This window comes from Eutrigla gurnardus (genome assembly GCF_963514095.1).
Source record: "Eutrigla gurnardus genome assembly, chromosome: 1".
NCBI lineage: Eukaryota > Metazoa > Chordata > Actinopteri > Perciformes > Triglidae > Eutrigla > Eutrigla gurnardus.
In genome coordinates, this window is record NC_139915.1 from 32085691 (window position 1) to 32360222 (window position 274532).

The following is a 274532-nucleotide window of genomic DNA, read 5'->3' on the forward strand; positions in this document are numbered from 1 at the left end:
GCTTGGTGGATGGTTGTAGCCTCTGGGCTGCGTGCCCTCGCCAATTTAAATCTGTTTGCCTAATTGATAAATGTTATCGCTAAATAAGTTGTGACAGAAAATTAATAACGCTGGTCGGAGCGGCTGTGTGAAGGTCGCGGAGCCGGCGTACGCTAGATGGTTTAATTGGTTTTTTAACGCTGCGCTCAAGTTGTTTTCTGACCAAAAAAAAGAAGAAGCTGAAAACCGCCCTGATGGCTAATTCTGCCACTTTAATCAGGATCCAGTCCACCGAATCACCCAAAAGGCTTTCCTGCAGCCGTTAGATTTACTATTTACCAGAGTTTCTAGTCATGTTCAAGGATTTCTGTCAAACTTATTGATTTCCCGCATTAGCCAGATTGCTTTTTTGGGGGGGAAACCCAAAGAGAGTGGCTAAGAGCTTGTGTTAAGTTGTTTTTCACATGTAGGAGGGATTCACGGCGGTCGTGTGGGAACCTGCAGACAGATATAAGCAACCAGAAAAACCCAAGGTCTAGCAGCTAATGAGCCAGATATTGTATTTTAATCAGAAGTTGAGGAGAAAGCCGGAGCTGAAAGGAGACTTACATTTGTCAAGTGGACAGAAACACGACTCCGGATCAATGCTGCTGTTGCTCTGCGTCGGCCCGGTTTCTAAACTGCCACCTGTTTGCTAATGATTCTGGTGTTTCTGCCGCCTGGTGGCCAAAAATCAATTCATGCAGCTTTAAAAATGGTACTTATCTCATATTAAGAGGCCTTCAAGGCTCCTCACCCTCCGGTCACCCAGTGACCTAGTTAGTTAGTTAGTTCGTTTCTTTCTTTCTTTCTTTCTTTCTTTCTTTCTTTCTTTCTTTCTTTCTTTCTTTCTTTCTTTCTGTCTGTCTGTCTGTCTATCTACCTAGCTCAACCTACCTACCTACCTCCCTCAACCTACCTGTCTGTCTGTCTACCTCAACCTACCTACCCGTCTGTCTGTCTACCTCCCTCAACCTACCTGTCTGTCTGTCTACCTCAACCTACCTACCTGTCTGTCTGTCTGTCTACCTTCCTCAACCTACCTGTCTGTCTGTCTACCTCAACCTACCTACCTACCTATCTATCTATCTATCTATCTATCTATCTATCTATCTATCTATCTATCTATCTATCTATCTATAGTCTGTATAGTTTTACAACCTTTTATCAAGTCACTTTTATTAATTTTTGTATTGATGGCCCTTAAAGCCCTCAAAAAGTACTATTTAAGTACTACTTATGCCTACAGTACACTGATAATTACTATCTTCGCATAATCTGACACATTTATCTCTTTATTTATTTATGAAGCAAAACTCTACAGCAAGCATGGTGCTCTCGGCAGAGTCATGCATACACGGCTGTGTATCTTTATTAGATCTACTGAAGCTCCGTCTCATCCTGCTCCACCTTATTCATCCTTCCAGGAGCTCCATGAAACATTCATACTTTGGGAGGGTTGAACTGCCCACTCCTATTTGAAAAGAAATCACTAATGTTCACATCTATCGGTATATTCAAGCTACATCTTTAGATCTGCTCTTTGAAAAGAGGAGGGGAAACTTTCATCACTTTATTTGTATGCCGACACAAGCTTCTCCTCCATCAGACTCCGTACGTCGATACATTAAACGCCTTCAGCGATGCTAAATACCCCCTTTTTTTTGTGCCATTAGCAGAAAACAATATCCCTGTTTCTGTTATTCTCTCCACCTGGGTTCCTAATTTCACACTTGCTTGAACGTAGAATAACGCAATGGTGACCATCGATTTCTTTCATTCTTCACTCTAACATCCAAAATATAATACATTCATTTTAATCAAGCTTAACATCAGCAGAATCGACAAGCAGGGAGGGTCAGCAGGCCACGCAAATACATTAAATACACACACATGCCTACACACACACACACACACCATGCCACTGGGTTAAATAAACACTTAGCTGCTCCATCTGACCACAGGTCAATAGTGGCGGTGCAGGCTTGCCTTGTCACTGGCTCAGCTGCACTCTTTAATTATACTCCCATTGATTGGTCGGGCTGTCGATAAGGCATTTAAGCAGCTTAATCCTCGTTGTATTAACACGAGCAATATGCACATAGTTTATGTATTAATTCGCAGCCTGAGGTGGAGCGCTTGTATTCTCTGCCTCTTGCATTTCAACACGGCCGCCTGCAGGGCTTTCACCAAAATGTCAATGGGAAGAGGAGAAATTGATCGATTCGACCGCTGGTTGGTGGGAGGAGGCGGGGGAGGAGGAGGAGGCTGGGGAGGAGGAGGAGGAAGGAGGAGGAGGCGGGGGAGGAGGAGGCGGGGGAGGAGGAGGAGGAGGAGGGGGGGAGGTGGCTGCTAAAGTTACTTTCTGTTTTGCTGAACTGATGCCAACTGCTATCTCTTTTCTGCTGTTCTTCTCCAACAAATCCATCAGGAAGAGTGCGACGTGTCCTACAAGTTAAATTGGGGTTGATTGAAAAAGCAATTTCCAATTGTTAAGTCAGTCCACTCATGCATAGATGCCCCCCCTCCCTCCTGCATCTATACAGTAGATGAGAGCTGTTGCTCCGTCACCTCTGTGGAGACTTCCAAGGCTCCAGTCCATGAATGGTAAGCACCTTCGGGTGGAGCCGCCGCGGACCGCGAGCACAAGGCCACAACTCACGGTGACCGAGAGAGAGAGCTCTACAGCTGACTGGCAGCAGGTTAATAGAGTGAACCCCCCCCCCCCCCACCCCACAGACTTTCACCATCTAAGATAAAGACGTTGATACTGATCTGGGAGCAGATGTTGAAGGAAATGCACGGGGGATTCCTGTATAACAGTCAAAGTCTCTAGTGTGTCTGTTTGTCTCAACCACGACAGTCTTCACCTGTAACATGAAACATATTTAACTCAGAAAAACATGTGCAAAGAGCAAAACACAACCCACAGATGTTAAAATGTTAGTCGTTTGTCGGGCTGAAACGCTAATGCCTTCTTACAACCTACATACAACTGGCTATGTCCAAAGAGACTCAGCCACGCCCCCTCAGGTGTTCACCTTGGGATTTCAGGAAAAACTACGTACAGTAGTCAACGGCGAGAGGTTAAACATAAGTGTAATTCATTAAAGTCTCAGGGTGCGATATTTAATTCTCGGCTCGTTGAACTTCATCCCTCGCGTCAAGCAATGTGCATCACAACACGGCGGTTAGCCTGGCTGGCTAACTAGCTAGCTAACTTAGCTATGTGCAAACACAAGTTTAACATTATTTTACCTGATTTTTACCTTGATTTTTTAAGCTAGAAGCCAAAGAATGACGGTATGAAACAGACCTGGACTCTCCAAGGTAGATACATTAAGAACCGAATGAGCAAAGAAGTGAAACTGAGACTGAATGATGTATTTATGTCTTCAGCTGGATGTGATTGGGTTTGGCTTTGAGCGACATGCCTTGATAACTTTGTAAGCTTCGTAAGTTCCTTACAAATATCCCTCGTTGTGAAAAGTCAGCAGCTCTGAGCTATCGAACACCATTGGGAAATCAGAGTTTTATGTAATTCAGATCCTACTATTTCAGGAACACATTTGTGTATATTGTATAATTCAGGTGCTCTGTGTGTGTACGTTCATTGATTGTGGTGCTGCAAAAACATTAGGTTTCACGTTGTGCAGTTTTCACTTTTTTCCTTCCTCCTCGACAACGCAACTTCAAACGTGTTGCAGCACCGGCTCCCGTTAGCAGCACAGCGGTCCTTCTTTAAAGCATCAAAAGAATGTACTTATCTTTACCGCAACGCAGCCTTTCATACGTTTCCCCGAGGGAAATGGAAAACAGCAGTATTGATAAAAGTGGAAACATGAAAGCCTTTTTTTTTCAGGACCGTATCCCGACGCCGGGGTAGACTTTCATTTCCGAGGCTCACCGAAACATTGCTTTCGTTTAAGCTGCGGGTGGATAGTCTCATGACTCTGCTGTATATCCGTCCCTCCATGTTTTTTACCTGCCGCCAACCTGCGAGCTCAGCCGCCATCCTCGTCATCACACTTTGAAGCCAAAGACTCAAATAAAGTAAACAACTAAAATATTTATTAACCGAATCATTTTTTGTTTTTTTTGTTTACAGCAAACTCTTATCACGACACAAGTCTTCAAGTCAAATGACACTTAACCCTTTGAGTACAGTTAGGTTGGCCACTCTGATCTGGAGAAGAAACGATGATGGAGGATTCCTTCTATCAAAAACATGAACAAGCACATCGGGATCTAGAAGGTCGCAAAACTGCTTCTTTTTAAAAAGTCAGACATTAGAGGAGGGACACAATGGCTTGCTTTTTTTTTTTTTTTTTTTTTTCTTTAGTAGGAACTGAATCAAGAACAACATTTTCATTTTCAACATTAGTTTTTTTTTTTTTTTTACATGTGTACATTGTTCTATTTTGTCTCGTGAAGAGATCGGTTCAGTTCATACAGACGTGTTGGAAAAAAGAAAAATGTGTGAAGTCCGTCCGTCCTCGACGCCGGGGAAAGTACGCTCATCCTGAACTCCAAACTTCTGCAGGGTCAGCTTTTTCGTGAGGGATCGGAGATCTGTACATACAACGCAGGCTACTTAATGTCCTAAAACGGTGGCAAGACAAAACTATGACCGATACTAAAAGGGTTAAGGCAAGAATAGAAAAATAAAGAAATAGTAAAAACAATAGAAATGTTGCTTCTCTGTCACACTCGACTCGCAACGATCAGATCCTAAGAAGCCGTGAGAATTATTCACATATTACTCTCTTTACAGAACCCGTCACTTTACACAGTATTTACAGCAGAACGGAAAACATATCCCACGGAAAAAAGAAAAGGAGTCCACTGAAATTAAAACCTTATTCATGACACACAATGATGATTAAAAAACTGTATAATTTTTATCGTCGGCATGTAAAAACGTTTTACACACAGACTTGCAAATAGTGTTTTACAGTAGAGTCGTTACATCTCATATCAAATCAACAGAGCAATCTTCAAACCTTTGTTTTCCCGTGATTTCTTTTTGTACAAATGTCCGCTTCCGATTGCTGTGTTTAAACTGCGAATGGGTACAGATACCATTAAGATACATCGTTTTTTTTCTTTGTGTGTGTGTGTGTACTTTGTGAACGGTTGACAAATTTCAGTTTTACAAGAGGCATCGTGATAATGGAGGTGGCACACAAAGACGACACAAGGACACCGTGACTCAGAGGTCAGAGGTCAACCTCCGGGGGGGGAGGGGGTCAAACAACCAGCATCACCTTTCTCACAAGTCTGTGTGAAACGACCACTCTGTGCATGAAAGAGTGGGACATTATCTTGGAAACACGACCAGAAACTAAAATGAGTTCATTCATTGGACGGCCAGCAGGTTAAAGGTCAGCCCCCCCGACCAAAACTAGTTTGTTTTTAGCTGAAGACATCTTAGATACGGCGTACTAATGAGATTATTCCGTTTAGATGATTCTCTGCTGGAATCAGATCGACTCCTACGGGACATGAACGGCGGTCACCTGGGTGAAAGTCTTTGTTTGATAAGTGTGGATTCTATTCCTTCTGGGGGGGTTCGTCTCTGATCTTGTGTCTGCTATAAGTGCGTCAAAGTTAAAGTTGTGTCGTCAGCTTTCCGCCCTTGATGGGGAAGTACTAGTTTCGTTTAGGGCTCAGAAAAAATGAACTTTGATGAAACCCAATGAAGGTTTCATTTCCACTGTCAAGGATTATCTCAATCTTTTTTCTTTTTTTTTTACAATCTGAGGCAGCAAAAGGATTGTCCTGAAAGAGGAGAGTGTGTCCTTATATCTGCTGTATGCTGACGGTGTGCAGAGAAGAAAGGAGGAAGTAGAAAAGGCCTTGACCGCCGGTTTCAGCTTTGAAACACAATTATTCTTCCACAGAGAATATTTCACTTTCCTGAAATGATCTCATAAGTGTGTTTTTTTTTCTTAAATGAAGAGCTGTGCACCTGGCATGTCAGCTTCCTGCTGCTGTCGGGTAATCATTTCACGGCCGCAACAGGGAGTTTGTATTTCACAGTCTGTGCTCACTTCACAAAGTTTTGGAGGAAGTGTTAGAACGCCCCCCCGACACACAGAGACGAGACAGTGATGGACTCACACGGCGATAACGACACTTGAGGGGAACGTCGGCGCTCTCGAGACCAGCTTGGGGATAATGGAGGGATGTGTGGAGGAGAGGACGGGGAACGGCGTCGGTGGAGGTGTGACCTGTAGCAGGAACAACTCACCAGTTAAGCCTGGCTTTAATTAGCCCCGCCCTCTCCCTCTCTCTGAGGAGGGACCTCCACCACCTCTTGCTGGTTCTTGTTCTGGCTCTCACATACTTCTGATATGACTTGTTGGAACTATCTGGCAGTCGGAGAGGAGACGTTAAAGCTGAAGGGGGAAAGTGTTGGAGACGGACTGTCCGAATTCAGACGCCTGGCCTTCAGAGTCATTTAAAGGACCTGAAGTCTTGCTGGAAATCAACTCCATCCAGAAGAGTCGGGCCGTCACAGATCAGACGAGCTCTTCTTCTCTCAGAGACGAGGACTAATGGTACATTCAGGCCCTGCTTGTCAAACCTCTCAGCTTCAGTTACACTGAAGAATCGGGAGCAACTTCATTATAAAAGCAACGCATCTCAGCCCGTGACCTTGATAAAAGCCACAGGCTGAAAGGCAAAGTCAATACTTTCACAAAAGATGTTGCGTTTAAATGAAAAAGTTTAAAGTTCTAGAGAAAGCTAGTCATCGTACAACATGACTGGCACACAATTGGATATAGAGGGCTGCAGTGAAATCGTTTAATTCATTGAATGGACACGGTGGGATCCAGCGTGTGAAGCTGGAGAAGCTGTTGGGTGTAGATGGAGGGATGCTGGTTGTGTGTTTTCTCATAAAACATTCATATATGTGTGAAAAGCTACGCACCCTTGATTTGTGTCCGTGCTCAGCCACAGAACCACAAACACGCAAATGTTACTAAAAGTAAAGATTAAAGTTAATCAAGAATTAGCATTTCTGTTATTTACCAATGTTATTATTTCTACATCACAGAACATCGTGGGTGCATTACTTTTGTTGACCACCATAATAAATGCTTCGTGATGACTTCCTAGGTGGCCGACCTCAACATCTGTCCAGCTGTGAATCCGTTCCCTTAACGCCGCCGCTCGCCTCCTGTTTGAACAGCTTTCCTCAGGACATGTCGGTGAAATGGAAACGACACAAAGACACATACACGACACAGTGACTGTGGTGAGAGGGTCTCCGGCCTCGGCCCCCCCCCCCCCCCCCCGCCTGAGCCTCACTCACTAACTCACTAACTCGCTCACTCCCACTGTTTGTGGAGTGACGGCATGAACACGCAGCCTGTAACCCGTCCAGTGCATGTTTCAACCGTTTTCCTGTGCACACACACTGGCATGCACATGTGTGTGCGTGAGTCTGTTTTTATGAATCCAAGGAGGAGGTGAGGGGGGGGAGGTGGGGGGGTCGGATGGAGGAAGGGGGGGCGTGGAAGTCCCGCAGTGAGAGGAGGAGCGCTCTAGTTGTTCTGAAGGCAGTCGAGATCCACCGAGCAGCAAACGTTCCCATTCTGAGCGCCGCAGCATGAAGAGAGGGAAAGACACACACAGAGGATTAAACATGACATGAAGTCTAGCATTTAATTTAAGGGCAGTTATTACAAGATCCCCTTTGTTACTAAGAAACAGTCAAACAGTCGATGCAGCACATGTGACCTGCAGGTAAACATAGTTTACTCATTCCGTTCATGTAAGCGTTATATAAAACATATAGACACTCTATAAAATATGTAAGATATGTAACAGATCCTTTGATGTTGCTGGCTCATTTAAATTCAGATTGTTTGGGGGAGACAAAAACAAGCAGAGCGGCGTGACTGCAAATTATTTTTAGTCAATGCGTGGAGATGATCTGAGTGATGGTGACAGTCATCTGCATATTCTGCTCTTTTAAGATTAAATGGAGCTTTTACATCATCTGTTCCAATCACATTCTGTGATTTCTTTGTAATCATCCTGCGAGACGGACGAGCACCAGCCGAATCAAGCTTCTGTTACTGCATGAGAGCTCTACATCCCAGAACTATTTGTACAAAGATTCCTGAGAACATTGATTTGAGCAGTCGATCCACACCCGTGTGAAACCAAACGTGGGCGCTGCAGCGTCCTCGTGGTCGTCGTTGCCTACCTTACACTTGCAGGTGGTGCAGGGGGAGTTGGGCATACGCCACGTGTCTCCACTGAGGCGGGCGGCGCCCACCGGGTCCTGACACGTCTGCCGGATGTCGTACGACAGGTTGTCGGCGAGGCAGGGGTCCGTGACGCAGCGCGGGCAACACTCGCCCTCTGCCACCGCCGTGTACTCGCACATCAACACGGGGCAGACCAGAGGCCAGCAGTCCACTTCCCCCTCCTGAGTGAAAGAAAGGTGGCATTAGTGTGTGTGTTGGTTATTTTGCGTGAGACGGATCTGCCAGATCTGGCATCTTCCGCTGTAGCTCACACGCCGATTTGTTGCCACGTCTCTAATTAGAGAGGTGATAATTATCGCAGCCTTCTGCACACACAGCTGAGCAGCAGATCGGAGCCAGGATTTAAACCCAGCCCCGCTCTGCTTTTCATTTCTCCTAACAAAAGAGGTTTAATATGGTCAGCTTTTCCATTTCTGTTGTCCGTGTGTGTGTGTGTGTGTGTGTGTGTGTGTACCATGCAGCGGCACTGCTGGCAGCCGTACATCCAGGACGCTCCGCTGCGGTAGAGCGAGCGTCCGCTCTGGTCCAGACACTGGCTGCTGGGCCTGTTGTCGCAGCCGGGGCAGCAGAACAGGTCCTCGTCCGGGTCTCCACAGTCGCAGGGTCTCCTCCTGCAGTACGTCTGGCCGTCCTGGACCACAGAAGGGCAAACGGACACGATGTCATGACAGTGGACCACCGACATTAGAACATTTGAACACTTGAATGCAACCCCGCCTCGCGTCCTGTAAAGGTCCAGCATGTCTTTGTGGTTGAATAAGTGGGTCACGTCGCGTTCAATAGCTTCTGAAAGTCTGGTTGCAGCGACGGGCTTAAGGATCCCCTGACACCCTCAATGTCATTTCACAACCTTTTCATCTCTGAATAGGTTGCAATCCAGAGAGACCACTGAGAATGCCTCACTTTATTTATTTATTGATTGCTATGAAGGTAGTGCAGTTTTTATTTAACTAGGGTTGAGTATTGGCAAGAACCCCACGATACGATACGTATCACGATACTTTGGTCACGATACGATACGTATCACGATATTGCGATATAAATAAAGATGAATACACAAGTACCTGTATATGTACATCAGATGATATTGATCAGAGGACAAATTGAGTCAAAACTATTTCATTCAAAACAGCCTCTCCATTTTATTAATTCCCATGAAATTCACTGGAATAAATATTGAAAATAAAATGAAAAAGGATAAACAACACGTCTAAACATGAATCTTTTTATTTATTTTTTTTAAAATCAATCTTTGGAGTTGAAAAATCGATATTGTATTGGGTGGCAAAGTATTGGGATATATTGCTGTATCAATATTTTTACCCACCCCTATATACAGCAATTTTTCAAGAAACCAAGACGTGATCTGAAACTGATCTCAGAAGCCTTTTAGAGAGAGACAATTCAGGCAGATAATTCAAGGGCAGGATCCCTAAGAAGGATATTTGTAGCCCCGCTGTCAAATCCCAATTTAGAAGGAAGGGCGAATGCGTTGAGATGTTTGGTGTCTGCGACACAAAGTCAAATCCAGCAGACCTGGAAGCCTCCCAAAGCCTCCCGTGTCCCTGGATCTCCCCGAGAAAACTTTATGGTCCATTTTACTCAGCACTGTCTGGCATCGGTACGACGTCGTAATGGGCGATGTAAAAATGTTGCATTAAAATGGCTGTTAGGAAATGTATGGGAACCATAAAATCATTCTGCATCCCATTAAAAAGGGCAGTGGAGAGCCAATGTTTTACGGATGCATATTGTCCTGCTGCAGTAGTCCCGGGGTGCCCATACCCAGGGCCTCGGTCTTTACAGTTACGGCCCTTGACTTGCTGAGGAAGTCTTTGCCAACGAAGCCGGCAGACAAACTGTTCAGCTTTAGTGCCAGAAATCAGGCATGAATGCTAATGCTGCACTATCGTGCTAACTATAACAACGTAATTATGTTATTTTTTATTATTTTTTATGTCAACTTTGATGACAACAGCTTTATGGTGAATTTGATGACCGCAGATGGCATTCTCTTTAATCAATAGGTACGACTTGCTTCCATGGCAGTCCTCGGATCAGTATTCCTCTCCAGGGTGATTCTTATTTTACTGAAGGTAATTTCATTTAAGAGCATTTTTACTCCGTGTTAAATCACTTATGTGGAACAAAAAAAAAAATCAAATTCTCTCATTCACTCGGTTTCTCCTTTCATTTTGCTTCAAATTAAACTTTTGGAAGGGAATTGGGGTGTAGAAGATCTCTGCTCTTAAGTTTTTCCACCTTTGATGTCGGATGCTGGGGAGCTTCTGCAAACGCTCCGCCAGCTCTGCCCGCTGTCATCATCGTTTCTATCTGTTCCACCTGCCGGTGTCCAATCATATCTTGCCAAACCGCTCTCTGGCTGCCTTCATTTCACATGTGTAAACGCGTGTATTTATTGGCAATATGGATGAATTATTGGCATAATCATTCAGAAGAATCAGCTAACACAACCGTTTATTCTCACTCCACTATGTTAAAGGTGGCAGCTTAATTAGTGCTTCAAAGTACGACGCCCTAGCATCAGTCTGGGACACGAATAGCATGTATTTTCAAAATAAACTTCTTCAAAGGAAGCATCTTGCCTTTTCAAAATAAAATTATTCACAGAAAGTTTTAATTTAGGCACCTTTCAACAACAGGGCAGTTTAAAGTGCTTTACATAAAATATGAAAAGCATTGGAGGAAACAAACGATTAAAACAAGCCAATAATGAAATAAATGTAAAAATAAAAAAAATATAAAATAAAATAAATATTTAATAAATAAATAAATAAAAACAAGAATATCAAGGAATAGAAAATACAGCGCAGAATAATAAGGCAATACAACCACTTGGTTAGGGTTTAGGAAAAGAGTGCGGTTGATTTTGACCAACAACTCACAAGCGAGTCATGTGACTCATGATGGACGTGCCGCCCGATCCATCTGGACTAGCTCACCTTTTTTACGGCGACAGCTGCTCCGAGCATATAATAATAATAATCATTATATAAGCTGTAATATTTGACCCACTGTAAGTGAGAACAGGGTTGCCTACACTATTCAGTAAATATAAAGTATGCGTTCTGCATACAGTGCACAATAATATGCTAATACAACACGGCAGATGTAGACTGACAAAAAGGAATATGAATTTAAATTTAGTTTACCCTTGGCTCTTACCAGAGTGGCTCATGTGAAACGTCCTCGTGGTAAATTTAGAATTTTATGAGCCGACGAGGCATCATTGGAACTACCGCCCACAGCTGTCATTTTATTCCAAATAACTCTCCGTGTCTGTTTCCATATTAATCTCACTCACTCGGCCTCACCTTCCCAAAGACAAATCTGATCAATATCTCGCTCTCCTGCAGCCACACTGGCTCGCTCCGACTCCCCGGCACAGACTTGAGATGTAAAGCCGCCGCAGATATTTGTCCGAATGCAATTCAGGCGCCAATGACAAACAGACGGGAGCGTCTCTTTTTCTTGAGATGTGATGCTTAATTCATCGTCCTGAGGTGAAGACGGTCACAGAAGTCTGTGTTTGCTTCGTTACGATCCATTCTAATGTGAGCGAAATCGACAGTCGAGAACAAGTCTGAAAGGAAAAGGGCCTCGAAACACGGATCACTAAGAAAACAAAGGCAACGAATACAACCATTAGAAATGTGTTGTTGTACTAAAAATCCATTTGTGACCTTGAGGTTCATCTTTGTCCTGCTGTGCTTCCCGTAGTCGTGCAGTGATGGATTATTAGCGGTGAGTGTCGGGTTAAGCTGCCTGCTTGTTTACTACACCATCACATTTAGTCACTTTGTCGAGTCCAGTCATCACAACCGATGGAGAAAAAATAATAATATATGTAATCTAAACTAGATGGAATAATTAGCATGAGCCTCGAGGCGGAGAAAACGGTTTTAATTTGCGGAAATGAAAGCAGAAGAAAGAAAAATAGAAGGAAAATATTCCATATTTCCTCGCAGCCGACCCCGTCTTCGCTCCGTTCCTCTTCCCGTTGCTAATTTATCCCACTCCTCCCGTCTGTTTCCATTTCTAAGTCTTTGTCTGGGCTTGTTTTCTGCTCCTGTCGTCTCTGAGTGCTGAATGTCACTGCTCACACTGTGCATGCATAGCGGTGTTGTCACAGCGACTATAATAAAGGCAGAAAATCATCTGAGCAGAGAAAATCAGGGATTGTCAAGGAATTTGTTAAATGTCTGGCGTATCGTGTAATGATGGAGCTCTCCCTTGGTTTTTTTTTGGTTTGTTGCTGAAGTGAAAAGAGAAACGACAGGATGCAGAGATCCTGGAGGAGAAGCAGTGATGAAAACCCTGAGTTTAGATCCTGCACCCTGTTGTGAACACCAGGATTACTAAATGAGTGTGTATGCTTTTAAAAGCAGGAGCCCCGCTGGAATGGACATAGACTCCTTCCCCATTTCCAGCATGCCCTTGAATGGTCTGTTTGTTTTCTCTCAAGGTTTTCCCATTCGGTCACAAAGTGCTGTGAAAATATTATGATGGTTACCACTTTTTTTATATATATATCTGTAACTTATTCAATCTCTCTTTCAAACTCTCCAACCAGAGTTGAGGATTGTTGGAGCAGCAGAAAGACTGGTTTTGTGTGTGAAATGACGGCCGAAGCCGGATGTCGGCGGGTCTTTTGTCATCTTCAGTTAGAGTTTAGATTCTCTGCCCAAGCCTGAGCCCGACCCTAGCCGGTCGGGCTGGATCGGGCCGGATCGGTCCGGGCATTTGATCAATCGTTGTGCTCGTTTGTTCGTTTTTTTCAATCATTGCTCTATTGGCCTAATCTGAGGAGAAGGCTAGGCCATAAACATTAAATATTATTGGCTTTATGTTTAGCAGAGTAGGACTAAGTAACAAATGTGTGCAAAGTTACACAAAGTAAAAAAATAAATAATAAAAAGACGCTACACATACTTTCCATGGATATGCACATACAACAATCTATGCATGCATTAAAAATAATTGTCAGGTTCGGGCTCTTAATCACAGTTCATGCGTCGGGCCGGGCCAGCCTCGGGCAGAGCGTGCACGGGCTCGGGTCGGGCTTCCTTGGCCCGATCTAAGCTCCATCCTCAGTGTAGTAAACGTGTACGTGTGTGTGTGTTGCGATGCCGTACCTTGCAGGAGCAGACGGCACAGCGGTCAAAGCCGGGTTTCCAGTCCTCGCCGTTGCGTCTGACTCCCTCTTCCTGCGGACAGTCGCGGCCGCAGCCCGGCCCGGACGTGCACACGCAGTCGTAGCCTCCCGGCAGGTTCACACACACACTGTCGTTCCAGCAGGTGTGTGTCTGCAGGCTGCACTCGTCCACGTCTGGAAGACAAAAGGGGGAAGCCAAGGTGAATGAACGCACGTCATTTGTGTGTGCTTTTTTTTGGGGAAAAGTGTGTTTTGTCAGTGCTGTCAGCGTCTCGGGAAACGACACACAAATCAAATGAGCTTTTCTAACATAACGGCACCGGGTATGTTTTCATTAATGCTTTTAGTTTGTGCTTCTAATTCTAATTTATTTCCCTCTGTTACACCAGAAACAGCTCCATCTATTTTGGAAATGCAAAACATGTTCCCCACTTGGAAATCTTATTAGGTTGTGACATTGTACAACGTGATTCAGGGCCGGGTGTTGGAGCTCAATGGACCAATATGTCTGTCCCGTAGATAGGTTGTTATGAGCCACACGGCCGAGGCCGCTGGGATTTGATTTTCAGTGCATCGTGTTGTTGATGCAGCAGAAATACTAGACGATGCGTGTGTGTGTTAGACGGAGCCGGACGCTCAGAGTCCTGATGGCTGGAGATAAAACGCTGCATTGAAGGGTTTAGTCTTGGTGGACGGTGACCTGTAGCTCCTTCATCAGGTGCTGAGCAGGATGTGAGGGGGTCTTTGCTCACTGTACAGTTCTGTAAGTCTGTATGAGGCCGAGCACCCTGGAACAGATGATCCAATCAATGAAAGCTGAGTGGAACGGAACAGGAAACTGTTGCTTGAGCCTGTATTTTTTTTACTAGAACTACTATTTCAAATGTTACCGAGTTACAGCAGGGGGTCCGCAAGATGATTTCATCACAAAATGTTTTTCTTCCAAAATGTAAAATATGTCCAAAAATACACATTAACAATAATACAACATCTAATATGCAAATATAACTGTTAAATGTTGTGTTCATGTGAAATTGGGAAATTGACAAAATAGAAGTACAATATGTTCTATAATTACATGAATTATTATTTGAATGGCTTAGCATTTACATACATCATTACAAAGTACCTTATACATGGCACTGTAGGCTGCACTACACATTATTATTATTATTGGCCTGGTTTATGATATGTAATCGGGGGTCGTCGGCCTGAAAAACGACTAAGACTAAAGACTAAAAGATCATTTTATCGTCTAAAACTGTCTTCCTTTGAGCTAAAAGTTAAATGTGAGACCTTGTAGTAGAAAATGTATAAGGGATCCAAAAAAAAAGAACGTTGCATTACCATTAATCACTGACTTTGATACACAGACACTAATTATGCCAAGTAGAGTTGGTTCAGTCCGTATTTCCTGCAGTGGAGAAAAGCTCACGTATCCGTTTCACTAACAGTGTGCTAGATGTGCTGCACATCCACTTTTAATTACATCTCCCATGTCCTCACATTACTACGGAGCCTATCAGGTGTAACATGTGGAATAGTTTGTGCATAAATGAATGTTTCAGCCCCGGAGTCACGCCGTCAAAACCAACTGAATGCATTCGGTTAGTGGAGTGGGAGAAACTGAAATTAAAGGTTACCGGCAGGCTTGCAGTTTCACTTCGGTTTCTTTCATTTACTGAATTAGTTCCCGTAAATAAACACGTTGCCTTACTATTCTGTATATTTCATACAGACACGTATTATATCCATAATCCATAGCTTCTTACCTTACAATGGTGAGAGATATGCATTTAAGCCTCATGATGGAGGAGCTGCTCCTGATTCATTTTGGGGATCTCATTGTAGGCATTTTCCCCCCAGAGGGACGGAGCTTATTCATCACGACGTTGCTGTCATCTCTTACAGATTGCTTTTCCGTGTGTCATAATTCATTCAAACACATTATGATCTGAGGGAAAGCAGTAGGGTCATATTTTTCACCCCCTTTCCTGTACAAATGCTATAGCATGCATACAAACTGGCATCAGCCACGTCAATCATATCCTATATATATATATATATAATATTCTCTTTCAGCCGAATCATCAAACAGATGAATCCTCTGTGCTTCGTTCCCTTCAAACTAAAAGACATGACAGACGTCGTCTACTTTTTCTTTATCAGCGTGGCTCAGGAAGCGTTGAGCCAGAAGTCTGTCCCTACCTTTTTTTTTTTTTATCAAGCCATGACATTTAACTCTTATTTAGCCTCACTAAACATGAGAGACAAAGACCAAAGTGCCTTCAACGGTTGGCTCGGCTCTCCCCTGCCAGGACCTGCTTCCTGCAGACATTGATCACACCCACACGCCTCTGACAGCAGGCCATGGTGCTGCATGAACAAAGGCAAAGTGGAAAAGCCATTTTCTTTTTCTTAAAAACGGGTGGAATTGCATGTTTGTTACCATGCTTTCACACTGTGAGAGATGTGGTCAACCCCCCCCCAGGTTTATCTTCCACACGTTGGAGTGAGACGGTAAAAAACTGCTGGGAAAGATGGATTTGCACACCTCCCCCGTTTCCACGGCGATACAGTGTGTTTAGGTGTATATTGCACAGCGTTACCATCGGGGCAGTCGTCAGAAGAGTTCATCCTCGGCACGGAAGCAATTTGAGGATCCGGCTCAGCTTTTTCATGACTAATCTGCACTTTGAGCTAAATGCTAACGTAGTCGGTTGAAACACTCAAAGTTGAGGTGAAACGGCTTTTCAAGATTATCTAGCTTCTGTGCCGTGACGTATTTGGGGGTGAGATAGGATAGACATGCAGGCAGGCAGGAAACCATTCTCTGGTTCTTAGTCGGTAAAAGCTGCAGATTGGATTTTGATATAAAAATATGAAGAAATTGGAGGAAATAAATGGCTTGTTTAAGGTGCACAATGTGACCGGGAAGGTGATCTAAAAGGGTTTAAAAGGCACTTTAAAGTCCAAACAATGGAAACTGAACTCCTGGTTTTTGTTCCAGATGTTAAAAATAAGTCATTCGAAATGGCCTTTACATTTGTGATTTAACATATGACTAATCATAGGTTTGATTCTACCACCTTTCTTTGAGTTATTCAGTTCTTTTTTTCAGTTTTATGAATGTCTAGCAACGGTGATTTGGTAAAAAAAACTCCTTGGTTAAGTTTAGGTGGAAAAGCATTAAATACAAAAGTTACATAACAAATGTTGACTTCTGGGTTTTTGCAAAGGCCATGAACAGCGGTCTCCTGGGTGAAAGTCCACTGTTTTTAAGTTTAAGTTATTCTTTCTGACTATTACAGACATGGAGGAAATCTTTCTTTCTGTGTGGGTCTCTCCTCAAAGCAAACCTATATATACCTATATATCAAACATGTCTCACTTCATGCACCTTTAAAATAATAATACAAAATTACAACCATTGTTAAATCAGCATTTCTGTTTTTCCATCCTAGCTGCCTTTACTGAAGCAAATTTCCCAGAAGACCAACGAGATATAAACATCATGGCTCAACAAAAGAGGTGAATCCAAGTGTAATAACAGCAAAGCAGAGAGTTTTTAGATGTTTTTACACGACAAAGATTACAGCTGAGAAGTTGTAAAAAGACATAAAAGTTAAAACAATGTGGTGTTATGAAAAGAATATCCAAAAGCAGCAAAAATGGACTTGCACCTCCAGACGCCTACATAACACTATTTAGGTGCTCACGCTGAGAAACACCACACATCTTGTATTATTTGTTCGTCCTCTCCAACGGGGGTGCTGAGTGGTATCCGGCAGGCAGACCTTCTCCGGGTGGACGTGACACTCAGCCATAAAAACACAAACACCGTGCCGCCGCTGAACACACACTCTAATTGGTATCAAGTTTGCGACAGAGAGGGGAAACAGCTCGGCTGAGGATTTATCGTGCCTGCCACGGACTATTTGCATACACTAAATGAAATCCCCATCAGCCAGGCAGACGTACTGTACCTCCGCTGGTGGAGGATTAATGCTCTTCATGCTACATTCACCACATTCAGCCACAAGCTGCTGCCTGCAGATGAAGCGTGCTCTTAACACGAGGCGGTGAAAGACAATCTTACCGGGAAACACAAAAGCCTTCGGAGAAAAGCAGCTGAGCACAGCAAGCCATAAAAAAGAAATAAATACATAAAAACGTACACTCCTACACCTGCATGTGCTGTTACACATGGAAGCTCTAATCCTGCAGCGCATGGACGTAACACACACACACACACACACACACACACACACACACACACACACACACACACACACACACAGGCAGGCATAGAGGAATAAATCCATCTGACGGATGTTGGTAATTAGAAGGCATCGGAAAAGCTGCGATTTTGAGTATTTAAATCATCTTTCTTTGGTGTCTCCAGGCAGCCCATATGGAAAGGTCATGTACACCCCGGCGAGAGAGAAAATGATGCATGTCGCGTGGGGGAGACGGTGGGAGTTTATGGTGTATTATCCTCATCTTTATGCACAATCTGTTTATTAAAGCCACCTGTCTCTCCGTTATGAATGTGCTTTGAGACGCAGCCTGCAGCTCTCAGTCAAAGATGGAAGAACCAAGGAGACCCGGACGCACACCAGCGGGATGTGTGCTGATGAATTATGATTATTGTACGGAACTAAATGTGTATGTTTTCATCTACTTCACACCTTCAAACCCGATGTCACACTGGGTTTTATTACCTACACAAGTCCAGCTGGAATGACTGATTCACATTATAGACTATAAGGAGAAACAAGACCGGAACATTTAAAGTTAAAATGAAGTTGAATTGAAAGTGGTGTAAAGGTTTTTACAGCGATGGTTTCACACTGTATGAAATATGAAAATAGGTCATGAAACCACGGATGGATTACAAATCATTAATATGTGTGCACTCGTGGAGTTTACATTGCCGTTCTCCTGCTCGTGAAAATGATTAATATAGGATAGTTAGCGGTAAGGGATGTACATGGGGTCGGATCCCCGATAACGTTGTCTCTTAGCATTTTACGAAGACTCGCTTAACTCTAGAACACGAACGGTACAGTTAGTAACTCCATCACTAACGTTATATAATATACCTGATGAAATAAATACTTCTAATACATGTATTACAAAATATACAACAATACATGGCAAATTGAAAGACTCTTCTTGTATTTCCCCCTATCTTCCCCCACTTTAATTTCCCAGCTTGGGATCAATAAAGTTTATCTATCTATTTAAAAAACTCTCATAAAAGGAAAAAAGGTATCAAAATCTTAAGTAAGTAAGGTGTTTACCTTTTTCGTCGTGCTACTCCAACCATCCCTGAGAAAATGACTTAAGATAGAGCCTTTTACATGGAGTTAATCTGGGCAAAAATGTTCCTTCCACGTGTGGAAGTGAAACTCTTAGTATTTCATACTATAGCATGCCGAAAAAAGTAATGAAAACATATGTAAAAAAAAAAGTAATGAAGATATGTTGGAAAAAAGTCAACTCTCCGATTTCCTTTTGTGGCAAAAGAAAATAAAAGATTAGTTTGATTATTTCCATCAAACCCTTCCCATAGAGTTTTGAATCTTTGGCTTTTACAAACAAATGTGAAAGAGAAACCTTTTTTGATTTGCATCTGAAACTTGAACTCAAATCTCTGCGTCCATCCATCGTCTACCGCTTATCCTGTATTTAGGGTCACGGGGGGGCTGGAGCCAATCCCAGCTGTCATTGGGCGAAGGCAGGGTACACCCTGGACAGGACGCCAGTCTATCACAGGGCCATCTCTGCGTCCATTTTAATCTAATACTCCTAAATCAGAAACAACAATTCTAACCTGCTTCTATCCACAGACAAAGAGACTGTCTGCTGTCTGCTTACCGTCGGCCCACTAATTCTCACTGTTTCACTCTCGGCCAACACGCAGCCGTTGATGTAGTTCTGCTGCTGCTGCTTTGATCTGGCTCTCTTATTACAAAACGCTTCTTTCTGTTTGGTTGACTCATGAGAGGCTGGTGGAGGGATATTGTGGAGGGGAGGGAAAAAAAGTCCTGTTAAATTCTCATTCCTGCTTATTTCCCTGCTGGCTTGCAGCTTAACACTGCAAAGTGAGGGGGAGGAAGGTGACATCGACACACACACACACACATGACGACACACACATGTGTGTATGCTGTCATTTCTATATATAAAAGTCATTAATGGCATCTCTGGCAACATGTAAATAAGTGCTTTCCCTAATCACATTGTATAAATCATATCTCCGAGTCATGCGTACGAATATGTATGAGCACAAACAAGTCAAGTTAATGTCCAATTACACTTGTGACAGATGTGTTGATTTATTTATGTGATTCATATCGTCTTTTAAATCATTCCTGATGGCATGAGAGCATAGCTCATTCATAGAGAAGTGGTGTGATTTATTTAATTTTTTTTTATTAAATAAGACTATAATTAGAAGTAAATACCAAACCAAATATCTAAAGACATACGTTAAAGCATTTAAACATCACTTGTCACTGAAGACTGAAGCATCGGATCTTCACTCATATTAATACATGAAACAAACATTTCATTACATTTTTTAAATTTTTTTTAATTTCCCTGTTATGCCCTCTTCAGCAGTGGTTTAACTGGCACCTCACTGGAAAATAAGCACCAACAAGTGTTTATCTTGATGAACCAATTCAACATTTGCATTTGCAAGTAAATTAGCATTTTCTTTTGCCGATTTTCAAAGGAAAAACGATCGTTTTAGTCTGAAACACCTACGCTGTTAGCCTTGAAAGTTAGGGATCTTCAGTGGAGGATGGAAGGAAGAGTCTGCTTGGATTCACTGTTACATTTCATACAAATGGTTAAACCAATTAAACATCTAAACTTCCTACAGAAAAAGCTCCCGCAGCATAATCCTCCTCTGTGCCGTTGATTTGTATGTTTAATATGTTCCAAGAATGAGACGCTTGCCCGATAATTTGTGAAATACAATACTTTCGGACGGACTTTAGGAGCTTTAATCTGACACGGAAGTAGCGGAGAAATTTAGTGTCAGGAATATATCGAACATAATGACCATACAGCAGAAATTATTTTCATTTATGACTCTGGAGAACATTGGAATCCAAGCCGACTACATAGACCATCCTCACAGGAGTAAGATGCAAGGCTTCCAGAGTCCCACGGGGGATTGTTTCCCCTAAGAGTCAGACTTTAATATTACCATGACGGGAAATATCCACCTTAACTGCTGTACTAAATAGACTACCTTCCATGCTCCCTCTTGAACCCGCCTCGTTCCCTGAAAGCTTTGTGAAAACCACTCGAGAACTTTGACACATTTTAGTGTTAACATTAGTTTTTATTTCCAGATCCTCTTGATGTAATAATCGGAGTCAGCGTTCTTTTCTATCGATGGATTTGTCGAAGCACTGAGCACCATATGGATGTAACTGACTGGTTCGTTTATCAAAAATGTTCTTTTGTTTTTGTTTTTTAACTCTTAACTTTTAACTTGCGTGTGGATTTCGTTTCGTTTTGACCTTCAATGTAGTTTCATGGAGAAGATTTTACTCTTGAACATCATCTTTAAGATAATTTTATTAGGGCCACTGTCGAAAAAAAAGAGCAAAAAAGGAGCAAATATTTGCGACTTTATTACGATGCTAACAACCGGCATTTATGCTAGCTAAAATCTCATGAATGTCGCATTTATTTTTCTAATTAATACATCACGTGTGACAACGCCTCGTTAAGATCCTAAAGGCTGATGGGCCAAATTGTCATCTTCATGAATGTTTATTGATCGGGTGGTTGGGCTAAGATGCTAGCGGTAGCTTTCACTTGTTGACATAGCAACGGCAAATCATCCGGTCAAGCAACGTTTTAACCTTTTCTATGACCGCGATAATAAAGTAGCAAATGTGCGAGTTGTCCTAACACGCCGTCGTAGAATCTCCACCAAGTTATGAATGAAAAAGGTTTATTAATAGCAATCACGATTTTGCAGTTGAGGTTGTGACATCGCTCATGGGTGAATTCAAGTCATGTGATGTGGAACAAATGTATGTAAACCGTATAAGGGGACGGGAAATCACGAGGTGTGTTTCCTGTGTTCAAGCATCATCAACACGCTGCTCTGAAGTGTTTCTCCATTTAGGTCTTTAACTCTGCATCTCTGGCTCTGTGAGCGTGGGCAGATGACACGACATAGCAGCTAATGTGTGTTGCTCGTGAATATTTCATTGAGGATCGTGTGTGTGTGTGTGTGTGTGTGAAGGTGAGAAGACCTCTGATTGGCCGCCCTGCAACCCTGCTTCATGGCATGTTTGAGCACACAGCAGCCGTACGTTACATCACAGCCTGAGCTCCAGGGATAATACTACAAAGCATCACCATCATGTCGGACAGTTGAACATTTCAAGCAGCAATAAGGATGTTTTTTTTTCCAATTTAAATGCATGCTCACCAATGCAGGAGCTCCCGTCGAGCAGGTAGGAGCCATTGTCATGGAAACCACTTCTGCATTCACAGTGGTACCAGCCGGGCAGGTTGACACAGCGGGAGTGGTTGTGGCACTCAATCAGGCCCTCTGCACACTCGTCAATATCTGAGGACACACACACACACACACACACACACACACACACACAGCAGCATCAGCGTCTAAATTGTTTTCCTAGCAACAAACTCAAAACTCATTTTCATCTTTTTATCCCCCTTGTGATCAGCGCTCGTTACAATCAGAGCTGGACCTCGGTCAGCTGCCCACATTAGACAGCCGACCTCTCTGCAGCCTGTCTCCCACAGCGGGGATGAAAGTCTTTTTGGAAATCACACACACACACACACCGTTTCCTACTCGGGTGTTGTTTCTGGCGGCGCTGCGGCGTGCATACACATGCCCGGCCCCGAGGCGTTATTCCCCTTCACTCTCTTCTCGGGGGAGTGAATTTCTCTCATCCATTATGTATGGTGTGAGCTCCTGTTCCTCATCTGCAGCTCTCTCTCTCGCTTCTGGCTGTAAGTCCACGACCCGTGCACACACACACCCCGACGGTTAGAAGCGTGACCTTCAGTCACAGATTCAATCACCTTAAACGAGAAAACCGGAGCAAACGGGGGGGAAAAGTAGCGAGGGACGGCTCGTTAAGTGTCACGTCTGCGTAGCGTCTCGGGTGGTCGCTGAAGGCAAAACACGTTCTCCAGCAAAGCAACAAGTGAGGATGCAGCGGTGTTATGTAATGGTTTTGAAGATGGTTTGTATCGGCGAGGGTTGTTGTACCAACACAATACAAGTGGAGCGACATCCTGCCTACAAACAAAGTCCAGACTTCCAATGTCTTACAGAAGCTGATTTACTGCTTTATAATCACACTCATATATGACACGCTACATGACGGAGATTTCTTCTTTAATGAGATCAATATCAGTGTCAGCTTTAGTCCCTCTGGCTTTCACTTGGATGTGTTGAGATTTGTTCATTTCTAATCATTCACAACATGAAAACAGGACACATTTTGAAGCCTATTTTAAGTGGTTTCTAATCACTTACAGTCTTTGTGCTAAGCTATGCTAAACAGGACAAATCTCTTCACTGAATACATCCACACACGTCGGCTTGTGGAGCTTAGACAAGTAGTGTATTTCAGTACTTTAAGGAGCTTATAATATTTGCTATTTTGTCATAAAAGAAATCGAGATTTAACCTTTAATGCCAATTGATGGGACGTAACGGGATATTCTTGAAATAAATGTTGAAGAAGTTGGTCGTAATCTTGTTTTCCTTGTACGGTATTTATGATAATACATTTTTTTTAAAGAATGTTCTAATGAAATTTTGTGTTTTTAAAGGAGCAATATGCAACATGCAGAGCATTAATGATTTGCTCTGTAAACATACAGTGGAATGATGTCTACCTGAGCAGATAATGAAGTCACCTTCCCTCTGTGTGCGTTGTTATCTGAGCTTCTCCTTAAAATAGCCATAGCTTTTAGCCAACAGCATTGTATCGGACACGTAGCGCTGTTAGTCTGTCGGCACATTTGCCCCCGTTTCTTTGGCAGCTCCGTTAGCTCCGTTAGCTCCGTTAGCTCCATTAGCTCTGTTAGCTCCGTTAGCACTGTTAGCACTGTTAGCAACGGGCTGCTGGCTCAGGCATTGCCATGTTGAATTTTGTATACATTGCATTTCTGTCGCTGACAATAGCAGTTTACAGATAGCTATGTTTTCTGTGTGTGTGTGTGTTATCTGACACACACACATCTCTGTACAGGTAATAGAGAGCGGTGTGTGTTGTTTGTTGTTTGTAATAAGAGGTGACAGCTGCCGGGGGGAGTCAGAGATCCGGTCAGAGCTTCAGAAGAAAGACTCCCTCTCTGAAACATACAAAGATTCAAGGTGACTGGCTCTGAGAGCAGCTAACCCTGAACAGCAGAGATCCTGCTGCCGCTCCCACAGTCCGCTCTTGTATCGCAGCTGTTCGTCAGAGAGAGTGTTTTTCTGCCCAACATATCCTAATTTCTATGAAAGGAAATTGATTGCAGACATATCAGAACAATTAGACAAAATTATAATATGGCACTTCAATGAAAACTACTCATTGGTCCTTGGGAAAACAAAAGAAAAGTAACAAAACAAAACAAGACAAAACTCCTCAAGGAGGAAAAAATATGTATTGAATTTACGGCTGTTTGATTTTGACAGTCTGCTTCAAATAAATCTTCTTAAAATAAGAATCACAATGAACAGAAAATAACAGACAGTTATTTTGTCTCATTCATACTAAATTTGTTTAACGCATGCAAACTTTTTACTTCACATTCTGTCCATTCTGTGCAAAACACTGCTTTGCATAAACAAATAAAGATGTTTATGTTCCTCGTGTAAGGAAGAAAAGAAATAAAACCCATCTGCAGTGCAGAAAAAGGCGCCAATGCTGCAAGCCCTCCTCCTCCTGATAATAATAATAATAATAATAATAATAATTCTGCACATTTCCCCAGCGTATCGGCCCATAATTTATGAAAAGTACGTCATGAATTGAGATGCTTTTCACCGCTACTACAAAATGCTACCACTTTAATTGGGAGGTGTAGAAGTTGCTGCGATACTCCTTTCATCTACTCGGAGGAATGCTAAATTTGTTGTCTGAAAGAAAATGATTTTCAACGTTTATTTCTCTGCCTTTCTCTGCTTTTCCTGCATTTCACACAGAACGGCAACATGTGTTCCACGGCTCGGACTCCACGGTGCTGGATTTCAAACAACGCAATTACCCTGCCGACTTTCAGCTTCAAGAGGTGTGAGGTGTTTAAATGTGTGCTGTGTGAACAATCAACACACACACAGAACTGTGGTCACGTATAGATTACTGTCATGACGAGGTTCGAAGAGAAAAGCTTGTGTTGTGTTGAAATGTATTTATTTACTGTGAAGCACTTTGGAAACCGTTGTGTTTGTTTAAATTGTGCTATATAAATAAAGTGGATTGGATTGGATTGGATATACAAAAAAAATATCATTTTTATTTGATTTTAAATTGTCAATTAATGCTCCTACTCTGCTGTCACATGTGAATTTCCCCATGGAGCAATAAAGTCTCCAATAATATATTGTTTTTTTTGTTTACATTATGATAATTTTATATCTTATTTAATTGCATACATGTTGCAAAACCCCAGAGTGACATATTTGACACCTTCAGGATGATGTGGAGTAATTAAAATAAGGCGACATCCGGAGCGGACGGATCCCCCAAGAAAGAGGAGGTGCAACAATTTATTCACACACAGTCAATAATTCCTGCTGCTTATGAAGCTATTTGGTAGAGGTGTGTGTTAGTGCAGGACATCAACCCTCCATTCTCTTCACCTGTAGCAGTCAGCTGGACAGGTGACCACACACACACACACACACACACACACACACACACACACACACACACACACACACACACACACACACTCCATCAATCTATGATTCAGCCAGACAGCATCTCACATTCCCCTCTTGTTTCTTCCATTACAATGCAAACGAGAGCACTTCGTACGTCCTGCAGGGCTTCAGGTCTCCGTCTGTGGATTTTCAGTTTTAAGCTCACGGAGGAAACGGGACTGAATTCACACAAAGTTAAACTAATCTCCCAGCTCTTTGGAGGATCCTCTGGCCTGTCGAGATTTACATAATTACCCGTGTATCGGCCCTACTAACCGACTGAATCAACGTCATGGAAGAAGTGACATTTACAGTAACGTGTCCTCAGACAGAAAACACAACTAGTGTTTGTGTTTGTTGCTTCCGGATAGTCTGTGACCAGTAAATGTGCATGAAATCAACGGAGCAGTTCAAGTGACCACAGTGAAGCTCGGGTGAATGCATGCAAGTATAAACTCACACCTCTAAAAACAATCAGCGTCTTAGTGATATGATATACTATCTAAGAGCCGGAGGGAGATGATGCCAGTAAGCATATATTTGATGATTTGCTGGTCAAACACATTATCTAAATCTATATTACATATAACTGCTGTTTCAACTGCATTTCAGCGACTATATTTCAGGTTGAAGCAGATCCAAAACACATGTTCAAATAAAATCAGAGCATTGCTGTTGACTAAACAATTATGTGTAATCTCTGCATATTGGTATTTTCAACTCATTCAATGAAAAATGAAGGAAATGAGCAACAAATACTGTATGACAACTGGAGGAAACACCGTCACTAATAAGGAATGTGTACTGCTGAAGTATTACATGTGTGTAAGCCTGATATCTGTCCAACCCAAAACCATTAAAGATGAGGAGTCGTAGTGTTGCAGCGGGTGAGATAGTCCTGCGGCTAGTTTCATCAGAATAAAGGCTAAATTGCCTATTTTTCTCTGCACTATCTATTACTATCTGTTCACTGCGGCTCAGCAAGCAGATAAAAGGTCAAAGACATATAAAGAAACATATTTTATAAAAAAAAAGACTAGAAAACTTAATTTGTCTCACTGAGAGTAAGCCTCATATTAGCCTTTTAGATTTTGCACTGCATTTTGAGAGTGTAGACGTCTTCACATCTGGAATATAGAGGTGGAATAACTACAGCAGCATGTTTGGAAGAGCCGGGGCTCCAACACACACATTATTTGAGGTAGAAGTAGTGGTATGAGCTCCTCAGTGTGTGTGAACTGGCAGTTCAGCGTTAGGTCGGCTGCTCAGTTTTTTATCGTTTGCCGTAAAGCATTTCATCGAGTAAAACCCCAAAGATGGATCGGCGGCGAGCAGCGGGTCAATGTGGGAGAGGATGAAACGATCAGCGGAGAGATCGACTCTAGTTCCCATCGGCTTTATATTTAGATGCTCTTAACCTCCCACTGAGCTCGGTGCACGCCACGCTGGCGCCGCCATGTGTTTTTATTCCACGGGAAAGGAAGAGAGAGAGCTGGAAGTGGAGACGGGAGCTGGATATGACAGACAGGTTGAGAGACAGACGCAGAGAACATGTCGACTTAAAACAAGAACCTTCTGCACGGCTCGTACATGTTGCCTGCAGCGAGTCTTCAAGGGGAACTCCTCCAACGGCACTGAAAGGAAATCCAAATATGGACTTACATGACATTGTTTTCTTTCTATCTATCTATCTATCTATCTATCTATCTATCTATCTATCTATCTATCTATCTATCTATCTATCTATCTATCCATCCATCTACCTACCTACCTACCTACCTACCTACCTACCTACCTACCTACCTATCTACCTACCTACCTATCTATACCTACCTACCTACCTACCTACCTACCTATCTACCTACCTACCTACCTACCTATACCTACCTACCTACCTACCTACCTACCTACCTACCTATCTACCTACCTACCTATCTACCTACCTACCTACCTACCTACCTACCTACCTACCTACCTATCTACCTACCTACCTATCTATACCTACCTACCTACCTACCTACCTACCTACCTACCTACCTACCTACCTATCTACCTACCTACCTACCTACCTACCTATCTATCTATCTACCTACCTACCTATCTATACCTACCTACCTACCTACCTACCTACCTACCTATCTACCTACCTACCTACCTACCTACCTACCTACCTATCTAGATATCTACCTACCGACCGACCTACCTACCTACCTACCTACCTACCTACCTATCTAGATATCTACCTACCGACCGACCTACCTACCTACCTACCTACCTACCTACCTACCTACCTACCTATCTAGATATCTACCTACCTACCTACCTACCTACCTACCTATCTATATATCTACCTACCTACCTACCTACCTACCTACCTACCTACCTACCTACCTACCTACCTACCTACCTATCTAGATATCTACCTACCTACCTACCTACCTACCTATCTATATATCTACCTACCTACCTACCTACCTACCTACCTACCTACCTACCTACCTACCTATCTAGATATCTACCTACCTACCTACCTATCTATATATCTACCTACCTACCTACCTACCTACCTACCTACCTACCTACCTACCTATCTAGATATCTACCTACCTACCTACCTACCTACCTACCTATCTATATATCTACCTACCTACCTACCTACCTACCTACCTACCTACCTACCTACCTACCTACCTACCTACCTATCTAGATATCTACCTACCTACCTACCTACCTACCTACCTACCTATCTATATATCTACCTACCTACCTACCTACCTACCTACCTACCTACCTACCTACCTATCTAGATATCTACCTACCTACCTACCTATCTATATATCTACCTACCTACCTACCTACCTACCTACCTACCTACACAGCAAATGTGCCAGTGTTATTTTTTTAGTGTTGGTGTAAATTAACAGGGGTTACTATTAATTTTACTCAAAATTGATCAAAATTAACTCCCCCTAGAGTCAGTTCCTGATAGTGTCAGAGTTGATTTCCGTCGTTATGAGAATCACTCTGAATTTACACTCTGGCTCGTTAAATTGGCCACACCCACCGTTTGAATCGCTTGCCGTGTACCTATCTACCTATCTACCTACCTACCTATCTACCTACCTACCTACCTACCTACCTACCTATATATCTATCTATCTATCTATCTATCTACCTACCTACCTATCTACCTACCTACCTATCAACCTACCTACCTACCTACCTACCTACCTACCTACCTACCTACCTACCTATATATCTATCTATCTATCTACCTACCTACCTATCTACCTACCTACCTATCAACCTACCTACCTACCTACCTACCTACCTACCTACCTACCTACCTACCTATCTATCTATCTATCTATCTACCTACCTATCTACCTACCTACCTATCTATCTATCTATCTATCTATCTATCTATATATTGGTATCTATTGGTATTTGCTATTTAAGATAGGAAGTTAATAGTTAAATTATTAGATCTAACTGGAGGCTCAGTCGAGAGCACAGTTCGTTAGTATGCTTCGGCCTGTAGTTTACCCATCATGCATTTGGCCATTCCTTCCTCTCACGCATGTCCATGTCGTTATCAGCCGTTCTCATCAGCTGGTCACATCCATCCAATAGCACCGCGACACCTCGCCGCCGTCTCTTTTTAAATAAGATTCTCTCGCTGCCTTTATTAAGTTCATACTGCAGTTACGCTTCACCTTCTCATCATCACTTCACAGATTCATTCGACTCATCAGCCTTAACAGAACCATCAGATCCCTGACTCCACGATGGGGGGGGATTCATCTCGTCGCCGCTCAGTCGAGGGTGCCAAAGATTTCCTGTCAAGACTTCATTATGGCATATCATCGGCTACAACAAACAATTATCTTTTTGTCATTGGCTTGTCTCCCGTGATTGACAGAGACACACATACAGGGAGCAGCTTTCAGCACTTTTAACTTCCCTTCTGACACACACAGAAGCATCCACCAATCAGAGCGTTGTGGCATTAAAGCTGCATTTAATGATACGTGTTCATCTGAATCAGGCTTTTCTTAAAAACATGTTGGATGTAAAGCTTCTGTGCATGTCGAGAGAAATGTTTCGCCCACGGAAAGACTCAGACACTGAGAGGGACAGTCAGAGAGATTGCATCTGTAGGAGCCACAGGGAGGAGCCTCATTATCGGGATGACAACTCTTTATTCTGCTTCCTATGTGGGTGTGTGTGTGTGTGTGTGTGTGTGTGTGTGCTCCTCACTTCAACACTTTATCTTCTTCTTTGCATAATCTTGTCCTCCCTCGCCCCCTCCCAAGTGGTTCAAAGAGAAGCAAGCGAGTCATTTTGCAGATGCGATTTTCAAACCGATCCTGCATTCTGTTCGTCATCAAAATGATATCCGGCACAGGTTTAGGTTGCAACGGCGAAATGTTATTTCTGTACATAAACTGAGATATTAGCTTGCCATATTAATTGATAAATATATATTTGCTGCTGTTGGACGTGTTGCAGGCTGATTATCTCTCAGTTGAAATGCTGAGACACGAGTTTATCTGAATTAATTTTTAGTATTGGGGGTTGATTTCATTATCCTTTTATAAAATCAATGTCTTAAGTATGGCAGAAAAAAGGGAATTTTTATAGGAAATACGATGCAGTCAGTGACTGGTAGACAAAGTGATGAAGACAGGAAGTGAATACCCCGGGGACGAACGGCAAACAAACCTGCCCTGCACCACATGCTAACAGAACCTATTAGACTGACAGGAGAACCCACACTCATTTATGTCTGGGAATAATGCCCACATGTAAACTTGGTATTTAAAGGGAAACCATGGCAACCTGTGAGCGAGGCGCTCTATGAAAGAGGGTTGATCACCTCTGCAAAAATGAGACCGCAGAGACGGAAGGCTTAATAACAGAAGAGAGGCGAGGTGAGGAAGAGGAGGGACGAGAGGAGAGCAGGGGAAGATGAGATGAATGAGCAGAGTAAGACGAGAAGAAGGGAAGGAAAAGATGTGTGGGGAAGGAGAGGGGAAAGGGATGAGGAGGAGTGTAAGGAAGGAGGAGTAAAAAGAAGGAAGGAGAGGAAGACACAAAGGAAGGGAGGAGAATAGAGGAGACAAGAGGAGGTAGAGAGGACAAGAGAGGAAAGAGGAAGAGGGGGGAGGGAATTAGAGTAGAAGAAAGGAGGGGAAGAAAAGGAAAAGGACAGAAAAACACGGAGAAAGAGAGGAAGACAGGAGGGGAGGAGGGGAAAGGTGGAGGAGAGGAGAGAGGGAGGGGTAGAAGCCTGAAATGGAGCAGGGGAGGAAGGAGGGAGGAGGAGAAGAATTAGCTGTCCTGTTCTACAGCCCTCTCGGGTTCAATTTAAACACACAGCTTTGGAGATGAAGCGTGAAAGTGTGTGTGTGTGTGTGTGTGTGTGAGAGAGAGAGAATGAGAGAGAGACAATGGGAGACTGCTGAGCCCTCAGAACGACCTAATGACCATTCCCTGTCACTATAGATACAGTATATATATATATGATGCTCCAGCCGAGCTTTAAGTGAACAACAAGCTGAGCGGGTGAGGGTTTGGGTCGGGTCGTCGGGTCCTACCTGTCTCACAGCGGCGTCCTGTAAACCCCGAGGGACAGACACACGTGTTGGGAGACACACATGTCCCGCCGCTCCGGCAGCCCTCCTCACAGAAAGCTGGGAAGAGAAGAAGGAAAGAGTTCATTCGGTGTTCACGTCCTGGATTTCACAGCTTTGAGTTCATATCTTATAGATGGTGTTTTCATGTGTGTGTATTCCATGAGCAAGCTGATGCAATCTCATCACCAGATCTGGAATGGTACTACCAACATCTTTACCAACATCATACACTGTAAGACCTCCTTAACTTCATTCTGCGTTCCTGAAATGTGACGTGAACTTTTCTTTCAAGTAATCAACCACAAAAACCCCCCCAAAAATCACTTTAAAGGTGATACATTATAAATGAAGAGCATTAATATAGCAGAAAACATGTAAAGATATCATGGTGTAATACATGAGCAGAGAATGAAGTCCCTCTCCCTCTGTGTGTGTTGTTATCCGAGCTTCTCTGTGCTGTGTTAATGATCCAACAAACAACAAATAAAGACATTTAAACGGATACAAACTAATAATAACAATAATAGGAAGGAAAACATACATACACACACACACATATACATACAAATAGATAAATAAAGAACACATGTAAAGCTTTTCCCTCCACCTTGAACATGACTTCACTCACAGCGTCATCAGGCAGACGGCCTGCTGATGAAAACCTTCCAGCTGACTCCAGCACAGTTTCATCCTGTGTGTTACAATGTGGATTCCATTGTCCCCTTTTGAAATGAACATTAAATGAGAAACCGTATCACCGCCAGCTGCCACCTGACTTTGCCTGCTCCTGAAGTGGTGTTATTATAGTGGCCAGATGCCACCAAATCCAACACACTGTCCCTTTTAATGAACCGGCGTCGACGCCTGAAGGCCTGAAAACCAATAGTCTCTGTTGTTGAAGTCAATCGACCGCCCACATCTCCTTTTCACCTCCTCCACACAGTAAACAAGCCTGGACCTGTGACTTACTATGAAGAACCATCGGGAGGAGATCAGGGTGGGACTTAAAACTCAGACCTTCACCCAGGCAACCACTGTTCATGTCCCGTGTGAAACCAGCAGTCAATGTTAAAGTCTCAGAAACACCACGAAACGCCTAAAAGTCCATAAATAAACTCAAACACGTCCTCATATGGATACGATTTAATCTAAATTCAAGATGTTTAACTTTAACATACACTTTGACTACAATAACCATTATTATTATTCACCGCCTGTAGAGCTACCTGCCTCATTCCTGAGTCTATGTTGACTTGAGAATCCATGTTTCGTGTGCATGCGTGTGTGAAGAAGCAGGCCGGGCCGAGCTAATAACGGTGGTTTGTTGTGTGTGCATGAGCATGGCGGAGACACACAAAGGAGAAGGTTGAGCTGGCGGATGAATGTACTCAACAACACAACAAAAAGGGAGAGCCAGCGCTTTAAGCGAGGGGGATTAAACCGAAAAAGAGGGCAGACTTAATTGAGCAAGTTCATTAAAGAGAAATGACTTGAGTATTTCCAAGCTTAATTAATGACACGATTTAAAAGATGAGCCTTAATGGGCTGAAAGAATATATTTATAGTCACATGCATATAGGGGGAGTGTAATATATCTGATGTATGTGCGGCAGCTTGTCTCCCTTTAGTATATGAAACCAAAGAAGTGCAATTTATCCGTGTGAATTATCGCCCGGGTGTTTAGAGATTTGATATACAAATGAATGCATAAATAAAAACGATGAGTCCCGTGCCAAAAGCTATTAGAGCTATTAATTTGACTGGTTCCACTATTTAAGAAGTTCTATCAGGCCCTCATTAGGAGCCTGATTGGCTCTGTACTAATAAACCTCACGCTTAAAAATTAATTACACTTATATTGACTCAATCTATCTCCGGCTCTAATTATCATTTCACCACCATCAGCGTTATGCCGCCTGCCTGTTGAACTCATGACTTCACGAAGATGAGGGGGCTTCATCTGTGGCTGTGGGTGGTTCACGTTTGGATTTTTCCATCAAATTAAAGTGTGTAGGATATTATTTATTTTTTTTGGGGCTGAAATGCACGGCAAGTCACGCGTTAACGCGAGTGAATCCCACTTGAAAAAATCAAATACAAAATAATGTGCTCGGCTGCGTCACGAAGCTCTCGGAGTAAATTGTGAGGTGTGTTTTTTTTATAAGTCTGCAGGTTTGGGGTCCAGGCCACGGTGTGCATCTGATACCTGATTACGATCGTGCTTATATTCTTTCATGCAGTTTATGAGGAGGGGTGGCAAACGGCGATAAGCAGATTTGCCCCTGAAATCGCTTGGCTGGGCGATGGCGTGAGCTATGTGGGCGCCAGCATGAACAAATTCACAGTTACACTTCTCCAGCTGATCCATTTTCAACTTTTCACTCATTTTCCTCACATTTGAGGCGGAAATTCATGTGAAACAGCATGTGATATGGACGTGTTAAGTCAATGATTAGAAAATGTGCCAATAGCTATTGTCTATTGTTTTTCCGAACTACTTGAGAGGAAACGATGCCGACGTGTGAGAAAAAACCTGGGAAACAGTGATGTGGCGCCCGGTAATTAGTTATAGCCACCCTGCTGTTCCTCGACTTCTCCAGGAGGAGAGAGGATGGAGACCTTTAGTGTGAAACCCCCAAACAGATTGTTAACGATTACATATAAAGTGTTTTACATTCATTTCTGCTTGTGTGAGGAGAGCTCAATATTAAACTATATATATCAGCTATCAGGGCTTTCTTCTGAGAGGAGAATAGCTTGAGTGAGAGAATGTGATGCCTTTCCATTCCCAAATAAGATGGAGAAGAGGATAAAAATGTGCTGCTAAAGTCGAGAGCATCCCAGGCTGCTGAAGACGAGGAGGTTATTCACATACGGGAGAAAAAGGGCGAGTGGTGTCGGTACAATGTATTCTGTTCCATCTCCAGCATCTCACCACTGACACATACAAAGCATCTTCCCATCACCTCCTTCCTCCATCAGGTCCTTGTATCAAACCCCCTGATCACAATGTCTCCCCCCGTTTCTCCTCGCTCCTCCCCCCTCCCTCCCACATCACATTACCAGGAGCCCGGCGCCGCGGCGACAGATAGCCTGACAGGAGGAGACCGCCCTCACTCATTGTAGTCCCCGTGACCTCCAGCTAAACTATCTCGCTGCTTAACTGAGCCTGTTGCTGACTCGTGACTTCCACAAGACATGCTTATATCCACAGATTTGCTATTTGAGTTTCCCATTACGGGGCCGAGATTGCTTTCCAGTGGGTGGTGAGAATGGAATCATTCCAGTCGGTGCCGTGGCTAACGGCCACGTTCACGGTCGTTGGGTGTTCGAGGAGCCGTCTCAGAATTAAGAGCAGGAATATCACAGAGACATTTTAAAAATCAGGTAGGTACGGAAACAGGAGAAATAGAAGATGTGTAATGTCTATGGAAGAAAAGAAGCATTAATAACATTAACACATCCAATCATACTCTTCATAATGAACCAATAACAGGTCAAGAGTTTAAAAATGCATTGTATTCCTGAATCACATACATGTCATGTGATTTGGGAACTAAAGGAGTATCAACTTGGGAAACGGGTTAAAAATAGTTTTTGCTTGTGCAGCAAATTTTGTATTCAGATGGTTACAACGGTCTCTGAGGCAACATCACTCATAGTGATGAACCGGCATCAGCTCACAGCGTCTCAGGGTTATTTAAACAACCTGCTTCACACCACCTAAAGTGCACGGTGCATTCAGGATGTGTCCAACTCCACCTAACCAGGTTGCAAAGCAAGGAGCAACGGGCAACGGCACTGTATTTTCATTAATCATGGGTGTGATCTGAGTGTAACATCAACAAATCACAGTGTCATCTCACGTTCCCTTTCCTATTGAAATGGAGGGTTCTGTGGATTTCTGCTGCAGGAAATGGATTTGCTTATGAAAGGGTGAAAGCAGGTGAGCAGACCATATATGGATACAGCCCTGATCCTCTGTCCCATCAACAACTCCATCCGAATGCATATGAGGATCAATAACTGACGGAGGAGGAACCTGCCTGTATATGTGTCCATAAAATAGCAGGAAAACAGGGTACCATTGACTTGATAATGGACACAGCAATGTTCCATCTACTTCTAAGACCAACACATGGGAGCACAGCTGGTGCTGCCGGGTGTCAGATGGAGCCCTTAGGTTCTTTTAGCTCATTTTATTTTTATTGTTTTGATGCCGCGTAGTGTGTCAAACTAACAGGAATTCACGACAGCGAGTATTTCAAAAAATAAAAACAAATCCGGAGCGTTTGTCTCACTCGTCCAGATGTACGTCTGTTTCTATCAATCAATCTGCTCGGAGTCTGTGTGGGACTCCAACGGCAACCTCTACTTTTAGTTTAGTCTCGCATGCCTAATTAAGCATAATGGCTACAGGAAGGCAATAATATCTCACACAAATCTGTCAAAATATGAAGCAGTGTATATCTACAGTGATCCATCAAGGCCCCTAGTTGTGAATACATAAACACACCGGAGGAAGCGTCGGGTATGTTTGTGATCTTCCTGGTGAAGACAGTTTGTCTGGTTGTGGAGACAATGACGGCCGTATCAAAGGTCACACACTGTTTGGATTGGACGGCTGCACATCTCAGTAGCATTCAACACCGCTGTCACATGTCAGTGTGACTTTCAGGTCACCGTCCCCGGCTACAGCAGCAGAAACACGCCGTACACCGAGCGTCCGACCCGCCGACAGACAAAGTTACACACTCGTTCTCAGGATGTTACCCAATCGTAGCTGAGAGGAGAGAACATGAACGACGTCCATCAGGTCATCAGATGCACATTTACCAATGAATGCTAATGCTAATCTCTGTGTTTGCCAGACACGTTGCTAAAACAAAAGATAACAACCATAGCAAGTTTAATTAAACATGATTTTGATTACCGATTCATCTGCCGCCTATCTTCTCGAAATTTGTGATAAAATGTCCTGGTTTCTGGAAGTTGAAAGTGAAATAACTTGTTTGGTCAGAACAAAACTAGAATAGTTTCATTTTAATTTGATATACAGCAACAGAAAAAAGTCTGGACATTTCCATAACCAGAGGCTGAGAGCATTTTTCTGTCATTTTTGCAAGAAATATTTCTTTAACGATGCAACGATTATCAAAATAGTGAGACTGTGAAACCAGCCCCTGTTTTAGCGATCGACTAATTAATTAGTCAACTAGTGCTATACCACAGTAATGTTATAATTGATATGTCATGGTAGTGTATCTGCCCCCTAGTGGCCAAAAACAAATGAATCCAGCGTTTTTAAATAAAAAGATCCTGAAATGCTGGAGAGAACGTAGAACGCTGCTGATAACACACCGCCAATAGTTATGATAGAGCATCAGAGCGTATAATGGACTCCTCTTCATCGCTCTCTCTCTCACCAACCTGATGTCGGGAGGAAGGACGCCTCCCTCCCTCTCTCTGCAGAGCCTCCCTGCTAATGAATGCACAGCAGCAAGCTTGAATGCAGGAGCCCAGCCCGGCAGAAAAAAGAAGCTGAGCAGGAAGAGTCAGCTAAGAAAGAATTAACGCCAACCCCATTTACTCATAAAAATGCCTCACTTTGTTACGCATCAGAGTCGAGGCACTTCACCCTTGGCTGTACTCTCTGTTGGGCATTTACCGAACATCGGCGATAATGGCCGCACTTACAAGACAATAAGGACTCGGGGCCAGGCGGTCGGCGCGGATTAAAGTCGCGTTAAGGAAGATTTCCACCGCCGTAATGTAACTGCGGAGGGTTGAAAAGGGTGGTTGATCAATAACTGCTGACACGGCAATTAATTCCACACGGTGCTTTCGGGGGATTTCTCGCTCTGGAACGAACCGCCTCCTCACATTTGAAATCGCTCACGGATGGTGATGACCGGCGTTGAGGTCCAGGTGGACTTCCAGGTATAAGTATGACAAATACTTACATGGATTTACTTAAAATGTAAAAGTAGCGCTCACAAAAGTGAAAAATAATATTTTAATCCCACTGAAATGATGCTCAGTAATAATACTGCGGTCTAATTCTGCATAATTACCTTTTAGTTTTTATGGATTCAGTTCAGGTGCCTCGACACCCGTCAGCCCCTCGCAGATGTGACCGTTAATTAAAAGGAGGCCCGCCGCTGAACTACAGTGACCATAATTCATTGCACCTATAGTCGCAGTGTGTCTTCAGAGAGAGACAGTTTGAAATGTTGCCTGGCGAACCAGATGGCAGCAGAAGACCGAGCTAAAACTAAGATGCCATTAGTTTATGTTAGACAGGAAAACATGAGCGAACTGACAAGCGGATTTTCTCTCCGCGCCGCATTTTCTCCATGTAAAACAGCTGTCGGTGTTTAAATGGCCTTCTGAGATTCTGGCTTTCGTTCTAAATCATTTTGAGCTTTTATTTTTTCTCTCAAGTCATTACATTTTTTTTAGGCAACAAAAATACAACTCCATTTTTTTTTTGTGTGTGTGTGTGAATCTTTATCCATTACTGAACAGCCCTGCTTAGTGCTGCTCTGAATCCAGCGGATCGCTGTCTCAAAAACTTCAACTGATACCTTAAAAACATGTTCTATAATCCTAATCCCAAAAACACACTTTTTATTAGAAATATGCAGAAATAAGAGGCTGCCTGAAAATACTCACCAATGCTCTTACGTCATGCTCCAGCTTGGCTTCATGTGTATAACGGGTCATGTACTCAGATGGAGCAAATACAACCAAGTCATGAATTATCAGCTGATTTCCATAAGAGAGGTGACAGAGCATGTTGATCTGATTGAGAGTGAAGAAGTAACGCTGAATTTTAATCCCACAATTATCACGTGAGAATTATATTAACACGTTTCTATCACATTGCTTTCACGAAACAAGAATGACGGAGCAGAATACCTGAACTACACGGACGCCGGCAGAAAAAGCAAACAGATTTCATTTACATGAAGTCAATGGATGCTTCTGCTCTGATGAAGAGCTCAAACCTTCCTCTCATTAATACGTAAAACAAACAGAAATGTCACATTTCCATCACGGAGTGTGTTTTTACTGCCTGGGGTTCGACTGGCGTCCGCCGCTCTTTTAATGATGTCATCTCGTTGTGCCCTCAGTAAACTGTAATTCAGGTAAACAAGCATTCATTCGCAGTTTTAGTAGCAGATTGTTGATCTTATGATACATTTGCAATGCTAATGACTAATACATTACATACGACGGGGTATTAGGGCCACTGTAGAAAACAACGGAGCCGAGAGGGGAGCAATATTCAGAGAAAAAAAGCAAATTTGCGACTTTATAAATGCTTTTTATGCTAGCTAGAATCTCATGAATGTACGTTCATTTATATTTCTAATTAATACAACGTGACAACGCCTTGTTAAGCTCCTTAGGGTGATGGCTGGTTATTGTTGGTTAATTTTTTATGGGCCAAATTGTCATCTTATGGGTGTTTATTGATCGAGCAGTTGGGGTAAATGCTAGCAGTATAGCTTTTACTTGTTGTCATAGCATTTGCTGTTTTTTGAGCCTCAAACCCACTGAATAATCACCTGACACTGCAGTTCCACTCAGATCTAAAGAGCTTTTCAGCGATTATTCTTTTGGGTTTTACGGTTTGCTGCTTTACCGTCTTTGTTCACTCTGATGGCTCTGTGCACCACCCAGCACCACCCGGCACCACCCGGCAGACACAGGAAGGTGAACCTAGGGGAGCATTTGCATGTAGATGATAAAGAGCCGGGTATCTCTCTTGTAAGTTGGTGGAGAGCACAAAGAGAGTTTGAAGGGAGTGTTTTGTTGGACTTTCTTTCATCACACAAAAGCAGCTCCATAAGAATGCTAATGCTCTTCTGTGTTGATCTATCTAAGTGATAATTGCAGCAGTGTGTGTTTAAAAGATGCATTTATGTGTCCAGTTGAAGTGCAAATGAATTTGAAGTATGAAAGGAGAGGAGATCCGGCAGGACCCTGTGAATAAATAACAAGCCAGAAGCCAAAACAGGTCTCTTTGCTTGGGGAGTTTCTTTTGATTTGTATCATTATGTACACACACACACACACACACACACACACACACACACACACACACACACACACACACACAAATAAAGTCCACTGCTGAATAACAACTAAATAGAAAAATGAAAAGATTAATCTCACTGCCTCTTATTTCCGAATGAATCAGCGTGTGGCAAACATTAACTGGCTGTTCACGCCACGTCAGGATGATTTTATCTGTTTTCATCTGTGGAAGGAGATCGCGGGGGCATGAACCTATCAGAGGAGCACGGGGGGAGGAAGGGGACGCCCTTGGCAGCGGGATGTGAGGAGCTTTCATAACCGAGGGGCTGGTGCAGGACGACTCCATCTATCTGAATCCATTACGGAGACGGGTCCTGCTGACGACACCGTTTCCTCCAAAGCCTCGGCTGTTATCAGTGATGAGATGGAGTTTACTGATGGAGGGTGGTGGGAATGACCAGAATGTGGAGGAGAACGTGTGCATCACATCGGGCTGTCGTGTGAATTGGATTCTCAGGAAGTGTTAGTCCGGAGAGATGCTGTTTCCCTTTAACTTTCAACTTTGTCATTTCTAGCTTCAAGGGGAAATTCACAACTCTTTTTTATTGACATTCTTCTGCAACACTGGTATGATCCATCCAGCCAGCTCACCACACACACACACACACACACACACACACACACACACACACACACACACACACACACACACACACACACACACACACACACTATCCAACAGTACAGTTGAAGCTGCCTGTCTCCAGTACAATGATGATGATGATGCATGGAATGTAGTTTGTAGCTCGCAGAATTGGAAGATTGGAAAACTTCCGATCCTGGGAGACCGCCTCCACTCTCAGGGTCAGAAAACTTTCTGTTGCTACCGAACACAGGTTAGATCCAGTCCCTCACCAGTCCTCCACCAGTCCTCCACCAGCCCTCCACCAGCCCTCCATCTGCCCTCCCCATCCCTCCATCAGCCCCCCACCAGCCCTCCACCAGCCCTCCATCAGTCCTCCATCATTCCCCCATCAGCCCCCCACCAGTCCTCCACCAGCCCTCCATCAGTCCCCCACCAGCCCCCCACCAGCCCTCCATCAGTCCAACCCCCCACCAGCCCTCCATCAGTCCTCCACCAGCCCTCCATCAGTCCTCCACCAGCCCTCCATCAGCCCCCCACCAGCCCTCCATCAGTCCTCCACCAGCCCTCCATCAGCCCCCCACAAGCCCTCCATCAGTCCAACCCCCCACCAGCCCTCCATCAGTCCAACCCCCCACCAGCCCTCCATCAGCCCCCCACCAGTCCTCCACCAGCCCTCCATCAGTCCCCCACCAGCCCCCCACCAGCCCTCCATCAGTCCAACCCCCCACCAGCCCTCCATCAGCCCCTCACCAGCCCTCCATCAGTCCTCCACCAGCCCTCCATCAGCCCCCCACAAGCCCTCCATCAGTCCAACCCCCCACCAGCCCTCCATCAGTCCAACCCCCCACCAGCCCTCCATCAGTCCTCCACCAGCCCTCCACCAGCCCTCCATCAGCCCTCCACAAGCCCTCCATCAGTCCAACCCCCCACCAGCCCTCCATCAGCCCTCCACCAGCCCTCCACCAGCCCTCCATCAGCCCTCCACAAGCCCTCCATCAGTCCAACCCCCCATCAGCCCTCCACCGGACCTCCACCAGCCCTCCGTCAGTCCACCACCAGCCCTCCATCAGTCCACCATCAGCCCTCCACCGGACCTCCACCAGCCCGCAGGACTCCCACTAGTAGGGTTTGGACGATGGCTAACGTAAACTACAGTTTGACACGTGAAGAGTATTAGATACATATTGTTTTGACTGGTTCTCATGCTGCGGACCAGACATTACACATTGCACTTTTAAGACGTATTGTTTCAGTTTTTACAGATTTTAATCTTACATTCAAAGCATGTGTTTCTGCAGCAGACTGGTTTAAAGGGTTCTTGTGTCCACGAGTAAATGGAAGTGAGGAAATGAGCTGCTGATTATTTCTTGGCATGCAAATGGTGTTTGTAAAATCAAATTATTAAATGTTTTGTTGTTTTTTTAAATTGACTTTATCTTTATTCAATCAGTCTCACTGAGATTAAGATCTGTTCATCAACAGAGAGCTGAGGATGAGAAGCATTCACAGGAACAGAAGACGCACCACGACTCAATAAACAGAAATAACATCAGACGGTTACGTCTCCTGGACTGGAAGGAGATCCATGCAACCGTGTGATATAGTACAACGACGTGACAATGAAATGTGTCATTTGTGATAAAGCACAATGCACTATGATACACAAGGTTGGCAATACACAATATGTCCTCAGTCGAGGACAGTATTTCATTCAATACAAGAAGCATAGTTTGATATATAGTTTTTGAGGGAAATGTTTAAAATACTCTTTTATGAAAGTATTCTGTTCATCAAAATTTAATTTTTTCTCCCTTTTATTTAATATGGAGTCAGAAAAATCCCTGGATTTAAAAAAAATACTATCTGAAAACAATGAATCAAAGTGATATCGCTTCATCACAGGTTTTAAGAAAAAAAATCCACATTTTGTGATAGCAAGTAAAAAACAAGGAGAAAACTCAAGTCATTAAATCTGCTAAGAACGAGCAACCACTCATTGTGTCCGAACACCAAACCATTCTCTTCAGAAGATACTGAGTTCAAGTAGCAAGACATTAGCGTTTAAATGTGGACTCTGAAGATCAGAGCCTCCGTCGCCCCGATCGACGGCGAGGAGACGGAGGACGGATGAGAGACGGGAGATCGACGGATGATAAAAGAAGAGCGAAGGGAAGTGAGACGATAAAAGTGACAGCTGCGAAATCTGCACTAAAAGGGGCTTTGGATGTAAAGTGAATTTTTGGATTTGCATTTGTTGGGATATGTGCGCCTCACGCAGGTTGGAGCTCCATCAGGCGGAGCAGCTGCGATTAAAGGCAGCTGAAGAGCAAAAGAAACCGTGGTATCGTCCTCCGAGGAGGCGGCTGCTGTTTCCACGCTTTCACCTTCGCTTCCGTTTCATTTCTTTCCCTTTGTCAACACACAAACATCTCAGATCAGAAACATTCATTCTGCCTGTGTGAGCTCTGGTTTGACTTATTTATTTATTTAGCAGCCCAAATAAATAAGCTTATTAGCCAGTGTTGGCAGAAGTATTCAGATCTTTTGCTTGAGGCAAAAAAAATGCCATGCAGTGTATTCATATTCTACACAGCACTATTGCATAAAACGTCAATGCATAGATGCAAAAAGAGGTGAATTCGCACTGGGTGGCCCCCGGGAGAATCTGAAAATTCAGATTTGAGATTGTCTCCGGTAAAGAACAAGGTTGATTTATTATTATTTTTGTCTAGATGATGTTATTCAAAGATGGAGAAGCTAGCTAGAAGGTAGCATAGCCTCATCCGATCGTTCCGAACTCCATTCAGAAAACAAGCATTTTAAAAGTTCTTCTCTCATCGTCGTGCAGACAGACTTAAATAACCGTGACTTACAACTTTTTACAAATCAGCACTATTATGGAGATACTTCGGCATCTGTTTTATACGTTTATTGCAATAAAATCACAGCTTAATAGTTTGTTTTAGGTTTGGACCCCTCTAGTAAACCAGCAGATGTGTGGCTTGCTATACACACCGAAGCGACTTTGAAAGTCGTGTTTTGTGAGCGTGGCTTATACTGCATCTGAATAAAAGATGACAGGTATTCTTTGGAACAATAAAGTCTATGTTATTTACTTTTGTATTCATCAATTACATCCAAACTATAATATAACTCTTTCTGTACTTTCCTATTTCTGGCTGCTTTATTGGTGACAAATTGTTTCTGTCTCTTCCTTTGATGAGCTGTGTGTGTGTGTCTGGTGTGCCAAAAACACTGCACTAATTAGCTGAAGAAACCTGCATATCAGATTGGAACGAACACACACACACACACACACACACACACACACACACACACACACAGAGACACACACACTGATGAGGCACAGCCTGTTGTTCTTCCTGTATCTTTGTTCATCCAATGATATGAAGGCAAACATAATAAATAATAAATAAAATCACAGATCGTATCCTGACTGCAACTTGGATAAAGTGACAACAACGACAACACGAGTCAATAAATATTAGTATTATAATGAGAAATTCATAAAAGGATGTATGATCCATATCTCTGAGTCCATCCGCTCATTAGTGGAGGGCTGCAATCATTGATTAGCTGATTGCCCAGTTACTCATTACTCACTGGCAGGATGGAAGTGGTGTTTCAGCAGACTCCACCTGCAGGGCATTCAATGCAGCCCTTTGTTAATATATATATTTTTTATTTATTATTTTCTTTGCTTTGACTCATTGACCGTATTCCTGTCAGAGAGCACCGGTGTGTACGAGAGGAGGAATGTGATAAAACACAGAATGGCAGAGGCTGTTGGCTGCTTTGAGTACAGAGGGAAATAAAATATGATTATCACCATAAAATATAAGTTGTGCCCGGTTGTGCCCGGAAGCACCAGATGAAAAACTAGGCGGCTGACAACCCCCTTGTCGTTAAACGGGATCTCAAAGTGTGACTGTGTCGTCCCCTCTGGACGAACACAAGTCAGAGACGCCTTGGAGTCATTTCACTGTGGGACTCTGCTGTTTTTAAAGCCAATATTTGTTTAACTGGGCAACAGTATGCTGAACTTAACTATTCCTGCAATGTACCCATGAATGCAACTAGAAAACATTCTAAGGAAAGTTATAAGAAGCATCTTTATTCTATTATTTGTAGAAGACTTGTGGAAGTTTATTCAAGTTCAACATATCAGGGATTAAAGTTCATGAAGTTGGAATATTTGGTTTTCAGAGAGAATCCTCTGGTTATTCCTAGTAAAATGCATCAGTCATCACCTTTGATCGTGTGTGTGTGTGTGTGTGTGTGTGTGTATGTGTGTGTGTGTGTGTTCAGTTATGACTCATAGCAGGAGAGTGATTTCTGACTCTTCACTCCTGGATGTGCAACTAAAGTTCTTATTTTTGGTACTTAAATCTGAATCAAATCTAAATTTGATGCCTTGATGTTGTCGCTTTAAATGTAACTTTAAAAAAAAAAAAGTTCCAACTTCAGTAATTCCTAATGGATTACCTTTAGAAAGTAATATCCTCAGCACTGGCTGTGAGTAAACACTATCGGACTACACAAGATTAAGTTTCCAGGCATTTTCACTAGTCAAGTATTTCCTTGACTTTTCTATCCACTATTTATCCTTGTGTGTGTGTGTGTGTGTGTGTGTGCGTGTGTGTGTGCGTGTGTGTGTGTGTGTGTGTGTGTGTGTGTGTGTGTGTGTGTGTGTGTGTGTGTGTGCTGCCTGCAGCGTGCCATAAATCAGTCAGGGTCCACAGATCCGAACTAAAGTGTTTTGGAGCCGGGAGCCTTTGGGCTTTGTGCTTTTCAGTCCCACTCCAAAACCCCGTCTTTGTGTGAAAACAGGCTTTTATTTTACACCACAGTCTGTACCTGGTGAACTTCTTCATGCCATTAGTGCAGGTTGTAAATTAAATTCTCTATAATTGAGAAAACGACGAGGGCTAACACAATTGGTTCTGAGGGGGGAGGAAAAAAATAGTTTTTCTTTGAATTTTCCGTTGATTGGACGAGGGAGACGGCGTCTGGAGAAATGAGCACACCTTTATCAACGGATGAACCGCTGTATGATTCATCATCTGCTCACAGATCCAGGTTTGTACAAATATGTCACATGACTTTACTCACTTTTGCAGCATACTGTATGAAGACTTCTCAAGTTAACTGAGCCGTGAAACTACACCTCATTAAAAAGGAATCTGTCGGCGGCGTGTCTAATCAGCACAATTCATATTTCCGGGGCGACGCGTGCTTCGATGTCTACCGCGAGGAGCGACACATGAACGTATGTGTGTTCATGTTGTCTTTTATTTGCACTGTCAAATAACAAACGTCTTCCTTTGTGCGTTTTAATTGCAACACCTAGAAATGTGTTGACAACCAATAATCTACTTTCATCTTATTTGCAAACATGCATGAAGAAGTGAAGCTTAATGTTACAAATGATCCTTGTCGTCTATTTAGACTCATTATCCCAAATATACAAAACAAATACTGGTTTCCTGACATGTAGAGACAGACAGGTAACCAGTCTATCACAGGGCTGACATCTAGAGACAGACAGGTAACCAGTCTATCACAGGGCTGACATGTAGAGACAGACAGGTAACCAGTCTATCACAGGGCTGACATGTAGAGACAGACAGGTAACCAGTCTATCACAGGGAGTCATGTAGAGACAGACAGGTAACCAGTCTATCACAGGGCTGACATCTAGAGACAGACAGGTAACCAGTCTATCACAGGGCTGACATCTAGAGACAGACAGGTAACCAGTCTATCACAGGGAGACATGTAGAGACAGACAGGTAACCAGTCTATCACAGGGCTGACATGTAGAGACAGACAGGTAACCAGTCTATCACAGGGAGACATGTAGAGACAGACAGGTAACCAGTCTATCACAGGGCTGACATGTAGAGACAGACAGGTAACCAGTCTATCACAGGGAGACATGTAGAGACAGACAGGTAACCAGTCTATCACAGGGAGACATGTAGAGACAGACAGGTAACCAGTCTATCACAGGGCTGACATGTAGAGACAGACAGGTAACCAGTCTATCACAGGGCTGACATGTAGAGACAGACAGGTAACCAGTCTATCACAGGGAGACATGTAGAGACAGACAGGTAACCAGTCTATCACAGGGCTGACATGTAGAGACAGACAGGTAACCAGTCTATCACAGGGAGACATGTAGAGACAGACAGGTAACCAGTCTATCACAGTCTGACATGTAGAGACAGACAGGTAACCAGTCTATCACAGGGCTGACATGTAGAGACAGACAGGTAACCAGTCTATCACAGGGCTGACATGTAGAGACAGACAGGTAACCAGTCTATCACAGGGCTGACATGTAGAGACAGACAGGTAACCAGTCTATCACAGGGCTGACATGTAGAGACAGACAGGTAACCAGTCTATCACAGGGCTGACATGTAGAGACAGACAGGTAACCAGTCTATCACAGGGAGTCATGTAGAGACAGACAGGTAACCAGTCTATCACAGGGAGACATGTAGAGACAGACAGGTAACCCGTCTATCACAGGGCTGACATGTAGAGACAGACAGGTAACCAGTCTATCACAGGGCTGACATGTAGAGACAGACAGGTAACCAGTCTATCACAGGGCTGACATGTAGAGACAGACAGGTAACCAGTCTATCACAGGGAGACATGTAGAGACAGACAGGTAACCAGTCTATCACAGTCTGACATGTAGAGACAGACAGGTAACCAGTCTATCACAGGGCTGACATGTAGAGACAGACAGGTAACCAGTCTATCACAGGGAGACATGTAGAGACAGACAGGTAACCAGTCTATCACAGTCTGACATGTAGAGACAGACAGGTAACCAGTCTATCACAGGGCTGACATGTAGAGACAGACAGGTAACCAGTCTATCACAGGGCTGACATGTAGAGACAGACAGGTAACCAGTCTATCACAGGGCTGACATGTAGAGACAGACAGGTAACCAGTCTATCACAGGGCTGACATGTAGAGACAGACAGGTAACCAGTCTATCACAGGGCTGACATGTAGAGACAGACAGGTAACCAGTCTATCACAGGGAGTCATGTAGAGACAGACAGGTAACCAGTCTATCACAGGGAGACATGTAGAGACAGACAGGTAACCAGTCTATCACAGGGCTGACATCTAGAGACAGACAGGTAACCAGTCTATCACAGGGCTGACATCTAGAGACAGACAGGTAACCAGTCTATCACAGGGAGACATGTAGAGACAGACAGGTAACCAGTCTATCACAGGGCTGACATGTAGAGACAGACAGGTAACCAGTCTATCACAGGGAGACATGTAGAGACAGACAGGTAACCAGTCTATCACAGGGCTGACATGTAGAGACAGACAGGTAACCAGTCTATCACAGGGAGACATGTAGAGACAGACAGGTAACCAGTCTATCACAGGGAGACATGTAGAGACAGACAGGTAACCAGTCTATCACAGGGCTGACATGTAGAGACAGACAGGTAACCAGTCTATCACAGGGCTGACATGTAGAGACAGACAGGTAACCAGTCTATCACAGGGAGACATGTAGAGACAGACAGGTAACCAGTCTATCACAGGGCTGACATGTAGAGACAGACAGGTAACCAGTCTATCACAGGGAGACATGTAGAGACAGACAGGTAACCAGTCTATCACAGGGCTGACATGTAGAGACAGACAGGTAACCAGTCTATCACAGGGAGACATGTAGAGACAGACAGGTCTGTGGACTGTGGGAGAAGCTGGAGAACCCTGAGAGAACCCACACTGTTCACAAGGAGAACATGCAAACTCCACACAGAAGGAACCCGACCCGGGAATCGAACCCGGTCCCTCTGAGTACCCACTACACCACCGTGCAGCCCACATTAGACAGATCGCTGGTGTTAAACATCGATGCACAGTAAGTCTTCTGGGTAACTGAGTAAAAAGCCGGGACATTCCATTCATCAAACCCCCCTCTAACTGTAGAAAAGCCCTTTTCAGAAGATCCCAAACGACAATTACAGAAGGCCTCAGAGTGCCGTAAGAGGTCGTTTGTATAATGGTCACTAAATGTATCAGCACTGATTTCTTTACGAGGTTCGGGCCTCTGTAACGAGCTCATTTCTTCAAATGATTATTTCACGAGGAGGAGGTTTTTACTGTTGAAAGACGGGTATATTCAACGTGGAGGAACTCCTTTGTTAGTGCATATACTGTACATCTGGGTATCCGGGCCCACAAACTGTGAATTAAGGCAAATATATGGACATCAAACATGCGAATCACCAAGCCATTCAGATGGGGCTCGTTACAACGTGCAAAAGTGCACCATAATCTTCTTCTTCTGCGTTGTTGGAGGAGTGTTGGCGGGGCGCTAGCGTTGGAGTTCCTATCCGTACCACAGACAGGCATCACCGTGTTATATATTCCAGATTTAATCCTGCACTGACACAACTGATTGAAGACAACCAAAAAGCATCACCACCAGGGATCAGACAGAATGAGGACAGCCTGCTCGACTTGGTCCCGGTGTATTAAATCACATTTAAAGAGTGGATCTGATGGAGAAGGGTTTTTTTTTTTTCTCGTTGCCGCAGCTACATCTAACAGTGGGGGCACGGACTAAAGTGAATTGCCTCAAATGATAATTGCTACAAAGCTTCAAAAACAAGTTTTTTTTTCTCTCTTCCCTGGTACATTTTCCCCCTCCACATTTGCAATTAATCATAGCTTCAGATACTGTGGTTTCCACCCAATTAAATGTTGTAGAACACTCTCCCCTCCAGCACAGGACTACACAGCAGAGAAGCGCCGAAATGTGTTGTTTCTATCAAAAAGGGATGAAGGGGAGCAATAATTATGTAAACACAGAATTAAACGCTGCAGACTTGTACTGGGGGGGGAAGTGGAGGGCTGGATCCAACACCCACCTTCCCCCCTCCTCCCTCAGAATCCATTAGCGCGGGTCTCACTGCTCGCTGCTAGCCGGTTTGCAACATGGTGCCTCTGTGATTAGCTCCGATAGCGAGATGAAAAAAAAAAGCACGAGTCGATGCCTTTTGTCCTCTGTTTAGACTCGCTGCTCAAATCCCGGCTATTTAAAAGCCCTTTGTCTATACAAACCAGTCGCAGGGAATGAAACGGACCATTAACGAGATTAGCTCACTCATTCCGCCGCCGACAAAAGGCTCGGCAATCGGCCGCTGATCATTAGGCTGGCAGCGGGAACAATGCTGATCTATAATCTCGCTGCGTGCTCCGATTGAACTATTGTGGGTATTTATTGTACTGCAAAGGAGATGACATAATGGTAGCCTCTCTTTTTCTTTTTTAGGACGAGAGGGAGGGGGAGGATGAGTAAAGAGGGTGTCTTAACCCCTCGTTTCTTCTCACTTCCAGGCAGAACAGTCAATCGATAGGAGTGAAAATGGGCTCTTGAGATGGAGGCCTTTCTTTATGTGGTCCCTTTATGTGGTCCAGCTGGCCTACGAGGACCCGGGTACGGGGCAGAACCTACATTTGTTGAAGTTGAAGCTACCCATCTCATCATTATAATGATTTATTACATACAGTGTTTTTTAAGCTCCAAGTCCCTCCAGACAAGCGATAAAGGTCCACAGACCAGACCGGACCAGGTCTGGGGTTGTAGTCAAACATTCAGGGACGCTGTGAGTCACATGATCACTCCATAAGACCCGACAATCATCGGACAGGAGAGTTTTCAAACATAGAAAGTGTGACTCAGCATGTGAAGCCGTTTTCTGTCAACAAATGTCAAAAAATCATACCTTTGCAAACAAAATGCTCCCTCTTTTGGTGAATAAAAATAAATAAAATAAAAAGGTTTTCACAGGAAACAGGCCATTGTGACTGAAGGGCGCTCACCACCTCTCAGGCTTTCAACACGTCAAGATAATCACACTCTTTTTTTTCCTTCTTTTTTGGCTCAGAAAGCCGATAACACCTCGTCTACTGTGGAGTCATCACTCAAGGCCGGCCGCAACACAATTCCTCGCCTTATTAACATTAGTGAGGGGGGGGGGGGCGCCGCCCCACTCAGACTAATGACTAATTCCCTTTATTCCTGAGAGGGCTGCGGTGATGTATGAGGGAAATGAGATGGGAGGCACAGGTCGATTGGCCAACACTGTCGGCGTCATACGGTAATGAGATCTCATGGGGGGGGGGGGCAGATTCCTCCAACTCCCCACTCACATAATACTAATTGGCCAGAATAGGAAAGGTAAGACATGAGAAGTTTTTAATGGCATTGTTAAAAAGTATAGAATTTCCTTCCTCACCTGCTTGGGACGAACAGCATCAGCGAGTAGAAGTGACATGAGTGGGTTCTGTAGACGGGCTGATCCTGGATCAGTACATCGTTATAGTTTAGACTATAAAAGTTAGGGCACAAAATGAGCTCTAAAACAAAAAGTGATGTAATGTTCGGGGACATACCCTTTGCTCTGCTGTCTATTAAGCATGTAGCGTATTTCATATTCCGGCACGGCTGTAATGTTTAGTCATTTCCATCCATTTATGTTTATTCAATTCATATTCTAAGCATCGCTCCAGACATCTGCCTCTCTGGCTGCTCTGCTCCAACGTTTGCATATGGACTGTGACTTCCCGAGTGAAAAGTGTGGCGGTTTAGAGAACTACGTATGTTGTCTGGAAACGTGCGTCTACGCGCCTGGCGACCATCCGAAAAGGTAGACGTTTGTGGCTGTTTGCATTCATCTTCATAATCTCTCGCCCCCTTGCACTCACTTTGCATCTCTGACATGCTGTCCTCCGTCCTGTCCTTCTAATTAGACATTATTGGTTGTCACGGCGATGAGTGAGAGATCACGGTGGAACACGGCAGGGTTCGGAATGACACGTGTTTTCAGTTTTACCTTTGCTGAACGAGCTGTCACATGATCACGAGGCGATAAGCTCGCCAGGCGGTGGAGCGAATTTTGGTTTTGAGCTCAGCTTTGGAATATTAGGGAGATTTAAGTCGGGTTCTCATAGAACGACACCAGGACATAATGCAGCCTCACAAGGACCAGCACTGTGGTTGACCCCGTCCCATCTGGTGATGTTGGCTCTTTCTCAGCAGCTAATATCCCACGATGTAACATATTTTTACCGGAAGTTTATTGAAATCATGTTTGGGAAATCAGAGCCTAATTAAGCTTAATGCGGCTCCCGTCTCTTGGACGGCAGCCAAGCAGAAACACAGTCAGGAAAATGGCATGAAAGAGCTTCCCTGCCAGCTCATGAGATTTTTATTTTATTGACTAATTAAACCCCAGACATGACAAATCAATCACCGCTAGCTTTCAGTAGCGACTGAACAGCGGCATCGATTGTTAAATGAGATCTTTATTCTTGTTTATGAACAAGTAAGATTTATATTTTTTTCATACATTAAATGGGATTAATTCCAGCAGTCTGTGTGCACATGACACCTTTATATATATATATATATATATATGTATATGGTAATTTTTTGACGAGTAGAAACAGTATAATTTTCATGCCAGCAATGTTTCAACTGAATCTGGCATTAAAAGCAACCTGTTTTAAATGGCCGTTGCTATGGTTTCCATGGTTTCCTCCGTCGGTTTATAAAACCATAGAATTTGTTGAGGATTCGAGGTTCAATAAAAATTTTTATCAAAAATGAATCCAGCATCGACTCAACAGACCGAATGTGAATCCTTTCACATCCATGCCGTCGGTAACCGCGGTAACTACTCACTGCCACTTCAGCCAGGTGTTTTCCTGAGAAAGGCGACGGTAGCTTCAGAAAGCTGAACACATAAGAGAGTGTTTTCCCTGCGGCTGCACTGTAAACACGGCCGTTAATACTCAGGTGGGACGGAGGACAGCTGTGGTAATGGACCCTCGGGATATCGGCTCTGCTCATCGGGGAGCGCCGACTGCGACGCCGACGCTCTAACGAGTCTCCTCAGGCTGCAGAGCGGCCCAGCGTGGACCGCGATTGGCTGAACCTGCTCCGTCTTCCCTGAACCTGCAGAGACCGTCCCGCTGCGGCAGCCTTCAGTGCACATGTACAGTTAAATGTTGTTGTTGAGTGGTCACATGACCCTAGAGGGCTAAAACCTGAGGATGTGTGTGTGTGTACATGCGTTTCACAGAATGTGAAAGGGCATGTAAACAGCTACACTGCACATATTCACTCATATGAACACCATCGTAGGGTCTCAGAGCCCAGAAACAAATGCTAATGAAAAGTGCTTTTCATGTAACCGGTAAATGAACATAAATTAAGTTTTAGTGTTTTTTGTTTTTTATTTTATTTTGACGGGATAAAAGGAGCTGTTAAACAACAGTGCAGCTTCCCCCTGAACGGGGAATCATTAAACGGCAAATCTGTCAGCAGATAACATGAGTTTATTAAAGATGCCATTTCCTGAAATTTTGCCAGCCAATGAAAACGGCTCGTTTGGGCCAAAAAGCACAGTGTTTAGATTGATTGTGACAAGCTGCTGAAACCAGAGTAACATATCAAGGTTGCAGAGCAATAGTTCTGTGTTCAAAACGCTCAAAAGCTTATCAGTACCTTATCATACCAAGCTCGACTCCTGTCTAATACTGTATAGTAATGGTTCCTCAATCATTACGCACTAATTTAATGTGAGTATCACTGCAGTATTAAAGAGAAAATCACAAAAAAATGTAAAATAAATAATGCAAGTTGTGCTCAATGCAATGACATGTTTTTAAGAGGTAAGATTTACATCAGACACAAAGCAAAAAACCATAAACCTCATTGCGTTTGAACATGAGAGTTCATTACCGGCGTGGCCCAGTTCTTTGTTTGGTGACACCGAGGCTCCTCAGGGTCTGCAGCGACGCCCCGGGCTTTCATCTGACTCGCTACGCTCTCCGAGCAACTCACATAGTAGACAGAGTGAGAAAGTCCACACGGGGCGAACGAGAGGGATGGTGGATGGGTAATAAAAAACAAAAAACACAGGACTTGCATCCAACAGCTGTTTGTGTCTCGTGCAAAACGCATGAGCTGTTAATCTACGTAGTCATATACTCACTAGTTCATGAGTCATCAGTTACTGTGCAGGGAATCATCGTACATCCGTCTTGGTACGGCAGATATACTCAGTATGGAATGTTAAAAATAACTCATCAGAAAAATAGAAATAATCCTCCATCCATCCATCCATCCATCCATCCATCCATCCATCCATCGTCTAAAGCTTTATCCTGTATTCAGGTGACATATTTAATATCTATAATACCGTGCAAGTCAAATTAATGCCTTCGACGGTCCATTTGAGAACGATTTTTCTCTTATTGAGGCACTTTTCCACCTTGATTGAATCACTGATTGTCTGTTTTCATTGGAGCTGTCCTAAGAACACTCAGCATCCGGCTGACAGAAGGCTGTTCTAAACAGATCCGGTTCTATACATTACATGGTGGTCATTGCACGGTCATGGTATAAAGAGGGAGACAGTCCACGTACGGCCTCTTGTCTGCTGTTTCCCCACGTTGTGTTGTCACGTTAGCCTTATCACGAGTCACGTAACTCATTTGTCACTCGCTATTCAACCTTTGAAAAGACTCTATGCATGTAATGCTAAAGGATAGTGTAAACCTACACTCACTACATGCATAGTGTCTTTTCAAAATAAAGTTCCGTCTCCACAAGAAGTTAAATTTAAGCAACAAAACCACTAAGGTTTAGGAACAGAGTATGGTATCTATATCTATATTTCAACTGTTAGTGCTGCATGAACACAACCACCTGGAACCCTTCCTCATTATCGCCCTCCTTCCTCCCTCCATCTGTGTGTTGCTGTTGGGCCAATCGGGTGAGGCACCCGGGTGGGGCGACAGGTCAACGGGGAGCCGGGTGTGCAGTGAGACAGAGACGAGCTACACATGTGTGGAGGAAAAAAAAGGATCAACCCTCATCATCTCCGTGGCAGCTGCTGCCCGGCGAGGCGACGTGAAGGAGGCGTGAACCTCGGCCGACCGCCGTGTTAACGGGAGCAGAGGTGTCAGCCGCCCATCAAAGGGTGCGGAGGAGGGCGGTCTGGGGTCTGGATCTGCGTGTCTGGAGGGCGCCGTTGGAGGGGCGACGACTTACCTCTGCAGATGGTGCCGTTGCCCACGTAGCCCGGCTTGCAGGTACACAGGTGTCCTCTGATGGTGTTGGTGCAGATGGCGTTCTCATCACACAGATTCTGGCCGCTGGCGCACTCGTCATGCTCTGAGGGCGAGAGAGAGAGAGAGAGAGAGAGAGAGTCAACACACTCGCTGGGTCAGCGTTATTGTTTCTGCTCGGCACGTTCAAAATTCAGGATTTGAATTTAGTTCCTTACAAACAATGGCAAACGCACAGCTGCCCAGCTTTACTTCCAAGCCGTCAGGTGGTGGAGCTGCTCGGAGCTGCAGCGGATGCATGCCAGGTGTGCTGACTGATTGCTCAGCATCAGCACCAATTAGCCTAATGATGTTGGCTTAGATAGCGGCGACTCGCGAGGCACGGAATGCATCAACACTTAACATTCACTGAATCATGCAAACAAGCGGAGCATTTACAAGGTTTCGGGAGACCGTCGCTTGGAATTTCTCAATACGTTCCCAATAAAATATCAGTAACTGTGTAATAAAGACGATGGGACCGCGGCTGCTGCAGAGGTAACATGTGAGGATCAGGACAACTGTGATTGGTGCAGAATAAGCAGCTGTTTTTTGACTTGAAAACAAACCTAATAAAAAGCTCATAGTTATCTTCCCCTTTTGAGTAACACACCTAGGAAACATCCCCGCGGTGATCACGGCTCTTTATCACAGTAATGAGACGAGGAGGAGGCGTCTCCAGGTCTCGTATCACAGAGCGGATAAAAGAACGGAAACACAAGATAACGGAGGAGACGGATCACGCACGGTCCGTCCATCTGGAGTTACGCTGCTTCTTTGGGACGCCGTGAGGAAGAATTCACCCTCGCTTCAACCCAGTCGTTATTAAAATAATGCACCGCCATAACCTAAAAATGTCACCTGCGAATATTCGATCCATATCATCATTACTTCTCATTACTCGTTCATGTCCTTAACACAATAATGTGTGATATGTATCACTAATGAATCATCTATTTTCTTACTGCTATTATATATATACTCTTTGAATGTAGATCCTCTGTTATGCTTCTCTATGAGGACCCCCTTCCCATCTTTTTTTGTCATTTAATTACATTTTTTTGGTGTGTCTGTGTGTGTGTGTGTGTGTGTGTGTACATTTCTGTTTCATGTTTTGTTTAAATTGTGTTTCCATTGTATTAATGTTCGGGCATCTCAAGGGGTTACTTCCTAATAACCACATTTCAAACTGGAAACTGTCTTATTGCACAACAAACGGAAAACAACATGTAAAGTTATTTTTCTCACAGGACACGAACAACGGTGTGCTGTGTGAAAGTCCTGTATCTGTGTGACCCATCCACTTTTACATGGATGATATCTGATGTAACTTCATATCCAGTATAAATCATCAAAACAACACACCGATACTAAAACCATGAGTTTCCTGTTTTAAAGGTTGCAGAGATGCAAACAGACGAGAGCGTCCCATCAGTTGAGTAATCTGCAGCTGGAGCGCTGAGACGGATGCGATTTTGGCTTTTTTTTCTCTCCTCATCCTTGAATTGAAAGTAACGTGTCCCTTATGGGCTGTTTAAATAGTCTCGTACCATAAAACTCTTTTATTACAGAAAACAGTGCGAGGTCAGCATGAAAATATACATTTGTTTCATTCATGAAGCGCTGACTCAATAACAACATGCTGGGAAACGACACAGCGTTCTTACTGTAAAGGCTCGGGGTCGCTGTTCTATATTGTGCCCGGTGGCATGAACTGCTCTATATATGCTACTCCTATGTTAGCCGTTAGCTCGAGGCAGCGAGGGAATGAGAGGTGGCTTCGGTTCTGTGTAGCAGCTTTAAACTCCCAGCTGTTTGTCTTCACTCAGACGTTGGTGTTCGGAGGCATCTGCTGACGGCCCCGGAGAAAGTTAAAGAAATATACAGGTGTATATATTTTTAGTATCAAAAACTGACAGCCTGAGGGGTCACTCGGAAACATTTGTAGCTTGGATTTGAAATGATTTATAACAGTCAGCCATGTTTCATAATAACAAAAAAACAACACAGACAGAAGTGATTTAGGTTTCAGGCTCGAGTGTGAAGAACGCTCTCAAGGTCGGTGGTTTTTATGAAGAGATTAGATCCAGATACGTTACAGAACTCATAAAAAAGGCTTTGCCTGTATTTGCTTATGTTTATCGCCACTAACTTCACTGGTATTTGGTCATATTTTGGCAGAGATATGAGTGTTTGAAACAGTGAGGATACGAGTGGACAGCAGTAAATATTATACTGCATGATTAGCACAAACAAAATAATACATTTCACCTCGGTAATTGGGACACACAATTTAATCAAAAGAGATGACTGATGCATTCCAATGGGAATAAACAGAAGATTGTGTCTGATGACAAAATATTCCAACTTTATGGGCAACTGTAGGCACTATGGACACGGCTGTTTTATATATTTGTATAATGTAATTAAAACATAGTTCATGTGCTTTTAATGTGCATGTTCCCAAACTAATCTGCACTTAGAGCGAGTATTTTTATGAATAATAACTGTAGCTTTAGGCCCAGCAGATCCAACATGCCATGGAAGACCTAATACCGATCACATGATCCACTCATGAGCCCCCCGCTGACCGATGCTAATGTGGGGGCTCCGGAGTCGACCCGAGGGCCACAACAACCAACAACCCTGCAACGCGCCATTAGAGGGGGAAAAAGAGAACCCAGATTCAAAAGAACATAATTATACCGACATGAAAGAATCATTTCAGATGGTGATTAATTGATTTCTGGCGACGCGTTCATTGATTGGGGTCTCACTGCTGAGCTTATCAAACTGATTAAGCTGCAGTGAATGCATAATTAGATTCAGACGATTAGAAAGAATACATTAAAACACTGCAGAAGAACCTTTTCTTTTTTTTTATTATTATTATGTCTTTAAGTGTCAGTCAGGCCCACAAAGGTACACACTCACTTAAACACACTCCCTCCTTAATATGCTCGAGCTTTGGTGGGAGTCATGACTGATGCATTCCCCCCTTAATTAATGAGCGCTGCTCGTGAAGCCCCGCCTCCTCCTCCTCCTCCGGAGCAGCGAGGAGAAACAAGGCCTTCCTCCCCCACGCTGATCCATAACGTTGGAGGTGAGTGTCAACAGTGCTGGTGGGATGTGGGAGAGGGATATGAAATGTGGGGCTCCATTAACAGGCGGAGTAGGAGAGGAAGAGTCACATGATTAAATATTCAGCGTGTTAATGGCTCGTGGAGCTGACGGAGGGGAGAGCTGCTTATTAATGCTGTGTAACGTCATATTCAAATGATTGAGTTGGCTTAAATGATGGATAATCAGGAGTAGAATAAGGAATGAATCCCTCCTTGGAAACCCTGCTGCGTTTTTTTTTCTGACGGTTTGATTTTTTTCATGACCTTGGGAAGCGGCTCGCCGAGTCTGGGTGTTATTTCGAGCGGCGAAGGTGTGCGAGTGGGAGGAGAGGCGCAAACAGATGGAGGATTCATTGACATGGAGGCAGAGTGGTCGCTGTCTGGCTCCCACAGACCGTCTGATTTTTTATTCTATCTGTTTAGTTGCTTATATTAGTTCTGTGATCCGTCGCCTTGAGGATTTTGATTTCTAGATGTTTTTTCTGTCACGCTCCCTGTTTTATTCTGTCAGTCTTGTGTTTCCTGTCTTCAGGTGGGAGCTTTTCTGTCTCCTTACATGTCTCCTCAGTTCCTTTCCTCACCTCCTCTCCTTGCATCTTAGCCCATCCAATCCCAATACGAGAGTAGTTTAACAACCCTCTCAGCTCCCCCTGAAGCCTCCTCTCTCTCTATTCGAGGTGCATTTAAGGGATCTGATGATCCTCCAGAAGAAGGATTTCCAGGTCAAACGAGGAGAGAGGACGGAAGCACGACTCAGCGTAATTAAAAAGCACCCTGCGTGTTCGCCCCGTGGTCGTGAACACCTAGTGAGCGCTGTTTTATTAGATTATGTTTATTTATATGTTTCTTGTGAGCCTCTATTCTTTATTAAATCACTGTGATCCTCCTGCTGGCTCTTCATCCTTTATCTGTGCTTGGAAACCTGGAATCCCTCAGACGGAAAGCAAAGCAAATATATCTGTTTTTGCTTCTGTCGGTAAAGGAGGATAAAGAGAAACTATTTAGCAAGGAATGATTGCCAGGTAACCATGACTTTACAATTTGATCTCATAGGTACATTTCAAAGTGCTTTGCAGCTGACAAATAAGATTGAAAACAACAGTAGACTCATGCACATAAAACTGTTAAAAGATATTATTATGATAAAGTGAAATAATATAAGCAAAATAAATCAAATGAATTACACCCAATGGTCATAAAGCATTGGAGGGAAAAGACAGATGGAGGAGTTATGTTTAAGATAAACACTTGAGTCAAAATCCACAGGAGGCTTTATTCCAGCGGCTCAATGCATAAAAGCTAAAAGCCGCCTCACCAAAGGTTTTTGTGCTGCACTTCATGACGACTTCAAAGCTGGAGCCCGAGGAGCTGAGGGGCTTTTTCCTGGCTCCAACATTAAAACTACAGTCAGTCAGTCAGGCGGTGCAAGACTGACAACTAAAATCAGTCATTATGGAAAGAGCTTTCCTGTGTATTTGAGGGCTGAACCATCCCGCTACTGACTGTATAGAACGTTGTATAAGACGAAGGGCTGTGTGTAGGGGTGGGTAAAAATATCCATACGGCAATATATCGCGATATTTTGCCACCCAATAAAATATCGATTTTTCAACTATTTTCATTTTATTTTCAATATTTATTCCAGTGAATTTCATGTGAATTAATAAAATGGAGAGGCTGTTTTGAATTAAATAGTTTGACTCAATTTGTCCTCTGATCAATATCATCTGATGTACATATACAGGTACTTGTGTTTTCATCTTTATTTATATCACAATATCGTGATATCGTGATACGTATCGTGACCAAAGTATCGTGATACGTATTGTACTGTTTTTGCCAATCCTCACCCCTATCAGTTTGAGTCATCTGATTGAATCTTCATTTCATTTTAATCTTCATCTAACATTTCATGGCTTTTGTGTTTCTTTTTTATTCTAAGAAAATGACAGTTAAAAAGTACACAGAAGAAAAAAAAAAGTAAAAAAAAAAAAGAAACAGAGGCGTGAAACAAGAGGAGTAAACAAGTAAATGAAATAACTGATTATGTGAGTTGACAGAGAACAGATGAATAAGTCAGAGGATTCATTAAACCAATAAAGGAAGAAACACCAACGGGGTGGCGTAGATACACACATCTTAATTATCAGATCCAACCAGGGATTCATTATGAATGTTATGTTGTGCACCTCAAACATAATTCCCTCATTCTTCAAAGATGTGAACTTAATTCCTCATTTTCAGGGTTGTTTTTCCCCCAATCTCTTTCATTTATAAGATCTTTCTATTTGGAGTTGATTAAGTTCATAAGGCTTTTTTAATTTCATCTCATTTCAGGATCTTTTTTTCTTTTTAACCGACGCCGACTGGCTTGGAGGGTGGGATGTTAAGTAAATTACAGCTCTCACCTAATAATGAATGGTATGTATAAACCATCTGGGATCCATCAAATCTACCAACAGTCGTAGAGCATCTCAGGGATGATTACATTAACAGTAGTGAGAGCTCAGTGCCCGTCTCTTTCAGCTCGGGTCTTATTCATGGTGATTATAGAGTGATGCGCTGTCAGACCTGGGCATGTAGAGGTGACCGAGGTGACCCCTCCCGCCCAAAAGTGCTGGGCTAATGATGCGTAATGACTGATCATCAGGACAGCGGCTGTCACACTCAGAAGGGCTTCGACTCTGTAGAACGCTGGCTAATAGGAGGATCAGAGTGATGACTGAGGTGATCTGTCAGTTCATTGATTTACTGGGAAAAAACAACATGTTCTTCACCAACACAGCTGTGTTTCTAAAATCACTCCCTCGATCACTCAACATTACTATTTGCCTTGTATTTACTTGTATTTGCACAAATGCCTTATTTACTGAGAATAAAAAAATGTGAATTATTATTCCTATTTGCCCTCCAGTTGCCTTTTGTTTCTGTAGTGTGTTTCATAAAGCCTCAGGATGAATGCAGAGTCGTAGTAATGAATGGTGTCCGCTCGTCTCTTCACATCGACTTTCTATAAATCACACCGCCTGTAAAATAGTCTGCTTTCAAGAGCGAAGTCAAATGTGAGGAAGCAGTGTAATTAAACGTGTTTTCTCCAGATCAGAAGCACTTTAGTAGCACTTTGAGCTGCTTGCACTCTTGGAATTAAAGGTACAAACTAGGACAAAGGGTCCTTTGACTTGTCCCTAGGAGAACAGGACATTTTATAAAAGGTTCCACCTAGAGTGGAGTCTTATAAATACATAAACTTTACCATCTTTAGTGAGATAATAAATCTGGTGAGAAGTAGGTACCTACTTCCATGCAACCAGACTTCTTTTTGTAACAGGAGGAGTCGCCCCCTGATGGTCACTAGAGAGAATGTAAGATTAAGGCACTTCAGCATTGGATTCACTTTTTAGAACCGGAAGTTGCTGCCTGGCTGTAACACAATATTTTCAGTATCATCCACCTTTACTTAAGAAGGATTTTGCATGCAACTATTTAAAAAATAGTACTTGTATAGTGTTGTTAGGTGTGAGTATTGGCAAGAACCTCACGATACGATACGAATCACGATACTTTGGTCACGATACGATTACCTATCACGATACTTTGGTCACGATACGATATATATCACGTTATCACGATATTGTGATATAAATAAAGATGAAAATACAAGTACCTGTATATGTACATCAGATGATATTGATCAGAGGACAAATTGAGTCAAAACTATTTCATTCAAAACAGCCTCTCCATTTTATTAATTCCCATGAAATTCACTGGAATAAATATTAAAAATAAAATGAAAAAGGATAAAGTACATTCACAACGCGTCTAAACATGAATGTTTTTTTTTAAATTGATGTTTGGAGTTGAAAAATCGATATTGTATTGGGCGGCAAAGTATCACGATATATTGCCGTATCAATATTTTTACCCACCCATAAGTGTTGTATTGGTAGTTTTATTTAAGGCAAGGGTCTCGTAGGATCTAGCAGTACTTCTAACACTACTAACAAAGCCTCATTTAGAATTAAGTTACAAAATAGAGTATATATTATTATACATTATAAGTATATCTATTAGAGTACATTTCTGGAGTGGTATACAAACAGAGGAGAAATTAAACGAATAAGCAAGAAAAAGACAGCATGAGTAATTTGGTCAGACACTTGTTGATCTAACTCTTTTCCTGGCAAGCAACCTCTCGTAGTCGTTTCAACATTGTCTGGCATAAGATATCATACCAACAGTTTCATGAGTGAAGTTGATTGATGGCGTTTTGAAGAGAGCGTCTATGCCAGCGTTGTGTACAGCGTCCAAACCAATCCCATTAAGGCAGAGGGCAGTCGTTTAAAAGACTGCATCCTAATAACGGACATCATTTCTAAAGAGACTAGATCTCTCTTCCCGACAGTAAATACTGCAGCAGCAGCAACACGTCATGTTCTTATGCCCTTTTTTTGTTTTATGCCTATTTATACGGGTCTTTTGAATTTCCTATTCTCCCTCATTACGCATATTTTACTCAAATATTGTGATTTTCATGTCAGAGAAACTAAACTGTAGTCTGTGTTGCTCCTGTCATAGACATGATGTCAGCCTACCTCCCTTTCCCCATATTTCATGTCTTCTCTTCTTTTTTTCAGCACAGTAAAGAAAAACGTAACACAGTCCACCTCATGATTCACTTTTACTTTGCATAATACTTCATTTCCAAAAACATGTCGTCACCTCTTCAGCTTTTACTGTCATCTCATTCAATAATGTCAAGCAGAACACTTCAGCAATGTGAAGTTTAATGATCAGTGACAAGCCCATAAAGAAGAGCAGAGCACGGCAGGACTTTTTCATCTAGATTCTCCCTTTTTTTTCTCGTCATTCTCAGGTTCGGCCTCGGCCTTGCTGATCACCTTGATGTGATGTGAACTCAGCAGATCACTCCTGTGTCACATGGGGTGGAATATTGATCGCCTGTCATATAGCGTTTAGCCTGGAGGACATGCATTTCCATACAATTAGTTGGAGGGAAATTTCTGAATTTCCTACAGTAATCCACCAGGAGTTCAAAAAAGGTGGTTTCCTTTTGACCCGCCGGTCAATTCATTCCACCTTATTGCTTCTCAATACTTCTGCATGCGAGCCGTGTGTGCACTCAGAAACAAGAAGGTTTCCTGATTCAGATTCAGGGGTTTGAAGGGCTCCTTGCGTAGGGAAGTGTAGGCTTAGAGACCTTTATGTGTTCTGGTGACTTTTTAAGGCTGCTTCTTTAGCAGCCCTTTTAACATGTTGATGTTCTTCTATTTCCATTCATCACCTACTTAACTCCACCGAGAGATTATGTAGACTGTGTGTGTGTGTGTGTGTGTGTGTGTGTGTGTGTGTGTGTGTGTGTGTGTGTGTGTCCAGCTAATCTCACACACTGTGCAACCCTGCAGGGTATTAGGTTGATGCCTAATATTGTTTTGGACTGACAATATTTGGCTCTTTAGCTGCCAAACGCTGTCGTCTGGAAGCGGCACCAATACACCGAATGATGCCAAAATGCACACTTTCACATCCAGGTTGGTCATGTGATCCACTAATATAAGCATGAATACATAGTACAGTATATACTAGTAGATAAGGGGTCATTTTGACAGTATAGGACTAATGCTGCCATTAATTCAAACAGATTCCACAACAATATAATATCCAACTTGTGTTTTGTGAGGCATTTTTCATTTAAATGTTTTAAATACGCTATTTGACAGAACCCTTTTATACCAGAGGTCTTTACAATGCAACTGCACATCAAATCATACATTTCTACAGGTCATTAGAATAGTAAATAAGCCCATTATGCAATTAGGCAGGGAAGCAAGGCAAGTGCCTGCAGAAGAGAAGTGTTTTATGGATGCATGCTATTATTAACACGCGGCACTCAAGAACAGCCGCTATAAAACACGAGTGGCTCTCACTACGCTGCAAATACTTTCATTTACATCAACACTTAGAGCCGCTTCTTTGGTGGCATTCGCTCGCTTTGCTTTATGGCGCCCTGACCGGAGTCGGCAAGGCGACGCAATTCATTTACAAGCCGATGAAATACACAGCTCAAGGCCAATACAGATGCTTAGGCTGCAATTTGCATTAATGAAAGCATGTTTCATTAATGTGCTCCGTCAGTAAATATCCATCCCGAAAGCGCGTTATTATTCCACGCGTGGCCGTGTGTGTATTCATCCAGGAGAACAGGAAGACGATGCATAAAAGAAGAAGAGCAGCGAGATCTCGAGGACAGACTTCGCTCCGGATGCTTGTACCCGTCTGCACTCCTTACATCAACATCTTTATGTGGAAGCTAAATATAAACAGCAGAGTCGCAGAGCCAATTCCAAGCGGATGGAGGAAGGAGGACGTCTCTCTCTCTCTGCCTCCTTTCCAAACTGTGTTTGATGGGCTTGTTAAAGCGGCTGGTGCTCAGCCAGCCGCCCAGCCTGACCTCCATCTTTGAAGGGTTAATGTATACAGGGAGGGTTGCCAAGGTTTCCAGGCTCGTCACACCTCAGCTCCACATTCATTACATGTATAATTGGAATTGGATTTGATTAAAATTTCATTAAACATATTATGTGTCGGGGGGGTGGGGGAGGGGGGGATGCAGCGTTTCCCAATGCTCAAATCTCTAAGAAAATATGTAACAACTGATGCATGAAATGAATGGCCATACAGTAGAGTGTAGGGACATATTGTCTATGTATGGCAGCTTGATAAGGAAAGTATTGATCAGTGGAAAGCTGATGATCAAAGAGAAATATACATTAGAGGAGAGATCTTCAACAGGGGGTCCGGGACCCCTAGGGGGTCCGCAGAGTTACTGCAGGGGGTCCTCGAAATTATTTGATCCCAAACTTTTTTTCTTCCAAAAAAAATACACCTCAACATAAATATAAACGATATTAAGCAAATATAAATCTCCCTGTTTCATATTATGTTGAGAAACATGAACCTTTCAACAATTTTATTATTTTAATGGCTTAGCATTGTATACATCATTATAAAGTATTGTTATACATGGCACTATAGGCTGCACTACACATTGTTATTGACCCGGTTTAATATATATAGATATAGGGGGTCCCTCCACCGGGTCTCTATAGGCCTTGGGGGTCCTCGGTCTGAAAAACTTTGAAGACCTCTCCATTAGAGGATTAAAGGCTGCTATTTAAAGGATTACCAAACACTTTAATCTGCTCAATTTACATCAAATGCAGGTAAACCACCACCATGAGTGTTTGTCTAGGTAAAGGAAGCAGCTAATAACTAATATTAAGTCATTTATGTGGCTTTTCCAACAAAACAAAAATCTATAATTCATTGGTCGTTTCTATAAGCCCATCATGTTTATCGGCATGGCCGTCACAGGAAGTGTTACTGTAAAGTATTAAAGGCCTACAACACCATACGTCTGCATTCACCTAAATCCATTGGTCTGAGACCATCCTGCCGAAAACAATAAATATGTTGTTCTTACACTAAAGTGTCTCGAGTCCACTGAGAATATAAAAAGCTGCAGCCTGGAAGTCAGCGAGCACTTTACTCTATTAGAGAGTTTCAATGTTTCCACCCGGTGTGCAAAAGCCACGGCGTGTACGAGATGAGGGATTCATTTTAAAATGGCCACGCTAACACTTTATCTCCGGGGCCCCGAGCCGAGAGCTGCTGTCGGAGTTTATTTACAGGACGGAGCCGAGCGGAAAGAAAGGAGGGACCTTAAACCTCTCATTCCAGCAGTTTAATCTTTAACTGCGCCTCCGCCTTATCAGAGCACTGCTTAATGTAGAAAAACGATTCCCTTTAAAAGCCCTGGAGATCATAAGACAAGCGCACAATCGGAGAAGAGCAACCGCTTCTATTGTCCACCAACACAGGAAGTCAGAGATCATAACGACCTTCCACGGGGGAAATCTACTCCTGTGATTCTGCTTGCACTGCACCATAGAGACGGAGGGTCACCGCTGGTTCCTTTAGCCAAGTAGTCAACACAGTAATCCACGTCTTATTCTCAAAAAATACATATTTAGTAGGGGTGAGTATTGGCAAGAACCTCACGTTACGATACGTATCACGATACTTTGGTCACGATACGATACGTATCACGATATTGTAATATAAATAAAGATGAAAACACCATTACCTGTATATGTACATCAGATAATATTGATCAGAGGACAAATTGAGTCAGAACGATTTCATTCAAAACAGCCTCTCCATTTTATTAATTCCCATGAAATTCACTGTAATAAATATTGAAAATAAAAGGAAAAAGGATAAAGTACTGCATTCACAACGCGTCTAAACATGAATCTTTTTTTAATTTTACTTTTATTGATCTTTGGAGTTGAAAAATCGATATTGTATTGGGCGGCAAAGCATCACAATATATTGCCGTATCGATATTTTTACCAACCCCTAATATTTAGAAATGTCCGGATAGCCGGTAAAGCTTCCCCCACATGTAATGTTGACAGTGAGCTGATTTAGGGGCTGCAGCAACATGGATGTGACAGCTCTGTGGCATTTTCAAGGAGAGGGAAATACAGGAAGCTCACACTTCCTGCCATCTCCCCCCCGTTTCCCCGGAGCTGCTCGGCTGCCTCCATAGGGGTGAAATCAAGTGGAACCACAATTACCGCGGCCTTCTTATATTGTTTACAGGGAGCTGTCTGTCATGGAAAAGGACGGCGCTCCTCCGGCAGGCAGGAAGCAATGAGGCCGAGGGTGTCCAATGTAGGAAGGTGGCACACGACTGTGTAAAAAAAAAAACTGCAATAGGCGAGGTTTTGATTCCTCGGAGGAAGGAGATGCTCAGGTTGTAATAGTCGGGGTGAATTTGAAGAGCGTACGCGGCGCCTGCAGGGATGGGAGTTCAGTTTGTGGACGGACGAAGCCAAGAGATGTCTGATGGACACACAAACACACACACACACACAGTTCTTATCCCAGTGCTGCTTGATTGTAAGTATACAGGTCTATCAGTGTACAGTCACCCCCCGCTGAGTAAATACAAACATCTAAAATCATCATGAAATAGAAACATAGAAACACTAAAGTTTACAGCCCTGATTCACGGTGATCACACAGAGAGTGTTTCCGGGGAACAAGCCACAGCACTACATCTATTGTTTGTTGAGTAGTACTTTGAAATCGAAGATTTTAAGCATGGTGACACACACACACACACACACACACACACACACACACACTGCTAATGCATATTGTTTTATTGTATTTTGTATGCTGCACTATCCTCTGCAAGTGTCCCCACTGTGGGTCTAATAAAGGATTATCTTATTTTATGGTGATTTTGAAGGTATTACGCTAAGAAAAGCCTATAATACTGTGAAAACAACTGTATTACCTCATTATTATCAGGTTATTACTCCATTAATGTCACCATATTACTATTCTTTATCAAACTATTGCTTCCATATTGTTACACAACTGTATATTGTTAACATTGTTAAAATGTGTTTTTCTTACATTTTAGTGTAATGTACCCATTGTTCAAACAAAGTCAATGGTTATTACTTTGATAATAACAGTATTAGTTCATTATTACCACTTTATTATCAACTATTACCCCACTATTACCCCACTATTATCCCACTATTACCGCGTTATTACTGACCTAGTGAATGCAATGACGCTGATAAATCCGGCTACAGCCTTCAACCTGCTCCGCCTGCAGGATGTTAGCATTATGCATGTGGAACGTGCCGGCACAGTTTGCTTCACAGACTGCTAGAACAACAAAACGTTTCTTGAACGTGGCCATTTTTCAAAAAGAGTGTTCTGTCATAACAGTGATCCAGATACAAAGCATTAAACGCTGTTCAGAAAAATCCTTTTAAAGCCATTCCATCCCAATCAACTGCAGGCCGTTTGATTTAAAGGGGGGGATTTGATCGGTAGAACTGGATCAGGCGAACTAGATTGTGTAGCTTCAAGCTCCCGTTCAGGGTCACATGACTTACCCTCCACTTTATGAAGCATTCTGTCAAGAAAATCAATAACTGGTCACATTTCAACACCCATCGAACACTAAATATATGATATGGCATATGGATCATCCACGATTAGTGTCATGATATATTTGTTTCCTGCCTGCTTGCAGCTCTACCAACTGTTGATTCCTTCATCATACCTTCTATTATCATCACTAATACCAGCTGACAGAAAGACTGGACTCCCCGAGTTAAACGTCCCCCCATTTAATGGCTCGACAGAACAAGAAACCACAGAAACCACCGATCCGAACAACGAGTGATTTACTTGTCTGTGTGTGTGTCCTGCTTAATGCGGCGACAACAATATAATTACCAGAAACCTTTCCAGACGCAGACACGGTGAAGAATACAGATTTCAGCTTCCAACGCCCCAATTACAGAAGCTAATGTGCGATTGTGTTCGCGATGTGGGCGACGGGGGGGCGGTCGCCTCCCTGCACCCTCCGAGTCTGAAACCCCCTGGAGAAGAAGCCGGCAGGAGAAGCTGGAGCAGGAACCGGGAGAGGGGATTTATCTCTCCCAGCAGATGTAGAACCGGCTCCGAGGTCTCCCAGTCAGCCGCCGGGACAGTTTACAAGCTACAAAATAGATTGATTGTCCATGGATCCCCGTGCCGGTGCGGCTGCCAACTCCCAGCTAATTAAAGAACACTTCTCCGGAGAAACAGCGAGCTGCAGCTAAAGCACATCCTCTTCACCCTCTAAACCACTTTCCCGGGAAAAACAACCGTAAACAGGTGTCACTTGGCTGCATGCAGAGAAACGGCTCGAGCCACAGAGACGCACTCTGCATCATGTTGTTGAAAGTCGGTAAATATGTTGCGCTGACATTCAGCTCTGCAGAAGGTCAAGAGCTGTGGAGGGAGTGGGATGTTTCAAATCTGAATATTTAGACAAAAACATTCAAAAAGCTGAATGGCTGCAATCACCTGTTGATGCTGATTCTCCTAACCTTTAAAACGACGGAGGCTGAGTTATGCACCGATCCCCTCACGGCCGTTAATCCCACGTTTCTACTGTTACGCCTGCTATTACTGTTACTTCTGTTATTACTGCTCTCGTTAACTGGATCATTTCCATCACATGGATTATGTTGTTATCATTAGCATTTGATTCTGTACACATGGCATCTATCCCCCCCAGTTTCTGCCATTTTTCCACCATAAAGGTTTTTTTTGTGTTTTTTTTTTCCTGATCCCATGTGAAGGTCCTGGGACAGAGGATGGCATACGTTCTACAGATTGTAAAGCCTCTGCAGCAAATTTGAGATTTCGGCTGAATAACTAAAAGTGAATGGAACTGAACGTGGTCTGGAGTTGACGGAAGCTACCATTTTTCAACACGTGTAGGGGTAAATCTGACAAAGAGAGGAGGCGATGTGCAGAGCAAAAAGTCCATGTCGGCAACATTTCTTTGATCATATTCACTGAAGCCGACACTATGCTCCAACAACATAAATAATCCGGTTTTAGAAAAAAAAAGCGCACCTCTACATACTCTTAGAGCCTGTTTTTTTGCAAAAAACCAACAGCGTGCACACAGTGTTCATGCACACACAGAGCCCCTCCCCCCTCGGGTCGTACTTCTATCACAGGGGGGAGGCGGAGGGAAGTAGCAACAAGCTTCCAATTCCTCGTTAATAACCAAAACGAGGAGGTCCAAAACAACCAAGGAAAAGAAAACATAGGTCGAAGAGAAGGAAAAAAAGATGGTGATGGTGCCCGTGATAAAACCAGAGTCAACATCGGACCCGCGTTTCAAAGGTGGCGTGATCTAAGGGATTTCAAGGGCACAAAGTCGAGGGGGAGGAGCTTGGTGGTCATGGGGGAGGAGCCTGAGAGTTGGAAACATTCAAAATCTGACCTCGATCCGCCGGACTTGCCGACTGGGACTTTAACATTTACATTTAGGGCATTGAGCAGAGGCTTTTATCCAAAGCGAATTACAAATTTGTTGGAAGAGTTTGCAAAAGATTATCACTGTTAGTACAGTAAGGATTTACTGGATAGTAAGAAGGCCGTTAAACAGCACTGGGATCTGCCTGGTGGTGCTTCTCTTCTTGGATGAGATGTAGTGTGATCACAGTGTAAGCATCGCTCACGTCTGCGAGGGTGCCGGAGATGAAATGTGCTATGAGGCAGAACTTGCTTTAAGTGATTTTATGGATATTAACTGACCCTATAACTCATCTCCAAAGTATTTTTGGGAACAGTCTTTTAATAGTATTGATATTGGCAGCGTAGACGCAGGATTTCAACACAACTTGCCTCGGGATGAATAAAGTCTCATCTCATCTCACATGCGCCGGCTCTGCAGCTTTACAATACATATTATTAGAATGCGCAGTCGAACGCTTCCTTTTCCTCGAGCTGCTGAACACAATGTTTATTCACATCCAACGCTCAACAGAGGATTCCTGTACTATAGTTCCCCCTGCAGCCTATAGCTCACTAACCGCTAGGAAACCATCCAGCGGGCTGCAGAGCCTGACCACACATATCAAACTAAACAGCCCTTCTTTCAGTCCAGCAGATACTTTTTTATAATATTATGCAGAAATAAGAAGCAGAACACTTCTTTCCTCCAGTCAGAGATGTGCACTCGGCGATGTCGGAACCAGGGTGAAAACAAAACTCTGCAAAGATCCAGGACCCCACGGGCAACAGCTGATTATGCATAGTAAGTAAGATATTATATAACATCCGATGTTTTTTCTGCATCAGCGTTTCAAGTCAAATGTCTGCCATGTACAGGGTCGCTCATAAAGATGGAATCAGTTATAGCCTCAAACAAATGTGATGCATGAATTCATTCCACCTGGGTCACATGATGTCATCATTGCACCTGGTCAACAGTGATGACTGATGCATTTAAATAGGAATAAACAGAGGATTGTGTCTGAAAACCAAATATTCAGACAGTGTAGATACCTTCCTTTGCCTCCTTATGTAGAAGTTGGAAGCTGGCATGTCACTCATTGGTTACTTATTGGTTTGGACAATCTTGTGTCCCAGAAATGATTGTGAAAAATTGCATTATTGTCATTTGAAGACCAGTTTATGCCACTAATATGATAATAAAATGGCATAATAATGCAATTACACCCTCAAGATATTAGAATTAAAAATGAAAAAATAAATAACATTAATAAGATAAAATCGCACAACCAAAACTAGAAATAAAAATGGCTGCAAAATAAATATAACCCAAGTCTTAATATTTATCTTTAATGCAAGTAAACACGGAAAAAAATCGAGGTCAGCAAAAATGAAAAAAAGATTGACCTATATATACAGAAATAAACATGATAGGTCGATGACGTAATGATCGTGTGTGTGTGTGTGTGTGTGTGTGTGTGTGTGTGTGTGTGTGTGTGTACCTACCGGTGCAGGAGTACTCGTCCACCCGGATGAAGCCGGCCAGACAGTCGCAGCGGTGGCTGCCGGGCAGGTTGACACACGCCGTGTTGGCCTGGCAGTAATGCATCTGGGTCGCACACTCGTCAATATCTGAGGACGAACAGAGCAGGAAGAGGGCATTAATAAACTCCCCGACCGTTTCCCCAAAGGACACACGGGAGAGATCCAGCAGGAGGACGCTCGCTGAACTGATAACAAACATGTTGGTCACTCATTAAATCCATCACACACAGAAACAGCCTTTTAATCAAAGGAGAGTTTGTTGTTCTTCTACTTCGGTGTGTTGTTTTGTTAGAGCGATATGAAAGAGTTATTAATGTGGATCCTTTGGTAGCTGAATGGTTAAAGCGCTGGCTTGATTCTAGCCGGCGGGCCTTTAGTGCATGTCATGCCCCCCCCCTCTCTCGCTTCTCTATCAGCTATCCAATAAAAGATGAAAATGCCTAAATAAATCATCTTTAAAGCAAAAAAAACAACAGAGTACCAGGCAACAGATTAAACGATAGAGAGAGAGAGGGAGTAAAAAGGAGAGACTTTAAAGAGACTGGCAGAGAGGGTCAAGTTGCAGTTTACATCCATTTCTGTCCAAATGTCATCACTGACACACACGGCGGCCTCTGATCACCAACATCTACTCCGTTCAGCCTCGAGTGCAAGTGGAAAGAAGGAAGTTCACTCAAGGATTCCCGGAGATACCAGCGTTCCTGAGGATGTGACTGACGGACGGTCGTTGTGATATTTACGTTTGACCTTTCACCACCAGACGCTGGCATATTCATCAATTCATCAATGGACGATTTGAAGAAATGTACTCAAGGTGTTCCTGAGATATGGTATTCAGTATTACGGGACTGATGTGAGATCATAGTGGCCTTGACCTTTAACCACCAACATCTAACCAACTCATCCGTGAATGCAGAATGCGAAATTTGAAGAAATGCTCCCAAAGTGAGAATGGACGTGAGGTCACGGCGACCTCGACTTCAGGTCTTCCAAACGCTAATCAGTTCATCTTCGAGGCCTGGCCTTCGTATTTGATGAGATTCTCCTCCAGGCGCTCCCTGAGACGGACAAACCTGGAGACGGGATGCCTCCCGGTCACGGTCGCCACGGCAGCAAGAAAATGAGGAAAAAGCTGATGCGATAAGGACGTATAGAAACCGAGGAGCACAAAGGAGAGCGGCATCTTTTTCTCCTGACGTCCCATCATGTCCAGCTAATATGATAAATTAGAGCCTCGCTCTTCATACACGTACTCTCTCTCTCTCTCTCTCTCTCTCTAATGTAGCTTGAAAGACATTGTATGAGCACCGAAACACCGAGCTCAGGGAGGCATTAGCCGAACTGGATGACTGCTGATGAAATGGGATCGGAAACACACAAGGGAGGTGTTATGTAGAAGGGGTGTGTGTGTGTGTGGGTGTGTGTGTGTGTGTGTGTGTGAGCAGCAGAGAACCAGTTTTCCTGAGGCTAACAGACCTTTCCACCACTTAAGGGACTCTGCATGTTACACTTAAGGGAAGGAGAGAGAGAGGATAGGATTTCCATATCCTCTCCTTGGATAAATACATTCCAGCTTTGAGCTTCCCACCACTCCCCGTACAACAGAATGAATTTGTATGAAGTATGTAATTGACTTACATGCAACATCCAGAGGTTTTTTTTTCTTTTCTTTTTTCTCCCCTCTGCACATTTCATCCTTGGAGGGTGTACAGTAGGGGCGTTGAATTGCACAATCAAAAGAGAGACGGATCGCTGTATTCGGGCGTACAAAGCCTCTCCGGCCGTCAGCATGAAAAGCATTGATCTGCTACATCAAAACCACCGCCAACTTACTCCAGTGCTTTGAGGCTACACAAAAAAAAAACACCCAGTACCTGAATCCAATTTCCATCGCGTTCTGGAGCGCCGCTCTGCCCAGAAAAGCTGCTCATTTGATTACCCTTTATTGGGCAAAGGCGCCCAAGCGCTGTTGGAGCCTGATGGCGGCCGGCCTGTGATGTCACAGACTCGCGGCCTCAATTATTCAGAAATCAAGAGCTCGCTGCTTTTGTCAGCCTCCACTTTAAAGTGGAGGAGAAGAGTCTGCTGTCAGGCCTGATGCATGATGAGGCTTTCTGATCCCCGTCGCTCTGAGGTCCTGTATGTGTGTGTGTGTGTGTGTGTGTGTATGTGTGTGTGTGTGTGTGTGTGTGTGTGTGTGTGTGTGTGCATGTGTGTGTGTGTGAGTGTGTGTGAGTGTGTGTGTGTGTATGTGTGTGTGTGCATGTGTGTGTGTGTGTGTGTGTGCGTGTGAGTGTGTGTGTGTGAGTGTGTGTGTGTATGTGTGTGTGTGTGCGTGTGAGTGTGTGTGTGTGCGTCTGTGCATGTGTGTGTGTGTGTGTGTGTGTGTGTGTTTGCCCTCTGCAGCCTCCTCGGGGAGTGTCGTAGCAGGTGAGGTCTGGTGACAGAACTGGATCTGTCATTTCACACGGGGGGGGGGGATTCATTTTCCTGGATTTGCCAGTGTGCATCTCTCTGTCTTCCCCTCCCTGTCTCCCTGCCTCCCTGTCTCCCTGTCTCCCTCCCCTCCACCCCAGACCTCCTCCTCCTCCTCCCACCTCCTCCTCCCTCTGAGCTCAGTTTCTTCATCTCTCTGCTGCTTTATTCATGCTGTGATGTAGGTCAGGGATGGGGAGTGGGACAGCTAAAAATAAGGCAGGATAGGACTCTCTGGGTGCATGCACGTGTGTGTGTGTGTGTGTGTGTGTGTGTGTGTGTGTGTGTGTTGGAGCTAGCTCTTGTGTGTATTTGTGTGTTTGGGAGAGAGACAGAAAGAAAGACTGTGTGTGTCTGGATGTTGAGTGTTTGGATGCTGTGAGGCAGAAAGCGAGAAGACTCTTCATACTCTTTTGTGTGTGTGTGTGTGTGTGTGTGTGTGTGGGGGGGGGGGGGGGTGTGTACGTGGGAGTGCATGTGTGCACACTAGTGCACATCCCTTACTATACAGAGGTTAATTGAAACAGCTTTCCATCCAATAGTAACATTGTGTCCCACTGACTGAAACTCCCTTTTTTCTTTGATCAACCCAGATTGTGTGTGTGTTTGTGTGTGTGTGTGTGTGTGTGTGTGTGTCTGTGTGTGTGTCTGTGTGAGTCCAGTGTGTGTGTGTCTCTCTGAGCAGCTCATTTGTTGCTGCGTTTGAAGCCATAAGCTATAAGAAGCATCAGCAGCCTCCGACTGTTGGAGAGATGGAAACCAACTCGGAGCTAAATACCTCTCTAGACTTCACACGTATTCAAATTCACTTCTCTCTCCTCCGACGCTGAAACCGCGGCGCTTTGTGAAGACAAACAGACGAGTGTGTGTGTGTCTTCCTAAAGGTTATCCACTCAACAACTTAAAGCTGTTGACCAATTTTCTTTCCAGTTTCCAGGCTCTCTCTCACTCAGCTGCTGCTTTCAAAGACTCGTGGAGAAAAAGAAACTTGTGAAGAGAGTTCTGTGGAATTTGGTTGGAAGTTTAGGCTACGGAACACTCGTTTTGATTTAGGTTGTGATGCTAATGTAAGATATTCACCCTTAAACACAAAGCTAGGCTAATAAGGAAATAAATGTCAGAATTTCAAACAGAGCACTAAACAAGAAAGCTGCCATCTGTATGAAAACATCAGATCTGAAATCACCCTCCAAACCTTCAACCAGTATTGTTCATTAGCAATGAACCAATTCTGAAGGAGACGAATGCTAGCCAATCAGAGCAACGGAGCTCCAAACACAGGACTTTTACTCAGGATACCGGTGTGCATGTCCCGTTCGTACTTTATGTCACGTGACATTATGTTCCAGTGTTATTACAGTGAGCCCGTGGGCCAGATATGGAAGAGATCATGTTTTTGCAGATGCCTCAGTACTAAAACACAGCTGCCAAAACTCTGGAGGCTCCTCCCCGACTCAGCAGTGAAGACACGACACACAACCATTTCATAATTCATGTGTACGACTTCAGAGAGAAGTGACTCCTGCTAAAGAATTCATTTATTATTTTAGAAGGAGGCTTGACCAGAGCTGCTTCAATCCAAATCACACCTCCTGATACACACCTCATCACACACAAATCAGCATTCCCCTCCTCTCTGACCTCTCTATCTCTATTTTCATGTACAAAGAAGTTAATCTCACACAGCAATTACACACCGTGATAATTGAGGATTGCATCGCTATCAGTATAGACACACACACACACACACACACACACACACACACACACACACACGTCATGCTGAAAGAGAGATGGGGTGTTTCATTTATTTTCCTCAAATGCATTCGATGAAAACAGCTAATCAGCGTTTTGTTTCATTTGACTTCAATGAAACAGAATAAACAACCCAAAATGTGTGAGTGAGAAAAATAAAATTTCCAATTATTACACAAATAATGACGTTGATGTGCGAGTAAACACAAAATGTATGAAATGACGGCATTAAACTGCAAAGCAACAGTTGACTCAATGATGGAGAAGTTTTGACGACAAACAATACGACGTTGGGCCTTTACTGGTTATGGAATTGGGTTTTTCTTTTCAGTAACAAATAGTGGGAGCCAAATTCCCTCATAACATCACAGTTACCATGGAAACGGTCGTATGACCTGGAGGTATATGATGGTATATGATGCTATATGATGGTATTAAGAAGGTATATGATGTATATGATGGTATATGAAGGTATATGACGGTATTTGAAGGTATATGATGGTATCTGATGGTATATGACGGTATTAAGAAGGTATATGATGGTATATGATGGTATATGATGGTATATGATGGTATTAAGAAGGTATATGACAGTATTAAGAAGGTATATGATGGTATATGATGTAATATGACGGTATATGAAGGTATATGATGGTATATGATGTAATATGACGGTATATGAAGGTATATGATGGTATATGACAGTATTAAGAAGGTATATGATGGTATTAAGAAGGTATATGATGGTATATGATGGTATTAAGAAGGTATATGATGGTATTAAGAAGGTATATGATGGTATATGATGGTATTAAGAAGGTATATGATGGTATTAAGAAGGTAGATGATGGTATATGACAGTATTAAGAAGGTATATGACGGTATTAAGAAGGTATATGATGGTATATGAAGGTATATGATGGTATATGACTCAATAGCGGAAACGCATCATAGACTATAAGAATATCAAGTATCATTATCTCCCATTAAAAACATAAATAAAATAAAATCCCAATTCTCCTCTGTTGTGTTGCAGGAAAGTGATTAGCCAATCACGAGGCGTCTTAAAACCAAACCAAATGTCGACACATGGCGTTGAATAGCTGTCTGTCAGCTGCAGCCCCGGGTTAAGGAGGAGACTGATGTTTCCGTGATGAGACGTCCGTCTTCATGAAGATCAAAACAAACACTTCGGTTCGGTTGCATTTTGTCAGCTAATCTCCCATTCATCCCAGTATCTCCGTCCCCACAGGGATCCTGTCTCTCTGCTGCAAATACAGCAAACCCAACGATGCTATCAAGGCTCCGATGCTATTACAATGCATGTGTGGTATATATATCACCGTCAAGCTCAATTTCAGGATGGAGTTGCTCGCCTCACAGTTCTGCATTAGGGGATATATTAGTTGAGAAAGTTTTCTTTTTTCCGGTGATTGACGGGCAACAGAGCGAAACATAATGGCGTCCCGATGTGAAAACTCTCACTCAGCACGGTGAAATGCGGATAAAAATGCGTGTTTCCTCTCATCCCCCGTGTGATGGGACTTTTATCTTAGCGTGGACGATGTTTTTCATTCCGCCTTAAAAATCAAGCGGCTGGAAAAAGGAGGGAATTAATCCCACCCAGCAATTACAGTGCACACTGTGATAATTGAGTCTTATACACAGCGTTGCTTTCAACAATTTGGACTCGTGGAAGGAAAAGTCACATCTCCCACTACGCTGTGTGCTTTTTTCCCTGCGGCAGTGGGAACTTAAGACTGCCGACACAGACTTGACAAGAACAGTAGTATTATCCTTTCATACGGACTGAGCCACGGAGAAGAAGGATTTTCATGACGGGGGTTTTTCCATTTCCACAACGAGGCCTCAAGCGGCTGAACTCGCCGACTTATCTTTGCATGCTGTACACAGATCAACACCACAAAAAAAAACAATAGACATGCAGCACGGGTCGCTGCGTGTCGCCGTCTCGGAGCCGTGGAAGGAAAAACAACAAAAAAGAACTACTGATGCATTTAATTAGCCTTTAGTGGCGCAGCCCTAATCGGCCCGCCCTCGTCCTTCCAGGAGTCGCATAAAGAGCAGGGGATGGGGGGGGGTCGTCTGTCGGAGCGCTGATGGTGGGAAGCAGGACTGAATGATGACGCGGTTCCTGTATCAGGAGAAGGAACCCGGTGTGAGCAAGGCGGTTTAATCTACCTGTCACTCGGCGACGCCAACGAGGAGCTGCCATTCACGAGCTGCAACCTGACAGACTTTCAGGCAGACGCTCTGACGACTGAAACGGTGAGTCCTTCTGTCTGACAGAGCGGAACAGTTTACCTAGATGACAGGTGTGTGGGTGTGTGTGTGTGTGTGTGTGGTTCCTTTACCCAAAAGCTTAGAAAAGTACTCCTGGGTACGCCACTAACTGAAATAAATCTATAAATCAGGCAGAGGAAGGCGGTGCGGCGTCCTCCTTCCTCGCGGTTTAACGGATTAGTGCGCGGGGAGGTCGGCATTGTTGCGGGTGAAATCCTAAAGGCAAACTTAATTTGCTTTCGTCGAAGCAGAAAGATGTATATCACAGAAGGGAGGCGGAATCCACCGCTGCAGTCCTCGCTTGTTTTTAGGGAGGAATATAATCCGCGTGGAGAATGAGTCAGCACAGCCATCAAACACGGCTCGCCCAGACGCCGGTACAAGGACACGTGGAGCACAAACTTTGTTCTGTTGCAACGTGTCCGAGGTTTACCTTCCTCCATCATAAGTGACATCAAAACATTGCATTGTTCTGAATACTTTGAATGCTTTGAATGGTTAGAAACCCCTCATTTCCCAGAGTCGGAGATCTCCGTGTTTCCATTCTGAAAAAGAGCCTCCGATGACGCAAATATCCTCATGTTGCGTCATCGGAGGCTCTTTGGTTGGAGGCAATCTTGCTTGGAAGCTTGCGCCTGCGGAGCTGTGCATTGTGGGAGTTGTTGTCTTCCATCCACATGCGCCAAAAAGTCACCGTCTGCCTTTTGTTGGTCAAAAAGGCACCAAATTTGAAATGTATTTTACATTTAGACTATATATGACCTTTAAGTAGAGTAACAGTAAAAGTCATCATTCTTTTGTCACCTCTGCCGTAACTAAGCAACCAAAACCTGCGTGCTGTGACGACGACGACGAAGTTGCTGTGATTTTTTGCATTTAGCGATGGAGTTTGCCACGACATGAACCCAACACAACAGCTCTGCTGCGTGTGGAACAGACCGTAAAGCTTCAGCTCGCCTTGCACTGATAATATGATTGACTTCTCTCCATATATTTACAGCAGACTGATATTTACAGAAGAACCAAAACATATCTGCCAGCTGGGATTGATTGTTCGAAGCAAACCAGTGGAAAAGCTGCCAGTAGAACCCAGCTGGGTATTCGTGGTTCATTAGTACTTTTTGCAAAACACAACGTCCCTCCTGGACTCCAGGAAGCTGCTTCCATGGACCGAAAACTTTAACCCAAACCTGATCCATTCAGGCCCTAGAAGCTCAAAAACCTCTTCGGCTTGAACCTGACACACGGAGCTTTAATATGAAAACTTTCCCTTTCTCTCTTGGAAACAACAACAACAACAACCCTCCAACCTAACAAAACCGCTTCTTTTATAACGCTTTCCCCACCGACTCACATTGTTTTCTGAGATTGTTTGCTCGGAAAGAACAAAGGAGCAACACTGTTGTTTTTCTCGAGCATAGGCGCCAGATTTTATAAATCCCGCTGGACACCTGGAACCTATGAATCTAAATATAATATCAACCGTGCAAAAAACATCAACCAAATCACAAAATATGATGTTCATGTTCGTTATTGGTCTCATCTCCCAGCTGAACAAAGTCAAACAGATTTAAGAGCACAAGGCGTGATCTCACATTGCTACATCTGAAGCCGTTAAACAAGGCGCAACATAATGCAAATGACCATTAAGCAGATTTGAGGCAGGCGATGATGCAGCTCTCATTACGGGCTCACTCACCCCTTCGCAAACGCCGGCGCCCTTGTTTAATATGCATGCACCGGAGCCGACAGAGGACGGTTAAGAAGGCATCCACTGAGGGGTCAGAAACCTGCAGAACATTGCACACATTTTAACACACCGTTAAATCCCAATGAATTGACGCTGAGCCCGATCCCGTACACGGCTTCATTAGACAGTACCATCCCGAAGAAAAACTCTCCTTTAATTGTACGATGTCGGTCACATCGTGTTTCCACCAGATCAGTTTTGTGCTTTTTTTTCATACCTCACTATTCAATGAGCTGAATCAGTCTCACCAACACACACTCGCCCTTGAGTGCCCCTCCACCCAGGACGCTGGGCAGGACACAGCAGATGGTTGGGTTTAGCTCTCATTGTGTCTGCAGGTTGCTGCAATGCACACACACACACACACACACACACACACACACACACACACACACGTTTGTCAGGAAGGTCACCTTATGCAAGTTCAGATGAGAACGTGTTTCAGATTATTGGCCATATTCAACCATTAGGAAACGGTTGCTAGGTAACGAGAACACCTTGTCACTCACAGAGGAGGAAAGCAACAGGAAGCGAGGTGAAGGGTGTGTTTGTTACGCTGACAAATTAACATCCTTCATCTTTCTGACTCCAAACGGAAACAGAAGAAGAAAGAAACACGGACGTGAACGGAGAGAGACGGGAAATCAGAGCAACAGAGTTCCACTTGTTGTGAGTCGGTCGACGGCAGTCATCAGGTGACACGAGAGCCAATATTGGGGTATAAATATTTGACGACGCAGTGTGGGAACGCTTAATTAGCTTCCTTATTATTCCCACCAGGGGCAGCTGCTACCTAGCAGACGCTGACAAAGTACCTGCATGCCAGCGCAGGTAGAAGTGCTGTTTATTTTCATAGTTATTTCAAGTTTTTAATTCATTCTTTTTGAGATTATGCAAGTGGCAAAAGCCAGAATTTGTTTTTTTGTTTGTTTTTTTAATGAAAAGGAAATTGAACTTCATGGATTATTAGTTTGGAATCCTGAGTTATTCGTGTAGCAATGCTTTGATATTATTTATGATTTTGTCTTTTTCTTTATACTGAGATCGATTTCTATGATTTGAAGTTGGGGATAATTAAAGTTGATTCTATTTCACTCATTTGAAACTCAGATCTGCAGTTTGATGTTTGAGCTCGATAGAGAAAGATTTATTTCAAACAGACTGCATGTTTTCCCTTTTCCTGCACTATATTTCATCAACCTGTTTCCACAAGCAGCAGACTCTGAAACACACATTCCACTCTAATCTGCCCGGCACCAAACCTGGTGAACATGAAGTGGAGCATTTACTGTATATGCTGAATAGATATTGTTTCCCAGGAGTTGACCAGAGTGTAAAGAAAGTATCGGCCAAAAGCACAACTTCACCTGAATGCTAATGTTGCTACATAATATGTCTCCGTGTTTACAGCTCGTTTCACCGCCACCAAAAGGTATGAGCTTGAAAAGGTTTTTTGGAAATGATATATATATTAGGCGTGAGCATTGGCAAGAACCTCACGATACGATACAAATCACAATACTTTGGTCACGATACGATACGTATCACGATATCACCATATTGCGATATGAATTAAGATGAAAACACAAGTCCCTGTAGTACATCAGACGATATTGATCAGAGGACAAATTGAGTCAAAACTATTTCATTGGGCGGCAAAGTATCGCAATTTTTACCCACCTCTAATATATATATATATATATATATATAAATACACATCAACAAAGCCGCTAAAAAGTAAGAATCATGGGGGGAAAAAACTGTTTTAATTTAGCTCCAAATGTGCGTAAAGCTACAATTCCATTCAGGGTATTTTTTTTCCTTCACGTTTTCCTTCTATTTGGAATTGAGTTTTTAAAATATTTTTACATTCCCTGCTGTTACCGTGCCCCCTTTTTCCTGAAAGGTAGATGTGTCAGCATGGGGCCCAGCGGGAGGAAGCACACAGTGACAGTGGAGTAGCTGAGGAGGAGAAGCTTTCAAACACACACACACACACACACACACACACACAGTGGTGGGAGGTTAGCAGCAGATGGTCTGCAATGGTTCTCATTGTCTCTGGATTGCGGCTCCAGGGGAAGGAGGCATGCCCCCGCTCGACCCCGGGGCCCGCAGACGCTCGCCGCCGCCGCCGCGTCCCCGTGTCAGTGTCATAGTCAACCCCTCCGCCGTAATTAAGGCCGGCCCCTCTGGTTCGCTCTGACAGCAGAGAGCAGCTGGAGGACAGAGGAGGAGGAGGAGAGGTCAAACCCTCCAGACGAGCGGCAGCTGAGAGACTCTCATGTTCCATCATGTGCACAAACGAACGCTGGTGCGAGTCCACCCGCCGGGTCAGCCCGACACACGGTCGTGTTGCTAGACTGGTGGGAGACGTCAACATGTTGCTCTGTGAAGCTGCGTTCATGTATAATGCATGCTACTGGGAAACAAAAGTGTTAAATTGCTTGTGTTCCACTCTGTAATGGATCCACGACGAATGATTGGTTTATTATAGCCTCTGTGTGTTTTCCAGGGCGTACCAGTTTGTTGTGCCTTCTATACTCGTCGTGTTGTGGTTTATGTTTTATTAGCTGCTTTTACTTTAAACATCCAGGACTTCGTCGGCCTGCAAGTCTAACAAATCAGGTCTGACTGGGTAGCAGGTTGAGATGCTGATGGATGGGACGGTCCCTCTAAAGGTGGAATCAAAAAGGTCATGCAGGGTAAAAGAGGTGAGATCATATCTGCCCAGATAATATGTGCTCATGTTCAAAGAAACGTTCGTCCCAATTTAGTCCAAAATCTTTATCTCAATACTAAATCTGAAATATATATTAATATTTTGAAATAAAAATGTCATGACCAGTTCTGCTTCCTTCTAGCAGTTTTTAAGGAAAAATGTGTCGCTTTATGTTGATATGTTAATGATGACGCTCCTCATCATAAATCCTTACATTGCAATCGTTAATTAGAGAAATATAAACGTTATCGTGCTTTCTATCCAGAACAAAGGCAGATCATCAGATTACATATGTTTTTACACGTTTTCTTTATCACGCCTGCAACACGTGACATAAAATGCAGACTTTACTTTGAAAATCTAAAAAGTTGCAAGGATCCGAACAAACCGACAAATAAGACCACCTCCTGTCTTCTTTCCATCGTCTTCAAATACGTTCACTTCTGGTCTCGTCTGCTTTTAAGACAAGACTTTGACAACTAACTTTGATGAGACGTCGGCCACATCTGTTTCTGACAACGTCCACGCTCGTCGTATGCTCCGCCAGCTGCGAGACAGCCCACTTCCAAAAAACCACGGAGCGAAAGATGCATCATGATGAGTCGCAGGAAGCCGGAGCATCCGAGTCCGCCGGTGACCCGCGTAGAAAGAACAACACGACGCATCAAAGTCAGAACGGCTCATCGTGTTGGACGCGGTACGTTTGATGCTGATTGATTTAAGCCCTCTGTCCTATCTCACGTGATGCGTTGCCTACGACTGTCATTCCTTCTGCTTTCCATACATGTTAATGTGGAATCTCTAGTTTCAACACGTTTAGCGTGGTGGGGTTCTGGAGCCGACGGCAAACACACTGCATTCAATTAAACGGAGATACATCAAGGTGCAAAATGATATGACGGGATAGATTTTTATTTTAATTAAAAAACACTCTGGAGGTGTTCCTTGATAAATATATTCCGTTTTGAAAAGTGCCCTTGTTGCATCAATTATGTCAAATTAAAAAGAGGTCAGCCCCGTCTCCTAAAATCACCATATATGTTTTACCTAATGCATGTGGGAGGAAACATGATTACTACCCCCCGACCTTGGACTATGATTAGCAGCATCGTCAAACACAAACATAATCCCTGAGGAAATATAGGTTTCCTTTGGAGCATGATTGGTCAGGTGGTTTGTTGTAAATTGAACAGACCCGCGGATCAAAATCACAATATTACACATCAATCAAAATTGCCAAAAAATGACGGAGAATATCAACATTAATGCATATGATTCAATTATCGATATGAATGAATCCATCAGGAGATCGTACCTGGAGGAGGCAGAAAGAATCGCATCGTGAAAGCAAACCAATCCTAAAGCAGATTGTGTCATTATTACATCATCCAATCAGCATCTACTTCAAAATAAAGTGTTAAAGCTAAATAACTCGTCTCTTGCCTCTTTAATGAAATATCTTTTGTAACTAAAACAAAAAACTTTTAGCACCTTTTTTTTACAAAAACAATCAAGTCTGTGTCTTCTCCGTGCTGCACTTTGATTGGCTGTTAAACTACAGGAAACCATAATGCCCCCGCCAAAATAAAACACCAAAGTACAGTTTGAGCGACACATACAAATGAAACTTGATAAAAGCTGTTGTAGTCGTGTCTTTCTCATATGATTTGGATGTGTTTCCGTACAGATTGTAAAGCTCTCAGAGGCACATTTGTGATTTGGTTCTATAGAAATACAATTGAATTGAAAATTGAACCTAAAGCGAGTCTAACCTCAACCATAACAGCAGCAATTCGCCTGTAGCGTCTCTAGATAGAACATATTTTCTGGTCACTAGATGTAAATGTATTTTTCATACACATCGTCTTCTGAAAAAATATCCACTTAAATGTTAAACTTAATCTGTAGTCTTCCACACACTTTTGATTGCTCTGCAGCTCCTCATTCTCTGAATTCACTGAAGTGAAAACACTTTTTTCTTTTTGAATCATCACTCACTTGTGATCCATCACCAAGTCGCTGCCTTGTCTTTGCTTCCCCGAGGAGAGCTGCAGAGTAACAACGTCACATCCTGAGGCTCGTTTCACACGCATTAACTCTGGAGAGAAGCCAGCCGTCGACTCTCTGAAAGGATTTTCATTAACTGTCACGTTACGCTTTCCTGTACTCCGTCGGCTGTTAAAAGTTTGAAATTCCATTTGACGTGCTGCTCTTTGAAAATGTAATTTGATTCATAAGGTTTGATTTCAGAAATGTGTTCTTCATTCAAACCCGTTCACGACTCTTTATGCTCATGCAAATTGCTCCACGTTTTCCCCTATTGTGGTTATTCCACTCATCAATACAGCTTATTATGTTGTCACCGGTTCATTTCAGCCTTTTGTGTGTGTGTGTGTGTGTGTGTGTGTGTGGAAGAGTTTTCACATTTCCCTCTGAATGAGTGATGATAGAGGGACGGGGGGTGAAGGAGCCTTTCCTATATTTGTTTTGCATGCTGTAGCAGTTTTCTGACAAATGTTGTATACATTAAGTTTTGCTTGGGGACAAATTAAAGAAACTGGCCAGAACGCTCAACTCTCCAAAGACAGAAAAAAAAGGCGAAGGAGGATTTTTTTTTCGTTAATTTCCAGTGGCGTTGCACGATCATTTGTGCGGCGGCCCGTCTCCAAATCCACAGTCTTACTGCTGACGTGGGGCCCAGAGAACCGGCCACAGCACTTTCTTCTATCCAAGGCTCCCGAAATAGCTCCAATCTTAACACATTTGGCGGAACATGCAACTCTTCAAGGAAGTTATTCATTGTAATTTGACACATTTATCATTCTCCACTGCCAGCATCGTACATACAATTAAAGTGAGAGGATCATTACACTGCCTCCTGTGCCTTCAAAGGTACAAAAACATATTTGAATGAAGTCAACTTGCAGTGCGATGTGATCGATCACAGTAAGAAAAAGACATGTTCAGAGATTATTATTTTCTTTTCGAGGAGTCCTGGTGTTTAATCTAATTCTGCCAGGTTCCAGTTCAACTGTTCCAAACTTCACCCCCAAATAAGCCGACCTTCACAATGGGCTTTAAATGGAGTCTGGCATTGAGAGGAGAGGGGGAGTTATCACAGCTACAGATCTACTGCAGGATGGTGGGGAAGAACATTGTGTGCATCTCTGAAGAATCATGCAGAAACCCTGTCAGGTCACGTTTGCTGCTAATATATAGAAACTTTGAACAAATTGTGAAAGTCCGGATTTGAATGCATAAAGGATGGAACACAGGGAGACATGTAGAGACAGACAGGTAACCAGTCTATCTGACATGTAGAGACAGACAGGTAACATTTAGGTAACCAGTCTATCTGACATGTAGAGACAGACAGGTGACCAGTCTATCACAGGGAGACATGTAGAGACAGACAGGTAACCAGTCTATCACAGGGAGACATGTAGAGACAGACAGGTAACCAGTCTATCACAGGGAGACATGTAGAGACAGACAGGTAACCAGTCTATCACAGGGAGACATGTAGAGACAGACAGGTAACCAGTCTATCACAGGGAGACATGTAGAGACAGACAGGTAACCAGTCTATCACAGGGAGACATGTAGAGACAGACAGGTAACCAGTCTATCACAGGGAGACATGTAGAGACAGACAGGTAACCAGTCTATCACAGGGAGACATGTAGAGACAGACAGGTAACCAGTCTATCACAGGGAGACATGTAGAGACAGACAGGTAACCAGTCTATCACAGGGAGACATGTAGAGACAGACAGGTAACCAGTCTATCACAGGGAGACATGTAGAGACAGACAGGTAACCAGTCTATCACAGGGCCGACATGTAGAGATAGACAGGTAACCAGTCTATCACAGGGCCGACATGTAGAGACAGACAGGTAACCAGTCTATCACAGGGCCGACATGTAGAGACAGACAGGTAACCAGTCTATCACAGGGCCGACATGTAGAGACAGACAGGTAACCAGTCTATCACAGGGCCGACATGTAGAGACAGACAGGTAACCAGTCTATCACAGGGCCGACATGTAGAGACAGACAGGTAACCAGTCTATCACAGGGCCGACATGTAGAGACAAACAGGTAACCAGTCTATCACAGGGAGACATGTAGAGACAGACAGGTAACCAGTCTATCACAGGGCCGACATGTAGAGACAGACAGGTAACCAGTCTATCACAGGGCTGACATGTAGAGACAGACAGGTAACCAGTCTATCACAGGGCCGACATGTAGAGACAGACAGGTAACCAGTCTATCACAGGGAGACATGTAGAGACAGACAGGTAACCAGTCTATCACAGGGCTGACATGTAGAGACAGACAGGTAACCAGTCTATCACAGGGAGACATGTAGAGACAGACAGGTAACCAGTCTATCACAGGGCTGACATGTAGAGACAGACAGGTAACCAGTCTATCACAGGGAGACATGTAGAGACAGACAGGTAACCAGTCTATCACAAGGCTGACATGTAGAGACAGACAGGTAACCAGTCTATCACAGGGAGACATGTAGAGACAGACAGGTAACCAGTCTATCACAGGGAGACATGTAGAGACAGACAGGTAACCAGTCTATCACAGGGCTGACATGTAGAGACAGACAGGTAACCAGTCTATCACAGGGCCGACATGTAGAGACAGACAGGTAACCAGTCTATCACAGGGCTGACATCTAGAGACAGACAGGTAACCAGTCTATCACAGGGCCGACATGTAGAGACAGACAGGTAACCAGTCTATCACAGGGCTGACATGTAGAGACAGACAGGTAACCAGTCTATCACAGGGAGACATGTAGAGACAGACAGGTAACCAGTCTATCACAGGGAGACATGTAGAGACAGACAGGTAACCAGTCTATCACAGGGCCGACATGTAGAGACAGACAGGTAACCAGTCTATCACAGGGCCGACATGTAGAGACAGACAGGTAACCAGTCTATCACAGGGCCGACATGTAGAGACAGACAGGTAACCAGTCTATCACAGGGCCGACATGTAGAGACAGACAGGTAACCAGTCTATCACAGGGCCGACATGTAGAGACAGACAGGTAACCAGTCTATCACAGGGCCGACATGTAGAGACAGACAGGTAACCAGTCTATCACAGGGAGACATGTAGAGACAGACAGGTAACCAGTCTATCACAGGGAGACATGTAGAGACAGACAGGTAACCAGTCTATCACAGGGCCGACATGTAGAGACAGACAGGTAACCAGTCTATCACAGGGCTGACATGTAGAGACAGACAGGTAACCAGTCTATCACAGGGCCGACATGTAGAGACAGACAGGTAACCAGTCTATCACAGGGAGACATGTAGAGACAGACAGGTAACCAGTCTATCACAGGGCTGACATGTAGAGACAGACAGGTAACCAGTCTATCACAGGGAGACATGTAGAGACAGACAGGTAACCAGTCTATCACAGGGCTGACATGTAGAGACAGACAGGTAACCAGTCTATCACAGGGAGACATGTAGAGACAGACAGGTAACCAGTCTATCACAAGGCTGACATGTAGAGACAGACAGGTAACCAGTCTATCACAGGGAGACATGTAGAGACAGACAGGTAACCAGTCTATCACAGGGCCGACATGTAGAGACAGACAGGTAACCAGTCTATCACAGGGCTGACATCTAGAGACAGACAGGTAACCAGTCTATCACAGGGCAGACATGTAGAGACAGACAGGTAACCAGTCTATCACAGGGCTGACATGTAGAGACAGACAGGTAACCAGTCTATCACAGGGAGACATGTAGAGACAGACAGGTCTTTGGACTGTGGGAGAACCCGGAGAGAACCCACGCTATCACAAGGAGAACATGCAAACTCCACACAGAAGGAACCCGACCCGGGAATCGAACCCGGGACCCTCTCAACCCTATCATTTCGGTATTACAGTAACAAGCTCTTCTACTTACATTTATTACCTTCTCTATAAATCTCCAATATCTGCTCTAGTTCATCCCCAGGTCTTGCAGTCCTTCCTCGGCTCATCCACCTGCGTCCTTCCACCGGCCGCCGCTCCCCCCTCCGTCTGAGCCGATGCTATCAGCCCCCCCTGATTCACTGTAGCCACCTCAACTCCTATAATTGATACAGAACTGACGCCCCGAGCAGCTGACATTCAACGGAGTCTGAAGGACAGCGAGGGAAATGAGGAGCATATAATGGAATACGCCGCCAGCACAAACAGGAGGAAGAGCCACTTGTAATGTGATCTGCTCCAGCGCTTAAATATCAAGTGCAATTAAATGCCAGCAACGGCGGGACGGAGACGCATGTGTGTCTGGAAACAAATTTGCTCTCGGTCGGCGGCGGCAACCCTTTTATACGGTCGGCTTTCATTTACAGCGGGTCTGCCGTCTCCGGCCTGGCAGGGAGAAAAAAAAACACTCTCGCCAGATTCTGTGAGAGGCTGGTGACATTCAGCGGACACCGCGGCCCCACCTTGGGGTGTCTTTCCACAGCCGACTTAAAGTTTCAATACAAAACCCCCATAATAGAAGGTTACAAGGCTCAGTAATTGTCATTGTGCAAAGGTTTGCATGAAGAGATTTTGTTCCACAAGAAAATACAAAAACTATATTATACTTAGGTGGAGGGTACATTTAGTGTGGTGGAACGGCAGCTGATTCTTTTGTCTTTTAATGTCCTTTAAGCTCTTTGCAGGCACCCCTTGTCACCAATATCACTGATGCATGGTAGAAAGGTATCCACGATGGTCTTAATCAACAGCTGTAGAGACCTTCCCATGTTTCTCAAGGAAGAACAAGATATAAATCACAGTCGAGGCGACTAGGATACATTAATCTAATGATTTTTTCAGCATATTGTGAATTGTTACGTTCAGTGTTGGTTTTCTCTGACTGTAAACTTGTCGTTGTAGCTGCTCCAGTCCGTCCCTGTCCTCTGTGCTCGGCCCTAGCAATGAACTCTTGGCGCTCCTGATGGGAGGCTTTGTCTCTGGAGAGGAGGAAGACACTCTGCTGACCAGACGCCAGGTCAGCCTCTTTTTTCTTCTTCAAATTCCACAAGTTGTCCACTGTAGGATGCTACCTGAGCAAGAGAGTGGTGTGTGTGTGTGTGGTTTGCATGTGTGAGACCTTTCTACAAGGGCACCGAGCTCAGGGGGGCAGACATAGATTTATGATAGGACGTGACAACTCTCTTTCAATATTAAGGGGAGGAAGTTCTGTCGTTGTATGGCCAACAGGGAGATGGGAGGGGGCGAGAGACACAGGCAGAAATAGGAGAGAGAAAGAGTGAGCCAAGAAGCAGCGGCAGCAGCAGGATTTACGTTTTCCAGGAGCTTTTAATCCCCAAGATGCAGCGACTAACTAAAGTGCCATGCTGCTCTTATTATCAACAGACTATTGTAGAAAATTGTTGCATTACAGTTCCTATTAAGATGCATAGAAAAGTAGAACCACCGGCCTCGCACCGGCAACCACTCACGCTTCAGTTTTCATCCGTGTCTGTCCAAAATGTCATCGATTTAGCCTTTTAGACCTGTGTCACAGTGACCTTTGACCACCAAATTCTAAGCAGTTCATCCTTGAGTCCAGTTGGACGTTTTTACCAAATTCCAATAAATCCCCTCCTGGCGTTCATTAGATGTTGCGTTCACCAGAATGGGATGGACAGACACCATAACATAACCAAAACATGAACATAGTATTGTAATTTGATATGTCGCTGGAGACCTTTTCCTCATGTACTTGTGTTTATTTCCCCAGTCACACATCTTCCTAACACGTTTCCGCTGCTCATTCACACAGGTGACGTTTCTCCGGCTACACGCCGTCAAAACAGCAAGATTACATCGTGTATAAGAATTGATGAGCCTCGTCTTAACAAAATGTCAGGTTCTCCCACTCATCCCACCTGGATGTTCTCATTTCAATTAAAAGGTCCCATATTATGAAAAACAGGTTTTCTCTGGTCTCTACACCTATGAACTGGTCCTCTCTGAGCCTGCCAACTCCCAGAATGAGGAAAACAAGCGACTCCTGCATGGTCTCTGCAGCCCAACCACTGGTACAACAGCACTCCTACAGGATGTTCCGATTCAGCTCCTGTTGTTACGTAACAACGGGAGTCATTTGCATAGGCCGAACTCCTAGCTAGACATGCAAATTGCTCTGTTGTTGGTTGTACAAATCAACATAAGTGCTTCTATTCTGTCCCAGCTACAGAAGAACAGAAGAGACCGTGATTGCGTTTCATTGGCTACAGCCCGTGTTAGCTTGTATGTGTGTGCTAACCACTTCACATCGGACTGCTTCAGTAACGAGGGTCAGTACAAAGCTGGCTTTGCCTCGAGGCTGACCCTCGTAAAAGGATCTGTCCCAACCATACGGGACCCAGCAACTTCACCTGAGACACATAGGCGAGCCATAGCACTACATCCACATAAACATTAGCGCATGCTGCTGCTAGCGTAAGCAACATTGTCTTCATGGGGTTGACAGACGGAGCTCATTAGCATTTAAAGGTGCAGACACAGAAACAGCCTGTTCTCAGCCGAGCTCATTTGAGCAACTTTTAGACAGCTGAAATTGAGCACCACGGATGGGTTTGGGGCAATGCATATGGAAAACAGTGTTGTTGCACCTCTGACAGCTGTGTGGAATTGATGAAAAACAGTCTAATATGGCACCTTTAAAGTCTGGATACAGAGTGATCTCCCGTCTTCGTCCACGATCCTGAAGGAGAGGAGTAACTCTGAACATGATGTTTGTGAACGCGCAGCACAGCCGGAGAGAGAAGGGTATCACATCACATCACACATCACTGTTTGAAAAAAATCCTATAAATGATTCCTTTGGGGCAAATACCCTTCAGGTAGAACACAAGCCGTTAAATTAAAAAACTTCCACATGACACCAGGCATCTCTTCCCCAAGTTGTGCTTGATCAGAGACGGAGTGGGACAGCGCTGTGACATCCATCACCACAAACCTGCCAAACGCTCCTAATCACAGCCGGCGTCGCTTGTCAGAATAAAAGACTTGCACTTTAAATGACTAAAGTCTCCGGCTTCCCCCCCGAAGCAACGTGTTTCTTCTCATACTTTCTACCAGCCTTCATCTTCAACAACTGCTACCAGGATGTGTTCACTTATGAAACTTTCATCAGGTGACAACTATGAACTCCAGGCTGTAGTACACATACAGTATATGTCGTGCTATGATGGTAAAGAAAAGCGCTTTCACACTGGAATTTCACTCCTAATTAGGGGTGAATATTGGCAAGAACCTCACGATACGTATCACGATACTTTGGTCACGATACGATTCGTATCACGATACTTTGTTCAGGATACGTATCCCAATATTGTGATATAAATAAAGATGAAAACACAAGTACCTGTAAATGTAGATGATATTGATCAGAGGACAAATTGAGTCAAAACTATTTAATTGAAAACAGCCTCTCCATTTTATTAATTCCCATAAAATTCACTGGAATAAATATTAAGAAAATAAAATGAAAAAGGATAAAGTACTGCATCATGCACGAAGGAACAACATCATAGTCCACCTTAATAAGGTGCTCGGAGGGTAATCTGTATGACCATTGGAAACCTACATCATTATTCGTCCTTGAATAGTTTGCAAGGCAGCAGGGGAGGACAGAACGATACATCCTTCCTGGGAGGCCTCACACCGGAGCGACACTCTTGGATCAGTTATTTTGGGCTGGTATCGGGGGGTCGTGACCCCTTCACTTGCAATCGCATGTGTCCACCTGGCCCATGTGGTTTATTCCCACGTACATCAATCTTGGTGCCACTCTGGTTTCCGGGCAACAGAGGTAACACTGCAGCATTCCCTGACACAATAATGCAGTGGGGCTGTGCATTGGAACAATAGCAAGGCTCCTCCTGAACCAGGGGGGTCAGGCTGTGGGAAGTGGGGGTGGGGAAAAAACTCAAAGCCTCACACTCTAACAAACAAGAGGGTGCTGCTCAACTGTGTTCAGACCCCGCAATACAAAAGTATGAACATGTGGATTAGTAAGCTTGTTGCTATGGGGATTACATCTGTGTGACCTTATCTTTACAGAGCAGGTCATTGAAATTCAACAGATTTCTTTTTTCTGGAGAGCTTTGAATGTGCTGAAATGGCAATCAGCCCTGTGACATTTTTCAGTACTTTGTGTGCAAATGGCATAGTGGAAAGGCACCTAACATAAATAGGGGTCATCCCCTGGAGACCTTAAATAGAATAATAAAGTTAGGGCTGGAGCAAATAAATATTTGATCAATCAAACGACCCACTTCTAGTTGCCAAAGTTGAAGGTGACATCTTGAAATTGCTTGTTTTGTCCGACCGACATTCTGTCCTGATGTTGGCTCACGAGGACACGCCAAGGCGCCCTGAGATCTATGTTTGTGCATCCTCCTTGGACACAGAATATCTCCACCCACTGAGCTTCACTCTCTGATACAGGTACTCTTCATTTCCATCAGTACTCCCCCAGTCTGCCCTCCGCTCCAGCCTTTCGTCCTCTAACTAATTCCTCGCTGGCTTAATTCAATCCCCCGAGAGATCGAGGACCTTTCTCTTATCCACGCAGGCGACGCACCCGGGTGACATCACCCTCTCTGCTACAAGGTCACCTACGGGTGGCACACAGGATCGGGCAGATTTCGAGCACTGAAAACTTCAACCCCGCTTTCCCTCTGACTGATTTCAGTTCAGCGATTTCCACTTCATCTGCTGTGTGTCTGAGTGTGTGTGTGTCTGAGCATGTGTGTGTGTGTCTGTGTGTCTGAGCATGTGTGTGTGTGTGTGTGCGTGTCAGTGTGATGTCATGATGAATGGGCGGCCAACAAAGCGAAGGAGAGCCGGAGAGAAAGAGAAGGGGAAAGGGAAAAGTGATCTCTCCTCTGCCTTTTTATCGCTCTATTTCATCATGGAAATCACCTCATTTACTCCGAGCACTTCTCCATTCATCTCCTATTGTCGCTGGCAAAACCCATTTTCTATCTGCCGTGTGTGTGTGTGTGTGTGTGTGTGTGTGTGTGTGTGTGTGTGAGAGAGAGAGAGTGTACAGGAACATGGAAAGAGCAGCAAGCCTCCCGCCTGTAGTTTTGTACACAAGCAATTGCATTGATGACCTCTCAGTGTTAAGAAGTGATTGCTGTTTTGTTGTCTTTAACAGGCTGCTGGTTCACATTCACTCAAAGAAGAACATCTGTGGGTCCACATTGTCCTCATCTCTATCAAACTAGCATCTCCTCCTGTCTTTGGCCTCCTTCCAAACTGTCATATTTGGGGGGTTACCCAACCTAAAAACCATCAAAACCATCACCGGTCTCAGATCAGCGATGCCGTACTCAAGATCGGCCTTATCTCGGATTCCATTGACATTTTTATTCCGTTTCGGTAAATAATTTAAGATTTCCATGCGTAAAGTTCACTTCTGGGAAGCCCTTTGATTATCTGATCAAGATATTCTGCTAGTACACGTACTCACACATATACAGTATAAAAGGAAATACATAAAGGAATCTGGTTTTAATGGGAACCTGGCCTCTGGGTAGCATGCTCCACATTTTATTGTAACCGTTCCATACAGTGTGGTTCTTGTCTTGACTTGCTCTCAACCCCTCAAAGTCTTGGTCTTGTTTCGATGCCAATGCACTCAAGTCTGGGTCCAGACTATGCACTGGTCTGTGTTGTAGAAAAGCAGTAAGTTGGGGTTTATGTTTGCATTACAAACTTAGAGCGTTGAATTAGAATGCTTTGTGTTACCAAAAACGAAAACCCCTTTGTGATTCCTTGTGCGTGTTGCTGTACGCCTGCTTTGGAATGTATGGCCTCGTCCTCACATAACCTCGTATACATCATCTGTAACTCTGCAACATTTCCTCAACAGCTCTCTATAGCAAGGTAGCTAGCAAACGTGTTTTATTTCCATTCAGGCTCTATTCCCTGTTAAAAAGCAGGGAACAGAGCCTGAATGGAAAAAGGGAATTAGCACACACTGTTAATACATCTGCACGAAAGCACACTGTTGTACGTAGTACATTACTTTTGTATGTTTTCATTGTATTTGGCTGCTGTAACCTTGTACATTTCCCCACTGTGGGACTTATGCGTATGAGTACATCATCTAATCTTTTTAAGTGTGAGTCTTTATGAATAAACCTTCAAGGTGTCTTAAGGTGGTGGAATCTTGTGTTTTTTATGTCTAAATGTGCTGTCATCATAATTTGTGCTTGATATTCTTATGCTATTTCCTGCCTCAGTGACTACAAATGTAAATTAGCCTAAAGCTAACTCCGGTACAGCTAAGAAGCTGTGCTCCGTCCCTGTCAAATAAATTAAATGACATGAGCATCATGAGTTCATATGTGTAATACTCTACTGCATTGGTGTCATTTCAAGCTCAAGTTGTGTTTGTTCCTTATGAATTAATGATTCCATGTTTATTTTAATTTTCTTTCAGTGCCGCAGACGGTTTGAGCTACATCTGCTGGGAATCTAATCAGTGCCTTGCTGTTTCCGTCCCATGTCAAGCCAGGCGTCCCTGGCTATAGGGAGGCCTCTCGAGCCGGTTAATGACATGAATATGATTAATAATTCAGAGCGAAACCCTAAACAGCGCGCCGGTGCCTTCAGTGAATAGCGGAGGAGAGAGGCAACACGGCTATTGGAGTAATCCGACATGACAGCATTCACCTCGGATGATAGAGAGTGGAAGAAAACTATCAAAATGCTTATAAATATCTTATGGAGCTGCGGAGGAGCTGCATGGCAGGGGGAGGGGGGAGGGGGGGCTGTCAGGAGCTTCCTATTGCAGATGCAAACATCACGCGACTCAGGTGGAAGACGAGGTTGGCGTTGGGAGCTGAGTGTGGTGCGTGTGTGATGCATGTTATGTTAGTGTGATGTGTGTGTGATGCATGTTATGTGAGTGTGATGTGTGTGTGATGCATGTTATGTTAGTGTGATGTGTGTGTGATGCGTGCTATGTGAGTGTGATGCATGTTATGTGAGTGTGATGTGTGTGTGATGTGTGTTATGTGAGTGTGATGTGTGTGTGATGTGTGTTATGTGTGTGTGATGCATGTGTGCATGTGTGATCTGTGTGTGTGATGCGTTTGTGTTGTGTGTGATGTGTGTGCATGTGATGTGTGTGTGCATGTGATGCGTGTGTGATGGGTGTGATGTGTGTAATGTGTGTGTGATGCGTGTGATGTGATGTGTGCTGTGTGTGTGATGTGTGATGTGTGTGATGTGTGTGTGATGTGCGGTCTGTGATGTGTGTGATGTGTGCTGTGTGTGTGATGTGCGATGTGTGATGTGTGTGTGATGTGTGTGTGATGTGCGATGTGTGATGTGTGTGATGTGTGTGATGTGCGATGTGTGATGTGTGTGATGTGTGTGTGTGTGATGTGTGTGATGTGTGTGATGTGTGTGTGATGTGTGTGATCTGTGATGTGTGTGATGTGTGTGTGATGTGCGATGTGTGTGATGTGTGTGTGTGATGTGTGTGTGTGTGTGATGTGTGTGTGTGTGTTATGTGTGTGTGATGTGTGTGTGTGATGTGTGTGATGTGTGTGTGTGTGATGTGTGTGTTTGATGTGTGATGTGTGTGTGATGTGTGCTGTGTGTGTGATGTGTGCTGTGTGATGCGTGTGACGTGTGTGTGATGTGCGATGTGCAATGTGTGTGTGATGTGTGCTGTGTGTGTGATGTGCGATGTGTGTGTGTGATGTGCGATGTGTGATGTGTGTGACGTGTGTGTGATGTGCGATGTGTGATGTGTGTGCGATGTGCGATGTGTGATGTGTGTGATGTGTGTGATCTGTGTGTGTGTGTGTGTGTGTGCATGCAGCGTAGTTACAGTATAGGAGACATGACAGCGAGTTGCTGAATGGGATTCTGGGGATTCTGGTGTGTTTTTGGTCGTGAACGACCGGAGCAGAATAAACAAAAACATAAAAACATAAAAACATAAAGAAATAGTACGTCTCCAGAGCTCCAGCCCTCTTCCTCCCGGGAACATGCAGCTATCTTCGGCAGGCTTCAACATGCTCCCCCTTTCAAAGAAAGCCCCCGGGTCAGATATTATGATAATGTACACACGACTGCTCAGATATGAACACTTCATCCTCTGAGTTTTGTACAACAAAAACCTGCATCACCCTCCGGTGATGGGAGGGGGGAGGGTGGAGGGGGGAGGAATAAGGGGGAGGCATGCTTTACTGCTGTATTGCAGCTGTGGTTACCCGAGTTACGGTATGTCAGAAGAAACCAACAATAATAGAATCATCTCTGTGGACTTATTGCATCATCACAGGGTCCATTCTATTATCCGCTATTACTTTGAATATTCACACAGACAAATTAAATTCACTAAATAATCTCCAATTTAGTGCAAAATATCGGGCAAACGCTGGCAATATGTTGGATAGGATGTTGAAATGTTGCTCCACTCCTGAGGCAATAGTGTGATGTGCTTTCATCAACGTCTTTAATACCAGGTATGAATCCCCCAATCCCCCCAGCACTCCAGTGGAACGATGGTAGACCCTTTAAGTCATGCTTGTCCATTTTATCTTGGTCCTAAATCCTTTCAAAAATCCAACAACATTAATATATCTGACATAATATTATGATTCAATCCGTATGTGTTGTTGTTGAGCCTTTAAATAAAACACATTTCACTCATTTTAAGGCTCCAGATGTAAGGTTTCGTCATGCAGCCTCATGACGAAGGCTTTCTTGCCGCCGTGTATTAATATATTTCTGAAAAGTCTGGCAGCCAACTGGATGAGATCCAACAACTTAAGAAGACTTTGAGGAACATTACACTCCACTCACATTGATTCAAAAGTGGTTTGATAAAGTTTTTTTTTCTCATGTGCACGTCTGTAATTAATGAAAGAAACATGAAAGGGATGTTCCTGAGCTTGAAGTTAAATTGGCCCACTTTGTCATAATTATTGTGGGTGTTAATAGAGGATCCAGCGTTAATAGGAGAGAACACTGCAGAGCTTTAATTATAAGAGGTGTCTTTTTGGGGTAGAAATTCCAAAGGAAGTACTAAAACTCCAACTGAAGGACAAAATGAAAGGGGACGGATGAAGAAGCCCTTGTCCAATCAGACCACCATACCTCCTCCTCAGCACTAATCCTGCCGTCTTTGAGGTCTGATCCTGAACCACGTTAGACCTGCACGCCCGGTTCCTTAATAGAATGGTCTTTTGGACTTTGATGCTACATCTCGGAGGATTAAACACCTCCCAGTCGAGGGGAGCGCTGCTCTCTCTCTAAATCTCTCCCCTGCTGGGCCCGAACCAGCCAGACACATTATTGATCGCAGGAGGTTCCCGCCTCAGCCTGCAGCCTCATTTAGACCGGCTTCATTGTTTCCAGATGGAACACCTGACAACAGCCTCCCGCCGACGCAATTTAATGCATGCCGCTACCTTTAAAGCTCACGACTCTCACTCCCATTCTCTCACCCGCGTACGTGATCTCATCAATCTCCCCCGATGCCGTCGCTCTAACAGCCTCTCTTTGTCTCTCGCCGGTCGCCACGGCAGCATCGCTCCGGTTTTAAGCTCCTCTGCGAGGAAAAGACTGAAGCTGGAGGAAATTCATGAAAAGTGCCAGCAGACAATTGATTCAGCCCGTCCTCTCAGGGTCTTTAATTAGTGGAAGTGCAGAGCTGAGATATCATACTGGACAGAACACACACTGCTAGAATTAGGTTCACTCAAAACAGCCATAGATCCATTCATGTAAGTAAGACACAACCTCTTAAAACCTCTTAAAGAGCACCGATTATGCCTTTTTAATGTCCCCCTTTCCCTTAGTGTGATATCAAGATTTCATATTCATTATTATGTGGTGATGTCACCACGTCATACACTGTCATACTATCTGCCCAGCCGCTAGATTTGAACCCAGCTAGTAAGAGTGGAGCTGAGTTTCTAAGTGTGAGTCTAAAATGAAATGGCATCACTATCCACAGCAAATACATCTCCTCTTATCCCGTTATGGCGAGGGGTGTGACATTTCTGACAAACACAAGAATGTGCAAGCCGAACAATCAGTAGCAGACTGGGTTTTTTGGGAGGGAGGGGCAAGAAGTCAGACAGAGCGTTTCAGAGAGAAGCTGAGAAGATTCAAGCATATCAACTTGTTTAAGTGGTAACGAGAAAAACAAGTATACACCAGAAAAGGAGCATAACAGTCCTCTTTAACAGTGGATTACGTAGTGGAGGCATTTTAATGTGTTAGCATCGCCTGTCAGCAAACAAAGCCAATGTCACGCAGTATAATTTATGTAGTGGAAATAAAACCGGCCGCGTTCACACAAGCTCCTTTTTTTAGACGTTGGAAACTGGGAAACGCTTTCTCCTTCAACGAGTCGCTTTCAAGCAGTGAGACTTTGTTCTGTGAAGGTAACTGTGAGATCATGAAAGAGGTTCATTAGGATTGTGTTGGAAAGACAAGGAGACAGGCAATCCATGCTCAAAGCTGGTGACGTAGAAACAGGGAAGTCTATTTATGGCGAGTGGGCGGGGTCAATGGATCAAACAAACACAGGACTTTCAACCAGGAGACCGGTGTTCGTGTCCCAAAGTGTTATTATGAGAGTTATTCAGAGGTTTCTGTGTATCTTCCATACAGGTGTAAAACCTATAGTAGAGTTGGCCAACCCCCCCTCCCATCCCTCCCATCCCTCCCATCCCTCCCACAGACGATGCCAGATGCCGTTACTGGGCCATGAAACCGGCTCCTGTCCCACGTGGACCCGTCTGAGTGAGTCGGAGCAGCAGAACATCCACGGATCAAAGAGGATCCAGTTTCAAACACACCGCTGGTGCGTTTCTATCAAGCCCGCTGCTCGGCTTGAAATAAACAACTAAAAACAACAGCACCACAGCTTCCCTTTCCTCACTGAACAACTGTAATTACATATCGCCGTTGTCTTCGAATCACAAAGTGTGTCGACGTGACACTTTCTTATTACTGGGATATGAAAATAACACAGCGGAGGTGAGGCGGCAGCGTGCGGTCTTTAGGGGAACAGCCGAGCAGAACTAAAACAAGAGAGGAGGCAAACAAACAAGAGGCGAGCCGGCGAGATATGACGTCCAAGTAACGAGGAGAGACGGCTGACATCCAGGCTGTTTGAAGTGGAGACAGCAGAGGGAGGGAACATGGGATACAGAAACAGAGACGTACAGATGTATGATATTTAGTGGAAAGCATGATGTCATCACTAACTGTACAGGCACGCTGGGCGATCCTTCACTGCCATGGCAACCACATCAAACACATCGCCTGACGATTCACCATCATCATTACAGGCTGATTCAGCTGTAAACTAAATATGATGATTTATTTATTTAACACATGCGATTTCACGTTTATTATGTTTTGCTCTTGACTGTTGAACGAGTAGCCATATCATCTCTAACCATCCATCCAGTAATGTCGTGTCCAAATGAGAAAATAAGCATCCTATTAGTTATTTAAAATAAAACAAAGGATAAATGGATCGATTAGTGATTCGTCACTAGTCATTCCCAGGCATTCTGTTTTTGTGCATATATATATATAGTCTTGGAAGTCCGTCAGCTGGACCTTATTTATAGGATTTTCATGTCTTCCAGAATCTGGACATCCAGAATCATTCAGCTACATCCACGGCACGGATCCCCTCAGATATGATTTATATGAATAATAACAGTGTTGTTTCTGTCCAATAATCATCTTACTTGATCTAATCCAGGGTTGATTACATTCCAAAGTCTTTGGACCAGAAACAGTGAAATCTAATAGTCTCTTATGAGGGCTTCCTGTCTCCTCCTCAGTCACCTGTGTGTGTTTAATGAACCTCTTTCATGATCTCAGTTACCTTGATAGAAAAAGTCTCACTTCTTGAAGGAGAAAGCGTTTCCCAGTTTGGAGTGGACTTCTAAAAAAAGGAGCTTAGTGTGACCGCGGCCGGTTTCCAGCTCGGATGATGTCTCCGTTTGGGCCTGAGGGTTTGGCTCCGGGGACAGAGCTGATAAGGAGGCCAGCCTGGACGTCTAATGAGCTCCGAGGCTGTGAGTAGGCAGAAGAGGCTGTTACCTTTGGAAGTGCCATCATCTCATATCGCTTTCTCACTCACTGCCAAGTGACATTTCTTCTTTTCTAAAACACTCCTTTCACAGTGAAAAGAGATTGTCTTCAGTAATCAGGTCAACAACAAAAAAAGTGTTTCCATGATGTTGCTTCCGTCTGATTCCTCTGATGACCCCCTGCTGGTTAAACGTCATTCAATCAAAGTTGAAGAAGTTGAAGAATGTTGAGTTGAATCGTCACATTTCCAGTTAACTGAAATACTCACATTAATAGTAAAGCTATAACTATAATACAGATAACTGTCACTACACCACGATCAGTAGTACAAGAGACAGATAAATCTATTTGGAAGATCCACTACAGACAAATCTAAAACAACCAATGGGAGCCGAGGAATCTCTAAGGCAGCTGTCAGTCACTGAAGCCTGTGAACTCCTTCAGCGAGACCCTGAATCACTCCTCTCGGCAGCTCCTAAACGGGTTCACAGCCGAGGTCAGGCTTCATGAATCTGTATACATGACGACAGCTTGACGATCGTCCACGTGGACTCGAACACAGCGAGGCATGGACGTCCTGACCCTGACCCCAAGAGGATGTGACACTTTGAATCAAGCTGTACACTTAGCAATAGCAGTAAGAACATGGTTATATTCTGTCTTCTCGAAGCTAAACATAACATTGCACTATCATGGAAGTCAATTGACCAAGCAAGTGAATTTGGGTTGAGCATTGCATTAGAAAAACGTACGCTTATGTGCTATTAAAGGGAAATATAACTAATTTGAAAAGATGTGGGGCTCATTTATAGAGTTTTTGGAGGGGGATGATTTCATGACAGCTTTGTAGTCTAATGTTCTTGCTTTTTTATTTATTTATTTTACTTTTTGTTTTGTTCATTGATCACATTATGTTGTATGTGGGATACAACTAGTGTCCACATGAACATGTGGATGCTTTTAAAGTGTTTTAATTCTTTACTTTTCTTATGAAAACATGATGTTACAGTTAGTTACCAAACCAGCAATATACCACTTATATCTACATATTTTCTAATTCTTCATGTCCCATTTATACGTATTGATGTGCCCAATGATGTGTTTTGACTTGTGTCTTTGTATTGTAGCTGAAAAAAGACAATAAAAACATTTGTCAAGCGTTTGAGACGTACGGGGAAAGAAATGTAGGAATCGGTTTGTCTTTTGTGTCTAAAAGCTTTAACAAATCCCACGTGGTTAACCAGCAGACATGAAAGCACATCCCATGGTGAGTTGTACTCTAAAGACCACAGCGTGAAAACAGTCGTGATCCAGAGTCAAGTCCAGAATGTGTCCCCAGAGATGGACTGCAGCAATGAAAACACCTCCGTCCACAACACGAAGCTAAACGAGGTCACGAGATCAACACGGACAGGAGGCGGGAGGCGTCAGGAGGAGAAGGGAGACCGGCTGAGAGTAGGAGGCGCTGTGATGTTCCTTGCTTTGGTGGATAAAGAGAGGAGGATGAAATAAAGATGGAGGTGTAGATGAGCAGAAGGCGGAGATGCTTGGCAGGAGGAGGAGAGCAGCAGATGCTGCACACTTTGCTGCAGTGGTCTGAATCATTCATTCTCCTTTAGTTTTTATGGCGATCTCAGTAAACATCGGTCCGGCGCCGCGTCAGGGGAGTCGTTTCCTCCAACAGCACGATGATGTGGAGAGATGATGGATGCCGGAGAACACTCCTTCCTTCCTTTTTAACCCCTCTCTCATCCACACGCCCTCTGACCGAGAGCCGTGAACGTTTCAGAGGCCAGGCTCGAGTGCAGGTTTGACCACTTCCTGTCAGGTGTTTACACGGCAGTTGAAAACAAGAGGAATCCGAATGGATGCAATATGCATCACGTAAGCATTCATATTTAATGGGAGGAAACGGTTCTGAAAGCTGGCACGCCATGTCCACGGGTACGTCACGAGGACACTGATGTGGATCGCTCTGTTCTCTTCTTCTGCTGCTCCTCTGTCTCTACATTTGCTTTGTTCATTTATTTAAAAGTGCTTTCTGACTCGCTGAGGTTCCACACAATCAGCAAAATGACAAACGGGATTTCTCCCGTCGCATTTCCTGCCAGAGTTTAAGGAAAAATAGGCCACTTAGTTTCCAAATGTCAGCATTATCATGAGCTTCAAAACAAATAAACCATTCATTCAATCATTCAGTGTTGACTGTTGTAGGAATCTAAATGACAAGTAAAAAAAACACACATTTGACCTTTGACCTTTGTCTCTGCAGGTAAGAGTCATTCTTATGGAAATAGACATCATAAGTCTGTGTTCTCATCGGATCTCACACCTGGGCGTACTCAGCTTCGACCTATGACCTTTCATATAAAAGAACAGATATAGTTTCTACCACAAAGAGTTATATCAAGTCTTGGAAGTCAATCCACGTCTTCCAGAACCTGGACTCCATTACATCCACGGCTCAGAACCCCTAAGACCCTCACAGAGGACATGTGACAAGTGTCATCGCCATCATCGACCCCTCCCACGTATCACACACACACACACACACACACGTCCTGTCAACAGGCTTGGAACAGCAGCACACACACACACACACACACACACACACACAGACATGCATGATTCAGAGGCCTGGCTGCTTCTACAACCACCACTTAGAAGACTCCCCCTGCAGCGTTGCTTTATTTGCAATTATTGGGGACAATTTTGGCTAAACACTCAACACAAATGTATATATTAGCCAATAAATGCTCCGTTTGGGGCCCTGAGAGTACTTATATCGAGTACATGACTATCCTTCCCCAACCAGTCCAACTCCCGTCACAATATCTATCAGCCAGCATTGAAATACCAACATATCTGTGGCTCTAATAAGATCATAGTCACACCCACTCGTATTAAATCCGCACTAACTAACTTTAATGATCCTGATTCATAATCTAACTACACTGGACACTGACAGGGTCGCCCATAACGTTGGAATAATTTGTCTTGTCTTTTATAGCACCAAACAAATGTGATGCATGAATTTATTTCAGCTGGGGAACATAATATTATTATTGCACCTGGTCAACATCATTTAAATAGGAATAAACAGAAAACTAAATATTCCAACTACATGCACCGACCTTACATGATACATTAATGATGTGGTGTTCGTAGCTGGTGATGAAGTGAACCTTCCAGAAACCCCGTGAACCGCTGGATTTAAAAACTAAATAAACAACGAGCTCCCCGTGTATCTGGGGAAGTCGGTGTCATGAAAAGTGAGTTCCCAAAAGGCTGGCATGGGAGTAAAACGGGACCTTTGAACTATTCAGAATTTGAAATCACACCTTTGACAGACTGAATAATTCATGCTCCGTTTGTGACTCCGGGTGTAAACAGAGAGACGCTGGGAAATGATGATGTGGAGGAAATATTTACCAGCGAGGAAAGTTAGATCGTGTGTCCTTAAAATGATCTTCACCACGAAATCTCACCTCGTTACCGCATTCATTGGATCAGGGACTACTTTTCCATGAGAAAGTAGTTCCGAGTGTTTACAGTGAGGTTGATGTATTATTTCTACAGCTTCTTTTGTTGTTGTTTATTTACAGTGAAGCAGTTTTATCCCGTTTAACTGACCCGTCACCTTCAAATACTCTGTATTATATATACTGTAATAACTCTCCCATGTTTGTGTACCGATGGAGAGGAGGAACATGTATTGATGTATTCAAGTTGGGCGACCTTTCAACCACAATCTCTATAAATGATTGAATCATTAACCTTTTTGTTTTTATGGAATAATAAATCAGCAGTGAGTTTGTTTCAAGTCCTATCTAAGCTGCATAGATATAAAAGATACCTTGATAGGAAGATATGGATGTTCCAGTAATATTCTACTGTTAAACAGCATATTTATTACTGTATTCATCTCACACTTTAAAGAATGACAGTATAGATAAATAAAATAATCATCTTTCACCACATAATAATTTAAAAAGGACTAAACTACATTGATAAACTCAAAAATCCAGTACAATCACCTGAACTGGCAGATCTCCTGTATTTTAATTTCCTAATACTATAATTTACGGGACAGCCACGTGTCACCATAACGGCGCGTGTAGCCAATGGAATTGTCGTATTCTCCATATATGGACACAGTGAACGGGACATCCTGTGGGACCGGAGACACCCGCATAAAGGGAACCCTTTCCCATTGTGTTGCGGGGGGCGGGCGCAGGACGCACGGGGAGACTCACCAACAACAAAGACAAGGAGGAGGAAAAAAAGTCTCTCAACTCGTGAAAGTTAGGAGATGTTTCTATCGGAGTCTGAGGATGAATCCGAACAGGTCGGCTCGGACTTGGACTCCGAGAGCGAGTGCAGCCGCTGCAGTCTGGACGAGGACTACATCCCGAGGGGGCTGGTCCGAGGAGGATCAGATGAGTGAGTACGGGACACCCGGAGTTCCAACGGGACCCGATGCGTCGGGTCTGACGCGCGGACTTCAGCGTTAACGCTGCGTAAAAGGCACCGGGGCGCCGCGCGGGGAGCCCGCGTGAACCCGCAGCCGTGTGTGTTAACATTGCTGCGGGATCACGTGATTGTCACCGTGTGTGTGTGTGTGTGTGTGTGTGCAGTGTACATACACCACACCTTTTTAATGTGGCGTCGTTCCACTCATCTGTCAGCTTACTTTGTATTAAATATAATATACCATGAAACAACGTGCATGGTGACGTCACTGCAATAACGTGTGGTCAAAATGAGATTACTGTGGTTTTATCACACTGTATCTTAGGTCTAAACTTGGACAAACAAAATACTCCAGCAGTGTATGAGGGCCATTGGGGATTTGTTTTAATACATAGATTCGGTTATTATATCATTATGTATTTTATTTATATATTTGAGTTTTGGGGAATATTTATGATTATTTATGAGATTGTCAGAAATTAGATCTAACTATCAAAAAAAAAAAACTTGAGATAAAGTATAAGAAAAAACGCGTGTGGAGTAAAAAAATCCTGCTATTATCATTAAAGTGGTAGCAGTACAATATTGTAGATGCTGTTATGACATGTTACTACCTCCATTCATGTTTTTGACCCTTTACTTGCTTGTTTTTAAGTAACTTAGCTTCATTCCCTGTTTGGGTCATGTTATCTTGCCATGTAAATAATCCTCCCCGACCTCCTTCACTTCCAGGGAGGACTTCACTGATGACGACAGCTCCGACGAGGATTGGGATCACAAGCCCACGAAGAGAAGAGCTTCCAGGAAGCGCTGCCGCTCCGTTTCTGCTTCTCCGGCGTCCTCGCCCCTGAAATCCCCGTCTAAGAAGTGGCAACAAAGTCCCCTCGGAAAGAAGAGCCACTCAGCATCTACACCCAAAAAAGAGACCTCCTCCTCCCCCAAAGCCGGCAAGACATTATCCACGCCACGTGGAAAGAATCAAAGTGGAAACAGGCAAGCCACAAACGGCGACGCCGAAGCCGATGGCGAGCGCTGGCGTAGCGTCGACGAGGAAGACGTGGAGCCTCCTCAACCGCGCTTCAGACCGGCGAGGGACGTCGGGCCGCAGCTGAACCGGACCGCCAACTACACGCCGCTGGAACTGTTCCAGCTGTTCTTCTCCGACACCGTTATCAATACGTTGGTGAAAAACACCAACGCCTACGGGAAAAGGAAATACCAAGACCACAAGCAGACGTGGGTTCCCGTGACGACAGCCGACATGCACTCCTTCATCTGCCTCGTCCTCTACATGGGCATCGCCCCGCTGAAAACCCTCAAAGACTTCTGGAGAGGATCGAAGCTGTTCACCCTGCCGTTCCCGGCCTCCGTCATGCCCTGCAGACGCTTCCTGGACATCTCCCGGAGCCTCCACATGAACGACCCCGCGGCCGAGGCGGCCAACGACCAGATGAAAGGGACGCCGAGGTACGACCGGCTTTGCAAGATAAGGCCGCTGTATGGGCAGATCTTGGAGGCGTGCTACACGTTCTTCCATCCCTACCAGCACATCTCCATAGACGAGCGCATGGTGGCGAGCAAAGCCAGGATCGGCTTCAAGCAGTACATCAAGAACAAGCCGACTAAATGGGGCTTCAAGCTGTTCGTCCTGGCGGACTCCTCGTGCGGATACACCCTGAACTTCTTCGTGTACGGGGGGCGAGAAGCCGAGCGCTCGGGGAAGGGGGTGAGCTACGACGCCGTCATGCGCCTGCTGGACATCCCCTTTCTGGGCAAAGGGTACAAACTCTACGTGGACAACTTCTACACCAGCCCGACGCTTTTCCTCGATCTCCTCCAGAGGAAGATCTGGGCGTGCGGCACCGTTCGCTCCAACGTGGCCGGTTACCCCAGAACGACACGGAACGACATGCCCAGGGGGAAAACCCCGAGGGGGACCATCCGGTGGATCAGGAGAGGAGGGCTGCTGTTTGTGAAGTGGCTGGACAGCCGGGAGGTCACCATGTGCTCCACTCTACACAAAGCGTACAGCGACGACTTTGCGAAGCGCAAGCTGAAAGACTCAGACGGACAGTGGACGATGAAGGAGGTGCCGGTCCCGGGCTGCATCAAGGATTACAACAAGCACATGGGGGGCGTCGACCTGTCGGACGCACTCATCAGCTACTACAACGTCCTTCATAAAACTCAGAAGTGGTACAAGACGCTGTTCTATCACTTTGTGGACATAGCCACCGTCAACGCCTTCATCCTGTACAAGGGGATGTGCAAGCTGCAGAGTCGGCCCATGATGACCCAGAAAAACTTCAGGGAACAGCTGATCCTGTCCCTGGCTGAGATCGGGTCCACGCCACGCCGCTCGGCGCCACAAAACTTTATGTTGCCCGCCTCCAGATTCAAAGCGCCTCCTGCCTCCCCGGCAAAGGTCCCGGCCACCTCGTCTACCTCCGCCGAGGAGCCGGCGTCTGATGCTCCGGGTGTCGGTCACCTGCCAGCTTACTTCGTAGAACAAATGACCAACGTGGCGCCCAGATCTCGGGCCACTGCCGGCAGAAGGGCATGTGTGGTGTGCAAAAGGAAGTCACCCGTCTACTGCAGCACCTGTCAGAAAACACTGTGCTTCACTTCTTTAAGGAACTGTTATAGTGAGTGGCATAGAGGCAACAATGTGTGTGTCTAGGTGGCTTCACGTCAAGGATATAGTCTGTGTTAAGGGACTGTTATAGGCAGAGTGAGAAGCTGATGGTTGTTGTTACCTCATCATGTAGATTACTTAAAGCCCCAGTCGGTAAATCCGGCGGATGGAGGGCACTCCGTCAGATTTTGAATGTTTAAAACTCTCAGGCTCCTCCCCTACGACCACCGAGCTCCTCCCCCTCGACTTCGTGCCCTTTCAAATCCCTTAGATCACGCCACCTTTCAAACGCGGGTCCGATGTTGACTCTGGTTTTATCACGGGCACCGTCGCAATCTTTCTTTTTTTCCTTCTTTTCCACCGGTGTTTTCTTTTCCTTGGTTGTTTTGGACCTCCTCGTTTCGGTTTTTAACGAGGAACTGGAGAATACTTCCCTCCGCCTCCCACCTGTGATAGTGGAACTGCCCCAGCAGTCCTGGTTCTGGTTCTCCCGTGCCTTACTTCCAGCAGGATCAGCAATACGACCTCATAGGTGGTGGTGTTGGTTCCCAGCAGAGATCTGGATTAATCTGATTTTGCACAGAATCGGACCTGGACTACCTAAAATACCTCAAATGACCTCAAAAACAAAAGAAAAAAAAAAACAGAATTTAAAAGGAATTGTAAAGTGTGTGACAAACCAGGACGCAGCAGATTAAATATAGTGAGAGCCGAGTCTGGGAACTCTGAAGGGGGGTCACAGTCACCGCTCACAGATAGTAACCATCTCTAATCTGAAGGCACTCAACAGGTCTTCTACGTGGAAGCGTTACATCTAATTGGACGACGTAATGATAATTAAATTCCTAGGACAGATTACTCTCCTCTTAATATATTCAATAAAGTAGTGTATGAGGCTCGCAGACGCCTCGGACTGAACAGGAGATTAATCGTCTGTCATCATCATCTGAAACACCTTTGAGAAGCATTCTCCCAGCGTCGCCATTGGATACGTATCTACCTACCTCCACGTGGACGACTGCTGTGAAAACCGACAGCTCATGTCATCCTCTTTTGTTAACGGCAACCTTTCTAACGACACCTCTGGAAGCTAATTATAGCCAGCAGCTATAGAAATACAATGTTTACATGCACAGCCAGCATACAAACCTAACTACTGTTCATACAAGCCGAGTTATTACAGTTTACCTCGTGAACTCTACCTCGCTCCGCAGAAATGACTTGAATAATAATGAAATGCTTGAATGAGTGTGTCGTTTGTGCATATTTAAGGAGTTGTCTACATTTACAGAATCCCGTATTAAAGCTTTCTGTCATGAATGCAAAGCAGGAACCTCAAAGTCTCGTTCTCACAAGGAGAATCAGAAATGTTACAGACAACAGCACCTCAGATTCACTTCATTACCTCTAACTCTTCCAAATACTCAAAAAAAAACAATGTTTTACACAATACTGTGGATATGGATGTGACTTTTGTGATAAAAGGAATGAGTTTTTTGCTAAATAAAGGTTAAATAAGGGATTTCGTAACGTTTTCTTGGTGTTGCAGTAACTAAGTATGTAAGAAGGTCAAGTCGAGGGATTAAACACATTTTCTAGTTTCACAGGGATCGTTTTGCCACTTTTCTTGTCGCCATGATTCAGTGATGCTAAATATGTAAAATGATGATGTGGTACAACGGGGAGTGTTACAAACATCGCGTTTCATCATAAAAGTGATTCATCATCTTTGGGACTTGTGTTTTCAAGATGTTTGGTGCAGCGTCCATTAAAGTCATCACGTCTCAAAGCCAATTTTTTTGCCTGTCGACTTTCATTTCTTTACAGATATTTAACATTTTCAGGGAGATATTTAGAACACAACCGCGTCAGTGTGGAAATGAGATCCCACTTCAGTGTGGAGCACCAGTTGTTTGAGGCGGAAGTTTAGGACGGCTGCTGTGTGTGTGTGTGTGTGTGTGTGTGTGTGTGTGTGTGTGTGTGTGTGTGTGTGTGTGTGTGTGTGTGTGTGTGTGTGTGTGTGTGTGTGTGTGTGTTTACACTAAGGTCTTGCATCGAGGTGTGAAACAGCTGCTGTCAACATCTCTAATTAGACCTGGAAGGATGATGTGATGTAAATAAATGAAATCAACACTTTGATAAACACGCCGGGCGTTAATGGGTGACGCTGTGAATTTTAAACATTCCTAGAACTGACAGCAACACATAGAGGAAGTGCAATAATACACTACCTCCATATAGCTTTCAAGTCAAGCCAACCATGACATCGTTCAGTTTTTTCAGAAACACAAAAATACTGCAACTCCAGTCATTCTTCATCTTTTAATTGTTCTTTTACAAGCTCTAAATATGACGCGTCACATATATGTCTTTAACTGGAAGTATATTTAATTGCAACAGTTGATTACTTGATTACCCCAGTGGGATCTTATAAATATGTTATTTAACATTCAACATCCACACATCTGGAGATACGTGGTTTTCACTGGACAGGAAGGGGATGAAACTGGTAACTCATTCAGGTACGTTTGCTACATACCGTAAATCCTCTAATATAGGCCCGGGCCTTTATTAGAGGATTTACGGTACATACAGCATTCACTGACCACAGGTCAGATGCAAAATCAATCATCTAGAGGGGAATCCGGGTGAAATAAATATGATAATAAAGCTTCATACTCAGGATATTATGAATAATAATGATGGATGTGTACAAACCAAACTACTCCAGCACACGTTAGAGTGGATTTCCCTTTCATGAAAAAGAAAATGACGGGAGCTGGAGAAAAGAGAGATGGAAGCTGAGACGAGGCATAAACAAGAGGCTGAGTGACCGCTGAACTGATCCGGCTCCGGTCTGGTGGAGCCCGTACGGCGGCCGACACACAGCCAGGTGACAGTGTGATTAATAGGCCGATAGCTTCCCTTCACGGAGGCTTTAGTGGACCAATGCCGCCCCCCCCCCCCCCCTCCATGATTATATATCCTGTGTCTGCAGATAAGAGACTGTTTAACCTCCTGCCAATCACACACTAGTTATTTGGTTTTTCCCTCCGAACGCTAAATTGGGAGCAATTTTACAGCCGCTGCACTGAATTCTCATATCGCAGTCCATAAAGCAGACGCATCACGAAGGCAAACTTTTGTTACCGTTTCACAGGAGATTAATAATTTCCAGCAAGGTGGAGCGTTCGCTGTCTGTGACCACATTTAATGACTACTGCTGGAGTACTAATGTCAATCCATACACTGGATTTGGAAATATGTATTACTTTCTTGTATCGCGGAGCATGCTCAGTGGTGAGATTTAGCGGTTAATGGTTCTTGAAGTTTGATTTTGCCATCTTGAACCTCGTCTTACCTATGAAGCAATGAATCTTTGAACTAAAAGTTCACTTTGCACACTTATGTGTGCTTTCATCACCCCTGAAGAACCTCGGATAGACTGATAATCATGTTCTTTGTGCTTTATCTTCATGCAGGCATGTTTGAATGGAGACAGAGACCTAAAAATCCATCCCCATGTCTTAATATTGTCAGCTAGTTCGAAGAGAAGGTCCTTAATCCCTTAGTTCCTGTGCTTTACGTGAAAAGGCTGTAACCTCCCCAGTAAATGTTGGATAAGCCGTTCTGACATCCTGTTTGGGGAACAAATCACCATCTCGAGTCGAGCCGTGAAGTAGATTATCATGTTTCCCATCCGGAGAAGAAGCGAGTGGCACAAACCACTCAACACATTATTCACCATGTCACCCCGATCGCTGACCCCATTCAGACGGATGCCATACGCCCCCCAACAGCACGCCGTGGCCCCCGTCATTACGCCTAATGGGTGCTGGGTGTCAACACCCCTGCTGCTGCTGCACTCTGACAGGCCTCGTCACATCATTACACACCATTACTGTTTTAATGAAGTCAACAGCTCCTGAGCAGATACCCCTCTGTCTGCCGACTCATTAGATGATCTAACATGTGAGTAACCCACAGCTCAATTATCAAGTCACTCACCTCCTTCCTCACGCTGACGCTTCAGTCACAACGGCCTGCTGTTACTGTTGGAGAAGTATTTATTTATATCCGTGCCAGTATTGGCTGTTTATAAGATGACGCTTTGACATGCGGACTGGAGGAGCCGGGAATCGAACCGCCAACCTTGTGATTAAAGGATGATTCCCCCTGAGGCACAAAGAGATGGCTCAGCTGCCAAAATTGCAGTCGATTGCTACAGTTTAGAAAAGTGGGATTGCTGGTTCGATTCCCAGATAAATCAGTAAAGAGGAAAAAAAAGTGAAAGTGCAGTGCTTGCTCCCTACCTCATTATCATTGACTGAGTGCCTTTGAGCAAGTCATTTAAAGCCCATCTGCTCGAGCTGAGCTGTCGGATCAGACTGCAGATGCACTGAGCAAGAGGCTGACTGTAAAGGAGATGGACGAGGTCATCGTGATGGTTTGCGGTTTCCGGCATTCTGGCATTCACCATCTTGGAATTTCAGCAACCAGTGAACGGAAGTGACCATATTTGGACTGTGGAGGAGCGACGGGTGGATCTGATGAACGCACATCTGCACAGCATCTGGCTCAACTTCACTTCTATTGAGATAGATAGATAGATAGATAGATAGATAGATAGATAGATAGATAGATAGATAGATAGATAGATAGATAGATAGATAGATAGATAATCTATTGATCTCGAAGGGAAATTTCGAGGCTGTCAATCACATGGTAGCCCCGCCCCTAAATCACACGCTGCTTGATCGCCTATTTTACTATGAATGAAAACTAGCGATTGAGACCATAAACTCATGTTTACAATGTTTACAGAGATAATAAATCAAATGAGAAGTGGGGTCATTTTTCTCATAGACTTCAATGCAACGAGAAGCAGAGAGAATGCTAGTTTAAGGCACTTCCACCTTGGCTTCACTATTCAAATTACAACTGCCCATGTGTGAATGTTTGAAGAAGACGTTTGCTTCACAAAGTCATTCCAACAGTACAGAGTGTTACAGTTACACCTGCCAGGCGTGCCTGTCATCCATCAGAGGAGTTACACACTTGTCATCGGGGAGTTTCCTCACTGCAGGACGTTCATCACATGAAGGTCAAACCCCCAAACTCCACCAGCTGCTTTTTATTAACACTCAACCTTTCCACGCAGCCATCTGCCAGCGAGCGGGAATGAATGTTTAAGGCCTGTCGGGAGGGAGCGCGTGCATAAACACAAGACTACGGGTTTGTGTTTCTTCACCGGCGACGACCTTCTACTGACAACATCCAAACACTACACCTGCCACGACATGATTAACCTCTCTCTCTCTTTACACCGTGTTCTGTCATTTTGGATTCACTGTGGAAGAGAGAGGAGAAAGTTCATTCGTTAATTAGCCCCCCTGATTGTAAATACAGCACCAGAAGGGCTTTTTAATGCTCTGACCTCTGTGACTAGGCAAGCAGAAATGTTGAAAACAAATCAATTCATATATTAGCAGTCCAAGGTTGCTAGTTACATCCACACTACAAGATAATATCCACCACATGGAAAATGTGATGATATTTATTGCACGGTTTGTAAAGAAGACAGAAGCAGGGCTCCGTTAAAGCAGTGGTAAGACGTTTTTTTTAATTCACCTTTTATTTGTTAATACACTGGGATTTGAAGATGTACACACACACACACACACACACACACACACACACACACACACACACACACACACACACACACACACACACACACACACCTTGGACAGGAAGGGGATGACAATCCCTTTCCTTTGACGCTTTGGAGCTCATTAGCAAATAGCAGACACTTGTTTCCACGTCCTTCATTCCTTGTGCTCCGTGACTCCGGGGAGAAGATGTCCCTGAAGTGCTCTTCACACGCAGCTTTGATTGCTTTAACCCTCAATAAATGGATGAGTTCGTCCCTCGCTGCACCGGCACCCTGAACTTCTCCACCCGAGCTAAACTCAACAGGTGCAGAGAGCCGAGGCCCCTTTGTACTTCCAGCGTATTATAGCTGCCAGCGTTTGGCTGATATTTTTGGGGGAGCTCAAGCTGTTGCTATGATACTACAGAAAATCCCTTTGAAGCATGGCCCCGTTGAGCTGCAAGTTAAAACATCTTTAACTTCTTGCAGTTGGCAGGCGAAGAGGCCGAGCTTTTTGGAGACGTATGACTGTCCACCTAAGTAAGACAGCGATGCTGCAGCGGCACTGAGGATAGAAAGAACACACTCGGATCCACTTTTCTGCTGCAGGTAGAGCAGGAAGACAATATGCATGGTATTTAAAGAATCAAGACATTGGGCTGGTTGGCCAGAGGGTCCACGTGTGTTTTCTAAAGACCCCAATCTTCTTTGTCCTATCGGACTGCTGAGCTCAACATTCAGTCTGTGAACTCTTCTCCAGCACAACAACAACAAAAAAGGTTGCAAGAATACTAATTCTATTCACACACAAATGTCTCCCCTCCTGTACCTGTGTGTTATACGCAAAAACATTACGTTTTTTGGCTCTTTTTAGGTGGCGGGGGGACATTTAGAAATTATGAAACACGCTCAACTCATTAGACCATGAAGACGAATATAAAAGGAAAGATCAAGAGAGTTTCTGGCCAGTCGCCTTTGTTCAGCATGCATTCTGGCATTTCACAGGTACTACAGCCAGGTGGGGTTCACTATAGGAAGTCACAACCAGCACAATCCTTGTTTTTTAGCTCTTTTTTCTTGCCAACAAAAAAAACACAAGCTATGTGACCATTTTAACAGCTAACCCTAACCCTAATGTCAACACCAGTAAATCAACTCAACACACGATTGTCTCCATAAATGATAATAAAAATAAAATATAAAAATAATCTAAAATAAACCACATGTCTCGCACTTCTTCAGCATGTATTCTGGCAATTTTCACTTGTAGAAGAGAGGACCTCTTATAAAAGTAGAGTTTGAAATGAACTTGCATCACTTTTGGAGTCAACATTTGTTGTGTTTTTGGTTTCAGAGAAAATGATGCAGGGTAAATGCTAAAAGGTGATCATCTTTCTTTGACAACTATCATATTTTGCTAGACTTCTAGTATCTCAGATGCCATGAATATAGTATATAGCGGCTAGAAAACATTTTAAAAAATCTCCCTGAGGAAGGAAAGCCGCCGGATCCCCCTCAGTTTGAGGTCGGCCCAGAATGTTTACGACGCCTGGCTCCGCCCCCCGACAGATGGGACAGAAAGACTGAGGCCGTGGTTACGCTCGTCTTTACAATGATGCTTTTGTTATCCAGTCATGCCACGATGCATTCACTGGTACGTCTGTACGTCCCTGGATGGGATTTCCCTTGCATTGGGATCCCGTCTATCTATCCGACTATTTGCAGAGGAGGTGACCCGGTGAGGTCGGTACAATCCGTACAATATATCTCCTTGGAGAGCATTTGGGGATTTATAGTTAAGCAGACATCGGACATCTAAATGACATTTCTATAGTTGGCAATGTTTCACAATGAAATATAGACTGAAATTCCACTGAAAAAGCTGTGCTCTCCTGCGGCGGCAGCATGCTGTCTCCAAAAGAACCCCAGAACCCAGAAGATCCATTTAAAAGGGCCCAACTTCTGAGCCATGTTCGCCTGATTGACAGATACAGTATCTCACGCTTGTCAGCCAGGCCTCAGTTACCTCAGATCGCCCCGAGCAATCCCCTTACAAAAATGTCATTTTGCAGCAAGACAGTAAAACTTCAACTGAACTTTAAAAAACCTTCACAAATAAAGAATGTTGCCTTCCATCTACCATCTACCATCCACCATCCACCATCCACCGCTATGAATACATGGAAATCACTACACACATCGTCCGAGTGTCCCTTTAAGATTGAAACACCCAATTAGATGGAATGACTGCGGTCGGGGATGCACGCGCGGCATCATCCCGCTTCCTTCTAAAGTCACAGCTCGTCTTGGTTCCACCGGAGCATTAAATTAGCGCTGTGACAGTTACAAGGAAAGGTTGTTGGCGGGTTTAATTGTCAGCGGTTAAATATGGTGTGACTGTAAGGCAGCCTGGCAGAACGTTTGGGTCATAAACCATTCTGAGCTGTCGTGCTTTGTGGAGCGGAGCAGAAAATCACTACTCGGAGGGAAAATCCTTGACGGGCGCTCCGACGGCTAAAATCAATCCACAAACAAAGCGAGACTTCAGGATAAATTTAGAGTCCCGGCATGCAAACTATCTCATAATTCCCTCGGAAAAGAAGGGACGACGGAGCTGAAAACATTCCTGGTTTTTATTTGTCGCTTGATGAACTTTATGTTAAAGCAGATCCAAGTGATTTGTACCGATGTGTAGTTCACTCAGGGGGAAAACAAACCTGTCGGGTCACTAACTCCATGTAAGAGAGGCATTTAGTTCAATGACACTCAGTCTTCTGAGTTTTTGTCTCATTCCGTTCCGTGTGTGTGTGTGTGTGTGTGTGTGTGTGTGTGTGTGTGTGTGTGTGTGTGTGTGTGAGGGGTCTGAAAGGCCAAGGACAGCGTACTGAGCTAAGTAGAGATGACTGATGTCCTGGCGGTTATAATTGTGTCATTACCACCCTGTGGAACATGATCATTAGTCCCTGCAGTCGCCGCCATAATTAACAGATCGGGGATGACTGAAGGGAAGAAAGAGGAGGAGCGTCTCTCCAGACTTCCCCAAAAGAAAAGGTGATGACCTTATGTGAGCTCCTTTTCATTATCTCGTCGCTGTGTCCCAGATCAGGGGCGGACTCCTTGGACGTCTGGCGGACATAAACTAAAGTTTTGCTTGGGGTAGTGTGCTCTACCTCGTGTTTGCATTCAAGTGATAATCTGGAAATGGTTAATATGCAACATTAACTGGAGGGCTGTAAAAAGCCACGACCAATTCTCCACTTCACAGGCTGACGAGGATCCTAAAAATGCACCATTAGTTTGGGTTTAGGTGTCTCGTCTAGGAAGGAAGAGCAAGAACGGTGCACTTTCCTTCAGTTCTCCACGAACAGCAACGTCCATACAAGGTGGTACGTGCCCAACATTCATACATGATGGCACAACAGCAAGGTGGACTGGAGGATCGACCTGCCCATCTCCCAATCCTGGAGAGATGGGGAGTTCTGCACCTGCAACTCCACTGAACCACTGATGAGTTTGCCTCGAGTCGGAGATGCTGCCAAGTCATTTTTGAATCTTCATGCTGTGATTGTTTCTCTGCATTGGAGTCTTGGACACGCAAACAAATGACTCGTGTGCATCTCTGCTCCAAGCCCTCCCACATTTAAAATCAGAAGACCAAAAAGTCTGTAACCATTACCAAGGATAACCTGCCTTACTGTGTGATAGAGATGAGAAAAAAGTGTAAAATAACTTTAGCAATCTGATGACATGATATAAAAACTCTTAAAAACACTGATCCATGCTAATGAAAAGACTAATCTGCCTCCACTCCCATCACACTACTTGGCGCAAATCTAATTTCCCAGACTTCCACGGGAAGCTTTCCGGCTCCATTCCAACAGGAATGTGAACACTTTAGCCCAAAAGACCCCGCAGCGCTGCAATCCAACAGCCCCCCTCCAGGCTCGGTGGGATTATAACACACAATCCCCTCACAGCTCAGGAAAAAAAATGTAATGGGAAATAAGCGGAAGATAAATAAGCGTATGAGGAATGAGGTGAGGGAACGCGGCGACGCCAAGGACAGCGTCGGCTGTGTTGGAAACACATGCAGTCAGAGCGCTGCAGATGGCAGAGATGGATGGATGCCACCCAGAAGAGAGGTTTGAGAAGTGGGGCATGAAGGGAGCACACACACACACACACACACACACACACGCACACACACACACACACACAGGCTGTCACTCAGTGAAATGGCTGCAACTCGTCACAGGTCTTTCGCTGACCTTTTACCAGAGTGCTCACCCACTGTGACGGCAGCAGACCTCCGCCAGCGCTGCACAGTAGGCCGATTCAATCCGCCCGCCGCACACAGCAGCTCTCCTCTCTCACATTCGGTAACACTGAACTTGGCTCAGCACCACCGCTTGTACTTTCCAGCACTGTGCTCTCTTTCATTAACTCCGTTTGAGCGATGAAAAGAGGGGTTTTCTTCTCATTTTGAAACCCAGAGCCCGTCTGTCTGCGTGTTTGTTAGCAAAATCTGTGACCTCGATTAAGGAAGGATCTTCAATATAATTGTGTCATTGCTACCGTCTGTAAACTTCCTTTAAACCAAATAAACTTGGCTGACCGGTGTCTTTTTTAAAGCTTTTTTACCATCTCCTCCATCACAGAATTTTAAATGTTGAGGATGGGATTGAACCTGTGGGTCAAAACGACTGAACTCACGTTGTAATAAGTCGCAGCCATCCTTCCAACCGAGCTCTCTCTGTTCCAAACACACTGATATGAATCCACAGCCGGAAGCTGAAGAGTACAACTGGAGTCTAATCTGTTGGCCGCTGAGCAGCTTACTGGAGCGGTTGTGGGTAAGGGCTCTTGCTCAAGGGCACTTCGGGGAACTAGGATCTTGCTTGTTGAGGGATGGAACTGTTTGACCTTCAGGGCATACATGGATCAGCAAAGTTTCAATACCATTTACGCAAGATACATGTACGTATACATAGCTCTATACATGCAGAGATGTGATAGTGGTTATAAATATGGAGTAAAAAAAGATGAAAAACAACAACAACAACAACAACAACAATAATAATAATAATGATAATAATAGTAGTAGTAGTAGTAGTAGTAGAAGCTGCAGTTAAATATGGAAATAATGGAAAAGGGAAAATTAAATGAAAGATAGCAATATTAAAAATCTTTGTAAATGTGCATTTATGAAAAAAAGTGGTTAAAACATCAATAAATAAGTAAAGAAATAATGAAAACAATGGAAAAAGGAAATTAAATGAAAGATAGCAATATTAAAAATCTATGTAAATGTGTATTTATGAAAACAAAAGCTGTTAAAACATTAATAAATAAGTAAAGAATTAAAGAAAAAATGGAAAAAGGAAAATTAAATGAAAGATAGCAATATTACAAAAACTATGTAAATGTGTATTTATGAAAAAAGTGGTTAAAAATCAATAAATAAGTAAAGAAAGAAACAAAAATAAATAATTGCTGCTTATTTCATTTTTGGCAGACTGGACAATATCAATGATAACACATGAATGTTAATGAACTGACCTTTGTGTTTGTTGGCTTTCTGCATATAAAACTTGAATTAAATAGTCAAAGAACCACTCGAGGTTCCTGTAACGGACCACAGTGAATTATTTAAAAGTTTTCTCGACAAGACTTTCCGTAGAAGACACACTGAAGGTCACACCCCGAAGACACGAGAGCCTCGTCTTGTGATGCATTCAGGTGCCGCTGGGAACGTCGTGTTACTAAACATGTACTTTGTCTGGGAGGACAGACAACAAACCTTTTTACCAAAGGTGCAGCTTATAGCAGGTTGTTGGCAGACGTTTGCACCGCTGCTCCCCAACCCTGTTTTAACAGGCTGCAGGCCGAGTTCCAACAGAGATCCTGATGGATTCTCAGAAGTACAAACACAGCCGATTGCTCTTTAATGCCACTGAGTGAGTCGTATTGCTCCCAATCAATAAGCCACTTCAGTTTTTTTTTTTTTTTTACATTACGCCACGTTTCGACAGCGCTGCATTGACAATAAAGACTCGACACCGAAGTGGTCTTGGATACAGAATGAGTGAAACACATTACAGGTGTGTATTTCCATGTTGCTCTGACTCTTGGTGCTGTTCGGTGTGACCGGACTCTGCAGGGAAAAGCAAGCGGAAGCTGTCAGTTTTAGCGGATTAGCTGCAGCATAGGGACAGGTGCTGCACTCCGGGTGGAGACACATTGTGTTTCCCTGAGCTTATCTACAAACCCAGGACGGCTACACACACACACACACACACACAGACCTGCGATCCTGCTGTGGAAGTCCTGCAGGCAAGCTCTGCCCTTGATTAGCTCAGTTCCAACCTCTGTGGACACGATTCCTGCAGGTTTGCACTCCCCGCGATCCGTCTGTTTGAAGCCGCTGCCTCCCACCGTCGATGAACGTCACACGCCTGTCAGTCAGCGTACCGGTCCGACCCACCCCCCGAACACCAGAAATCAAAATGCAACGCTCATCTCAGCCCATCTGCAAACATACGATAAGGCCGCCACGTCGAGAGACAAGACGGGTAAAATCCCCCACAAATGACTTCCTAAAGCCCCGTTCATCGCCCCTCCCCGGGTGTGTGTACGGGATACGACATTATCGGCTCTGAACATCTCAGCAAACAGGACTCAGGACATGAGGAGATCCTGTACGGGGAAGCATTTACAGAACCAGCAACCAAAGCCTCCACAAGGGAGTTCAGATTAACTGGAAAGACAAGCACAACGATGACATCTAAAAGGGTCGCTTCTCCGAATAACAAGAGTTTTGTTGGGGTTGTCAAAGCTTTTTCGGTTTCCATCTAAGATTTCTGCCAGGAAATGATCTCTGACTATCCACAGTAAGGACATTATGAAGAGTGAATAAGAAGAAAGTGTGTTTCTATGGGACAATGCTGGAGCATCCCATCAAAAAGTCCATTCTACTTCAGAGTGCAAGAAGAAAGAAATCCACAACAATGTGACTCTGTGGTTGAGGCGTTCTGCCCTGCCTCTTAGTGAGCTGTACTTCAGAGGGAGAAGGGTGTAAAAAAGATGGGGCGCCGGATGGAGAGGTTCACGCCCCTTTAGATGGTGCCTTATGTGTATATGGAGTCAATGTGGACGCTTGAGACTATACTTCTGTCCATTTGCTTGACTGTGTGGATCTGTGTGTACCTGGACGAGTTTATCGTTGTTTTGTTTGTGTATTGTGCTGCCTTCTGTGAATCATGATATAAGCCTCTTGTATGATAATAAACTCTTTGAATCGTGAGTAGAACCTGCCTGCTTGTCTCTGGAAACAGACGTTTGTGATGTTTGCCGTTTAGCTCCTGTTCCAGACTACTGCTGATGTGCGTGCCGAGGAAGGACTCCGTTAATGTAACTGGTCGGCTTTTGATGATGGGAGGAGCTTTTATCGATTGCTTTGTTCTGAAATCGATGATCGTTTCAGCAAGTATGAAGTACCATTCGGTTGTTAAAAGGTGTCTCAAGGTTGATTTTTTTTCTTAGTATGATATTCAATCTCTTTTCCAGCGAGTAGAGCAGACAATAAATGATTCTCAAATGGATTCGCATGGCATTCACAAGCGTTTCTTCCCAGAGGCTGACAACAGCAGGACTTATACCGCAATAAGAACATTTTAAATTGTTCCAAAATATGTCATATATTCATACGCATCAATTTACAGCTTGTTTTTGAACAGGCTTCATCAGGTTTCCTTATTTAAGGATCAGGCAAATCTTGGTATAGGCAACACAAATCATCAATTCATTTATCTTCTCACTAATAGGGAAAACTATTTGGAGAATTGATCTTGTATTGAGCGAATCAGACGGCAGCTGCTCAAAGGCAACAAGGTAATAGTACCGGTGCTTAAACCTCTTGTTTTTGCTACTGACAGGCTCATATCGTTATCATAAGTGTGTGACGACATTATGGAAAGAGTTTTTCTCATGACATTTTTGCAAAATAGCGTTTTGCCAGAAGCCAATGGGCAACGTGTAAAACAGCCGAATGTCCGTTCTCCTCCTTCTTCTGTGGTTCCACTATTAGCACCAAAGTCATGGCGTATTATGAGTGAGTGGAGAGAGAGAAGAAGCAGAGCTGAAAACTGCTGTGGTGACAGTGGAGATTGACTGGAGATCAGGGACATCATAAAGGGCCTCCCAAGAGCCTGTTAGCTAAGGGGACACATCAGAGTCCGTCTCTGAACCCGGGGAGTTCAACTGCTCCGCGGCTTAATGAAAGCTGAACAAACAGAAATAGCTCTGTTCGCTTCCATGTGTCAGCCTCACACTGGGCTTTAATCTTATTACCCATAGCAGAATCAGAAAATAAAAATAGAAACGGTGGATTGGGGGCCAAATCAAACCGCAGAAGAATGCAGCCCTCGCCGGTTATTGACAGCGATGTGGAGTGGAGAGGGAGCCGTAACATTTGCATCAAATACATGTTAATTAGGCTCAATTGGACGTAGCGATTCCGTAACTAGCACTCCAAACAAGATCACACAGCTGGCGGAGCGGTGAAAGGAATCCACCTTTGCATGTCTAACAAGGGCAAGGCGGCGTTTGAGTTGCACATAAGAGCCGCCAAAGAGTTACGGCGCACAGCGGGAGCTAATGTCGCCATTAATTTGCGTAGAGTGACCCACGAGGGTTCTTAACAGCAGGAGGATTCTCCACAACAACCCACCCACAGCATTTCTATGGAAATATGCCTCATCTCTGCATGGAAATACTTGAGTCGACTCCAGCGTCTTCACTAACTGCTGTGACTTGTTTCCTAATGCGTTCGGCCATGAATGCGTGAAGTGTGGATGGAGCCTTTAGTCTGAAACCTGGAGGGGAAAGTGAAGTGCACAGGAGGGTCACTTGAGATGCTGGAACCATGAAAAAGAAAGAAAAGAAGCTTCCTGCAGAGCCGGAGATCATTTGGATCAATATGAAGTGAAGAAGGTATGCAATGAAAGCCATCTAGGACGCACGTTAGACCCATGCTGGGGTTTCTGGCCGTTTGGGTGGTGCTTTCTGTTTTTGTCGTTTTTTGTGAGAGGGCTGAGTGAACATTATGTGCGTCCTCCGGAGCCGAGAGACGATACAGCCGATCTGCTGGGACTGTGTGAGTATCACTGACGGCATACACAGGAGCTGATGAGGACAAGTCCATTAACACCAACGTGAGGAGAGGCAGTAATAAGAGCAGCGTCAGGTGATGTGACACTCACAACCCACCAGTTTGAAGCCAGGGCTTTTTTTTTATCAGCGGTAATTAGTGCTTTGACACCGGCGTCACAGCGTTCACAGTATTCCTGTCTCCCAGGGTTTACTGGATTTTACCTGTTTGGTACTAAACAGTTGATAGCTGTGTTTTATAACAAACTAATAGTTAGTAACAGAAAACAGAATCTATCTATCTATCTATCTATCTATCTATCTATCTATCTATCTATCTATCTATCTATCTATCTATCTATCTATCTATCTATCTATCTATCTATCTATCCATCCATCCATCCATCCATCCATCCATCCATCCATCCATCCATCCATGCATCTCCACTGGGACCATCTAAAGGATTGTGTCCAGCGTATGAATGTATAAACCGTATGAATTCATGTATAGAAATAATGGTATTCAGAGCAGAATGTAATGCTACGACTCCTTCAGGTAGAACTGAGGGGAGAATACGGGAGCGTTGAACTCTCTCGGTGGAAAGCCTAATTTCATGCGAGCCATTAGTTCCCAGCGCGCTTCACGTATCCATGCCGTTGCCGAGGCGGAGCCAGCAGGTCAGCAGTAAGCCCTGCCGGAGCCTTTGAGTTGCTGAGTGTTGACAAGACCAATCAATAGCAACCGCTGCCTTCTCCCGGGCTTCCTCCAGGATTCCACGAAAAGGATTTCCCCCAGCTGGAGAGAGGAGGAGCGGCTGCCTTCACATCAGAGCGATGGAGTCATCTCTTCAGACCATCTCGCCCTTTACACAGTAATACATCTTTAATGGAGTAAATAAATACGCAGGCGTGGGAGAGGCAGAGTGCATCATTAGTTGTGCGCCTGTGTTTCTACATGTGTGCATATTCTGCATATGCAGGCACATTTCTCCCTTTAGAGATCAGGCAGATGGCTGTAATATTTACATATTTTATCGCTGCGTGGAAGAAATTAAGCATGCATCATACATGCTGCAGCAGAGAACCACAATATACTGCAGCATCGCTGCCTTGTAGCGTCGTAAATCAGTCATCATACATGTAACTGCTGGAATCAACTCAACTCATGATATTCTATGGTGCAGATTTACAAGGAAGTTGGGTTCATGTGAAGCTTCCAGCCAACTCGTTGACGTCGAAATGCAACGCTTCCAAAGCGTGATGGGAAATGTGGCGCCAAAATCCAGCAAAATGTGGAAGACTTTTTCAAACGTTCACTTGAAGAAACGGCACACAAAAGTCTCACGTGAGTTTTAATTGGAAGATTTAGATGGCTATAACATTTTGCAACAAGGTAAGCCGTCTCATTCTCATTCACTCACACATAGTTTTGACACACTGGAGGACAATATTCCCGTCAAACATCCCGCCCAGAATAATTATGTATTGAGCTTATAGCGCGGGAGAGTTTAATTATGGCCCCATAAGGTGACTGAATGCAAGACGGAAGCCGGGCTCCGTTTAAATCCTCTGGTCCCTCGTCAAACGTCCCCCTTATTACGAGTAAATAATCTCATCTTCAATCATTCAGCTGCACATTAAAACATTTATGAGTGTATAATCATCGTATTTAATGGCAGCTGGGAGCCACAGCCAGACACAATCGCCAGTTTATAAAGTGCAAGAGGAAAGAAAAATGCATTTGTTTTGTAAAACGTCTATTCTCAGGCTGCTGAGCTTTGTTCATAACTCAAATAAAACAAAAAAAGGAAAAAGGATCCCCCCGTCTGCCGTGTAAGCCATGTTATCCTAAGCCAATTTATGTTGGAGGTGAGAGTGGAGTCAAATATCACCATAGTGTACAGCAGGATCCCAGCTAATCCAGTCACAATAGAAGTTTGAGCTGCCTTTAGGGAGCCCCCCCCCTCAAACATGGATAACGCCGCCACAGCCAACAGAGCCGTGGCTTCCACATTTACATAGTCGATCTAACAATCAGCATTTCCCAGCCCTGGCCTGTATGGTGCCGGGACTCTGGGTAAACCTCTTTACCGTACAGATCAAACACGACGCAGCCAGACCGGAGGGCTTGTGACGTCACGGCTCCTCAGCCAATCCCGTCTGCCGTGGCTCCGACCCAAAGACAACGGCAACCCAACGTCGAGCAAAATCCTTCAATCCGCTCCCAAGCCTCTTAATCAAATAAGGCCATTAGCTCCATCGCTAGTACTCGAGGGCTTCCGCCGCCTGTCAGCCAAGTCCAACGAGCGGCACGGTGGGTGGAAGCACCCGGAACACTGGCAGGCTGAGTAGCACCAACAAGGATTAGTTTAATCGAAGATTAGTTCGAATCAGAGTTGAGCAAAACTAGCTTTAAAATGAGTAAATCCACATTTGAAATTCACGCAGAGCTCTGAGTTTAATCAACATGGGGATGCATGCTAACCTAAATCAATATTTGAATGGGGATAAAACACAGGGTTAACTTCCAGCTGCTCTGTATTCTTTATGTTACATTGTTAGCTCAAAGTAAAAGACTGCCTGTTGGTCGGATCTCTTTGCTGTCGTTGTATCTTGAGAGGAATTCTGCAGCAGCATCCTGATTTTTCGGCTCAATCCATTTTAATTGAATTATTATTTTTTTAAACTGGTGTTCATAAACTTTTGGTGCTACCACATTAAAATAGATCCAAGTTTACAGCAGCATGAAAGTTGTACTGATGTATAAAGAGATGTCATCGTAGTTTTAAGGTGGAGTGCAACATTATTGGAAGTTAAATGATTTAATCAGCTTAAAAATACAAACCCCAGCCTTAGTAACTCCTTCAGAGAGGAACAGTGAGGCAGTAAATAAACAGAAACTGACCCAATACGTCCTTCAGTTTAAGGATCTTGCTCTTTTCTCAAAAACTCCCAATGCTTCGTCACATTACTGATGCCATAATGAAAGTCCAGGTCATTTTCACAGCTGATCTCAATCCAAGCCGGTCACCACCATGTCACACACTCACTGTGTGTTATCATCATCTCAGCAGCATAAACATAAGCATCCACACTGCTGTTAACATCCCAGCCAAGCAGACAGCTTTAAATAAAAGCTTGGTCCTACCTTCACAGTAAGTAGAATCCCCGTGGATGGAGGCAAAGCCCGCCTTGCATTCGCACTCTGCCTTCGTATTCCGGTTTTTACACTCAGAGTTTTCACCACAAATGAGTCCCTCCGCGCAGAAGTCGTAACCTGGAAGACAGGGACAAGGGAGGCCTCCATTTACGTGGGAGATAAAAGCAGACCTTGTTCTTCTTGCAAATACCGTGGGTGACAGGAAGCAGCCGGACGGAGGAGAGTTTACGACGGCAGTAAATTGTTGCTGCCATAATAACAGTGTTGCACAGCAGCGTGTACACACCCAAACAATCGGAAAGAAAACGCATCAAAGATGCTGGTCATGTAGGAGGCTGAGAGGTTGTCATCCATCCTGCCAACAGCGTGAGAGCCACTAGTGTGTTCTGCTGCCATTCTGCGTTGACGAGCTGGTTTTTGAGGGTGCTTGTAGAGAACGGCGTGCTGCGCTACTTCAACATCAGCTCCGTGCCAAAAGCAGAAAAAGAGCCGTAAGTGGACTCGCTTCAGTCATTACAGGACCTCCGTTTTACAGAAGGGTTGAAGGAAGGGAAGGATGCTGCACTGCCAACACAGTCTTCTCAAAATAAGAGTAAAGCAAAATGTTTCATAATTATCTATCTAAATAGGCTGAATGTGACGGGGAAGTATTTAGCTCTCTTATCCTTAATGACATGATTGTTCATGTATTTACAAAAATAAAGAATCAAAGGTGTCATGACGACATTTTTACGATTATGAAAATGAAAATTCAACTTTTCGGTCATGATCTGCCATAAAACCTTCTACGATCCCGTCCAGTTTTCTCTGATTTGGTTTTGACACGTTCTTTGAGTGACTTGAATCCGTCGTATTATGTGAATAAAAAAAAAAAATCCAGCTTCCATCTCCCGACATAAAGCTCCACGCTGTACTTGTCAAGGTCATGGGGAGTGTGTGTTTTCTTCAGTGGGGGTCAGCTGTGCAGGACACACTGACTGACAACATCAGTATCCCTCACCGGCTTCCCACCAGTGAACAGTTTTATCTATGGCAGCAAATGGTGCTGCTGCTGGGATTAAAAAGCCCAAACCAGTGGCCGATGGGTGGATTGGGACTTTAACCCTCTCTGTTGTCAAACACACATGTACAGAAATGTGACAGGAGAGATAAATGGATGTACTGAGAATCAGTCAGACAGATAAGGAGGCAGACAGTCAGACGGCGAGGTGACTGTCTGCTGCTCAGTAAGTATGAGCCAATGTAGCCCATCATTTCCTGTAATGAAAGACAGACTGGCTGCACATAAAAGCCCAAAGAGGCAGCGAGCCCTGGGGAGCCATTATGGAGAAAAAGAGCCGCGTCGGCGTTATTCCTCCTCCACCACCACCTACCACCGAGCGGTGTAAACACACGTGTTAGTGCTGCACAACTAATCAAATATTAATCACAATTCCACACAATTAAATGAACACCATCGACTGCGATATCGGCGTTTTAAATTGCGAGCTCCGACTCGTCGAGAAACGAGGCTGCAAATCAAATCAAGCGCTTCCTGAACTAACAGCCAGCCACCGAGGGGCCAATCCAGATTCTTTTGGCTTCACTTGTGGGGGGGGGGAGCTGTCACGCCGCGGCACGCACACGCTGCTTTCTGCTTTACAGAATGCTGCAGTGGCAGTCCAGAGTACAAGTATATTACACCGTGTGTTGCTCATATTACAACAGAAAGCCAGCGGAAAAAAACATAAAAATGCACCGGATTGAAGTGAAGAATCTAATTCTGATGCAAAGACTTGTTAGGAATGTAGCACAGTGTGAGAGTTAAAGCAGTGCTCTGTTGATGGAATTTCAGGTGGAGATGTTTCATTTCCCTTCAAGGAGATGCACATTCTTATCCTGAGGTAAATATTTGTACAGTGGCAGCGACGTACCAAACATTGAATGTGAAAGTGCAAAGAAAAATTTTTTTCTTGCGACAGTCGGGGGAGGGGATAATCGTGATAAATCAATGTGATTTCAAGTCGCGGTGGCTGTTTGCTGGATATTTCTGGAGTCTCTCTCCGTAAACAGTTGCGTAACGACCAATTTAACTGAGGATTTAACAGCGACGGTACAAGTGGAGGCAGCCGCGCTGTGGAGAAGACGTCTGGAGATGATTAGGGAATAATGGCCGAGTTTCTGCAGTCGTGGGTGTGAGAGGGAGACAGGAAGAGACGCTGATGATCAATCTTTAATTGTTCGCTCTTACTCTATAAACTCTCCTCTCTGCTGCCCGTTCCTCGATGCCTTTCTTCTCTCTTAAACAAGTCTAACTCACTATTATTATTTCTCTACCCTCCCCTGCCCTCTCTCCTCATCCTTCACATTTCCTTTACTCTCTCTCAGCATAGAAAGTCTTGTTGAATCCTCTCTTTAACCTCCTTATCTTCCTCTCCCCTCGTGTGCTTTACACTCTTTCCCTCCTTTCTGTTCAGCATCGCAGCTCTCAGAGATGTCTTCTCCTTTACGCTCCCTCTCATCACCTCCTTTCCTTTCCTGCCGTCTCTTTCACCTCCCATCATCTCCATTTCCTCTAAATGCAGCGAGTCCAAGTCCCACTACCTACATGAGAGCACAATGTCCTCCCCTCGGAACAATGCCCCGGGTTCCTTTCATTATTGCTCCCACAGCCTCCTACAGCGTGTTTATTCAACGTATTTACTCAATTACCCGTGGCTATGTACGCTGTAGAGCCTTCCCCCGCCAAAGCAGCGGCGGCCGGGCAAATAGGCATCGCAGGAAGACCAATCTGCTCCGATCGGCATCCCGAACCAAGAAGCACTCATACAGAGACGTAGCCTGAATGAGCATCGGGCAGACTGGTGATGTTTACTCGCCGGGCGGCGGCGGCGGCGGGGGGGTTGGTGTGTGTCATGCACCTGAGAGTAGTGCGGTGCATATGCATGAGGAGGAAGACATACCTCTGCAAACGTTGCAGCATCGGCCGTCTGGGAGGACCTGTTCACCCACGGTGCAGTTGAGCTCCGGACAGGCTTCGGTGACCTTCACCATCAGGCCGTTCTGGAAAAGACCGCACAGAGACACAACAAGCGTCTTCTTTAACATGTTTTTATGATAAATAATGTTAAAGGCATACGTCCCCGGTGGAAACAGGAAGCTGTATTGAAATATATGGAGTCAAAATATAAAACAAATTTAGAATTCGGTGTGTTTTTGACCGAGAAAAGGCAGACGTAGACTTTTTGGCTGGATGTGGATGAAAGACAACAACTCCCACAATGCACAGCTCCGCAGGTGCAAGCTTCTAAGCAAGATGGAGGATGTTGCTTTTAGTTTCAAGAAGTGAGGTCCCACCACTGGTCTGTAACAGGTCTGTAGTCTCAGTGGGTCCCACCACTGGTCTGTAACAGGTCTGTAGTCTCAGTGGGTCCCACCCACTGGTCTGTAACAGGTCTGTAGTCTCAGTGAGGTCCTATCACTGGTCTGTAACAGGTCTGTAGTCTCAGTGGGTCCCACCACTGGTCTGTAACAGGTCTGTAGTCTCAGTGGGTCCCACCCACTGGTCTGTAACAGGTCTGGAGTCTCTTAAATGCATTTCTAACCCTTTTAGATCACATCCCCAGTCACATGATGCACCTAGTAAACAATACATGTTGAAAATAATCACAATGAATCCATTTGTTTATGTGTTAACCTCTTTTTCTTCACGGGGAAATATTAGGCACGCTTACGTCAGCTATTTCCAACATCCATCCATCAATCTGGGACTCCGGCTCTTACAGAGAAGGTCGTGAGCTAATCTTTTCAGCGGTGAAATTAAATTCCTCCCAACATCATGTTCCCACCTGCCTAACCTGCTTCACCCAGAGATCTGTCTCAGTACGGAGGTGAGATCCTGTAGACGGGAGCACGGCAGCTTTCTCCGTCCACACGGGTCTGACGTCCATCTATCTTCATGCAGGACCAACCGGACACAGGCAGCAGGGCGACTACACTCCATAAACCTCTAAATCACATATTTTATGGATACTTCAGATTATACTTAAGCTATAACAATAACAGTATGGAACTACTATCAAACTGGACAATAGTTAACACAGTCACTGCAGAAGGTTTGTAGAAGAATGAGCATGTGTATTCAATCAGAGATAAGTTTGGAGTTTTATCTGTATTATTATTATTTTTTTTGTACATTTTGTGTATTTTCTATTCCTGAAATTCTTGTTTTTATTTATTTATTTTAATTGTATTATTATGTTTTTATTTTTTTATAATGTTTTTATTATTATATTTTTATTTTTTTATTTTTACATTTTAAACTTTATTTTATTATTGGCTTGTTTTAATGTTTCTTTTCTCCAATGCTTTTAATGTTTTATGTAAAGCACTTTGAATTACCCTGTTGTTAAAGGTGCTATACACATAAAACTGCCTTGCCTACATAATTAATTGTCTGAATGACGTTAAAAGTTTAACACTCAACACGATGACACCATTGTGTCTACAGAGAACCACATTATGACCCGTCTTACGGCCATGTTTTACAATCCTGCAAATCAAGCTGATTGTAAAGTTGTTGTTGTTTTTATGATGAATAAATATTTTAGGTTCAGAGAGCAACATTCTGCCATGAACCTGATCATGTATCACAAAGGATGACATTACTTTTGAGTTTGAAACAACAAGGGCCGTTAAAAAGAAGGATGATTTGAGACGTTAAAACACCCGGGTACTTTAAAAGCTCCTCCTGGCCGAGTGCGGCTGCCATGACAACAGAGAGGGTGATATGGAGAGGCTGCATATACACTGTATATAGGGTGCTCATTTTGACGAAGAGGGCATGAATACAGATAGCAGGTAAGGTGCAGATTGGCTCCACTAAAGATGGGAAACAAAGGGGGATCGAACTCCGTGTCATCTTCCCCTGGGCCTCCAAACAAACCGCCCGGCTGGTTCGCAGCTCCAGACCTCTCAAGGTCGGAGGTATCGACTCTAAGCACATTTCTCCTTCAATTCCATTCAAACTTTCTTCAATGTCGCTCCGTTACCGGCCTCATCTTCTCATAGTAGAGCTTCATACTGTGAGCAGTTTATCAGTCAGTTCTAATGAGAACTCCAGCTCTTTCCACATGTTCATCTCTGCATACCGTGTGTATAAATACATACCGCTAACATGGCAGGCTGAATTACTTTATAGTTTTACACACATATGCCAAGATTTATTTCCCAGTGAAACAGGATAAGCAGCGCGACATGATGTTAGCTCCCGACCTTCTCTAGGTCGGTGGCGAAGCTGCAGATCGACTAATGGATGGACGTCATATCATTAGTTGTAAGCATGTGTCATATTTTGTTTTCCAGTAAGAATTATGAGTTAAAAATACCTTTTATTTTCAGCATATGTTGTTAAATAGGTGCAAACTATGATCTGAAAGGGTTAAAAGGGCATTTTTCATCTCAGCTCGACTTTAAAGCCTTAAAAAAAATAAAACGTTCAAGGCCAATTCTAAAAAAAAAAAAATCCACAAATTGGCCACTAAGCAGAGCTCAAATCGAGGAGTGAAGGATGACTGTAATTGCTTGAATTAATGATGTTTCGAGGTGCCTGCGGGCTTAATAACGAGTTCAGGAATCCACGGCGTGGCACTTTGTGAGCTAAAACATGCATAAAACGCTTGGTTTCCACCTTAAAAAACAGTGTCTTTCAAGACAAATGGCTCCCCGGTGGAGAAACCACACCTCTGTTCCGTGCTGAACTGGAATAATGGCTTTAATTATCAGACATGAAGTGATGAAGCTTGTATTCAAATCGGGGCCTTTGTGTTGCTGTGTTTCATATTTATTCTAATTACCTGGCTACCTCGCCATTAGAGGGGGATTGGGAAACTAATTGAGCAGTTTGCCACACACAATCATGAGCCAGTAACGGTGTATTGTGATCGAGGTCTTAAATGTTACCTTGCATTCCCTGCAGCTCCGGGACAACAAGCGCTGGCCTTCAGAAAACATCTGGCCCATATAGGTGCATTTCGCTGCAGGCACACACACACAAAAACACAAATATTAATGTTAGCACAGTCGCTATGTAACACCAGGAATATAATAATTACTCAGACAGCATGTGGTTCTCCCACAAACACCGATAAAATGTTTTTCTCCGCTGCCTGTGAAGAAAAAACTAACTTTCCAGCCTGAAGTTCTGCATAGTTAATTCTGTCAGAAACAAAGTTGTCCGCGGCTCGTGTGGATAAGCGGAGAGGAAATGTAACAGCGCATTAAGAATACAACAGAGGAGACCCTTCTGCATATTCCTCTGGCGATAAAGCCGAAATAGAAAAAAAAATGAAGCACATGATACGAAGTCCTGCTTCCCCTCTCCTCTCCAGGGTGCAGGACTGTGGAGCGCTCCGTCGCTGCTCTGGACCGCCGCTCCCTCGCTCCCGTCTCTGCCAACGCTCTGATGTTCACAGGGGAGGAAGAGGAGGAAGAGGAGGAAGGATGGAGGGCTGGAATTATTCAAAGACCAACGATCGTTGGGGGGATTCAGTGGGTTTTATTGCAGTACAGCAAGAGAGACACCAGGCCCCTGTGTGTGTGCTTCATACTGGAAATAGTGCTGCGGTGAAAACGGCTGTGATCTGGCAGATAGTTTATCTGAACATGGGCCACACACACAGCGGCCCTGCTGTTTGCATCCACGGTGCTTCCAGGTGTAGCAGTGCCTTCCAAAGGATGACATGTCAGCTTTGGGGATTTGTTCAAATGCATCGTTTCCCCGACAAACCAAATGTTTACGGTTGTCTCCTATAGAGAGGAACAGGAAGTGACCCTGTTGCACTGAAATATTTATAATAATATATATAATATGTTGCAGATAAATCAGGTCGGTTAGCCAGCAATGCTAACGTTTGCAGATAAAGACATCACCATCATTTTGGTTCTGAAAAGGCAAAAAAAAAAGTCCAAACTTTTGATGTAATGAGTATCGCTCTTGACGTGAAGTCGGTTTGCCATGTGGAGAAATCCGACATGCTGGGACTAATTGCGGTTGCTTAGCGATGATCGGAAACAACGAAGGATTTAGCGGTTCCGTCAATTACTCGTACTTTTTCTGGCGTCAAACATTTAATCGTCATTAAACTTGTATCCCCGTCCCTCCAGGCCGGCCGGCAGCCAGGCAGCCTCCCTCCTGCTGTGCTGCTGCTGTTCCATCACCATCCAATTAAAATGCACATCAAAAGAGCGTTTTTTTCTACCTGGACTCTACCCAGGCTTTTCTGTCTAACTGACAAATAAGAACAAAAGTGGGGTTTTTTTTGGTCCAGTATTGAGCGACGGGGTCTTTTACATCCAGTGTCATAATAGGTGGGACATGAACATGATAATAAACAGACTGGATCAAGGGAAACGGAGTCCTTTTTTATAATGTCAGACACAATCTGAGCCCTTGCAGCTCGTTTCTCGGCTTGTCCCTCAAAACTAGAGCAAACATTTCTGTCCCCTATAAAAACGATGGTACAGGTCAAAAACGACAAGGTTACCCTTTCATGTTGAACTGTCCAGACAATGGAGTCTTGGTATTTGACAAGTCTAAGTTCATTCCGATCAATAAAAGGCCTCAAAAAGGTACAACTTCTTGATTAACATGTATTGATATCACCAAAAACTGATTACAGAGGAAGAATTGATTTTCCAGAGAGCAGCTGTGTAGAGATGATCTCATTCTGGCTTCAAAGCTGCTTTCAGAGAGAAAATAGGAGGTGGAGGACACGGAGTAGACGATGGTTATTTGTATACCCATTTCTATCATCATCAGCTATTTTTAAATTCTTGGCAGAAAAACAAAACGAGCGGTAAACAGCAGCTGATTTGACCCGAGTCTAATTGCGTAGCGAGGAAAAGGTATTTTTGTTCGACAGCGGAGGAGGTTCATTCACGTTTCTTCCTGCTTGATCTTGAACGCGTGTGTGCTGCTGATACTCACGTCTGCATTTCTTACAGCAAGTCCCGTCCACGTGGACCGGCAGCGAGTCCTCGGAGCAGTTAGCTGGAGGACAGAAGATCCTGCGACACTCCACCACACCGTTCTGGAAGAAAAGAGGCTTTTTTTATTAAATCCAAAACACAAAAACGTGAGGAGCAAAAATCGTAGAGCTGCCAAAAAGAGATAAACATACTTCGTTATGTGTCTAATTACTTTTGTGCATGTATTCATGTGATTTTATATATTTATCTGGATAATAATACATTTATTTGAAAGGTGCTTTACATGATAAAACTGTTAAAATAAGACCCAAACAGTAAAATGAGAAAGCAAAGAAATAAACACTACTGGAAAAAATAAATAAATAAAAACCCTCAGCCCTGAATGTCTCGTCGTGTTGCTGCCTTGCAAACCCAAAAACAGTTCAGAATCCACCCTTCAGGTGTGCATTCTGAAACTAAAAGCTATCATCTTTCACGAATGGAAAAAATAAATATTATAATGTCATACGATCAGATAGCGGATTCATCACCGCGTGCCGGATGGCGGATGCTGAAACCGAGAGGCCCGCTGATAACAGGTAGTTATATTCAGGCCCTGAAGGAGCGCCTTCATTTTTTTTTTTTTTTTTTTTGGATGATATCTCTCTCTGCGAGCGCCTCTTCATTTCATGAGTCATCCGGAATGGTTCCCCCAGGACGCCGCGGTTATCAGTTAATGGCATGTCCACGGGAGGAAATCAGACCCGCTAAACGAGACCCTCTGCTTGATGTGCAATGATGCAGCAAGTCTAATTCCCCAGGGGTCCGGGCCATGGCCTGATTCAACACATCTCACAAACCGGGGCTCCTATAGTGTGTATGAGTGCAAGCAGGGAGGCTCGTTAGGAGGGGGGAGGGGCTGGGAAAGAGGGAGGTCTGATTGGAAGACGAGTTAAGGAATTATAGTGAATAATGATCCTCTACACTCTTATGTGTCATGAATCTGTGATTTTGTTAATAACTCCCTGGGAGAAGAAAGATTGGACCGTTCTGGTTGAATAAAGGATAAATAAACAGTTAAAAGGGGACTTGATGTTAATGAGGGTTGAATGAACACGAAACACACAGTAATTACAGTCAAAATGAGCTTCTCCCAGCAGGTTGACCCTAAAAGAAGATTTCATAAATAAATAAACATGCATGAAATCAAAACCTCTTTTTTCTTGCAGAATGATATTTGTTAAGGATACATGCATAATAAAACACTGTGTTTGGACTATATTACTATATTATGTGTTAAAAACTTCCTTCTTCTCATCACTCAGTGAAATCCACCAGTCAGAAAACCCTGCAGATGGATCGATATGCCATCTATTGAATGTGTGTCCTTCAGGGAGGATTCTAGAGGATTCTTCCAGTTTGAGAGGTTTTTGTTTTGTTCCCTAAATCAAGGCTCTAAGGACAGAAGGTGTCATTCCCTGTCCAGATTGTAAAGCCTCAAACGTGTGATATTGGGTCCATGCCATTTTTTTTGATGAAAGGCGTCGCCTCGTTCTCCGACACTCACCTTACACGCACAGTTCCTGCAGTTCTCCGGCTCCGCCCACAGCTCCTGGTCCCGGTAGACCAGGCCGTTGGCGCTGCAGGTCCTCTCGCAGTGACAGCCCTCCAGCTGGGTCAGCCTGGACTCGGCGTAGTTCAGCTGAGGACGAGCACAGCATCGCCGGTCAACAAAGCCACATTAACAGTCTAGGTGTGCATGCAGGTTAACCCCCCCGCCCTCGACGCCCCGGAGCGTGCCCCCCGGTCAGTTTCCAGCGAGGGCTGCACCGCTGGGAGCCACTCATTAGAAGGACACCGAATAATAAGGGATCATCATTCAGCTCATGCTGCAGACCTCGGGCTATAATCTACTGAGGGATGACAGACAGCCTGACAGCCTCAATCCTGCCTCGCTCCTCTTTTATTTGCACACACTGATCTGCCCTTCCTCCCCGGCTCTCTCCACGCCGCCGTCGCCTCCTGCATCAACCGATCACGAGTAAACCTTTCCTTTAACAGCCGTGTCTCTTGGAGATTCTGTTTATACACTACTCATTTGTCCGGCCGAGTATGTTTTGACACCTTGTTGTGCCGGCTGATCGTGTTCAGGGCTGCTCGTCCAGAGGCGGCAACAAAAGCACTCGGTTGAAGGTTAAGGGAGAGATCTGCTCTCATGCCTCGAGTCACTGTTGACCTTTTGCAATACCAAACCAAAGAGCAGGGTCCTTCCTTAACCTTAACCAAGCCCTGTGGGGGCCACAACACATCCTCAACCAGTGCATCGAATAATGGAGCTGGGTCAGTGAAGGGAAGAAGCAACAAAACCACTTGGTTAGACGTAGGAAGGGCGTGGTCGCGGCTTTAATGAGGAGCTGTCGTTCACACGCAAATAAATGACTATATCTACAACATACTGTCTGGCCCACACATGAGCAATCAGAGTCCTATTTGAGATGTGAGGGAACTAAAAGGACCGACTGATCCGAGAGCCGCGGGTCAAGTCTGGAACCGAAGCTCCACTTGAGACCCTCGAGGCTGCTTTGGCGCTCTCCACCTCCGCTCCTCCGACACCTGCCCCGACCTCAGAGAAACAGCAAGTTAGCCGTGAAATACAGAGGCTTCTCAGTTTAAAAAAATCCTGGATGTCACTTAGGCTTTTTACTTCATTTAGAGGAGTCCGGGCTGGCTGCCGGAGAGCTGCGAGCGGCAGAGATGCGTGTCCTGTCAAAGCCCCAAACAAAATGTTTGAAATGCAGTTTCAAAGGCTGGGAGGCTGCCTTGAGGCACCACAGAGGAATAGAGCTCCGGTACAACGAGAGCATCGGTGATATCACACGGAGGAGTCAGGGGCTAATAGGCATGTAGCTGGTATGGTTCATACGTGAGACACCAGTGAAATACTAACGCAGCAGCTGGAGATGAAAACGCCTGCATGTCATACATGGCTGATATCTGGGGACCAATCAGAGCTGCTTCCACAAGCAATTCATTGGATTATGTTTGGAATTCATATCTTGGATGTCGGCCATCAAGTAATTATCATATTTAAGGCGTGACAAGTAAACAAAACACACTGAGATCCAACACCTACGTTTGAAAGCTTCATACTGATGCATCTTTAATGTGTTTGGGGAAAATCCATCATTAATGGATACAAACACTACACTGAAGTATCAAATGTCTTTGTTTCTCAAGAAAACACATATTTGATAATATTATATTCCATATCTGCCAATAGATCCCTTCAATGCCTCACACCGGCCCTTTAACACTAAACCAGGAACACTATTTATTCTCAGAACTGTGTTGATGCCAACTTTGCTCTCGCCACCTCTGTTGTAGGAAACACCAAAACCAGAGTCCAACCCCCCCGTCCACACAGAGCCCCGCCTCCTGGACGAGCTACTGTAACTGCACACAGGAAATCAAAGGAGCTCTTCTGCACTAACAAACATTTACACAGCCGACGGCCCTGAATCCTCTGTTATTGCTAAGAACACTGGATGGACTCAAAGCCGCTTTCATGGCTTACACACGAGGGAATCCACCACCGCCGCCGCTGCAGCAGCAGCAGCAGCAGCTATGCAGGGGAATGTTGAACAGTTCATGCATCATTTATTTATATAGCTATCCTGAGCAAATGGCTTATGGCTTAAGCTTGCTGTAGTGTGAAGACCCGTGTATATCCCAAACTGTCAACTTTCTCATTAGGTTAGAAAAACAGCCTGACAATTCACTTTACAGATAACTCAATGCCATTTTTCTTTTTTAATTTGGGAAGGAATTGTGGAAGATTCTCTGCTGTGAGGCAGATTTTTTTGGACTGCAATCAAAATGAATTGTAAAACACAGAGAGGTCTGTGATTGGTCCAGATTAACAAGTGCAACGAATCTGGAAGGACGTTTTGTTGCTGTTTATTTGGAAAATTGTTTCACTAATTGTTTATTGTCACCTCTATTTTAGGCAGAAATCTGAGAGAAAAAGCTGACAAACAAACAAAATAGCTACTGTAACTTTTGTAGTATGCAACCTCATAACCTTTTGTATATGACAGAAATACTTCTGCATGACGCCAGACAGTAGCTGTCGCTTCTGCCATTTTTTGAAGATACGTTCTTCAGTTGTCAAAGAAACAAACACAAAATATGGAAACAGTTTGTATGAGATGATAACTAATTCCTTATAAATAGATGCAATGAAGCCAAAGAGTCTTTATTGCTAGAATTGCTCCATCAGCCTTCATACCACTAGAGGTAGGTGGGACCGTGTTTGAATCGGGGCAATCAAACCCTTTAAAGACGGATACAATAATATTGGATTTGCATCTACATTCATACCTTTAAAAAAGTGTTATTGAGCCATCTCTTCTCTGTCTTATGAACACCCGCCTGTGCTTCGTCTCACAAACCGGTATAATCCATGCAAACGCTGCCCTGCTAATCCACACACACACTACAGCAGAGACCTCGCCTTGACATTACACACTCCAAGCAATGATTCCCCTCGTGCTCAATCCCTCAACCCTCTGGAGCCTGACGGGCGGAGAGCCGTTTCCCCGGCAGCGGTGGGGGGGGGGGGGGGGGGGGGGGAGGTCAGGTGGCAATAGGTGGAAGCGTGTTCACGTGAATGAGGCTGCGTTGACACAGCGGTGGGGTAATGTTCTTCATTTCACCCTCATTCACACCCAGAATTATTCTATACCCCCCACCCTGCAGAGATGTCCTTGCTCCATTCACTCCCACCGCTATCACTCACTCATGCACACACAAGCACACACTCCATCACACACACACACACACGCAGTTATGCAGATGTTTAGTCTTATGATTGGTTCAATCTTCCCCCCACGGCTGCACTGCAGAATGCACACCACCTGTTAGCCTCCTGCTGTGCCAATGCCGTCTCCATTCCCCGTCACTCGGGATGCTTTAGTATGCAGCACATACTCGTTGAGTATGTAGCATGTGATTTTTAACAGTGTTGGAGCCTGCTACCTTTGTTGGTCAACGTTAACGAAGCAGTCATAAGCCGTTTCACCATGTTAGTCAAGTCACATCATTTAAACAGCATGTTTAAAAACAACAGGAGTTGACCCAAGGAGTTATGCTAAAGGTAATGATCTGCTCCACTACAGGCAAACACAATTAAAGGCATAAAAGGTGCATAAAAGGCAATGCAGCATAATGTTATAGGATAATAATACGATAAACGGCGTTGAGAGGGGACTTGAGTTGAGTGAAATAAAAGGTGGCTCTTTAAACTTGATTTAAAATGCTCTCTGAGTGAACCAGATTTCTGTTGGTCTCTAACCAACGCAGGCGTTAACACACAGTCCAAGTAGAAAACACACGTGCTGAATCACAGTGTGGACGACCTTTACATCCTCCAGTCACACTAAATACATGTATGACCTTCAGAGTGAATTCAGGTTTGAGCACTCGCTGCTTCAAATGACAGGAGATAAGCACATAAAGCATCCTTACAGACAAAGCTCCGCTCTTCTTAAACTCCACATCTCTGGCCACTGAGCAAACCTCTGCTGAGGACGGTGGTCAAAAGCTCCGGAACAAGCAACTTAATGGTGCTATACAGCTCATATTCACATCTCCCGCTTCATCAGTCTAATCCTCATTTTTGCAACCAAAAAAAAAAAAGCTGAGTAAAATAATATCAGCACTTCTGGGACCTCATCTGTTCCCTCTTATCTGCATATTAATATGTTTTCAGTTTTGTCTGCAAGTCTTTTAAAACCCACTTCAAATCACACATCTGACAGAATAATCAGATCCTCTAAAGAGAGGTTCAGGTGCGTGTTAATTCTGGTTTTGTTTGCCGACAATAACTTCTATCTTTTTTTAGGCCTCTTGTTGAAATTAAACAAAACTGAGACGCTGAGAAAAAAAAAAAAAGAACAATGTACCTCAATGAAGGCAGCAAATAAATGAAAGGATTCAGCCGTCTCCAGCTGTAGTGGAGACGGGAGTTATTTATTCATTCCATTTATTTATTTATTTACAGCAACTGGGAAAGATATTAGTGGATATTTTAGCTGGAAACTATTATTTAACACTGACATGGTGGCCAACCTGTTACATAATCAGTGTGTTTTTAATATTCCTGACACATGAATGACTGATACATCTCGTTCAGTAGCATCTAACTAGGCGGGTAGGGCAGTTTCCAAGCTGGCCAGATGGTGGCGCCACCACAACGGACTTCACGGTTTTCCCTTTCACATTTGCATCTAGATCAATTGTTATGATTCTTATTAATTCCAAATCTGTTTTTCTATTGTTTTTTTTCTAAATCGCTGCTCCTTTTACACATTTGTTTTTACAATTTTCCATAAATTTGAGCAAACGTCTGGACCAAGTTCCTTTTTTCAGATTTGTGATGTTCATTACAGTTTTGCATGGATTATATTTCAGGAAATGAAATATCTCCTGAATGCAAACACATTTGGTGGATCTGTGTAGATATGATGTCTGCTGGATGCTTGATATTCTAACAATCACATCTCCTGGAGACCAGGAAACTTCTGAGGGTACGAATGAACACCTTCTTATAGCGTTCGTGTCTGGTCTTTGTTCCTACCTTCAGGGTCATCTTGGCCAGCAGCTCCTGAAGGTCCATGATGCCTTGCACCAGGCTGAGGAAGTCACTGCAGGTCGGACAGGCTCAACGGAGGAAAGGGAAAGCACCACAGCAGAAGAAGAGAAGAGAGGGAGAGAAGGAGGGAAGCGTTTAGATAGAAGACATACAAAACAAAGAGTATTAGCCTATCGTTATGGATTTGGACACCATGTCGGCCAGGAGTAAACAAACGGGGAGCGTCTGTTCACTCGTTTGTCTGCCGTTGGTATCAATAGTGGAGTGACAAGGTGTGATTACATGCCTTATTGATCAGTAACAGACACGGCACACAGCGGTGGCCCTGTATCTTAATCTGTTTGACAGTGAGCAGATGGAGAAACAAAGCAGGCGCAGGAGAGGCTGCGATGAATCTGAATTACAGCTAAATGAAGATTACTGCAGTGGAGGAAGATGAGGCTTCGTCTGTGAGGTCACCAGCAGCAGCCGCCGCAGCGCTCGTCTCAGTCCACCTTAATGAGCAGCGGTGTCTCTCAGTGTTTGTCAGGGAACGCTGTGTTCGACGGCGTCATGGTGATACTCACTGCGGTTGAGGTTAGGACACTGCGATATGTAGCCGTTGGGAGCGAAAATCAACTTCACGTCCTGGATAACGCCCTAGCAACACAGAGGGGGGGGGGGACAATTAAAGACGTGGACTGGCAACATCATGGGATACATTAACATTAAAATATCTATCTAATAAGATGTTTTCAGTGCTCATAACGACCAATCAGAGCCCAGGAGTCTCTAACGCGGTTGTCCAGATCATGTGACTGTATTGGACGTTTCTCACCTCAGAATGTGAATTTTTAGTGTACTTGGTTTTGTTGTTGGGGTCATGAACTTTCTCATTTACATCTGTCTCATGTCCTTCTATAGTGTCGAGTTGGAGAAAATATGATATGTTCACCACCTCGGGTTAGCATGTTAGCATGTTAGCATGCTGACATTTACATGACATCGTCAGTACACGGTGAAAAGGTGATTTTCAAACACATCTTTTAAAAACACATTTGCAACTGCAGCCAAATCAACTCACAGCATCTGATGATGAAATGATTTTGATTTGATCTTTATTTCCCTCAATGTTTACAATATTTACATGACATAAAATACATCATACAGATATGAAAAAGACAAAAGAAATCACTAAAATCATTGAAGTTCGAGGGACAGGAGTCATGTCCTGCCCCTTCTTTACAATATCCCATGTAATTTACATATCATTTACATATAGTTAATATGTGTGTGAAATTTGAATATAAGCATTATATCCAACACAACATAATAACAAAATAAAAAAATAAAAAACAACACACAACAAATGTTATTTTCCCGTCAACAACAATTTATTTTATTACAATGAAAGTTGTCAGAAATGGTGAAAAACCACAGAATGCTGAAAAGAGAGAGCAACGTATCCATCAACCAATCGACTGAAGCAAATGGACTTCACGTATAGATTGAAGCGAGAGGCCTATAACCGATAGAGTCCTCTCCTTTTGTCTGTCCGTCACGCTGAGTGACAGCGGCTCCGCCGGGCTTCTAAAGAGAAGAGGAAATGCACCCTACTCTAATGGAAAAGCTAACTTGTAAACACACACACACACACACACACACACACAGGGGTAATATAATGTCATCATTCCTTCAAAGTGGCTGCTGAAAACACGCTGCGAGGACATTTGGAATTCACCACCTCGAGCACGGCTGCCGTCGACCCCTCGCGTCCCGCTCGCTATGCCAATGTGAAATCCATTTACAGTACATTCTGGCTGCCGGACCCCCGACGCAAGCAACACCTGTCTGCATCTCCACCGAGACACCAGAGAGAGAGAGGGAGAGAGACATAGAGACATAGAGAGAGAGAGAGAGAGGTTTCCGTGTCACTCGGAATGAAAATGAGGGTGTAGATCACAGATGTCTGTCCCAGTGGTGTAATATAGAGACCCTGACCACACATCACTGTCAGTCATCAGGATGTAATTCCAGGTCGTAGTAATACTCTCTCTCTCTCTCTCCCTCTCTCTCTGGGCGTGTGTCTAACAGCAGAGCGTTTGGATTTCTAATGCAGAAACGCCGACTTCCAGCTTTAAAGCTGCACTCGTGCATATTTTTAGAACGGCGATGGAATGAAGGAGTGCGTTTAATGAGTGGTGACCTCTCTGCCGCTGGATGGAGATTTGTATTTTTAAGCTTCTTTTAACTCCCACTTTGTTTTTTTTGATTCACAGCTTTCTGATGAAGGCAGCCGTGTTCAGCATACACGTGAATTCAATGAGTAAATCACGGCACTCTATTTTGGATTTAAAAATGAGAATGTTTCCTTCAGATATTTCAAACCAATTCCAATTTGTACGATACAGTCGATGTGTTACATTATTTATATAAAATGTGGAAAGATTGCCTGAAAAAATAAATAAAAAAAGAATATTTTTTAATAAAAAAAGTAAATAATCTATTATACTTTACGACATTGATGCAGAATTGTTCAACAAAGCATCACGATGCATCACAGAATTCATTATTTCTCCCATCACTAAAAACAACTGAAGCATTTTCTCTCCTGTTGAGTTGGTGGAGACCAAACCAGAGCTAACAGAGAGTGAATATTATGTACGATTTTACTAATGCTACTTTTGTTCCTCGTCTCCTAGAAGATTTTATTTGGTTTAGTTTTTATTTCTGAATAATAATAATCTGCTGCCACGAGAAAACCAGAAGCTCCTTCAGCCTTTGTGTTGCCGGCTCTGCTGCAGTAAAATAAAGGTAGTAGTCTTGAACAAGCAATGTATGTCAGCAATTGTTAGCCAGAGCAATCTTACAAGGTGATTGGTTGCATATCACCTCGATCTGCCTTAGTGGCCGACAAGCATCTTCTTTTAGGATGATGTATGGCCGAGTGGATGAGTTTCCTCCGAACAAATACACAGCATCACTTTGATCAGCTATGAAGCCGGAGCTCCAACACTGTTCATCCGATGTGTTTGTGAAGACAACAGAGCTGGAAGTCACAAATAACATCATTGTTTTCATTTCCAAGCTGCTGCAGTACGGAGACGAAGCAATTAAAAATGTGTCACTGTCCAAACACCTACAGATGGCATTGTAGTCCTGAGTACATCAAAACATTCCAAAAGTGTGTGTGTGTGTGTGTGTTCATATAGTTGTATGAGAAAATGATGTTTTTGTAATTATAATTAGATGAAAAATGAGATAATATGAGAAATAGGATGGGTTTAAGGTCCGCGCTGGGGAACGAAAGCAGCCAATGAGGGTCCTCACAAGTAGAGCAGTGTGTGTGCGTGTGTGTGTGTGTGTGTGTGTGTGTGTGTGTGTTATTTATGCATCATTCCTTTCTTTGTGTCCCCAATCGTTCACACGTTCTCTCGCCATTATTGCTGATAAAATCCCCTTCAGTTCAGCTTGCTCAGTCATAATTCCCAGTTAGCTGGTTTATTACAGCAATAATAAGCCGGGCATATTTTGGCAACACTTTGGCCCTCGGGCAAACATTGACAGGAGGCTTATTGTGCTGGGTGAGGCTTTATCCTGGTGATTCTGTTGTGATGGTGCACACCGTGACCTTTGTTTGGCTCGAGTCAGGATCTGAAGACTTAACCTTCACCTGCGGTTTCATCTCTCAGGACTAAAGCAGCGTCGGCAGCACTGATTAACAACGAGAGGAGGTGTAGGAGGCAGAGAGGAGGTGTAGGAGGCAGAGAGGAGGTGTAGGAGGCAGAGAGGAGGTGGAGGAGGCAGAGAGGAGGTGTAGGAGGCAGAGAGGAGGTGTAGGAGGCAGAGAGGAGGTGTAGGAGAGAGAGGAGGTGTAGGAGGCAGAGAGGAGGTGTAGGAGGCAGAGAGGAGGTGTAGGAGAGAGAGGAGGTGTAGGAGGCAGAGAGGAGGTGTAGGAGGCAGAGAGGAGGTGTAGGAGGCAGAGAGGAGATGTAGGAGGCAGAGAGGAGGTGTCAGAGGCAGAGAGGAGGTGTAGGAGGCAGAGAGGAGGTGTAGGAGGCAGAGAGGAGGTGTAGGAGGCAGAGAGACGGCGATGATCCCCGCCAAGGATCCTTACACGTATCATAAAAACACGAGCTTCACTTGAATTTCAACTTGTTTTGAGGAGGTTTTGATTGGTCACTTATTTTAATTTTACTTGTATTCTTATCTCTGCTTTTTATATAGTTTTATTGTTTACTGTTTATTGTTTACTTTCTACATTTAGTCTAGTTTTTGTGAGCTGCTGGAAATACAATTTCCTTGCGGGAGTCATCCCAAAGGGATCAATATAGACAAGTCTTTTAGTTCATTTTCTAAGTAGGTGTAGGTTAATGGAAATGTCGGACCATCTAAGAATGTTTTGTTCAAGTAAGGGAGACAAAAAAATAAGAATTATATTCTTCTTTCTGCTCCTTTCCAATCATGAAATGCATTAATTTGACATTCTGTTGCCGAGGTGGAATTAATTCATGCATAACATTTGTTTGGCGCAATAAAAGACAAGACATTTGGAAATGATTCCAACTTTATGGGCAACCCTGTACTTCCAAAAGCATCAATCGTGCAGAAAATGTAGAGGTTAATGTAGTACTAGGATGATGTTAATGAGTAATAATGCTAGGATCCACTGCATATTTAAAGTTTAGCTCTTCAAAAAAAGAAAGACCATAATATGCTGATTTCTTTCCCTTTTGTCCATTCTCCTTGTAGAAGTCATGTAATTAAGCCTGGTGATGGAGGTTTGAACATCAGCCTGGGAGAAGATGATGCTGTGTAGTAAAGTTGAAATATAACGCATAAACAACCACCAGGAAACAGGAGGAGACACGGGAGAGTGTGAAGACGGAGATCTGAGCTCTCGTGTCTCCAGGTCGGGCTTCGTCTTTCATCACGCTGCCTTTATGGAAGGAGCTCTCAATCATTGTCCGGAGTCCATTCATGAAGCACAATAGCACCGGCTCCAAAAGAGTCTGCGGTGTCCCTGAGGAGTCAGCATCCTTGGGACCATGGATTCTAGATAAAGATAATTTATTACAGGACGAGGACGAGGTGCATCTCACCGAGGGCTCGATATGTTTTATTTAAAGGCCTAGTTAGCTGGTTTTATCATTACCCCGCTGCCGAGCCCTGAACGGGATAGATTACAGCTGCAGCTTTATTTTTCTCCTCCCGTATCTCCATCTGCAGTGTTCCCTCTCTCGCCTCTCTATTCTTTTTTCCTTTCTCGTTTCCCAAACAAGCTCTTCAGCCCTCTTGGCTTTCTGACATGACAAGGCGTAAGTAGGCTGTATTTATCCCCTCGTCTTTAGCAGGTCACAGGCGGGAGAGTGTGAGGGGAATAGCAAAGAGGTAGCATTGAGGAGTTGGACAATATGTTTCTTCTATGGCTGTCTCTGTCTATGTCTCCCTCTCTCACCAGGCCTACTGGTCGCCAACAAATAGTTAAAGCACTCCTCATTAAGCCACGGCGTGTTGTTTTATTATTTCCGTTGGCGTATGATTAAACAAATGAGAGACAAGGTGTTAATTAGTTTCCAGTGTGTGAGGAGGCGTATTGAACTTAAGGGAGACCTGGATGAGCTGTGTGTCCCTGCTTCCAGTCTGTAGGGGAAAACAAAGCCAACTCAAAGGGCGAGGTATCAGAGACAACAGCAGGATGTGTTGTCAAACTCTTACAACGGTGCAAAACGTGGCCACCTGCTCCTCCACATACCGGGGAGTCCATACAATATACACTGACAGTAATAAGTAATGGGGCTGCACCTGGCTGGTTCATCTCTGCAGAACAAAACATTTTTACATTAAGTCATTATATTTGGCATAACGTCCAAATTGTTTCTACTTCACATTCTTTTGATTATTATTTTTTGTTTTAAAGTTTTAAAGATTTGAGATACTTCGCTTCTAGCGGCCTCTTTGGTGGAAGATGGAACTGCAAGGAGCCTCTGGGACTTCATCTCCCAGAGTGTCGACTGTTTGATGTCAGTTGCGATCCTGGTTTTCCCCTCGTTGGCGTCACTTTGCTTCTTGATGACTTTCCTTCTTCACTTCCATTAGTTTGTTCTTTTTCTTGGACTGGAAGTTGAACGGTCTTCTTTCTCTGCCTGTTGATCCTCCATTGTGAGTCAGCAGGAATGAAATGTATCACTTTAGACTAGAGGGAGCCTGACTCAGCAGTCTGAAGTTACCGATTTCCGATTACAAGTAAACGCAGCATACTTCCACGAGTAGCTCCGACTGGCTGACTGACGGAAAAAGCTTCACTAAAAAACAAGTTTAAACCATATTTCTTGGCAGATTTTGTAGGATGCAATAAAGACAAACATGCAGCCTCTATCTAAAATGAAGCTAGCTAGCTCGTAGGCTAACTTAGTAAGACTCGCACTAGTGGATGATTTTCAGATCTGGGTATAAACTAAGTTACCAAACTAATAAAGCGAGCGTCTTCCTCTGGGAACGTCATTAAACACATGAGATGATGGAAGCTCATGAATATGCATGAGCAGCAGCCGGTGATAATTAGGTTACTGTTAAGAAGGGGGAGGAAAAAAAATGGATCTTCTGATTGAATGTGCAACAGGTCCTCGATTCAATGTTTTACAAGTGCACCTGTCAGCTGACGTTCCAACTCATCCCAGTGTAAACCTGGAGGGAGACGCTCTGTCACTTCAAACAAGCCCGGCTTCACCAGCACGCCATCTGTCTGCGGCTGCTGACGAACACACACACGCATGCCGGCTCTTCAAGACCGGAGCGCTCCTCCAGCAGAAGGAGCTCCTTGAAGCAAGAGAGGAGGGGGAGGCCGATGTGCAGCAGAGATAGTGTCAAAGCATCGGGAGGAGGAATTATTTACGCCACAGTAGGGGTACGGTGGCTAATCAATATTACATAGACGTTAGAGAGAGAGGAAAAAACAAAAAAAAGAGGGGCATCGATTGCATTGTGGGTGGGCCGGAGAGGTGAGAATATCCCGGTGACACTCGCGTCCTCCTCCGCCTGCTGCGACTCCAGAAAATGAGCAGTGATTAAGAATCGACAACTTTCTAACAGGCTTGGGAATACGCCTTTTAAAGCGTATGCACAGCTTTTTTTCTTTCTTTGTGTGGTTCCTCTGAGAGCCCTCAGTGCCCACACACACACACACACACACACACACACACACACAGCCAATTATCCCGGTGCGATGTGGAATGTGAAGCACGTCCGTGCAGGTGGAGGAGTCTTACCTTGAACAGGCCGTGCTTGTGGCCGTGCTGGCCGAGCCACACTCCGCTGCCGGGGGTGAGCTCCATCTGAGGAGGGTCTATCACCCGCTCGTAAATCCTGCCAACGACACATCAGAAGGGAAATGTTTATGGTTATGATAACACACACACACACACACACACACGTTTCCTCTCTTTTGTCCCGGTCCGGCGGTAACACCATCCAACGCTCCCTCCGTCTCCCTTCATGAGGAGAGGAGAGGCTGCTCTGCTGGACCATGACAGCCGGTCTCGGAGCTCTAACGCCGCATTGATATGTGGATCTGGGAGGCTGGATTAACCACCCGACTCCAGAAAACGGACACAAACAGGCTTTTTGGCATTAGCCAGGCAAACATCCTCGCCTTCATCCTCCACAACGAGGTGGGCTTAACGATGCTGGAGCGCTCATTTTACAGTTTTACAGTCATTTAGTACTTGTTTGGATGCGACATCAACGATATGGATCTGTATTTCAGCAATAAATCATCATGTAAAACAAAAAACATCCTCTGTATGAGCGGCAGGAGGTTTGTTTCCCAAAACAGAGAGGCCGGTCTTGATATACGGCGTACTGTAAATCACGGCTCCATTAAGCAGCGTTTTTGTTATTAACGCTGAGAGACATGACTCCCTGGGATGGGAGAGGGGACGCTGCTAATCCCTGCAGCTCTGTGGTTTTGCCAGCTTTTGGTTTTTGATCTGCCAGCACTTACGGTCCACTACTAATGGCTCTCAGCACCCGACCCCCGGCCCAACGCGGAGCCGTGGTGGTCTCAAGAATGAAGGGATTCATCATCAAGAAAACGGCTTCCATCAGGATGCCTTTATGGCCGAATGTTTCTGCCCTAATGTCTACTTTCAGTTACGTTCGAGTGTTTCAAGCTGTCAGGCTGTTTAATGCAGCTCTAAATCCCATTTAAATGTGTCAGAAAATCCATTTTGAGAGACGAGAATACAATCCTGATCAAACGAGACTTCGGTTTGCTGCAATGATAAATAAATCAAGTCATCACTGTCAAAACAAAGAGAGGTATAACTTCTACACGGCGTGCAATTTGGGGAAAATCTGAATATCAAACCAAAAACCATGCAGAAAATTCCTTTTTAACGCTTTAAAAAGAAGCAATTTCCCTCCAGTGAGAGAATGAATGGAGAACAAAAGAGAGTTTTCTTTTGTTCTTAGGAGTAGAAAAACAACGGCGCGGCCGCACGTCCGCTAATTATAGGTCTGTTATTTACACGTGAGCGTTTTCAGAAATAATGTTCTTTTAAACAGCAAAACACCTTAAAAATCACGTTGCCGTTGGTGCTGCAGTGCTGTTGACACTGTAGCTGTCTGATTCGCCCCCTGCTGGGCGAGCTGTCACTGCGGTGGAGAACGTAGAGGTCATGTGATTGGACTCGGTTTGGGAACCTTACAGCAGCGGCGGCGGCGCCAATTAGACAATGTGGCGACGTGCACGGTCCGACACCGCGGGCTGCAGCCGTCAACAGCTAATTATAGAGGACATTCAGCCGTCGACATACTGTACGGCGTGATGAAGGAGCTCCTCTATCGCCGAGGTGCAGCTTTCAATGAGCCATTCCTCACGTTTACAACCGAGGGAACAGATGAGGACGTGAGTGCAGGGAACGGCTCGTCATTCATCATAAAATACAAACACAAACTAAACGTCTCAGGCAGCACCGTGATATCTCACCACGCAGTAATCTGGGTGGACACTTGTGTATGACCAGCATGGGTTTTTAACAATATTAGAGGTGTATCGATTCATGCGATTAATCGATGACTCCATCGTCATTCCTACAGATTCTACTCAATCGATCTGCTAAAATAAATAAATAGAATCACTTTGGCTTCACCAATAATCAATAAAGATGTGTTAAATCTTATGAATCATGATTCTTAATTATGATTTAAGACTTTTAAGACACTCTCTCTCCTGCCAGCATGTAGCCGATTGAAACATTTTCTAAATAACTGAGCAATGTTTAATTACATTTTTGTATTCAGTATAAAATATTATGCTACTTTTTCATTGAATACATATGTTTAATAAGTAATTCTGTGGTCTGTTTATTTTTTCACCTTTCAAAAGAATACAGATAGTCTCACTCACATTATTGCATGTTTATTTCATGGATATAGAATTTTGGTTAAAAGTTACTGAATCGAATCAAATCGTTCCAAAAAAATAAAAAATGTCCTTGAATCGAATCGCCAGCTACTGTATCGTTAATCACTGTGAAGCCAAAGATTCACACCCCGAAACAAAAACCACTGAATTTCCACAAATTGCTTTATCAAGCAGAGGAAATGATAGACCGTGTCATTCAGCATCACTGTGTTTAATTTCATCTCATCAGTCTCACTGTGAGACGCTGGCTCTCCCGCCGCATTAATATTAGTATTAATGGACAGCGTTTTATTTTTTCACCTTTTTCTTTGAATGGTTGTGAATATCGGAGGGAGTGAGTGAACACGACGGAGCAGCAACGTTACCCACTCCGCCATGTCGGCCCGTCACCGTAACTCTCTCTGCTGGACGATGTTTCGTCCCAGAAACAACTGTGACAGATGATATTACTGACCTCTAAAGACCATTTTATGCTAATGTCATGATAAAATACCAGCATCACAGAACATTAACAAGAAAATGGAAAAAAAAAGGATTCTCGGACAAAGAAATATTATAACATAAGTTGATAACGTTAACCTGACCCTAAATTAAATATACATCGCATTGTAATATAATAGTTACAATTCTACAATTAGTGCAGAATGTTGTGCAAAATATTTGTGCAAAAAAACATATATAAGTAGATGACATTTGTGTCCAACTATCGTACAAAAAGTTGCTGACGTAAATATGATTGGCGATCATGTCCCTAAATTAAAAGGTAATAATATTAAAATAGAGATCATGTCCATATAAACGATCGTGTCCAGCGATGGTCCAATGAGACAATAGAGTAATCATTATAAAATCAGGCCGTGGTTCATATTTGACGCCTGAATGAACACAAACCGAGGGACCAGATGCAGACGTCTCTACCGGTAACCACAGGTGTTCCACCGAGTCCACCGGGACGGAAATCTTCAGAGATGATGATGTTAATGTGGGATTAACAAGTGATGCAAATCCCAGATCTCTCCCTCGTGGTCAAATATATCATAACAACACCATCAATAAGAGCGACTGGTGGGGGGGAAACACGATACATGAACCAGACTCATCACTTCATCTTTAACCAGGAAAATAGGGCAGCGCTGCTCCACTTTACAGCGCCGGGAGTGAGAGAGAGACACAGAGAGAGACAGAGAGAGAGGGAGAAGTCGGGCTGGTGTGTGTGGAGCGACTCGGCCATCATTCATGTGAATGAAGGCTGAAGCAAAGAGGGAAAAAAACACTGCATTATGGGTAGCCGGAGCTGTGGAAGCACCTCACGGTGGAGAGACTGCATAAATCCACATCTTAGTACATAACACATATTTTGTTGACAGTCCACTTCAATAAGCTGCCAGGCCGCCTCATTCCCACCGATTTACTGCCTGGATTGAATAAACTACATTTAATCTTGGGCAGTCAGGATTTCCAGGCTGGCCGTTTCCCAAGTTTGTCTTTAAGCCGGTGATAAGAGCGAACACATTAAAATAAGCACTAAAGAAAAAGCCACTAATGCCATCAAAAGCCACGTCCGTCTAACTCAGGGATTACATGTCAGGAAGAACGTGAAAAAAAAGCTTGAAAACGTGAGATTTATCTGTTTGGCAGCCGTCTTCAGGAGAACAATCTCAATCACAGCCTTCATTATTGGCTGCCAATATCCCTCTGCCACGCTAACTCACACCGCTTCCCATCTCCCCACTGGTTGAGCTCGCTTCCTGTCATGTCTGCTTCTCTCCTCTGCCAGAAGAGATGAAGACACAAGTCTGGAGTCTGAAGTCCAAGAATTTCATCTCAAAGCTCTCCCCGTTCACCCTCTCCCAAAAAGCCCAGGCAGAGAGACGTCACGTCACTGAGATAGCTGGTGACCCGACAGGAAGCTAAAAGAGAGCCTTCTGCGAGCTGAAAAATGCTCCAAAAGGTGTGTTTCATCTGTAGACTTCTCAAATTCATTTAAATGAGGTTGTTTATCACATTTTTACCGAATGTAACATTTGAGAAATAAAACTCAAAGAATGATTTTCAAGGTCGAAGCTCACATTTGACCAGATTGGAAGCAGATTTGCCCGGCGACTTAGCACCTGGCATTAACATGCATCTATGGGGATCCATTCAAAAGTTCAGACGGCAGTAGAAATGAGAATTCAGGTGCATTTTATGAAAATGAAAATGTTTTTAGAGAGTGAACAGGTGTCAGATCTGGATCTAGAACAAAAGCAGATCTGTTGAACTATATATATACATATTAAGCTGTTTTGCTGAGTTGCGTCTTAATGCAATGGAGGACGATATGTCTGGTGCAGAAAGGAGCCGTGATGTGCTGCTGTCGGCAATGCGGGAGTAATAAAGTGTCTTCCTTCATAAGGTATATGCTGTGAAACGCCCACAATCTTCAGTTTGGATACTTGTATTTGAATCTGACAAGAAAAAAGAATAGCTTAACAAAATAATACTGATCTTTTTAAAGATGTAACATATGCTAATTATTTCCCCACCCTTTTGACTTCAATTCAATTATATTCTATTTATTGTGTCATATCACAACAGAAGTCATCTCAGGACACTTTCCACATTGAGCAGGACGAGAATACGCTCATGATTTTCAGAGTTAATGCATTTTAAACATCACCCAGGAGCGTTACAGGCCCCCATCTGCTCACAGAATCCCAGCAGCATCTGAAGGCGGTATTAAAACCAAAGGTGTTAAACTTTAAGGCTGGATTTAACAGACACAACAACGTGAGATGTTCCTGTGAGAGTAAAGTTTAACATTTTAAATAACAGACTTTCTTCCATCGATGGTAAAGCATCAACATCAGACTTTGGTTTCTGTGGAAATGAAGACAATTAACTTTTTATGCGTTTCAAGTTCAAATCATAAGGGCTTGTTATTGCTCTTTGGGAGATGTATGTACACTTTTCAATAAAAATAGTACATTTTGTATTATATAATATACTAAAGCTGTAGCTGCAGCAGAGGGATTATTTGTCGATCAATCTAGTCGTCAACTGACAAAAATGAATTGGGACTATTCTGATAGCCGATTAAAGATTTGCCATTTTCACAAACAAAGAATCCATCGCTGTAAATAACTATAACATGTAGATGATGCATTTGGCAGTGGAAGTGGAATAACGCTGTGCTGGCGTTCTTTCCCACTCTCATCTTTCCCTGAACTTCAGTGGCAACACTACAGGAGCGGCATCAGGCAGCCGTCTCTGCAGCTCTGCAGCATCCACTTCTAAAAGGGCATCTGTCAGTCTCTCTCATGCTTCTTAAGTGCTGCGAGTGAATCCAACTGCACTCGAACCGGAGCTCCGCCGCCCACAGTCGCTTGAAAGACGCCGGCATTGTGCTCTGAGACGGATAGGCCCGGCTGCGATCTGAGTCAGTACTCCCATTCGCTGTTAATGCCAGTCCCTAATGAATGAAATATGGGCAATTATAATTAAAAAAAATGTAATCTTGGCAATACGTGAAGCACAAGCATCGCCCACAAGCAGAAGAAGTCCAAACTAACGGAGAACTAGAGCATCCCCAGTGAAAAAGGCCTGAAACTAGAGCATATCCTAATAAGATGGCAGATGTATCATGTTTAATGGATAAAATGACCCACATTCCTTTACCCCCAGCTTGGCAGAGGGGATAGTTTTACCTACAGTATGTCTGTGAAAGAAGAAAAAAAATCTAATCTGGCTTTGTCACCCAATTCCCAAAGCAACTGTACACCTAATTCCTCTCTGTCTCAGATATCTGGAATAACTTCACCTCAGCGATGACCTTATCTGTTGATAGAAGCTCCCGTCTTCTCCTGATAAGAAACGACTACAGCAGCGGCTGATGCATTCTGGGATGTATAAAAAAAGAGATGGAGAGGCTGGGAAAGGCGTGCAAGTCCATGTTTATGGATGCATGTGGAGCGTCCCCCTGGGTCTCCTCGGTGCAGGAAGCTCCTCCCGTCCTCCGCCTCCTCGCTGCCAGCGGGGGGGCATCTACAAGCATGACGTGGGTCGGACCACTGCTGGGTGCCACGCGGGGGGGCTACGGTAATGACACACTCCATCACACCTTCCACGAGATAGCGGTGAACCTGAGATACAAGAAGGCTATTAGGGAGGACTAACAGTCTCAAATCTGCTCCTTAAAACAAAGTCAAATACTGGAGCAGCAGAATGACGGAGGCACAGGCCGGCTAATGTTTGCCTCACGGATCAGGACCATAATAATAATAATAATAATGATAATAATAACCTGCCTCTACCTCTACCTCACCACCACAGTATGCCTATCCATGGAGGAACAAGCTTCTCATTAGATACCCACGCATGCTGCTCAAAGTGATCCCAGTTAACAGCTCAAAATGTGTTCATTTGTTCAATATCATCTTGCAAAATCTAGTTTTGGCAAGAAACTTGAATCAGTTGCTTGTAGCAGATGTTTTCACAACAATTAAAAAAAAAGGTTTTGGAGAGGATATGAGCTTTTTAACTTCATAACAATAGCTCTAAGGAGCTTATGATACATAATTAAACTTGTTTTTGTACTCAAAGTATGAAAATATAATCAGTTATTTCAAAATCATTGGAATTGTGCGACTTTATGCAAATATTTAGATGACGGATTACACCGACTTCGGAGCAGTTGAAATTATTTTTTGCTGAAAAAAGTTGGCCTGGATCCTTCCTGTCAATTCTAGTTCTTAGAATGAAAATTTGAACAGATGAAAAACTGGAATTGGCAGGTCGGACTTAAAAATGTTAATATGCACAAAGAAAATTGCAATCGGTGCATCTCGACTGCCAAAGCAGGAAGCAATGAGGTTTGACACTTTCAACCAGGGAGGGAAGTGAAACCTTTCTTTAACCTCGTGTTCAGTAACTCTTCACTCTACATCTCTGGAGGTTTCATTATGGAAAACTAGGAAACATAATCCATAGTTTTGCAGAATCATCATCCAGTCGATCTCTCAATCTGTCTTCCCGTGTTTCAACTGAAGGCCAATAAATGAATAAAAAATAAAATAATCAAATATTCGTGATGTGAACATAATTGAGAAGCTGACGAGCAGCAGATTCAGGGAATTATGAGTTCTCTGTCAGGTGAGAAGGGCAACTTCATAGGAGATTAATTGAAAAAACAAATAAACGTTACCATCACCACCCATTGAGAGACGTGCACAAGCTACAGCTCTGAATCCTGCAGCCGCCAGCTGATCTAAATGTGGTTTATTCTGCCGGACCTGCCCCATTGCTCAGAGGCCCACAAGGCCACAGATCATTTCCTCTGTGCTTTTTCCCGTGCGCTCCGCGTCCTGTGAAGCCGTCACAATGCAACCGCCAATAAAAGAGCTATTCTGCTCAGAGATATCAACCGGTATCTCCAAAAGGACAGAGGACGCCGGTGTCAAGGTTACAGAAAGCATCGCGTGGCGTCATTCACCCGATTTCAACCCGTTACACTCGTCTCAGCTGGGACAGGAATGATCAGGAGATGAAATGATGAACGCTCACTGCTCTGCTGAATCACAGCGCCACTGTCCTTCACGGGGAAATCCAAATTCTACACCGGAATCGCCTATTTGGTTTCTAGTTGTCACCGCATGGCTTACCTACGACTTAAAACTAGTCCATGCATGCAATTTACTACTTATAGACGACATATCACACTCATATTCAGGTTTGTACTTCTGGCTTTTTACTGGAACGTGATTTAATGTACAGAAAGACACATTATTTTTCTCATACTGTCTGAATATACCTGAATTCACCTCCATCTGAAACGCTCTGTCGCTTTAAGGAACCCTCATGAGAAAGCTCCGTCTGCTCTGATTGGCTGGCAAGAAAAAATATATATATATACATGTTTCACCTTTGCAGCGGTATATGCTAATGAGGCGGTGTATGCTAATGTGGAGTCATATCACATGATTTCTGATCTACACAGCTCATAAAAACTACAATAACTGGACTTACAAACAAACTAACTCCAGCTTTCCAAATGTATATGTGGATATATATATATATATATATATATATATATATATGCTAAAAGTGAGTTTTCATCATATGTCCTCTTTAAAAACATCAGGATATATTATGCACAAGTAAAATGAAATGTATGGCGTGACAAAGAAGTGTACTAACGTAAGAACAATGGACAGAAGACGATAATCAGATGACGTTGAGCTTCATTACTATTCGGATGTTCCACTGGAGTCTAACAGGCGTGTTCTGGTCCTAATGATGGCTGTCGCCTGATGAGCTGCTTAGTAGGTAAAAAAGAAGAAGAAGGAATGTACCTTCCAGCTCACTGGCTTCTGTAATGAGCAACGCAGAATGTCATTTTCTGGCTGCTGGACACAAAAGCAGTGTGAGTGGAATCATTAGGAGATGTTGAAGGTGTGGAGCTCCAGAGCCTCCTTCCTTAGTGTGGAATGAATGAACGAGCTACGGCCGACATTTATTGATCTTCATAATACAGAAGGTAGAGAGGAGCAGGATTCTCTCTCTAATGCATTGTGGGAACTGCAACATGAGCACGATGGAAAAACAGACAACTAGAACGTGAACAAAAGAAAACACACACGACGACAAACGGGGAATTGAATTAACGTGCTTCAAATTTGACTATTTTTTGTCGGACCCAGGGGCGGATTACGAGACAATGGGGCCCCTAGGCACCGACATTTAAAAGCCCCCCCTACTGTACATGAGCAGCAAACACACACTTCATAGTTGTTTAGCTCCTATTTGTAATTGTTTTACACATTCCAACAGTTTTGTGTCTCTTTCAATCTTTTTTGTGGAATTGTTTTGGTCCTTTTGCAGGTATTTATGTCGGTGTTTGTCATTTTGAGTCTCTTTTTAGTCATTTTTGTCTCTTTGTGTTCCTTTTCCACCTTTTTCATAATCCCTGAGAGTCCCTTTGCAACAGTTTTGCATCTCTATGTCATCTTTTTGTGCATATGTGTCATCATTTTGTGTTTCCTTATGGTCAATTTGTAGTCTTTTCCTGGCTGGCACGTCTCTCTGTGATTTAGAGATGAAGCCCAGGAGGTTAATCCGTCCATTAAGCTAATGATCTGTCTGTCTTATTTGCTGAACAGGTTTTGTATTCAGGACAAAACCTCTTCCCAGTTTGTGCCCATTCCACAGCATTTTATCAGACTGTGAGCTGCAACAGCCATCAACACTGATAGTCGGCTATTTTGAAGACTTAATTAGGGCATCGTTCAACACAACCACCGCCAAACAGACAGAATAAAGAGAGGATGAAAGAGGCAACGGGGAGAGCGAATACATAGAAAAGACGTATTCACAGCATAACTGAAACACAGACAGGCTGCAATGTGATTTGTATATTAAAAAACATGCGTTCGGAGTGGCAATCAGCGGCGGTGAGTTCAAGAGAGCATTTAAAAATAAATGAATGAATACACAATAATGACTGTTGGTAGTTTATTCCTAATGAAACCGATAACGGCTCCTCTCTCAGCCACACGAGACACTCATTAAGGCAACAACTACATCTTAAACCTTGATATGCCTGGATGATTTATGGGCCAAATGAGATGACTAATATGGATCAGACATTGTTAGCCGAGCGTCTGGTTAATGCAGGCCACGTAAAACGCCTCTTCATTACCATGTCCTCATGCTGCTCCAGCATCTGCTGCGACTGCGGCTCAGCCAATCGTCCGCTGGTCTTTGTAGCAAACAGGCATTTTCAAACAAGCAACCTGATTTGTTGAAGAGCCTCTCAACCCCTGCTGATTATTTGTGAGGGAATTTGTGTGCTGGTGCTAATCCGTCTCATTAAACATCAGATTTTGAAATGCCAAACACAAATATCGGAACTGAAGGCTTTGATTTTTTATTTTCACTTTTCTACCAAATTTCTTTCAGTAAGAGTTTGATTGACGAACGATTTATCCAATAACCGGAAACTAATTTTGCCCCTTTTGAAATACTTTCCAATGACGGCTTCTCAGATGGTGAAGTTACTGTTTATAAACGACTCATGTGATCTTCTAAAATGGAATTTGAATAAATGAAGCTATTTAAAAAGAGACGTTTTCAAATAAAAATGTGATTGTGAATTGTAACTTTGTTAACTTGTCCTAACACAGCTGTCAGCAGCTCATTAAAATAATTTAAAGTGTGTGTTTTTATGCCAATAACCAGTATAAATGATGATAAAATAATACAAACTTTTAGAATTTTGGATGATTTACACAGACTTCAGCAGACAGCATCTATAACGAAACTGTATTGGCTGATATAAGTCACCGACAATCTGTCTCACTGGCAAAAATAACTAGATTCTATTCTATAACTAAGTTCTATTTGCTGCCCCTTTTTTTCCTGCTGACCCGACCCGTGACTCAAAACCATGATCAAATCTGAAAATGAGTTCTGCATACTAATTATCTTAATTATTCATAGAGCCTTAGCTTCTGTTTTCATCTCAATGCTATCAATGTGCTAACATGCTCACAATAACAACGCTTCTCACACATAACACGAAACACAGCTGAGGCTGATGTCATTCAATATTTTGCATGATTTTGCTCAAAATAGAAATAAGAGGAGATTTCAGCCTGATGATGGCGCTAGACGCTAATAATTATAAGAATGTCTCTAGCAAGCATCGCTCCATAGTTTCTGAGACATTATGAAACCTCAATGTCATCTCACTAGATTAAACCTTAGATGGCCACCTTAGTCAGCAGGGGATATCCTCTGGAAAGCATGAATATACGCAGCAAATTCATCCAATCCAGTAGCTGTTGAGATCTTTCAGTGTGGACAAACCTGCTGACTCGGGGATGCATGTTCTTTTACGCTGTCTGCATCCATCACATGCTTGTCCTCTGGGGTTGTACCACCACTACATGTGCTGTAATGTCTCCACCAGGGGAACCAGGGCGAAAAAAGAAAAGCTCAGCAAGTTTTAAAAATCAGAATGAGTTACTCTCTCTATATTATACTCTGTATTAGAAGGCTGCTTCACTCAGCTGGTTGAATGCAGGCTTCCTTGAACAGGCACTTCAAGGATTCACCTCAGTCAAATGTGTGTATTCGAAGCCTAGACCTTGAATAGTTTGGAAATTAAATCCTTTTTAAAAAGTGTTAAGCGAGCCATGATTAGAACAAAACCTCAGCGAAACCTCCGACTTGTCAATAAACCTGCAGAGGAAAAGAAATGTAAATGAGACGCAATTGTTGTAATTCAGTTATTGAGCCTGTCAGCAATTGACGAGTGTATAAAGCAACATTCTCTCAAAGACAAAAAAAACCCTTCAGCACAGGCGATACAATAGCATACACACAAATAATGTGCATTTAACGTCAATCAAATGATTCATTTTCAACAAACTCCCAGAGAGCAAATTGCACAATTATGGTCAAAATGGTTCAGACTTCTTGGGTAAATGTAAGCTGACCAACCATACTTTCTGTATTTCTACTTCTTTGCTGCCTGCTTATACAAATCTGATTGGTATCTGATAAACTGATAACAAACGTGGTCTAAACTCTGGGAATAAGATCTGCTTTTTAATGAGGTGCCTTTGAGATGCTGTGTAGAAAGGTCATATCTTTCTCACATATATACACAATGGCACCCGTGCAGAGCGATCTCCTGGGTGTCATTTAGCCTGAAAAGACGAAGCCAAATTAACAGCAGTGAACTGGAACTACCAATAAATACACAATAATACACTGCTGGTTAGAGACAGACTATTTTAATAATCCTGTAATTATGTATATGGTGTTATGTGTTCATGGACGTTTCATATCTGTTGGAATATGTTTCTGAGCACTAATCAGAGTAAAAGCATGACCCATGGACGAGCGATACCACTGGATGACATTTTTGTCTCCATGACAACTGAGGAATTCCATCTGCATCGTTAAATGAGGTTAAAAGCTCAGGGGGAGGTAAAAAAAACTAGTTGCCTTTAACAGATTTGCATTCTCCTCAGAGGATGAACCCCTTTCCACGTTTGCATGTTTTATGAGCTGGTCGGGTCAACACCACCAGCAGGCCAACACTCTCAGCGTGATGCAGTCCACGCAGGGTGTGATTAGCAGCTCACATCGTTTGCTGAGCCCGAGGTGGTTTGGATTTGAATGCTCCTGTGAGTTGCCCTCGAGCATCCGCCCCGGGGCAAAATGTATATGTTAGGCCTCCTGCTGTGAAAAGACTGAGTACAGTTCAATCTGTCGGGTAGCCTATGGATGCGAACATGGCCTCCGATTTGTAGTCTTGGTGGAAAAAAGGAATTTCTGTACACAGTCCACTGACGGGGGTGTATGTATATATGTATTTATGTGTATAAATGTATGTATATGTATATTCTGCTTATACTATTTGTATATATGTATGTTCATTCAATTATCTATATTATTCTGCTATCTCTTATTATTATTTTCATTATAATTGTCATTTTATTTTATTGTGTGCAATGTATGTAATTGTGGTTTGGCAACACATTTCATGTCATGCTAATAAAGCCTTATGACGAGAGAGAGAGAGAGAGAGAGAGAGAGAGAGAGAGAGAGAGAGAGAGAGAGAGAGGCAGGCAGAGAACAGAAAACAATCCAAACAGCGGTTGAGTTGATCTGGAGAGAGTGTTGCTTTTGTTTCCAGACCATTTCTTTGTTGCCCCCCCAGGAAGGAGCCGACCAGGAGAAACCCGTCACTTTTAAGTCAACCCTGCTTAGGGCTTGACTTTCATAAGCACATCTAAAGATCACACATGCGGAGCGGAGGCACGGCTAAACTGGATGGTGAAGGGGGGAAAAAGCAGCAAAGGAGCTGGAGGCAGGAAGTGAACAGCGCTGAGCCCCCTCCGAAGGGGAAGCAGCCCGTCTGCACATTAAAATGACCTTGTACAGGGGACGACCACGTGAGTTGTAAGTGACAGGCGGAGCCAATATCATTACTTGTGATTAGCCATTCTGGTCCAAAAACAAAGAGCCGTGTGTGACGAGGGAGTGTGTTCTGGGTGTCTGCCACTAATTCAATCAGGACAATCTGGAGATTGCAATTACATACTAGAGTTACGCAAGCGTCCGACCTTGTCTGAGCTCCACAGTGTCATGACTGTAGGTGATATCACACCAACGCATGTGTGCGTGGGAGAGAAATGACTTCCAGCAAAGCAGAGTATGTTCATACGAAATGCATTTGGATAGAAAGCGGAGGTACACGCCGCAGCCGTCTCCTCACATCCGAAAGGCAATAACATTTTGTATTCCATACATATCATTATTTCTAAATGTCTGGGTTGTTCCTTGTGATGCTTTGTAAAACGCTGCCGCAGCAAAACAGCCGGTTCATTTTTCACCCGGAGAGGCAGGAGCAGCAGGCAGAACTGCAGGATTTGCTCTGGATGTCGGAGACTTTGACTATTTGGACAAGAGAGTGTGTGTGTGTGTGTGTGTGTGTGTGTGGCATTGTGACACCAGACGAAGGGCCACCAGCATTTATAACAGTGAAACTGGAATAACTGTGATCAGCTGGAGGTTTTGCAAGGCAAGGCAATTTTATTTGTACCGCACCTTTCAACAACAAGGGAATTCAAAGAGGTTTATATAACAAGCATTGGAGAGAAACTTATATGAAAAATAACTAAAAACAAGCAAATAAAATAAAAATATTGTGCGTTGAGTTCAATCTAAAATGATGCGTCGATTTCAACATTCAGAAAGTTACATAACTCTCCCCACGAGGAACTGACCGGAAGATATTTGGGGAGTTTGCCACTCAAAGCAGTTATTAAATAGCTAATTTACTAATTAGACGACGTAGTTGCTCTTCTCGAGCGTTTTTTTTTGCTAAATGCACCATCATAACCCGACATAATTAATACCGCTGCCACCTTACAGCGAGACGGGTCAATTAATTCAGCAGCTCATTCATACATAAAACATCTCTCCTTCGACTGGCGACCTTTTCAAGGTGTTCCTGCACCGAAACCCAGAGACTCCAGATTTGAGCAACATGGACGGCCAGCGAGGCTTTTCGAGACGCAATGATGAAAAATAAATTTGAGGATGGAGTGCGACCGCACTGATCTGATGAGCTTCCAGACAAACCGCGTTTAATCAAAGAGCAGAAGAATCGTAATGAGCGACGGAGAGCGAATCATATTAGATCAGACGAGACCAGGAGACGAGGCGAGCCTCTGTCAAATTAGAGGCTGCGATTAGTCGTGCCAAAGCGGAGACGTTTGGGGGTCAGAGGCCCCAACACTGGCTCCTCTGTGAGCAATCTGGACTCATTAGTGGAACATTCACTTTCAGGTCACTGCTGAATAACTACAAACGCTGGTGATCAGTGGCGAACAGTAGAGGAAGAAACACTGCAGGAGCTTCCTGTTGTCTAGCTTTCTATTAGCATCACGGTCGACCTGGAGGGCTGCAACCATTACATGACTCATGGTTTTTTTTTGCAGATTGTTAATGAGCCATATCGTACCAATAAAGAAGAATACTTTGTTTTGTTACAGCAGCTGGTAAACGCAAAGTCAGTGCTTTTGTTCTCCTCGTCTACAGACGTTATTTGCATAAAACACACAATGGAAATAATTAGGAAACGAGATTTACAAGATTGGGTTTTTTATGCTAAAACAAATCTGGGCATCCGTAGTGTAAATTATGAATCATAAGCTGCTTATATTAATCTAAATTCCCTCTCTGGTATCATTTTATATTGTTGTGAAAATAATCTACTTCAAACAACTGTATTTATTCAAGCTTCTCACCAAAGAAGTACTTTATGAAATTCACGACTGGAGACGTCTGAGATTTCCCAGTTCTCATTTTAACTAAATAAAGCATGAACGCACCATATGGTAAGTCAATGGAACCTCCCATATATATATATATGTATATATATATATATATATATATATATATATATATATATAGTTTTATATAGAAGAATATAAGTCACATTGAATGAAAATCGAGTCTCAATTCAGTTAAGTGTCAAATCTGTCACATCAAGTCTTAAGTCCTTGACGGAAAGGTCAAAGGTCAGTCCCAAGTCATCTTTATAAGCTAGAGTTTCGTCCATAATTGAGACATTTTCTTATCAATACATCAAACTGTCAACTCTGTCGAGAGTGAAGTCTCAAGACTTTAGTTCCTCACACGTCCAACCGACATACTGAGACACTGAATGCCCCTCCCTTTCCAAAAGTGCATTTTCACCAGGCGGCAACAGGAGGTGCCGCTACATGTCTCCATATATATCTCCATATCCTTCCTTCCTGTCTCTCTATATTCATCCTGTACCCTTCCTGTGTGTTGTAATCCATATGTGGAGGGTGGAGTGTGAGGCCTGTCTGATGGTGTGTTTATGTCTTTTTAATCACTGTTTTATTTTTCATCACTTTTTGAATTTTAGGGTGGCTTTTAAGATCTGGCGAGGGACAACAGATGGAAATTAGCATTTGCAGCTAACTGGCTTATTTACAGCAATCGACTTGTCCGTCAATCAATGAGCATTTTCCATATCAACTAAATAAATGAATGAAATATTCTAACATTCCAGGCTAATAAAAACAAAACCGCTCAGCCGTGTTATGAATATTATATCCCATTTCTGCCCACTGGTCCTCCTAAATCCTACACACTGGTCCCCATAAGCCTCCCTAAGTCTACAGCTCTGAGGCAAACATTCACTGATTGATTCTAGATCTAAAGTTGAACTTTTCCAACACAACTCAACATTCCAGCCGACTGCTTTCCTTTAGAGAAGAAGCTCCACTTTAACCTTTGGGACGGCGGCCCAGCCGGCACACATTTAAAGTGCAAAAGCATGTCCACGGTGGGGCGGGGGCACCAGAGGATTTATTTGGTTGTTAAAAGGGAAGAAGGTAAGGCTTGTGTTGCGTGACTCGGTTCGACCCCGGCTCCCCAAATCTCTGCAGCAGCGAGGAGGCGAGCGATACGTTACCATAATTGATAGGAGGAGATAGAATAGAATAGGAAGAACAAGGACACAACAAGGAGACTTCTTTCTCCAGATCTAGTACAATCTCCAACCTTTGAACTCTCCTGCAGTATAAAACGCACCCTCAGTCAGGCTGCAACTATTATGATCCACCTTGAGATTAGGATTAAATCCTTCCCCGGGGGGAGAGAGCAACTCTCGCCCAACAGTTTTAATCTGTCGCCCTGAAGAAAGACGAGGATTTGCCTTTTGTTACAAACAAACAGACAAACAAACAAACAAACAAACAGTCAAATACAGGATAATGTTGCAGCAATAAATCTGAAAAAAGCAACATGTTCTCCAACTACTACTAATAATTATCCAACGAATGTGTTGCTTTGCTTTTAAAATACCATTTAGTTTAAAAAATAAAAAGTAGTGTTCAATCATTTACATCTATTTCATTTCTCAGATATATATTTATATTGTCTATATGGAGATAATGAAAAATATACATTTACACGTTAAGATGCATCAGACTTTACAGATGGAGCGCAGTCTGTAATGAACGGAGCGTCGATGAGAAATATTATTTTCACAACGAAGTAGCAAAGTATGAAATACGGTCAAAGACATTTCACGTGGAATGCTCATCTTAAAGCCAACCATAGGAGCAAAAGAATTAAAATGTGACTTTGGCAACATGTTGTATCCATTTTCCCAGAATGCTCTTTGGTAACATCCAAATATGGGGAGCATGTGACCTTGAGACAGGAGCTGAATCTCCTTCTGGTTTGTTTTCTTGTTTATTTTGGAAAGAGGTCGCTGCCTTGTTTCAATCTCAGGACCAGCTATTTCATTATTATTATTTCAAAACATTTTCTTCTTTCAGAAATTGTATTTGCAAACAAAAGTGTCCTTAATGAGCCCACATGTCCAGGCACATCCTTGAATCATCCGTTTCCTCAAACATTCTCTCTTATTTTACTGATTTCTGGTGCACTTCTTCTTTCTGCAAGAAGATGTTGATGCTGGTTTGTATTTTTGGAACAAAGAAACAAAAGAAATCACACATTCGTCACTGTTTTATGTATGATATATGTATTTATTATGGAGTTTTTAGAGCTTAATTTGTCAGCGAATAGTTGCCTTTTCTCAGAGGTTGTGTCTGAAATTCTCTATTTCATGAGAATTCTATATAATGGACTCAAAACATGAAACATGCTTTTTTGCCGAGTCACCTTTGTCCACCCAATCACATCAATCTGTGTATGTCACAGCAATAAAGCAGGAGCTGTCAAGGCCAGAGGAAGCCTGTAAACGTCCACCTGAATGTGTGAGAAACTCTCCCGTCGCTCCAGAGAGAGTGAGACGATAAGGTCGGTTGTAAAAGGAGTTTCTATGCGTTCCTTTTTATATGTCGTCCTTGTGCAAAGTTGTCATCAAAGCCCAATTTAATCTGTTGTTGTTGTCAGAAGTGTGAGAGAACATCTGTGGGGGAAATACAAATACATATTTTTCTGGGGATGACATCAGCTTTAAGCTTTCAAGAACCTTGAAGAAGAAGATCTATCTTTGAACCATCTTTGAAACTTTACACAATTAAAATAAAAGGAATCTGGCAACTGACCTTAACTAGTCTCAATCCAGTCCTCATATAAACTATCCTCATTAGTGGGGAAGTCTGACTGGACAAGTTCTGCTCATTACAAAACATAGAAGAACAAAAAGCATGCAGTCAAAAGCCACTATAACTGAGGGTGTGTATATAGTTTGATGTAATGGTTATTTTTGTGTACCAGCCTGCTGTAAATACCCGACACTGGCCATGTTAAAGGATTTGAGGCAGTGATGCAGAGGTCGTTGATCTTTAAGCGGGAAAGCAAAACGGTATGTGGGCAGTGGCAAATAAACATGGAAGATAAAGCGTTAAGCTGCTGGGTGTTTTTGGCTGTAATTAGGGGTCAGGCAGCTCTGCTGCCAGTCCCTCTTGTTTTTGTCAAGTAATTATTATTGTTTCTCTGAGGAAATCCTCCTGCCCAAAGATACACAGACTTCCTCAACCGGCTCTGTCGGCCAATAGACCCCATGGTGGCGCCTTACAGGTTTAAACTGTGAAAATCCAGAACAAATCAGCTGCAACCATCGCCAACATGTAGGCAGATATGTTCGGATGCTTCCAGTTGGCTCCGTTTTTCTGTCAAACTTATTAAAACTCCTCCCACATTGTTTAACTCAATCTTGCTACACGACATCTTCAGACTGTAAATTAATGACGTAGATGTAAGTAGCTCTACATTTGGATCTCAAAAAGAGACTTTTTGACACTATTTTGTAGGGGTGAGTATTGGCAAGAACCTCACGATACGATACGTATCACGATACTTTGGTCACGATACGATATATATCACGTTATCACGATATTGTGATATAAATAAAGATGAAAATACAAGTACCTGTATATGTACATCAGATGATATTGATGAGAGGACAAATTGAGTCAAAACTATTTCATTAAAAACATGGGAATTTTATTAATTTTTATTAATTCCCATGAAATTCACTGGAATAAATATTGAAAATAAACTGAAAAAGAATAAAGTACTGCATTCACAATCTAAACATGAATCTTTTTTTTTTTAAATCGATCTTTGGAGTTGAAAAATCGATATTGCATTGGGCGGCAAAGTATCGCGATATATTGCCGTATCGATATTTTTACTATTTTGTATTCTATCCTCATGGAAGATATTGCAGAACTTCTTGAAACTTCAGTCTTGCACAAACATCAATCTATCTTGTACAAATAAACTGCAGATAACTGTATGTTGTCTCGATGAAGAACACACATTGTGTCCTGATAAATGGATATTTGACACTAGTCACATCAGGTTAAAGTGCTGCCTTGTTTCTGGGATGACAGGCATCAACAGCCGTGATTGCTGCTTGGAAGACCACTTAAAAGCTGATTTGTGAGCAGGTGGTGTCGGCCGGTGCGGCTGCATGGTGAGACGCAGGCGGGGAAACATGCGATCAGAGCTGAGAGAGCGGGAAGCCCATTTGTCTAAAAAGCCGTTTTTTCCCCTCAAAACAAACCAGTTATTGTTCCAAAGAGCAGTCGCTCTGGAAACACAATAAAAAACAAGCACACAGTTGATTGTGATGCAGAATGTCAGGAAACCTTCCTGGTTATTTTGTCACTCTGAATTCATAAAACTAACAAACCAACGATGACGAGCCATACTGCCCTGATTTGCTTCAATCCAACGAGACTTTTCTCAGTTTTATTTGGATTCTCCGATCACTTTGGACGAATGCTGGAGACACAAAGTGTTTCTTCTAGAATTCAAGGTCACACAGGGTGAGTATCATTTTGTGGCTGAAGTATTCTTCTGAGGAGGCAGGATCTAAAAGCAGCTCGGCATCAAGCTTCAACACTTACACCACTCACAGTCATTAATGCTGCATTCACAGGGAATCAGGCACACAGTACACGGACAGGATCAAAACACCTATGTTGCTATGACGATGGAATAGAATATGCTTATTTTATATATACTATGTTATGGAATTATTCCACTATTTAATTTAGCTATAAAATATAGCAAACTTAAACAACTTTGCTGGTGTGACGGCGCTACATATCGTTATATGACATTGTTAACGTCCACTATGACATGCATGGACCAACCCATTCCACCTAACAATGTCAGAATTAACTCAGCCCCTACCCTAAGGTCTGTAAACGAGCAAAACGTTGCTTTTTTTAATTCCACTTTCATCCCATCGCGTCGTCTTCTCCTCGATGACGCTCTTCTATCTCCGCTGGAGTCTCATCCGAGAAACGGCAACCGCGGCGATAATTAATCGACTAAACCAACAGCCTGATGGGAATAATAGGCGTGTGGGAAGAATCAATACCGCCACGCCGATCCTCCCCGTGAATCATATCGCTCTTCATCCGTGAGAGGTAACGGAGCTTTACCTCTACTCAAATTTAAACCGCCTGTTCAAAGTGTGTCTGTCTAGCGATAAAAGCGTGGAACAAGAAAAAACTAAAAAAACTAAAATAAAAGGCAAGTGAAGCCTTCCTGGCTCTCGGGAGGGAGACTGAGGATTGAGAAGGATTGTCACAGCTGAAGTGCATGTTGATAGATCAGCTCCGACTGAGTGCTCCTTTAGAAAAAAAAGGCCCTTGGCTGCCCAATCGATGAGGCGATTATGTCATTGTTACCTTCCACTTGATTATGGAACACACACACACACACACACACACACATCCTCTCGAGCTATATAAAGACGCTGCCTTTGTTCATTTGTCCGTTAACAGCCTGTCATCCAGACAGTACGGAAGCCATTTTTACCTTGATAAACACCGGCAGCTCATTAGGTGTGTCACTTCAGAAAAGCAGCAACGGTGGAAATGAGATCCTCAAAGTGTGTGTGTGTGTGTGTGTGTGTGTGTCTCACCTGTTGCAGTCGACGTGCAGCAGGAGGTGGCTGGCGCTGATGGTGAGGGCGATCTTGTGCCACTGGCCGTCGGCGAGGCGGTAGGGGAAGGACTCGGAGCGCGGCTTGCCTTTGAAGCGGTAGTGGTAGCGGATCTCCTCCCTCACCCCGCTGCTCTCCAGCTCAAAGTAACTGCAGAGGAAGAGACGGGAGGTCAGAGGTCACAGAGCTTTAGTTTCCCCTGACAAAGGTCTCTGCTCGTGGGTAAAGAAATGTCTCAACTCAAGCAGGTTAGTGAGTTAGAATGAGGTGGAGACTTGAAGCACAGTAACTCACCATACGATAAATATCACAATATTTTGCCCACGATGCAGATGATATCGCGATACTGCGATACATAATATACTATACATCGATATATTGTCCCACCACTACATCATTCAACAGCATTGCAACAACTGTAGATTTTATCAACTGATAATAAAGAATTGTCCATAACTCAAGATGTCTGACACCAATCCTGATTAAACAGCAGAGACATGCTGCACTGAGTCTTGAACACACACACACACACACACACACACACACACACACACACACACACACACACACACACACACACACACACACACACACACACACACACACACACACACTTTGTAACTTCTTTCCTAATTAAACCAGCTGAAGTGACTTTGCTCAGCTTTGTGAGGCCTGAAAGCAGCGGCTGCTTTGATTTTGCAGATTGAGATTCAACCGATTCCTTCTGTTGAAAGAGGAATTGCTTCTTGTGGCTTTATTTTATATTTTATACCGTTTTGATACAAAGTTATTTATTTCTCTGTGAGTGTGGGTTCCCTCTAGATCAGGATTAAATATATACAGTTCAATTGAAGCCAGATTTCTTTTTAGTTTTTAAAAGTATGATTGAAACTTTGTTTAATATGCATTATTATTATTATAATGATGATGATTATTATATACCCCATATCTCCTCATTGTCTGAGTTTTGATGCATTTTGTAAAAAGAACAAAATAAGTTTGAAGAATTCTTATATAATGCCAAAGTATGGTTTATTTTGTACTACGCCTTCATCAATTCAAGTTTTATTTGTAAATAATAAATGTTATTACATGTATTTGTTTGTACGTTTCAGATTAGGAGAGTCCGAGAAAAAGTGAAATCTTTGATGAAATCTTTTCAGACGTTTGTTTTTGACTCAATAAAAAGTGATTAAACGATAAAAAACAAAATGTCATTCAATCTCAGAGACAATCCCGTTCTGAGCTGAAACCAGCGCCACAATGATCCGGTACGTATGAAACAGGCCGCTCTCTCCCTGACCCCTGAAGTGTAATCTCCAGCTGACAAGCAGCACGTGAAGAACAGCGAGCCGAAGCTTCATCAAACAGCTACCGAGGTGATTCCTGTGTCAGCGCCGTGCAAACATCGGCTGACAGCTTGTCTGACAAAAGAGAAAGAGAGAAAGATATTTTTGTCTCCCGTGTCACCGGGCCGTGAAGTGTGGCGGCGCTTTATGTTTGATTTCGGCGTTCAGAAGCTGTACAAACACGGAGGAGAACATCTGGAAGCACGGCCTTCTGGTGTAAGAATTATTTTTTTAATTTGTGAACAAATATAATTCATAAAAATGAATTTCTCTTCTGATTTAGAGAATATGATTTTACTTGGTTCAACAGATCCAGAATAATCAAAACGTTCAGTCCCTGGCTGTGATGTGTTTTATTATAAAATAATGATCCAGTTTTATTAAGTTGTTTTCTTATTGCGTTTTCATACTGATAAGATACATAACTTTTTTAATATTCTGTGCAAAATAAGACGAAAAGTAGTCCATATATCATCATCATCAGTCTATTATCTCAGTGTTCAGTCAGTCTTCTCCTATCTACAATAATAATAATAATAATAATAATAATAATAATAATAATAATAATAATAAAACACTTTATTTATACAGCACCTTTCATAACATAAAATGCTGCTCAACCTGTTTCAGAAAAACAAAAACTAATCATCACAGGTATTAAAACAGAGAACACGGAGCGAGAAAGCAAGAAAAAAAAATGAATAAATAAATAAAGTAGCAAAAAAGTTAGTAATGGTAAAAACAGATTTGAAGATACACAAGTCATTAAACAAATACGGGAAATATTGAATAACAGTGACAATAAACAATAAAAGTGGAAATGAATTAAAAGCAATTTCATTAAAGTTTGAAAGACAGGTTTCCTGTTTGATGTGTGTTCAGAGTTTGTTGAACAAAGTGATGTGAAACTGATTGTCCCCACAGCTAATATCCCCTAGTATGTCTTACTGCCTGTAGAAATAGAGAATGTGATCATAAACGGATTATTTTCCACGTCCGATCCTCTGACCTGCAGGCCGAACGAAGAGCCGCAGGCAGCCAGTCCTGACATTTCAGCTTCCCTGCGGCTGAGAGTGACCCAGACACATGACCCCCCTCCACACACACACACACACACACACACAAACACACAAGCTGAACCGAGCCAGAACCGAGCCTGTTCCAATATATTCACACACAATGGGATCAGGCCCATTCAATAGTGGAGCTCAGCAGCTCTCATGCATATTTATAGGGAGAGAGGATGGATCCACTCCAGAGAATATCAATGGAGGCTTTGAGGAGGCAGGTTTTTCCAAATTACTGTTTTGGAAAAGAATTAAACTGAGAAGAACTTGTAAGAAGTCGACAACAAAACGCGGCTTGATGGGATCAAATACCCAGATATGATGTTGATGAGCAGGTTCACACTCAAACTGATGGCATGCTGCCTCACAGCTCAAAGTACTTCAACAGGTACTTATCAGAGTTTTATGATGGACGAATACACAATCAGGAATATTACATGACAGACATTTCTCTGATTTATTTGTTCTATTAATTTTATATTGTTTTTTATGCCAGTATTTGAGTGTCTTAACTGTCTAAAGCAAGAATTATGGCAAATGAGCAACTGTTAAAATATTAATAATTTCCAAAATAAAATCAACAAAAAAGTTGTTTTCTGCATCTTCTTTGTTTAGCGTTTTGTAGCGAAAACGTACCGAACGACCCAAAAACCGAGGTCCTAATGTAATAACACACACACACACACACACACAAACACGCACGCACGCACACACGCACACACACACACACACACACACACGTCGCCTACAAAACCAGAATGAAGATTAACAAATTAACTGCTGTAACCGAGAAAAGACAAAAGGAAAAACTCAAAGGGAACGAGAGGGGGGGTCCAGGATTAGAGAAGTCCCCCCCCCCCCCCCCCCCCCCCACACACACACACACACACACACACACACACACACACACACACACACACACACACACACACACACACACACACACACGCCTGTTAATACTGAAACAATTATCACAGCAAATTAACCAGCATCACACAAGTGTTTCCTACGACAGTAAAATGCATTTGCATGCATCCAGCAGTAGCTGTGTGTGTGTGTGTGTGTGTGTGTGTGTGTGTGTGTGTGTGTGTGTGTGTGTGTGTGTGTGTGTTGGTGGTATAATGGTTTTGTGAAAGAGAGAGAGAGAGAGAGAGAGAGAGGTAGAGTCAGCATGGCGGTGGCTGGCCAGCAGGGCCGTCTTTGTTCAGCATGTCATCACTCTGAAATGAAATGAATACATCACTCAGCGACCTGACGGCTCGTCTAGCAGGAGACGCAGACACCGTCAGCTGGAGAACATGGAGGAGGGGAGCGAGGAGAGGAGCGAGGAGAGGAGAGGAGAGGAGGAGAGGAGCAAGGAGGAGAGGAGAGAGGAGGAGAGGAGAGAGGAGAGGAGAGGAGCAAGGAGGAGAGGAGAGAGGAGGAGAGGAGAGAGGAGAGGAGAGGAGCAAGGCGAGGAGGAGAGGAGAGAGGAGGAGAGGAGAGAGGAGAGGAGCAAGGCGAGGAGGAGAGGAGAGAGGAGGAGAGGAGAGAGGAGAGGAGCAAGGAGGAGAGGAGAGAGGAGAGGAGCAAGGCGAGGAGCAAGGAGGAGAGGAGAGAGGAGGAGAGGAGAGAGGAGAGGAGCAAGGCGAGGAGAGAGGAGAGGAGCAAGGCGAGGAGGGAGGAGTGGAGCGATGAGAGGAGCAAGGAGAGGAGGGAGGAGAGGAGCGATGAGAGGAGCGAGCAGAGCTCTCCAGCCTCGCCTCCTCCAGCGGACAGAAAGATCTCCTCTCTGAAATCACGGAGGAGCAGAAACGGCGCTCTCCTGATTTGAGTCATGAAATAATCATCAAAGGCTTTTTAAGCTCCGCTTCACAGCGAGCGTTTACTCCACCAAGCATTCATGCTTTGCTATTATACAATAGCCTTCTATTAGAGCATATTTAATGAATAATCCATTGGCCGGCGGTCCATTTGTATCTCATCGTGTTGACTGACAGACACTAAAAGTGACCTCATTGTTTCTCCATAAACAGCCTTATTACCATTTTAAAGCCTCTCTTTTAATCACTAATCATTTCATAACCAGCTTTTTGCAAAGCCAATATTTTACCAACTGCGTGGATCTAACTGACCCGTAATGTGAGCATCCAGCTTCCACAGAAAAAACCACCTTAGCATATCAAAGAAAAGGAAATAAACGCCTTGCAGTCGTATAAAGACACCTCTTTGTTTGGAATGATGCCATAGGAAACTAAAACGACCACTTTTACTGAAAAAAAACCCAAATACGCTTGAAAAGTCATGGAACGAGCACAGAGCAACAAAGAAGTGTTAGAATATAAAATGATGGCGAGTAAATAATAAGCAGCAGACGATGGATAACGGGGTACGGCGGGCTGCTGAGGACACACTGGGAGAATCCTCCCGGATGGAAAAAAGGCTTTGTTGGCCAATTATGTTGCACTCAGTCTGAGAATGTGGACTTGAGAGGACCACCAATGAGAAGACGACGCAAAGAAACACACACTGCATCTAAATATTAAACATCACTGTCATACGATCCTATTTGAACCGAGGCAACTTAATCTAATTGTCACGTTGCCAGACCAGGATCAACCAAGGAGCTCCAGGTGACAATCAATCAATATAGAGCGAGCAGAGACAACAAACAACCAAGAGGACTCTTCACAATAAAAGCAGCTCCTAACTTCCTTAAAAAAACTAATGGAACTAGAACCTCAATGTGATGTCATTTAACAGCCTTTTATGGATCATCTTGATGCTGAAGGTTCACGAGGGTTCATGTTGTGAAACGGTTGCTGTTAGCGTAACAACACATCATGGTTGGGCTTTGCTTGGAACAGAAATTAAGCTACGGGGGTGATGTCATGTGACACCATGATGTCATTTGAGTCCTGGGTTTGTTTGTCCCACGCAGAGAACTGTCCCCTTAAAGTAAAAGTTCAACATTTTGTGAAATAGTCGTTAACTCTCTGGCAGACGGTTAGATGAGAAGATTGATGTCTAATATGTTATGAAGTTGCAGCCAGAAGCCAGTTAGGAATGGAAATGAGCATCACTCCAGCTGACATTTATGTTCTTCTAAACCAAAAACGGTAAAGTTACATCAGAAGACACGTTGATTGTTAAATGTTTGGTATTTTGCAGCCTTTGCTCCCATGTAACAGACATGACGAATGAAAATTGAAGAAAGCAAGAAAAGCTGCTCAACAGGCTGCAATGTAATCACATGGGGTAACACCCCACCGTCAAAGGACAGCCAATAAAAGTGCTCGTTTTAGCCACCTCAGATTGTTGGTCGGCGTGGACATGAGCCTACGGAGCAATAAAACGTGTTTCTTTACCTTTCAGTCCCGCTCAAGGGTGAGACTCGTTGTGAAATCTTCCATCGTAGACACAAATTCGGCTAAATAATCAGCCATGTCACGCAAGGTCATTTAAAAGAGAACACTTTCTGTTCTCCAACACAACAAACTCACAACACCAGCATTTCTCTCTCCAACTCCCACTCGAGTTCTCACCGTCGTCTTTCTGCCACCAGACACAATATCAAACAGCAGATCAGTCTAGTGGAATGGAAAGAAAATGTATGTCCCAGTAAGGTGATTTCCATTATGTTGTCAGACAGTCATAATAACAACGTGAGTCTCTCTCAGCACTTTGAGACGCGTATGGGAATGTCGGTGTGGAACTGCCCCGAGCTCACGCTCAGTATTAGAAATGTGCTGAGAGCACAAGAGATAGCAACTCAAACTGCTGAGGAATAAATAAACAAAGATGGAGATGGTGGGATGTGTGTGTGAGGGTCTCAGGAGTCGGCCGACAGCTCTGAGAAGAAGCTGTAGAGGTGACATGTGGTCTTCATCAAAATGCGCTGGCGTCATCTGTAAGAGAAAACTTTTTGGAAATGAACGGCTGGCCAAAAGATTGCTGGCTTGGCTGTATATCATCCTGTCCTTTCTCTTCACCCTCGGTGTCATGCAGCTGTTTTATGGAGGGCAGCTGACAGCCAATTATCTGCTCAAGAGGGAGGTCAACACTCCGGTGCTCATCCATGGAACAGAGAGGAGGAGGTAAACCAGATATGAGGGGGAAAAAACGCACCAATGCCTCCAGTTAGTGACCTGAAAAACGGGCCCCGGGATTGGTTGTGAGACATCTTGCTTCAGTTGTCACATAGAAGACCACCTTTGATGTCATTTCTGGCTATCGCATCACATCAAGGGGGGGTGCCGACATATAGGTGTCGGTTGATAGGACGTGATGACCGGGAGCGAATTAAATCCTACGTGCACAGCGAGTGTGAAAGTGGTTCAGTGTGGCTTTATTAGCAGACGGTCTCAGGTTCCTGCAGATTCCATCAGGGCGATGATGCCACCGGGTTGAAACGGTTGATGGACGGGCCAGAGAAGGTGGAATTACAGGGTGCAGAGGAGTAAATAAAAAAAAAACATTCACTTGAGTGCTTCTCTCGAAAACCCAAGGCACGGCTCAGGAATAACCCTCCATGCATTTTTAACCCCCGGCATCCAGATTGTGTAAAGGTCAGTGAGCAAGCCAACTCGCTTACTATTGGTTTGTGAATCAGTATTCAGACCATTTAGTTTGGTAAAAGTAGCAATACTGTTAAAATACTCCACTGCAAGTCAAAATCATGCATACAACTTACTTACAGTAAGGAAACATATATATTATCAGCTAAATTTACTTTAAAAACAAGGCACATGAGTAGGATTTTCCTTCAAAAATCAATAGACGATACAAAAACAATCCCATGTATGTGTTCTGTATCTCCACTTTTCAGCAGAAACACCATTTAAATACCATTTAGTTTCTGAGAAATATGTCCCAAATGTTCTGATCTAACTGAAAAATTGTTGGAATGTTGCAGGATACCTTTGAGGTTTGATCAGATCTTTGTGTGCCTTTTCATTCATGGAGGCGGAGGGCAGCCGAAAGGCAGGTGAAGGTCTCGGGGGCTTGAGAGTGTTTGACAGGCGTGAAATTGTCATTCAACGCTAAAATGAAGTGGATGTTTCTGGTAAGTGTTCATCTTTTTGAGCAAGCAGAGCCTGTTTTCAACAGATGCAGGGATTCTCAGCCCAATAATGTAAAAGTAATCTCACAGAAATGGAGGCAGCAATTGATGGAATAAACATCAAAACTACCTTCAGCGTGTGGCCCACAAATGATCCAGATTTGCCTGTAGAACAGAATCCATCAATTGTACCTCAAATCGTTCCTCAAATGTGGAACAACTGACCAGTTTGACCGGCTAAAACTTGAAGCCGATGGTTGCACCAAAAATGTTAAAAACTGGTATTTTTCATCAGCCGATGTTTGTTCACAGAGATTCTGTAGAAGACTCATAGGGGCAGAGGGAATTATTGTTAGTCAGCATCTGTACCGCATTGCATGCCTTTCTTCTGAGAGCAAATACAGCGGGAGAATAATCCAGGGAGTGAAGTGTGGAGAGCAGCATCTGCCTGAGGTGAGAGGCGTCGAAGCTCAACCCTCACCTCTGCTCGGCGGGGGCGATCCCGAGTTCAGGATGGAAGCCAGCAGGTCTTCCCGTCTCTTAACATTCAAACACAAATCCCATCTGATGGCAAAACACATCCCACCCAAAATTCTGCAGGATCAATTTTGAGCATCAAGTAAACAGACAACCGAGAGCAGAGATGCAGCGTGGCAGCTGGAACCAAACCGTTGCCTTTTTGTCATTTGAAGACATTTTCAGATCGTCTGCCAAGGAATTAGACACAGAAACGAAGCCGACGTGACCGCGAACCGTCGACGATTCGGCCCGAGGAGCCTGATTCCGCCGCCAACCTCACAGTCGAAGCGTCGCGGTGACGTGAACGTGTGGTGATTAAAATAAAGGATCATTCATCATTCATAAATAACAGCGATTTGGCAATAAAAATAGGCCTATATTTACAAATCAGAACAGTCACGTCACATTATCAGAGCGCAGGTTACATTTTGAATTTATAAACCACTCTGAAATCAACCGAGGGAGGTGCATAGAAGCAGCAGCCTCTACCTTTGTGTCTCTTCTGTCTGCTATCATTTGGGAAATTAAGGCAGAATATTCTATTTAAAACCAGGAAAATCAAGCATCAATCTGTGCTCTGTGTAATCAGTGATGTGTATCTCAGTCAGTTCTTTTTACAATTTACTAGATAAAGAAAGCTTAAACAAAGAGGAAACAACGAGGAAGAAAAAAGAAGACGATGATTCAACGATGAGTCAACTATAAGCAAGACGTGACCAATCAGATTTGACTCCAGACTCAAGGATGTTACATAAAGTGCATGCTAGAAAAAGATGTTCTGTGTTTACAGATAAACACACTTTCAGGACTGATGCATTCAAAAACTGCAAAAAGACGACTTGTCCATTATGATTATAGATTATATATATTATAGATGGTAGAGATTCAGGATTCAAGAACGCCAACGTGTTGTATACTATTGTAGAAATACAATACTCACTGGTTCAGTAACTACAAATACTGACAAACTTGATTGGTGAAAGAACAAACTTACTTTCTGTCAGGTATTAAAAACGTGACTTCAATTTTTAATAAGAGCCGCTCAATTATCTGTTCATATAATCATAATTTAACATTGGGGGGATATGTATTCTCCGTTTTTTTCAACATCCCCAAACTTTTACCGCAAAGTCTATCTTAAAATGAAAAATCCTCTCCTCCATCTCCAGCGTTTTCCACTCCCAGCTCATGTCGACATGGACTCAGCATGTTTTCCTTGAGAAGAAGAACCTGTTGGAGGGACACAGGGCAGCAGGATGAACAGAGCAGCTGGAGGAGCTGACTGCCACTGTCGTAGATGTTTAAGTGCTCAGGTGGAAAGAGCGGCGGCGGAGAGACTCAGGCTTTGAGTTAGTTCATCACAGAGCCACCGCCACTTGCTGACAATGAGAGCGTTACTGGGAACCAGAAAAACTGCTGGCCTGGCAGAAATAGGCTTCTTTTGTTCTATTCAGCTTAGAGGAGCATCAATAAACCTTTTCTCCCACTCCCCAGTGCCGGGCACAAGAAGAAGGGAGGAAGAGAGGAAGAAAAAAAGTTCCTTCTGCTTTTGCAGCGACTACTGTTGAAACGCCTGCATTCAAAAGATGTTTTCACTTTGAGGATGAGGAAAGCGGAGGATGAGGGGGGAGGAGGAGGAGGAGATGAGGATATTATCATATTGGGAAAGCGGAGCTGGCAGAGGAGGTTTGAGGAGGGAAGAGAGGATGGTTTGATTGTGTCGAGAGAAAGTCGAAGGAGTAAAGAAGGGACGGAAGAAATGCATGATTGGATTCGGCCAAGTGGTAGAGCTAGCTGTCTGTTAGGCCTGCTGAATGGGAGGCCGGTGTTATAATGGGAAAGAATGGGCATCGGCCGAGAGCTCTAATAGGGCCTTCAGAGGGGATTCAGGGGTTCAGAACAAATCCTCGGTCACAATGGGGCACAGGTCTGCCCCTGAGCCAGTCAAGGCTCTGTCCATCTCGCCAAATTTAATTACACTCGCAGTATGGCTGTGTGACTCACAACAGCTCGTCCTAAAATAACGTCCGCCTGCTGCCGCGGCTCGGCTTGGCTGGATTTGAATCCCTGACATCTCATTTATCAATAAAATACAATATTTGAAGGAAAAGGAACAAAGGCATTGAAAAGGCAGCGACCTACTGGAGGTTTACTCTGCAAACATTTTAAAATAAATGTAAAAATATTCCGTTTGTATTTCATCTTGTAAATAGTGCATGAGTCAATTCACCCATTTATGAGAGAAAAAAGTATATTTTCTCTTTTACCACCTCAACATCATGCTGCTTCTCTGGATAATCCACAGATCTCACTGTGAACAGACATCGTTTTGCCTCCGCAAATCCTCACAGGAAGGAGGTTGTTGTGGTTGGACAGGTCAACAAGTCTGACTTTGACCTGGAAGAATATGCTACACAAATCATTGCCTATACCATACATACACACTGATTTCTTTCAAAAATGGCCACAATTTGTTCTCTTCTTGTGCCTGAATCTAACTTTAGCTCATGCAGATCAGAAACAGTCATGAATGGTTTTTATGACAGATTTGGAAGGCGCTGACAAACATTGCCGCCAGAAGCCTTGGATCAGAATCCGAGGAATACTGGTAATTTTGGAAGCCAATGAAACATCATGTATTTTGTTGTTTTAGTGAGAGGACTGACTGCTCAAATCTTGGCCAAATGAACCCAACATGTGTGCACATCACACATATCACTAGGAGAAAATACCACAGGTTTGTGTTGGTTCGGGCCTCACCGAGCCCCCAAAGAACGCATTGAAGAAGGAATCATGTTAGGATTCAGATATGATCTGTATTTTTTATAATAACAGAACTAATTAATTACTGACCTTGTTGTACAAAGAACCAATAAGCTAACTTTTTTTGGTCTTGATATTAACTTATAATTCCATCAGTCACTCTGTCCACACCGAAGCCGTTAAATGTGCACCATCTGCTTGGCTCCAGATCTGAGACGTAGTATGCACCATCTTCTTAGGTTTGTACTTTTTAAAACAGAAAACTTCTTTTTTATTGTGACAATTACTAAAATATAGCCAGCAGCATGTAAGGAAGCTCCCTGGGGGATCAGTCTCCAGCCAGCTGCCATCTTATTTTGCTTTTTGTAGTGTAATCGCTTAGATAACTGCTCATTTCAACTTCCTTAATCAGCCGTCCCTCGTCCATTGCAGAGCTTTCAAAGATAACGATGGCAATAGATAGAAACAGGGCACCTGACAAAACCTCAGCTCCAAGTCAAGACCTTCCAGTAGAAAGAAAATAATGCAATCAAACCCATTTTTTAGCCAAAAGTCACTCGTGTTGCAGTCTGTTAGGACACTTTACACACAGCTTTTTAATATGCTAAAGGGTCAAGGTCTATTAGACAGCGGGCAGGTCTATCACCTGGATCTGGTCAGGCTAATAGCTGGGCTGTCAATCTTGTTTTATTTCAGGTACTGGGGTCTGTGAGAGTTCAGTTTCTATGGCAATACTTGTAATATTCCATCACTCATAGGGCATATAAGTCGGGATCTGAAAATGCCCTCATTATTCATTTTTGTGTAAATGAAGCCTCTGTTGTACACATTACATTGCCTCAAAATTGTTGTTGTTGTTTTTTTGGTAACCCCCAACCTTAAAGTTCAAACTTTGTAAAAACAGAAAAATGTTGTATTTTGGGAGAACGGCTCCTTTTTAAGACAACAACCCTTTTGACAGAATGTCATAGGCTTCAGGAATCTTTACACACACTATCCGAAACAACTGGTTGTGTTTGAGCACAGCTAAGAGCATGTAATGCAACATTTACTTAGTCGGAGCACTCCTCAGAGCTACATCAGCTACGCCGTGCATGTCATTGGGCCTGAAGGAGGACGGCACAGCCAGTTGGCTCCATTTAGCCTCGCCGTTGTTTGGCCGGCCCGCTGTGTGGCAATTATGCCTGCAGGTAAGGTATGAGAGAGAGACTGACAGACGGACAAAGGGGGACTAACAGGCAACTGTTAAGGTCACCTTAGAAGCACCGCAGGGGTCGACACATTTCTCTTGGAGAGTGGTTCATACAGTAGAGTCTTGAGGAAAGATATGCTCACAGACATGCACAAACGCACCAGTGGAGAAAATGATTTGCTGACGTGAAAGTGCTCCATTATAAGATCGTCAAAGCCGCATTCAAAACGTCACAGATGTAAAAGCATGCATCGTCTGCAAAGTGTACTTAGAAGTACAAAAGCTTTAATGATGCAGTCGTGGTTATATATGTTGGGAACTTGGCGTTGCGTGCTGAGCACCACGGAGCTCTGTGGGCTCGCTGCTATAGCAACGACCTCTTGTGGCGCAGCATCAAACAAAGCACAGTGTCTGTATTTATGACTGTATTGAAAATCATACTTTCAGGATTTGTAAATACCAATTTGATTACCATTCAGAGGGTCACGATTTGATTATTAAATAATTCTCAATGCATCATGACGCGTCTCTATTATGGATTTTAAAAAAAACAAGAATTTTTCCTTCAAAAATTTCAAACCAATTCCTCTTTGTATGATACAGTCGATGTCCTACATGACTTGTATACAATTTGGAAAGATTGCCCCAAAAAATCAATAAAAAATAATAATCGATTATAGACTTTGAATCGTTCAACAAAGCATCGTATGATTGATTATTTCTCCCACCTCTACGTAATACTGCCGAGCCTAGTGAGTAGCCTATTAAATAGGTCTGGGTTGTTACCTATATCACCGAGGGAAAACAGAGGTAATGTCAAAGACCCAGGTCATGGACTTAATGGAGTCTCTTTTCCAGCTTTCGCTAGTTCGAAGCATTCTTTCAGGCCAGGAAGAAAGTACTGCACAAGAAAAAGTTTGGTGATAAACTTTGTGACACCAGGTTGGGAGCCTAGGGAGCTAGCTTTTCTCTAAACAGCCCTCTCCATCAGTTAAAGGGGGGCCTCAGCTTCAATCTGCCATTGGGTATGATTCTCCCAGCAAAACATATACACACTCCCTCGCATCCTCACTTTCACTGCGTGTTTCACAGCGCTGAAGGCTTTTACCTTCAGAGGAGTGGAGGAAAATCAATGTAGCCTGCCATTTAAAAACAATTCACAGTTGTACATTTTCTCAGGGGGGCTCGGTGGTGGGCTGGCTGTTGCCACACGCTGATGTCCTGCAGCCATCGTGTTCTGCAGCGAAATTCAGCCTATTGCATCAAATTCAATAAGACTCCTCGAGAAAGCCGGAGAGAGATTGCAAGTGTTCAAATCATTACTCATAAAAAAATGTGTACCTACTCCTGTAACCCGGGTGGTTCATTGCAGCTCTGTTACAAGGCCATATATTCTAGTTATCAGTGGAACAGCCACACTGGCAGATGCCACACGTCTGTTTATGCAGCATTCCACGATAAAGCTCGGCATTATCAGCATGCTTGGTATTGCTTAGTACTTCACACTCATCTTACAGACACAATACATGGAGCGTTATCTTTCTGCCCCGAGCGTACAGGAGGATACGCCGCATTATTCCACCGTAGCCTTGCCCTCCCATCACACACCGACTTAGTGGAGTAATCACACGCCGATCTTTACTTTACCGCACCTCATCAACAGTCATCTGCAAACAGCTACGGGTTGAGATGAGAATTTAATTTAAAACCAGAGCGTTCGGAATCCTGTGGAAGGAAAAAGTTTGTGCAGAAAAGGAGCCGCAGGCCAACAATGAAGAGGATTACAGGCAGATTACCTGTGTTCCGACTCGTGGATGGAGAATATGACTCCCGACGTGGAGGACTTCTGCTGGATGGAGGCCAAGAAGGTAAACTCACTTTTCCTCCTGAACAACTGCACCACTTTCTCCGTGATGTGTGCCGGGGCGTGAACCGCTCTGCCAACATCTGAAGGAATAAAAGGGAAAATGGAAGGAAATCGTGAGCATGTGTAAACTCTTTTTTTACAGGCGACGTTGCTGCCGTGTGCCCAAAGTGGGAGCGGCATATTAAGCTATCTAATCATACATGGAGAAACACTTTCACACTTTGAAAATATATCTCATCAACAATTCCGGCGGTTCTGTGAGGGTTTAAGAAAAAGTAATCCCTTGATGCCAACGAGCTTTTCCAAACTAGTGCATGTAAATTGATACTTAGAATGTAAACTTTGCATGTCCTCTAAAAGGTTTTGCCCTTGGCAGCAACTTATGTAAAGTCATTTCTCTCAGTTATAACAACTAACTAACACCAGCGATGTACCTTTGGTGTTTGACAACAACCTCATCCTGTGAATTATTTAGGGTCAAAGACAAAAAAAGTTATACGTAATCCCATGCTTAGATTTAAATCAGGAAGAAAATAAGTCCATTTGCGTGAAACAGCTTAAGCTAAAAGCTAAAGAAATGAATATTATGAGAAATAAATCCCTCTAATGCTGGTATATTTCCCAAGAGACACTCATGTACAAAATGACTGACGGCGTTCGTTCCTGAAGATTGGTCTGATTCTTGAAGCAGAGCCATAAAGTTTTCTTTATTAGACGTGCAGGATGAGTGTGAAAGCCAGACACCATCATTTCATTCCAACTCTAGCTCAGAGCGAGATTGATTGGTATTTTTATGTAATAAATCAACACCAGTTGCCTTGAAACAAGTTCAATATCTAATGTCAACGCCATTCAATAAGGTTATTTTTCTTGGAAAAGATGAAAAGATGTAGTCATTCCTAAAATACAATTTTATGACTTCCTTAAATGTGTTTCTTTGTGGTTTAGTGCAGAGTAGAGATGTGATGAGAATCGATTCCTCGCTAAAGAGTTGATGCCAAAATTCAGAATTAATTTCCCCCATGATGTTACTAATCACTGTTCAAATAAGCAGGGGGGAAGCTAGCTAACGTTAGCACTGTCCTGTTTGGCTAAATAACAGACTTTACGGGTGACAAGTGATGGTTGCATTGAGTTATTATGAATGTGGTCAAGCTCTATTAAGTAAAACATTTACAGTTTGTCATCTTGAACGATGTCTTTTTGGGTGAGAAACTTGGCAGATCATCTGGGATTAATAATTTATTTGCAAAACACAGTTTTGCCAACAGTAATAAAGTGGATGTGGAAGTACATGGGATTCATTATTTTGTAAGAGCGGTGGAAATCCCGTTATTAGTATCGACTGCTAAATTTATGGTATCCGTTTTATCTAAGAAACTGACTTTAACTTCCAAGTTCTTAATCATTCAATTCTTGACTGGAATATATTGTATTTTGTCTTCTAAACATAATTTGGATTAAGTGCAGTCTGTAACCAGAGAGACACAAAAAGCCAACAGACGCTGTTTGACGAAAGGCTTCCAGACAAACTTTACATCATTAAATTTGACACACAGAGCAAAGATGATAGTCTACCATGTGTTTAGTTCCCAATTGTGCCGCACCTGAGACATGATTAGCGAATGGAAACCCAAATTTACAACAACAAAAAAAGCACACACCCCGACAGCCCACTAATGATGATGGATCGATAGGGAGCAGAAGTAAAAGCGGTGCAACAACGTCCAACGTTCAGCGAACTCGTAGACATAAACAAACCTATTTACAGTGACAGGAGGAAACAGGTAGAGCAGGAAGGCTCGTCTCCCAGCAGGCGAGATGAAGATCAGTGTAGCAGGCAACAGCCGGCTGGCAGCCCCCGCCCTCTCGATTTTACAGCTCATCACTTTAATCAGGACCCTGGCGGGTCCACCTCCCCCCCAGCTCGGATAAGTCTTACAGATGGCCTCTTTAACTGGCAGCGAGGAAGAGGAGCCCAGCCGAGGTCCGGAGAGACTTCTATCGCCGAAGACGCAAAGCCGGTCGAGTCTGTGTGGACTTCTGTCTGGCCTGATATGGAAAAACCTGCGTCTCAGCCAGATAAGCACATTACTGTACTACACTACTACGTTTTCTTGCCAAGGGCACAAAGTAGATCAGGGCAGAGTTTTCTAGGGAGGCCAGTGTCCAAGCAGGACAGCTACTGGCCCAGAAATGTCAAAGAGCCTTCAATCTGCAGCTCACAGGGAGGGAGTGTTACTGTTCAGCACCGCCTGCTGTTTGTGTGTGTAATACAAACCGACTGTTAATAAGGTCGGAGTGATACGGCATCAGAATCATTTTGAAAAGATCCGACACGTCTTGGCTGCTGCATCTTAACGACTATTCCCGTCTGCATGTGAGGATGTGTCTTTACATGACAGGATGCTTTGCAATGAGCTCAATGGAGTTTGACTGCAGTGGGTTTGGGCGGTATGACGCCATCCCACGGTATTTAGAAATCCTGACAGTGTGAATTTCAATCCAGTCACAAAGACGCTGTTGTGATGTGATGTATGACTTACTACTAGATGTTAGTCTCTACAGCAGCTGACCTCAAAGATGGTAACCCAGTGTTGCCTTAAAAAAGCCTATAGTTTATAGCAGGAGTGTCCGTTTAAAAACAGAAAAGGCCCCTTTCTTTTACTCCAATGGTCCATTAACTTAATGAGCTTTGCAGCCATATTTTGATCCAGTTAAGGATGCGGTCAGAAGCCACTGATCAGCTGATATGTACTGAATATTGATGGGGGGTCTCTCTAAAGGCTGATCAGAAGATCCCATGAGGCGACGCATCGATTCTGCCACAAAACAAAAAGATATTTAATTTAAAATGATATAAAACTGAGTTTGAAACTCATAAACAAGCTCTCATAACCTCTGAATCAGGACACGCTAGGTTAACAGACCTCACTCTGGACCCAGTGCAGTCTAGTAGATACACAAACACTCCATCTCCACTCGGGTGTCAGATCAAAAGATGCTGTTTCTGTTGGACAGTAGTCACATTGTTACGGTCCCCCATAGCAACACATTCAGCATCACTGGCATCTGCTCACAGGCTGCTGGGTGCAAGCGAAGAACAAGATCAAAAGGTACAAGTAACACATCAAAGTTTTCTGGCATCACTTGCAGCCAATTAACTGAACCCACAATGATGGACTGATAACCAGATAAAAGCATATTTTCATTGGCCACAATCCCTCCGCCGATCCACCAACACACCAAGCAGGTGAGATTTATTTTACCCCTCTTTGGCTCATATTCATTTTAACAAAATATCTTATTGAAGATGGTGTGCCCTGCAGTATGCCAATTACACAGCTCTAGTTGAAATTTAATAGGCATAATCAAGCAATTCTCAGTACAAAACAATAATAATCAACTGAAATGCAACACAAGACATATTAGAAATGGAGAAATAATTACTAAAAACACAATAAATCTGTTTAAATAAGCCACACCACAACAGCAGAGGAACTCTGATCTGATCAAAAGATCCTTAATGTAGTTTGATATTCCCATAATTATGACAGGTATTATCTATTAAGGTGCCTGAAAGACACCATTTGCAGTTGCCTCAGCTGGACTCCAGCCTCTGGTTTTCTTCTCCGTTCTCTTTGGAAGAGAAACCCCCATGTTTGGAGATGATGATGATGATGAGACACCTATGGTTGATGAAATGTCAGGATGGTGCCCACATGCTGTCCACACCATCGTGGGATGACAAAAGTCGCATTTGACAAGTGCAATCACAGCCTTACACTTGCCAGATGTAGCCTGCTGTTGAGTCAACCATTTTCGGTTGTAACTAAGCAATGTCATGTCGGTACTGGTTTGATTCTAACACCACAAAACTCCGGAGAGAAATCCTGCTAGCTAACTGAGTCACTAGTGGTGTTGGAGTTCATTGACAGATGAGGAACGATGCGTGTTCAAATCGAACGAACAAATCTATTGGAGTCCCGATCTAAATGAAACAAACTCAACCAGTCGATGATATAGTCACAGTGCCTGTTTGCTAACAATCCCTAAAAGGTGTTTTATTTACCACCGTTTCATAAAAACACACACACACACAAATGTTCATACACTTGAAGCTAATGTAAATAGTATGTTATCCTATGTTTCTATTTTAATGTGGTAGTTTGGTATATGTATCCTCATATTCCTTACATTGTGTATTGGAAACTGCTTCGGAAACTCTGGTACAGTAAATGTGCATATATATACTGTATATATAGCACAAGAGGATCTATTAATCTTTTCATACACTACCAAATGATTTCAAACCAGAAGCAACACCCCAACCTGAGAGGAAATCTTCCACTTCTATCCCCACAAACAGCTATGGTTGCCATAGCGTTACTTCCATTGCATCTCAGCAAGACAATATGCATGGACAAACAATAGTTCCCCCAGTGTGGAATGAGCTTCCATGGCTGTTTCTTTTCCTTTCTTTCTGATGCTGCAAGAAGTCATATTTACTTCCACACATCCAGCCCTCCAGTCATCTGTACATCTCTACACATGGAGCTAGCCAGCCAGTCATCCATCCAGTGCACAGCAGACTGTCCCTGAGGAGCTAGCCTGCTTTCCGCTGCTCAAGGCGGGTCTGCAGTGGAGAGCGAAAAAAGCAGAGAGACTGGACTGCAGAACAGGGGCTGGGCTGCAGCCGAAGATAAAGGGCCGAGGCATGACTGGACATGGAAAACAAACACACACAAAAAAACCTCTCAAAGACTCGAGGTAATGTGGAAAACAAAAAGCACATCATATGATCAGCTTGACTACAGCTGACATGTTAGAAATTCAGTGTACAGCTTCCCATCAAGTAATCTGTCCCATCATATGGTTTGTTACAACTGAGAAGCATTCATTGGAAACTGATTGGAAAAGCCACTCAGAAAGTATGTGGCGGTTTAATGGATGAACGATCTGTCAATCAAACTCTCACAGAAGATGAAGGAAAGCAAACGTCTTTTCCAATCGAGGAAAGCCTTCATTAATGTTCTCTCAATGCAGAAATACCAGTTCTGATAGAACGATTGGAAGCTAACCTCCAAGCCACGCCCCCTAGCTGCCAGTAGCTCCTCACAGGACGCCGATTAGTCCGACGAGATGGATTTTTGTGATCAAGTGACATCGCGAGAATCTAGCTGCAAAGAACTAATGCAGGAGCAGAAAGTCCAACGACAAAAAAGTACTACCTCAGCCGAATAATTAACTGAGGTAGTTCGGGGGGCAAGTGTTGCAGCTCCAGCAAAAATCGCAGGGAATGTTGAGAACGGTTTTGAAACCGACAGAATCCACAGAAAGTGAAGAGTGTTGGTGAAAACCAAAGGAGAGAGAGAGTTTGATGCACGTGAAGGAGACTGCGAGTGCATGTCAAGCAGCCTACAAACACAGACAAGCTCTCAGCAAGCCTCTCCAAAGTTGACTTGGCTTGCATTTGAAGAACTCCCCAGCTGCTGAAAAATTCATAAATCTGAATTGATAAAACATTGATGATTCTGTTCAACTTTTTCCTTCCCCCTTTTGCAAGTAGACACCGAACTCTAAACATTAAAAATGCTGTAAATTCTATCTGGTAGGTTATTGGTGCGATGCGTCAACCTATTTAATGAGAGCGGCTGCAGATAACACTCTCACCTCGCCTGGGTTTTTTTTTCCTTTTTGACAGAGCCGACTGCTCTCTATCACAAGCCATCACACTGAGTGCAGTTTGATTACGGCAAATAAGGATGAAACTCGGGAGAAATGAAGCCCATCCATCTGTGGGAGTCATCGGCTGTCACTTGAAGAACAATAATGCTGAGCCCTGACGCCGAACCCAGCCAGAGGAATATAAGATTAGAGTAATGAACTTCCCTTTCCATTTCCTCCAGGGGCGCCGACATTTGCATGTTGTATCTCCGACACGCGGCGAACACATGAGCAGCAAGCCAGTAGTGCACTGTACGTGTGTGTGTGTGTGTGTGTGTGTGTGTGTGTGTGTGTGTGTGTGTGTGTGTGTGTGTGGTATGAAATGAGATTACTACCATCAGGGATCGTACTTGAGCTGACTGAATTTAAAATTTGACATGCTCAGTTTGAGCTGCTGAATGAAACAAAAAAAAGAGTTTTGTATCACAAATTAAATACAAATAAATGAAATGTATTAGTAGTTTAAATCAATAATATTATATTTAAAAGGAAAAGCTGGACATTTTGAGGAAAAACAAAAAGCATTTGCTTTCTTTGCGACCATGAGTCAAGAAGACAGATTGTGGAGTCGAGACTGGAAGCATTTAAAGCAGCCTTAAATACACGGATTGGAACTTCTACCTTTTTATTGGCAGAAATATAAATGTTGCAACTATTTCTTGGTAAACAAAAGCCAGAGGCAGTTATTGTGAGGTTGCCAGGTTTGGTGCTCTACAGAGAACAAAACCAGAGCACTGACTATATCTGTCAATCCACGCTATAGCCGGGAACGCTGCATTGATTTACGATGTTGTTGCATAAAGTCTCTAGGGGGCAGAATGCCTGCAAACAGGCTCACGGAAAAAAAGCCATATAGAGTCAGCCCATAATGTTGTTATGGCCGGCATGTAGCTGCCTCTCTATGCCTCACACAAAGAGAAACAAGCACCCATTTGGAGTGTTTTGTCCACGTCTTTAGGTGCTATATGTACTCCTTTTATCTCTGCTTTGGTCTCCACCACCAACTCCAGAGAATAATATTTACAGTACTCTTTTACTTTCTTCACCAGCAGGTGCTAGCTTTGTCTGGTACTGTTCTACATGGCCGGGTATATGAGGGCTATGAAGACTGTGGTTTTTAAAATATTACCTTTGATTTTTATTGTTTTATTGTCTCTCTGATTGTTACAGTATTCCCCTGCCACCATAGAAGCAACGCATGAATAGCATGCATCTCTTACCATGAATTTTGCTTAAATTGTGTCTCAATGTATTTTCTTTTCATGATAATTAATGGAACAATTATAGCACATGACACAATAGCCTCATCAACATCAGAATAGGAAGAGTGGGCATTGTGTTAAGTGCACCTTGAGATTATCACCGCCCACAGCCGACCACCAAGCCAGACGTGGTGGGGCTGGAGGAGGTCCACTCTGTATTATCAGTGATGCTTGGTACTCAAATGCACCACCAATGCAGTACAGGAATGCACCGCTGTTTCTGTTTGGTTTGTTTGTTTGGCTTGTTTTTGTGAAGCTTTTGTGAACTGCATTGTGTTGCATAATGACGTAATGTGTATACAGGGGCACGAGCAACCCCTTCACGCCAAAGTTCACAGTAGCTGTCTCAGCACTCATTGTTGATTGTTACCATGGAAACACTGTTCTTATTTCTAAAATAGCCTAGAGTAAAAAAAAAAGAAGAAAAAAAAGTCTGTATGTCTACCTGATGAAAGGCACAGATGTTAGAACAGCGTAACTCATTAAACCATCAACCATACTGGATCTTTTGTGTGTAAACAGCAGCTGCTGTTGTTTTGCAACTTTGATTTGATGAAAAGGAAGCAACTAAACAAAATGCACAAAAGGAAGGAAAAGGGTTTTAAAAATACATTCCCCTTCTGTTGGTGAATCAAATCTTGATTTGTCACAGTTATATTAAGTTCATTTCAGTTGAAAACAGCAACAAGTACAAATCCATCACATTTGTTTTCAAATCACATTAAACTCTAACCGGTACAAATACACTGAATGTATTTTGTAAAAAATAAAAAAATCTGAGGTTTCCTATACTCGAGAAAATGTAAATGCATGCTGCTCAACTACAATTCCCTGTGGGCACTAATCTCCTTCCATACTGTGAGGGTGGGTGTGTGTGTGTGTGTGTGTGCGCATGAGTTTTGTTAACAAGTCTCGAGGCTGAGAAACTATCCAAAATCTGCTCCACCCCCTCCACGGCTCGACACAATCCTCCGCTGCTGTGGGCCGGTTTAACACCACAGCTGGCAGTCAGTGCTTCAAACCACTCACAGTGTACATATACAGCATGGATTCTCACACACACACACACGCACACACACACACACACACACACACACACACACACACGAACAGGGAAAATAGGTGAAATTGAGATGTGAGCTAATTTACTGGAGTGCTTTGAGGTGGCGTATCAGTAACCGTCAGGCCTCCGGTAGGCCCACTGCTGGGAGTATGGCTCACTCTGAGGGACCACGCCACTGTAAAGCAAGGGGCCCCTGTAGAGATCCAGGAGGGCTCCCCCCACCGTCGCAACTCAGCCAAGCTTAATTACCTCCTCACTCTCCATGTACCGCTCCGTCTGACAGTCACTGGGATGGAGAGTGGGCCGCCACCAGCCAGCAGGCCTCGCCAGCCAGCCGGCCTCCGTTCTGTCATCAGCGCTGCTTACACAGCTATTCGTCTCAATTAGCCACGCTCTGCATACTTGAGAAATATGATGCCGGGATAAGGATAACGGGCGTCCGTTAGCACTGTCCTCCTTATTTTTTTGGTGATGAATCATCTCCTGAGAGCTCTAAACCCGCCGTGTCGTTAAATGTCGAATAAAGCAACAAATCGGCAAATAACCTCATCATCACGCAGTCGTGTTTATGGCGGGCTCCTTCATCATTCTCTCAGAGCCACCAGCTGACAGACATGTAGTTTACCTCGGCGAGAGAGAGACAGAGAGAGAGAGAGAGGGAGGTGAAGAAGAAAAAACCCTGCGATGGCGGTGGAGCAAACAAGTGGTGCAGCGTGGGCAGCATGCAGAGCAGAGCTGGGAGATAGGATCAGGACAGGACTTACAGGGAGGAGACACACACAGAGATAATACAGCCAAAGGTCACCCAAGGGTGCCGCCTCGCTTCTCTCCCAGAGAAAAAACATCTCTGTCACAGCCTGCCGGCACCACGGCAAACAGCTGCAGCCATCATATATTACATGTTACATGTGTGTGCACACGCTTTGTGTATGCTCAGGGGACGTATGAGAACGGTCATGATATAATAACCCTTTTCAGTACTTTATCAGAGACGTAATAAACGCCATTCCTCCTCGTCGGGGGTTCAAACACGCAGCCGCTTCACAGGGAAGAAGTCATGCTGATGGGAAGACCAAACAGGAAGCAAGAAGGTGCTGCATCAGGGCTTCTATCATCACAGGGTGAAGTCTAAATGCTTTTTATTAGTGAGGACAGCCAACATCGAAGTGTCTGATCACAATACCGATAAAAAACTGGGCTGTCCTAAAACAAAGAAATGATATGTCAACTCATTAGTCGATTTAAGACCCGTCAAAGAATCACACAAAACAGCAAAGAAGAGATGTGCTCATAGGTTTCTTGGAGTCACTCAGCATGAAATATCCTCAAAAAAACAACAACAAAAGAAATATTAGTCGAGTTGGAGGGAGTTCCCCGAAATGTCCATCTAATGACCAGGCCTAGTTTTGGTAGCACGTGCTTGGATGCAACATTTTTAGAGAGGTTGACACCCAGAAATGACAGATACACATTTCTATTGGGTCATGCGTGATGATTAAGAGGATTATCGTTACTGTGCATGTGGTGCTTATTGTGCTTTTAAAGCAACTTTTTGTTACCAGACAACAGGAGGGTAAGTGCACGTGTCCTATATGAACATAAAATTGAAAAACACGGAGTGAAATGAATGCACATTTGAAATATAGCATGAAGCGACTACGCCACACAGCCTAAGGGAGGGACAACCCTTAACTAACCGAGCGTTAATAGTGTAAGGCTGTATTACTGCTCAAAGGTCTGCAACTCATCATTATAATTATCAATCAACATTTTCATTCTCTCTCGATTATTCAATTCAAAGTTTGAAAATGGTTACAAACGCCTGATGATGGTTTAGTCCAACTGAAGAAACTCCACACATCCAGTTTGCAGTGATGTCAAACACAATCACAGACGAGTCAAACGCACTATAAAAGCTTCTCCTGACACAAATAGAAATGTTAAACAGCCAAGTGTCATCCAGCCAAACATGTGGGATGATTCAGGAACATCAACAGTTCAAGGATCAGAAATCATCCACATATCACTATATTTGTTCTGTTTCATCATAATAATCGGATACAATGAAGCGTTGAACACAGATGAACTACATAATGTATCACACATATCAGCTGTGTCAGAATTAGGGGTATTGGCAAGAACCTCACGATATGATAAGTATCACGATACTTTGGTCACGATGCGATACGTATCACGATATCGCGATATTGTGATATAAATAAAGATGAAAACACAAGTACCTGTATATGTACATCAGATGATATTCATCAGAGGACAAATTCAGTCAAAACTATTCCATTCAAAACAGCCTCTCCATTATATTAATTCCCATGAAATTCACTGGAATAAATATTGAAAATAAAATGAAAAAGGATAAAGTACTGCATTCACAACGCGTCTAAACATGAATCTTTTTTTTTTTTTAAATCCATCTTTGGAGTTGAAAAATCGATATTGTATTGGGCGGCAAAGTATCGCGATATATTGCCGTATCGATATTTTTACCCACCCCTAGTCAGAATCTAAAAACATGCTGGTGAACAAACTCAACCAATACTTCTCTTTTGGGGGAAAAGAAGGAAAGACATGGCAGGTTCCCTCAATTCTCTTATCAGAGCAAATGGGGGGGGATCAATTCACACGGAGGCCACTCATCGAACGCAGGAGACTGGAAATGCAAACTAGCTGCAGCATGTGGAACAATATCTCTGTGTGTACTCTCAACATGTACTACATGTACTCTCAACATGTACTACATGTACTCTCAACATGTGTCAGCGGCAGATTATTCACACGGGACCGTTAGGAAGGGAGGAAGCTACCCTGGTTAACTGACTTCCACCGTGTTTCGGGGGTTAATGATGGAGTCAGGGGCGATGAATTATTAAAACAAATGGCACTCCAGATGTTCGTCTTCATGACAAACACTACCCCTCTCTCTATCCAAAGCGTGGAGATGCCGAGCCGAGCCGTAACGCGAGCTTGAAGAATCTCTCGGCGTCCGTGTTTCCGTTCTCCAGAGGTGCTGTCAGCGTGATGCATTCGCAGCCCCCCCGAGTCATATGGCATTGTAAAGTTAAAGCTTCAGTGTTCATAAACTGCTGGTACGGGGCTGGCAGGTACTATATATCCTGCTCACAGTAAAGTTATGCTGTTATACTTTATTAGGGCTCCATTGAGTCGGGTTTAACATCCTGTTGTAGTGCTGAAAATGAGTTGATTAATCATTAAATTAAAAATAAATAAATCTACTCGACGATCCTTCAGTTCAAATATATGGAGGTTCCAGCTTCTCCTCAATTGTCATGATTTTCCGTTTCCACCTCTGAATCAGTTATTAAAGTTGTTTATAGTCCGTGTAGAATGAGGATATTATTTTCTTATGGATTGCCACTGACTTTTAAACAGCATATTGCACCATTGAGCCACTCATTATCACCACGGGGGAAATGAGTGTCGAAAGCGTTTGATCCTCAGGGATGAATAAGAATGCATTTTATATTGTTCCAAACCGACTACATTTGGGCTTTGAAACGGTTGTTTGGATAATAAATGTGTGATCAACATGCATTCTTCTGAGGCGAGGCGCTCTGTTTTTCAGATACAACACCACGCTCTTGTATAGTATAATAACTTTATTATACTACAATCACTTTTTGGGTAATTTACATCATCATTCAATACTGTAGTGGCCATTTGTGCGTCAAACATATCAACCTAAATCAGAATCAAAAGGGCCACTGATTTTTTTTTTGTTTTGGGTTTTTTTTTTGTGGGGGGGGGGGGTTGTTGTTTTTTAACATATAAGGTGAACTTGGGTGTCTGAAAGGCTCCAACAAATAAAATGCATTATTATTATAATATTATTATTACCGATGCACCATGGGGACAAGGTGTACGCAGGCAAAAGAAGTTGTCCATTCAAGTTTGGGTGTTTTTTGATGGTTTATATTCCAACAAGCAAACAAAAGAACAAAGGATGTCTCCTGCTGACTCTCTTGCACTGGTAAAAAAAAATAAATAAATAGGCCCACCCAGGTGCATTCTGGTCCGATACCTGCCTACCTACCTCTATGATCTATCGATTCAAAACAAAATACTTAAAACGCAAAAACGAAATATGCTAAACAAGAAAATACTTAACTAAACAAATAGAAAATCCATTCCAAGATGGAATCTGAATAAACAAACCACCAAAACAATAACACTCTATTAATAAGTCACCAAATAAATACTAAAATCAAATAAACGGCTCCTACAAATACCGTTAAAAGATTTTGTTTCATTTATTTAGCATCAACTATTTCTCCAGTTGCAAAGAGTCCAAAGGCTCTTCTTTGATAAGCTCCAGTCAGGTGAGGTGATAGCTCTGAATGCATGGTCGGGTGTTTGTGCACTAGCATCCGTCAGATTACCCAAAAGCCTTTCTGCTTCGCCCATTGTCCCACACAACTCCCAAGGACGCGCTAAGCCGGTGAAACCAAGAGGAAATGCAGTTCCCAGCAGAGCGACTGCACTGAAAAGGTCTGAGCGTCTGAGAGTCTAATTACTACCGGAGCAGGTGGAGGGAAATCACTCACATATGCTCCCTTAACAGGATTAAAATCACTGACCAGCACATGCAATTTTTAAAATCACCTGACTTTGAGGAATAAAACCTGTCTGAGTGGCTTTAGTGCACAAGGAAGACTTGCAGTAAGAAAGTCCAGCTGCTGTCACATTCGGAGCTGATCCAGCTTTTTGAGTCATATTGAATATCCGCTGATAGAGAGTCCTGATGTGGCCTCGGCACCGTCTCCTGGGACTTCTCCCTGCTTTTAAAGGTTCCTCCAGTGTTTGTTGTTTCAGCCTTTGTCTTATTCACCAAGATTTTTGTCATCTGTGCATCTATTGCACGGATTACCAGAATAAATGACTCTTATTGGTTTCACGACTCTCACTGCGGAGAGGGGGAACTGGAACCAAGACGTACTTAAGGCTTACATATAGTGACTGGAGACTTGACCTGTACTTGCAAAAAAATAAATGTCTTTGAGCATCTCTGTCTTCACATTGAGCTGAAATTAAATCTCGTTTTATGCATTTTGCTGCTATAAAGCAGGGTTGAGCTCGGAAACGAATTCAATATGAACATTTATTGTCTTTCAATGTTATCAGAACGTGATAAAATCATACATGGAGATATCGCGATACACAATTACACCGTTGATGCTAATAATAACGAACACATACTAACCCAAATTTGAATTCTGCTGACGTCACAGTCAGTGTATACCCGGGGATGTTTCTTCTTCTCTTTCACTTGAAAGTGTTCTGTTCATTTTGCACGAAAGGTCTTAAATAAATCAGAAAATACACAGTATTTGCTATTCACACAGGTGTTCACAACAATAGGAATTCAATTACCAGAAAACATGCTTTATCATGATATCACTGTTGAGATATGAAATGGTTTGTATCCGGATGGAAGAGTTTGACCACATCGCTGAGCCCTAAGCTCCAGAATGGAGGAGGAACGGGCCTCAGGTCTCTATATATCTCAGTAGTCAATATTAAAGGGTTTTTTTAAAAGCCTTGATCGGCCCAGATATCAATCTTCAAAATAGGATCATCCCCATTCCTAACAAATGGTAATACTCCATGAGATGAGATGTCATGATTAGGGCCTATGATGCCTTTTGGTGTAGGTTAACACTGCAGAGGTTAACGAGTCTTTTTATCTCTAGATAATACTTTGTTTGTTGGAGCGCACTGACATGCTGTAGGGTAAAAAAAATGTTTTTTTAAATCTCACATCCAGTCAGAAGATGCACCACAAAAGGTTTGTCGATAATAAATCAACTTATAAGACGAACATATACCACTGTCGCATGTTCGTACAGCTCGGCCGCGTCGGAAACCAAACAACAAGCCAAATGAATTTAGCAAGAGGCCTGGAGAATCCTCCTCTGTTCCCATCAAAGCCCCTCTCGCCGCCTTGCCTCAGAGACGCCACTGTAAGACATGAAAAGCTTTGAGTCAAGAAGAGCAGCAGCATCTCTAACTGTGCTTTGCTATGCCTCTTCCTCCTCTAACCCTGACTAAAACAAAATGACGGCTCGCCTTGTGATGCAGTCAGCGCTCGCAGTTCTTTAAATTTTTTAAATCCAGCGCCCTTTAATCTTTCACTGGAGAGTGTGTATTTTTTACTGTTTGCTTCTTCCAAGTGCTGTAGATTTCATCACCATAGCAGGTGCAGTACAGTAGCCACGCTGTTCTAAACAACCAATGATGCTGGTTCTGACCCGCTAATGAAGACCTTCTTTCACATCCCACTAAACAAGTAAAAAGCAAACACTTTGTCCTCCGACTGACTGAAAGCACTCAGCAACAAATGTGCCATCCTTCATATGTCATCTGAATCTTAGCAGCAGTCCAACGCTTCCAAAGTTCAACATTCTGTCATGAGACTACAGCTATTGTGACAAAGATGTCTCCAACTTCCATCTAAGTTCAAATTCTGAGAGTCTTCAAGTTACAGATTTGGGACATTAATTAAACTCCCTTGCCAGATACAGTTTCCATATATCTGAAATGCTGGGAAACATTTGTGCGTATATTAAACTCATTTAAATATACAGTATCACTTGTTTTTTTATCATTTAAAATATACTGCGTCCCGGAATGGGAGCAATGTTCTTGATGTTTTGCAAATTAATAGAGTTCAAAGAGAATATGTTGAATGAACATGAATGAATTAAATGGAAACCAATTTCCTTCTTGGAAAAGATCTGCGTCTTAGTGGACTGCAGACATGAGAGGACCAGAAAATGTACAGCTGCACGTCCATATTGGTATTGAGCTACACAAACACATCATTAATAACGTCTGTCCATCCATCAGGTTGACCTGCCAGATACTCACGTCTGTCCCGTATTTGTAATGCAAATCATTTTAAAGAAAATGACACATCAATGCTTTGCTTTGCAAACTAGCCTGAAAGGCCCAGATGTTGACAGCAGCTCCTCGACTCAAGCAAACCTGCTGAGTGGACGTTTTCCAGAGGCAGCAACCCGGCTCGTCTGCTGGCAGATACACAAGAGAGCTACTGAAATGCCTTTTTTACGTCAAAGTGGAAGAAAAAGTCAATTTAAAGTCCAGAATTTAACATTGTACCCATAAAAACAAACATGATGTTGCGCTAAATTAATAAAAGACGATCAAGACACCCCAAGCCGACCCTGTGGATCCGTATCTAACCGATCCAGGCATATTTGAACGGATCAATATCAGCCAAAATGAAGCTTCTCGTATGGTGTTTTTGTGTTTCTGCTGCAGTGCTGCACTCACTCTACAGCAGCCCTGAAGTGCGAGCATGCCGCTGCATATCCAAGTGAAAATTAAGTGTGTGAATGTGATGAGTTACGCGGTCACACCGGTGAGGGACGCCGAGTCAAAACACACTGATCTCTCCTCTTCCTCCCTGATTAGCGAAGAGGAGTGAACAAAACATCCAGCTAGCATCTTCTCATGTTTCTCTCCTACGGCATCATGGTGTACTGCAGTATCAACACTGATGCTTATCATACCATGTTTGGTACTCATAGGACATTATTATTTACAAGCTCACAGCTGATTTCCATTAGATGATTCATTTAACATGCGATAGAGCTGCTAACATGTAAACAAACATGATTTAGTGAGATTTAGATAAAGGCCTTTTTAATTATCTGTTATTTCACTGTATCAGATCAACGTTTTAGATCATTATGAATATATAACGGCCTTCGTTCTTCATTGATTTGTTTACACTGCATGTTTGACATTGAGAAAGTAGATATATTGTTTTTATGCTTAACTTTTTTTACTGTGCTGGATCATTTTGGGAACAGAACTTCCAGAAATATTGTTACATCACACCTCGAAAAAGGACTGATTAAACATTCAACACCTATAAATATAAGGCAGCTTCAAAACTTCTTCATCTTAAGTGTATCTCCGACATGCTGCACTTTTCCATCAGCCTAGTTTAGATGAGATGGAGACACGCTGTGAACGTGCTTCCAAAATGTCTGTGGTTTGCTGGCAGCCGAATGTACAAGCTGCCCCTTAAAAAAAAAAAAAAAAACGCAGCCCTGCCTTTCTCAGAATAGTATCTTGGGTTTTGGTATCAATAAGTTACAACAGATTCCTTCGGCTCCGATATCTCGCCGTGAATGAAGAGCTGCTGATATAATGGAGTGAAAAGACAAAAAGATTCTCCTCTATAAAACATCATCTCACTGCAGCGTCTGATTGTAAATCTAGCCCGTGTAGTTAACTTCTCCTTGAATTCAATCTCAATGCAGTTATCATAAATTAATGCGATAGCAGAGATTGATTTTATGGAGTCAATAAAAAACAAGAAATTCTGATCTTTTCCAACAACATCTGCATTTGTTTGCCTTCAGAGCAGCAGGGCTGAAGAACGTCGATCACAGAGTGAAGTCACTCTGATAATAAATATGAAACATTATCAGGATATTTAACATCTCCAGAGAATGTCTATTAAATCTTTCTTATGATGCCCCCTGATGATCTTTTCTTTAGCACCACCATGAGTCTAAAGTCATTATTTGAGGTTTTTAGACATATATTTGTATATTGGTACATGACATCACCGCTCCGTCCCAGGTTCCCACCTTTGCTGCACTACCCGACATTTCCGGTCTCCGTCCCGGACTCAACGGATAGATTATCAGATGAAAGTGAGTCAGAACAGCGTTGCCAGGTCTGTAAACGGCCAATAAAGCCAGCTCAAAAAAACAGCCCAATATCAGAACTCAAAATATTCCCCCTGCAAACAACCATAACCTCCACTGCTCTACAGTCCAAACACACCGCCATCATTGACAAATGCATTTTAATATCTGCAGGGAAACGCCATTAAATGTTTAGTGTGCCACTATTAAAGCAAGCTTCCCCCAAACGCTTCTTTCACTTAGATCCTAAAACGGCCTCGTGTAATTAAAGACAATATATTATGATGAATAAAACATATAGCCGTGTATGTGCAGACCGAGTCACCGATGGCCAAACAAACCTGTTGCTTTGTCTTTTGATTTTTCACTTCCTTTTTCCACCTTGTCATCCCGGCCTTGGGATCGAGATGCAGGCAGCGAGCATTAGCATTGTTGCTAATGTGTGTACGCTGTATATCAGTATAACATAGTCACAGTGATGCTACAAATCAGCCGTATTGACACCTCAAATTCGATCCTAAACAAAAGTTTTACTCATACTTTTTATGATTAAAACATAATCCTGGCTAATCCATTGCTCTCCAACATTGATACTGGCCTCAAATCCACCATCAGTCAGGATCTAATTACAATTTCTGGGTATATTCATGCTCCCCGGGAGCTGAACCCTTTGTCGGACACACACCTCAGGCTTTTATATAGAGATACAGTTGGGCCAAAAAACTCTGACAGCCAAGATATCATATAACGCAGGTGTGTTCAAAGTCCGAGACGACAACTACACTTTTATCGTTGTTTGTGTGTCAGACTACCACGGACAGTAAGGTGAGTAACAGCAGATGTTGGCTAACCAAACCTGTCAACCTCACCGTTCTGGAAACGAGTGTGATTTGTGAGCCCTTCCCCCGCTTGAAACCGTTTTTTCGCAGATCAGGCAGTGGTTAAACTTTTTTTTTTTTTTCGGCTCCCGGAGGCATTTGTAGTTTCATTTGCACTTAAAAGATGAAAAAGCTGACAGATTGGTCTGGCGAGGTGTTGGCATGGCAACGGCGATATGCTCAGGCGTGTTACAGGCTTTAGCTGGAGCCTGAAAAGGTTGTCTGTGACACCTTTTTGCCTTGAAGCAGCAACGGCTGCATCTTATGGTACGGTAAATTAGCAGCAAAGTGCAGCCGTGCCATGATGGTGTCAGGGTTGTCTTGGTAACTAGCTTGTTGTTGTTGACAGTTAATCCATGAAGTACCATGGCCGCATGGTTGCAGATGAGCCCACCGCTGCTTAATCCCAACGTAGGGTTCTACTATATGGGCGAGGAACGTTTATTTATTTTGGGACTTTTGAAGAATATGAATAATACAGACTCTTTTTATAGTTTGTTATCAATTATGATGGATGCAAGTGTGCAAACACAGTCTGGCAACAGAAGTTCATCCATGCATCCATCCATTCCCCTCCACTTATATGGGGCCAGGTTTGCAGGGCAGTAGGGTATTCCAGCGTCCCGCTCCCCAACATTTCCAGCTCTTTCTGGGGGAACTCGGGGCGTTTCAAGGCCAGCTGAGGATTCCAATGTTTTGGGCCCCTGAAAACCTCTAAAGGGAAGATCCAGTAGAGATCCAGGAGATTCAGCTTTTACACAGATGGACTCTGAAATCAAGAGCTTTACACAATGGCCGGGTACAACGGCATCATAACGCCACAGTGAACTGCCCATCCATCAGCCACTCAATTTGACCATCACTTGTGCTAAAGACCCAAAGAGATACTCCCTCAAATTGGGCAGTGATTCACTTTAAATACATACTCATCTGCATTTATGATCTATGCCAACCGTTTAAGTAAGTTACTATGAGGATGAAATTGGCTGAAAGTCACGCAGCCGCTCGTTTAATTGAAACACCCGTCACTCTGAATTCTAGATATACTTGAGTCGGCTGTTGTAGGCCACTTTTAGGGGTCAAGGTTCAAAACTTTCTCATCTGGTCGGGGGAAAACGCCACTTTGGTGACCAAACTGTGCATGCGTATAATAATTAAAATAATACTACATCTTATTTATAGTGCCCTTTTCATTCGAAGATCTCAAAGGCCGAGCAGTTTTGTCGAAAATAAAAAAAGGTAAAAAAACGTTTTTTTCTTTTTAAAAAACATGAAGAGAGGGAACCGAAAGTTTTAGTAAAAAATAAATGACTAAATATAAATCAAATTATTAGAATTGTAAAAATATTTTCCATTTCTTTAATTAGCTGTTGTCTAAATATTAATCAAATAATAAGAATTGTTCAAATATTTTCCATTTCCTTTACTGTCCTACTTATTACCTTATTTTTATTGTAGTTATTTTACTGGCCTGAGAAGGTATGCGTGTCCTTATGTGTGGTCTATGAGATTAGTTCTGAAATATCAATATTACTTTTTGTAGCTGTGGTAATTTATACATTAATTCAATTTATTCATTGCAAAAACTGACTCATGATTCCTTATGATGGGTTTTGCTGGGTAATGTAATAAACAACGACAAACACAGCAAACTCAAGCGGTGAGCCGCATGCTAAAACATGTTTTTGTTGGTAATGAAGTTGTGGCTGCTCGTATAGAATCTCCTACATCATATCTAAGTGGTGCCAAATTGTCATCTGCTGTAATTAGTCGCAACAGAACAAATTCCAATTCCAATCTATGATAGGTTATAAAGCCACCGGAGTGAAAGTGAATGCAATTACAGCGCCATGATAGCATCAAAACAAAGACAATGGCTCCAGGCGGGACAAAGCAGGGCTAATTATATCAGACTTCTGATTGAGATAGGAAGATGCCGAAGGCTCGTTCTTTGCACCTTCCACGAATACTTTGAGGCGGCGATAAATAGAAAGAGTTTAATCGCTCCACGCTGAGGTTGGCGTGCCGGGTTCCAGTCGTGCAAGCCGAGGATACGAAGACGAGCGCGCCGTGGATGGAGATAATGAGCCCGACATTAGAGGAGGCTTTGAGTGTGTGATAATGCACGGTTGCATCTTCTTTACGGATGGTCAATTCTAAACTTGCACCGAAAGAAAAATCACAATTTGCTGCCGTCTAACTCTATTAATATAGTAGAGGAAAAGAAGGAGACAGATGCTTCTGTGCAGTGAACTCTGTAGGGAGCAGCGATGTGGACGTGATTATTAAAGCTGTAACTATTTAATATGGATGTGCTGCACACCAGGATGAGACGGATGACACAGACTTGCAATTTTTCTTTTTTTTCTTTTTCCATTAACATTTATCTCAGATGGAAATATGTTCACAAGACATTAGTATAAAAAAATCTGAATTAAGACTTGTTTTATGAAGTAGCTTTCATGGAAACGCTAAAAATGATGACAGTTTTGAGTCTTTTTCATCAAAAACCAAATAAACGAAGACACTATGTAAACATGATGAAGTACAGTATGGTTATTTTAAACCACTTCTGACTGTATTTGGACATACACGATAACCCTGGTACAAAATGACTCTGGCCATGCCCGGCACCCCTACCGAGAATCAACAGATGGCAACAGAGTGAGAAAATTCCCCGGCTTGGGTCAGAAGCTTCACTGTGGGGCTTCAAAGCCAGAAATACATCCTTTGGAGTAAATCCCTCTTATTGATCCCTGGTCCCAGGAGATAGTGATACTCCGGACCAATTATATGGATTTTTTTGGTCGGGGGTGTGCCGGATGAGATGATGTTTCCCCACATCCAACTGCAGGCACTTGGTGTCCAGCCATTGCTCCTCAATGTTGCCTTTAATTTGACAGCAATTGTGTGTTGGGGGGGGGGCAATAGAGACAAGGCTGTCCCTTTAAAAGATATCGCCCTCATATAGGATGAATAATTCAGATGGAATAATTCCGCCGAGGTTCCTGTGAGGTGGGACCAGTGTCTCGCCTCCTCCAGCAGTAGGACAGCCAGGAAGCTCATACATAAAAGATGATGGTTTGATAGCCTCCGTTGGATTCAGCGGCTGGGACCGTGCGCGGCAGACTTTGGAGTCGCAGCCTGGCTTAGCTCGCAGCTTGTGAACTGCCCACAGCCTCTCGGGCTCGCCCGCATGGGGTTTTCTCTGTAATATCTGTGACATATGCAGCACCGACTCTGCGCTGCAGTCAGACGGGGAAGGTATAAATAGCAACAAAATGGATGCAGGAGAGAATGAGACCTCTCCGAAACCTCGCAGTTACGAGCCAGGTTCACACCAAATAACCTCCGGCAATACTTCTTTACATATTGCTTTATTAATGTTTCCTAAAAAATGTGTCATCACCTATATTTATTTCCTCTTAAACCTCCTACTGTCTCATTTCTCTGCAGCATCTGCAATTCAGGGGCTAAATCCGGCTCTGTAATTTGCCTTTTTTCCCTTTTCCATTTTGCTCCATGCAGCTCAGTCTCATCTCCAGCGCGAGGGAACAGACAGATCTGTTCGAGTGGAGCCAAACCTCCTTCCTGCCCCATCGCCTGACGCAAACATGATAACATTTCACTGGAGCACATCAAAGATTGGCATATTTTGACTTTCTAAAAACAGGAGTAGCGTGCACAGCACTGATATGCTCGGAGGAAAAGCAAACCTGCAGCGAGACGTGGATTTATCGGCCCGTGTTCTTAACCTCCTACCAACCCCCGGTTTCCCCCCCCCGAGGGTAAATCAGCAATACTAGAAAGACGTAAAGGCCAAACATTTTGGCTCCAGACATTTGTCTTTTGATTAGCTGTCAAGAATCTCTATATGTCAATCATGAAGTCCGTCGCTGCAGCAGAGTCGATGGATTAAACCCCCCTGGTACCAGAAATGGGCCAATGAGTGTTCATGATTTATATATGATTTGATGGAGGTTTGAATGGCATCAAATCTATCAGGACACTGAAGATGCAACAAGAATCATTAAAGGCTCCAAGGCACAGAGCTAAACAGTTGATATGTTAACATTCAATCAACCAACGTTTAACACCCCATTTAAAAGTCAAACACAAATCTAGCCATTGTCCTACCAGCCATGTCATCCTCACGTAACGGAGGGGATATTGATTCATTCTTAGTTCCTGTCAGCATTGGTTTCGACCAATGAAAACAGGCTGAAAGTGGAGCAGCTGCTAGAAAGCACAAAACGGAGCTTGGGGGGGGGGGAGTCGGTGGACATTTATGGTGTTATGCAAGAACCCTTATCTCATCTTCCACCTCCTTAAGGACACATGCAGGATAATGAATCCAACTATGGGCCGATGGTGAGATTTCCTCTAAGTTCTTCAGACATCTAGATGACAAACCTGTTGATTAAGTGATTAAAGTAGAATTTATTATATGTTGATAAAATGCCCGCCACAGAGAGTCGATCAGACGAGGTATCATGTCTAAGATAATAACCACACACTCCCTGATGGTCGAGAGAAGACACCATTACAGGCAATTAGGAGCTCTTGTGTTCACTGCATTCAAGGACTGATCATTGCAATCAGCAGCAATCGCCTGGCCTTGCTTTCAATTGCAAATCCCGTCTTTATTACAATTCTTCGTCAATATGAAACTCTTCTGTAGTCGACACTGATGTGGTGTCACAAGGAGCTTTCATCCACGTGTATCATTGTTATTGTGGATCAGAAAGGCTTCAACAAAGTCGTCTTATCCTTCTCATCGTGTCTCTTTTCCTGCCGGGATCTGATTCAGAGTCTCTGTGTTCTCACTTCACGTGAGAGAGGTGAGAACCTGTTGGATTTACCTTTGGGTTTAATGTGCAAATGGAGTGGCTGATAATTATCACACTTTAATACACGCTATGAATTGTACTAAATGGTGAGAATTGCCTCTTTTCTAACACTGATTAGTCACATTTCAGTCATAGTTTTAGTCCACAACAACTCAATCCATTCAATGAAAAGTCAGCTTATAGTCAAAATGTTTTCATTTTAGTTAAATGTATTAAAATGTCCTTTCTTTAAAATCAGAATATATTGAAATCTCGGTCAGTCAAGCCAAAGCCAAGTGAATAATAGAATAGTGGCCCCGGCTCATTCGCATTCACCCTGGCATCGCTAATCTTAAATTGAGTGTTCACATCTTTTTGTCCACCTTCTGTAGTCCGGGTGGGGTTTTGGAGCGCAGAGTGGACGACAGCAGCCGCTTACGCTCCGTTTTCTGCTGTTAAAATTGCCGGCTGCATTTACGGCCCCCGCAATTTTTTTCCTTTTCAACAGTGAGCAATTGCAGAAATGGAAATGGAGTGATTTTGGGGCCGCCAATTTAGCTGTTCATAACACAGTTATTTTACCTTACACAACGTTGTTTACTCTCGCTGCTCTGTGGCGGAAAAGGAAAATCTGAAACGCTCCGGTGTCCTGACTTCCTCCTGACATCCACCAAGGTCATACTTTCACTGACGCCTGTGAGTCGACCATTCAGGACGTCTTGAAGTCGGAAACACCGTAGTAGGAGCATCAACCGGCTCAACAACGATCCGGCTCTGCGCCAAGACTCTTGCAATCGTTCCAGATTTTCTGCATATTCAGCCTGGTTTTGTGGATTTCAAACTAGTGACGGAGGGAATGAGAGGTTGAGGGAGATATACGTTTCTAAAATATTGAGAAGAATAAGTTCAGGATGTCAGAGCCTTCTGGCTTCTCTCTGAAATCGCCTTTTAATTTCTCCAAAACTTAGATGGTATTTAGTCCAACACACTTGTAGGTGATGCATCCACATGGAAATTGCAGCAGGGATTATAAGTTTTGTTTGTGATTTTGAGAAATATGCTTTCATGCCGAGGGTTTGATAAGCTTAATCACAAAATCTGATTAAAAAACAAACCGCCTCGCTGTTGTATGACTCTTCCAACCAGTCATGTTGCAGTTTATGTCCACGTTGGTCCAATAATAATAATAATAATCCATATTAAAACGTATTTTGTGAGGTCACAGTGACCTTTGATGACCAAATTTGAATGATTTCATCCTTAAGTCCAGATGGACGTGTGTGCCCAAGACTGAAAAAATAACTATAACTAATAATTATACACACATTTGTTCAAAAGGTAGAACAACAAATAGAAAAGGAGGACCCAGAAATGCAACATGCTCATCAGCTGCTTCTCCAGACAGTAGCGAGGCGATTCAGTGTGATTTCAGCTTTAAATGGAGGCTGGAAAAAAAAGGTTTTGACTGGAATCGACAGGAAGTTTGATTAAATGTTAATTAAGGACCGTTTCAGTCCTAAAGAGCGCGGCTGTTATATGTTAGGGATAATTGGGCTGAAAGGCCGATAAGTGGTGCGTTTATAGATCTGGGGGATATCAGCATCAAGGCTGCGTTTGTTGTTCCCATTGAACTGTTTAACAGTAATGATTTGGAGTAAGAGAGTCAATGAACAGAAGCATTTATACTGACCAGACATGTTTGTCAATGTGTTCAATTGAATAACCAGTAGATAACAGACTGTTACAATAGACTTTGATGTCTTTCTGGCTCTAAAAAAAATAGCAATCTCACATGAAGATGAGATATGAAATCAGAATTATCATCATTGTCATGGGACAATGAGCCAAACCACATTTAATTCAGCTTGTGATGCATTCAAGCACAATAAAGGTCATCCAGATCTTAATTAACATAATGAACCATTTTCAAACTCCTTGATGAATCACATTGTTTAAATCTCATACAGTAGATGGATAATAGTTGATCTCTATCTTTATAATGTGGTGCAAAAGAGAATGTAGTTTGTCTCGAGTGTGACATTAAGAGCTCGAAGACTTGGCTGGAACTACTTCTTGGTCCAAGGCATTAAAAAACCTCACCCAAAGACAAGCTGCACACATATATATATTTTAAAACAGAGCTGAGTAATCCAAGGACAGTCAGACTCAGACACAGCAGAGGATAATTAGATCGGATTCAAAATGAGGTCAACCCAAACACATCGAGAAACGGACGCCAAAACCGGCGGAAGCATCACGAGGCACCAATTAATAAGCAATCACAGTTGAAATGTGAGCGTTCACGTCACACTCTTGGCCTTTACTTTCTCCTCGGATGAACAGTTAAGAACTGATCTCAAGCCTGCTTGGATCCAGTCCTTAGAAATGTAGCAGCCGATGCCAATGCCAATGAAATTCCACGATTCTCGGAGGCCGATTCGATACCACAGTAAAAATAAAAAACTGTACTTCATCATACTCTCCTAGTGCTTCTGGGTTTTTAATGTATTATTTATCCCTGAAGATCATCATATTTTAACTCGATGTTAGCCGTTAGCTCGGTTATGTAACTCTGGTCTGAGTAATGAAATTGACGGTCTGGGTTCCAATGAAGGATGAGAAACCAGGTCAGACTCCGTCTGGACCAAATAAAACTTTATTCACTACATCACAGAAGTTCCCACAATGCAAAGCAATCATATTGATGAAAATAATTATCTGAGCTTTGCTCCACTCCATCACAGTAACTGTTTATCAGCGTTTTTTCTCTCTTTTCTGTGCAAGGTTGGATCTCACATCCAGATCAGGACCTTTTTGTGGTTTCTCGTCTGTCTTTCCTAAACTTGCCTTTTGTTCACGTCGCCGCTGCTTTACTCTGGTGAAAACGCAAGAGAAGATTTCCTAAAGCAAACCATCTGTCTGTGAATCACTGTGAGACTGAAGACGGTCCATCCGAAGACGATGCCAGGCTCTTCTGTTTTCTCTCATTGCTATCGAGACCAATTTAAACCACCGCATTGCACTTTTTTTCCTCCCCCAAACCATTTAATCAGCATTACAATATGCTCCAACACAATCTCTGCAATCAAACAGATGAAATATGGTTCTGAGCTCAGTGCACAACATGATTGCTTAAATAAATGGCCTTGAAGAATCACTGACCCAATCGAGCACAGCTCCTACAAGGCGGGTAATCACGGACTGTGTGTTGTAACCTATTACATCAACTTCTACACTTCGTTTAAAGAACCTGGCACTTGAAGCAACTTTGGCTGCAGTTCTTGTGCGGAGGCATCTGGTTCACAGGGCCGTGGAAAAGCAGCGCGAGGGGTTCGGCAAAGTGTTAAATAGGTCACAACACAAGCATCCTTGTCCAAAACTGTCCAGTTTCCCTACTGGCCTCCCGTTTCCCACAGTATCTGCCTGCTGCACCCTGACCCCGGGAGCCTGGAAACCATAGGGAGAGAGTGAGAGTGAGAGTGTGTGTGTGTGTGTGTGTGTGTGTGTGTGCATACATCAAGTAAAAAGTGAGGTTGTGTATCCCGTATTGCCTCCAGCAATGAATCTTGGACAGCTTTACCTCGGCAGAGTCGGCCAAGCTGCCCGACTTCATTCATACGGAGCCAGTGGCACATCGAGCCAAACACTCTAGAAAATAAAAACACACACACATACTGCTGATATTCAACAACTCAGTGCTGCTTATTTAGGATTCAAGCTGCTGGTGTTTGTGCCCGTATCTTTTGAGTTTTGAATATTTTCATGGCAGAAAAGTAAAAAACATAAAAAAAAAAAGGGTTCCTTCCCAACTTTGCATTTCCATCCAGGTTTGAACAGCTTTGGGCCACGATGAGAGAATAGCCATCCGATTGAATGTGAATCTCTTTCATACAGCCTTTGAATACTGAGCTATTCAAAATGACATCAAAAACACCTGAATAATAAAAAAAAAAAAAAAAAAAAGTTTTTAAAAATATGATAATTACATTTTGGGTGCAGTTTTTTTTTTTTTTGTAGTTGCAGCCAAGCAAGACACAACAGAACACCCAGAAGCACACAGCAAGCAACTAATCACTAAAACAATCCTCTCTCAAGCAGCCACCCAGATCTCTCTCTCTCTCTCTCTCTCTCTCTCTCTCTCTCTCTCTCTCTCTCTAACAACCCAGCCTCTCCTCACAGCTGAGTGCACACCAGGCAGCAGCAACCAGCTCCACCAAATAGTGCAGAGAAGCAAAGTGAGCAAAAGCAAGTTATCTGGTAAGACACCACTATTAGGACTGTTGTCTCTGACATGCCATCACCATTACAGGAGTGTGTGTTTTCCCTTCTTTTGAGGCTATAAAAACCAGCCCACATGCCGTGTGCCCTTCAGGTTGCTGGCACCTTCATATCCATTAACCACCGGTTGTTTTGGCACCAAATGACACCGGGTGCCATTGAGAACACAATGAGAGTGCTGTAGTAGAAACCCTCCACATACCAGAGCGTGGAGTGTGTCCACAATGAGCCATCTGCTGCTTTGGGACAAATTAAACGTGTGGAGTTAATTATGAGAGGAGGCTCCCCGGAGTGTTTCCCGTCTCAGCATCCACGGAACACAAGGTGTGGTGTGGCGCTGGATGGCGTTACCCACACTGATGAAACAAAAGGCCGTGCGTGCGCGCAGCCGTGACACAGAAGACAAAGGCATTTTCACAACTTGAGCAGTGCGACTAATGGACCGCGGAGGAGGGGGGGGGGGGATGCACCTACCTCGAAACAGGAAGGCTTTGGTGGTGTTGTGGAGCCCCGCCACTTGGGTAATTCCATAGGTGGCATTAGCCAGGTCAAGTTCATGGATGATATCAAGCTGGTAGTCTTGATCTGATGCGGACGTCAAAGCTGCGGAGGAGAGATGGAGGTAATGAGGGTGCGGAGCGGATCAAACTTGACCCGGATTCATTGAACGAAAACACGCGTATAAACGCGAAGAAAACGACTAGTTGTGTTGCGTTGGAGGGATAAGTCACGCTGTTTGTTTGTTTGTTTGTTTGTTTGTTTGTTTAACACGCGAAGCTGCCCACTAACATGTACAGTAGCCTTTCATCTGCCCGCGCGCAGCCGACACCTGTGTTCTACGGGCTGTAGGTGCCGCGCGCGCACGTTAAGGTAAAAAGGTGTTTGTTTGCTTTTTATCGTCTCTGCATGCTGGCTGTTACATTTAAGATTCACTCAACTGACTGTGGTGATAAATACAACATGTAATATAAAAAACACCTTCAAAACAAATCCGCGTGCAAACTGAGAAAACGTTAAAAAAAAAAAAACAAGACGCTCGCGAGAGAAGTCCAGAGTGTCACGCGCGCTGTACTTACTTGGTTTGGTAAAAAAGAAAAGCGGTAACAAAGCCACGTAAATATCCATTTGTGTCGGGAGTTGCGCCGTAAAGAGTCCTCAGCCGTGCGGAGCGCGTCCAACACTACACCCGCTCTGGTCCGTCCGCCGCTGCGTGTGCGCCGCCGCTCTCACCTCGCCGGGATGTGGAGGCAACGGAGGAACGGTCCACATCACAGGAGCGAGGGGGGGGTTGGAGGGAGGATTTCCTGTGTGTAAAACCAGATGGAGGTGCAGTGTTTGGATGCGTCCAATCAGTCGCTGCGTGGCGTCGACGCTTTTATTCCGGACGCATTTTAAAGTGATCTGTACACCGAAAATTTGAGAATATTCTCACCCACCGATCTGTGAAGCCCCCTCCCTCCCCGGTCAGACCACTGAAACTTCCACTTTCGGATTTGAGAAAAACGGGATTTCCAAAGGTAAGTCGCTGAGTGGAGGATGTGTGAATTCTGTGGAATAATTCTCTGTCTCCAGGATTTCCAGTCAACAACTTAACAACACTGCAGCTGATAAAGTAGAACAGGTTTTATTAACTGCATGGAGATACTGTAGCCTGCAGAAAAGACACCAACATGAGCCATGCGTCTACTCATGGCTTACTTCAGCTTCATTCAGCTCTTATTTTGACATTCTGGGCTGTTCCGCCTCCATAGCCGGTCTGACTTTCAGAAAACATCCAAATTACACACAAGTTAATTTTTCAATTTTACAATACAGATGTTTTAAAGGACCCGGGTTTGATTCCGGATTTACTAAAGCATTGTATTTTATTTGTCCTTTTTGATCATCACTTTAACATTAAACCTTGTGTTCTATCTATGATGTAATAAAATAACGTTTCTTCACTAAATATGAGATGAAGATTCCAGTATGTTAAGAGCTTTAAAAGCATATTTTTCATGATTATCGGGATCGTAAATCACAATTCTTATGGCCAGGATAATAATGGTGACATGAAATGTTAATATCATCCCTTGGCCAACCACGAACCTTGAATAAGATAAGTGGTTAAGGCGCTTTAGCAAAACAATGCATCATTTGCATATTTAAACATGCACGTGTCACATAAAAATAATTGTCTTAATCCAAGTAATCAACTGGGGGGACGTTTCATGGTGATATCTATTACTGTTTTCCTTTTACACTATTCACCTGGGGTGTCTCCCCCTCTCTTCCTCCCACCTCCTCCTCCTCCTCCTCCTCGCCTCAGAGAAGGGATTTATAAGCCTCCCTCCTCTGGGGGCCGTCCTTATTGAGAACCATTAATCACACCCTCTCTCCTGCCTGCCTTTAATTTGTGTACATTGTCAGGTTGTCTGGGTTACCTGCATCAACAACAAAAAAAAGCCTGTGAGGGGAGAGAGCAGCGATTATGGCGCTCACACATCGTGCACCACCTGCTCCGCCCGTCGCCGGCGTGCACCGGGGGGAGGTGTAATGTCTGTGCAGGTCACTGTTCCATGTGCTGGAATTACACTCAATAGCAGCATCTTCAAGAGGAGAAACAACAAACGTTTTATATGAAATTGCAGGCTGCAGAGCAGTGGGGGCGAAAGGGTGAGGGAAGGGGGATTTAAATTGTTTTTGGGTAGGCGCTGAGGCAACGTAATTCCTCCCTTTCAGACCTTTAATAAGTAAAATAAAAATGCAATTACAGTTGGGATGTTCATGCTCATTCTCTTTATAAACATGGAGATCATTGGTGGAGTCGTCCGGCACAGCAGATGTGTTTTATACTGTAAAGGCTGCGGTTACCAGTCTAGTGAGACGAATGCAGCTTTAATGAACCTTAAGGGAGACACAGCACGCTCATTATTCAGCTTCATACTTGGATTTTTCACCAGAACATTATGAACATGTTTTAATTGTCAAAAAAAAACACTGGTCACACTGTTCTCATTCCCATAATACTAATAATAATACATTTATTTTATGGCGTCTCAGGTCAATACAATGCATAAATGATTGAACTCAAAAAGGTAAAAACAGCAAAACAGCCTCATCGTCATCAACACTCAGAGAAAACGAGTGAGATGAAGTTATATAATGTCTGACGGATATAAAACACAGTGTGGGGGGTCAAACAAGCACAGCACCGAGTTAAAATCGTGACGCCAGGTGGTCTTACCATGTGGCGTGGTGGTTTTAATTTCCCGCTTCCAACACATTCAGGTGACTGAGGGTCGTTTTCCCTCACTTGAACGCATCTAATTGTGGCGTCCGTGCAGTAATCGTGTTGCAGCCAGAGTCTAGAAATGTATTTTGAGCTGTGAGACGTTGTTGAGTTTTCATCAGAGGCAGTTTTCACAGCTTTGTGTTCATTCAATAAGCCCAGGAAGTATCCATCCATCCATCTGCTCTCCCGCTGAAGGCTCCGCATACGTCTAGACTCCGTCAAGGGATATTCTTATGACATAAGAAATGATGGTTTCAGAGGAAAAACGTGATGAGAGGAAACATCGAGATCCTTTCACAGAATGATGTCTTTTGACCCACAAATCAACAACATCAGCCATTAGTTGGCCCTTAGTTGACGCCTGTGCTTTCTGCATCAGGGCCTGTGTAAAAGTGAACAGTCAGACAGCAAGGGACAGAGATGGCAGCAATACCAGCGTCGACATGATTTGCTCTATAATTTAGTTCCATTCTCCAGATTGCAGGATTGCAGTGTGGCCCGGCTGTTTTCAATCTCCGCTGTTCGACACATTACAATGCCCGCCTTCGTCCCGCATTCACAGCCCCCCCGCGAGGTCACGTAGAAGAGGTGCGACCGGCGGTTCCCCCTTTCTCAGGAAAAACGGGGCAAGCAGGACATCCAATTGAGCGCAAACAAAAGTGACCTCGAACAACGGCGCCTCGCTCGCCTGACGGAGACGGAGGCCAAAGTTTAGAGTTTCTCCGAGCAGAACAGGAGTGGAATTAAACCCCCAAGGAGGCGACGCGAGGCTCAGTCACGGATGAGATGAAATGACTTTCAGCAGTGGTTTCTATTTAGCATGACTTTATGTTCATTCCCGCCTTGCGTTGCAGTCACCTGACACAGCAGCCTGACAATATCCCGTCTGCTATTAAGGTAATGGTGCAAGTAACTAGAGAAGACAATTTCTCAAGACATAGCGGCGTGTATGCCGGATGTCGAGCTGACACCGACTCGCTTCGCTGCCAAGGCTGGCATCGTTATCTGTGCTTTGTTTTAAATTTGGCAGACAGAATGCATTAAGTGACTTCTTCCTTTGTGTAAAAGAAACATAGTCACTGCAGATCAGTTTCAGCTGCTCAGATGAGTTATTTCTTACTGTACATCATGTATTTCCCACCCATCCCTATGGATTTCATTTGCACGCAGTTCTGCAACGGTATCGGAACATTTCTTATTGACTTCAAGTAGAGTTCAATAAACTGCTGTTCTGCCACATAAGACTGTGTATTGCTTAATAATTTATCTTGCATAGCAGCTGGATTGTCGAGATATCACCATAGACTGTATGTAAGAAGTCACCCTCTGGTTTTGAAGTTCAGCATGTTTGCAGCCAGTATAGGAAGCGACCATATTTGGACTATGGATGAGCGACGGGTGGATCTGACGAACTCAAGCTGGCAGACCGGCAACCTTACTGCATCTGGCTCCATCTGGATTCTGGTGTGAAGCTGCTAACGAAGTTAGCTTCCATAATTCGAGGTAAACGGTAGCTAAATGTTAACGGTATCTTCGAGGCTTATTGCATTGGCAGAGATACTGCGGTAGCAACCTGACATTAATGAGGTAGCGATGCCTTATCTTCTATTTTACGCTAAACAGAACCATAATTTACAAAACGGACATCGTGCTGTATTAAAAATGACGTCAAACTAGCGATGGAGACCATAAACTCATGTTAATCAAGTGATTAGTGATTGACTAGAGGCGGCGCCCCCTGATGGCCAGTAGAGAGGATGTCAGTTTAAGGCACTTCAGCCATCACTTCACTTTTCAGTACTGGAGGTTGCCGTCTGGATGCAAATATATTATAGGATCAGTAGAAAGAAAAGAGGCATTCAATCTTCTCCCAAATGGTTTGGCAAGAGTTTGACAGACAGTTCATCCAATCAACTGCCAGTATTATATTTTGAAAGTGTCTGCCCTTTTCCAAACAGTTTCCAATGACGGCTTCTCAGGCGGTTCTGTGAAGCAAGCCATCTGGCACTTCATCAGCTTACTCAATATTCACCTTGACCGCTTAATAAAATCACCACTTTATAATTTTGCGGGCGTATGGCGGACGCAAGACACCTGTACGGTTTCATCAGCCATGCCGAGAAATAAAATGAGTGATTAGGGCATTGGCTAAAAGAGACACAGGGCATGGCACAGGAGGAAACACCCTCAGTGATTGTTTTCTATTGGACATCAGTGAAAATGAACGTACCCTAGATACCCAGTACTCAAAGCAGGTTCTTCTCACTGTGAGCAACAGCAACATCCACTCAAGAGTGTTTGAAAAGCTCAGTTGTTGGTGACAGAAACGGTTTTCTAAGTGTGGAATTTAAATGAAAATGAAAAGGCAAATATGCTTTTTCAGACATATCCACTTGAAGTGTCAGACTGACTAAAGCTGGGTCACACTGTGCATTTCCAATACTATTTAGTATGCCAGAACAAGCCGTCGTATATGTCAAATACAGTATGCTAAAGAAACACCAGGAGGTTCTACTGTATCCCATCGCATTGTGCAGTATGCAACCAGCATGGCTTCTATGGCTTTTCTGACCCACAATCCTCTGTGCGGAGTAAGAGGTGCAAGTTCAAAGTGCAATGTCCCAAATGAATGCATTCTGCCTGTGTGTTCATTGTAAGGATAGCTGCAGTTTGAACTAAAAAAAAAGGTTTTATCCTTAGAGGAACCAAGGAATTGGGTTGGCAGGTCAAAACCGGGCTTACAATACCATGATTTCCCTCTGAAGGTAAACTGCAAAGTGGAGGTGAGCTGTAATGTTCCATTCAGCTGCACTGGAGAGTTCCTGGTCTGGTGTGGCTTTAATAGGTGGAATGGAAGGGATGGAAACCAGGAGGAGGTTGTGAGGCTGCACCATGAGAGACTTCCAAAGCCAGAGGGAGCTCCACAGGGACGTTTTAATGGCACTTGGGGGGAATCAATGCTTTAACTTGATTTTGTCAGTAAGAGTTGACAGGAGTCTCGTTAGCCGTCACGTCACCAGGAACATGATTAATGTTCCCGCAGAGGTAAGAGAGAAAAAATGAGCTGAAGCAATGTGAAAATGCGAGCCCACCAACAAAGCGGTGGACGCTTTTCAATATGGGAGTGATTGAGCTGCAACCAAAGGACATTTCTAGACCCTATGTGTATTTTCTGCACCATAATTTTGAAAATGGTTCTCTCTATTCAATAACAGGAGAGGACATGGTCAAGTGGACCTTCTTTTTCTTTCACTCCAACCGGCTGTGGAGAGAAACAAGTCATGGATTAAAGCAAGCGCCACCACCATAGACCGCTGCATTGTGTCTGGGATGTAATTATCATGTCAGGCAGGAAACTCTGGACATGAATTGACCCTGGAAGTTTGATTCCTTTTTTTATAAAGCAGCACTTATGCCAGGCATGACCCACTTCTGCTCTCAACTTTCTTCAGGCAGAGGTAAACACGCTTGCTAGATAAAAAAAGAAAAAAAAAGAAAAGAGGCAGCATCTCTTTCTTGCAGGAGGCAGCAGTGTGATTGGAATGACAACTTACTGCTGTATCATTGTATCACTGAGATCAGAGCTCTGAAACGGCAAAGAGCCGCCTCATGTGAAGACGCTGCAACAAACCGCCATGAGAACAATAACACTCGTAATATACAGCAACCCGCAGTGATCAAGAACCGTATTACCATCCTGGAAAACTTGCATCATCTTTTGTTTTCTGGGTGAAACTGGAGATCTTCCCATACAACTAAACATGCATTCTCAATTACGTTCTGGATGAATATATTTTCAAATAATCTGTGCACGCTTTATTCTAGACTATGATGGATTATACAACTCAAACTAGTTGTATTAATCTGCTAATTGATCTTAATATTGTACAAAAATAAATGATAAAAACTGCCTGTAAAAGTCAAAACACTAGTGTTTTCCTTAAAAGCAAGATTATAAGGGTCAACTCTCTTTCCCTGCTTATTAAATCTGGAATTACCTTTGACTTCCCAATGTTTGTCTTCCCCCCAAAATTCATAATCATCCGATCGTCATGTGAACCGGTAACAACCGGCTGCAGGATTTAGATGGAAACTGTGATAGAAACAGCAGAGAGGCAGTTCTTCTAGGTTTCAAGGGCGAGAGATGACATTGGTAGAACATTGCACTCCTGTGGGCAGATATCACTCTCTGTGCCTCTTCTGTGATAGATTTCTCTGTTGAACTCGGTGTAAAAAAACGTTGGTTTCCCAAAAAAAAAACAACTCTTGGATTCTGTTGGACAGACACCAACAGCTGATGTTCACCAGCGATGTGTACGATGGATGAAACCTTTTCTACGTGGGAGCTGTGCTGAACAGATATGACATGATGGCATGCTGTCAAAATCCTCCAGGATTTGGCCAATTGCCCACCGGAGAAAGAAGATCCGGCATCAAAACAACTTGAAAATGTTTCAAGTACATCACTAATTTATATTTTATGTGGGACTAGGTTTGTTTCGTTAACAGCCATGGCTCCATCCTTGAACCAATGTTTCCATTGTGGGTTTCTGGTTAGAACATATTTACCTGCTTTACTTCAAGCTTCTCTGTAAAATTCTCCACTATTGTGTGAACGGACACTTCTCGTCTATTTCGAGGCAGAAAATGAGTTGAAAGCTTGTGATTTTGCATTGGAACGGCACGACAATATACTGATGATTGCTTTTTATTGTGCCTACTCTGAATAAAAAGTCAGTGTTTAGATGCAATCTGTGATCTCCAAGTGGGAAGCACACAATGTAGTAGTAGCATGTGAACATTCAAAGGAATAATTTGGGGAAAGTACCCCTATATGCTGTTATTACATGAGAAGATTGATACCACCTTGAAATGAGAGTGCTATCAATCCTCTCAGACCTTTTAGAAAGAAAGCTTATTTCTTAGTGATGCATACATTTCCTTCCAGACAAAGTACTTATAATTGTGTACTTGCTGATACGGAGTATCCATTCAAGTTAATAATACCATTACAGTGCTCACTTTCTGACTGTAACACATTAACATGATGCTGTTGCAGACATTGACATCCCTAAAATCTCTCGTCAAGTCAAACTGCTGCTTCAATGTTTAACTTGCCATGTAACCACTTAAACTAAATATGTAACCAGCAGGAAAAACTACAGATTTTACACCATATTACAGCTTCATTCATGAAACTGTTGCATGACTGCCATGGGACCTTAAAAGACCCACATGTGCCATCAAGTGGAAGGAGAGCCATATGTTGTAATACCCAAGACTCCACAGCATTTAGTAGAACAGATGAAGGCTCTTAAGTGAGTGAGTGAGTTTGGACAGTTTTACATACTAAATCTTTGACATCCTATTAAAGGGAATACTCAACAGAAAATGACTCTTTGGATAATATTGGTTTGAAAGAGGTTCTAAAAAGTGAGGACCTTTTTCCTTGGATTAACAAACAATGCATGGAAAATTCTGAATCCTCACCTTTACTGCAGCCAGCATCAACAACTCCTCCCCTGCTCATTTGTATGCTTGGTATATTCCAAACTTATATTTTCACACCGCCTCCATATGGTGCAGATATGCCTGTCGCTATAATAACCCGCATAAAAGCAAACACACCTCCCACATTTTGTGCTTTTCAGTCCACCTCACAAAGGAAGATATCCAAAATGAATGGTCGTCTGAATGATCTGCCTTTAAATAAACATTTCAGATGCATTATTTCTAACTATCCATCCTCAAATCCATGCTTAAAGCAGTATTTTTTTACTTTTAGTATTAGCCATCTATTACTTCTGTAGACTGATATTTTCTGTTCAATAACATCTAATCTGGAAACAACTAAACAAAAGTAAGCTAACTGTTTTTATGATGTGCAGAACAAGGCATTGGAGTTGCAGCTTCATAAACTGAGAGAACTAAAATCCTTTGAAATGTTAAATACCCATAAAACAGAATGCATAAACACTAGGATCGCCAAGATGGTCTGACAGACCATTTTTACAAAGCAAATAACGCTGTTTAAATAATAACTGCAACTCTTTCAGACCATAACTTTCCCAAATGTGTGTTTTTGGTGTTTTCTGAAGCCTGAAAAATAAAACACAAGATTTCGGAGCATTTATGCCAATGTACGGTTGCTATATTAGAAAATATTACCGTTACATTTTGTTTAGTATCTCATGTAATTCCATTATGCAATGTGTTTACAATCAGAGCCGCCACACAGTTTGGAACTCGGCCTCTGATTTGTGGATAAGTCGGGAACACAGCCTCTGATTGGTCGACGGACTCAAATCGAGGCAGGAATGCTAGTGGACGGCTAGCAACAATAATAACTGTTTTCAACACATAAAACAGGAAACATCCAGTGTTGGATTTATCACTATGGACGTCTCCAAGGTGACACTGCACTTACAAGTCTCTCACAGAGAGCGTCTCTGAGACATTGGAGATACTACATTCGACCTGAAGCCGACAATAAAGAAGAGCGTGAATGACATGGAAGCTCACATAGATGATTCTGCTCGAAGATCTGTGATATTTTTTGTTCATTTCCCATCATCACAAAAGCAAAAACCGATGCTCGTGGACACAAACAATGAAATCACACATGCTGGATGGCTGTATGGGTGGTCCTAGTGTTAGTAAACCATTAACTGCATAGCACTGCGTTGATTCATTAGCCTACACTGCTTCCTTAATATGCTTATTCAATCAGATTCTAATCATGAAATCTGGAATGTGAAGAATCGGCCGAATGCTTGGCTACTCGCAGCTTTCTGGAGGATCGCTCATCCACACAACTTCACTCAAAACCCCCGCCGTGACATCAGCAATGCAGGCGTATACAAGCTGAACATCAACAGAGAGCGAGCTGAACCCAGCATGCTGTTTGAATTTTGAATATTGAACACCATAACACGACTGGAGCCCTGATTGTTTGGCCCCCAGGGAGCAGCGCCATTAAAGCTGATTGAGTCTCGATGCCGCTCTCCTGGTCAGAGTTATTAGACTACAAATGGAGGAGTGCTTTACAGTAAATACCGAGTGCAGACATTTCATCTCCATGGACTCAAATTAGCTACAGGGCACCCGTGTGCAAAAATAGCACTCATTAGATGGTGAGAGCAGCGCCGAGGGCCATATGGACTCCCCCAACCCACCCCCCAAATGAGACTGTTCACACCCTGCAGAGGCGGCTGAGGTGGGAGAAGAAGCCAATGCAGACGGATCATACAACCTTTGTGCCTCATTATATACAGCAGCGGTGGGCAAGGATTCGGCGTTTTAACCTAATTATTGCATTATAATCACAGTAAGGCTTTAATCTGATTCTAATGTGGATGGGTTCAGTATTTAGAATGGAAGGCATGAAGCTGACAAGCCAAAGCAAAGGGATTCACAAACAATGTCGGTAAATAGTGACCAAACAATGAGCTTAATGCAGAATTGGGAAAAAACAAATTTCTCAATGGCAGCAGTGACTCTAAGGATGTTAGTGTAGCCAAAGGAAGATTACGACCAACTCAGGGAGCAGAGCAGGTTTAACGACATTATTTCTTTACGGTTTTCACTCATTAGTGAAAATAAAACAAGGTAAATACAGTAGGTCATCATGACAAACATAGCATAGTGCAGCATGACTGTCTCAAAGATGGTGGAAACACAGAAGACTGAAAGTGGTTTGAACGATGCTTTTAAAAGGAACACTCAACAGAAAATGTCTGTTTTGCCAACTATGGATTTGAAGGATGGATCTGAGAAGTCGGGGATGGCACCTTATAATGTCAATTTACTTATCTATGACATACAATTCTGTAGTTTGAGCATACAACCCAGATCTGATCGTTTTCAAATCTGGAAACCAACTAAACAAAAGGTTCTAAACGGTGTTTTTGAAAGAAAACTAGATGACAGAAAGTAGAAGGTCACTGAAAGACAAGAGTCAGACACTGAACTCAAACATTAAAAAGGTACAAGTGCTCTTACACCTGTCGTATTGGAGAGTATTTAACACACAGAATAGCTCTTCAGATCATCTGTAGGTCTTCTTTCTACTGGATTGGACAAATGATCATCTGGGTCTCAGAGAAAGTTACGCTCAAAATATTTTATTGAAGCCAACTTCAGGGGAGAAACTCACAAAGATAAATCTGTCCTTTGATTATCCGATATCTCTTCCACTCACGCACAGGCCGTGTCACTCCATCAACCCGAGTCAAGGCCTGCAGTTCACCCCATAGAAAGACTGTATTGACTCCGGCCCGGTAAAGCCATCCATCTTTTTCATACCACTTATTCGCAGCAGCCATATCCATCCATCCAGGGTTGCGATGGCAGCTCGCTAAGCAAAGTAGTCCCTCTGCCTCGTCGCATCCTCCAGCTCTTCTTGAGGGATCCCGGGGCATTCTCGGGCCGGATGGGATTTAGAAATGGATCTATTTAAAGTATCTCCATAGGGAGATCCATGTCCAATCCACCACAACCGACTCAATATGAAGTAGCAGCAGTTTCCCATATAAAGGTGAAGTGGGAAAAGCCGCTGGGATCCAGAACTGAGTCTTGTGGATCACACAGGACCACATAGCCCAGGCCCTTTAGAAGGCTACCAAAACCCAATCTGGCTCCTGGATTAGATTACTTGTGCCTCAGGTTGAACTGCTAAACCGAAATGTGGGTTTGGGTGGAGAAAGATCTCGATGAACCCGTTGTACCACTAAAATACTTCATTAGCAGTAATAAACTATACTCTTGCTTGATATTAATCCAATCCAAAGAGTTTTTAACTAAAGATCAAGGATATTTTTATCAGCGTATTTGTAATCTCACTCTGTAAATCACCATCCTCGTGACCTCATGACCTCGTCTGAGAACCGAAACAAACTGGCTGAAATAAAAGCTTCACACAAAAAGAGTGTGTTTTTAACAATCAATTGGCTGTTGACACCTATTTCTTTCTACTGGCCTAGCTTCAGGCGATGTGAACGCTCTTGCCTGCTAATGTGCACATAAATGACACTCCGATAAAATTCCCTCCTCAGAGCAGCTTCGATACGAAAAGCGATGGATACCACGGATTTCACGTAAATAATCCGTTAACCTCTTCCTCATTGAAAATCACCATTATAAACCGCAATCAGCAAAAACAGATCACAGCCTCGTGGCGAGAGCGACAATGAACAAACAACACAGTGATTAAAGGCCAGTAGATAATGGATGACATGCTTTTATATCATTCTGACAACACGGCACTTGCATAAGCAGCCAGTAGTAGAGACCTCGGTTAGAGCAGGAGATTAATAGATGATTGGGATCGATAGTCCCACGGGCCACGGGCCGTCTGAAACTAAATGACCTCTGATTGCAGAACAAAGCCGGACCACTCCTTCATAAAATCAAGCCATACTCATATGAATTGCCTTTTCCCCTCCTTCTTCGTCTTATTATGAAGTTCTTTGGAATGAGTGCAAGTTTGAGAGTTTAAAAATCATCCAAGGAAAAGGAGAAAAAAAGGAGAAACTATGATTACTGTACAACTTTGCAGAAAGCTATTATTATCTCACTGCATTTAATGTAGCTTTATGCGAAATAGGCAGGATAGACTTCCCGCTAATCTGTTTTCCTGAATTGGTTTTTCTTTGCTGACCTGTGCTTTTTTAGCAGCTTGCATAATTAAAACAGGCATTTTGTGAAAACTGGATGACGGCGGGCAGACAGATGACTTACTGGCAGGAATCATTGTTGACCATTTCATCCTCAGTACTAGGGCTGAGTATTGGCAAGAACGATACGATACGTATCACGATACTTTGGTCACAATACGATACGTATCACGATACTTTGGTCACAATACGATACGTATCACGATACTTTGGTCACAATACAATACATATCACGATATTGCGATATAAATAAAGATGAAAACACAAGTACCTGTATATGTACATCATTTGATATTGATCAGAGGACAAATTAAGTAAAAACTATTTCATTCAAAACAGCCTCTCCATTTTATCAATTCCCATGAAATCCACTGGAATAAATATTGAAAATAAAATGAAAAAGGATAAAGTACTGCATTCACAACGCGTCTAAACATGAATCTTTTTTTTTTTAAATCGATCTTTGGAGAAGATCTTTGGTTGAAAAACTGATATTGTATTGGTGGCAAAGTATCGCAATATATTGCTGTATCCATATTTTTACCCACCCCTACTCAGTACAATACCAGCCGTCACTGAACTAACAGCAAAGTCGGTCGTTTAGCGCTCCCAGTCGAGTTTTTATTTGAGGGAAATCAAAGAACTGGGCTCGCCATGGTAACATTACGTATGCAGCAGTAATATCATCGTGGGTAATGATGGCGTGGTGTCGTTGCAGCCCGGCTACACCGTGAGATGCTTCAGATCACAGTAACGCCATTGGTTAATTATGCTTCTAGTTCAGGCAGGCTCGTTTATTTTTAAAATAATTTGGAAACAAAATGAAAATGGCAAACGCTAATTATAAAAGAAAGGGCTCACAGCTTGTCTCACTGCACTTGCTATAATCTAGTAATTAGCGTGATTCCATTTCTGCCTTAATGGAGACAGCCTCAGAGTTTCCCGTTTCTATGTCTTTCTTTTTCAGTTGTTCATGTGTGTCGTTTATGTCGAGAAAATAATAAGCCATTTTAGTAATGTAACCATAGAAGTGGAGTTTAACAAATGTTGGTCCATCACACAATCCCAATCAACTACTGTGACAACAACGAGGACTCGCAGCACCGCCTTGCTGTGTTAGTAGTATTGTACGACAATGCTTGATATATCGGTTTAATTTAAATGCCACACCAACCCAACTGCCAGAAAAATTTTGCCATTGTACGTTTCTGCAAACCAGATCAATTAATCGGCCCTGTGGACCCAAAAGTTGCTCAGATTTCAAATTAATGAACTAATTAAATCATTCTATCTGCCTTTATCAATTCACCTCTAGTTTAGAAATCAAAAATACATTTCATAAATACATGTTTGGCCTCACGTCACAGTTGCAGAAAACACAGAATGCCACGTTATGAAATACATATTGTTAGGTAGTTGCAACAAAACAATGTGGTTAACTTTTGGAAAAAATAGCATAATTTGTGTTAAAATAATATAAACAACTGTAAATAAACAACCTCCCGTGTTACGATCACACTTCGCTCTAACCGAATACAAAAAAACGAAACTGTATTCATGCTGCATTTTGCCAGCAGGCATATTGGTGTCATAGAATTTAAAACAGAGGGTTAACGGATACAATTCATGATGGTCCCAGTGTATCATGAAAATTGAATGAGAATGAATGCATAAATACTGCAAATAATACTCCTTTGTTGCGCATTGTTGCTTCTACAAACCCCACTAAAATGGTAACTAGTTGTAACTGTATTATTTTTTTTGCACAAATGTTTCTTTTAAATGAAGTCGATGTTGAAGATCTTTCATAAAATGTGTTTTGTTATGAAATAAAGAGAAATATTTTAAATAGACTGCACTTTTTGTATTTATTCCCATTATTGCGCCAAAGTAACATACCTAAATCTACCCCCTATTATTATATTTTTTGGAAATTATGTGTTAAATTGCTCAATGTGCTCTATGACAGGTAATAAAATGTGTGGAAATATTTTTTTCCCCTCTGTTATTTCATATATCATGCAATAGAGGGTTAAATGTGTGAGAGCCGGCCCAGTGAGTCAGAATTCATAACACAAAGGGCTCCCAGCGAAATGGAACGTGGCCATAATTAGTGTTATTAATTCCACCTGTGTTTACCCTGCAATGACGTCGCCAGACTGCATGAACAACACGGGTCACGATTGTTGTGTCTATGAAGGACTGACTCAAGCATGTGTCAACGTGCTCATGTGCATTATTTTTATGGGTTTGTTTTTTAACACAAAAAAAGAAGAAAAAGGGTTCATGTCAGCGGATTTGTTCATGTGGGCAAAATAAATGTGATGGAAATCTTCACGTTGACTTAAACTCTGTTGAACTGTGACAGACGGAGTGCAGAAGAATCCCAAACGAAGAAAGCTATTGTAGTTTAATTGCTGTGTTTCTCTGATGTCCACCTCCTGCTGAGTTGGAGCAGGAAAGTGTTTAATTGAAGAGGGATTTTTTATTTTATTTAGACAGTTATGAGGCTGGAGCCAATGGTAGAAATATAAAAAGAAAACTGTGGATTTATTGTTCACGGCAAGTGTTTTTTTTGTTTTTTTTTAAGCCTCTTCAAGAAGTTCAATTCTGGGAACAACATGTCAGGAACAAACTTCACTGTTGATAGAAAGATAATATATAAATATAAACCTGACAACAACAAAAGAAATCTAATTAACTGTAAATGTCACACATTAGCAGTTCCAATTAAGAGCCACAGCTCATCTTATGACACAAGTAATGTAGATGGGAAGCTACTGTATATATTTATATATATATAAATATAAAAGTAAGTATGCATCCATGTTATTCAACACGATTGGAACATTTCATGCAGAACATTTAATGGCAGAGATTACCGGATCTATTCATAGCTTTTTATTGCATTCTTTCCCATCCAAAATGTCAGACTGTGAATTGATTGCTGTGGTCAGATTCTGCAATAAAACGACACCAAACTTACTGACGGATGAAAAATGTCATAAATTCCCGATGCAGAGTTTGGAGTCTGTGGGCCGGGCTGCATTCAAGGAGCCACTTAAAGCTTTTTAAGGGATTCTTTCCTGCTGCTAAACTGTTCCTGTCACATTAGATAAATGAATAGTACCTGCAGGTGTTCCTCCCTCTGCCTCGTTGCGTCTCTGACCTGCTTCAGGCCGACACTCGGGAGGGTGGAGGGAGAAGATTCAGGGTCAGGGCCCTTTTACTTTTTCCAAACCGTTGTTAAACCGTTATTAGATTCTTCCAAACCATCGTCTTCACGTATAGACTGTTAGAGTTATACATTACTGCCATAGTACAGCACAGATGTGTGCCTACGCATTGATATAATAATTAGAAAAACAATGCAACGTTTCATTACATAGCCGATCAGTGGATGCTTATACATTTCTATTGTTATCGTTACATTATCGACTGGCCCAAGGCTGGCTAATCTTAACAAGTCTGCCTTTTAGTGTTTGCTTATTAATGCATACAGCCATCGGGCTGTAATCACATAAAGTTAATTGGGTAGAGAGAATGGCTCAATGTAGTTTCACGGAGTAAAAATCTCAGCGAGGACCAGAAATAAAGGGGTTTATATTGAAAACAACAAAGAGGTGTCAAGTAGTAAAGAGGGACAAACCATCCACCCGCACCTTCTAATTCAAAGTTCTATTCAATTCAATTATAATATCATGACAACAGTTTTCTAGGGGCTTTCACTTTGCACTAATGTTTCAGTGGTTCAGTTATTTTTCCTATTTTTAGTGTTAATCTGTACTAAAATGTACAAGTGTCGTAAATTAGCTTCGGCTGGAAAACACTATGATGCATCAGATGACTGTTTCAAGCTTATGTTTTTGTATCTGTCCCTCTTCAAATAAACTTTAAATGGTGTGAATCCTGCACTGCAGTTCTATGGCGTCACCACGGAAATGGAGCACCGTTAGCCCCGTTAGCACGGTTAGCTGTGGGCAATCGTCATGGCGATAGCTGTGTTGACAGTACACCCTGAAGCTAGTATTTTACATACACGGTTCTTTGCTTTGCGTGATATTAGCTGTACATTTTCAGAGAACATTTAGTGCTGATTTCTCAGATTCCTGGCTGCTGCCACATTTGCATTTTATTTATCCTCTAAATCCTCTGTATGAGTTCATGAGTGATGCCAGTTCATCCTACACTAAAATGTGAAGAGCCCTTTGAATAGCGACTCATCCACGGAAGTCGTGTCCGGGGCGGTACGAGTCCTCGCAGCATCAAAACTCATCAGGTTCATTTGTTTTTCACAGAACCTGAGACATAATAGCGGAGGTCCCATCATGGTTTCAATCATTTTTTATACACTAAACAACACTGATGCAACAATAGTTCTCTTTCTCCCAGAACACAAACAGCTTTTCACTCTGCTGTTTCTACAGTCTGCACATCAAAGGTCGGGTGAATCATCTGCTGTTTCCTCTCGTCATGGTGTTAGTCAGCATCACTCAACGTCACCAAACACTGCAGTTCAGTGTCTCCGTCACATACTGCTGTTTTTAATGTACACGTGCCGGGAGGCTTTCCAAGGTCTGACTGAGATCAGCACATTTCTGTATTCAGCCTCCGCAGAATAAACAGAGCATCGCGCTGGCGTTTTTGTTCTTTGACTCTGATGTGTTTTATTTCTTTATTTATTAGACACACAAGACATGTGCCTCTGTTGCTCTACGACTGATAATGGTGTGAAACAAGACGCCCAACTCCCTGCATGCTCAGCTGAGCGTTATGGAAACATGTCATCCCCCAACAGCATGCAAGTCAGGAATGAAACGCCTACCCAGTCCCCCGCTGGCGTCAGTAATCTACCGATTATTCCATCGGTTAATCGAGTAATCGGATAAAACTTAACATTGTATAAATTCCCATATACACTGTTAATTCCTTAACACATTCACTGCATAATGTTGGCCCGCCCGCGGCGAACCGGATCCATCAACCGGTTCTTAAAGCTACACCCGACGGGACCCCCCCCAGTTCGTGACACCGGCTCAGACGGAGTCCCGTGAGACAGGACCGGTGTCTTACGGGGACACAGAGCAGACCTGTCCCAGACCATCTGAGAGGTCTGGATGGTTCGTAGCTTAGCAGATCAGACATGTATTTTGGCCCTAAACCGTTCGTAAACCCACCCGTCCAGAGACGAACCCCTGTCTCAGGAAAGAAGAGACATGATTGAACATCATTTTATAGTCATATCCACATAATTGTTCATAATCATCCCAATTATTAAGCATGTGTTGCTGCACCGGTGTGTTGCTTGGCAACAGTGCAGCTAAGAACCACATTGCTTAGTGGAAGATTGATTATTAGTTATCAATACATTCTTGCATTGTTGTTCCTGTGTGTTTATTTTAAGAAACCTTTGTGAGGCATGTGTAGTAACCGCTTTATAAAAAAAAGAAGCCACTCGAGGCTCCGCCTAACAACGCCCCTTCGCTGCTGTGAAATCACTATAAATCACGGCCTCTCGTGGCTTATTGCCTATGTTTTCTCGCCAAAATGCGATGCAAATGTTTTAAATCCTGGTTCCTTAACCTGGGATTGAACAGAATGAAGTACCTTTTAAAGATCAAGGACACACAAGCATGTTATTTTCTTAGCTGTCTTCCTCCCAAAGATGTATGATGATTAAAAGACATAAAAACACAGTGAAAGTAATAAACCAAAAGCAAAAGCTCTTAAAACAGTGAGCTGCTTGATATTTCCTCCTCTCTGCGCTGTATATTTGCTTTACTGCACACACACACACACACACACACACACACACACACACACACACACACACACACACACACACACACACACACACACACACACAAGGTGTTCTCTGCTGCTGCCTCGACTCTGTGGGCCAAACCAGGAAAATGGAGGATGGCCTACATTTTTACAGCTAATCCTAATGACATTCTCATGGCTGCCAGTCATGCACCTCTCTCTCCCTGCCTCTCTTACTCGTTCTCTCGTATTGAAAGTGCCCCTCAGCCCATATAGTGAGAGAAACACATCAATAGGAATACAATTTTGCTCTGTTACTAAGTCCAAGATCACTGCGGTTCATTCCCCCGAGCCTTGAAAAACCTTGAAAGTCCATAGAGAAAATTAAACGCCACCTTCAAAGTTTTTCTTCTTTTTTTTTGTATCAATGGATGGCCTAAAACGCTTGATTTTTTTTAATCAAAACCTAGAATGCATACTATATTTGCACAGACATTCATGGTCCCCAGAGAACCTCCTGTGTTTGTGGCTGTATGGAAGCACTCCCACCAACAAGCCTCATCTCTCCAATGTGGAAAACTCATAGGGCACCGTGGGCATCCTGGATTTATGGATATCTTCAGTTACCTATATAAATCAGTCGTCATTGAGTTTATTCAATTTCAATAATTTGGGGAGATTATTGTTTACAGTAAACATGTCAAAACATGGAGATATATTTATTAATTGTATCATAAATGGTGTATTTCACTGTATTTTCACCAAATTATAGCCACAGCTGTAGTAAAGAGTAACAGAATACATTAGGTTGATTAATTACCCAGGGAATCATGGGATATTGGCTTGACATTTAGACTAAATATACACTAGGTGAGAATAAAAATCTAAATTGTTCCTTTATTGCATCTCCATTTACCCTGGAGCGGTTATAGAAATAGGTTTACTTACCATGGCTTCATATTCCTCAGCTTATTATCTTTCAGACCAGAAATATACACACACACCAAGGAGCTATTCCTGATTCATTTTGCGCATTGCCACGTTATTGTCTATGTTTTTTTGCCAGTAGAAAGTTGCGCTAACTTGCTCCATCAACAGAACCACCAGTGCAGCATTAGGCGATGAGTGAGGCGTGACAGCTGTTCTCCACACCAATGAAAGAAAAGGAAAGGTGCAACCTTGATGACATCATTCACAACAATTGAGAGAGAAACAGTGTTTTAGGATATGGAAGCACATCGTGCTGTAGACGTGGTTTAAGACTTTTGCTATATTGTTAATTCCTTGCTGACCCAAGAGCCTTTCTTCTGCTTGTGCTCTATTATCACAATAAATGTTCACAGTATAATGCACCATTCCTGTTTTCAGGTAGAGAATAAGAAGTTGCTTGGGATGCATAAAATAGATCCAATTAAAAATAGATCTGCTCTCATGCATCGGTAATACTTGCAGAGCTCAGACTTCTTCGGATTTTGGTGAGAAGTGGATTTTGTGCTGTAATGCATAAAGATGAAATATATTCATTATTTCAAACCTCATGACTGTGTTAACCCCCCTCCCCCAGCTTCATGATTATGCATCTAATTGTTGGGACGTACAACCCTATCTGAGATATTGGGAGTGGGCAGCGAGATGCTGGTCTACGGGTTACAATATAATACATGACACAAAGAAACCAAAAAAAAAAAGTTTTCCAATCAACGCTTCTGCCAGACTTTCTTCTCCCAATTTCTTCACAAGATGAAAAGCCACGGGCACAGTTCCCCTCACAGGCAAACAACTCACTCTGCAGTTTTCCACCCAGAGAATCTCAATCTTACCAAACTCTATTACTTACAGCGTGAGCAACTGCACAGGGTCCGGCTGAGGACGGAGTTCCAAGATCCATTTACATGATGCATTCTCGGGAGCGGATTTATTGATTTCTCTGGTTCACGTCTATGAAGCCGCGGCCGCCATTGTTCCCTGATGTCGCTGGGCTGAACTGAGCTGTTCAGTCTGACCTGCGTTCACTCCTCTGGGAAGTAAAAGTTGCACACTGGGAGCCTGACGAATAAAAGGCACAAAATTGTAAAGAACTCACCGGCGAATATTTCAAATCAAAACTATTCATACCGGCAGTGGTGCAAAATTTGCACCCTGGTTCAAATAAATTGGTAGAGGACCAACGACTGGGAACCTATACAAATTATTTTTAAGAAATTCATGTGAAAGGACCCAGTTCAAGGTTGTTTTTTTTTCCAAATTAACCATTGTATTAATGATCATATTCTATGGTTGCCTCCTATTTCAGTGTAGCCTTGATAAAGCATTTCTTTCATTTCTTTAGTGCACTGTGACAAAAAAGATGCTAAATAAATCTGAATAAAATGCAGTTCATCCCTTTTCACAATCGCCAAAAAGATTTTAAAAAATGTATCAGAATGTAAAAAATAAATCAAATATAAAAGAAAAAAAAGGGAACTATACTTAAATCACACACATGGTGGCGGCCGGCCCTCTGGGAGTCTCCTGGATGTGTTTGGATGCCGGTTGTGTCGGGGAGTAAAGTAGGCCAGCTGTGGAGGAGCCATTGATTGTGCCGGTCACATCAGACTTATTTTAGAGTCCGACTGTGGCTTCAGTCCCTGAAGATCTATGAGGCAAAGATGCAGCCAGTCTGAGGACATGGGGGGGCCAGCTTTCTGTCCTTGACCTGAAAATATCTGAGGGTCCAAGTGTGTTTCATCAGCTTTCCTTTAGTGTTATTACAAACTCAAATCAAATATTAGCATTAGAAAGCGGCCGTGTCCCTTTCTGCAACGATGGCTCCCTCAAGGTTAATAAAGTCTGATGTGGTATTTATGCTTTCTTGAAGTATAAATATCATGTTATCTATTCAGTTATGACTCCTCACAGCTGGTTTAGAACACAACTGTATCAAAACTTGCATAGTTGCAATTATTACTTGCAATTTATTCAGATAGTTGTCATTTGAGCACTCGGGAAGGAATGAAATGCAGCTTTACCGTCATTTGTACAGTTTCTTTTTCTAATGACAAAGGGAATAAAAAGCTGTACAGATATTATAAAATCTGCAACAGATTGGAAGCCCTCTGGGACAAACGTGGGATCTTTACTTAAAGAGCGAAACATCATGAAAAACTAGGTGTTCTTGCACCTAAAACCTTCCAATCCACAAAGTGTGAGATGAGACAACCCTGTCTTTGTGGGCCGTCTGGATGAGAAGAAGAAACCCCTCGACTCCCCTTCCGATGTCACGTGGCGGCTAATGCAGGCCTGAAAATGAGCCTGATGTGTCCCCTTTAATATAAATAAACTCGACTCGCTAGTGTGTGTCTGTTTTATCTTCAGTATGGGGTTTTGTTTTTGCCACTTAGGACAGAGGGAACAACACCCGAGAGGGGTTCCTAGATTACTTTATAGCCAAACAAGTCTGTAGAAGCAATAGAAGATCGTGGTTGGAGATAACAATATCACAAAAGCATTTCCAAAATGATTTAGTCTCTTGCCAGACGTGGATTTGAGCCGGAGACTCACCCAACGGGGGAAAACAATGATCACTGATGCGACATAAACCACCGGCTTTGTGTGCATAATCCTTTACTAAGTAAGAATCACAAGGTGAAACTGGATGCGGCACCATAAAATCATTGCAGATCATTGCTTGTTTGTCCTTTCGCAGTTGAAGAGAGGACAAAGTTTCATTTAAAAAAAAAAGATTCACTCTTCGGGGGCAAAGCACTAGCAGAGCAATCATTTACAGGAAGCTGAAGTGTAAAGTGGGACATGTGCGATGGTATCAACCCTGCTGTACAGAATGTCCTGATAGTTTGCCCTGTTTCCCCACAACAAGCAAGAAATATATTTACTGGATGCAGATTGGATTTCTATCTGCTCGCCCGCGTCATTGGCTGACAAGCAGGGGTAAAAAAAAAAGAAAAGGCAAAAGTATTGCCGAAGTTAAGTTGAGTCATGACTTTTCTCCTTTGCTGTCTACCTCTCGCTCTTGCTGTTGGAGACAATCCAGCACTGGAATTGTAAGGAAGGCACTTTGCAAATTGCATTGATCTGTCCGTGGACCTGCCTCCCACCTGCCGCCCATCCTAATGCGGGGCTCGTACTCGGGCGGCGTGCATCCGAGATCGGTAACGACGGCCGAGACGGCACGGTGCATACAAAACACGTGCACATCTGCTCGGGATGTTCCCGCATCTATAACGGTGTATTAGGGCCACTGTTGGAAAAAAGGGGAAAAAACAGAGCAGAGAGAGGGGCAATAAAGAAACCCAAGAAACAAAGTCTCAAATTTGCTACTTTGTTACGACGCTAACAAGTTAACGTCCCACAAATGTACACATTTATTTTTCTAATTAATACATCACAATGTGTGACAACGCCTTGTTAAGGCGGTGATTTGTGTTGATGGATATTGTTGTTGGGTTTTTTTTTTATATGGGACCAAATTGTCATCTTTTGGGCGTTTATTGATCGGATGTTTGGGCTAAGATGCTAGCGGTAGCGTTAACTTGTCTTAGAGGAAGCTAACGAGTTGTTTGACCGGATGTTTACCGTTGCTATGACAACAAGTGAATCTTAGCCAGACCACCAACCTCGTCACATGTTAATTGGAAAAATAAATGCGTAAATTCATGGGATGTTAGCTAGCATAGATGCCTGCAGTTAGCATCGTAACAAAGTAGCAAATCTGCAACTTTATAAACTCACAAACTTTTATTCTCTGAATATTTTCCACCTCTCTCGGCTCCGTTTTTTTTCCTTCTTTTCTACAGTGGCCCTAATATGCTGTTGTACGCATCTGAATCCAATGAATATTATTTAAAACGTCACATCGTAGTTCTCTGGAAATCACTGCTTTTCTCACAAAAGGAGAAACTGCATGTTGTCGTCCAGCTCTAATACTACACTCTTATCTTCCTGCCCAACACTTGTAAAGTAAAAAGAAGTCGCTGGATGTGTGATCTTCCTGCTGTTCCCTTTTATCTGAGTGAAAGATGTGTTTGTGTTCACACTGTATCATTTTGTCGTAACAATGGTCTTTATTATAATTTGAATAAGTTGAAATGTTCTGTCCAAACAGCAGCTGGCCCTCCTCAGAGGCTCTTTTCTGAGATTTCTTCTTAAAAACCATTTTTTTTTTACTGGAGAGGGATATAGCTCTTTGTATAACCTAGAGCTGAGGAGACACCGAGGGCATCGTATATTTCACAGATTGTAAAACCCCTCCATCCCCACCTTGTCACGTTTCATTCTGGGATCTTAAAATAACAAACATTGGGAAGAAGCTGCTGATTTTCCTGCAGTGTGCAGGTGAGCAGAGCGGGAGACATGTTGTTTCCCTGTCACACGGCGAGATCCGGCACGCTGTCTTGTTTCCTGTTATTTACAACGTAGTTAGAGTAACCCAGACAAGCAGAGACTGTTTTACTACGCTTTTACAAAGTCCCAATAAAGTGAAGTCGGGCTTCGTGGAGTTAATTGCCAAGGGAACCGCGCCATCACTCAGTGTACCTGAGTCCTAATAAGTGTCCTCAGGCTCCATGAGGGCCCCTAACAAGGAGCCTCCGTGGCTGTCATCCAGCCTTATCTACGCTGCCGCTTCCTCCGGCTTGAACCGGCGACGTGGGTCGCTCCTGCACCCTTCGGCCTCCCCTTCCCTTCCCTTCCTACATATATATACGGAGCCTCAAGCCTGAATGCACAATCACATCCTATGCACATGCAATACAATCAATGCCACGATCATGCGTATACTCCCCACAACCCATCATTCACAATAACCCCGGCCCGTCTCCTCGACACATAGAAGAAAAGGAAAAGAAAGACCTCGCAGCTGTCGGAAGCTGCTGTGGTGAGGCGGCGGGATGCTGAGACGTGGTCAGGCCGAGTTTGAGGAAGGAGGGGAGAAAAAAAAGTGGTTGAGGGGAGGCCTCAATAAAATCAATTACCATCATCGCCATGTGCCAGCCGGTGATAAATAAGCAGCAGGGCATGGCGTGGACAGCCGCCAGGGTGGATGTGATGGTGTGAGCACAGATGGCAGTCTCACACCAGCACTGCCCACTGGCATACCGCAGGGTCCACACACCAGAGAGAGAGTGTGTGTGTGTGTGTGTGTGTCAGAGACAAAGGGAGCACACAGATTGGCTGAGCAGCTGAGATGGATGCTAGCATGCTTTCAGGTGCCTCAAAAATGTATTGTTTGTTTCATATAAAAAGGATGGTTATGCAGGTTTTCCAGGTGAAGAAGCTTTCCTTCCTTCCTTCCTTCCTCCATCCATCAGTATTCAAGCTTCACATTAATCAGCACAAATGCATTTCCCGGCTAATAAGATCAGCGTGTCGAGTCCTAAAGCAATCTTTTGCACTAATAAGCTGCTTACAAGCAAATCAATTATGGAAGAAAAGTGCATGCATAGTCAATGTGCAGAGACACCGTCGAACCAAAAGCAGACGATGGCGAACGTTGGAACGATCAACGGGAGTCGGCGCTGATTTTTCACGGGCGTATCTGTTTGTGGTGATCGGCTCAGTGAAGCTCAATGAGCGTACGGCGAAAGATTTCTCAAAATGAAAATGTTTGAATTCTTATTTGAACCACTGAATAATCTTCTCTGGAGGGGAGAGTGCACGTTAATTGAGACTAGAGGATAAATGAGTCAACCTGTTTTTTTTCTTTCTTTCCGAAGAGAAAGGAGTTCGTACTCCTGCTTGTATCGAACTGAGAATAAATTAAATGTGTCAATCCTTCAAAAGAGCTTCTTGTAGCAGAGGCAGTTATAGACTATACGATCCAGCAGGGTTGTGTGAGAGCGCGTGCTGCAGGTTCACCGCTGCAGACCTCCCACTGCCAGGCTCATTATGTTAAAGTCTGATGCACATCCAGCCTCGCTGATCAATCGCAGCTCTGCAGACAGCCACTCGGGGAACAGAAAAATGGTTGCTGACTGCTATCGGCTGACTGCCATTGCACTTCGCTCAGAGAATATAGATTTCCATCAGATCAGTAGGAGAATGTTTCTCATCGCTGCGGAATAAGTTCAAGGGGCAGGTTCCTCGTAGTGCACAGGTCCATTGATTTCTGGATGTGTGCGGCCTGATTCAATATAGAGGGAAGAGAAGATCAGGCTGTTTTAGGTCTAACCCTTATTAGATCACATCCTGTCATATCGTGCACTTATTTCACAATGTATGCAAAAGAAAACAATGTCTCCATATTATTCTTTCTAAATCTAATCATCTTTTTCAGGCAACTATTTTCACTTCTTTACATACAGTTTTCTCGATTCACCATCATTCTCAGTTCACCATCATCAATTTACTGTGATTTTTTTTAAGCACAATCTGGGAATGGATCCTACATCCTCCCATCGCTGCTCTGGAAACAATTTGCTACCCGCAATGATGTCTCAATCAGCCGCGTCCCCAGAGATGGTGCTGAGATGTAGACATATAAGCTTTGGGTGGCGCTGTCGGGGGAAACAACAGCCAGGGGAGATAAACAAATGTCAAGACACTGGAACAATAAGCCAATGAAACATGCACATGAAGCCGCCGGGAGAAAATGTCCACTTGTGTTTCCCAAATGTCACCACAACATGTTTCTTTGCTTTCTTAAGTGACAGTTTTACAGCTTGGTTATCAGATAAATACGGACTAATATGGTGCATGTGGATGTTATATTAATTGGATTTTAAAGACATGAAGGAACCTGTTGAAATACTCAGGAGTTTAAAATGTGTTAATTAGCTTGCATTTGTAATTTGCACAGCTGCAGCACCATTATACTGTACAGTCGCTGCCTTTTCACTGTCAGCTCCTCACCTCGACAGCTTCGTAGAAAATAATGAATTATGTTTATGAGGTAATCCAAAAAGGATTTCCGGGGTCACCCCTCTTTATTTCACGCGCTTGTTTGGCCTAATGCTTCTGACCAAAACCATTACAATGAATCCTCCTGCAGGGAGCATGAATATTCAGAGCAAATTCCACGGGAATCCAGCCAGGAGATGGTGGTGGGTTCCTGCATCTGGACAGACAGCTGGAGCCACATCTGGATCAACGTGATCAGATTTGACTGACATACACTGCAGCTGATAGATCTTGTTTGTGCATTTTGTTTTCATTGCAGCAGCTTGTTAGGGAACGTAAAGCCCAGCGCCCGTAAACATAGTTCAACATGAGCGTACCTTCACTCCGCCTATTGTCATTATGTGTGCTACTCCTGCAAATGTCCAAACTACTATTTCCTTGCTGTTCTGTTTGCATCACTGCTGCTCATCTCTGAGACTGAAAACGTGGAGATTAGCAGCAGGCGTTTTCTCTGGAATGGAACGGGAATGTTTTTAGTAATAAAAAAAAAAAGTAATTTCAAGTCAAAAGTTTAACGCTACTAAAGAAATAGATATGGAATGTATAAATCCACTTTAAAGCTGTGGTCTACGATTTGTAATTAAAAAAAATCCATTCAGTCTGTCAGCCGTAGGCCTGCATAGAAATTGACCAATGGGAGCCATTGCTCCGGAAGGCTCCCATTGGCTCGTAACCTCCATCCAATCCCCTTCTCTCCCCTGCTCCTCGTCATCCTGCCTCGTTGAATCGTGGAACACTGAGGGGAGGGGTTTGGTTGGGGGGGGCGGGATGCTTATGGTCTACATTAATCAGAATGTAGACCGTAGCTTTGAGGCAGAAAGAAAGCGAAAATAAAAAATAGTACAAAATGCGACACCGATTTGACACTATATTCAAACTCTTATGTCTCCACCCCCCACTCATCAATTCTTTGAGATATTTCACATTTTAGTGTTAAAGTTCCGCCTGTTTGAACCAGCACATGCTGCTTTGGCAGACGTGCAAATTCACAAAGCTACGACATGCAGTTCCCGGTTCTGCTAGATCCGTTTTCCACGCTGATTCACAAGCTAATACCCATCTTTGATTCATAAAAGAGGACGCTGCTCAAAGAGCTGAGAACAGAAAGGAATACAAAGAGGGAATTCTTTTCATACAATTTGATGAATTACTTGAGAAGAAACAAGATCAAATCCAAAGATGGAAGTGACAAGATAGGAATCCAGTTCTTAGAGGCCGCCGCCGTCTTTTCATTGTGGCGCTCCAGAGACGGGAGGTCTGATCTAACCTGTCCCAGCTGAGGAAGACAATGCTGCTTGGTGGCCTGAGCTTCAACTGAGCAGCCGTGACACGTAACAAGGAGGGAAAATGGAACAATTACCCGCAGCCAACCCGGCCCGACTGCAAACTCCGAGCTAATTAAAGAATTGCAACAAAAGAGCCGACTCACCACTCGTCTCGGAGTGTCTCCGGAAATGCTGTGCAGCCGAGAAGCAAGGCGCCGTGGTGCTCCGCTCACCAGAGGTGTTTTCAGGGGTGGCTAATTGTCTCTCACTCTCCGCTCACCGATTTAAAAAAAAAAAACCCCAGCCTTGATATTTCCTTGGCTGAGCCGAGAGGTCGGGCCTCGCAATTACCTCCTGCCTTGTAAACAAATTGACCTCCAAGACTGTCTCCTGCCAGAAGCTGCTGTGCAGAGGAGAATTAACTACTCTACGCTCATTAGATAATACAGACTTTACAGACACGTAAAAAACTTCAGCACCACTTCGGAATAGAAATGAGATCGGCATTTCAACATTAACTTACCACTAAAGTGCACCGCTAACACGGATACTCCTGTATAATACACCGTTAAAGTCAAATCTCCAGTATATACGTTTTCCTTACCGAGAGGGTTGAAGAAAGAGAAAATAAATAACAGTGCATAATAACAATGCAAACCACTTACGTGTACATTCAGAGTGCTTTTTTGAGTGTTGGTTTAATGCAAAAGGCATGAGAACTAATGTCTTCCAAACAATTACAGCGTTAACGGTGAAACGTGTTCTTTTAGCTCATTATAATGTCAAATTAGATTTCCTGCAGCAGCTTTAATTCGGGGATGGATTTCTGCTGAGGCTTCATTTCCTCTAAAAGGTGCTAAACAAGGAAGGGAAGAAGAGAGTCACAGTAAAATCAAAGCAACAAATGAGCGACAACAGTAACCGATTTCACCGTGTTGAAGTCTGGACCACATCTACCACACAGGAATCATCTACTGGGAAACTTCTACTAAGATCCAGGATCCAGGACCAAGTCCAGACTTAACTCTCTGCTTTTCAGATCTTACGGTAGGCTGAGATGAAAAAGAAATGTCCGGGCGACTGTCCATACTCAACCGGCACAAGCCGGTGGAGGATCAAATTGGGATTTAATATGCCATGATCACTGGAAAGGTTGGGGCGTGAGGCTCATTTGCAGTGAAAAGAGGCATATTTTACTCCAAATGTACACATATTACCTTCCTTTACTTACTTGTGCCGGTTCGTGGACATTGAGTATGCGTCGTTCCACGCCAACTTACCTCGGCCTCCCCTAGGTCCCCCCAAGTGGATCGATAAGTCTGCATATATAAAATATGTATGAAAAATGCATTTCCTTCCAACTTCAGGAACTCCTAACTTTAGAATGGATTGATCTAGGAAGCTAATATTGCAGATATTTACGAAACGGCATCCAATCGTTTTCAATTATGGCATCAGTCAGCCTCTCGGATGATTTTTTATCATGAGGAAGTGAAAGCTAATATAATGCATGGTGAATATAAACATATAGATCTACATTTACAGCAGAATTTGAGGGGATGATCTGGAGAAGTTCCTGAAATTTAGGGGAGTTGGCATGGAATGACCCGTATGTGGGGGGGTGTATCATCAGCGTATAGCAGTAGTGTGGGTGTATCATCAGCGTATAGCAGTAGTATTGAACAATCTTGGCAGCAAGCGCAACAGATTTGATACACGGTGAGTACCAAAAAAAAAAAAAATCACCTCCTGCATCGATTTATGTCAGCAACGCTTTGATTTAAGTGTTAAAGGTTGTGATGCTTCCTCCTTGATCACAAAAGCCGAGAAGAGCCAAGTCAAACTCAACAAGATACCGAAGCAAGAATGGAGCTTTGATTTTTTACTACTCCACGTCTAAAAAATATCTGTTTACTAATACACCTTAAAAGTATGTACAAAAGGGAACACGTGCAAATAAATGACTGTGACATTTAAAAGAGTAAAAGCAGAGTAGACGTGTGACGGAGTGGATCTTGAACGCCACATGACTGTATGTGCCGAGACGAGAGCTAAAAGTCGGAATAAGAGCTGCTGTGATCAGACAGCGAAGCCAAGACCTTGTGTTTGCATGGTTCACATTTTATTATTACCCATATACCTGAGAAACGCTCACCCTTCCACTGCCAGCTGAAGCGAACAAAATGCAGATGCTCCTCTTTGGGGGGGGGGGGGCAGATCCCCGGTCACATTCCCCTGGTTATGAATATACTGATGCAATTGTCTAACCTGTATGTCAATGTATGGATGTGTTCAATATGGATTCTTATTTTCCTGCTGTGATAAAAAATGAAGCCGTGCTGCCTCCGCTGAGGATTGAATACATGTGGAATGACTGTCTGACATCAAATGTTAACAGACAGGTACTCTCTGGTGACTTTAGAAAAACAATGTTGAATATCAAACTGCTGGAATTGTAGATTCACAGCAGTCTAATTCATTTCTCTGGATCACTGCGTCCCCCCATCTCTCTCCATCTGTGTCACCACAGAGATGTCCTAGATGTCTTTTGTCCCTCATCATCACCTGTACAGCGCTACAGCCCGCCGCCACCACGTCGTCCAATCATCCCTCTTTGGGATCCGTAGGAAAACACAGAGGTGCCGTCGTGAACCATGATGGAATTAACAGAGTCCATGAAATCAAATCCAAACACATTGTTTGGTATAATAATGTAGATGGCATCAAATTGATCAAATTCTGTCCGGTTAAGGCGTGTAAGGAGAAAAGAAATTGTGATTTATATATTCCGAAATTATTTATTTATTTATTTTGACTTTTGATCAGATTTTTTTTTAAATATTTTTTATACATTTATTTATTTTAATTTCTAAATTGTAAAATGTATTTAATTATTGGCTTGTGTTAATGGGTTTTTTTCTCCAATGCTTTTAATGTTTTATATAAAGCACTTTGAATTGCCCTGTTGTTGAAAGGTACTATACAAATAAAATTGCCTTGCCTTAAGACATTTTCTTTACATTCAGACAAATTCAAGGGTATTGTTTGATTGAATAAATAAAAGTCCCTCTATAGCTCCGACAGAGCCAATTCAGAGAGAAATACTAAGCATGGAAATCACATGTGCGTATTGAACTGTGCATGGCGTCCCGTACGGTTCAATATTATATTGAGAACCGTTGCATCACTAGTCGTCAGAAAAAACAAATTTCACTATTGTGTGTTTTTTGTAAATGACGGCGTACGTTAAGTCTCAACGTTTCTGAACAAAAAAACAGTCTTTTCAGCCTCGTTAGACTTCGCAAAAGACATTAACACAGTTAAACTAATGGTTTGTGTTGAAATGATAACAATTTACCATAACAACATAATTTAACAACCGTTACGACGCAACTAGCGTAATAGAATCATATTTGCACTTAACAGCGTTTTTTACGTAATATTATGCTACAAATGTAACAACTGCAAACGTTCACTTTTGGTTTCATACGGGACACGAACAACGTGTCTTCATACTGGTTATTATACCATGTAACTTTCCATAACGACCATCCCATATTCTACATCATAGGGTTGTGCAGACGATTGCCTCTGCCGATGTCAAGACGATATTTGACTCGTTTTGCTATAAATTACTATAACATTAATGGGGTGAATTGAATTTGCCTCGCCAGTTTGGTAGTGGCATGTCCTGCTTAGAAGACACACACACACACACACACCCACACACACCGTCTGTGACCAGGCCTGTTACACTCCAGGCAGATTCCCCTCACTCGCTACGCTCCATGGAGAAATAAAATCAATTCTCACCGTGGAGCCGCCATGAACACTATTTGGGTTCAGTAAACGTCTGCTGTCATTCATGCTGGTCGAAGGCAAGTCAGTGAACCGAAAATCAAACTACTGCTATTACTACCACGACTGGGACAAGCTCACTGTGGAGAAGATCCACCTCAACTTTATGCAAATGAGGAGCGGCCAACTCGGCGCCCGGTCTCTCGAAACTCGCCGCGACGCTACCAGAATGCATTGCGCGGCTTTTCACATGAATGGGAAGCGTGGAAACAACGCTGCCGGTGGACACGTACCTTGACTGACTGCTGAACGGTATTTCATCCTGAAAGCACAGATGTTGATGCAGCGGTGTGGCTTTACTAACAGTGAGGGAACGCTGCAGGCCAGGATTGTTTACGGCACGTAAGATAAAAACGTTGGACTATAGGCTGAACAAAGCCACAGACAATACAAGCTCACATGAAAACTCACAGGGACAGACTCAGGATGGGTCCAAAAGGGTCCAAAAGTTGGTGGGCAACATGCATGTGAAAATTTTTTTTTAAATTGAACCATTTTTGTCAAATCATGCTGAGAAGTAACAGGAACATGTCGTTCTCCCTGCAGACCCACGCAGAGCACTTTGGCATCGCCTTTCAGGCCCCGTGTGCCCAAATTTGGGAACATTTTTTTCCAAATTGGGTGCCTGAAGAAGTGAGGATGGCTTGGATTTTTTTTGCACAAAAAAAAAAAAAGTTCAATCTGGAGGGCCACACACATGTAGTGATGTCAAAGTCCTCCTTGAACTGCATCACCCTGCACACACGACTCTGGCAGCGAAGAAGAAGACTTTGATCCGCTAACAGTCAATGACCAGAGCAGATGAGCAGATTCGGCCTATCGGCTGAGCCCAGACCGGCAGGCAGAACACGGAAGGTAATCTGGTGAGTTGGGAATGTGAGCAGGTCACACACACACACACACACACACACACACACACACACGCACACGCACACACACACACACACACAGAGCGTTGCCATGGCATCCACAGACAGAAGAGCAAAGTCCCTCATGTCTCGCTCTCTGCAATGAAGGCATTCATCACGACAGTGACATCTGTCATGGCTCTGATTTACCACCGCCCAAATGCAGACATCAGCAGATGTTGTTGTCATCGCAGAAAGAAAAATAGATTTTAACAGAATCTGCATGAAATGTGGTTATTTTTGTCAGCTGTGGAACTATTTTTTGAGCGCTGTGGCTTAAATCAGGCTTTTCCCAGGCTAAAGGTTTGATATGCTTAGCTTTTCTTTTTTTTTTTAAATAAAAAATGTTGTGCATAATTCATACGGTACAATATGTTTTGCTACGAGGCAAAGGGGCTTGACGAATACGGGTCAAGCCTGAGTTTGAGCACTGGAAACTGAGCTGAGGCTCCGGATAAAAACAGCTGATTGTTTCACACCGCGAGCACGCCGCGACTTGAGGAAACCCCCGACGGGATGAGAATCCAAGCAGCGCTACTTGACAGCACTGGAACGAATTCATCCCACAGTTTGATTGATTTGTTTGTTTGCCTCCTCGCTCATTTGAATGTGTGCATGCAAACATTTTGTCCCGTTATGTATTTTAAAGTGGCAGCTTTGGCGACATCACTGCCAGTCACTACTACAACATTGGATTCCTACATCTGTGATAAAACCCCACGTTTGTCCATCAGCTCCACAAACGTGTGCACGGTTATTCAGCAGAGCATCAGATTAGAAACGACCCCAAAAAGGTCAAGTGAAGCTAACGAGCTCTCATCTTGACCTCAGTGGAGTTGATGAATAACCTGAAGGTTAAGGAGAGGAAAATAAGCACTCTTGGGTTAAACGTCTGCCAAGGAGGTTATGTAACAGATCCTGTTTTTCTTGCTAATGAGTTAAATATAAAAAAAAAAAAGCGTTCACAGATGGTAATGAGATTTGGTTGAATGTTCTGCCACGGGCCAAGGAACAAGTGTTTACTTCTTGTTCCGGTGCCAAGGCAGAGCTCCGTTGTATGATGGAGCCCACGGGAGGCCCGGGCTGAGCGGAGGACTCCGCAGGCCGCCTCGCAGCCGCTCGGTGCCCGATGAGCGGAGACGAAGCGCCGGCGTTTAGGGCGGGAGCTGGCAGGCTAACGTGACGATGACAGGGATGAGGAGAGGAGACGCTGACTACTGCCAATGATGACTCAGCAAGATGAAGAACACTGGGAGATGATCCTTTTTTACCTGACATTTTTAACTGATGAACTTCTTCCATGACCCCCAGGTCACTAGGCAGTTGGACTCTACTACTACTGTTGATACTACTACTACTACTGTTTATACTACTACTATACCACTACCGACACCAAATGCAGATGGAACCCAAGAGCCTGGTCTGCTCCAGATATTATTATTTTGTGAATTGTCACTCAGTACTTTATCCTTTTTCATTTTATTTTCAATATTTATTCTAGTGAATTTCATGGGAATTAATAAAATGGAGAGGATGTTTTGAATGAAATAGTTGTGACTCAATTTGTCGTGATATTGTGATACGTATCGTATCATGACCAAAGTATCGTGATACGTATCGTATCGTGAGGTTCTTGCCAATACTCAACCCTAATATATATACATAGATACATACATACAGTGTCATATCACTGAGTTACTGTATGTCACCTCTCTACCATTAACCCCACAACGGTGTATTATTGTCTCGTTCCCACCAATGTGCCCACACCCCCATTAAAAGATCAAATTGCCTTTCCTCCATGTACATTTTCCCATCCTCTCATGTTTCTACCCACGACTGGAAAAAAAAAGTGTTTTTGTCACTTTGCAGCCGCTCCGAGTCAGACAGTAAACACGGTGACGGCTGAGCGGTTTGGAAAGACACGCCCCTCGATTTACACATGAGCAATGTCTGAAAATGCAATGTCTCGGCTGCTAAAAGAACAACCAAATGTTGCTGCCAAATGTGACAAGTTTGATAGAACTGACAATGAAAGGAGTTGTTTCCTCATTGGGAGCTTCCTGATAAGACTGTGCCATCCAAGAGATCACACCAGAAAATCAATCGTCTGTCATGGAAGGCACTTCCTGTCGTGTAATGTGAAAAAAGAAAAGTGGGACTGCTTTAACAAGACTAATTGAGGTTTCCTGGGAAGCTTAAGGCTGATGCAACGCACATTTCTTTTGAGAATTATAAAAAACTAGAGCCCATCATGCGGTGGAATCACACCAGCCGTGATGACAAATCAGACCAACGGATGCAAGAATGACCCCTTTATTTCATCCCCCTACGACACCCATCTTTGTGTCACAAAGGACGATTTGTGTTCATTCTCGGGATCATTTGTGTTTATTCACTTCACTTTCCGTAGTCTCGCAGGAGAGACAGACAATATTTCATCCATCACAGCTGAAATAACCACTTTTGCTGCTTTGCACGTGTTGTAGAAGTCCCAGATAGGCCGGGAAACCAAACGTTCAGTCTTGTCTGAGTTCATTACATCACCCAGACGTGCTCGGTGAACTTAATCAAGCTGTATTCACTGTGAATAGCAAGCACACATCAGCTGGTTTACCATTGCTGGATGAACCCGCAATAAAATGTTGTGTTTGGTATGAACACACCTTGAAGTTTTGTGATGCCAAATCAGGCCAGTGGCGCTAAGTGGACACATTTGGCTTCCCTTCCTCAGACTTCAAGATTCATGACTGCATCTTGCACGAAGCGACGCTATCTCTTGCAAAAATCTGTCCACAGACGAGACAAAAAAAATCTAAACGTGGCTAAAGGTGTTTTCCAGGACTACATTTTGCCACGATAACTAATGCTTGACTCAAAGTGAAAGCAATACTGGTGTCGCTGTCACAGCTGGTAAAGATAGGAGGTTAAGAGAAAAGACCAGATTTATATCGTGGTGTACCTCGACTCATGTTTCTTTATTCCCTCCTTCTAAGCACCGGCCTTCTCAGAGGAGGAACGGAGAATAAACTACTCACCCACATCTGAAAATGTCTCTCTGGAGAACTCCAGGTGAACAGTCTCTTTACTGCGGGGAGATTAAACACCCAGAGCTCCTGTGATTACATCTCATTATCTATCAGATTAATCTTAACTACTGAATATTTCAAAAATGATAATGAAAAGATTCCAAAAAAACGACACAGGAATTTAAATTCCCCCTCGATTATCACCCTGCTCGGATGATGTGTGAACGCTGCCTTGATGGTGAAAATAGAACACCTGCTTATCAAGCTCGGCAGTTTTTGCCAAAGACCTTGACTTGTTCTATACAAAGTACTTCCCACAGTGTACAGTGTTTCCTCTGGTCTATATGTGCTTCCCATAATATTACAAGTAATATTCATCACTTCTAGTTTCAGGGACATTTTTAAAGATGTGAAAACTTTGCCTGCAGGAGCTTACATACTCTTGTTGCGGTGCTGTAATTGGTAACCCCAAGAAATAAGAACCTGCCTGCTCTTGAATAAGTACCTGCTGGGCGCTGGTAATGGCTCCCCCCACACACACACTTCTCTGCTGGCTGCACCTTGTGTTTGTGTCCATTTTGGGATATTATAGCCAGATTGGCCTTTCATGTTTGAGGTATTGCCATAATGAAGTTGGCAGGACATCACTGTCTGGCCAAAAAAGCATAAGCTTAATGCACATTAGTGTGCCAAAGGCAGGAGTATTCAAATTCTAATGCATCCAGGCAAACATGATTCTAGTTAACTTGAATGATCTTATGAAATGATTTGTAATTGAGTCTAGCACTCAATAGGGTTAGCCTTGAAAATGCAGTTTCAATACAATTCAGCTGAAATTTTTTTGCCATCAAACTCCATTGTAGCACTAATGATACATCAGACCTGAAACGTTATAATGAATAGGTGCATTTTTTACATGGATGGATGGATGGATGGATGGATGGTGTTTTATTCAAGAATGTAAACTTGCAAACACGGAGGACAGGAAAAAAATGTTGCCATTGTACGACGGACCGAGTAACTTTTAGCAGAGCGAGTGCACGCATATAGAGAAAGGTCAGGTCATACAAAAGCTAACAAACAATGGCATCCATCACAAAATAGGAGAAGACTCTAAATGTGCTGTTACTGGCTTGCTGTCAGCTCCTGTCGGACATAAACTGGGCACATTGTGTTCGCCTCACACACTGAAACAGCAGGTTTTCCAGTTTCCACCAGGCTGCAGTGGCTAGATATCCTACCATCAACATGCCAGTCTTACATCTGAAGTCACTGTTATATTGTTGTGCAAGGAATTGCTTGTTTTGGGGGGGGGGGGGGGGGCTGGTCACACCAAACCTGCATGATTCCCTATTTTTTAAAGCCTGCGTGACATTTCTTAAACAGTAACTGTGGTATTGGTCGACCTGGCCCCAATTTCCCCAATGTGCTTGCGTTTAGCTGACTAATAGGGACAACAGATTTCAGAAATTGGTCCAGTATGTAGGAAGAGCACTGCCACACACACACACACGGTCTGAGTCTAATAGTGAAAGCAGACACTGTATTTCTGTTTGTGCTTGTTTTTGCCACCGACAGGCCCTGACTGCTTTTATAAGAGCGTGACATTATGGCTAGAGTCTGATTTTTAAATTAATTTAAGCAGAGTTTGATGGGAGTACAGAAAGAAATACCATGTAGGTCGCTGTCGGTTGTCATAACACAAATGTGCATGTAGAATTATACACTATGCATTATGGCCAAAAGTATAGGGAGTCCCAATTATTGAACATCTCATTATCCTAAACCACATCCTAAAATCACAGTTATTTAAACCTGCAATAAGCTCAGCTGCTGCCGACTGTAACACGACAATAACAACGGATTAACCATTGACTGTGTCTAATTCAACACGTATTAATAGTTCAGATGGTTCAGAATAAGTAGTTGTTGGAACTTTCTCAGAGTGCTTGTGTTTATCTCTTCATCACCACAAGTCGATGGTTACTGCTGCTCTGAACACACCGCGGGCTCGTCAACCCAGCATTGCAGCAAGTTTGCAACCAAGTGCCAAGTGCAATCGGGAGAGCGTGCCAAACGCACTTTTAGTAATTTCAAGGCCAGGTTGTCTTCGCACACCTCCAGCACACTTGACTAGTGATGGATCAGAAGGAATGCATCGTTATTAGGAGCTATCGGCATCCTAACGCACTGACAGGTTGGGGAAACACACCTGTGGAGGTGCAGGACAAACTGTAGAATAATTAAACTTGTTTCTTTCACGTCAAAGGGGTGCTGTGGTCATTTTAAATACAGTAAGCTGCTGGTTGCACAAAAATCAACCAGCGGCGGCCCTGCTGTGCATAACCGTGTGGCTGAACTACACACAAAACCCAGTTGCAACGCTGTCAGCAATCATCTGAATTACACGTATTACCAAACGTATTCATGATCCCCGAAATCTATTTCATCAAATAGAAATTGTCCAATGGAAATGATGGATAAGCATCATAAACCACTTAACAGAATTCAGTGAGTTCGCATACAGACACATTTGAATGATAAAAGGAAGCTTGCGGATTGATAATAACCTCGGACAGCCATTTTGGGGGAGGCCAAATTATAGGTGATTAATCAGCATCATTTTCTCTATGATGTCTGGAGGTTGGCAAGCATGCTGAACAAGCATATTAATCCATATTAATGATTATTAACTTGGCTTATCATATATAATGCTTTACAATTGGGAATTGGGCTGCTGAACTTTTTAAACAAAGTTGTCTAGGTTTGAGGGGTGTGGTCGCCGACCCCTGCGGTAGGTAATATATAAACTTTGCAGCCCTGTGCACTAGCGATTAGCATAAGCGATTAGCATTAGCGATTAGCAGAAGCGAATTGAAACGGTGACGTCTGCCATGAAAGGTACATTTAAAAACAGTAAAGTCAGGCTTAATGCTGAGTAGACCAAGCCCAGCAGTTTGTGTGGTGCTTTGTTCTCTAATTGTAGCATGAAAGCATGGTGCGATTAGCAAGCCAGCAGCTAATGAGTAACAACCTAATGCTTCATCCACAGCGTAGGAAAGCACATTGATGTCCATAGAAAATGCTCATTTAGACCAGCTTCATTGTTCCAAACACGTAAAATTCCTGCGGGTTGAAGTTAAAGCAAACACAAGCACACGTTTACAAAGACTTCTTACAGTATAATTCTCAGAGTTTCTAACATTTTGCGTCAGCAAACCACAACAAATAATGACAACAAAGGCCATTTGTCTCCATCGGCCAGAGATGACCTTAAGGAAATAACATTTGTGTCAACATTTTTGAGGAGACGCACTTTATCTTATCAGATTGCTCCGACTGAGGACGATGAGAAGTGGAGGCAAAGATGAATAAAGGAAGCCGATACGATCGCTGCTGCTATCGATAGTCCTCTGGTGTTCTCTCAGCGTTTTGTGGGGGGTAGCAGAATTGGATTCAGGCTGTTTGCTTGAAGACAATGATTATCAACTCATTGTTGTGAGTTGAAAACCAAAGTTTGTCCTTTCAGTCTGGTAAAATGCACCGTAATTACATTTCAGTACTGAAGTCAGTCAATTGTTGCCCAATTTACGTGTTTTATTAGCGACACTAGCAGCAGGTTTGATGGATCTCAATGAAACTGTACAGATATTCATGCTCACCAGATGATACATTTTCAAACGTCATCTTGTGAAATGTAGTTTTTGCTGAGAAACTTGAATAAATGAAGTTGTTAAATGGTAATTAGTAGGTCAAACTTAAAAAAATTGGAAATCAGTCAAGTAAATTGCAAATCGAAGCATCTCTAAATTTTAGGTGAGCATGTACGCAGCTTTGAAAGATGAGAAATTATCTTCTGAGGAGAATGAACCATCTGTCAGGTCAATTCAAACAAGTGAATCCCATACCCACAAAGTAAGCATTTCTTTCTAATCCCCTTTGTGATATTGAAGCACATTAACATTGTCGTTTTTTGTTCCTGAGACGGCAGCACATCCAGAACTTCAAGCAACCAACACAACCTTTGAAGAAGTTCTGTCATTTCATAGTGAGGCGAATAAAAGTATCTTCAGCGTGCATTAACATTAACGTTGTAATTCCTTTTAAAGGTTGTATTTGCATCTCGTCCTAGTGTCTTCCTCTATAGAAGTTTGTTTACAGTCTGTTTTTACTCTCATAATGATGCTCTTGTGCTTTTAAGACACGAGAACAGATTTTTTTAACGTTTTCTAACTCCACTTCCAATCACTAAGGGAAAGCAATTCTGTCGGAAAGAAAAACAAACAAGAAAGGCTCGCCTTAGAGGAAGCGAGCTTTGATTCACTGGGATTGATCAAAAATCCTTTCAACTCCTGTTGACGTACTGTGATCATTTTGTGGTAGGGGGTAATGAAAAACGTCCTTATTGCCAAGGGTTACATTGGGAGAAGTGATTCAGAGGGGGGAGCCCTGATTCACTGAGGCTGACAGATGGCAGCAGTGTTTTATGTCCGTGAAAAGCCAAAGTGCATTTCAGTGTTTCAGCATGAAGGACCTTTACTCTGAAAGAGCTCCGTATATTTAAAGGCAAAATAACTGGCACTGGACAATCATTTCACGTCTCGTATTTGATGGCAAGAAAGTCTGGAAGGTCTTCAAAACACAGTTGAAGTGTGAAGGTCTGGTTTATGCTTCAGCTCCGGCTATATTGAATAAATTCATAGTATTTATTTCACTGTGAGTCATATTTTGTTAAATGGATGTTTTCAGTCAAGGTCTAATGTTTGCTCATCGACTCGCCATTCTTATCGAACCACTTCAATGAATACACTCATTCAAAAACATTTATTAGTATTTAAGAGTTGAATAGGAATCTGCTGTAAAGTTTTACTGTTATGTAAGGCAAGAATTACCTTACATAACACCATCAAGTGATGTTGTGGAGATGTTGATCCTCTGTCTGTTGTACCAGCTAGTGTCACAAATTCAGATATTTGAATATATGTTGTAAATTCCCCCTTTTTTCGGCAGGGGGAAATAAAGTTGCCCCGCCTCCAAACATATTTATCCTCAATTTCCTCCACTCAGATGAACCATGACATTCCAACACACAAGAGGCTTGATGTTTACATTGTCAGGCTAAATGTTTGCTCTCTCTTCCCTCTCAGCCGGCTGTGTGACTGAGGCTTGAAGCATAACAAGCAGAGGGCATAATTATCCATACAGGGAGAAGTTGGGTTTCAAACCCAACACCCCCAAGGGTGCCCACTGAGCAGAGCCAAAGCACAGGCTGTCTGCGGTAATGATAAACAAAAAAACAAGCTGCAACAACCCTAGGGGGGCAAAAAAACGACGTGTAGGACACCGTAATAAAGCTGGGACATTTTTAGTGGTTGTTTTGTGATAGAAATATATTGTACTACCGATTCCACGTGGGGAAAGGACTAAAGGTAAAGTATGTGAAAGTCTGTAATTATGCCATGTAAGTATAGGATATCATAATAAATACCTTGTCCGCTGCAGCAACCTCCAGAAACTATTTTCCCAAAGCAGCTGATCGGAAAATATGTCGGCCATGAAGCCAGGGACAAGAAAATATTATAATGAGAATGTCTCAACCTCCATGAAAAACAATATAGTTACCCACGTTTCCTCCGTTATTAGTTGCACTTCAGCTGACTGGAAAAGGCCAATCACTTCCTGTCAATATGTTTAACTGTCTTGTTACACACTTTGAAAATAGACTGAGATTTTAAAAAACACTTGTTTTGCTCATCTTTTGTTTCTGCTCGAGGACGCAACAACTCTTAAAGGAAGACTAAGTGAAAACTGTTATTACATGTGTGAATGTTAAGCTAGGGAACTGCTCCACCTTAAAATGACGATGATGAGAGCCACGGGAATGAATCACAACATGTTGTGAGCAGAGGTGGGTAGAGGAACCAAACACTGTACTCACTTAGAATAATATGACGCGAGTATAAGTACAAAGTAGTCATCCAAAAAGTTACTTGAGTAGGAGTAAGAAAGTATTGTGAAAAAAACTACTCAAGTACTGAGTAACTTCTTATTGTTTCATGGATGGATGGATGGATGGATGGATGGATGGATGGATACTTTGATTGATCCCGAGGGAAATTCAATAATCAGAGCATGAACATAAAATAGACAAAATATAAAATATCAATGTGCAAATTCAGATATTGCAAAATAACATCCCTTTAGCTAAAACAATGATACATTAAATATTTACAAAATAAAAAATGAAGTCAAATTCAGCAACGAGAAACACCAATAAATCCTCAAACTTTCTTAATTTACTCGTTTAAAAAAAACATTCAGAGTTAATGTATTAAAACTGATTGGAGCAGATTAAATGCAGTCTGCTATTCTTTGACCTGAAACCATCTACAAAACATGAACTCAAACTCAAATTCTAAAAAAAAAACAAAGATTGCATTACAGCTCCAAACAGGCAACCAAATTAGTATTGACAAAAATGACAAAATCTCAAATACAGACGTTTTATTTCTGTTCATATCACACTGTGCCGTGTTGCGAGTAATGAGAGCACGGGTTTAATATAGAAGCAAGAAGTCAAGTCAGCAACGCTGCAATTTTTTAGAGCCCGAGGCAGCAGTGAGACACTGAACTCAACACCAGTCATTACCGTGACTCCAACGACAGCTCGGATTGATGCGTCGAGTCGGCGTTTTCTTACCACAAACTGTGAGAACACGTGCGTTCTCACAGTTTGTGGTAAGAAAACGCCGACTCGACGCATGTATAACTTCATACTAAACAAGTGATCATCATTTACAATATCTCACATCTATAGTCAATGTTTAATTATACGTTATGAACTGCAATGTATTGAAGAATTAATATCACAAAAGAAAATGATGCTCCCGGATTATGTTTTTGATGTATCACTACTTTTTTAAATCATAGTCCACATGGAAAAGGTTCAGGTTGATGGATGTGAACACAGGACTTTCACCCAGGTGGCCACAGCTCGTGTCCCGTGTGTAACCGAACGTAAACTCATTTTACCGTCATTTAAATAATGTAATGAATGTATCTATTTACAGCAAGTGGCTGTGTTTTAGTAGAAGGGTTTAAAAGTGAGACAGTAATTGCGATTGCAGTCTCGTTGGGAATGGGAACATCATTTTGTCGGAGACGGGCTTGCCAGAAGGTGTCGGGGATATTGCCTCTCTCAAATAGCAACAGAGGGAACATTTCACACACCAAACCCTGCCTCGTGCAGTTGCACAGCTTCCTCCAGCGAAGAACCGACGCCTTCTTGATACGTTAAGCACGGCCCCGATCCCACACCACATGGCTGACATTTTCAAGTGCTGTGCAGAGGGCATGTTGTCTTTGTTCAAGCGGGAAAGAAATATGGCAACGCTCTGTCTTTACAAGCTGACTGCAGATGTTCGTTAAGACAGAAGGTCCATCTCTCCAATGGTCGTGAACGGTGACCAATTTATACCGGCTCTTTAAAAGGGAACCCTCAGGACGCCAGGACATGCGGTTCGCTGATTAAGATAGGCCTTTAAGTGACCTTCAATATGTTTGAAAAGTCAGAAGAAGGCAAAGAGAGTTTAAAGAATGAGATTTCTCATTAGCAGAGACCAAAAATACACATTAAGAACAGCGAGAGGTCAGCCAGGAATGGCTCCTTGGACCAGCCAGCTCCACCGAATGGACCAAGACGGACATATTTGCACTTAGACCCTGTGCTGATCAAGGCCACAATGATTACCGTGACATTTTCCCTATTTTATCCAATCAGCAAGGCTCTCACAGATAAGCAGTGGGGATCTGATTCGGCCAGTCGGATCTTGAGGTGGGATTCAATCAAATCTCAGCGGTGAACATCTCGGTACAACCCCACAGCTTGATATTAGCATTTGTATTGTGCAGCTCGGTTGTTGACCGAAGCATGCTCTGCCTTATCTGTCCACGCAGGCTTTTCAGGTCCGCACCTCGCTGCGAGCGGCTGCCGGTGCTTCCCATTCAGGGCTGCTAGCGCTGGGAGCGCACGCTGGCCGGGCTGGGAGCTCCAGTCTCAGAGCAGAAAAAAAAGAAAGAACAGCATCCGCTCTCCACTCAGCACACAAAAACACACACAGAGTCACCTCCAAATGCTGCGAGGAATTAGCTTCACAAAGAAAACACATTTCCCTGGCCGGCACCGAGTGAATATTTCTGCACCCTTCGGCTACACGGGAGGAATTTCAGCTCCAACACCACACGGTCTCGTACTATACTTTTCCTTGACTTTATTTCCACTTTCCATGTGTTTACATTCATAGACTCGATGTGGCCATGCTTTTAAAGCTTGTCTGTGTCCGTAGATAAGATGTAGATTTTTGATTTCTTTTTAAAAACATTAATGTGTACGATTCCCCAGGACCTATTAGCAGAAAAGGATTATCATATTAATATATACATATATATTATATAAAATGTTTTCATCAGTGTATAATCACCTGAACCCAAGAATCGTTGTGATTTTGCTATGTTAGAATGAGCCTTATCATACCTACATAGCTGGCAGGGATAGTGGGTTCTCTGCATTTCTGTGACCTCAAGGTCACCGTAGTTCTCCGACACACCTGTAGGCTGCGCTCACCTGAGCTGCAGAGTGCAAAAGGTGCCACAAACTGCCGTCTTACTCCAGTTGTCCCTTGAGTAGGGTTATTGTGGTAAGGATGCTGTAAACACAGTTTTGCACTCGGGGGCTGAAGTTAGCATGGGTTTTTTGGAAAGGGTGGGGTGAGCGGAGTTGGCTGCAACCTGCAATCACACCGTGAGATGCCACTAAACCCTATACATTGGCCCTTTAAAAGGAGTCGCACCTCGTTCACACAAGGGCTGCAGTGAAAAGGTCCTTTCAGCTCAGAGCGGTTCCCGACCGGGTGAAATGACCCGTACGTATGGAAGATCACAGCTGTTGGCTTTCACCTAATGCTAAGGAAAGGTGCTTCAGTCCTATCTTACCTCCTTTAGCATAGGACACACGGACCCATCCTTTACCAGAGGAAAGGCCATCATCCTGCCCCACAATTCCTTGCAGCAGCAACATTTAAAGACTCATCATTCTGCGGTTCATGAAAAATATACCTGGTTTGCATATTTAACCTTTTTTCCTCCTTCATAGACGTACACTAATCTGATTCATGTTGATTAATGTGAGTAGACAGTCATAAGCATTACATTTGTATTTATTTAATTTGAACATTTTAAAAAGCAAAACTAAAACAATTAACATTAAAAGTAAATATCGCAAACTGTCAATAAACATTCATAATCAATAGAAATAAATATTACATGACTGAAAAAGGAGGGGAAATGGATGCAATCACCAATTTATGAACTTAATTTATCGCATAAACCTTTGTTACCTGTAGCCTTTATTAATTTATTAATTTCTTTAATTTAGGGGAAATTAAGTCACATTTTACTTTGTTTGTCCCACGACGGGGAAAAAGATAGGCCTATAACAAATTAACAAGTAAAACAGCTAAATATACCATAACGGTTGAATCACATTATTGCACATATCGCAAATCTTGGAGCGTTGTAGTTTCACAACTCAGAGCCACGTCAATCATCCGTGGTTGCTTTATAATTATATAGAAGTCTTCTCCTTCTAATCTTTCCTTGACCTCATGACATTGTCCATCGAGGTCAAGGAAACGTGGTTAGAAAAAGACATGAGGGCATCATTATGAGTTTGATGATTGTGTTTGAATGAAGTCATTTACATTCCCATCATCTCAAAGTGCAGTTACTCGCCCGTCTTGCAGACCATTCCCAAACACACATCCGATGTTTGAATCATCAAACTGATGCAACAATCATTTAAAGGTTAAAATGCATTGAGTTTTTAAATCGTGGACGTTTTTTTAGATCTTGGTTCAACAGCATTCAGTGGCAAACAGAAGGACAGACAAGGGCTTTATTCTGAGCTGAGGGCGACTTGACACTGCAAACATTTGAATACAGCAGCAGCAGAGTCCACACTTCCATGGTTCCTGTCTGGAGGGTTTGAACAAAAAGCCTGTAAATACTGAGGACGGTCAAGTATGATTGGGGCTTTTAAACCCAAAGACTGGAAGAGATCTCGCATAGACAGTGTCTATTAAACTAATGCATCATTTCAGATGAAAAAGAGAGGCTTGCTTTATTGCCTAAGATCTGATTAAAAACTTCAGAGAGCCCGCCCCTTTTAAAAGGATCTCACGCTTTTCACTATCACAACGAAAAAGACGGAAATCCACACGAGTGCTCGTCACTCGAGTTATTGTTTCAGTTTCTGTCCACTGGAGGGCAATTTCATAAAGCATGTGAAAGGCCATCATTCAGCTTGAGAGTACTTGAAATGTCAACAGAACCCGTTTAATGACAGTACAAATCAGGTTCAGCATAACCTTGAATGATGGCGGTATGAAACAAGCCATTGAGCAGGGCCGGCTGAATAGGTAATAGCCTCGTACAAGCTGGCAGCTGGTGCTTCTGATTAAAAGCAACGTCCTCAGATGATCTGCCTCAGTTCATGATAGTTGTGCGAGTGAAAGCTCTGAACTTTTAGAATTAAAAGCATAAAAGCTGCTGGACAAAAAAAACACAACCTAAAGCATGGCGAGACTGCATACCATTGCAAATTGTGGGTTTCCACCAAACATGTGCTCCAATTACCTCAATTTTCCTTGAATGGGTTTTTATAAAACCCCAACAGCACACCTCTAATTAATAATCTGCATTATTAAATCAAGAAACACACACAGTTACAGAAATAATCGCGCATTGTTGCTGTTCATGGACCTCCCTCTGTGCACCGCGGCTCACTGCAGAAATTATAGGAGGAATGATTACAAATTACAGGAATCAACCTTCTTAATTAGCAGTCAGGTCCTCCTCCATCACTCAGAAGCCAAATGAACACAAGAAAAACTTGAGAGCTCCCAGACCGCGGTTGAATGGAGGATGATAGCGGCTCCCCGACATGTATGAGTCACAGCAGGTAATTCCACGGGGCCATTGTTTGTTTGACAGCCGCACACTCCCTCCAACTGCTCCTCCGATAATGGTGTTTATGTACTTCGGCTCCACAAGGAGAAGCAAAATGGGCAGACTAACAATAGAGGCCGTGGACGGAGGCAGCCAGCGAAATGGCAACGATTGATTCCCCCGTGGATTACAGAAAAAACACCATCCAACAACAGCATCCACCGCCATGCTGATCACTTATCTTAATTACCAGCGACCTCGGTAAGGCAGGTGACATTTGGAAGGACACTCGAGCCCAAGCCCAGCAACGACAACCTGACGGTGGAGATGAGGTCCGTTTCCGTGGTAATGCTTCCAGGGTTCGTGTACGCAGGAATATCTGGGAGTCTGTAATCCCACAGCGACTGTTTCCTGACCTCTGCTGACCCTGAGCGAGAGTGTAGTTTTTTATTTATTACCACAGATGCCGATCTATATTCCAGAGTTCCCGCGGGCCTTTTTGCACGTTGAGCTGCTGCACATATATGAACTAAAATAGCGGTTGGAGATAAAGACTGCTTTGCTGCTGTGCTTGCGTGATAAACATAGAGCCCAATGTCTTTTTCTTTCATGAAACTGATCGTTGAGCAGGCACTAGATACGCTCCGAACGTTGTATTATAAGAATAATATGAAAGCTGAAAATCTGAAAATCAGTTGAGCCTCTGAGACAGATTTGAAAAAAGCATCCCGCCCCCCCAACCAAACCCCTCCCCTAAGTGTTCCCCGATTCGACGAGGCGGGATGACGAGGAGCAGGGGAGACGAGGGGATTGGATGGAGGGTACGAGCCAATGGGAGCCTTCCGGAGCAATGGCTCCCATTGGTCAATTTCTGTGCAGGCCTACGACTGAAAGACTGAATGGATTTATTTTTATTCCAAATTGTAGACTATAGCTTTAATATATGGGACAGCATCACAGTGACTTATATTTTTTATTGAAGAGATTAAGATAAATTAATCAAGACGAGTACAGGGTTTAATTAAGTTTGATTCATTAATGAAGTCAATTCAGATCCATTGATAGATAGCTTCCACTGTATTATCAGTGATTCAGTAGATGTGGTGATGTTAGATCCAAAATTAGAGTGCAATGAGTTGACAGGTTATTATTAACGATGAGCAGAAGTTTATGCATGCAGATGCAATTTTAGTGAGAGATCTTTGAATATGTTTATATCCCCATGTGAGGGAAGAACAACACAGTCAATTAACACCAATCTGTGAGTGTCTACATGACTTTGTGATATTAAAAACATGTTGGGCCACAAAAACACTCAAATGAGTTGAAATTGGTTCCGGAAATAATTTCCCAGTCTGGGATTAATAAAGTAATTCTATTCTATTATTAATAAAAAATAAAAAATTCTGTTTCATGAGATCACCAAATGATTCTCATGGAATGATTCAAGTATAAATTGCATTCAACTGTAAACGGATGCATGTATTTGCGTTGAAATTCCTTGGTATTTCATATCCAACTGTACCTGATGAAAGTATTGAAACTGTACGAGACATGCTAAGTGTTAAATATGAGTTGCTACATTAAAAGCCTGTAGTCTCTAATTCCCTTTGGGTTTGGCGTGAACACACTGCATTAATCATTGTTCCGCTATGCAGAGCGATGCGAACATGTTCCCCTGGTGACATTCAACTCAACGAGTGCATTAGCATGGTTTATGGGGTTCACAACGGATTCAGGTTGCCTTGTAATTGTTGCTTTAGCTTCATAAATCAGCAACTAGGTCAGCAACCTTGTAAGTGTGAGGAGCTCTTGATGTCTCACCACTGCGCTGGTTTTTACACAGAAGTAAAGTTCCTGAAATGTTTTTTTATTGGTCTTTTCACCTCCAAATCTCCAAAATGATATTAAAAAGAAGAAAAAAAAATATCCATGTTTCAATTCACATATTTTCAGCATATTTTGAAGGGGGGGGGGTTGCCTTTTTCCTATACAAATTCCTGCGAATGCTTCTCTTTGTCTCCGGTTTGAATGGGTGTTTCTTGTCGGCTTTTATCGGTTATGTTTCATGCCGTCTGGAGACGGACTCATGAAGACCTCTCTCCATGTTTCTCCTGCAGATGGTTTAAGAGGGCATCTCCGTGCAGCCATTTGCATTTCTTTTGGGGCAACATTTCACAAATGTGCTTGGCAATTACCTGGAAACACCTTATGACTCTGAACGAGTAGACTTGGAGCGGCAGTAACTCTGTAGCTACAGTAGCTCTTGTTTTATATTTAGACAATCTTAATTAACAGGTGAGTAATTAATGCGTCTCACACTGCGGTTGCTCGGAGGTTTGTAGCTTCGCTGTGAAGAAGCTTTACAGGAAGAGGAAAATATCAATGCGTACTACTTCAACACCAGCAGGACTGAAGCCTTTCACTCGTGGGCTTCATGTGTCCAGGCAGCAGCTAATGCTGAGTCGGCAGGCTGGCATGTCAGAGGGCTTCTCCCCGAGATTAGGAAGTGTTTCCAAAGCCGGCCGAGCCATTTCCTTCTCATCATCACGTGCCTGAGAGGATCCAGGACGGCGAGGGAGACGTCAAAGCCTTGTAAACAGAAAAGCACCTGATCGATCGGCTGGACTGAGCCGGAGCAGCGAGGAGGAGCCGAACCAACAAGTAACTGACTGGAGAGTTTATTTACTTTAGTGGGCTGGATGCTTACGGGGCTGGAATTTGAGGCGAACGGAGATTAAGCACATAATTGATTTGGCGAACGGCCTTGTACTTCACTGTTTATTGACGCCAATATGCCGTTTAGCATCGCCATCCACGCAAAGCTATGGATGCAACAATAAAACACGTGGTGTTGTTTCAGTCAAATATTTTAGTGCCGCTCTTCATTTAGAGAAACTCGTCCTCCGCTGAGCTCCAGCAAAGTGCCAGCAGTGGATCCGCCGTGTCCATCCAGTGCTGTTTGGAGAGCTCAAATGGTTTTATAGCGAGTCCCGGCTGTAACACACGACGCATTCAAATATGCAGCCAAAAAACAGGCTTTACGTAACGCTACGGGAGGTTGGTGGGTTGCCATTCTCTAAAGTCTATCCAGCGAAAATAATGAACCTGTCATTCACACATGAAAAGGCGGAACACACAGGAGGAGAATGAATTCATATTTGGGAGGAAAGAAAACAAAAGCCTCCAGAACTGAAGGTTTGAATCAAATATAAAAAACAAGCAGGTAAAAACACTGCAAAGTTCTACAAGATATTATCAACCATTTATTCACAATTTCCCTTCAAACTGCTTTCATACTGCATTTGGTGGCGCCACAATTTGTAATATATGAAAGAGAGGAATCCATGAAGAGTCCCCCCGAGGTCAAGCAGTACAAGGTCTGGACTGAATGAGGACATGACGCCGGAGAGATTGTCTGAAAGTTCCAAATAAACTTTCATGTGTTGAATTAGAAGGATTATCGCCTGAGCTCGGGGCAGTTTTAGAGTATTAAATTCCATCCATCGCCTCCTTATGGATAAGACTGAAGTCCTTCAGTGCTTTCAGAACACTTGGACTTGTTGGAGAATGTGCACTTAGAATAAAAAGGTGCTCTTAACATTCTTAAACGTGCACTCTCGCAGTGGACGATCCATCATCATCACAAGGGCCCACTGTACATAGCTCAGTGGGCACGCAGCAGTCTCTTTCTGTCTCGGCGGCTGACATTCAAACAAAGCAGCCCCGGCTCCTTCACTCCTCTGCAGGATCCCCATTGAAAAACAACAACAAATGAATCACAGGCAACAGCGAGCCCACTTTGCTCCCTTCACGGCGTATGAAATGTCAATGCACCCAGCAATCCCTTACAGTGATGGATGGCTCGGAGTCACGGCTCTGTTCAGAAACACAAAGCAGCGACTCCACCTCGCACTACCTACACGTTTCACACTTCCCTGGAAAATGTCACGCACGCACACAGGTTCTCACCAACAGATGTCGTCCCATTGTTTACCAGATGACCCGAGCCAAAGGCAACTCCTCTCTGAATGTCGGAGAAGGTTCTGACGGAAATGGATTCACTCTTATTTTCACCCCTTTTCTTAAAGCATTAGATCAGAATATTTTTAGAAAAAGGACATTTTATAGTAGTTATTGTTAAAACTATTTCCATTCCTCTAATTCCTAGAGTGATTTGATTCAATTCAATTCCATCTATAGTGTCATATCACAACAGAAGTCATCTCAGGACACTCAACACATTGAGCAGGACGAGAATACGCTCATGATTTACAGACTTAATACCCGAAATCACCCATTTATAAACAACTTGCAGTGTTTTCCACAGAATTAGATGCTATTTGTGGAATCATTGTTATTCATCTCTGTCTGTCTGTCTCTCCACAGTGTTAAAAAAGCCCTCCCAAGGGTTGTTTGTCATCGCCTTCCAAAGTGATCGATATGACCGTTTTCTGATCTGTCGCAGCAGTCGGCAGAACAACATCGTTATCTCAGCCTTCCAAAACACTTACAAATGGCCGCGGATGAAAAAAAACATGTTGTACAACCATGTTTAGATGAATATTCGGCTAAGTTTGGGTGCAACAAAACGACTTCATGGCGGCTCGGGAAGGCTGTGATCGTTTGTAAAGAGGAGAACAGGATGCCCATTGGCATGGTTAAAAATGGATGAAGCTATCGCTCCACCCAGGTGGCCCTCCACACCTCCGGCCCACCTGCACCATGAATACACAATACAACTGTATACCGTGTTCCTGAAGTGCCATTCGTTTAATTTCTCTCTGGCTTGATTAGAATTCATGGACATAAATCACTCTAGGGCGTGTGTTTGATTCTCAGGAATAAATAAAAAACATGTATTCACATGATGGACATTGGCCACCAAGCCTCGGGCTCAGTCTGCATGATTAACAGTGTTCTGGTACCAGAAGACAAAGTGAGCAGGGCCTTGCAAATATATTCGTCAATCAGAGTATCAGCTATAATTAGCAGGCCTAAAGCTAGACCCCTCCCCCTTCCAAAAAAACCCAAAGAAATCCATTTTTGCCGATTGTGTCTGACATGATTCCAGTTTCAGGATTTTTGACAAACCTAGCCTGCAAACTGTCAGCTGATGAGTGGACTACAGCTTGGAATTGTCTTGTGATGTTTTTTGTTTTTTTATCAGCAGGAAATGAGAAGACATGCATTGGGGCAGCAGGGCATTGGCCATCACTCTGTAGGAAATTAAAAAAGAAAAAGCCCTTGAAAGTCTGTTAAAACTAATTTGCACAAAGCGGCGTCTGCAGGCATGTCAGTGGTGAAAAAGGGAGAGGATGGTATCAGTCACACCATGAATGGTGACCCGAGGTCACGCTCTCACATTGAGAGTCTGAGCAGCGATACTCAGCTTCACTGGATGCGTTCGCACTTTGTGAAACTTTAAAAAAAAAAAAAAAAGGTGTTGAGGATTTTAGTTTAAATTCAAAAGATTTAAAAGATTAACAATTAACAAGTGTGAAGAGATTACAGTGTTGCAGAGATTTCTACTGAGAATCAAATCCTGAACTCTCTACCAAAACACCGTCTTCTTTTAACAGCACGTTAAAAAATATATATATTTTTTAAACATTTGGTTAGGTTTTATTATTATTATATATTATTACTATTTATTATTATTATTTATTTATCTCATTTTAGAATCATTATTTTTATCATCCACTTTTAATAATAAAATACACTATTTTAACCACATTCACGTCATGTTTTGTCATATTTTATGTTGTAATCTTACATGTTCTTATATATGATTATGTTTTTGTCATGCATTTTCTGTGCATATTATCTTTATCTAACTATCCTATATCATATGAAATCTGCTGTATAAATAAACTTGAATTTCCTACTGAAATGAGCATGCTGGTCTGGTTGTGTGTGTGTGTGTGTGTGGGTGTGTGTGGGTGTGTGTGTGTGTGTGTGTGTGTGTGTGTGTGTGTGTTTTCATTTGTGTCGTTGATTGTTGGCTTTTGTTTGTAACAAGTGATGATTGGAAATTTAGATCGCATGGCCCCATAGTGGAGGTAAGATGCTGACCCCTATTTGTCTGGGTCAGACACACACACACACACACACACACACACACACACACACACACACACACACACACACACACACACACACACACACACACACACACACATTATGTTAAAGCTGTCGTGGACCTAAAAGGCACAGCGAGTTAATACTTGCAGACTCTCAACAACTCCTTTGCAAATGTGTGATGAATGAAAATGAGTAAAGACAAAAGGTGGCCGTGACCTTTACAAAATGTATGGACACACTACGAGGCATTTATCATTTTCCAATTAAGTAATGTGGCAAAGGCATATCTTGTGTGCCCAAAGTCTGTGGTGAAATGGGTCTCTGTCAGTACGGAATTATTACAAAGCCATGTTAAATTAATGAAAATATGACCTCGGTGCCAGAGCTAATATATCAAAAACAGCATGCCACGGTCTCAGACTGGTCTGTGGAGGAATCAGGGGGGTTAGCTTGAAACATGAGGGAGAACATAGATTTTCTTCTGGTGGTGTACATTTCACAGATTGTAATATCTGGTATAATAAAGATTGAGGGGAAATGGGAAGAATCCAGTGCATGGACCATAACTTTGCTCTCTAACTAAATGGATTGTGGGGTTTTTTTATGCAAATTAGGTTTGTGGGATTTTATTTTCTGGACAAATAGGAAACACGTTTTAACGAAGAAGCTAAAAAAAAGATAAACTTTTCGTATTTTATTATTTATTTTTAGCATTTCTTTGCATCCTCTGCAACAGTTTGTGTCCGCTGAGGGAGGCGGAGACGTGCGGTAGCAGGATATATCAGAATTAATGATGACATTTATTTGTCTGCTGTTGTTGAAGGTGTTGTGACCGGTCAGCCTCGTGGTCCACATGGTCTCCGTTTCAGATCCCCTACAGCAGCGCCTGCATGTAAATAACACCCACATCATATATACCGTCTGCCTGCTGCTGTAAGCAGACTTACGCTGCCATTCTTCTCAAAGTCGGAGCGAGAAATCGCTGCTTTCAGTCGATTCACAATCGTAGTAATGCTGTTTAAAAAACAAACCCCCCATGACTTAAACACAGAGATTACATACGTTCTCTCTCTATGTGGTTTGAAGGCAGATTCAGTCTGCAATCTTCTTTTCTGTTGATGATGAGCGAACATATAGAGATCCAAACATGAAAAATCTAGTTTCTCACACAAATCTTCAAATACATATCCAGCTATTCAGTTGTTTTGATTCAAATGTGGTATTAATTTTCTGCCAATTGTGCTCATCTGAGAGGCCGATTCCATATTAGGATTTTTTTATGTTGTTGAGAATCCCCTGAAAATATGCGATTTCTTTTTAGTGAGCATACAAAAACACGGAGGTCTTAGCAGCTTATACCACGGTATGTGAAAAACACCTGCACCTACTGTAATGTTAGCCCACACACCGGGGGCTTCAGCACGGGCTTTCATACACGTTAGGATTTGCCTCTGTTCCGTTTCCAAGCATCAAATGGCAAATTTTTCACATTCACTCAGTGAATCGAGCAGACCGGAGAGATTTCTGTAGCTTACTGCACACTCAAACTCACTCCCAACGTCTTCGTCACACCTAAAATAGCAGTTCAATTACATCTCAGACGTGATTGGCTGAAGTTTGATTGTTAACCAGCACCCAGGAGTAATAAGCCGGCGTGTTCGCTTGAGCAAATGGATTGTGGGAAGAAGGCGTAAAAAAAAAAAAAAAAAACTTGCAGGTGCAGCCGAAGGTGCTGCGTGAAACGATGCGGTTTAAAAATAATTGTTAAATGTTCCCATTGTCACGTCTGTCAGCATGCTAAAATTAGCTGGAAGCACTGCTGCAAGCGTAGCCTCACAGAGCCTGGAGACTCCCGGTCTTGTTTAACCTCAAAAAACTAAAATAAATAAATAGAATGAACCGCTTTGGATTCACCAATAATCGATATAAATGCGTTAAATCTCATGAATCGCATAAAATATGCTACTTTTTTATAGAATAAATATGTTGAATAAGTAATTCTGTTTATTTTTTCACCTTTCAGAAGAATACAGATAGTCTCACTCACATTATTGCATGTTTATTTCATGGATATAGAATTTTGGTTAAAAGTTACTGAATCGTTAATCGAAGTGAAGCCAAAGACTCCTAAAAACAGCACAGAATCCTTCCATCAGCGATTTCAAACCTTCGATGATCACATCAAACTCACAATCAAGCCAAACAGACCAGTGAGTGACCAGAGGGCGAGTGGCCCTTCAGTGCCGAGAAGAGCCTGTTAACACAGAGGTCAAAGGTTAGGCCATCTTCTCCCACCTACACCCACACCACAAGTGGCACGTAATGAGGAGTACATCACCTCGTTCTCCCTGCAGGAGCCTGTAATCACCTGTAATCACCAAGTATTTTCTTTTTTTAGACATTTTTAATGAAAGGTAACACGGGACAAAGTGAAGTACTTTAAAGCAAATCCATATTTGTAGATGTCCTTAAACAATGAGAATGTGCAGACAGTTTCTGTTTCGTTTCCCTTCTTAGTTTGAGTCCCATCTGTTCCAATATTGCGACGGCATTAACCGGATCCTACACTCAAGTACTTTGCAGCACGGAGCTCATAGCAGGAAATGTTTCAGCAAACCAAACATCTGCTGTAGCTGACATTCAGCGCTCAAATGGAAGGGCTGGGAGGGGACTTTCATATTGCTCCAACAACGCTGTTGTTACATAAAACCATTATCTAACAATGAATTGACTTTTCTTGAATTCTGTACAAATACTTGATTTTCCGATGAGCTGCTTTGTGGAATGAATGAGTGATATGTGGCTTCGTGGCCTTGCGTTGGTAACGTCTTCTGGATTAGTGCGCTGACTCATGTTTACCGTGTCAGTATGTTGTGTATTGTGCATTAATGAGGCCATTTCCCTGACATCTCTCTCTTTTTGATTCAACTCTGACAAACAGGCTGATAGGACTTACAGTTTGTTGGGACTCAACAGCCATCGCTGGCTGACAAAGTGGATTGTTGTCGGAGTACAATAGTCTCCTTTGTGGAACGAGCACAATGGCTGGGAAGTACAGATTACAGGGTCTAGACCATAGACTCTACATAATAGTCGGACACACTGGTTCATTAACAAATGGAGTTTTGAAGCCTCAAGTTCTTCACCATATTGGATTTTCGATTTGGAGATTCTGGTGGAAAGCTGATAACAAAGTTAGTTTACATAATTCAGAGGTAAACCATGCCCTAAATCACGACCTGTTTTATGGTCCATTTGACTCTAAATTAAACCTTAAATTACTAAATCAACATCATGCTGGATTGAAGAAGATGTGAAACTAGTGATTTAGTCCATAAACTCATGTTTACAATTCACTGATGTAAGAAGTCAAGGATAGGATACGATAGTCTTTGGTTCGCAATCAGTAGTCGACACAACCAATACACAACATCAAATAAATAAATAAAAAACATCAATACGTAGAGATATAAAGCACTAAGAGTCCATCAGTCCTTTAAAGCGTGTGTGCAATAGAAGCTCGACTTCCAGCTTGTTTGAAAACCCAACAGCTAAAGGAACAAATGATCTCAGATGTCTGTTTGATTTGGCCCCCTGATGGCCAGTGGAGAGAATGCAAGTTTAAGGCACTTACGCCTTGGCTTCACTTTTCAGAACCGGAGGTTGCCGCCTGGTTTTGACATGCATGGTGGGAAGATTTTACACTATGCTAAAGGCTGGGGAAGAAAATGGAGGTTAAGCTGCAAAATATGTCATCAATTATTTTAAACAATTAGCTTAAAGAGGCTCAAAAAGCCGGAGTTGGTGATATTTCTCTGGGAAAGTATGACTGCAAGCTTCCCACTTCACATTATTGCTAATATAGTGTCTCATAGATATAAATGTTTCAGGTAAATGACGAGTTCGTAACCTTGAATATCAGGTACAAGTCATCGGATTTCCCTTCCATTTTACAATCCACACACTTTTTTCAAAAACATTCTTATTTCATGAAATTTCCGGAGACAAAGCATTCGGATCAGGCCTTCCCTACTTTACCACGCGTGCCCAGCTGAATGCAAGTTTTGTCTGCTGCGTGTCTGAGATGTACTATCGTCACTGCAGTATTTGGAAGTACTTTAGAAGGCAGGGCTAACGCTGTGCCAATTAGGATGGTAATCTCACTGACATTTGTGTTCATTGCTCTTGGGCCCAGACAGCATCGAGAGCTCAATTTAGTGAGTTTGAGGTGTTTGGGGGTGGGGGGGGGGGGGCATTAATAATATTCTCACACTATCATTGTTCAGGCAGAGAAAAGGCCAATAATGCTCTCTCTTCTCTTCTCTGTGTGATTTGCGTTGATGACTCAAGCGAAGTAAACAGCAACACAATAGAGGACCGCTGGCTTGTTTTCCCCCTTGTTTACTGTTCAGCGTAGCGTTTTCTGAAATTGTTTAGAAGAGTTCTGCATAATGAGACCGAGACAAAGGAAGATGAGTAAAAGCTTCAACGACTATTCTGACATTTCAGGAAACAAGAATGTCTCTCCGGGATTTCGAGGGGAAGATCAATATCATTTCTGTGTTGTCATCTCTGTTCTGTTGGAGCCGGGTGAGGATATGTTAAGCTTCAATGATGGCACCTCTTTCACGACGGTTTCTCACTGGAAGCTTCAACGGGCCCTGGCTACCGTGGTTCTGCACCCATACGGCCCATGATACAGCTTTTTTATCCAACCAGTCGTTTTGAATCGTCTGTGGTGCTTCTGATTCCCAACTCTTTACATAAACACACATTGGTGTAGCTTTTTTAACGCGCTGGGTATCCCATGCTACATGTTTAGGTTTAGTAAAAGATTGTGTTTTGTGTTAAAATAAGTAAGTGAGCATTGTTTCAGTTGGTTACTTTATGTATGTGACATAAAAGGAGTCTACTTTGACTTTTGGTTTCACACGGGACACGGACAGCGGTCTCCTGGGTGAAAACGCTGTGTTTGTTCCATCCACCCAATCCTTCTCCGGACACAGACGTCGCTCTTTTAACTGTCACCAGCAGTTACGTCTAATATTGCTGTGGATTGGTTTACATTGCAGTAACTTTAAACACTGATGACTTGATCTATTCACGTAATTGTAGGGAAACCCACCCAAACAAATACTAGATAGTAAAGTTAAAGTTAAATTGATCCTTGTTTGTATTGATTATGATAAAAACAGATCAACTGAAAATGTATATGATAATTGAATGTATAAAAAAAAGATGTATTTGTCCATATAGGTGGCAGGTTTTGTTCCATAATTAGTCTGGATGATTCCTTCACTCTGAGCGGACTTGGAATATCTGACGAGAGAACAAATAATCCCAGATATTCAGAAGAAGAACAAAACGGAGGAAATGCTCCTCAGTTTGGACCAAACAGTCAAAAAACGGAGACGAGAAGAGGCGAACAGAAATACATTGTGATGAATATTCCAGAGTCAGGAAGCGAGAAGTCATCAAACAGGAGACAAGCATCAGAAACAAGTGACACAAGCGAAAAAGGAAATGAAGATTTCTGCTGAAGCAAAGCCACGACAGGCACTTTGAAACATGACAATGGGCCCCACGATCAAGGAAGAGACACCAAATGGATTCACTTGTCTCCATCCAAGCCTGATAATGTACCAGCAGATCTCATGAATAAAATAATAAAGTCCTAGAACGGGAACCATACGCATCCGAATAAGGAACACTCGAAGTTCAAAACGCACGTAACACCATGTGATGTTAATCATTCCATCCGACAGTATAATCTATAGACGATGGGGCAAACATGGGGATTTTATGAGCCGACTGCATTCATGAGTAAATTAATTTCAGACGGCAACATGCATTCCCTTCCTCAGGTGGAAGAACCCCCCACGGTATTTTGTAAACTTTAATTTTGTACACAATATGACGTTGATGAAATTGCTTTCCATCTTACAGAGTCGTAGCTTCTATAATTAGAGTCAAGTTCATCAGATGCTCTGTCTCGCCTGAAGATGTGCAGCAGAGCCAGATGGAGGCCTCCTCCTGCTATCTAGCTGGGGCTGCTGGTGGTGGGTTCAACACAGCTGAACATGTGAGGCTACAGCAACAAGCCACTCCATAACAAGTAGACAAGGAATTCAACACGGTGGCTCCTGTAGTGAACGCCAAGACACTGGAGGGACATGTTCTGCTCTGTTAATGCAAAAAATGCTGAATTTAATGCCACACCTAGCATGCACAATAAGCAGAGAACATTCCGACAACCGAGTCATTTCAAACGCTTCTATCATCTACCGACAATGGTTCCCATGTTTGGTTGCACCCTGTCTCCTAAAAACACCTTTAAAGGAAGGTATCAAGTAACGACACCCAGCCCTCGTCACCAAAACAGGAAAGGTTAACATGTTTTTAACATAATAAATGAAATGGTACACTTCCTGTGATTGGCTAATGGTGTTGACTAGGTATTATCTAGTTAGTCCGAGACCACCCCTTCGAGGCAGGCCAGAGAGCGGTTTTATGGTCCCGAACACATTTTGGTCCAGCATTTAAACAAACCCAAATGAGGGGTGAACCCTCCTTCATGCAACCAGACAAAACAAGGCTGATGTGAAGGCTGGTCCCCTGAAAGGTTTCCAGGACCACATAAGCTTTCACAACAGTGAACCCTGAGGGAAGAAATACTCCCGGGCAATACTCCAAACCTACTTAATGTATTAAAACAACTATTATGAGGTACAGTCATCATTCCAGGATAGATCGTACTTTATAGCTCCCTCAACAGCTACAGATTTATGTTTTAGAAGAATCACCTTTAGGTTCAGAATACAGTTTATTATCTCATTTGAATGCAGCAGTTACTCTTTTAATAATGATTGTTTAAAATATAGCTATAACGCTCCTAATCAATGCACTTAAACACTCAGTGTTTCATGTTTTGACATTTAAAGTTTCCCTTCTCCAGGCTCCATAGGACAGGAGGGACAATCTACTGCTGCCGTCAGCCACAGATGCCCATTTATCTGCCGTTGTGTTTGTCCTCGTGCGAGTCCCCGTCATTGGATCACAGCCCGAGTCATTTGTTACTGTAGCGTTCGCGGTCTGAAGCCATGAAGCGAGACGGCCCATCTGGACCGGGCACAAATCAAACAGCCCATAATACGGCAGACAGATGTTGTCCTCTGTCTGCCCACACCCCCCTTTTCTGTGCTGATGCAGACAAATATTTGATTCCATTCACACATTTCAGCCTGCGATGGCGAGAAATTATGTTCCAAGACAAGGTTGGAAATAACAGTGTAATTAGCACATCTCACACGGTACATTGTAACAAAATGTGCACACGACGTACACACCGCTTCCCTTTGGGGATACAGCTATCAAATTAAAATTATGCATAATCCAAACTCTATAGGGGGGTTTCAGGTGAAAGCAAACTGTCGAGCGGGCGTCCTGGAGGTACTTCATTAGTGGGAAAACTGCCTGCAAGGAGCCAATTTCAACAGTACAACTAAGCCATCTTAACTTTATTTTATTCACCTTTATTTAACTAGATAAAATACATCGACAAAAACAATCTTTTGCAAAGGCAATCTGGCTAGAGGTGTGTTCACACCAAACGCAAAGCTAATTATCACCTTGTGCAAGTTTGACCACGGAAGATACGTTGGAAAACAGAGGTTAACTACAGCGATATATGAACCCAAATCAAACTATTTTGTTGTGATTCATTTGCAATAAACGGATAAAAAAAAAAGACGCTGAAATAATGACATAATGATGATAATTAGTTAAAAGGCTCAAGTCACGGTTTGTTAGGTCTGTCTGCAAGACAAAATACTTTTAAAGTGCTTGTTTTCTGAATGGTTTGGTTCGATTGGAGGTAGGCTATGCTAACAATGCAGCTGCTCCATCAACACCATAGAGAGTCTCTGGTTTCTACACATTTTGTCTTTGTATGTGAGGTTCTATCGTAGAGCTATAGATATTATTTGTCTCCATTTCTGATTCAGTGATAACCTCATTTATGTTGCGTCATTAACGTCTTCACATTGACTTTATAGCTTTGCACGTAGGATTAGCTTTCGTGTTTGGTGTGATCACACCTTAAGAGGGCATCAAAGTTAAACGTCTAATGTCCATCATTCCAGCATCTTGACTAAAAATACACAGTTAACCTGTGTACTGTATGGAAACCAATTATTTTTCCATCTGCTGGATTTTTGTTTTGACAGCTACTTTTACAAGCGCTCCTCCAGCTGTACAGCGGAGATGAGGCGGAGAGATGTGGTGGTGGAGATGAAGTCGTTTTTGGTTGAGTCACAACTTTCTATCTCATTTCTGTTGTATGCCTCGGGCTCAGGTTACAGAGCAGAAAATGTCCCACCAATCTGTTTCTGGCAAGTGTCAACACTGTTTGAGGATGCTGAAGTAGAGAAGGCAAAAGGTGGAGGTGACATTTCAAACCAAAGCGCTGTCACAGCTTTCCGCTTTCTAATCAAGATAGGGTTGGAACCACAGCACAGATTCGGTTAAAGGTGTTTCTCACCAGGACAAGATGGTTATGGCTCCTGACTGATGTGGGACAGGTGGTCCTTCCAGTTTGCTTTAGTTTTTTTAAGCCATGTTGGCCGTAAGGTTTTAACGGTCTGACTTTTTTGGTCCTGATAGAGACTCTGCTTTGGGTATCAGCTGATACTGAGAATCCCTAAGCTGTATGACTCCAAGCACCTTTTAAATGTTTCTATGACAACAAGATCCTGACAGTTTATCTCCACTCTAACCACTGTTGTATGACAGATAAAGCATCATCCCTTTGCTTTTTATCACCAATTTGGGCTGCTATCTATGACATGGTTGTTTTTTTCCCACCCTGACGATGCTTGCTTCATACCTTGTGTGGATGAGTTTGTCACCTCTCAATCTGACAGACGATCCGTCTGTACAGCAGCACTAACTTCAGTTTCCGTCCGGCTTTATGGTCTTTGATGTGATCGTATCTGTCTGACAGACTCAGCCAAAACAAGCTTCCCGTCCATTTTTGTACATTGATGTCACTACTAGCTCTTTCTTCTGAGAAGTTGAGGTTTTCCACTTGGAGCGACCGCACAAAAAAAAGGCTCTAAAACAGGGATGCCAGGGTTACGGCCCGCGGGCCGGACCCGGCCCGACTGTACGTCACATCCGGCCCGCGGGTGATAAGGGGAGAATATTTTTTTTTATTATTATTATTTTATCTATTTTTTTTTTTAAATATATAGGCTACCGTAAATCCTCTAATACTGGCCTGTATTCTATTACCGGCCAGTCACATTGGCCGGGGCAAGTGTCGACAGGCAGCGTCATTTCCACCCTTCCCATTCATTGTCAGGTTTGCGTCGCGAAGATTTTGGCTGAGGCTATATTAAAGGATTTACGGTATGCCCTGCAATGCATTCGACTCACGGTGAGTGTGGAGAGACGGTGCGCCGCTGCCTCCCGCAAGCTCTCGAAAATCTTTTCAACTGAATGTTGTCGATTTAAAATAAAGACAGATTCAGAAACTGCATAGCTTATTTCTCGCATAAAGTGTTTTCGGAAATACGTTTTAGTGAACTATTGTTCACTAAGAGAAAGTTTTCAAACGAGCCGCCATGTTGGTCGGTTTGAAATCCGGGAGCAGACAGGACAGCTGTGAAAGCGATCGTCCAATCAGGTGCAGCCATGAAGTGTGCACGTGATTGTATAAAGGAGAGCGCCTGTCAATCATACTCCTTTGTAATGTATGTCATATAGGCCTCATTGTGAGGCTATTTTGGTGCCAACGCAATTTCTTTTTGATGTAGGCCTTCATGAATAATTTCAAATAGCCTACCTATCCATGTGTTGAGTCAATGTTTGGCCTTTTCAGTCTGAAAGTGTAATCCGGCCCCCTGAGGTCTCACTTGAAAAAAATCTGGCCCCCTGTCCAATTTCACCCTGGCATCCCTGCTTTAAAAGAACGCTCGGTGCTCTTTTTCTCGAAGTGGTCGCATGTGATCACATTATGCTCTCGACTGCATTGCATTCAAACGTTATGTAGATTTTGTACCCAACCCTTAAGAAAGAAAACTAATTGGATTTTGAATGCAAGTTGAGTTGAGAGCAATTACACCTTATCAGACGACTTGCTAGAAATGAGAACATTTCATATTTACAAGAGTTGAATCAATCTTCTCCTGTAGCTCTCGGCTTAAAAAAGGCATCAACCCCTACTGTAACTGTAACACAGCCTTCAAATGACCTCTATATGAAATAAACTGTAAAGTCTGACATGTAAACAAAGACTCAGATAGACACCACTGCTCTCTGTAATAAGCTTTAAAAAACTATCTGTGCTCCACGAATGGATGTTTTCTCACCACGCTAGAAAAGTCACGAGTGCAACTCAATCTGATAACACCAATAACATAATCCCTTCATGTAACCAGAAACTCCATGTATGCAGGCTATTATTAAGCTCTAACACACAGCTTTCCTTAAGCTGATAGACACAGTACACTTCCTAAAGCACAGGCCCCAGAGGTACTTAAGGGCCTATCCTTCAGACTGAATTGATTTGCTGGGGTTTCTATACATGTCCACTTAAAGCTCTTATGGAAGCTGGGGAAATAAGTGAGAATAAAAGCAGCACACAGACTCTATTTTAACAGGGATGATCTCATTTTTCTACAAAGAAAAAAATAACGCATGCCACCAGAAGTATGAAGACGGATGCCTCATGTGTTCCCATGTTTATTCAAACAGCATAAACAGATATGGCCGAGATTGTGTGGTAATAATAACATGACCTCAGTAAAGCTCATGCTGTCTGAGTAGGGTATTAGTATGAAGCGACATGATGAAGACCCTGAGGTGGAAAGGTCTGCTGCCTCCTAACCATGTCTCCATCAGGTTCCGAGTCCCAGCTGTAATTCCACTTGATCCACCTCTGTGATCTGATGAATGTCCTCACTCACCCTCCTCTTTCACAAGGGCGAGAAGGTCATTGATTTCTCCTGCTCCGTTGTTGCTGGACCATAATACACGGGCGCTAATTCTAAAGGAAAGGCACACACACACACACACACACTTCAGCAAAGCCCTGGGCTTCAGGGAATTGGATATTGGATGGTATCTCCCTCAGTCCTGGACCTCATATTGACAAATGAAGGCTTTCACTCTGCTGTGACAATAAAACCAAGTGACATAGCTTCGTATCAGGATGTGTGTATGACAGTGGCACAAATAACTATCATTAATAAAACATGCATCTGGAAGTATTGGCCCAATAATAAACCGGCGCAAACACTGTGTCTCGAATGTAGCGCCTCACACCAAATGGCAAAAGGTCATCCAAACAGAAAACAAGTGATTTTCTACCACGAGGTTAATGGCGTACAGCACAAAGTGGAGTAATGACCTCGTCTTGACTAATTACTTTTCCTACACGCCTCCTAGCACTTATAAAGCTCATCTGTCAGTGAAGCCTCTCATTGACTGCAGAAGTAACTCTCAGAGTACAACCACACACACACACACACACACACACACACACACACACACACACACACACAGTCTATATATATATATATATATATATGTCCGTGTTTAAGGCGTAATCACAAAGGCTTTCCTTGAATCAGCTTTAGATGAAGAGAAAATTCAAAAACGCTTTTATAACATCACGTCAAAAGCAAATTTGTTGTTAATTTTTGAAATAAAGTCGTTGGGTTTTTTATTGATTGGGAGAAAAATGCAATTGATTGGGTGCAAGTGTCGCATTAGGGCTCAAAAACAAGCACCAAACTGTGTGTGATCTCCACTCTGCTCCGTTTCAGGACCATGGACAGCGCCACATCTACACCCTGTCCATGGTCCTGACTGTAGCTTAGAAGCTTCTATGGAGGTTTTTGAAAGAAGCATGTCTCTATTCATTTTGTTGTATTGCTGTTTTTCTATAGTCAGGCATAATTAATCCACCTGTATCTAGCAAAATGAAACCCATAACGCTTGTCTCATAATAAAAAAATAATATACATTTCATGTTTTGAATCGTACTCACTGTCGTGTTTTGGGGTGGTTCAGACTTTCTTTCTGACACCAACAATGCCCAGATAGCAGTGTTATGGTCTTTGCACCAGAGCCATTTTTTTTTTTTTTTTTTGAACGAATGAATTTTCACGTCAATATATTATTTTTTATGCAAATATTACAGGTGAAAAGCAATTAAATCTTTCTTTGGTGCGAGGTCAATTATTCTTAGCTTTCACAGCACGAACATAAGGCATCAACCAATCAACTTTGAAGAAGGCAGCACACATACCAGATCCACTCCTTCCAGTCTAACTTATCGCAGTAAAAGCGCTAAACATACAGACTGAGAAAGAAGTCAAATTCACTCTGAGCATTTCCCTAAAGATATTCAATAAAATAGCTGACAGTAGACTAGACTATACAACAACTGACCTCAGACAGACGCTGTTCTGGGTCAATATGATCCCGGTACTTGGTTTCTCTGCAAATCTATTCAAGCCTTTTATTGGAATAGTGTTGCCAATTTGCATCGCTGCTGGTAGGAATGCAAAAATATTCACAGCAGAGTAGTTTGCATTCTCGTTTATTCATCACGCCACTGGTGTGTTAAGGTCTTTACCCTTATTTTAAAAAATGGCCAACCATTCCCTATAGACGTGTCTAGATTCCAGACGGTGGCATCGTAATATATAATATATAATACTAAAGGCTGCACTCTAATGCAGCATTGAAGAACCATTCTGTTGTGAATGGAAAAAGCGATTTATCTCAGTGGTATTATCATTATGTCATTATCACGGTTGTTTCTCAGTCTTTAGGAGCAAAGGGTCCAACGATAACAAATGCAGGATAATTACATTTTTTTTAATGCAAGAGGACTTTTGACCTGCCGTGTTCAAAAGAGTTTACTTGTTTGCTTCAACCATCAACTCCTCATGTGGGCTAAAAATAGTGGAGGCACGGTTACCGTTGAGTCGCTTCCTACCAACGATTCAGACCATTGTGTATTAATTAACTGCTGTTTACTTTCAAATACGAGCACTCACTAGCACACTGCCAGGGCGTTTCAAGCACTGACAAAATTGTCAGTTCCAGAGAGGGAACATTCTTGTTTTGCCAAGGCAATTTATTTTGAAAGGCTCATTAAAAGGATAACATTGTTATTTTCCCTGGCATATTTTTATCAAGCACCCCTGGCTATAAATCATCATTCCCGTGGAAGTGTGCATGCAGGCAAACATGCATTTACAGGATACAACCTGTAATTTATATGAACAGAAAAGCTTCAAGCAGACTTTTCTCTCTGTTGTGTTTTTGCAGATGGAATAAAGCCGTTTTTAAAAGGCTCAGAAACAAATGATTGATGCGTTTACAATATGAAAAAAATGTTAGAACAACTTTTAAAAAGATGTGTCAAGCCCTCAGACTAATATTATTGTAATTACAAGCGATAATTCCACCGATGCAGGGAAGGAGAACGCCTTAGGTGGTGCATCTTTTATTTTCAGCAGCTCGCACTCGTTTACCGACATTATTGCTTTATGATTAAATGTCCCATGCTGTCAGCAGCCACAGGAAAAGTTCAAACTCTTCCTCTCAAACAAAATTACATATGATGCCTTATGCTGTGAGGAGGAGAGCTAGTTAGCTAGCAGCCGGTGGGCGTCCAACGTGTTCTCTGACTGACACGAAGCGTCACACAGTGAAATGCAGTTTGACGGCATGGAGCCGCTGCAGACATTAAAATGAGAACATATCTGTGACAAACGCCTCTGATAAACCCCATGGTAGAATCTAGAATCAAAGCGTTTGGTCAAAGTGCTTGAGCCGTTACAACGTGCTGCTGTGCATCCTGTCCTGTAGAAATGAGCTACAGGTCAGGAATTATCAACAGGTCAGAGATAAATCTACCAAACGGTCACTCAAACTAAAACAAGGTGCGTACCGAAATGTTAAATGTGTGCGTCCATATC

At 43.1% G+C, this 274532-nt stretch overlaps 1 protein-coding gene across 1 annotated transcript; it reads right to left on the reverse strand.

The window, feature by feature from the left end:
* Positions 1-7500: 7500 nt before the first annotated feature.
* LOC311015648 (protein kinase C-binding protein NELL1-like) lies at positions 7501-208986 on the reverse strand. Its single transcript, XM_084013025.1, has 20 exons — positions 208860-208986; positions 208258-208386; positions 180956-181106; positions 167208-167378; positions 146598-146694; positions 139917-139989; positions 139336-139418; positions 134266-134400; positions 132718-132820; positions 130692-130765; positions 127694-127793; positions 124740-124868; positions 70495-70620; positions 53898-54020; positions 31018-31113; positions 21950-22090; positions 13460-13653; positions 8758-8934; positions 8240-8464; positions 7501-7622 (listed from the first exon to the last, which is right to left on the reverse strand). The coding sequence occupies exons 1-20, from the start codon at positions 208906-208908 to the stop codon at positions 7572-7574; spliced, it is 2427 nt and encodes an 808-aa protein (XP_083869151.1). The 5' UTR covers positions 208909-208986; the 3' UTR covers positions 7501-7571.
* Between the last annotated feature and the right edge of the window lie 65546 nt (positions 208987-274532).

Excerpts from the sequence above, each read along its gene's own strand:
- LOC311015648 (XM_084013025.1), bottom strand. The coding sequence starts at position 208,908 with ATGGATATTTACGTGGCTTTGTTACCGCTTTTCTTTTTTACCAAACCA. Across the intron at positions 127,794-130,691 it reads GGAGCTGCAGGGAATGCAAG|AACGGCCTGATGGTGAAGGT; the intron begins GTAACATTTAAG and ends GGTCTTTTCCAG. Across the intron at positions 22,091-31,017 it reads AGGACGCCGCTGTGAGACAG|ATATTGACGAGTGTGCAGAG; the intron begins GTAGGACCCGAC and ends GTGTGTCCTCAG.